General features: G+C 35.8%; 12 protein-coding genes, 1 long non-coding RNA gene and 1 other non-coding gene across 37 annotated transcripts in view; 8 read left to right on the top strand and 6 right to left on the bottom strand.

Annotated features, from left to right (window-relative positions):
• The window catches only part of afdna (afadin, adherens junction formation factor a), a 125,987-nt gene extending 47,452 nt beyond the window's left edge, over positions 1–78,535 (bottom strand). For 6 of the 12 annotated variants that reach the window (XM_067384319.1, XM_067384323.1, XM_067384325.1 and 3 more), the window contains exons 1-14: positions 78,196–78,535; positions 21,529–21,724; positions 20,702–20,814; positions 18,512–18,672; positions 18,077–18,237; positions 16,491–16,648; positions 15,358–15,451; positions 14,742–14,876; positions 12,157–12,251; positions 11,790–12,043; positions 6,453–6,522; positions 6,257–6,363; positions 4,099–4,154; positions 1,832–2,037 (exon numbers count right to left, since the gene is read on the bottom strand). In XM_067384319.1, the coding sequence (XP_067240420.1) occupies positions 1,832–2,037; positions 4,099–4,154; positions 6,257–6,363; positions 6,453–6,522; positions 11,790–12,043; positions 12,157–12,251; positions 14,742–14,876; positions 15,358–15,451; positions 16,491–16,648; positions 18,077–18,237; positions 18,512–18,672; positions 20,702–20,814; positions 21,529–21,724; positions 78,196–78,294 (1,905 nt within the window). In that variant the 5' untranslated portion in view covers positions 78,295–78,535. Of the gene's footprint in view, positions 1–1,831; positions 2,038–4,098; positions 4,155–6,256; positions 6,364–6,452; positions 6,523–11,789; positions 12,044–12,156; positions 12,252–14,741; positions 14,877–15,357; positions 15,452–16,490; positions 16,649–18,076; positions 18,238–18,511; positions 18,673–20,701; positions 20,815–21,528; positions 21,725–36,120; positions 36,247–78,195 lie in introns of those variants that run through there. The other 6 variants (XM_067384327.1, XM_067384324.1, XM_067384328.1 and 3 more) reach the window with 3 other exon arrangements.
• A 6,375-nt stretch (positions 78,536–84,910) lies between these two features.
• LOC137018527 (uncharacterized) lies at positions 84,911–88,362 on the bottom strand. Its single transcript, XR_010894915.1, has 5 exons — positions 88,117–88,362; positions 87,068–87,157; positions 86,830–86,919; positions 85,514–85,600; positions 84,911–85,391 (listed from the first exon to the last, which is right to left on the bottom strand). It is a non-coding gene; the product is annotated as an uncharacterized lncRNA (long non-coding RNA).
• Positions 88,363–106,040: 17,678 nt separating this feature from the next.
• On the top strand, positions 106,041–114,330 carry unc93a (unc-93 homolog A). Its single transcript, XM_067383195.1, has 8 exons — positions 106,041–106,238; positions 106,714–106,895; positions 108,616–108,845; positions 108,925–109,050; positions 111,619–111,836; positions 112,488–112,623; positions 112,711–112,842; positions 113,236–114,330. Exons 1-8 carry the CDS (start codon positions 106,140–106,142, stop codon positions 113,526–113,528), a joined length of 1,416 nt encoding a protein of 471 aa, XP_067239296.1. The 5' UTR covers positions 106,041–106,139; the 3' UTR covers positions 113,529–114,330.
• Positions 114,331–120,519: 6,189 nt separating this feature from the next.
• Positions 120,520–129,038, top strand: LOC137019166 (plasminogen-like). The gene is made up of 16 exons (XM_067384313.1): positions 120,520–120,630; positions 120,781–120,810; positions 121,334–121,454; positions 121,533–121,651; positions 121,737–121,899; positions 122,377–122,501; positions 122,636–122,792; positions 122,886–123,079; positions 123,181–123,329; positions 123,423–123,516; positions 123,647–123,761; positions 123,854–123,928; positions 124,227–124,367; positions 125,047–125,153; positions 125,288–125,433; positions 126,333–129,038. The coding sequence occupies exons 1-16, from the start codon at positions 120,585–120,587 to the stop codon at positions 126,528–126,530; spliced, it is 1,980 nt and encodes a 659-aa protein (XP_067240414.1). The 5' UTR covers positions 120,520–120,584; the 3' UTR covers positions 126,531–129,038.
• A 3,738-nt stretch (positions 129,039–132,776) lies between these two features.
• On the top strand, positions 132,777–134,604 carry ttll2 (tubulin tyrosine ligase-like family, member 2). Its single transcript, XM_067384314.1, has one exon. The coding sequence runs from the start codon at positions 132,812–132,814 to the stop codon at positions 134,582–134,584; it is 1,773 nt and encodes a 590-aa protein (XP_067240415.1). The 5' UTR covers positions 132,777–132,811; the 3' UTR covers positions 134,585–134,604.
• A 50-nt stretch (positions 134,605–134,654) lies between these two features.
• Positions 134,655–152,745, bottom strand: si:ch211-140l13.3 (centromere protein J). 5 transcript variants are annotated; one of them, XM_067384310.1, is made up of 17 exons: positions 152,522–152,745; positions 151,991–152,277; positions 148,674–148,770; positions 147,964–148,146; positions 145,295–145,379; positions 144,345–144,447; positions 143,291–144,270; positions 143,071–143,155; positions 142,452–142,658; positions 139,929–140,027; positions 139,267–139,327; positions 139,113–139,177; positions 138,822–138,923; positions 138,601–138,738; positions 137,850–137,934; positions 137,249–137,369; positions 134,655–137,166 (listed from the first exon to the last, which is right to left on the bottom strand). In XM_067384310.1, exons 2-17 carry the CDS (start codon positions 152,252–152,254, stop codon positions 136,980–136,982), a joined length of 2,862 nt encoding a protein of 953 aa, XP_067240411.1. In that variant the 5' UTR covers positions 152,255–152,277; positions 152,522–152,745; the 3' UTR covers positions 134,655–136,979. The 5 variants fall into 5 exon arrangements, with proteins under 5 accessions (XP_067240411.1, XP_067240408.1, XP_067240410.1 ...); XM_067384307.1 differs by having other exon boundaries at positions 134,656–137,166; positions 145,295–145,409; XM_067384309.1 differs by having other exon boundaries at positions 134,656–137,166; positions 142,458–142,658; positions 145,295–145,409.
• Positions 145,498–147,945, top strand: gpr31 (G protein-coupled receptor 31). 2 transcript variants are annotated; one of them, XM_067384318.1, is made up of 2 exons: positions 145,498–146,524; positions 146,855–147,945. In XM_067384318.1, the coding sequence occupies exons 1-2, from the start codon at positions 146,243–146,245 to the stop codon at positions 147,200–147,202; spliced, it is 630 nt and encodes a 209-aa protein (XP_067240419.1). In that variant the 5' UTR covers positions 145,498–146,242; the 3' UTR covers positions 147,203–147,945. The 2 variants fall into 2 exon arrangements, with proteins under 2 accessions (XP_067240419.1, XP_067240418.1); XM_067384317.1 differs by having other exon boundaries at positions 145,498–147,945.
• A 617-nt stretch (positions 152,746–153,362) lies between the features above and the next one.
• plg (plasminogen) lies at positions 153,363–162,577 on the top strand. Its single transcript, XM_067384312.1, has 20 exons — positions 153,363–153,489; positions 153,682–153,711; positions 154,000–154,126; positions 154,264–154,370; positions 155,356–155,470; positions 155,593–155,732; positions 156,260–156,380; positions 156,458–156,576; positions 156,662–156,824; positions 157,307–157,431; positions 157,566–157,722; positions 157,802–157,998; positions 158,100–158,248; positions 158,346–158,439; positions 158,570–158,684; positions 158,777–158,851; positions 159,142–159,282; positions 159,665–159,771; positions 159,904–160,049; positions 162,128–162,577. Exons 1-20 carry the CDS (start codon positions 153,441–153,443, stop codon positions 162,287–162,289), a joined length of 2,439 nt encoding a protein of 812 aa, XP_067240413.1. The 5' UTR covers positions 153,363–153,440; the 3' UTR covers positions 162,290–162,577.
• Positions 162,578–173,461, bottom strand: slc22a2 (solute carrier family 22 member 2). 2 transcript variants are annotated; one of them, XM_067384315.1, is made up of 11 exons: positions 172,951–173,461; positions 172,753–172,856; positions 170,208–170,362; positions 169,859–170,027; positions 168,494–168,608; positions 168,314–168,417; positions 168,013–168,227; positions 167,818–167,926; positions 164,071–164,183; positions 163,252–163,351; positions 162,578–163,174 (listed from the first exon to the last, which is right to left on the bottom strand). In XM_067384315.1, exons 1-11 carry the CDS (start codon positions 173,365–173,367, stop codon positions 163,087–163,089), a joined length of 1,689 nt encoding a protein of 562 aa, XP_067240416.1. In that variant the 5' UTR covers positions 173,368–173,461; the 3' UTR covers positions 162,578–163,086. The 2 variants fall into 2 exon arrangements, with proteins under 2 accessions (XP_067240416.1, XP_067240417.1); XM_067384316.1 differs by lacking the exons at positions 162,578–163,174; positions 163,252–163,351; positions 164,071–164,183 and adding an exon at positions 167,037–167,453.
• Positions 173,462–175,745: 2,284 nt separating this feature from the next.
• Positions 175,746–213,347, bottom strand: igf2r (insulin-like growth factor 2 receptor). Its single transcript, XM_067384306.1, has 47 exons — positions 213,140–213,347; positions 212,643–212,782; positions 208,122–208,240; positions 206,474–206,572; positions 206,105–206,237; positions 205,768–205,879; positions 205,456–205,558; positions 205,218–205,377; positions 204,779–204,965; positions 204,578–204,681; positions 204,229–204,384; positions 203,276–203,422; positions 202,892–203,179; positions 201,548–201,698; positions 201,206–201,383; positions 199,007–199,122; positions 197,862–198,021; positions 197,588–197,764; positions 197,369–197,470; positions 197,185–197,286; positions 196,132–196,306; positions 194,470–194,634; positions 193,851–193,994; positions 193,521–193,696; positions 192,377–192,464; positions 192,092–192,295; positions 191,886–192,016; positions 191,702–191,805; positions 191,474–191,619; positions 191,206–191,402; positions 189,395–189,521; positions 188,399–188,530; positions 187,999–188,261; positions 187,703–187,915; positions 185,331–185,480; positions 185,073–185,231; positions 184,428–184,626; positions 184,072–184,224; positions 182,621–182,858; positions 181,695–181,831; positions 181,502–181,622; positions 180,064–180,210; positions 179,516–179,700; positions 178,970–179,156; positions 178,717–178,863; positions 178,547–178,616; positions 175,746–178,434 (listed from the first exon to the last, which is right to left on the bottom strand). Exons 1-47 carry the CDS (start codon positions 213,256–213,258, stop codon positions 178,060–178,062), a joined length of 7,386 nt encoding a protein of 2,461 aa, XP_067240407.1. The 5' UTR covers positions 213,259–213,347; the 3' UTR covers positions 175,746–178,059.
• Positions 213,348–214,965: 1,618 nt separating this feature from the next.
• On the top strand, positions 214,966–215,048 carry trnal-cag (transfer RNA leucine (anticodon CAG)). Its single transcript has one exon. It is a non-coding gene; the product is annotated as a tRNA-Leu (tRNA).
• Positions 215,049–218,364: 3,316 nt separating this feature from the next.
• Positions 218,365–227,013, bottom strand: tdrd15 (tudor domain containing 15). The gene is made up of 2 exons (XM_067383642.1): positions 227,006–227,013; positions 218,365–223,987 (listed from the first exon to the last, which is right to left on the bottom strand). Exons 1-2 carry the CDS (start codon positions 227,011–227,013, stop codon positions 218,365–218,367), a joined length of 5,631 nt encoding a protein of 1,876 aa, XP_067239743.1.
• A 2,333-nt stretch (positions 227,014–229,346) lies between these two features.
• rfx6 (regulatory factor X, 6) lies at positions 229,347–241,077 on the top strand. The gene is made up of 19 exons (XM_067383194.1): positions 229,347–229,542; positions 229,727–229,880; positions 229,993–230,116; positions 230,360–230,421; positions 230,544–230,621; positions 230,813–230,840; positions 232,105–232,212; positions 232,311–232,388; positions 232,473–232,586; positions 233,619–233,668; positions 233,793–233,952; positions 234,034–234,172; positions 234,252–234,361; positions 234,441–234,558; positions 235,420–235,542; positions 236,110–236,316; positions 237,435–237,950; positions 238,918–239,124; positions 240,899–241,077. Exons 1-19 carry the CDS (start codon positions 229,347–229,349, stop codon positions 241,075–241,077), a joined length of 2,751 nt encoding a protein of 916 aa, XP_067239295.1.
• A 32,038-nt stretch (positions 241,078–273,115) lies between these two features.
• vgll2a (vestigial-like family member 2a) lies at positions 273,116–279,032 on the top strand. 7 transcript variants are annotated; one of them, XM_067383193.1, is made up of 4 exons: positions 273,116–273,319; positions 274,062–274,335; positions 275,147–275,617; positions 276,786–279,032. In XM_067383193.1, the coding sequence occupies exons 1-4, from the start codon at positions 273,236–273,238 to the stop codon at positions 276,827–276,829; spliced, it is 873 nt and encodes a 290-aa protein (XP_067239294.1). In that variant the 5' UTR covers positions 273,116–273,235; the 3' UTR covers positions 276,830–279,032. The 7 variants fall into 7 exon arrangements, with proteins under 7 accessions (XP_067239294.1, XP_067239291.1, XP_067239290.1 ...); XM_067383190.1 differs by having other exon boundaries at positions 274,062–274,353; positions 276,907–279,032; XM_067383189.1 differs by having other exon boundaries at positions 274,062–274,353.
• Positions 279,033–288,358: the final 9,326 nt, after the last annotated feature.

Raw genomic sequence — 288,358 nt, 5'->3', positions numbered from 1 at the left:
CCGCTATAGGTCGCTAGAAGCCTATTCAAAACAAAGGCGTAGTTTGAGGACGCCAAGTTTTAGAGCGGAAACTTGGGACATGTGGTCTCCATTTCAACGGACGGTGCAATCTGGATCTGGAAGTCTGGAAGAACTCATGTTTGTGGATGCGATTATTAACATTACTTTAGTATGAAGCAGAGCAGGGCCGAGTGTTGCGGGAGCTGAACGAGGAACTGGAGCGATTGATCAACACACGCCTCACGAGCAGCGGCACTTTTATTATGACACAGTCGCCAGCGCCGCTTCCGGTTTTCCGGTCATGAGTTTACGGGAGCTGTCCTTGTCGACAGAACCAGCGGCAGATGGTAAACAGTAATTATGTTCCATAAATAAGTATCACAATCCACCATAAAATGTGCAAGAAGTAAATAAGGAACTGCTTGAAGCAAGCTAGTGGTTTGCTGGACGCTAGACATTACTTCCGCATTTGTCCACGGCACTGTTGTCATGTGGTTTCTACGTCAGTAAAGGCGGTAACAAAGGTAACTGACGTCATTGACAGGCGACTGCACTGCCCCGTGTCACTGTTTAGAATGGGTATTCTCTCATGATTTACAAGTAGTTGAAAACATTAGAGATATTGTTAGTAATCAGCTGGACAAAATATATCACACTAGCCTAGTGGTTTTGGGATATTTTACTGCAAAAATGTTACATATTGTACCTTTAAACAGCACAATTGTTTTAGACATTGATAATAATCAGAAAAGTTGAGCAGCAAATCAGCATATTAGAAGGATCATGTGACACTGAAGATTTGATTACTGATGCTGAAAATTCAGCTTTGCATTCTTGTGACATTCTTGAGGTCTTGTGACTTCTCTTTCATGTGGTGCCATTGCTGACGGCATGAAATGGGAAGGGATTTTAACATCCTTTTTATAGTCAATTGTCTGCTGGACACCTGTGTAATGAATAATTAGACTCACCTTTGGTTGAATTCTTGTTAAATTAGACATTTGGGGTCTAAAACGTAGCTTTGCTCCAGAGACTTTCAGTGGGGTGTACTCATTTTTGCATCACCCTAATTTGAGTAAAACTGAACATTTTGTTCTCTAAGTTACATTATTAACCTTACTTTCATGTTATAAGTTAAACAGATGTTATATAAAACTTAGTCTTGTCAACATTTTGGAAATTGTTTTTGTGTTCACTGAGATATTGTTTAAAATGTTACTTTTCAATGGGGGTGTACTCATTTACGCTGAGCACTGTATTTCCCAATTTTACTGTATTTTTGATCAAATAAATGCAACCTTGGTGAAGATATGAGACTTCTATCAAAAACATTTTTAAAAATCTTACAGACCCAAAACTTTTAAAAAGTAGTGTATACAAACACTTTCCCCTGCAGAAGCAACAAGAAATTATTGTCAAATTAGAACAATTTTGTTTTTTTCTGGCGATAAATCTCGGTTTGGTAACTGTTGAAAGCGCTGCTGGGAAAATATGCCGCATGAACCAGGTAAAACAAGGCACAGAGACACAAACACACACGCGCAGACATTTCACATACAAACAAACACAGGGGAAACACTGAGTGCAGTAGTTTAAGCACTGTTTGCTGAGGCAATGACCTGAATCGATGAAAGCAGAGTGAAACAAGCTTTAACGCTACAACTACAAAAGGATGTATAATGTAACTCCACAGAAAGATCTCTACATCAGAGCTACAGCTACATGTCAAAGTATAAATAATAAAGTTATAATATAGTAAAGTTACACACAAATTCCATTATAACAAATAAGGTATCAGAAAATAATTCAAGTAAAATTTGCCGACACCCACCTGGATAACTCCTTCCATCATGCTCACCATCTTGTTGACAATGGCGATGACCTTGTGCGTGCGCTCTGAGGGGCTGATGTCGGGCCGGTATTGGCTGGACATGACATAACGGCAGGTCATGTACAGAACGTAGGTAGGAGACAGCTTGAAGTGCACAGTTGAGCTGTTGGTGTAGTTAATGATGGCAGACAGGAAGGCATCTTCAGCTATGGGGGGTAATCATGAGATAAGGGAAACAAAAAGAGTATTAATTGGGATGGACCAAGAAGCTTTAATGTATCAGTGCTAGATTTTAGCATGCCCATTCATTTTAATGGCAGTTGCATGGCTGGACGTGGTTGCCTTTTTTTTCCCTTTTTTTTGAGCCAGTCACCTGAGCTGTAAATGCCATGTTACTGTTAATTTCATGCTATATTATTACTGGCAGTGAAAAAGCTGTGAAAACCAACTGTAATATAATATTTAATTATATTTAATTTTGCAATGCATATGTTGTTGCAAAAAATGTTATGTGGATCTTGCTTTTATATGCTCTTTAAACACTGCTCTGCCACACCAAATTAAAAGACTGAATCTAACAACATAAAACAACACATAACTTAAAATAATACATAATATAACAACACATACCAAAGCATAACACACTACGACTAAAAATAAGATAAAAAATAACAACACAAAACATAATGCATAACTTAAAGGTGCAGTAAGTGATTTTTGAAAAACGCTGTTAAAAAATGTATTCGACCGAGCACCAAAACACACAACTAGCCAATTAGCAGTAAGGGGCGTATGCTCTCATGAGGGGGAGGAGAGGGAGCTCAGTGCACAAGACATACATTAAAAGAAAGACTAAAGAAAGAGAGAGATGGTAGAGAACATACAAGAGGAAAAGGCCAGGGGAATATAACTTTAAAAAGAAGGATTACAATCGGACAAGAGGTAGGACCCGAGTTAATATCAGAGAAGATTTCCGGCACTGGAGAGACCTTAAGGAGCGAGAAAACGGATGCAGAGGCTGCTTTATTTCTTCTTGTTTTGTTAGTAATGTTGGTATTGCTGTGTTTCACAGAACTAAGATATGCTGTCTTTTGCTTGAATGTGTCATCTTCGCTTGTTTGTTCACGTCTAAACCTCATCCACCACTCGTTTCAAGCATCAGCTCCCGAAGTGTGTCAGAAAAGTTAGAAAACACTACTAATATGTGGTTGTTCCTTTGGTTCCCATTTTAGTGAAAGCTATAACCCCTTCATCTAGTCACATTTGTAATATCTTAGTTATTTGAACTATCGTGTTATGTAGAATGCTGTTCATGACGGTGGAAGGGATGACTTTGCCATTGAAGGAGTAGAGGAGCAAAAAACAATTAGATATTCGACCTGAATAATCATAGTAACACAAATTGCTTTCACATATTGATGACATCATACCCTAGGGCTGAGTGGCATAGTGTGTACGTGAACGTGGGGGCAAAGGCATCAAGCTTTGTTATCCTTTTGGGTAGGGACATGTTTGTTTTGGTGATTTCAAACATCAACAGTGTTTACCAGAAATCGCTTACTGCACCTTTAAAATAACACATTACATATAACACATTTAACATAAAATAATACAACATGTATAACATAAAATAACATAATTTAAACCCAGGTCTTTGTGATCTTATTTTGAGATGCTTTCAACTAAATAAATATGTAAATTGTATAAATTCAAGCAAAACTTATAGTAAGTGATTATTTGCTGTGGGTTGTGATGTGCTAACATATACTCTGTGGTTTTTTTTATTCATTTAATAAAAATTTTTCCTCACACAAAAGAACATCTCTGTCTCCCACCACCAAGTGGCATGGTGGGACAGTTATATATTATAATTCTTTTTATGAACAATGATTTTTCCAGAGAAAGATTTAGATAAATAAAATATAAATCATCTTGAACTGACTGAACACTGATAGAACAGGTTCTCTAGCAGTCATCAATACTTTCCATCCATTGATCTATGATGCAGCTAACCATTAGTGATTTCTATTATCAGCTTGCTGATTTGCTTTGTAATCGGCACAGCCAATGAATGCACAGCTATGCTGTGTCTGCAACACCCAAGAAAAGCCAATGGCAAAACATGTACACAAATAGAAAGTAAAAAAGCCACAACACACCAGACAAAACACATGATCCATGACCTAGTTAAGGTCAGAGGGCACAAATAGAAAGGAAAACAGCACAAAATCAATCAGTTTTGCTTTGTAGATGGATGTAGTACTTACAGTTTTCCCTGAACTCAATGCTGGCTGGCAGAGTGAGCTCTGGGCCGTCCTGGGACCTGCAGGGAAAGAACTGTTGTTCGATGAACCAGTTAAGATAGGACAGATTGACACCACTGTCTACAGACGCCCACCGCTCCAGAGACCCCGCTCCTGTCCTGCCGTACAACATCCTGTCACAGATGTCAAACTGTGCTGTGCGTGTGTGAACGCGTGTTCTCATCTCCACTGGATTATTGATGACAAGACTGAAGCCAGGTGAGCGGCGGGCTCAGGTGTCTCAGGTTCAGACAGAGGGACAGGGTTAGGTTACATATAGAGATCTGTACCCGGCACTGACTCCACAGAGACCCTCACTGAATGATAGCTGATGTGCACAAAACCTGCTGTTACTAAAATTGAGAATGCAACTGACATGGCACTGTTTCTGTGTCATATACTAAATCTATTTTTTATCACGTTATTCGCACTAACTGCAGAGAAAATTATGCAGAATTCTGAATGTATTTAAAGTCAACTTCACATCAAAATCACCAATAAACAAAGATGGCCTCATTTTTTGCATAATTCAATTTTAGAATAATAATGAATTTTGCAAGTATTTATAATAATAAAATAATGTGTATTAATAAAACAATATTTTCATTTTATTATTATGATTATGATTATTATTATTATTATTATTATTATTATTCATTATTCATTATTAATGATTCATTATTATTATTATTATTATAATCATTACTTTCTGAATAAATGTCCCTGGTCTTATTTTGCAGAATTCAGTTATTCTCAAAATTATTTGAATTATTTCCTCTTCCATTTGGAACATTATAGACCTACACAAAAATATTCTATCATTTTCATCTAAATATTCTCAGAAAAAAATAAATAAATACATATTGTGAATTGAAAACATATTGTGAATGTTTAAAATTTAAAATTAAAATTTGTTAATATGACAGGCACTACATTCTTATTCCCACCAGGATTTTGCTATTTATATAATATAATATAATATAATATAATATAATATAATATAATATAATATAATATAATATAATATAATATAATATAATATAATATAATATAATATAATATAATATAATATAATATGTGGTGGCAATTTCCAGAAATTTGCAGGGTATTTTTTTTTTTATAATTAGGATACCACATTTACCATATACATATTATTTTATCTTAAAACAACCTATGGGCTATATTATTTATTTATTTATTTTGGAAAGGGGAATAGTGTGTGGTGCACAGCCTGACCCAGTCTTCACAAATCTGAAATAATAATAATAATAACATATTTTTCAAAATTGTGAGGCTATAAGCTAACTAGCTAGGCTAGTCTGGTGGTGTACTATCTAGCTTTAATAACATGATCACTTACAGTGGGCAATATGACCAAAATCTTATAAGCAACAAAAATAAAAAGCAAAACAAATACTCTTTTTAGTACTATCAAGCATATTATACTTTTTATTTGCTCATTCATCCATGTTTCTTAATCGTTTCACCCAGACAGTCCTTGGAAATGATGTGAGACAGCAGATGAGAAATGTTCACTTTTGCTTTGTTTCACACATGTGCGAAAAATAATGCATTGTAACTTTAATTAAACTAGGGATAGGTCAATCAGATAATTATAATACATTATCTTTTAATTCCTGCAATTATTTTGCGGTGAAATGGCAAATTATGTATGATTGCTAAAAATGTGACATTTTGTTGATTTGTTGATTGCAGAACCAAAAAAAGAAAAAAAAGAGGAGGGACTGAAAAGCTTCTTTTTTTTTTTACATTTTACTAGGTACATCAAGAATAACTTTTTTTAGTCCATTTTTCTTTTTTCAATTTTTTTGTTTAAACAAGGTTTCAATCAGTTCTGTGTAATATCTAAAAACTGATCAGAACAATAAAGTCTGAAAGGACATAAACAGATGAGACATTAAACAAAAATAATTTGTTGTACTAAATAATTACGCATATTATCTTGTCTTTCTGAAAAATATGGGAATGATTGTGATTAAATATATTAAATTATTAATGGTCTAAATTCTCACCTTGTAAAAAAAAAAAATATATATATATTTTTTCCGTTCAGGCTTGACTATGAAAATACGGCTCAACTGTTAGTGGGCCAAGTCCTTACCTTCCGTCATGTTTGCTAAAGTCCTGCTGTTCTCCTCTGATCATGGGCTTCACCAGGCCTCTTTCACTGTTGTTTCCCGATCGTTCCATCTCCAGCTTCCCTGAGCTCTGAAACCACCAAATATCCCATGAGATATACATTACACCACACACAAATACATGTATAGAGATTCGAATGAAGCAAGCAGATGTGACACCTTGCTTGTAGGAAGAGCAGAGCCACTATGAATGTCCCCGTGAAGGTCAAAGGTCGTCTCTGGGACACTTCTGGGACCGAGAGAGACAGACACAAAAAGAAGGGGGGCGAGTTAAAAGGAAAAAGCAATAATTTCAGCAGATGTCATGAAAGTAAACCGTGTCCGTGGCCAAACAAACAGACCTGCACACGCTCTAAAACACACAATTACATTAAACCTGAGCTGAATGGAAAGTCAAACAACAGCAGCGACCCACAGCCTCACGAACACCCGGATACATGAGAGAGAGAGAGAGTGTGTGTGTGTGCGTGCGTGTTTTTGTAACACATCAGGACACAAATTTGTATAATGACATGGGTATGACATAGGTATTACAAGGAGAGGGTGACTCATGAGTACATTACCCCATGTTCCCATTTTTCAAAAGGCTTATAAATCATACAGAATGAGTTTTTGTGAGAAAGTAAAAATGTGCAGTTTTCTGTGATGGGTAGGGTTAGTTGTATGGGTAGTGTAGGGTGATAGAAAATACCGTTTGTACAGTATAAAAACCATTACGCTTATGGAATGTCCCCACAATTCACAAAAACAAACCTATGTGTGTGTGTGAGAGCTCTGAAGACAATCAATAACGCGCCGACATTCTTACCAGGCTAAATGAATGAGCAGGAATCCCACAGCCTAAAGATACACCCGCACAGTGTTTGAACAAAATTATACAAATGAAAAGTACCGTAAATGACATGATTAGAAGGCAGCAAACTGCTACCGTGTTCAACAGCTGTCAAACAGCTGTATCCAGCTCTCTGTGTTCAGATAGAGACATAGTCTATCCAGGTATCATCTGTATTGCAGCTTGGGTGTGGGGCAGTGTTCAAAAAGCTCAGTATGAGCAATGACATTTCCTGCTAGAAATGGTTTATATATTAAATAGCCATGTGGTAATATCCGTTTTGGATAATCCAGAGAATTAAATACTTTACAAATTAAAGGTACAGTACTTTTTTTGGAACTTGATGGATGCAAACCAAAAGATATGATTATTCTGATAATATATTAAGCTTGGCATCAGTGTGAAAACAGCTTTATGTTATGTAACTCCAAACAGTACAAGTAATATTTAAAATGGATAGTTCTCATTTAGATCAACGGAGCCACAAAAAATGATTGTGATGATTTATTTTTTTAAGTGTCAAGTTGTGACATTGTCAAACATAAGCAAAAAAAGAATATGCCTTACATCCCTCTCCTATCTTGACTTCGAGACACGTCTTGCTCTGGATTTTCACTTAACTCCATGTTTCTCACTCTTGCATGTAAATAATGTACAGCAGTTCTGCTCTGATAGCTGACAAACTGATCTACTGCCGTATTAACCGAAAAGCAAAACTGTTCAAAGACAACCTAAAGTAGATATCATATCCCTAGCTATTGAAATAAAAGATTTAGATGTGCATTGAAGATGTGCAGTGCTCTTTACAATATACGATATAAAAGCAGATTTACAAAAAGATTTTTTTTAAATAAAATTAATTCTTTTAATCAGCAAGGATGCATTAAATTGACCAAAAGTAACCGTAAAAACATTTATAACATCACAAAGGGTTTCTATTTGCTGTTATATTGAAAAAAGTCACAGTTTCCACAAAAAAATTAAGCAGCCTAACTGTGTTCAATATTGAGAAGCTTATTTGAATGATTTCTGAAGGATCATGTGAAACTGAAGACCGAAGTAATGATGCTGAAACTTCCGTTTTGCCACCACAGGAATACATTAAATTTTAAAATATATAAAAATACAAAATTATTTTAATTTCTAACAAAACTTGTTTTTACTGTATTTTTGATCAAATAAAAACAGCATTATTGAGCATGAGACTTCTATTAAAAACATTTAAAAAAATCTCAGTCACTAACTTTTGAACAATAGTGTATTTACAACATTTCTTTGCATTAACCTTCAGTATAAGTACATTTTTGTATATATTTGTACATATTTGTACAACACAAAGTCAGAAAAATCAGATATTACAAGGACTGAGCCCTTGTCTGATCCTTCCCATCAGCAAGCTTCCCTGTCCTGGAATGAGGACCGCTGTAATCCAGTGGAACATCAGGACATCAGATTAGAGATTTCTGCTTACTGTCACAAACACGTTCGCTAAGTGACGACATGTTTTCACATTAAATTAATGCAGGAAATGAACCTAATTGAACCTAGACATTATGAACAAATGACCTAAAATGAACAGATTTAATTACAGTGCATTCACATGCTTGCATGCCAACAGGATCTGCATGGAATACAGGCTAGCACAAAATTACTTTGTAGAGTTGCAGAAAAAAAAAGTCAACATAAGAAACAGGAATTACAACTCTGAAAGAGCTTTATAATGCAGCTACACAGGGCATAGCTCACATGTTCTAACAGACAGTCATAATCTAAGTATAAACTATTACTAATGAGGAAGGTTTGGAAATTAATGTTATGCAATTAATGTATCATCTCTTTTTCCCCATTTCCCGAGGCTACGTTTGAATACACAAGAATTCATATTATCAGGGCTTGACACCCGCCGACCCGCCAAATGCGGGTGGATTTCAGCAGTGAAATATATATATAGTATATATATATATAAAAAATATAATACATACATTTTTCAATTGTCGCCTTTAAGACATATGAACTAATAAACTAAGTGCAATGTTGTGTCAAAAATATAGATTTTTCGATGCATACTGTAACAATGTTGAAATATCAGAAAAGCTTCCAATACTCATTTTCCGCAGAAAAGATACATGATACCAGCTGCGCTTTCTCGCTCTCTCACTCCCCTCACTCACTCATTTCATTTGCTCCGGATGAATATTGTTGATGTTACATGACTGAATTTCAGCGTGGAGTTGCGTGTATTGCGCATAATTTTGCTCATTCCCGCAGACTTTGTTCTCACACCCAAAGTTTGTGCACAAAGCTGCCTCTCAGAACTAAATTGAGTTCTTTTTTGCTGCTTATTGCACTTAAACAGTCAAATACACACAATATGTCAAAATCCCAAAGGGGGCAGTTTTTCCCCCATAGTATCAAAGTCAAAATTGTGGTCAGTGAAAATGCTGAGTGGCTAGTAACTTTGGAAAACCACTAGCCACAGTGGCTGGTGAGCAAAAATGTCGACCCCTGCATATTATATATAACACACAATTTTACTGATTTTACTGTATTTTTTATTAAATAAATGCAGCCTTGGTGAGCATCAGTAACTTTTTTTGCAAAAACATTAAAAATTCTCACCAACCCCAAAATTTTGAATGGCAGTGTTCATATAAAATGTTGACAACATTACTAACAACAATATTTGTCCATTTTTTTTTTTTTTTTTTTTTTTACATTTCATTTTATTTCAGTTTTCATTTGCGCGTGTTAGTAAAAATTACATTAGTGAATCTTTAGATACAAGTCTGAAAATACCATGTCAACTAACCACTAAGAAGAAACTATGTTTAAGAGTTTAAAGAACACGAATATTTAAATATGCTTTTATAATTAGATAAACAATCCCAAAACTGTAAAAAAAAAAAAAAAAAAAAAGCACACTTATAATTAAATCAAAGTTCGTGGATAATAAACACTTCAACAAATCTTCATAATCACCTGATCACTCAAGTGTACAACTCACATAAAACGTGCATGTACTCACCAGGACAGCTCTATACTCCTTCTCTTCCCTGTATGATATGCGTTACAGGGAAGTACGCTGAAGTGTGTGTGAGCGTCACTACTCTCCGCCCTGTCTCAAACACTTCACCAGCGTTTCTCTCTGAAATGACACTGGGACACACCCCTCTCCAACCCACACTGATCAGATTATAGAGTCTCTCTCCGCCTGTGGCCAACATAACCTTCCGCTCACCCTCGCCCTGTCACTCTTCCAGCCTCTTTTCCAGCAATTCTCACAGTAAAGGCTGCGTTTAAGACTAGAAATCCAAGAGGACAGTCACTGCAGAGGACACCCACGGGCAAAACCCTTAAAACTCCTGTTGCCATGGCAGCAGAGCATCCCATAACACAACGCACACTGGTCAGATATAAACGTCATAAACAGAGAACAAACAAACGAGAATGTGCACATAAGGCGCTTAGACATCTAAATACTGCCATCTAATGGCTCCACAAGTGCAAACCATCTCATGAAAAACAGTGACATATTGGTACACTTCTGTTGCATTTTGAAGTCAATTTTGAAATGTTAATCAACCTTTCTTGCTCAACAAAAACAGTCATTATATAACAGTGCTATCATTATATAAAGAAAACCATTCCCTGTTTTTCCAGACTCCAATTTTGTAGATTGTTTTGCAACTTTTGCTAACATGTAGAATGAAAAATGACAAATGACGCTTTGCACAAATTTGAGATGTTTTGTGAAAGCGAGCTGACGCAATAAACAGGCTCTCCTAAACTGTAGTAATATGTAGATTTGAGAAGTCAGATTAATTTAGGTGAATCGATCATACAAATGGTTCATATGAATCAAACAGTTCAAAAGAATCAACTCATTTGATTACCTCTGCAGAAGTCCAAGGTGTTTTATACACCATTTTTGTAGTTAAATGCTGCTATTTAACATGTTTGTGGCAGTATATAGAAAATGAAGTGTTTTTCTTGTTTTATTAGTTGCATATTGTATAAATTTATCTGTTGATTCTTATGCTGTCCTAAATAAGATCCTCCAAAAAAATCATATCTGACAGTAAAGACCATAATACATTAAATACTTCATAGTTAGCTGCTGCTTCTTTTTTTCTTTTGTCTTTTATTAAGAGTAGCTTGTCTGTAGTTTAACAACTAAATAAGTAGTTGGCAAGCTTGCATTTCAAAAACACTTCCCTAGCGCTGTGTCTAATGTTACACAGAACAACAGATGGTTCATTGTGCAACTCTGTCACTGCTGGTAAATAAAAGATCCATAGTAGTCTACTGTTGTCTTTCATCAAACTATATTAACACCTAGCAATACATTAAAAGTTGAATATATAGTATATTCATGAATACATACAGTATAATCTCATAAAGTGATATATATACACACACCTCTAATCTGCCTAAACAGCTCTAATCTTCTAATCTAAACATCGACATCATGTTTTTTGTGAAGCTGCTTTGAAACTACATGTATTGTGAAAAGCACTATATAAATATGACTTGATTTCTGACTTTTGTATGGTTCTCGGAGTTCAAATCTTTCTGGACACATTCAATCAATTCAATGTAACTCTAATCAGCTTATATTTGTTTTTCAGCTCTACATGGGTGCTTTTAAAAGGAAAATGGCTCACCCTGATTTGTGTCTACCCTTCATCATGGGCCCTGGGTCTCTCTTGGACATGCTGTGGTCGTAGCTGGGGTCTACGAATTTGAAGACGTGAGTGGCCCCGAACTGGACGGTCACGCCGCTGCGCAGAACCGTTGTGTCAGAGATCCGCTGTCCATCCACAAACGTCTCAGCGTCCAAACTGACTGGGGTTACAGTCACCAATCCGTCTGCATGCATCAGGTCACAGTGGTGAGGCAGAATCCCAGGCCCGAACAGCTGTGGTGTGAAAAAAAAACAAAAAACTATTTCAGGGAAGTTTTAGGACTATGGATGCGTTTTCACTGTTGTACACTGCAGCTCCAAAGATGTAATTTAAGAGTTTTCCTTACCTGGATGCTTCCATCTTCACTCCGTTCAGATCCGACCTCAGTGAGGCTGTGCTGTAGTCGGTAGAGTTTGGGTTTATCCCTGGAGTCTGACCCATCTGCAGAGCAGCCACAGAGCAGTGAGACACACACATTTGCGTTTTCTGCATACTCATTTGATTCAAAACACAAGCATGAGCATGTTGGCACAACCCATTTGTGTCACTTCCTTGCTTAAGGTCATGTAATTAGGGATATGCAAAACTATATGTTTCCATATTCATCTAGTCAATGGGCAAACTAAACTACTGTATAATTAGGCTGTTTTCACCCCTGAATGTAAATACGCAATTCCTCCGGGAGGGTGTTTCAGGGTTGTACAGTATGCTAATTAAAGCACTGCCTCTAAAAATACACTCCCGTTCACAATTTTGAGGACAGTTTTTTTTGAAGAAATGAAAACTTTCGGCCTTAAACTTTGTGCATAAGAGACTTCTAAAAACATGAATAAAATTGACACCAAACTTTTGATTTGTATTCTATATAAATGCTGACCTCACTAATCAACTAGTTAGTTCTTAAATGACTAGTCGACCCTCATGACACATCCTCACTAATAATTGTCAGGTACATTCCATGTACACTATGCAAAAAAAATAAATTTTTCATTTATCTGAAACTTGATCACAATTTTGGGATTTTTGCGAAGAAACAAAGTACTTTTATAGGAAATCTGGGTTATAAATGATGATGGGATGGTTAGGTTCATATTTTAAATATTAGATTAGTAAGATGATTGGCAATTAGGAGTTATAAGCAAAATGCAAAGCACAAACAGTAAAAGAAGGAAATAGGATTTAAATAAGTTTTGTATATGTTATATAGACCGACATAGTTGAAGTCTTTATAGAGTAATTTTATGGAGAAATTCTGTTGAAAAATTAAAAAGACAGCTTTTTTTGTTTTTTTTTTCTTTATAATAACATGCACTGATGAATTGTGCAAAATAAAACCAGGAACATGCATTAAAAAAGTAAACAGTCAAATTTAATGTCATGTTGACTTTTAGATAAGCCATTTTTAACCATGAATACATGGTAAATAATACCCTAAGATATTTAGCAATTATGTAAGAGTCTGAGTGAGCAATGCTGGGAACTTTCTATCAATACAAGGAACAATGTGCTATAAAACTAAATGCTTTACCAGAAAATACCACATTCATCTTCTCTAGTGCCAACAATCAGACCACATAACGGCAAACATTACTCTTAGGGGACAAAAAAAAATGCAAATAGGTCAGTTTTCGCTTTGCAGAAGTGTTTGTAGTTTCTCTTTCCAAGTGTGTGAGAGAGAGATAGATTTGGGGGAGGGGTGGAGGTGCAGGCAGGTTTGTGTTACCTTCATGATGGCGGTAGTAGTAGGCATAGTGACTTCCTCGCCCTAGGACGGGACACATGCACAGGAGCCAGGAGCAGACAGAACGGCGGATACACACGCCAACAACACGCCAGAGAGAGAGACAGAGTGAGCAAGAGAGACAGAGAGAGGAAAAGCCAAGGAGTACCAAACGTAGCAAGAAAGAGAAAAAGCGGCATAAGCAAGTGGTCAGTCTGTCTGCTGACACAGACTCCAGAGATGAGTAAATATGTCAATCAATTTCCAAGCCCCAAAATGTGTTTCCAGAACCCTCATGATTACCTCTACACCGTATCTACACCGGATTCGGTTGATGAAAGTCCTGTTTCTATTTTTGATGCTATATAGGTGTAACAGTACATGTATCAATCCCCAACTCTCACGGTTCGGTGCATGCAGTCAGACGACTAATACAGTCATCACACTCCAACCCAGAAAGGGGTGTGCGCGGTAATGCACCGCTGTTTATGTTTAGTTTTCTCTCCCCTGCTGTCCCGAACCCGTACTGAATCAACAGTGACTTCAATAACGAGGTACATACCGAACCATCATGATTGTGTACTGTCACACCTCTAATATATATAACCCAAGTAAAATAAAATTTTTATGCCAATGGTTTTCCATTTGAATGCTTTCTTTGTAGGCAGCCTTAAGTTCCTGCAGTTGCGATGCGACGTTGGTCGCTTCCAGTGTAGACACAGTGTCATTACACATCAGGAGAGTTTCTGCTCAACTATTTGCAGTTAAAAAGCATTGGTTATAAATGAGTTAGTTGTGGGCCATAGCGCGGGGGGGGGGGGGGGCAGTATGCAAGCAGCAGTTAGACTGAGAGACAGCGTTAGTGAGGGTCAGATCTACATGATGTGAATTTCCAACTCTAAAAAACATCAACTCGACTGAAACTAAGGTGTATTTTAAGGGGTCTCACTAGCTGACTCTACAGCGGTCCAGAGACTGAACTCAACTGTTGGACACAGCTCTACTCAAGCATGAATGTCAGTGGGCAATTGGTGGGCCGCTCTTCATAGCTGTCACATCAGTGCAACTGAAACTCTAGCGGAGATTTAGATCAGCATGACTGATCTACGAACAGATCTGCTACCATTCAATGACACACAAAAACCTCTGTTTCTGCTCTAATTTTCCTCATAAGTGGATGTGATGTCATTGTGAATGTTTGTGTGTGTCACCTGGGCTCAGTTCAACCAGGTAGGGCAGTTTCTCAGGAGGAATGGATCCATGCTGCCCCATCCGGGTGTCAGGCTTACGTCCTTTTCTTGGAACGTAGTCTGGAGGACGCTTTTTCAGCTGGAATACTAAGGCCTCTGTAAAATGGACAATTTTGATGTAATATCACATTACAGTCAACAGGGGGTTCAAGCTGGTGTAAATGAGAGGCTTTTTTATTATCCAACTCCTCCTTTAAACGCAATTTTAGCATGTAAAAGCAAGAATTTATAACTAACAAAGAGTATCTACACAACCAGCAAGTTTTTACAACTGTTTTCAACATTGATGACAATAATAATAAATGTTTCTTGAGCAGCAAATCAGCATATTAGAATGATTTCTGGAGGAAGCTTGTATCAAAAATATATTACATTTAAAATATATTAAAACAGCTATTTAATATTGTAATACTTTGTATTTACTGTATTTTTTATCAAATAAATGCAGCCTTGATGAGACTAAGAGACTTCATTCAAAAACATTTAAACAATCATTTGAATGATAGTGCAAGTTCAAAAATAGTCCAAAATTTGTCAGAAAATGACAGCAGAATAAGAAATGGTGTGTGTGACTGACCTTTATCACTGGTCCAGTCTCTGAGGATCTGCAGAGGGCAATCTGTATCATCTAGAATGGTCTCCTTCACTGGTTTATCATTTGCATGAATCACCTGCATAAAGTGAACATGCACACACTTTAAGAGTTTAAAAATAAAATTTTGTTGCCTGGAGAACTAATAAAGTTGGACTTCTTTGGCAAAGCACACTAATATTTCACAGTTCGCACTCCAGGTAGGCAGTAGACACCTGTTTTAGTGACAGATACACACTCCCTGCCACGATTTAACAGCAGCTTAATGGACAAGCCGAGCATGTAATTAAAATTGGCCAGAGTGATGGGAGAAAATATTACGATGGCACACTTCTCTCAGAAACTCTCAATGTGATTGGCTGAGATGGTGGCTGAAAAGAGCTGCCGAGCAACGGCACCGACAGCCCAAGGTTGACGCTTTTGTATCAGCGATGTTTGTCATGTGCTGACAGCAGAGATTAGACCGGCCACTTCAAGCATATCCTGCTCTCCTCCTCTACACTTCCTCGTTATCCCCACGTATATATCTCTATCTCTCGCTAAACGTGTGCAGGCGGGGCACACTAGAACTGCACAATTCAATTACTCTCAGCTGAGGTAAAGCAGATGTCAGATCCTGGCTTTAATCTGAAAGACAAATCGTGCAGTGGCCTAACGAAATATGCTGGATTTGATCACCGGAAGAGGAGGGATCCACTGAGGGAGACTGACACGGAAGGGACGTTCAATCTGATTAATAACTCTACAGCAGACCAACATGGCATGTGCAACCACAAAATTATGTTAAGTTAAATTAAGTTTCAAAGATTTCAACAAAGGGTCCATCATCATTAAAGTTCTACATATGCCTTAAATGTTCATTAACTACACATTTTGGCTACATTTGAGACATGTTATTAGGGATGCGCCAATATTACAAATTTGGAAAATACAGATAAGCCAATAAATATGCACTAATATCCAAATTCGATAATTTTGTCAACATCTGTGAAATTAAATATAATATTACATCCATCCTGTAGATTTTTAAAACACTGTCGATGCTGCACCATCAAATTTATCATAGGGAAGTCTCTGAAAGCATTCCCTTGGAAAGTTAACACTGTGTAAAACCTCACCTGGGCGATGCAGTAATCTCTAGGGTTTTCCTTCTCAAGACCATATTTCTCCAGAGCCTCGGCGACTGCAAAGTCAGCCATATCAGTAGTTGAGAGCAGGATGGTCTTGTAGGGAATGTTTGGCTTCAGACTATCAGCGTAGATCCTCAGAGTCCCTCCTAAATGAGAGAGATATTGTCAAAGAGAATTAACAACTAATAGTGTAGATTAGCGGTATACTGATATATCGGCGAGGCCAATTAATCAGAAGATACTTGGCTTTTCCAGATTATCAGAATTGGCTGATAATCACACATATTAACTTAATATCTACCTTGTGTCAGCTCCAAAGACAGACCGATATGTTGGCATGGCCAATTACTTGGCTAATACTTGGCATTTTGAAACCTTGCGTCAGCTTAAAAACCTGACAGCATTGTCAATGTATAATGCCGTTTTACGGACAGAACAGAATTAGCAGAAATTTTGTTCCTAAAACACCCTCCCTAATATTCGGAATAATCATTTTGGTTGTGCCCAATGTAGGTTGTAGGATTTTATTAGTATCGCAGCGTGAGAACTCAACACTGGGATCTAAACCCCGCCGCATGCTTGACTAAGCCTCTTTAACCAGTTCACACACTGCTTAACTCTTGCCGGACGGCGGGAATATGATGAGTAACTGGGAGACTCCCTATGTGTGTCACATTGAGGATTTGCCTCTGGTCTAAACCCTCGGCAGCAGACATACGTTATTATCCTGATTACATAAGCTTGGAAAATCTAAATATCCAAGTCTGTCCAGAACAGAAAGGCTATTTTTGGTGTCAGTGTAAACAGAGCTAGAATATAAAGTTTTATGTTGAGGCTTGGAATGGTTTCCCACTTGAAAGTAGGTGGTTGTTTGGCAAAAGGTCCCAAAAAGTGCAACAGACCTGCCAGGGTTCTGATTTAGTGCTCTTATTATAACATTTCAGTTTACGGTATCCCATGGAGACATACTGCTGACATCATAGCCCATTTTGGATGAAAAACAAACGGAAGGTTTTTTTTTTTGGACAGAATGATTTCTAGATCCACATATAGACCTTGTGCACCAGAGAAATGAGCAAGCAGCCATCTTTAGAATTTTGTGTTTGAACTTCTGTTTTTGTGGTAGCTCTATATTCGGTTCATTCACAAATCCTTAAGACATTACCTACATGCTGTGGAAATAGAAACCAGAAGACAGAACACAATGTGGAGGGCTGAAAAGGGGCAGGGCTATATAAGGTCTATATAGCATTAAAATAATATATTTATATATTAATTGTTCAGAAATGCTGTGAAAAGAACATAAATTCAACTTATAATGCACCTAAAATGTTTTTATGCTCACATTTGTTGTCAGAAAAACAACACGTTCTGAAAGAACTGCTAATTTTGTCATAAGTCTTACATATGCTCTGTCATGATTGGCTACCATTTTCGCATGTGAAATGAGTAACAACGCATTCTACTGAATAATCTGCTATGTAAATATGGGTGTTGGTGTGTGATGATAATGATAATGGGTGTTGGTATGTCATGGTATGTAGATAATATTTATGTAGTAGAGCTGTACAAACCTGAGTCTGGTCGACCATCTCCGCTGCGGAATTCCTGCATCCTCTTCTCCAGCTTCTGTTGTCGTCTCCTCTTCATCACGACCTCGGGGTTAGAAATGGTCCGTGTGAAACTAGTCTCTGGCATGTCTTTATATACTTCAGCAGCCAACCTGGAGTTCTCTCTATCAGAAAGAGAGCCATTGACAAAAAATACAGACAAATAAGGTTAAAGACAGTCACAGAAATGAGCTATCCAGCACAACACCACAGAAAGAGAAAACAAAAATGTTCTTTCATGAATGCTTAGAAAAAATGAAACAAAAAAAAGCTGAGTGGATTTAGTTTTAAAGATGCTCTTATATGATTTACCCACAAACTGAGTCTTACTAAATCCCTTTTATTCGACTGTTGCCTTTATGTGCCTGTCTATCATACAAGGCAAATCCTAGTTCTCACCCATCCTCGCGGTTCAGTGTGTGATCGTCTCCATCTGGAATTCTGGAAAAGGCTTCCTTCTCCCTCTTCTTCTCTTTCTTCTTCTCCTTCTTGGACAGTGTTCTTTTGAAGTTCTGGATCACCCCCTCCTTCTCCTTCTCAGGGCCATTTGTCAGTGCTCTCTGGTGGAGAGATTGAGAGGAAAAATAAAGAGAAAGAGAGATGTTGAGAAAAACTGCAATGGGATATCAAGCAGAGTAGGTTATGGCTGGAACCACACAGATTTTATTCGGAATAGGAGAATTAATCTGGAAAATTCTTAGCATCCTCTCTCATGTTTATTTGTTCTTCCCTTATTGGAACCATACATGAATAAACTTTTAAAATTAAACTGCATATTAACATTTGATTTGATATTGCTTTCAGTTTCCATTTAGAAATGTACTTTTAAAATATTTCTGTATTAACTTTTATTATAGTACTAAAGGTTAACAATATTATTAAATTATTATTTTTTTAATTTAATATTTATCATAACTATTTGTAAAACAAAAAAATGCATTATTATTATAATACTAATAATTAATATTTTTCATTTTTAAATTACATTTTTTATTTAATATTTAAATTATTTATTTAAATTATTATTATTATTATTTTTTTTACTTTTGCATTAACTATTATTATAAGTTAAAGGAGGGAGAGACTAATGCTGATTTATGTGGAACAATGCAGAACAGTTATCAACACAGTTGTGATTTTGCAATGCATCATAGGAAACATTCCAGAACATGTTACAAGGGAATTTCAAAATATTGCATTATATGAATGAATAATAAAAGGTCAAAGCAAGGATTGCAGAGTTCATATTCAAGCATCCTGAACAAGTTACTCTACAAGAGAGTGGGCAGACAGATGTCACAACACCACTTCAACTCCACATCATCAAATGGTTGAGCTCAAAGCAACCGAATAGCTAATTTTAAGAACATTTAAAAGAGAAACATAAAAGCAATCTGTCCTAAATTACTGAGATGAACCACTATTTGCACACTCTTGGTTATACTTTTCCACCTTATTTTGCAATGTGGACGTTAGTTATTTCTGTATTCATTAGCTATTATAGATTAACTACAAGAATAACAAAGTGCAGCAGTACAGCTGTATGTGTTACAAACAAGTGTGTTTAGGATTAAGATAATAAATTGAAACAATATAACACATACCAGTCTGAAATAGTAAGCAGTCTAATGGACAGTTTTTGTACAGCTAAAATAACTCTAAACAAATGACATGAAACCACGCACGTTCAAGTTATAATAAACCGTATCCAATTTTATGTTAAAAATAAGGTAGATGGCAAAATGCATTCTGATAGATGCTCATCTTTAAATAAATGTCAGCTTTCGTTCATCTCTTGCAAATTATCTGTAGCAGACAAATGCAAATGTGCTGTTCTGTGTGAGTAAAGGTTTGTGGCAAATCTAAGGTGACAAAAACATGAATAAAACAGTGACACTGGCATCTTCTCATCCTGAGATGTACCAAGTTTTAGTGTTAAACAGTTGCCACAAGTACTTATGTTAATGATTCAAACATACCACGATTCAGAGGGTGGAATCCAACTTTAATTCATAATGAGCAATCGAACCAAGTGTGAGAACAGCCTAAAACGCAGAAAATTTTTGGGATCCATCACCCACACATCTAAACACACATTCTTGCACACTCAGACAGTCCTAGCTCTGAGTTTATGTCTCTTTGGGGAGTATTGCTGCATACAACACTAAGAGCCACTGAAGTGGAGAGAGAGAGAGAGAGAGAGAGAGAGAGAGACAGACGGAGTAAAACAAGAAAAGAAAAAAAAAAGAATTGAACTGCTCCAGTTAAGCGAGGAAATGAAGTGTCTGCTGATGCCTGTGTGTTTGTATGTCCTGAGAGGGTTTTTAACTGACGTGCAATGGGCCGGCTTGCGGAGAAGATGGTTTTAGGGGCCGTCTGAACAGCAGGGGACTAAAAAAGCTGTTCCAACATAACCAAGAGCAGAAAACTCAACAGGAACAAACACAGACACCCTCAGTGAATCATTACAAAACTACAGTTCCTGTATTCAAGCAGAACAAACCACAGAATCAGGCTCTTTGAAAGTGAGTTGGAGGGGTGGGTTTCTTTTCGATCTTTTGGTCTGGTCTCTCATCCATATTTCCTCACCTTGGGCATGATGTCATTCTCATTCTTGAGAACGAAGCGGCCCTCTCTGTCGTCCTTGTTCCAGTTCAGCTGCACGACCAGTGGTTTCTCGTCCAAGTCCAGTTTCCTCTCTTCTGTCACAGAGACGGATTATGCCAGTCAGAAATTCACCTCTCTATAGACTTTAATCACAGTAGACTGAAACAAAAATTAGGCTACTGTCCCAATTTGTCTCATTCTTTTCTAAATTATTGCATTTAACTGAATGTGATATTACTCAAAAAAGAGCTTTTACAGAAATGTGTTCTGCTCATGTTTTGTGAATGAGACCAAAAGTTGTGTTATTTATGGATATTTTGTGTATTACAGATCATTTTGTCCACTTGAAACTTGAAGAAAGTCACATATATTGAATAGACTATAATTCAACCCAGTACATCCGATTCAATACTAATTTTTTTGCCACTAATTAGTGATACTGCAAACAAAAAAGAAGCCTTCCTGACATATCGTACATGCTAAAATGATATTAGAAAGGAAGAGCAAATATGAAATGTGGCAGCAAATGCAACCAGATACACTAAAATTTAAATATTAAGGCCAGAAACATACTCTGGAATCATGCAATGTTTCATTTCGAGAACAATATGAAATCGAGACTGTATTGCTAAGCGTCCGCATGTATTCAGCGCTGACGAGCATCATCTTACAGACCCCAAACTTTTGAATGGTAGTGTATGTTTCATGGCAAATTCTTTATAACTTGTTGCTTCTGAAAGTATTCATTTTAAAAAAAAAGTCACAAAATAGCATTTTTATGGGGTGTTTTTTGTGTTCCCATGACTCACCGCCACTAACATGGACCTCATAGAGGGAGTATTTAGGAGAAGACAGCATTCTCATGTCAGGTCTGAACTTTTCTGCCAGTGTCTCAATCACATCCTGCGTGGTGGCCGTGCTGGACACTCGGATACACTTTGTGGCAAAGTTCCCCGCCACACGGTCCTGGAAGTAAAAGCGCATCACGCCATGGAACTCCAAATCCTGAAAGAAGAAAAAGAATACAACAACAGTCAGTTCATGTGGTTTCAACACTCATCCCTCTACACTCAGTATATACACCTTTAAAGAGCAACATTCAGATTCACATTCAGCCTGCCGCAAAAGTTCATCTCTTGCCCATCTGCGGTTAAATCTAGCAGTAGGATACATCTGTGTTGTGTGAAAAGACGAGCAGCTCTGTGTGGCAACATTAAACTCGTAACCTGCAGCGGAGGCTGATATTTGAGCTGACCGAGCAGGATGTATCTGGGACGAGAGGACAGCAGCCTTAGGACAACAGCGAAGACGTGCTTGAAGAAGCCTTTGTGACTGTATAATAGAGGAGCAGGCTATCAGCATTCACTGATATTGTCTGATTATACCACAGCAATATGAGCATCAAGAGCGTTTTACACTCATCTCGATGAGCTGTAACACCAAACCACATATACACAACTCAATCACATTACATGCTGTCGTTTCCGGACACACCCGACCGCACGCCTGCTTGTGTGCCACAGTGTCTTACAGATGAGATTTCTGGACCCTCAGGGTCATGATGCAGCACTTATGAAAACGCTTTAAAATTAAAATCGTCGAGCACAGACATGAATGAGGTGTGATATTACTTTTTTGTGAGATGAGTTTTGAACAGACAAGCCCCAGTCAAATATTCTTAGGAATATTTAAAAAAGAAAGTTAATAATAATAATTTCTCCCTATTCACAGAGTATGCGTGATCTCGAAAGCGAAAGTAAAACGATATATATACAATATTTAAATTAGTTAAAACATTTCAAATGGACCTGCATACTATTTTTCTAGTCATGTATTTCATCACTGAGGATTTCTTAAAATACTGTGCAAAAATCTCATCTCGTTCTTGTGAACTCAATCTCGTGTCTCATCACACCCCTAATCTATACCATAATGGAAAAGTAGATAAAAATGGCATGAAATAGCCATTGCAATGCATTTAACTCCTATTAGATAACACTTCTTAGTTAAAACAGAATATTCCGCAGGAACTTCAAAGAATTCATAAGGATTTGATTTGAGGCTGCTGCACCTTTTGTCCAATGAATTTCCCTGACTTTTTCAAGATCTTTACAATCGTGGAATTTATCATATGTACTGATAAATAAACTGAAAAATGAGACCAAGAGCCTTTAATAAGAAAATAATTTTTTATAGCACTTTTCACAACCAATGTTGCTTCAATAGCTGATTTAGAAAAAAAACAGTGTATTGATGTATTTAAAGCCCCTAATGAGCAAAGAAAAAAAGACTCCTATGCAGTGGAGGGAAACAAAGGCTCATTTCTGAGCATAATAAATACATGAAACACAGATAAGGGAAAACATTTTGGGATTCTAATTCCTGAAATGTGAATGTGTGTGCGAGAGGTGTGACTTCAAACATTAAGAGAACAAATGCCATGGCAACCAGAACAATGAGTGTCAGGAGAGTCACCATGTGTTTCCTCAAAACACAAAGGGCCATTTCCTGTCAGCTCTAGTGTGTACACCAACTTCAGCCGGTTTGATTCGATCTGTAACAAAAGGCCTAATAAAGAAATAATCAACTAGCATTACAGTGAATTTACCACAGTTATGGGCTGCTGCTAGACACAATCACGATAAAAATTAATAATAAAATAAAATGAAACAAAAATGTAAATAAAATAACAAAATGCATCAGTTACAGAATTTTTAAAAATTAATCCGATTTTTACAACCAGAACTGTTCAGTTTACAATGCTGGACTGTACTAGACTTCAAATTGTTCAATTATCTAGCATGCACAGACACAAGAAGACAGCTCAAAAGGCAGGACCAACTCTTCAGCTTCACACAAGAATGTCTTTGAAGCACGGTAAGAGGGTTTGCTGATGAAAAGGAGACATATGAGTGCTACGGCTGACTGTTTGCCCCCCGCCGTCCCACCTTTGACCTTGGAACTCTAAATCCTGCTGGAGAAAACTCATCCCAGCTTTATCATCTTGCATTCAGAGAGACGCACAGTCTGAAGCCCTGCACTGTGCCGTGGAGCTCATAAATCAGTTATGGGGAGGGTGGCGGCCTTTCATCTCTTATCCATTTGAATTTCAGGAATTCTGAATTTGAGTCAAACCTTCCATCCAGGCTGCTATCATCACGCTCGTCTGCTGAGGACCATAAATGTGTCAACTGTCACCGCTTTCGGCATATGGAAAAACACATGTGGAGCAACTGGAGAAATATCAGTGGTGGAATTTGAAAAATTCTCAAAAACCTTGACGATACCTGATCCATTCAGGGAAGCCGGGTCCCTTGGTGGTGGTTAAATTCCAGTTTTCACGCATTACGGTTTTCCAGAGGTGGAAACTGCACATTTGATAAACCGTACGCTCTATGCATTGAAAGATCCTTTCAGGCACAGTGTCAAAAAAATTACATTTGCAAGGAAGTGCCTATGTATGTACGAAATGGTGAAATCATACCAGCAGGGGGCGATGACAGGTTATTACAGCCTTCATGCAAATCGCCAGACAGTTTGACAACTACAAGCTTATGAGCTCATAGGTCCATCTCAAAGTGGAGAAAAGCATAATAAAACATGTCAGTGGAGAATTTCGGTCAGGCTTGTGGTGACCCGACCTGACGATCACTCCCAGGATAACTCAAAACACATGGGACTGCAGCCACCTCCCAATTCACACACTAGAACACATTTTTAAAAGCCTTTATCTATCCTGAAAGTGACGATTAGTGACAAAGGGACAAGATTTTTCATATATGCATTGAAATGTGGTTGCTATGATGTTCTGGATTGTTTCTAATTTGTTATATTTACATGTGGCAGATGCTATAATTCAAAGATGCTTCATTCATTCAAGGTATCGTTTATCAGTTTATGCAGGAATCAAAAACATGATTTTGGCATTGTTAGTTGCATTCTATTCTGCTATCTGCCCTAAAATGCCTTGTTCAAATCAGCCTGTATAAGCAATAATAATGGTGATGCTTGTCTTCGCCAGTAGGTTCCAAAAAATGCTGTCATCAGTACAAAACAATAGCAGAGAATGCAAACAGGCTAATCTGCTCACCACACACCGCGTATGACTAAAGATTTCCATGTACCAAACCGACAGTTGAGATAGGACTGAGTCAACAACTTCAGCCTGCATCCATCTGCAACGTCTACATACAAGAATGGCCTTAAAGACCACAGGGTCAGTGTTCATCTCTGCTCGAGCGCAATTAGCATACTAATAGCCCAGCTCTGTTCTTGACGGTCAGGCTCACTGATGTGCAAACAGTCTCCCGCCTATCAATCTCTATAAAGAGAAACAAAAATCAAACTTTTAACACCAGCAGGCCTCGGTTGGCTGCTGTAGTGATCAGTTTCATGGGATAGTTCGCCCAAAATTTAAAATTCTGTCATCACTTTCTTCTGCTGCTCCACCAGAACTACCTCAATGAGTTAAAAAGACTCATACCATGGAAAACAATATTTTTCTTGCTCTTCTGAAACAAAAGTATGCACAATATATCAGGATCATATTACTGACTTTTTATGTTCAATGTTGGTATTTAGCCTAAATGTTTATACTTAATGCAACCTATTTTCAGTTTTTAAACTACTTTTGCTGTCATGTAACACTAACTTGAAACAATACCATCCCTTTATCGCTTTAAGAGGACTATTTCTGGGAAAACATTCCCTCATACAGTACATTATAATGCTGTGATACCTAAATACATTTTAGCGTCACAACATTGTTTTGAAATTGGAATTGTTTTTATTGATATTTTTAACAAAATAGTATAGGATTTAATTAAATTCTATACTATTCTATTCTATAAAATTCTATTCTATTCTATAAAAATCTATACTATTCTATTCTATACTGTTAAATTCTATACTAAATTCTGAATTTAATTAATATTAGCTATAATAAAAATATAATTTACATATTAAATGTAACATTTTATTTGAAAGTTTAAGTGAAATAAAAAAATAAATGAAAAGTAAAAACTAAATAAGAAGAATTATTATTATCATTATTTAAAAAAATAACAAAGAAAGAAATAGGTAATTCAGAAAAAAGTCTTAACCACTAACAAATTAACATATGGCCACCCACATTTAAATTTTACTCCATATTTAGTTTTTAGCAACTTGTCCGTGTCTTGATGAACAACAGTGTGATCCATGCAGAGGTTTCTGACAAAAACAGAGGACACTTACATATAGAAGTATTAAATGTACAGTAGCAAACAATATTAAATTCTAAAGGTCTGTATGAGGGTCAAAAATAGTCATCAATCTTGCAGTGTTCTTGACTAACATTATAAGTAGACTTCAAAGAAAAATATAAAATGTTACAACCGGATACAATATGTCCCCTTTAATGTTCCCATAATTAAAACCAGGTAAAGTACTAGAGAGGTCAGCGGGGCCATATTAAGTTGGTTTAAAAATGCAGTTAAGCAGAGAAAGCACATTCCTGCATATGCACCTCTCACCTCTGACAGAGGCTGATCCCGGGGGAAATCAATGTGTTCAACAGGTCTCTGACCTGGATTAATGCAATGGGCGGCGTTAACTCCACGTCAGCAGGACACCTCGCTCGCAGAGACAGAGGGCAAATTCCCACCACGTAATTAAACCAGACAAACGTTTTGCTGATTTTACCCCCCACAGAAAATGTCTGGGCCTGCAGAAGAAACTAGTGAAATAATGTATTAACAGAGTGCACTAGATTCAAACTTTTGCTCTTTAACAGAAGAAATTAGAGTTAAAAAGGAAGCAGTGGATTTTGCTGTCCTAAATCAGATGAGGAAAGACCAAAGCAGAAGTTGAACATATAATTACATCCGAGTTTACATGAAACACTATGTAAACAACACTCTGAAGCCTTATAAATACACAATGTACAATGAGAGAGAGAGGAATGACAGAGAGAGATGGAGAGTGAGATAAGCTAAAGAATGTCAACCCAATACGAGTGAACAGGAAGAGGAAAAACTGGACCGCAGAGAGAGTGAGAGAGAGAGAGAGCGAGCAGGTTTGTCCTCTTCCTTCTATGACTCTGAGGGAAAGAGAGCTGACCAAAGTCATATCACACCCCACCTCATTTCAAAACCTGACAGATGAAAGCAGGAATTTCAGGCAAAGCATGTGCACTGCACGTCATTTTTAGTGTTGGCAACTGTTCTTAGGAACAAGTGACAGGATGGGTGCAAGGATGGACAATGATCATGCTTCTGTATCAATAAACAAAAGCAGTATCAAAAATAATTGAAAAAATAAGTAATATTAAATAAAATAACATAAGATAAAGACATTTTTTGGCTAACACTAAAATAATATATAAATATCTCAATTCGAAAGTTGAACTTTACAGGCACTCCACAGAGCCTCTCCATTCTGTACTGTACTGTCATGTCATTGTGTAATGGAAAGAAAATTTGACTTGTTCAAATTATAGACTCACATTGGCAGATCTATATAGTATATCTATAGTCTCAAATAAAATTTATTATCAAACTATCAGTGTCATTTTAATTATCATCTGTTGACATGATGCTGGTGAATTGCAGAGCTCATGCAAACATATCCACATCGGTAAGATCTGCTGCTTTCTCACCGCTGTCATTTTTTTGTGTTTATTGTCATCTAAATGTACTGGGAAGTTTATTAAAAGTATATCGCTGCAAAGGTATTTCCAACTTCTTTTTATTTCCAAGCGAAGGATGAAACCGAACTTTGCTGTGAGAATATCAGGGCCTTGAATCATGTTCAGTCTCTTGTCCGTTTCATGTGCAAGCATGAGGAATACGTTGTTGGCTGCAGTTCACTGAATGGCCACTGGTGTTGCAAATAACAAGGGTTTCTGAATTCTACATAGCTCGTTTAACAAGTTACTTTTTATTCCAGGAAAACAAAGACAGAATGTGTGATTCTGGCAGAGCCACCTCAATTTAGTTTATTAGTAACATCTCCACCCACATTCATCTCCTGATGATTAGTCATTTCTATCTATGAAACTATTACAACACTGTTTCTGGTATAGTGTTAAATGATTCACACACCCATAATGCTTCATTCAGTGTGGTGGATGTAGTAACCGTGTACTCCACAAAGGCTGGGTCAGGGTTTATTCACAAGTCTGTGACAGAGTTGTCAGATAAACAATGAGCCATGGATGAGGTAAGCGTGTGGAAATGCAAAACATGTGACATCATAGGAAGATAAACACCACAGGACCACAGCCTGAAGCGACAGATCTATAATCACAGGTTTAAAAGTAGGTTAATCACCACTGTGCGCTTTAAAACATTGCTGCTGTGCGTAAGAGGACTGAAAAAAAGTGACATTTCTAGAGGAAAATAATCCAGCAAAGCTACTATTTCAATAAAGAAACTTAAGAAACAGGCAACACCAGAGCCTACAAACTATTAGGGAGGCACAGATTTAGAGATACAAAGTTCATACTTTGTAAAATGAGTCACTGATATGAATGCATAAGAAAAAAATTAATAACTAGTTACTGCTCAGCCTGTAACCTGGTATAGAAGATTAATATACAGATTGATATGGGAAAAAAGCCCTGATATTAGCTTTTTCCGACTTCCAAAATAATAATAATAGTATTATATTATAGAGTCAGTAAAATGTAGTCAGTTAGTAAAATGTTTGAACTAATAATCATGATAAACAAGAAACAAAAGGCAAATGCAAAGGCTAACAACACAAAATGAGGAGGATGAGGTGGACACATCTGTCGATGAGGCAATGAAAGCATCTGTTCCATTTGACATCAAACCAGCACTGTTTAGCTCTCTGAGGAGCTCTAAACAAATGTGACAGAGCTGAGAGTAGGAAACAGAAAGATGCTGCTTTGAGAACAGCCATATAATTAAAAATGGACAGAGAATGGGAACAGAGGGTAGAGAGCAGTTGGTATGTGAAGTTGGGTCAAAAAGAGTGTAAGGACTTCTGTTACTTTCATGTTTTAACAGACACTGCTTGCGTGTTATCATTCTTCAAAGCTCTGAGCCTGTGGGACTGTCCTGATTAACACTAAACTCTGAGTGAACTTCCATCTTTTACGCACAGCTCTAAATAAAATATCATATTCAAAGACTCAAAGGATGTTCCATATTCTAAAGATGCAAAAATGATTGACTAATAAAAAACGGATATAAAATTATGTTTATAGAAGTCACTAAGTATTAAGTATTAAGTATAAGTAACAGATGGAGCCAATGGTGTGCATTTGGAGCGGGATTATCTTTTTACTGATCACTTCACATTTAAAGGAACACTCCACTTTTTTTGAAAATAGGCTCATTTTCCAACTCCCCTAGAGTTAAACAGTTGAGTTTTACCGTTTTCAAATCCATTCAGCCGATCTCCGGTTCTGGCGGTACCACTTTTAGCATAGCTTAGCATAGTTCATTGAATCTGATTAGACCGTTAGCATCGCGCTTAAAAATGACCAAAGAGTTTTGATATTTTTCCTATTTAAAACTTGACTCTTCATTTTCTGTCGGTCTTAGTACACGATTTAACTACAGAAAAGTTGCGATTTTCTAGGCTGATATGGCTAGGAACTATACTCTCATTCCGGCGTAATAATCAAGGAGCTTTTCTGCCGTTCCATGGCTGCAGCAGTGCAATGATATTACGCAGCGCCCGTGAGCCCCTGCTTGCACAGGGAACGTGCCTTGCAACCATGGAGACGTTTGTGAGAGACGCTGCGTAATATCATTGCACTGCTGCAGCCATGGAACGGCAGCAAAGTTCCTTGATTATTAAGCCGGAATGAGAATATAATTCCTAGCCATATCAGCCTAGAAAATCGCAACTTTTAATTTTCTGTCGGTCTTAGTACACGATTTAACTACAGAAGAGTCAAGTTTTAAATAGGAAAAATATCAAAACTCTTTGGTCATTTTTAAGCGCGATGCTAACGGTCTAATCAGATTCAATGAACTATGCTAAGCTATGCTAAAAGTGGTACCGCCAGAACCGGAGATCGGCTGAATGGATTCGAAAACGGTAAAACTCAACTGTTTAACTCTAGGGGAGTTGGAAAATGAGCCTATTTTCAAAAAAAGTGGAGTGTTCCTTTAAAACAAAAGGAAATACTTAAATTTCCATGTGTATTCGCACAGCTTTCAGTATAAGTGTAACGGATGTATGTTCATAAGAGCTGATCTCAAGAGGCATTTTAGCGAATGACGCTAGAGACTGCGGCCTTTAGCCCCAATGTTAGAGTGCCCGACTCCCATGCCGGCGGACCCGGGTTCGAGTCCTGCTTAGAGCGGGCGGCTTCAACCACGGATGAGCAAGGATCAAAACTAAGACAAAAACTATGGAGAATGATTTCCTTTATTGCTTACTGTTCTTGGAGCTTTGTTTTGAATTGCTATTTTTGCACTCTTCTTTGACTACTGGACTTAGCAGTCTCTTTGGTCTCAACATTCACCTTGCGCATGTGTATGAGTGAACACAAAAATTTGGCAGCACAGTGTGCACAGACTCCACAGAGCCTACTGATTATTTCCATCAAGAGGTGCATCAATTTTTGGTCAAGATCTTGTTTTGACAATGCAAGAGGTGAGCACTCTGTAAAGTCTACTTCAGCACACCCCAAAGGGTTTCAATGAAATTAAGGTCAGGACTCAAATGATGTGTGAAAATGATTCTTCATGCTCCCTCCAAACCATTCTTTCACAATTTGAGCCTGATGAATCTGGAAATTGTCATCCTGGAATATGGCCATGATGTGTCTTTCAGGATGGTTGTTTAAGAAATGTAAAGCTGCACACTACATCAATTAGAGTCAGAAGAACCACTGCCAAATATATAACATGCTAGAAACATAATAATCACTGTAATAATGATACACATCCATAGAATCTTAAGTATTTGCCTATTAGAAATCAAACAGTGACTTTTTTGGCCAGGCAGTGTATTGGCATCAGCCAATATTTTTACTTTTTTTATCATTATTATTACCGTATCAGTCTGAATCGACTGATAATATTAACATATTCAGTTTATTATTCCAATTTACAAAAAGGTATTAACATTTTAATCAGATAAAAAATAATTGAAAAGATCAAAACTGTTTTTCATGTCTCAGTTTACATATTTAAAATATTGGCCATAATATTGGTTATCAGTCCTAATAAACCTAATTATAACACATAGGTACAGCTAAAAAGTTGAATATTGGTGTATCCCTAGTTTCTTCCTAGTAAAGCATTTTTCCATATAGCTTCTGCCAGAGATTACAAAGCTTTATTGCAGACACAGCAGTTGTAGGACCATAAAGATCTTTTTTTGCTATACATGCATATTCATTAAGACAAACACATACTAATATCCCTATACACAACAAAATTACACTGTTAAATAAGATTATTCAATAAAAAAGCAATGTTAGATGCAGTGTAAATGATCCATGATGCTAAAAGCAGCCAAGTAGCTTGTTCTAGAGCTTCAATTACAGACACAGTAAAAGCATCAACCTTTCTTGAGATTTTTAAACCTCACACTTTACAAGCTCCATCGATTCTTTATATGTCCAAACATCTTAAAGTAAAATGCTGAGCTACAGGAGACTCTCCGCTCGGTCCAGAGAGGACTGTGAATTTCTAATGGAAATAGACCATGTCCAGCTATAAACAGCCTGCTTGCATCCCAGAATAGAAACATATTTAAGCATCCTCATGGTTTGCCCTGCTGGCAGCTGGCAGATCTGGCCAGGAGCTCGTGCTGAAGATGCTGTTAACCCCCCGCGGTGGACGGGACGCTCACAGAACAGTGAGCTGCTGATAACAACACCTCTTATATATCACCGTCCTGAGAGAGAAAGCTGACGGAACAACTCTAGAAAACTTTTGTGAATTATCACTTTAGGACCGCACATAATCTCAGCCTGTATATAAATAAACAAAACAAAGATAGAAATATGATGTGTGGAAAAATCAATGTCATGTATAGCAGATTATTAGGTTTTTAAGAATACTAGAGAAGTGTTTTCCACCTAATTTCATTCACAGCAGTAGTGGGGAAAGAATTCATAAATGAGCAGACTCCTGCTGATTGGACCAGCATTCATTCTGACCAGCATTCAGGCGGGAAGACTAATCCTGATGCAGTCTGAGCTGCTGTTAGCACGAGTGTGTGCACCTTCTGACACGCTCCAACGCACACCAGTCACATGACCAGTCTTCTATGGGGTCTTGTGTTCTTTTGCGTTTATCCATGCAAACAAATACACAGGTGCATTCAAAACAACGATAGGTTTTAGGGTTGGACGAGTGGACAAATTTGTGGGTTTTTTTGTTATTTTATATAATTAGAAAAGGTTATTACTTATACGTAATTACAAAAAAGTTTAGTGCTTCTGTATTATGGCAGATAAAAAGACTACATACAAGATTATCGGCCAAATCAGCAAATATTGATAATAACAATGAATAATAATAATAATATTAATAAATATGAAATAAATATTGCTAATTAATATTAATAATAATAATGAATAATCCATAACAATAATTAATAATAATGACAAATAAAAGAAAATAATGAGAAAGAAAACAAAATTCGACAAAGGAAGTGATGTAATTCCTAAATGTATTCTCACTCCTGATACCCCAGAGCACTGACATGTGACAAAATCTAATTTTGTGCAAGATAAAGCATGTTTTGTGTACTGGTCAATCCAACTAAGTGGTAATTAGTTTTATTTCCTCAGGACATGAAAACGTCAGGCTAACTAACCAATTCATTTGGATAATCGCTGTAAAAAGCAAATCTCTTAATCTATCAAATCAGCCTGACTCAATAGCAGCCTCATGTCCTGACAGCACATCAGAGACCACCTGTTCCTCCATATATTGAAACACTGTGTGCGTGTATGTGTGTGTGTGTGTGTTTGTGCATCAGTGTTAGCCTGGGCTAAAAACTCAGCTGCTAGAAAGACCAATGTCACACTTTCTTGCAGCAGAACAACACATCTGGGTCTCCATCTGTCACTTCAATCTCTGAAAACACACGGACATGCATATACACTCTGCCTAGGACAATCTTTTAGATGCATGTAACCCATTCACAATGGTGTCAAGTTAGAATAGCATGTGTGTGTGTGCCGTTTTCTATTAACAAAGGATTTAGAACAACCACATGACTAGTACGACAACACTACATGCAGATGAGGCCAGGCCTGCTCGGCCAATCAGCTCAGAGCTGCAAGCCTGCTCAGCCAATTAGGATACAGTACTTTTTCCCTTCACCTCATCCAGGTCTAGAAGGGAGTGGATTTGAGCCAAACACAGCCCTGTTAAATCTGATTAGCAGCTTGTTTGTGTAGCAGGATTAGGCGCTCCTCGTGGTCTGGCCCTTGCGCCCAAGCGTTCCTCGCGGTTCGGTTTAAAAGCTTGAAGACGTGTGTGAGAATAAAGAGTTAACCGCATTAATTATGCACGATGACCACTCCCTTCCCCCATGATTTCCAAATGGTAGTCTAGTTAAAATCAGAGATGAAGGTAGGGCTGCGCTTATCCACCTATACAACAAGGGCAAACTGGTTTGGGAATGGACCATAGACAGCATATTAAATTTGATGCAAATGAGGGGAAAGAAGTAAGGTCAGCAGGTTGTGGTGTTCTGTACCTTAGTGCAGATCATTCAGTCGATAAAGACTTCTCTTTATATATTGCCAAAAAACATCAAGTGAAATTTGGGAAATAAGGTTAAGGAAAACATTCTAGGGTTTTTTTTTCTCCATAAAGTGGACTTCACTAGGGTACAATGGGTTGAAGGTCTAAATTGCAGTTTAAATGCAGCTTCAAAGGGCTCTACATGATCCCAGACGAGGAATAAGGGTCTTATCTAGCGAAACAATCGCTATTTATTTTCTAAATAAAATAAATATTTATACAAATTCTCATCTTGAACTGCTCTGCGATGTGTGCAATTACGCAATCATGTTGGAAAGGTCACGCGTCAAGCGTGGTGGAAGTATTGAGCAAGTATTTACAAAGTGAACATGCAAAGACTAAGTCAAACGCCTTTTGCAAAATAAGGTAAAACAACAATGTTGGACGATTTTGAAATTGGAGGATCACCCTATTATGGTACTTCCGCCTACATCACGCGTGACCTTTCCAATGTGATTACGTGATGTGTGGCGCATCTAAGAGCAGTGCAAGATGAGCATTTGTGGCTATATAAAGTATATATTATTTTCTTTTTTTTTTGACATTGTTTTGCTAGACAAGACGCTTATTCCTCAGCTGGGATCATGTAGAGCTCTTTAAACCTGCATTGAAACTGCAATTTGGACCTTCAACCTTGAACCTTAATTTATTTTCAACTGATCAACAACTTGGATGACATGGTGGTGAGTAAATTATCAGGAAATTTTAATTCTGAAGGGAACTAATCCTTTAAGATAATACATTTGTGACATACTTAACTGTATGTCTATCCTTTGCAGCCTTGTTTTCCTTTGTGTCCATTTAAATTTGCTGTCTATTCTTACTAAAAAGGAAGGTGCTCCATTGAAGATTAAGTGCTTGATGAGAGATGCATCTTTAACCAGTGGACATTCACAACCAGTTATCAATTTTTGGAAACAGGGCATCCCTTCCCCCCAACAACAAGAATCCAATAATGGCCTCTTGCCCTTGTGTTCAATAAAACACAGTGCTTGCACAGCATTAACTCAGTTCAGCAGGATCTGGACACAACCCCATCAGACATTAACACACAAACTTGAATATACACACCAGGGGTGAGCAACATGTAAAATATTTATGAAAATATTATTTTGTTGACTATAGGCCTGTCATGATTATATAACCACCAGAATGTGATTTAATTGTACATTATGTGTAATCTTAATACAGTTATATCGTTAATCCCAATTATTTTTATGACAGTGTCCACTTGACTCTACTTAGGAGGAAATATTTTAATAGTTTCTACAGTTTAAACCTTAGTAGTAAAAATGGCAATATTGAGGTGAATACCTATGAACAGTTTCAGTAAATGAGTTCAAAATATGTGCTGTTTTATTTTATGTGAGTCTGACAGGGTAAAGAAGAATTTGTTGAATAAAGTCATAATTTGTGTTTTGTTTTTGTGCACAAAACATATTCTCATCACTTCATAACATTACATTTGAACCACTGTAGTCACGTTGACTATTTTAACAATGTCTTTAGTACTTTCCTGGACCTTAAATGATGGTAATTACGTTGCTTTCTATTGCGGATTAAAAAAAAAAAAAAAAAACTCTTGGATTTCAACAAAAATATATCTTAATTTGTGACAAATTTCATTTTTGGGTGAACTAACCCTTTAAATTTGTGCATACAAATAAAAGTAGCAAAACAGCATTGTTTTAATTTACTGAGTAACAGAAAAATTACACTTCCACTCAAGTGTGGCATAAGCATCTTTTTAAGTTTTTGTTTTTATTTAATAAAGACATGATCAAAATTGATCTAAGATATTTATAATTTTACAAAAGATTTCTATTTCAAATAAATGCTGTTCTTCTGAACTTTCTATTCAAAGAAACCTGAAAAAAAAGAGTCATGCTTTCCACAAAAATAAAGCAGCAAAACAATTTTCAAAACTGATAATAAAAAGCACCAACTCAGCATATTAGAATGATTCTTTGCCAACACAAGAATAAATGACATTTTAAAATATATTAACTCTTTCCATGACAACCACCACAAACATTTTTTTTTCTTCATTTTCAACTTTCATGGCCCCCAGAATAAGTTGTTGAATATGTATATTGATATATTGCATGTTTAGATATTCAAAGAGCTTCTGCTTTTAAATAAAAACATTCTAAAAACATTTTAAACAGAATTTTTTTTTTTTTGCAATATAATTACCATAATTTAAGGTCCAGGAAAGAACTAAAAGACATTGTTAAAATAGTCAACGTGACACATAAAATACAATGTGCATAAGCAATGCTTTTATCTCGTTTCTGCTTTTTTTTTTTGCCTGTTTTGATCCAAAGATTCTCTACTCTTTTAGAAGTTACATAATAGCACACCCAACCATATAACAGTAAAAACACAGAAAGCCGGATTTACATCAATGGCATAGAAGAGTTATCTCAAAAATGATGGAAAGTTCTGTTAATAGTGGGGGAAAAAAAAAAATTCCACCCATCTATTTAATTTATGTCACTGTTATCGCCATCAACTCCTTTCAGAGAAAATGACAGGAAACATCCACTGAATTTTCTGCAGAGTAAGAATCAAAGCACAAAACTTGCTTAAGTTTGACCACAAAAACAGGCTCTGTCAGCTCAAACGTTCAATGAAACCCAATGATAGTGAATGACATTGAATACATACACCCACGAGGAGCATGACCACCATTAGTCGTTGAGCCGCAGCCCTCATTTACAGCGGGGACCCAGCAGCTGTTATCAGTGGGGTGATTTGGAGCCCGTCTAGTAGGCTTACAGTCGTTCCAGTGTGATGGGCTGAGTGCTGACGGCTGCTGACCTAGGGACAGTCTCTCCACGGAGAGGAACAATGAGGTTCTTTCAAGCCGAACACTTGTTGCTTTCTTGCCAAATCCCCCCCTGTATGAGTCAACCCCTCCCCGAATCCTTAACAACATAGAGAGTGGTTTCGGTCTCTCTCAAAAGAGAGGGAAAGAAAGAGTGAGAGAGAGCAGAGGGCGAGAGAGGGAGGAATAGTTGTAAATCCAACTCTTACGCATTCCTTTCCCAATACACGCAGTCTACAGTTTGGGAGTGGTTTGTCAAGGGTCACTCTTAACCACACTGAAAATAAAGCGAGACAGTCACTCTTAAAAATAAAGATTTCAAAAGGGGATTTTCACAGCGACTCCATAGAATAACCATTTTGGGTTCCCCAAAGAACATTTCAGTGAACAGTTCTTAAAAGAACCATTTTTTCTTAGTGTGAAGAACATTTTAGTTATCTAAAGAACCTTTTTTTCCACTGTAAAGACAGAATGTTTTGCACTATGGAAATATTCCATGGCTCTTCATGGAACCATCAATGCCAAAAAGAACCTTTTTTTTTTTTTTTTTAATAGAGTGCAGGGAAATGAGAAATTTAAGGGACACCGATTTACCAACAGGAATGTGGGCTGCACATCTCCGAGCAAGTCAGTCAAGCTTATCCGCAGAGCTATTCCTCCTTGGAGACAGCATTCAGCTATGTGCTGGTTAGCACAGTCATGCAGGATAAATGGCAAGGGGAGTAAAACAAAAGATCTGGTGCATGCTGGGATACTAGAGAGTGGCGCTGATCCTGTGCCCAAGCTCAGTGCTTGAATTCAATGAGGGGCAAAGAGTCATGACTGAGAGGTGAGAACGAAGCCAAGCTCATTTCTCATGTGTGACTACACAAAGCACACAGGAAACATGGATGAAAGTTTACAGAATGGCCACATCCTGAGGGCCCAGACGCTCTGGGTCTGGTGAGTGAATCCATATATTTGGCTGTGGCTATGCAAGGATTCTGCAAGCATGAGACAAGCACAACTGTGATGCATACAGATTGATGGTACATTTCTATATCTTGCCTCTCATTCTTCCCCATTTTGGAAGTAAAAAGTTGCTTAAAATGACCCTGACATCAAACATCAAAAACATGCCTAAGGGGGTGTTCACACTTGTAGTTTGGTTCTCTTGGTCCAGACCAAAAAAGAAAATGAAACATTTAGTGCTAGTTCGCTTAGCATTCACACTGTCATTTAAGACCAAACCAAAAATAGGAGGTGCGTCCCAATTCGCGTACTTGTGCACTATTCTATGACGTTTTTAAGTACAAATAGTGCAGTAGCGCGTTCACACTGAAAATTCCAAAAAGAAAAAGTGCACTTTAAATACCCGGATGATGCACTAAATTAACGGAAAAAACGAAGTGTGGAATGTTGGACACTTCATGCACTCAACTGTCGCAGCTTTAATTACGTAGTGGAGGGGAAGGGAGGATTGGACTCCGTTGTTAAATGACAAAATAACCTTATACAATTCACGCACTACATGGATGAGTGCATAGTGCACAAGTACATAGTGTATAGTGCGTCATTTGGGATGCATCTAGGCATTTATGACATATTTTACAACAAAACTGTGTGTGGGACTAAATACACTTGTTGTATGTGCGTACATATAATGGTATTTTTACCAGCTGAGAACTCACAAAGAGCTTATAAAATGTGTAAAGGAGTCAAAACAGCAGCAGGAATTCCCCTTTTGCACACAAATGAAAATCTGCTGCGAGGTGACAGCGTTTCCGACACCTGTGTAATGACAACTATACACAACTCCGACAACTGTAATGGGCAACGTAGCTCTTATGACAAGAAAAATCTAGTGACATCACATCTTGTTTTTGGTTTAGATATCTTTGGTGTGGTTCGACTGAAATATGAACCCAACACGGACCAGAGTTCATTGGGAAGCGGGTTGAGACCCACCTTTTCAGCCGTTTTGGTCAGCTTGTTTGGTGCACACTAGGGTTCGGATGCCAGCGTTCACACTTATTCAAATGAACCACACTAACAGAGCAATCACACCAGAGTTTGTTTTAATCAAACCAAACCTTCTAAATGTGAACACACCGTAAGATGCTTTAAAATGTTGTCTAGATAGACTAGAGACAGGCAGACCTGTTGGTGCTCTCAGTCTCCACATTTTATTTATTTATTTTTTTGTACCTGAACACCAAGCTGAAATCTCTCAATCTGCTGTTACAAAATACTGCCAAGGTTTTTTGAAGTTATATGGAAAACAGCTGCAGCGAAGCAAGCAAATGGTCTCAGGCAGGATAAGTGTAAAAGCTGAGCATCACTCTCCAGGGCCCATCCATCAGGGTGGAGGGTGAAGGGGTCAGGGCAGGTCTCTCGGGATCTCTCCATCACCACACAGAAGGAATAGGCAAGGGAAGAAGGGTGTGCTATCGTCAGCTCTGCACTCTCCCAGAGGAACACAAGCGCCTGGCCACTATCCCTCATGTCTACATGTCCTTCAATGGTGAAGAGAGATCGGGCTCCGGCCGTCCTTGGCCTGCCGAGATCGAGATCTACAGGACTAATCAGGATGTTGCAGAGGACAACATCGAGCTGAATTCAAATATCCGGTAATGAGTGTCAGGCTACGTCTAGATTAATTCCGGATATATCTGAAAACATTTTTGGCCTTCCGCCAACACTAAGACATAATTTTTGAGCTTGTTGAATACGCTCTCTCAATTGATTCAACCTCTAAATTTGAAAATGGAGTATTCTAGTTGTAGTATGGACTGAAAATGGAGGTATTTGAAAATGTTTGGTCAAGTGACGCATATTGTACCCATAGATATGGTTATTTCAGCACTGTTGTTCCTGTCATTCATTTTCAAAGTGCTGTTAAAAATAAACGTTAATTTGGACAATCTTCATATTATCCTCCGGCAAAGATGACAGAAAATTCACTCAGATATGACATCCTGCAAAGATGATTAGTGCTGCATCTTGCAGAAAAATGTGGGCAATTGCATTTTAGACAATTTATGGAATAGGTGATTTGGAGTGCAACCTGGGCACATCAGTAAGTGGTGGGATATTTCACTAATAAAATTATGCCAAAAGATTAGCATGAGAACTTTATTATATCCGTTCTCTCTGTGTCATCTCAGTCAACTTTTATTACGTTTTATGCATGCACAGTAAGATGATGTAAGAATTTTCTGACATTTCAGTGTGGACGAGCAACTTTTGGAAAACGCTAATGGGGACAGAGAGAGTCTTGAAACAAAAATGCTGTTTTTAAATGTATCCGGAATAATGTAGATGTAGCCTCAGAGTAAAAAAAAAAAAAACCCTGCCGTTACGTTTCCAACCCCTCCAGGATAAAATTACAGCGCCGAAGGCCTCAGAACTCCAATTGGCTTAGATCAAAACCATGGAATGCTGTGCTGCAAACAGACAGGTGTGCAGAAGGAAAACAACTTAGGAGGAAGCCCACTCTTGACCTTTTAATCACCAAGAGCAAACCACAATTTCCTCTTCGTGGAGAGTTTTGACTCAGCAGTCCTGAGGCAAGCGGACAACACCCAAAACTGAGGCTTAAATACCACTATGGAGAAGCCAAAGCTAATACCTGCTTGGTTCGCATTGAGGCCTTCACAGCAGCCCCCAACTCAAGCATCTACAGCTCAAATGATCGTCCCATGAGGGAGAACCTTCATTGTATTCCTGCTAAAAAGTCTTATAACAACAAACAGCATGACAGTGAGTTTTTGTGCAGCTCATTTATCATTGGTGACACATTGGACCACAAGTGGCGGTACACGGAGAGTGCATTTCTGGTTACTGGAGGCACTCTGGTGGACGTTGTGCTTTGGGGTCGATGTGGTCCCACAGCTGTCAGACTAAACCAGCCAAACCAGAGGCATTCCTTCCTCAAGGGCACACTATGGCCTGGAATCCTGTAGTCTTGCATTAGCATCGCCATCAGTTTGAAGCCAGGCCAGTTGACCTCTTGTTTAAATACTGCCACATCAGCGGGCACATTAATCCCTCTATCAATGTCTACTCGCAGGCAAACAACACGGCCGTAATCATGTGAAACCAGGCCACTACAGTCCAGTACTTACAAATGATACTGGATTAATGATATGAGGTTTTCACTCTCACATTGAGTCAAACTTCTCTTAAACAGGCACAACAGAGACATGGGAAGCAGCAGACAGCAAACATGTGTTAATCAAGATAAAAAAACTTGAGGGAAATGGATGCTCAATGCCGGCAAGCGCTTCAGCGGTTCTGATTATCAGATATTGAGCTCTGAAAGTGTAAATAATCTTTAATGTGACCGCAGCCTTTCCTAAACTTCTCCAAACTTCTCAGGTACTTCATTGTTTCACATTTCACTTTCTGGTTACAACTCAATTCAAATGACGATACAGGGCTGATTTGTGTGAAAACCACCTTTTGCAATCAAGAGTACTGGTATTGCTTTGCTTAAATCTATTAAAAAACACTAAAATCAACAGTTTAAATGCTATTGTAAAATGTTAAAGTTTTTAAAAGATTAACTGTAGATGAGTGTTAGATGACAAAAATTATGCACAAATAATGAAAATAAATATCCAATATCAACTGATAAATTATAAATAAATTATAAATAAAAATGCATATATAATAAAAAAATTAATAATAAAAAAAAACTAAAGTTAACAAATTGTATATTATACATACATCACTAATAACCAATATGGTACTGACATATCATGCATCCCTATAAACAACAAAGTTCAACAGTACTTTGGGTTAAGACAAAGTTCACTCTGTTCTGATCAATAACAAATGGCTTAAGCTTTTTGTACAACAGTAATGCGAGCCTATACCTTCAACCAAACCCACAATAATATCTTCCACAGAACATATCCATTTCTTCTTCCCCAACAGTTGTGCTGCTTTTTTTAGTACTCATGCTTGCTGCATACTACTTCATAAGCCCAGAGCATTTCATTCATATAAATGTTGACTGCTTTGTTCTGAATCCACCAGAGGATCCAGGCGGTTTCCTACAGGCAGACTGACAAGGGATTGTGGTTCAGCTGGTTTACCAGCCTCTTGTTGTCCTTTTCCTGTTTGAGACAGGAAGAATAATAGCCAGAGGTGTCATGAAGATAAATGTCATACAGCTTTTGCCCCCTACCTCCTGAAATGGACACATGATTGGTTTCCTTGGCTTGTTTAAAAAAAATAAATAAAAATGTAAAAATTAATGTTATATATTTATCTATATTTATCTCTCATAATAATAATTATATATATATATATATATATATATATATAATTATTATTATGAGAGATAAATAATAATAATAAAAAATATATATATAAAAAAATATATATATATAAAAATAAATAAAAAATAAAATATATATATATATAATATATAATATTTTTTTTTTATATATATTTTTTATTATTTTTTTATATATATTTTTTTATTATTATTATTTATTATTATTATTATTATTATTATTAATAATAATAATAATAATAATATATATATATATAACATTTATTTTTAAATTTTTATTTATTTTTTTTAAACAAGCCAAGGAAACCAATCATGTGTCCATTTCATTTAATTTGGAGGGAAGTCACTTCAGCATTCTTACAACTTTTGTCCAATGAATTTCTATGACTTTTCCATGACATTTTCCAGCATTTTGTGATTACTGGATGAGGAGGATTAAAAAATATAATTCATATTCCAAATGATTTACTGACAGATTCAATGAAACAATTTAAAAGAATGATTCGCTAACAAATCACACATCACCAAGGTCTTGCTGAAAAAAATTAAGGGCGGAAAAAAGAATTGTTATATTATTATAGGAATAACACTTTTTCCATGATTTTTCATATTTTTCAGGCGTTTTAAAATCCCCTGGTTTTCCATGATTGTGGGAACCCTGCACCTACAATGGATGGTACCACAGGTTGCAGACAAACATTTTAAATTGCAGATTTCCTGGAAAGGGAAGAATGGCTTATCTGGACATTCGGGAAGCTGGTGCACCAATTCCAAGCAACTTATGTAATTGTGCAACTAGACTGACATCTTCACTTAAAAATGCTGCTGCAGTGATTTCACATAAAAAAAATTAAAAAAAATAAATAAATAAAAAATAATCGCCACAAGTTAACAGTTATTTTTACTGTAATGGGAAGAGGAAGGACAAACAAAGACATAAGCATTCTGCAAAGATTCATCCATCTTACAAAAAGGGCACAACTGAACCAAGATCATTTGTGCAAAGTATCGACAGGACGCCCAAGGTCTGAAGGCCAATCCATACACCCTCAGTGGCTGTCCTGTAATACGGAGGAAAGAAACAGGGAATGTTTATGTTTTATGCAATCAAACCAAACTGAAATACATGACTTGGGCTACTCAATTGATTGAATAAACAGTTAATCAAACACGAAATGCATCTATAACAGCATTCCATCCAGTCAGGGTCCAGAAAAGAGAACAAAATTCCTTTGCTTTTCCTTTTCTTCCAGGCTGCAGCACTATATCATGCCCTGTTATCGGATATATTTACCTGTTCGTCTGGCAGCTGTCACCTGATAAGCAGAGACAAGCAGCCAAGCTACTGAATAATGCATCGAGCTCCAGCGTTCTACATCTCGCCAACAAACAGGCCCTGCGGCTTCCTCTCTGCTAGGCCGAATCAAGCCAGAGACATGAATCGAGAGAGAGTTAATATTCGCCCATCTCTTTGTGCATTATTAAAAGTGTGTCAAAACCATCTTCCAGTCAGTAAAAAAACTAAACAAAAAAACAAAACAAAAAACAAGGACTTTCAGATAGCAGTGACTCAGCAGGAACATCCGTGTCCTCCGTTGCCAGTAATGATTCACTGAGGTAGCAAAAAGAAAAAAGGACTCTCCTGTGTGTTGACATGAAAGAGAAAGCTTGCCAGTGTAAGTCTCCTCAGCTGCTATGCTCCACATTTAAAAACCTCTCTCTGGGTTTTCCTGAGTCACATGAGCTTCCAGAGTCATGAGTCACATTACATCTTCCCACCCACAACCTGATTCTAATCTGACCGGCTATATTGGACGAAGTTTAAATGAAAGAGGAAGCCTCAGTGCATTACTTTTTCTTGCCTGCAGACATTTCAGAATTCAAGCAGCATCACATTCGCCTTTATCCCGTCAAGAGATCGGCTCTTTCACCTTGAACACCTAAAAAAAACAAAAAAACACTTGGCCTCAAACAGCTAGTGAAGTTATTCCATCTTGTGCTTCCTCCGAACACCTGACCTTTTCCTAAAACGCTCCCAAGACTAGTCATCTGGATAACTGATAACTGCATAATTAACTTGATAATTGGCATCCATTATTTCTTTGCCAGATTAAAGATGAGGAAGGCTCTCAAATGTGTTGGGTGTCATGTGAGGGTACAGCAGCAAAAAAAAATAAAAATAAATAAAAAATAAATAAATAAATCAATCAAAATAATTGGGGAAATAAATCAGACAGCCATGATCAAATATCAAAGCTACCACATGCAAGCTCACAGTACAGACCCAGGGAATAATGGAACAACTGAAACTATATTTTGTGAAACATGCTATATATGGTGCTTAAGGGGGTCGGATATGAGGAGCAAGACTCAGCTGTGCAGAAGGACAAGAACCTCCGGACAAATTAAAGCGACACCCGACACCAGCTGTGGTCACATTGTTTTTGAGTAGAATCAACATGACGACAAACTTTCGATGGCCTTCTGTTCACTGCTGATGAAACATTAGCGGTCAAGGAGCACTGCTGCAGCTGCGGTTGTTTTTACAGCATTTTACAGCTTTCAGTGTTTTAAAGGTAGGGGGCGCTATTACACACCTTCTGAAAGAGTACTGAATCTCCTGATCAAAACGCATGCGAATAAGATGCCAAAACAAGCGATAGCATATGTAATCATATTCATATGTAATCATCAAGATTAAACAGCATAACAGCTTCAAAGCTTTACGAATCTTTTGTTCAGCAGTTTGGCAGTTTGATAAGCGATCCGAACAAATGATTCGAAACAAAAGATTTGTAAAGCTTCGAAGCAGTGCTTTGAAATTAGCCATCACTAGATACTGTTGAAAAGTCATTATTTTGTTTTTTTGGCAGACAAAAAGTATTCTCATTACTTTATAAATGTACTCACATGAACTGTTTTAAATAGGGCTGTCAAGAGATTAATCGGGATTAATCGCATACAAAATAAAAGTTTGATTTTGCCTAATATATGTGAGTACTGTGTCTAATTATTATGTATATATGAATACAAACACATTCATGTATTTGAGAAATATTTACAAGTATATGTATTTGTTTTTATATTATATATAAATAAAAATATTTTGTACATAAATAACATATTTCTCTTAAATATATACATACATTTATGTGTATTTATATATACATAATAATTATACACAGTACTCACATATATTAGGCAAACTCAAACTTTTATTTTGTATGCGATTAATCGTGATTAATCATTTGACAGCCCTAGTTTTAAATATGTTTTGAGTAGCTTTCTTGATCTTGAGTGGTTTGGTGACATTACTGGCAATAGAGGCCTCACTGAGCCATCTGATTTCATCAAAAATATCTTAATTTGTGTTTCAAAGATGAACGAAGGTCTTACAGGTGTAGAACAACAAGAGGGTGAGTAATAAATGACATTATTTTCATCTTTGGATGAACTAACCCTTTAACAAAAAGTATTATTGAATTGGAAAAATAATCATTGGTCAAAAATCCTCAAATAGCCTGGCTGATATATCAATCTATAACTAATTAAGAAGAATAAATAAAAACCGCAACAAGTGTGAAATGTGCAGAATTTTTAAAATGTTGCATCTTTCAATTCCACAGAAATCTGCTGAGCTTTCTTCTGAATTTTTCACACACAGATTGCATCTCTTGATCACGACACTGCAGTGTGACTGTTTTGAATTTTAATTAAATTCACAATCACTTTGTCACAGATCACATCTGATTACAACATCAAAAACCTGACACATTTGTCATTCCAGAAACCATCTAATGTTCTAAACACTTTCTGATTCCAAAAAAAAAAAAAAAAAAAACTGGTTTCAGGAACAAGTTGCTCACATTCTTTCACACCAGCACTGGCACTTATAATCATTAACCCTTGATGATTTGTAATGATATTCGTGAGTGTATAACTTATCCCTGGCTGTAATACACCAGAGGAAAAAATTACAACAAAAAAGCAGAGATTTTTTCTGCACCTCACAAGTAATTTCTGCATCTCCTCACAGGATGATTAGTGGAGCTTATCCCCTCCTCGTACCAGGTTGTGACAGGACCGCTGAGGTATGCACTGACCGGGACCTGACGAAACCCAAACTTTTGCTTTTACAAAAGACCACCACATGCAGACAGAACATGAAAGATATAGCCAAAATCTTCAGCCCTTCGAGAAATCGTCTGAGCCAAACACTCTGGAATTTGGGAGGGTTAATTTGCACAATGGAAAATACTTTGATCGTGCAGAAACAATTTCAGTACACTCACTGCATCACTTCTTGGCTCTTTATGTTGACATTTGGGAGTGTGACTGTGAGATTGTGTTGGCAAACTCTCTAGTTTCTCTGCATTGTGATGGACCAATCCATGCGATTTGACACCACTTAAGTAATGGTAACAAACAACAGCTACGCCCTTTTCTGAGAATTCATAGCACTCTCTTACTGGCCACTTCCTTGTGTCACTGTGGAAAATCACATGTTATTTAAAGCAAACAGCTTATTCCTAACCTTCCCTGGTGAGGTTGTGCTGGGAAATGCAATATAACAAGAATACTTTTGAAAAGCTTTCGGTTCATGGTTCAGAATACCCTAAATCTCCAAGCTAAAGAGATCAAACATGTTCAGCATTTGATACAACATAGTACTCCCAAAAAAAGACTCAACCTGACCAGTGACCACATATGGGCAGAAAAAGCAAACCATTCATGCCTGATTCAGGTAGAACAGAGAGCAAACACCATAATAGGACATTTCTTCTCTACGGTAGCAAGTTATTGTTGGAGATATCATACGCCAGTTTAAGCAACCCCAGCAGAACCTAGGAGGTCCAAGAGCACAATCTGGGCCCATTCTGCAATATCCTAGGGTTGGGTATTGACAATTTTCACGATTCGATTTCTATTCACATGCTTGCAATTCGATTTAATTAAGATTTTCGATTTGATACAATATCAATTATTTTGTATGTAGTGTATCAGTTACAGTACATGGCAAATTTTCTAGAGTAAACTACACATGGGAGTCAGTTGCTACAGTTGGTACTGCTATTGAAGTATTGAAGGTTAAAATTAACATATACAAAACACTTAAATTAGACTCAATTCTGTTTTTTTTATAATAAGTAAGTTTAGAATTACATAATCATATTTCTACTCCAATTCGTTTTTTTTTTTTTTTTTAATATAAACATTTAAATTGTGGCTGTCATAACTGATTTATTCAAACATGCATTAAATATTGAAGAACATTATAATGAATATGTAACGGTGCATAGCAATATTTATCAGAGTGTTGCTCTCTGAATATGTTTTTCTGAGGTGAATGTGACGTTACGTGACATTGTTTAAAAGCCGTTTTATTGACATCTTTCCGAGGTTGAAACACTGATTGAGCTATTACGCGAGACATGATATGGATCTCGGTAAGTTGTACTGTACATTTTAACATACCTTCAGATGTTAAGTCATGTTTATTTCATGCTGTAACTGGTATTAAAGCAGAGGAGAGGATGTTCACATGCGCTTCGTGCTGCCGCTACAGCAATCTGTCATGCCACATTAAACAGCGTCAAAATGGTATTTATTTTTTGAATCTTATAATAAGATGGACGTCATTTGAAATCTGAGACTTAACTTCATATCAAAAGTAACAAAGCATGAAGATTATTGCGATTTATTGGAGGCACGCTACATGTTCTGTTCATTCATCAACTGAAAACAGACTAGACTAATCTATTCTTAGGATTTAAGAATCAATATCGGTTCGTAAAAATGAGAATAGATGAAAAAAAAAAAAAGAGAAATCGATATGTGTTTACCCAGCCCTACAATTTCCACCAAAAAAAAAAAAAAAAAAAGGTGGGCCTCTTAAAAAGGATAAATAATCTAATCTTAAATAATCTACTTGCCCTCATGTCATTCCAAACCCATTTGATTTTCTTCACATTAATGGGGTCTAAACAACATTGGATCCCACTGAAAGAACAAAAAATATTTTCAAACCTTGTGTTCCACAAAAGAAAGTCATACAAGTTTTAGAATGACATGAGGACGAGTAAATTATGCTCATTTTAATTTTGGGGTGAATTATCCCTTTAAATCTGAAATAAAAAGTAGATGCATCAAGAAATCGGTCTGCAAATAGAAGGTGCTGCAAAGCTATTTTAAATTTTATTTTTCTTGTTTGTCTGATAGAAATTAATAGATCTTATATAAATTTATAATTTCTGACCATACAAATACACAACCACTCCTGATGTGTTTAAAAATAGGAGTAGGGCCCTATGATTTTTCACAATAGGATTTTGATAATGTGTATTAAAACATAAATTCAGCTAAATTAATACAGACAACACAAATAAACCATTTCATTTGAATTCAATTACTTGAACACCTTTTGATTATTAAAATTAAACCATTAAAACAGAATCCCAAAAAACACGAAATTTCTGTAAACTTTTAATAAATTGTTGTTTCATGTGGAGTACATTTTTAATCGATGGATGCACTTTCTTAAGCTTCATGCTCATTAGTCATGTTAAAGCTTGAACACATCAGGATGTTTCTTAATATAACTGTGTTCATCAGAAAAAAAGAAAGTCAAATTCACCAAGGATGGCTTAAGGGTGAGTAAAGCTTGGGGTAATTTTCATGTTAGTGAACTAATCCTTTAATTAAACATGCTTTTTGATTACTAAAATTTATTTTAACCATTAAAAAAGAAAAATGGAAAAAGTGGATGTGACATTTAAACAAAGATGACGATACAGCAGCTTTGTCGTTCTGCTCTCATTTCAGTAGAACCGCAGGCCGCTTCTAAAAGAGCTCAAGAGATCCAACAGCACCAGCTCAATTTGATAGAACAGGGCTAATAGTGGGCCAGAGGGAACAAGAGGAACACTCACCATGACTAAGGAAGTGTCAAGTCTGAGCTGATTTACAGCACAGGCAGCCCATCTCACCTCACTGAGGTTACTGGCAATGGCAGGTGGGCAATTTAAAGTCCTGAGATTGAGGGATCGCTTTGCGTAAATGGGCGACTTAAAAGCTAGCAGAAACTGTTAAACTCAGTATGTTCAAATCTCCAGATGGAATAACCATTAAGCAAACCCATGAAGTCAGAGCTAAACTCTTTAAATCCAGTCCCATGCTGAGCGCCTACTGTTACAAAAGTATCTAAAATAAGCCTTCAAGTGCTTGTGTTCGATCCGTGTAAATGAGATGTGCAAAAACAGCACGAGAAATGATGCAACGGCCAAAGATGTCTATATGACTTTGTATGGCTGTAGCAGCAGTGCTTTGAAGTGGATAAATAACTATGGTTTTTACTATGCAAAATCAGATCAATCAGGCCTGGGCGATAAAACGGTCTCGATATTGATGGTATACTTTTAATAGTTAACAACAGAAAAAAAAATAAATAAATAAATGTTTGATTTAACGCTCGATAGTTTCACTTAAATGCATTAAAATGTAAATAGACATGAAATCACACAAGTTTGGTTATAACACCACATAACACCCTCAAGTTTGCCCCGTCCCTGGATCATAAACATCCTATCAAATGCCTTGAAAAGTGCTATGAATGAAAGTAAACAGACAATAATTTAACAAGTTGTGTTGCTGTGGAGTTCAGTATCGTCATTGCCATGTGACATCAGAACACATGATCCACAATGCTGGATATTATGAATTAAAAAGTACATGGATTAATCTAACAGCTTATCACACAGCAGAAATAAACATGACAACAGCCAGTCAGTGCAATCGCTCATAAGTCTGCAATTTCCGCATGTATCTGTGTGAATGAGTGCCATATTTTCGTCTACTACAGAAACTAAAACACGCGAGACGCGTGTTTTTAGCATCTGCGTCTATGAAGATATGAACACATGAACTTCATCTCCAGAGCTGCTTCTGACAGTCATTTCACAATCGTTTTACCATTTAATTTGATAAAAAAAAAAAACTGTCAAATACATGCTGAAATTGAAACTAAAAAGATATTCATGACAAAACGTCAAAATAAAAGTCTGGTTTAACTTGAAATTAAGACTGAAATATATTACTATTGTATACTAAAATGTAATTCTTAAAGTAATGACAATAACTATATTATTATTTTTAAAAATATCATAAAAATTTTTAAAGTTTTATTAATTCACTTAATTAGACACAATTTATGATAAATTTGTATTAAACCACAAAACAAAATGGTTAAAATATAAAATGGAAAACAGAATTTAAGGAAAAATAAAATGGATTTCATAGGGCCCTAAATTAAAAGGTAGCTACTCTGTGGAGTTTAATTTTAAACAAACAAGTTATGTTTACATTAATTCTCAAGGTGCTCCAAATATGTGGAAAACGTGGTAAATATCAATACTGTATGATATGGGAAAAAATATTGTGATAACATTCAGTGCTTCCCACACATAGACTTTACTTGGGCGGGCCGCCCAGGTTTATTAACCGCCGCCCAAGTATATTTGGGGACATTTATGCTTTTATATTTTTATCCTCGTATACTTTTGTATCCGCTCAAGATAATGAAACCATCCACGGTCGATTAACTAGTGAAAAATACGCATTTCATAACTGCTCGTTATGTGTGCGTCAGAGCTATTTTCACAAAGAGAGCTGCATGTTGCAAAGTCACAAGGCGGCGCTGCTGCGCATTCTACAAGCTCATGCAACAGCGCTTCAGACTGCTTCAAAGTGATTCTCAATCAATGAAAAGTGCGCATTTATGCCAAGCGATTGCTAATGAACTCAAGTTGATGAATTATGACAATGTCTACTTTATATAATATGTTTAAGACGATTGTAAGAATCTGAAAGATCAGCCTGCAATAGTACAAATTAAAATTAAAATTAAAATTAATTAAAATTAATTTCAATAAAAAAAAAAAGTCAATTAAAAAAAATAATAACAATCACACATTATTTGTTTGTCACATGTAGTACACCATTTTTGTGCCATGGGTAATAGGAGGATTTTTCACCCGCAAGTATATTTCAAACCTGTGGGAAGCACTGACATTTTTGGCCATATTGCCCAGCCATAAATCATGATTACCAAAAAACAAGAGATGCATTAAATTTATCAAAAGGATCCTCAAAAAAGGATCAGTTTCCAGAAAATTGAGCAACACGCCTGTTTTCAACATTGATAAGAAGAAATATTTCTTGAGCACCAAATCAGCATATTAGAATGATTTTTGAACGATCATGTGACAATGAAAACTATACTGAGAATTCAGCTTTGCCACCACAGAAATACATTTTCAAAACAATTTATGATAACTTTTATTTTAATACGTAAAATATTTTACAAAATTATTTTACTTACTGTATTTTTGATTTAAAAAAAAAAAAAAACACTGTCCTGGTGAACAAGAGATTTCTTTCAAAACCATTCAAAAAAATCGTATAAAACGGTAGTGTACACTAGTCAATCTTATCGAACAGCTAAGCTCTTGGATGAATACTCGACCATCATGACTCATCCCAACTCTGAAAAAGCAGATAAAAATGAATAAACCATCCTCTCCATCTTCATCTTAATAACAAAGAAAGTCTATTTTCACTTTCGAGAGTCGAGAGGGACCAATTAGGACCTTGTGAAGCTGCACCCTGACAGCCTTCTAAATGTAAAGTGCCAGTCGGTCTTTTTTTTGTCTCGTCTTGGCTAAATATATAAGTGATAAACAATAATCCTCCTCCCCACTAGCAGCTCGTGTTCACAGGCTGACATTAATGCCAGAGTCTCCAATCGGACGCAGCAGGAGTTTGTAGTGACTATAATTTTCCTTGTCAGTGAGAACATCCTCTGAGCCCTGGTGGCTTTAATTAGTGGAGCAACACTGGCAGACGAAGACGCCCATGAGACAAGACACCTGAGACCACCACCAGTCCAGCTGGGTACGTTTTATCAGTGCCGAAAAGCGCATCTGGACCAGAGTCCCGTTCAAACATGGGCGTCAATGAGATTAACAGATTAATAGCAGTTCTCTTTTACAAATTAGGCCGGATTGTCGTCATTTGCAGACCACATGAACCATACGACAGATGTCTGTTTTCCAAACAGCTTTTAAATGAACCATACTCTGACGTCAGACAGAAAGTGTGAAAACACCCTAAAATGGTCAGTTGCATTTCAAACAGCACTTATTTCTTCAGTCCTGAATCTGATCTAGTTGAGCGTTTATTGGTTTACTAGGAATGAACTTTGTCTTTTCCAGCTTTATGGTCTCACACAGCTAATTAGATGAAGTAATGCTGCCAACGTGTGAGCAAAAGGCACTCAGCACTGACAAAAATAAAAAAATAAGAGGAGGAGGAAGAAGATAAGATGAAGTTAAGCACGTAGTTCAGCAGAAACAGGAATAAAACTAAACACCATTTAGAACAACATATCTGAAAAGGCAATCCATTAGCACCTGCTTGTCAAATTGAACTATAAACTAAACTACTGCAAGCTCAGCAGCATTTCACTGCATGTAGTTCTCGCAGCTTGGAGGCAATATTTACAGATTATATCAGATGAGTATGAAGGCAAACATCTCACAATGGCTCTCTAAAAGCAAACTGGCACTCCAGACATTCAGGAACAGTCCAATAATGTGCTACTTTGACCATGCAATGGTCAGTTAAGATTAATCCACCTACATGAAGCAGAAAAATAAAACCATCAAAGTGATCACAACAACCCAAAAAGTTGTAGTTTAACTACCAGCTATGAAAGACTCCTCTCTGAGCTTTAGTGTTTGGTTAATGATCATTAGAGTCACAGAGGAACACTTCAAACTCGAGTTTCTCTAAAAAAAACTATAGCATGTCGGTTTAAGATTTTACCAATTCTTTAATAAAACTTTACCTATTTGATCTACAGCATCAAAAGCCATTTTAAAACATGAAATCTATTATATTACCACAAAAACGTTGCATGACTATTATGTTATTTTCACAAGCAACTGATTTCTGTGTTTTATACAAACCACCACTATTGCTACCATTTCTAAACCACAATGAAATGCTGTTAAAACTCTCTTATGTTACTCTTATGCAATGACATTCATAATTTTGTGCATGCTTAAGCCATTAGCAGGACAAGAACAGTTTACGCAAAAAAAATGAAGGGCAAACCTAGATTTTTGTCCATTAACCTGATTTTGCTCTGCATGGAGACACCTGTAGTAAATGTTCTTCTGGAGGAATGTTTGAGCATATCAGTTGTTGTAGTTGTTGGTTGTTGTTGTTGGTTGTTGTTGTTGGTTGTTGTTGTTGGTTGTTGTTGTTGGTTGTTGTTGTTGTTGGTTGTTGTTGTTGTTGTTGTTGTTGGTTGTTGTTGTTGTTGGTTGTTGTTGTTGTTGGTTGTTGTTGTTGTTGGTTGTTGTTGTTGTTTGTTGTTGGTTGTTGGTTGTTGTTGTTGTTGTAGTAAAGTTATAGAACAAGCCAGTTCTCAATACAGGGTTTATACACATTTTTACCAATAATTTACCATGACATCTGAGGCAAATATTCATGACCTACAGTTCAATTTTCAAATTAACCACAGAATATCGTAACTAAAATTAAGCTATGTGGTTTAATACAAAATAATTACAAAAGCTGCAACTTTGCCAGACGTTCCCCCTTGCAAAGAACTTAATATCATGTGATGGAATTTGTTTAACCAAAATTATCAATTAAACACATTCTATTATACAGTTATTTGTGAAACAAGTCCCCATGACTTTTCTAAAACCATCTGGATTAATTTATTTTTCTAAAACTTTTCCAGGCCTGGAAATTGCTATTTTAAAATTCCATGACTTTTCCAGGTTTTTCCATGAACCCTATTAATATTAATGTTTGATAACTATCCACAACTATTAAATGTCTAAGCCGAAAAATGGTAACAAATATACAGTAACGGCTGTACGTGAAATTAGTCGATACAGTAGTTGGTCCATATCCTAATTTTTATGGTTCTTAAAAGTTAACGTACTGCACATTCCTAGAAACTTACAAAAAGCATCACCTGCTCATGTATACAATCCATACCAGCAAGGAAACAAGCCCAAAAAGGTTGTTTTACGAAGCACAGCAAAGACTAACCGTTACCTCAGCATTCATATGCTTTAAATAGAGAAGGTGATTGGGAAAAAACCCTGACGTCCAAACTGATATGCAAAGTTGTGAGAAGATAAATTTAAAACCCAGAGAAGATGATGAATCATGGAATTACGCTCGCTCTCCACATCCCTGGTTAATAACAGGGGTGAGGCTGAGTTCATTTGTTAATCATCTGCACAAATGCACAGAGCAATGAGACGGGTCAGCCTGTGGGTCCAGAAATGTGCGGCGTGCAGGAACAACATCAAGGTCTCTCTATCTCTCTCCATGTAGTATTTACTTTTTCCCTAGAGCACTTCTGTGAGGTCTTAGCCAGCGGCTGCATTGGTTTGTGTGAATCACTGTGGATTGTGATGCCAGAACTCTTCCCTGAAGGTTATTACATTGAAGCATTCATTTTCATATCTGTACAAGAATTAAATTATCGAGTCAATGTACAAGACTGATGCAAAACCAAAAGTAGCAATCTCTGAGGCTACAATATTATAAATATAAAAGTAAATTTAAACACATTTTTTTAAATTTTTTATAATTTTAGATATTTTGTGTGTATTATGCTTTTAATTATATTTATATATATTTATATATATTATATTATATTATATTATATTATATTATATTATATTATATATTATATATATATATATTTTATATACACATACATACATACACAATTACAAAACACCTTACAAATACAAAACAAAAATTACCAAAACCATACCAACACAACACTGATTAATATACAGGGTATCTAACGAGCGAACCTAAATTAAAAATATTGATTCTTGGCAATCTTAACTATTCATTATTATGAGATGACATACTGATTTTTTTTTTTTTTTAGATTTTGGTTACCTAGAAACTGAATGAATAATACAGTGAAAATTAAACAACAAGTAATAGTTAACTACACTGAAAACAATTTATTGTATTATCTCTGATAAAGAGGTATTCCCATTCAGACCAGCTCCTGCCAGGCCACAAGTCCCGAATCAATCATGGGTGGGCCATGACGGCAGCAGGAGACCGCAGGGACGTGTTCTTTCTGTCATGCCTGCTGTAACCCAGGTCAAATAATGACTCCTTAAATCAGCAATTCCTGCAAGACAAGCCAAAGTGCTCAGCAGGACAACAGGGGAAAAAATAATGAAAGGATATACTTAAGGATAGAGAAGCTGTTCTTCATCGGCGAGACTCGACTATGAAAATGACATTAATGGACTTTCACAAGGTTTTTCTGCTGATATATTGCAGTATACTTGCTGAAATAACATGTACGTCATCAGAGGTTTAGCTGAGGCAGATGCTCTGCAGAACTGAGTCAGACTGAGGCTGGGTCGGTCAAGGGCAAGATGGAGGCACAAGGGGCCGAGCTTGCAAAGGAAAGGATGTGTCTGCAGACTGCAGTGGGTCAGCTCTGAGGATGACATGAGCACACTTCTGCACACTTCTGAAGCCCCATAGGGTTCGGGATGGCTTAGGGCATTTACACAATTGTGAAAACTGACAGATCACTTGAATGATAGGAATAGGACTGTGCATTTGGAGAAGAGAAAAAACAAGAAAAAAAAAAAAAAAAAAACACCATACATACATATACATAATATCAATTTTCCAATTATATATATATATCAATGATCAATGATGTCAATGATGTGACGGGTCATTTTTTTGTCCAAATACATTAAATGTCATATCTTTGTTTTTTTATTAATAAAGTATGCAAGGTAATACAACTAGATCTGTTTTACTGGGCACAAAAAGGTTTTAATTATATTTTGCTACATATAAAGGTATTTTAAAGATTTTGAAGTGTCAAAATGACATTCGGTTTAACCGTTCAAAGGCCAATACATTTCATTTGTGATTAAAATATCTTAAAATGTAATAAATGTTTTGTTTTTTTTTATTCTGGCATGATTTTATAACATCATATATCAACATTGTGCAAAATGGTATTAAAATTATGTGTAAAAGTCGTTTTGTTATGAAAAATGTCTGGAAAAACTAATTTCATTGATGTCATTCAGAGTAACCAATGTAAAAAGGGACCGTTTTGGATCAAGTCATGTGGTCAATATCATGTGACAGGATGTGACATCATTCAGACACCTGCAAAGGACCACATGGCCATGAAGCAAAGTAACTAACTCTCTTTTAACTATTTGAAAAATTCATGTTTTCACTTGCTCATACACCTGTTCCAAAACATCTTGTCAACCCCTATAAAACATGGATGATGTTGTTAAAATTTAAAAACTTGTATTAAATATAAAATGTTTGATTGTCCTTTTGCTAGCCTGTTAGCATTGTTTGAAAATATCGCCATTCGGTATAACTAAAAGTGTCATTTGGTAAAACCGAAATTTTGGTTAAACCGAATGACTTTTTTGGGACAAATTTTGTCCATCTTGTATAAAAAAAAAGTAATAATAAAAAAAAAATTAAAAAGCAGTATTAATTGATTATAAAAACCACATAATCTCATTGTTAACACTTAATAAAACTTTAAAATTATAAACTTTAATTATATCTCCATTATGTTTTTTTTTACACTTTTAAAAACCCTATTTATCAATGACCCGAATTTCAATTTGAATGATTTCTACATCAGTTCTTAAAATCCCAAGATCAACTGTTTCCTGACAATAAACAACTAACAAGTGTAGTCAGTTCCTTTTTAGTGAATCAAAAACAGACTGAAACCAGTGTAGTCACATTCACAAACCAGTCGATCCTTTGAATGAATCATTCATAAAGACTCATGAACTCAAAGGTTACTGTTTGAATCAAGAACAAGTGATTCTTATGAGCCAATCCTTTGAATGAATCATTCAAAAAGACACACAAACACAGAAGTCACTTGTTTATCATTCAATTGGTGACTCTTAGGAAACAATCTTTTTAATTAATCATTCAAAAAGACTCAAACACACTTTACCTTTTGAATCACAAACAAGTGACTTATGAGCCGTATCCTTCAAAAAGTTAACGTTTGAATCAAGAACAAGCGAGTCTTCAGAGCAGTCATTTCAAGGAATCAGTCAAAAAGACTCAAACTTAAAGTTACCGTTTGAAAAAGTTTGATTGATTAATCACTAAATGTACCATGCTAGATGGTTCCTTGTATAATTTACAACATTAGCTGATTGGAAATTTCTTTCATATAAAAGCAAAATAGACATATTGACAATCTCTGAATCAGAATTGAATAGTAGTGCAGACATCCTTAAATTCATCTTTTTTAGAGCAATGAAATTTCACTACAACAGTTAAACAGAGGCCAAAAATGATCAACAAAACGTTTTGTTGTGGTCACGGCTGGTTAGGACACTACGTTAAGTTGAAATCTTGAATGAGACCGTTAAACCAATTTAGACATGATAAGGCTCTCAATCTATTTAAGGGTCTTATCTTCAAGTGGTGCTGATCTCCAACTAGGCCTACAGCTCTGAAGAAATTCCAGCACAACCAAAAGATCTTCGCTTATCATTTAGAGATTAACATAACATCTGCCACCTCTCGCAGACAGCGCCGCTATCATGACTCACTATCACTGAACTGAGACAGTTTGTGAACTACACTAACCAGAAGTTCTCTCTGTAACAGCATGGATTTTTGTGGCCTAATAAAGCAGAGATAAATCTGTCAGACCCCAAGACTTTTCCAACCATGCCTCTCAACAGAGCTGGATTTACAGGTCTCCAGAATCAAAACATCAAACTCCTCAGAACCAGTAACAACATCTCCTTGCACATGACGACAATGTCTAGTCCTACTTCACGAGGCTCATCCGGGGTGGACCTGCTTAACAAACCTAAACAGCTGGTGTGGTCCATTTGATGGGCCGCAATGGACTTTTAAAAGAACAAAAACAAATATACGAAGTCTATCCACATGGTTTTGCTACAAGCACTGCCCATCACCCTTCAACATCCTGACAAATGAAGCACAGCTCTGCCAGATATTCACTAGAGGAAAAGCCAGCCCATTTGCTGAGAGACCATTAACCACAGCAGCTTGTAATGCCATTAGCTCAGTGTGCTTTGTTAAACAAAGAGACATCTTCGCCCAGGTCATAGAAGACAGATTCACAGCTGTGCTGGACCGCTGCCCCTGAGATGATTTGGCAAAAAGAGCAAAAGACATACGACAGGTTTCAGCTGCACACCTAAGATGTCAACATAATGATTATCTGATATTTATGGAAACTGTTTACTGCCACTAAATAAAAAATAAAGAGGTAATTGTGACATCTCACAATTGCGAGTTATGTCAGAATTGCGAGATATAAACTCACAACTGCGAGAAATAAAGTCAGAATAGTTTATATCTCACAATTTTGTGTTATGAAGTCAGAATTGCGAGATATAAACTAACAATTTAAAAAAAAAAAAAAAAAAAAAAGAGTTTATATCCCGCAATTCTGACTTTATAATTCGCAATTGCGAGTTTATATCTCACAATTCTGAGAAAAGTCAGAATTGTGAGATAAAAAGTCGCAATTATACCTTTTATTTTCAATGGTGGAAACAAGCTTCCACAGATATTAGAAGACATCCAACACTGCATCTTAACACATCTTAAATTTAGTTATTCTATAAACCATCATAGTTATATTTGTTAACAAAAACATTTTCAAATTATGTGTAGCAGTGTATCTATAGCAGTGTAATTGTATTTTGAACTATCTGTTCAAAAGTAACTCATTTTAATATTTTTGAAAGTCTTTGCACACCAATGCTGCATTGATTCAAAAAAAAAAAAAAAAAAAAAAAAACAGTAAAAACTAATATTGTGAAATACTGTTACAATTTAAAATAACTGTCATAACGCAATCTATCTTACTGACTCTAGACTTTTGAACAGTAGTGTACTACATTAAAAGCATCAAGTTGCAATGTGTTCTTCCTTATCTTCTTATTCATGACTTGTTTCGAATATGTCCTGCCTTGTAATTTTGGGGAAATGAAGGTCTGCTCTTTATGTTTTATAAAAACCGACTCAGATCTAATGGTAAAAAAAAATAAAGAAAAAAAAAAGAAAGCCAAACATGTTTAAACAGAGCTTGCGGGGAGCTGCACACCTGCCTGAGCTCCCCAGTGGCCATTTGTGTTCACTGAGGTGATCAAAATACAGAGGAAAAAAGTGGAAAAATGTACAGACTATCAGTGTTGGTGTCCCCGTCACGGCATTAGCAGACAGACACAGGCCTCCACCTTGCTCTTTTTGCACCATGTTTTTAAAATCAAGGTTGCGAAGCATGAATTTCAAAAGGTACAAAGGAGACTTTGATCTCACTTACTACAAAGTCAGAGAGGGAAAGAAAAAACATTCACCAAATCATAGTGACGTGTTTTGGAAATTTTTTATTCAGTGCTTTAATACCCTATGCTTTTTTAAAGACAACCTCTTAAAGTCCCCCTGTGGTGAAAATCAAGTTTTTGATGTTGTTTATATGTCTATGTGGTATTTTTTATATACTTTAAGACAAACTATGTGCAAATTCATAAGTCAACACTATTGCTGAGTATTTTCTGTTTAAAACTTCAGTGAACCAAAGACAGTTTTGAAAAACACGGTTTGAAATCGCTGGTGTTTGTGACATCATACACTACCTTGTAACCAATCACATCATCGTGCCAGTGAGCTTTAGCATATCATTAACCATGCTGAAGCAGGAGAGTCTCAAAAAACAAGGTTATCCTGGTATATTTTTCTGTTGATATAAAAGCAATATAGTGGGAGTATGATTTATATTATATGTCATTTTGGTGATCAAGGATGGGTTTTAAGGGATAAAATTATTGACTACAGGGGGACTTTATAGACAATATAAAATGACATTTGTAGAAGGTTTGGCTCCCATAGAGTTGCACATTTCTAGAGCTGCCCCAGACTAAAGATTTTGCTAGTTGACTAGTCATTTTTCATTCAAGCCATTTCAGTCAACTAATCACACATTTATATTTATTTTTAATACTTAAAAATATACTGAGAGGATACAAAACTATAATGAGCCTGCATATAGGCATAATAGCCTCTATTGCAAGGCAAGTATATGCCGAGTTTTGTTGTGACGTGCTCTAGTTAAGAGACCAAGATGGCAGAAAGCGCATTCTGTTTGTTTTCTTTATTTCAAAAATCACAACATTTTGTTGTTATTGTGAGTTTAAAAAAAATAAAAGATCCTTTCAATGATTTCGAATGTTGTATTACTCTTATCTGTATGACCAATAATGGTAACAGCAAAGCCATTTATAATGTTACAAAAGATTTCTATTTCAAATAAACACTGTTCTTTTGAACCTTCATCATCATGAAAAATGCATCACAGTTTCCACAAAAAATATTAGCAGCACAACTGTTTTCAATATTGATAATAATAAGAAATGTTTAAGCAGCAAATCAGTATATCAGAATGATTTCTGAAGGATCATGTGACACTGAACACTGGAGTAATGATGCTGAAAATTCAGCTTTGCATCAAGATTAAAATGATATTTTAAAATATATAAATCAGTAATTTCAAATTGTAATAATATTAATGTTTTTACTGTATTTCGATCAAATAAATGCATTCTGATGTTTAAATTTGTCTTAAAGAAAATAGGGTTGATTTAGATTTTTTGTTGATTGTTAGGAAAAAAACTTGGATGGTGCAGAGACAACTAGACAACTACCAATTCGGATACTAAGTTTATATAGAAATGTGTAGTTTCGGGGAAGGCCCAACACTACTTGACCTGGCATGGTGTCTCCAGAGTAAAAACAACAACTGTAAAGCAGTTTTTAAAGAACTCAAAGCCGATGACAGTCTTTCCGATAAAGGGCCTGTTCAACATCAGCATCGGTAATGAATGCCAGATGCAAGTTGTCATCTCTTGTGGATTCATGTCCTTCGTCACACACACACCCCTCCCATCACTGAGCGCAGCTCAGAACAGCTGAGCGAAAGCATCTCCTTTCCAAGTAAATATTTGCTGAGGGTGATCAATGCACGACAACATACAGAGAACTGTGTCAAATTATGTCAGAAACTTCCTGCAAGTACACTTTACACTTGAGAAACCAAAACAACCAAACCTATTAATAACCCATGAATCAAAAGATTAGTAGTAGTATAGGATACGATTATCGAACACAATTTTAATATCTTACTCCTTTATTTTAACATGAAACATATGCATGAATCCGTCGTTCAATAACACTTAGAGTTTGCGCTTTCATTTTCAGTCTGCATGGGTGGAGTTACCAGATACGAAACAGAGTGGGTAGGTGTTATTTATTACCCCAACAACTGCAATGTCACAAATCAAGTAGGGCTGCACGATTAATCGCATGAGATTGTCATGCGTGTCTCGTCAGTAAAGCCGGTTCCCTGATTACCGCTAAATCGCCATCACCTGTTTTTAAACGGAGCGCCTTTTAATAGACGGAGCCGTAGTTCACGGACAAGCCACGCAATATCGCGTTCATTATCGAAGGCGATTCATCTGCGATATGAACGCGATATTGCGTGGCTTTTCAGTGATCTACGGCTCTGTCTATTAAATGCCGCTTCATTTGAAAGCAGGTGATGGTGATTTAGCGGTAATCAGGGAACCGGCTTTACTGACGAAATGCGCGTGAGAATAGCATGCGATTAATCGTGCAGCCCTAAAATCAAGCACGGCAAATATTTAACTGCGATGACAGGTGCGTTAATAAATGGGAGGACCAGGGTTAGGCCACAGCATTACAGTAGTAGCATTGTAACCGGAGCGATCACGAGGGTGCCGCTCCATTTACTGTCTCCTGAGCTGGAGTAATTTACCTCGGTCTTGAAATCTTCCCACAAGGCCACTGGGCCTGATGAGAACTGCCCCTTCAGCTCAGACTGGCAGTAAATTGAGGGGAGGAAATAGTCCTGGGCAGTTAAATAAAATCCAGTGGTTAAGTGGAAGAAGATTTAAATGCTCTACCGATCACAGAGGGGAAGGAATTTTTTTCCCTTGACACTTGCAATTCAACCATGAGTCATGGGAGGTTACAAGGATCTCTCCCTTCATCGTGGACACACTGTGTCATTACAGCTGAAAAAACACAAACCTGTGGTGCGACAGGACAAGGGATAATCAGACAAGAAAATGACATACTCCATAATACAGTCAATGTGAAATCATGGGCGTTACGTCATGTAAACGCAGTAATAAAACAAGGTGTAGCTGTGGTTCTAACCTTTAAACAAAAGGTCACATATACATATACCATTTATCTTAATGTCTTTTATAAAAATATCTACAAAAAATAAAACTACACGTCATCATATGAACAACTAGTCAGTTATCACACTAATTAAAGGTTAACTTTAAATACACAAAACTTGCTTTGTTTTGAGACAGACATCACTTAAAGTAATGAAAACTTGCAGTTCAGTGTGTCTGATTCAGTGACCACTCTGATAGATTCATTAAAGGATTCATCAGACTGATTCAAAGCAGTGTTTTTGAAGATTCAATAAAGATGAAAGGTTTAATTTTTGGGGATTTGAACAAACCCTTACGGATCATGTGACGACTGGAATAATAGCTTCTGAAAATTCAGCTGCGCCGTCTGAGGAATAAATTCCATTTTAATGTACATTCAAATAGAAAACAGTTATTTTAAATTGTAATAATATTTCACAGTATTACTGCTGTAACTGCATTTTATTACATTCTTATATTTAGATTTATCATTAGAATACCATGCATTGGTGAATCACGCATAAATAAAACATCATAATGATAATGATAACTTGCAGTTCAGTGAGTCCCAATCAGCGACCACTCAGATGGATTCAGTTCATTCAGTGAAGGATTCATGAAACTGATTCAAACCAGTTTGTGAGTCTTTTTGAAGATCCATTAAACCCATTAAAAGGTTTAATAATTAGATGGGGATTTAATCAAACTCAACTATAATAGTGCTAGCCTTAGCAAATACTAAAAAGCATTTAGTCTACCCCACAAAATTCTCTCCCAAAATACCAACTAGACAGGACCATGCCAAAGAATGTTGCCATCTATCTAAAGGGTGCACAGCGAGAACAACAGGGCCTGACAGCAACCAGTGATTGTTTTACACAGGACAACATTCAGTTCGGTCTAATAGCCTGAGCAAATGACAGCCAACTGGGACAAACACTCTCTATCCTAACTGTATAGACAAGTCAGGCACAAAATGTGCTTTCTAAACCGGCCTTCTCTGGTGGAATACATCCCAATGGGGTCTGGGTGGTTTCTAGGTGTTTGCTTATTGGTTCAAGTCAAAAGAGCCCACCCACAAGTTTCCAAATTTGGCTTGGTTTCCTCATTCAATGCAAGTCTATGGGATTTTTTTCAGATGCGTTATTATCCATCAAGTGCAAAGTGAAAGTCTGATCGCTTAGATATAAAACTCTTCTCTTCAATAAGCTGCATGATTTGAATCAATTCTTTGCAAAAACACACACATATAATGAATATGTATGTATGTATGTATGTATGTATGTATGTATGTATGTATGTATGTATGTATGTATGTATGTATGTATGTATGTATGTATGTATGTATGTATGTATGTATGTATGCATGCATGTATGTATGTATGTATGTATGCATGTATGTATGTGTGATGTATGCGTGTGTGATTAATTATATATATATATATATATATATATATATATATTTTATATATATTTTTTTTTTTTTTTTTTTTTATAAATTGTGTCGTTTTGAACTTTCTATTCATCAAAGAATCCTGAAAAAATGTATCACAGTTTCCACAAACTTATTCAGCAGCACAACTCTTTTCAACATCGATAATAAATGTTTCTTGAGCAGTAAATCAGTATATAGAAATGATTTCTTAAGGATCATGTGACACTGAAGACTGGAGCTTTGCCATCACAGGAATAAATTACATTTTCTTATATACTCAAATAGAAAATAGTTATTTTAAACTGTAATAATATTCCATTCTTTTTGCATTTTGGAAAACCTATGGGACATATGCAAGCTCATAGATTTGACAGAACCAAAACAGTCAGTGTGTGTGGTTCTGTGTGTGCGTGTGTGCGTGTGTGAGCACATGCAAACAACAGTATCGGGTTAAACTAATGACAAACACACACACACCAAGGCCTCTAAATTATGCAACGCCGTACAGTCCAATTACATCTGCCTTGAGCGGACTTATATGGTAGGGAAAAAAAGTTATGTCACCAATTATGACTGATTAATTCACAATTCATCAGGAAGCAATGATTATCGTTCAGATCGCATCCATATTTTTATTTCGAAGGCTTGGATTAGCAACATTAACACTCAGTATGTGACTAAACAGTGAAACTTTGCAAAGAGGTGAAACTCTAGCCTCGTTTAAACTTTCATTACGGCCACACACTGGGGCGATGAGCTACTCCTACAGTGAATGGATGCAATGACTAAACAGGGGAATTCAAGCCACACAACGAGGGTGTGCCTGCCGTTCACTTTAAATAGTTTACAAACAAACAACAATGTTCATAAATGCCTCTCAAAAGCCAAACCAATCCAACAACTCCTTCCCTGCTTGTCCGTGGAAGCCAGACTGCTCGTTCCATATGGAAGTGATTTTTTCAAGCAGGATTTCCCCAAAGTTCACGCCAAGCACTACGCCACCCACCAGAACCAGACAGCGTACAGAGGACCATCGGATACAGAGCCGACTGCACCCCCACACCTATAACCACAAAACCACCCAGACGGACCGCAAACCTCATCTGTCCCTGCATCTGCAGTCCGAGACGATGCTCACGTCATGCTTGTAACATTCATACGTGTGATTTCAGATTGGGCAGAACAGGTTTCATAAACAGAAACAGATGAAGTGAAGACATCTGTGCAGGGAGGAGCTGCCTTTCATGTCGAAAGACGTTCTCTGGGGTCGAGAACGCTGTCTAGTTCAATAAACATCTAAGGGGCGGTGTTGTACTTGGAAACTCTCTCCTGCAGAGGTCATCTCCCATACATGCATTGTCTACTTGTTACAATATTATTGCTCTCGGTAGGTAATGTCCCCCCCGGCTCGGGGCCCTGGCAGGGTGGAAAGCTACAACGGAAAGGCCCGGATGACTGCCAAACAAAGCACTTGCTCCGCTCAGGTATGGCTGTTATAATGCAGAGAGAAAAGGATCTGCAAATTCAGGCTGGATTTAACATTCAAAAAATGTTAATGGACTAAAACACAAGCGAAGATTGTTTATTGGCCTTAAGTTGGTCTGCATGGAATAAAAGTAGGAAATTAAGGAAGAACTGATCAAAAGGATTGTCCTCATTATTAAATAGCCAATAATAGACTTTATGTCACAGCCTGACAAAAGGTCAATTTGCTACTTGCTATTGCCAGTCGGCTGTGGATGGTGTTGTAAGTACTTTTGGAGAGAAGTACTATATAAGTGTATACTTTAAAAAAAATTGCCTAACATACTAAAACAAAATTTTCTAAAATATATAAAACCTTGAAAGTTTCCAGACTGCTGTTCTTGTAGGGTTGCATAATTGCGTGCAAAATTCTGAGATTATATATCAACATGACGATAAAATAAATAATAATTATCATCATATAATTTTTTTTTTTAAATGTATTAAATTGTTGTATTATTGTAACACTTTTAATATTTCACTGTAAAATAAAATTTGATTATTTAAGAAAAATAATATAATTATTTTATTTCACACTACATCTAAATTACAATAATATTTCAATCTTATTACAAGTTTGGGAAGAGGGTTGATGCATGTTGCTTTCCCATATACAAGCAATAAGTGACCCAAACAAAGCACATGCAGAGATAAGCTCATGTGGAGCAACATTTACTGCAAACCGAGCTGCTCTGAGACACTGAAATCATGACTGGATCATGAGCTGCTCAAGTGTAAAAGAACTCATTTTGATTAATCCGCTTCATGCAGCCCTACATATAGTTGTCACTGGAAACTTGCGTCACAAAAAGTTAGTACATATTTCCTCAGTGAGATCGAGTAGATTCGGGAAACAGAACATCCTCTCTAAGCCCTGTGGTTCTTCCACATTAGTCTGGACCATCAGTCATTAGGCGTTTCCTGGGCTGTGATTTAGCAGAGCACTTTCAGACAGCAAGTAGCTGACAGGGCCGTCCCCGTTCTCTGTCCCATGAGAGCAGGAGGCCTTTTTGCTGTAGTTGAACTCTCATTCCAGTGTTATCTTAAGGCCAGCACACACATACTCACAGGATGGCTGTGCTTATCTCCTCTGTCCAACACAAACAGAGAGCTGACGCTGTGGTCATTTTCCCTCAACCCCTCTCAGCAGCCGAGCTCGCCCCCCCCATAATTCAGCAGAGATTACGAGCGCTGAGTTCCAAGCACGGGTTTTTTACCCATATGCATGGTCAGATGTTTGTATGCACTAATTTTGAGGACAAATCCTGTAAAATACAGTGAAATGGATTTAAATACAATAAATGCATTAAACAGAGCAATACTACAAACTTATTCTTAGCCAAAAGTATCCTTAAATTAGGCAATACATTTAATAAAAATGTATTGAATATTTAATAAAAGTCTGCAACCTAATGTAAGAAACTCCTGAATATATAATACTGATGTCAAAATTACTGCATGCACAAATCTTTCGGGGGAAAAAAAAAAAAAGGAAAAAAAAGTGTTTAGTTTTAGTAAATACACCCATCTGCTGCTGAAAGAGGTCATATGGGATAAGCTATCAAAATTGCACAACAATGGCCATTTTCAGTGCAACACGCATTACAACAACAGTGATATCAGCCAGTATGATACGGCCTGATTGTGCTGAGAAATCTGAAGTAATAATGCAGCCACTGCGCCGTACCATGAATCTTTTAATGAGCTGTAATGATGTCATAGCCACACATTCTATGATGCAACATTCCTCAGACCAACCAAATGTAAAGCTCTATTGTGCTGAACTAAGGACAGCAACACTAAAGCTCACAGTTTCCAAGAAAATATACAATCACAGTCGTACGGGGAGCGCGAATGAACCAACACAATGTGTAGTGAATGAACACCCTATTTTGACTGAGTGATGATGTTTAGACAATGAGTTTGACCTAAGGCTGGAACTAATTTTTTCTATTGATTATTAATCTATTGTTTATTTACTGAATAGTCTATTAATCCTTTGGTTAATGTATTCATAAATAATAACTGTAACTAATCTATGTATGAACTTTTACCTAATGATACCATTTATAACAAAAGATAAGGTTTATGCAGTATAGGCCTAATTAGGAAAGGTGTTTTCTATGGCTGGGTTCAGTCATTTTTTGGGATTTCAAGCAACAACTGCTTACAAATGTGAGTCCTGAAATGTTTTGTTCATTCAGAAGATTATAGTAGCTGCTTGAATATGTTCATTCAGCTGTGTGATCAAACAGCTAAAGTCGCAACTGCATTCTAACTAACTATAGTGACTGTGTCAGACATGGCAGTAAGTTTTACAATGATTGGCAACACGTTATTAAATAAATGAGTCCAATCGAGGTGCAAGTTCATCCATTAGATTATTTTAAAATAACCAACCACAGCATTAAATGCTTTGTAACCAGTTACAGAGAGTACGTTTGAGCCACGCGCATCACACCCACTGCAGTTCATATTAAACTGAATGCTGCGTGAACGCAGCCGTATTGAGCACAAAATATGGGACTGACAACTGTATTCTAGTGCCGTGTAAAAAATTCACTATTATAGTCCAAGTACGCTCATCGTTTTGGGGTTGGAGAACCCTAGGATGTTTTCTTTTCAGATGCTCCTGCATAGAAGTTGTGCTGCTGTGCTGTGGTATGCCATTTCAGTTTTACAAAGTGTGCAACGAATCGACGCATTCCATGGAAATCGGCTCATTTACATAATTGTTATTTCTTTTTGACCACACAGAAAATAAAATTGGCCCTGTATGTCACTGAATAAGTTGAAAGTGTGGAACATTCCAGAACAATAAAATGGAACATGGAATTTCCACTTGCTTAGTTATGAGAGTCCTTAATTATGAGAGAAAAAGGCTTATTCCCATCAACCTACTTATTTGACATTACGGCTAATCCCACCAACATTCAATTTTACTTTAATTATATTTGGATTAAATTTTAATCTGTATAAAAATATCTCCATCAAGGACATAGCACAGTGAGAACACAATATTAAGAAATCATATATTTAGATATGGCTTACATTAGTAACAGTACCATTTTATTGTTTTTTTATACGTTTTTTTAATAAAATAAAAAATAAAATATAAAATAAAATAATATAATGGCATTACCATTTGATGCATAACTGCACCATGTCACCACCACAGTACTTTCTGTAAGTATCAAAAAAAAAAAAAAAAATGGCGAAAACAAGAACAGGCCTCATGAACAGTCAAGAGAACTTGGACAAGGCGTTCCAGCCTGCTCGCCAACTGAAAGAGTTTCACACTCATGGGAGGACACATGCGTAGTGTAACAACAAAAGATGCATTCCAAAATGTGCAACACACCACAAAATATTTGGCTAAGCTTTGAGGAACATTTGCACTTTAGAAACAGACTTTAGGAGGATGTGATGGGTCAAATTTCTCAACAATAATCAAAACAATAAGAGATCAGAGATTTCTTCTGATCATTTGAGAAAAATTCTGCAAACCAAAAAAAAAAAAATGTATAATCACGCCAAAAATTAGGATATTCAGTGAGTCTGAGAAATATAAATAGAGAATGAACTGAAATAAATGGGTCTGTCTGTGGTTCTAAATTGATGATAAAGCATGTTGGAAAGAACAACACAAACAGACAAGTCAACAGCTCTGAAAAGCCGTCTGATCCTGTGAGGTCACCTGTGTGTGACTACGCACACATACACACACACAAGGCCAGCGGGTCTGCGCACAAAGGGTGTTTGTTGGAGGGAATGATGGCCAATCAGGTCAGCCCTGGAGCGGCCACTGACTGACCATCGGGGCCTCCCGGGAGATTAATAGAGACTGACAGGCCAAGGCCAGGGCTGGGATCAGACCTCCCATTCTCAGGACATCCATCGAGTCTAACGACAGCCATTCAGCACTGTGACAATAAGGCAATTGTGTGCACAAACCACAGAACCACCTCACAAAAATAACAGGATCAAAGTCACTGGGTGGATGAAGGAAATCTAGGTGCCTTGATCTTGGATTACGGGTAACGTATTATATGCATTGCTACTTGTAGTCCATTTTATATCCAAAAAGATATGCAAGGCACTAATTCATGTTTGTAACAGGCTTGAAATTTATGAAATTAACTAAATCAATAGCTATATTTCTATCCACTTATTTTTATGTGAATTGTTTGGATATCAAATAATAATAATAATAATAAAAAATAAATAAAATAAAACACGCTGGATGGAAACAAAAAGATACGCATAAATTCTAAAAATGCCCATGAAGAAACCTATGCGCAGATCATTTTGGATGGATACATTTCCTGAATACTAAAGTCAACTCACGTGACTTCTACAGAGAAGTCAAAAGGATGTGATTGGATAACTGGATGACATCATCTCACATGACTCACATGACTCACATGACTCACATGTTCCCAAATGCCAGGCATCCGCTTCTGAATTCAATATAACTTGACAACGTTTATTGTGTTTCATCTGTGCGCAAGTTATTTAGGATGTAGGAATAAAGAGCTTCCCCGAAAAAAACACCTTTTTTTTTAAAAGTAGTTAAAAAGCATTTCATAGTTAAAGGGGCTCCATGTAAGATTTTCACTTTAATAAAGCATAGAAATACCCCAATATGTTTGCAGATATTTAGGAAACATGCTGAGTTCACCTACTCGTTTCTCAGAAAAACAATGCTACAGCCAGATATTCTACTTTGAACTGTGCATTCCGTGTCGGAACGTCTGTCTTTGTTTTGGTCTGTGCGAAACCATGTGCTGCAGTTTATCCAATAGTATTTCGACATCACAGGTTGCCAGTTGGCGGAAAACACAGCGTATTGCAACCATGGAAACCAACAAACAAACTGGGTCAGCGAATCGCAGATTCTACTTGACCTAAAAAGCCTCTGAATTCATCTAAATATCTATGAACAACAGCATATTAAAACAGATAAATCAACTCATCAGGTTACAGTGTGTAAGTCATCTCAGCTTTCATTGTCAATTGCGATACCTATTGTTGCTGGCAACCCGCTTCTTTGAACAAGGGGGCGGGCCAAACAATATTTTGAATTTGGACTGCAGTACCTATTTTGAATACTGGGTGTCATTCCTGCATAGATCCCCTTTAAAAACATAAAATCTATTTACTTTTTGCTATATTATATTCTTATAATATAAACATTTCCATTACGGAAAAACAAAGCAGTTAAAATTGCTGTTATCACACATTTCGAAAAAAGTAAAGGAAATGTTAAAATCCCTTACCCTACGCTGTTTACTTTTAGCGCTTCCAAGTTCTACATGAGAACTCAGTATTGGCAGACACTGTACACATGAGCAGCACAACGCATATCGGCGTTCTGCCTTAGAACCTGGAAGCGCTGAACGTAAACAGCAAAGGAGAATGACGGCAGAGAAGAAATTGTTGAATAAAAGTCGTTATTTTTGTTTTGTTTTTGCGCTCAAAATGTATTCTCGTCACTTCACGTGGATTATTTTAATAATGTCTTTATTACCTTTCTGGGCCTTGAATGTGGTACTTGCGTTGCTTTTTATGGGGGATAAAAAATAAAAATAAATATCTTAACTTGTGTTCCGAAGATGAACGAAGATCTTACGTTTGTGGAGCGACATAAGGGTGAGTAATTAATGACAGAATTTTTATTTTTGGGTGAACTAACCCTTTAAATTAACCATAACTGAAACCTGAAAACAATGCAAGTAGTACTGATATTTTTATATAAACAATAACTTTAATGTGATTACTGAAAAATTAAAGAATACTCATTTATAAATCAATTATCAAAATAGCTGCAGCCCTACTTCATAAAAGTTGACACCCATTCTAATTCTCTGTTGACAACCTCTCGCTGAACTTGCACAACAGAGCGGATTAGCTGTTTTCAGCACGTAGCTGGGAAATGAAAAGCTGTCCTGCTGGAGGGAGGGTGAAGCACATGTGTGTGCGAGTGGAATGCAGTCGCTCTACGAGGAGGAGAGCAAGAGAGTGGAATACAATGATTCCGATAGGAACCCCACCCTCTGCACCACGTGAGGCCACTTGTTATGATTCAACACGCAGCCTTTGCACACAAGCTCAGTCAACGGCTGCAGGTTCAGAGAAAAACACCAGCCACAGTCGACAAAAAGCTCAACAAAACCTGAACCGGTCACAGAACTTAATGTAGTTTCTGCAGGAAATCACAGAGATTTATAAACCCTGATTTCTACATAAAAAGATTTTGAATAATAAATGAACGCCAAATGACTTTAGAATGGATCAGAACTCACAGTATATCTAGGGAATTGCTAAACATGCATATTTTAACAACCTCATGAAATCTTGTAGCTTTTAGTCTATGCTAGTAAATTCCTAAAAGTCCAAAATGGACAAAAATATTTAAACACATTTTAACGTTTTAATGCTTTACATCCTTTCCCATTCATCAAATGTTTGCAAAGGAAGTTGATTGGATTTACACATTTTAAAAGTGTTGTTGTCAAATGTGATTTTTGTAATGTGTTAAACTAAATGCTATTTGCAATTTTAAACTAAAATATCTCACACTTATTTCCTGTTAAAACAGGAAAGTACACCAACACGGGGGAGGGGGGGAGCTCAAACCATTTTATGGGAGTTTTATGTTGAGATAAGTGACAGTTCAAAGACAAAAAATAAAAGACGGAAAAAGCACAGATACTCTTGATGATGTCCCCAAAAGTGCATTATAATCCCCTCAGATTAGGGAATTATGGATTAGAATTTTTTAATTATTGCTGAGGGAAACCTTGTGAGTTTTATACCTACACAATTACGGTGCAGAACGCAGTACATTTTTTTCTCACAAAAAAAATCTATGCAGGCTCAGATTGTGCACATTTATAAAAAAAAAAAAACTAAAATCACCATGGAGATGATTTCCCAGAGAGCCACACGCTGTTGAGGTGACAAGCCTCATAATTTCTAATACGACATTTTCATACCCAACAAAAAGTTGCATCTTTTAGCTTGTGAACCTCATTAACACAAAGACTTGAGTCTCCGATGAACTGAGAAATCAGAATTAAAGTTCATATAATGCAGTAAGCAAGTAAGCAGCACTGTGTCCTAATGCAGAGCTTGTTCTGCAAAGAGGTCACATCTAATGTTCTCTAATATTACGGAGTTTAAAATTACACAAGATGACGGATTGTACACAAGAACACTATTATGCTTACAAATGCTACATAGCCACTGCCTCCATTAACAGTTATTTATTAGTAATTGTGCATTCAAAAATACTGTCATCAAGTGTAAACGGGGACTACATTAATACACATAAATACGTTCAGTTAAAATGCTTCAACCATGATAAAGCAACAGCGAGAGCAAGTCTGTATACGCAAATATTTTCTCATGTCCACAAGTGACACTGAACTATCACCTGCTGGGAACAGCCAATCAGGTTAAGCGAAGATAATACTAGCATGGGAAACCTGATTTGATTACTGTTTCACATCACCTTTACCCTGAGCTACACATTCTTAGTAAAATACGCTGACTGCGTACATACTCTTCATTCTCTTCAATCCAATTTTGATGCACAAAAACTAGAGATTGATGAATATTGATTTGTTTTATGCTTAATTGTCCGATAAACAAACTGATATTTAATCATTTCTGCTTTTAGACACCAATATCCAAATCATTCATCATTAACTTCTGCTTTACTTGATTAATACTTTGCATTAGGGTTTTCACTGTCTAAAATTTACAGTTGTCTGTACCAATACCAGTAAAAAATTACAGGTTTCAATACCAATTTCAGTACCAGAGCAAAAACAGTTAAAGTAAGAACTTTAAAAAAAAAAAAAAAAAAAATTTAAATTGTTGTCTCGTTTTTGTCTTATCCGTTGGTTATCACCGTCAATCATCTCAATTTCCATTTCAATTGCGCATTTAAATACGGTTGTCAATCCAGAAATTGCAGTGTACCCAGCAGCATGAAACAAAACTTGTATTCAGATCGTGAATGGGTAATATACAGAAAGCAAGAGAAAAGCCTCTCTTTATAATCACTAAGTCTGTTAAACTCTAAAGCACAAGCTCACTGAATCTCCCTGAACTCCCATTAAAAAGCTGTCTTAACTGTACAATAAATGTATTCTTTACAACGTTTACACATTGTTGGTTATAATGAAATGATTCATTAGTGTGCGGCTCGCATTGAACAAAACAAAACATTAGGGATGCACCGATCCGATACTCAGATCGGGTATCGGCTCCGATACTGCCATTTTTGACAGATCAGGTATCAGCCGGATTGGATCGATCCAAATCCGATATTGTGCGTGTACTATTCTGTGTTATTGTTAAGCTCAACAAAAGGCACAAAAAAAAAAAAAAAACACCATAATGTTTCCGTGCACTATATTCCAAGTGTTCTGAAACCATTCCATAGTTTAATTTGAGGTACAGATAAATATTTAAGTCGTTAAATTAAAGATCACGTAAATGGCTCCCTCCACTGTGGCTGTCAGTCATTGTCCATTCAGCATTCAGACTGCGTGTCGCATTCGGTTACGACAGTCAACACAATGAAACTCTCCAAGATGAATTATTATACTTAATCAAGATACCGGTAATACAATACGCATCAATATATCTTCACTTTGTGCTTTGAACTTTTCAATGCGGAGCGCTGCCGCTGCGCGCTGTGACTCCATGAAGCTTCAAGCGCATCATTCTGCACACGGGATGCGCATAAGCGCTTTGTACGGGAGCCATTCATATAATAATACTTTTGCGCAATGAAAGATTGTTAATAGCATTTTTTGTTTTGTCCTATCTATCATACGTTACTGCCTCATAAAAAAAAAAAAAAAAAAAAAAAAAAAATCAGCTATAAATTTAAAAGAAATGTCTTTTAATTGTATAGTATAGCCTATATTTATATATAAATATATTTAGTTTATGTCATGTATGACTCAAACATTCATGAAAAACAAGCCATGAGTCATGGATGAAGGAATCAGCTTGACTCCTGTTTATTTTGAATGTCTACCAAGCTAGTGAAGCTATTGGTTTATTTACAGTTGTTGCACTGATGCACAATTATTTAAGAAATAATTCACTACATTTGTGTCTGTTATTTTGTTTGACAAAGTTAGAAAAGTAATGTTTAAGTCAAGCCTGATACCTTGCAGAAAAGAATGATCCCAGTCTCACAGTGAGTTTATTAGGTAATTCAGCACTTTTTTTATTATTACTTGAATATCGGATCGGTATCGGCCAATACTGAATCCCAGGTATCAGAATCGTTATTGGAAGCGAAAAAGATGGATCGGTGCATCCCTAAAAAACATTATGCATTTTTCTCCATAAGTTATGACCAATACAAATATCTTTGTATTCTTTTAAACTAAAGTTGCAGCTATCTTGTCAGTGTGGATATCTGTTGTTGTTGAGGTCTCCGTTAATTTTTACCGTGAAACACCGTTCCGGACCAGTGTTGCCAACTTGTGGAACAACTGATTAGTGTAAACCAAATTCAATGCTCATGTGCAACCTGCAAATACAACGTACAGTACACGCATTCTATTATACTGATGAAATCTGCGTCACACACACTGTGCGCGGACACTCGTGTACGTATATAAACCGAAGTCAACTTTGGGCCTAACTTCTTTACTAGCACCTCTGATATAGGCCACTGCATTCACATGCTCAACAGATATGACTGTGATTGGCTATAATCCTTATAAATACACTTGTAAAAACACGCTGTAACAAGAAAACCTCCGAGAGCACCCAAACAAATACGAACAAGAGCATTTGAAAGCAGAAACTATCAGCAAGTACTAAATATACCTGGTACTCGGTACTAGTGACACTACAGAAATGGTAGTACCATCAACTATTTTAAGTACCGACTTACCCATTTGACAACCCTATGCAACCAAGAATTAATTTAACCAGTTTCATTGGTACTATACACCTGTCCAATACTAGAATTTAATTAATGCTGCTTAAAATAAGTATTCTGGAATCTCAACATTTCATCGCAACACCCTGTTCATTTACATGTTTTGTAGTATGTCTAAATTTAACAGCAAACCCTATATTAAAGAATTGTAAATATCAATTTAAAATATTACGGGTCAGTCTCTAGCAACAACAAAACTTAGTCTGCTTTGCTAGCTAATCATTTCTATAATCTTTTTTTTTTATTTAGTAATGGAACGGGCATCCAACACTTGCCAAAGCGGATGTCACAGAGCCAGTCTTAGCCAGTGTGAGACACATGGGAATGGAATCACAAGGATTCAGTAGGGTGGGGACAGTGAAGGCCATGCAACTGTTTCTGGTGGACATGATACAGATGCAAGTACAGGAAATGATGGCATGCATCCTTTTGTTGTTCCATTCTCCTAAAACCACAGTGCTGACGGGTAAAATGCTTTGTTTTAGTATTTTGGTATCAAATTCATTTCCTTAAACCATTCATTTCAAATAATTACCTTATGCATCTTCTCTTAAAGCTTAAATAATCTTTCTTTTTTTTACGTTTCAACTATGCACATGTACATACACATTTCCATGTAACAGACAATGAGAACAAAAAAAAACAAAACAAGAAGAACAAAGCTTCTCAGTATTTTACATTGATATTCAATACCACCTCTTTTCTTAGTCTTCTATTAACACCTTTCCAACTCCACCTTGTTTTAAAAATGATCTGAAAAGTCCCTAAACACCATCAAAAACTGTATATTTATTCCTTAAAATATGTTATCTTTTCCATTGACATATTTGTTACCATTTCTTTTAGCCAACGTCCTATACTTAGAGCACAAATAAAGCTTAAATAATCTTATGAAATATGAAATGTGTCATCTTTTAATCATCTTATCTTGAAACTTTTTAATTATCATATAAAAAGCGATGTTAAATTTCCATTTAATCACTTAGTAGGTGCTTCTTCCAAACACAAATTACAAACAAACAACATTACAAGCAATTTTTAATAAACAGAGGGAACTAAAGGAAGCAAGCAGACTTCATATAGACTATCCACACATATTCTAACATGAAAAGTTGTGCATAACAGGAAGATGCCACATGCAAAACCATCCCAGAAAACCAAGCTGATAAATTATGCATGCAATAAATGACTAAGCTAGTTAAACACACTTGCTGCTTACTTATTTAATGTATAACAAGACACTTTTAATGTCTACCCAGAATCTCCAAATATGATCTGTAAACACACTACAATCCCAAATGACTGTGATATTAAAACTGACAATGAAAGAGGAGCAGAGTCCATCCTTACATGAATACAAAATACAGTCCAAATGCAGGCATTTAAGCTCCTTCTCTTTAAAACTTAGAATATCCAAGTGGACAAGCATACATGTTAGCATTACAAAATGCAATTTTCATGCATGCATCTATTGTGCGTTAATATGCTTAAAAACAAGGTGATGTTAAGAGACTGATAATCAGAATCTCTCCATTTTAATGTCTGGTCTACTGATTTATGGCATCATTTGTGTCTCCAAAATATAAAGTAGCACCAGCACCCTTCAATTATACCATTGCACATTCTACAGTAAACACCAATGTTTCAAAGGTAAAGCAACCTCCTTATTTAATGGGTTGTTTACATAAATTACTCCTTACATAACAGCAACTCATTCTCAAGTGAGAAATGCAAAGCACTTTACACTTAACATCCCTAGCCACAGCCCAAAACGAAAAGAAAAAAATAAATATGCAACCATTTAGATTGCAAAACAACACTGCATACAGTATGTCATGGCAGAACCAATAACAATTATTATTATTATTATTATTATTATCATCCGAAAATGCATTATTTATATAATATATATATATATATAATATATATATATATATAAACTGAATATCCACATATTAATAAATACAATATGTGCATTATATCTATGCTTTGCAAATAGAAATTCTCAATAGAAGATCTGCACATCAGTTATTTGAAAGAATAATCAGTACTGGCTGTAAAACAATTATAATATTAGGCGATCTAGTTGCTATACATTGTGCCAGTGGATAAAATATGACAATAGAAGCAGGCTTGCAAATCGGCTGTCACAATTGGTTGGAGGACTAGACGATTACGTCATCATTTGCTCTTCAACACTCCTGCTGATCTTAGGAGTTTGTGCTCTTAAAGGGGGTTCTCGGAGGGGTTCTGTTATGCATTGTCCACTTCTTCCTAATCACCCTCTACAGACCAAAACAAACCTAATCTGGGCTTTTATTATGTCACATCAGCAGGTGCTCGGGGGGCTCAATATCACTTTTGCATGAATTATTAAGGGCCAAAGAATATTCTCAGAGCCTATGGGGGTTTCCAGTAAATCAGCAGGAGAGACCCCCGACCTGATGCTTTAGCCCCAACCCCCTTCATTCAATGCATTCATGCACTGCCCGCCTAAAAACACTAATTCCCTACCAATAGTGGCTTGCAACCCAATGCATCTGCAGGTGCCAAAGTACAAGAATCTACGCAAGAAAACCAATACGTGTTAAACACCCCATTGATCGCAAGCGATTGTTTTCGAGATGCATCTAAAACACGCTGATCTAATATTTAAGCAAAAATAGTCATGCATTCTCATGCACCAGAGTGACAACATGCATGACATTCAATGACGCTTGCGTTTTAAATATCTGTGGGCAAATAAATGTACAACCACCGGTGCATTTCAGGTTACATCATTTATATGGCTAGTTTTGGTCAATGCTGACCATCGACACATCTACAGTTATATGTTTATTACATTCACGTACCATCTACAACCTCAAGCAACATCTTCCAGCTCTATTATGCAGCTGGTCTGATCTAATCTGACAGTTTTGCATGCAGCTCTGCTACAAACTGCAAGCACCGATTTTATCCCTGTAAATGAACACCGTCTCGTGCACGGTAAGAAACGTTTTAACGTACAAAAGACCAATGCAATGCTGAACAGCAACAGGGACCCAGCTAAAAGTGCTCGCGTCGTATTCATACCAGACTATTATGCTTTACTTCACCTTTATAACAGGCATAACCTGTCATTAACTGACTCAAAAATACATTAAATAAATCATAATAAACATCCTGTCGCCACTTAGTCTTTTAAAAAGATAATATATGACATATCAAGCGCACGTTTCTTCACTATAACACTATCTGCGTGCTGGGGGAATGAATCTCGCGGCACGGACAGCCAGGAGCTCGTGCGGCCTGTGCTCGCTCGCGGCTCCGCGGACTCACCTCAGTCGGTTGGCTGATCTCGAACAGGTCGAGCCGGTTGGCGTTCCAGTGGTTGATGATGTCGGCGAGTTTCCGCCGCTCCTCCTCTCGGCTCCCCATTCTCAAATCCCGACTAATTCTAGTCAAGCCGGAGAGAGAAACAATGTGCCTATTTCCTCGCTGGTTCGGTTTTATCCACTCAAACGGGCTTCTAATCCGACGACCTGAAATAAAAGTAAATCTGTTACACCCAGAATCTGGGCTTTCAAAAGCGGTTTCTGTGGTGAGTGTCGCTCTTTCCCGCAGTCGCCGGTTAATGCACCTCAGCTCTCGTCAACCGCTTCTACTGTTTCCGCGTTCCCTGCTCTCGTTTGTCTTATCGCGCTCCGTGCGCGCTCCCTATGGCAAAGCGGTGGGACTGACTGGAGCTGTGCGCGCGCCCCCTATACTCCACACAAAATTCACGAGGGACGCTGACGGCTACGAGCATAGAAACAAATAGTGCCAGGCACTTACTTTTCTCTCTATTCAAAGTACTTTATTGTGCACGCGGATGTCGTTTGATTAAATTATACACTCTAAATAAAAAAAAATTAATAAAACTATTATTTAAAAAGGACTGTATAAATTGAACCCGAAGTATGTTGGAAATTAACATTTATTAAGTTTAATGAATAATAATTAAACAAATATTTATTAAATTGCTTATTAATAAATGTTCATCTTTTGATTATTATTGTTGTCTCTAGTAATTATGTGTCTGATTTTTAATTTCAAAACCTTTTTTGGGTTCATTTTAAGCCAGCCATATAGTAATTTTTAAACAATAGTTGGGTTAAATAAAACTGCCCAGCACATTGTGCAAACATTTAACTCAACTGTTTGGTTAAAACAACCCAATCGCTGGGTTTGTCCATTTTCAACCCAACTTGGGTTGTTTTTAACCCAGCATTTTTAGTGTATATTTAAAAAAAGATTTAAATAAAAAACTATAAAAATAGTTTATGCATTTGGAAGCCACAAGGTTGCTCAGTCAAACGGCATTATCATAGACCTGACATGGCCAGCTGTGCACATCTGCAAAGCAATCAGCTCAATGAAGCAGGATGATCCACCATATAAAACTAATTCAATATGAGCCTGTTACATCATCATAGAGCTCTGTTCCTTTGTGCACCCGAGAAGTACTCATTTCAATACAATACACTTAAAATCTGAAGTTTGCAAAGACATTTTTTAAATTAGTAGTGCTTTCCAAGATATGGTTTTTCAAACGCCTTGGCCCAAAGTATTAAACATTATGTAACTCATCCCGAACCATGTGGCTAGTCTACTCACATTCTTCAGATGACGTGAAATACTTTGGTTTGTAAACAAACATGTTAACACAGCACAATGACCCAAAAGAGACCAGACAAATCCGATACAAAAAGCATCTCTGATTTACATTTTGTCTGGTCTCAGTTTTACAATGCTGGAAGATTCTGTCTAGTGCTGCATTTTAGTGGTCTGGAGAGCTAGACATCAATTGTCCATCTGAAGGGCAAATTAAAGAGAAGATAGAGTGGCAAATAAATCATTATTTGCTATCTAACTGATATGTGCTTTGTGAGTCAGCTTTCTTTGTGGCAGCTTTCTTCACTTCAATCTATTTCATATTGATGCAGATCCTGGGGCAGAAACTGACAAAGCACAAATGGAAAGATCTTATTAAAAGTGCTGTAAGTGATTCTTTTGAAAATCAAACATAGAATATACCTGACAAATATGACTGAAAAATGTGTCCTGGGAAATCACAACTGACAGTGAGACTAAAAATAATCAGAAATTAGATTTATATATTTAGAAAAATATATCTCTCTCTCTATAGATTTTACGTTTTCGGGCAAAATATCCATTATAATGTAATTTTTGCTATTTATATGTAGAGATATGGAAAATTAAATAATTATATAAATAAGTTAAATAAAAAAATGAATTGCAGTTTAACGCATACCTGCAAAAAAAATAAATAAAAATTGTTAGTGCATTTTCTACCTATATTGTCACCCAAGCAACACACTGTAAATAAGAATTGTTGGTTTAACTTAAAAAAAAGTAAGTTACCTGCAGGTTGCAGTTCATTGAAATTAAAAATTTGAGTTAATACAATGAAGGCGATTGGTTTAATCAACAGAAACTCAAAATATTTTTATCTGAACCACATTATTTAAGTTGATTTGACAAAAGAAAAATGTTGTGATAACAAATCATGAAAATAATTTTTTACAGTGCAGTTGCACTTATAATCATTTTCGTAAAAATAAGGTTTTATTTCCTGTTGCTTATCATGATCTTGAATCCTGTAAATAATTTCCCTGCCTCTATTTTAGTGGTGATATGTGGTGATATGTAGTGGTGAGGTCAAGGGTAACAATAAGCAAATCACAGTGTCTCAAGCTGCAATATCTGTGGCAGAAACAGGAAGCTTGTGGGAGCCAAAGCAATATGGTTTCCTGTTGCGGTTTGCGGAGCCTCTTTTTAACACCAGTTTTATTTTATCTCCCTCTTCCACACATGTACATACACACACTTACTTTACAGCTCAAGTTTAAGACTGAACTTTGAACTCAGAAATGTTCTTCTACAGACATCTGAAAGCACTTAGAGGATCCTTATATCTGCAGCCTTCTTCTGTGATAAGAATAGGTATTATACTGTTCAGAAAAGAAAGCTTATGATCTGTGCTCTTGCAATAAAAGCAGAGGAATGTTCATGCTGCAGGGTGGAGGGGGAAGGAAGGTGCAACAAGGGCGACATCCTGCATCCTGATCCCTCCTGCTGCCTCGCATATATTATCTCATTATATTCATGTAGACAATTAAGCATCACTGACATCAGAAAGACGACACTGTATGTATCATGCCAGATCTCTAATTGGAATCTCTAATTGGATAAAAAATGTAATATATATTAATATATTAATTAATATAACAATATAACTATATATATATATATATAACTATATATATATATATATATATATATATATATATATATATATATATATATATATATATATATTCTGATTGGTCAATAGTTGTGTAAAACACGGCTATGACCACTTCACCCGACAGTTCTGTGTATCACAACACAACACCCTTAGCAACCACTCTTAGCAACGTAAATTGTATGTTTTCCCATGACTGACAGCGCTGGTCAAAGCATTTGTCAGTTGCGTCTTGTTCCGTGTTCACAACAATTCGGTCTTTTCAATGTAAAAATTTTTGCGACTGAGTGACTCGCTCATAAAGACAGTCTTTGCCGCCATCTAATGGCGTAATAATGTAACTTCTGTTGCTGTTCACGTTCAGGGACTATTTTTTCCGGCGGAAGGAAGGCTTTTAGTGAAACTTTATTTCATGAAAGTTGCATTGATACATGTTTTTGGCTTTAATATTTGTATTGTGTGGTAACCGTTTTATAAAAGTGATAAGGTACTCGAGGCTAGTGCTGTATAATATCGTGCCTAACGACGCCCTTCAGCCATGACTTATTCACGATACAGCACAGCTTCTCATACTTTATTGCTTATATACTGTAATCGAACTTGTAGGGTCATAAAAACAAATATCCCCTCCGGACATCACTTTTGGCCACTGCTGTATACTAAAATGTATACATTGAGCAAAACTACTCCAAAACTATAGGCTAAATATAAATACTATATAGTAATAGAGTTTTGCTCAATGGATAATTGCTCTACATTTTATTCCCCAACTGAATATTTCACTGCAGTAAAACTGGTTGCGACATGCTGATATTACTATAAATGTGTGGTGCTTTCCTTGTAAACCCAGGCAAAATACAAAGTGGTGAATAAGAAGTTAGGAACTCAGCGTCTTGAGAAAGTTACTCTTTAGGGACAAAAAATGAAAGCAGCTGTTACTAAATATGACACACCCTGAGCTTCTCTGGAATATCATCCATGATTTAATAAACTCCATCTCTTTTTATATCAGCTTGCTCACAATGGTAATGCATCACATTTCCACATTAAATATTTAATGGGACCGGAAAAACATACTGTGCATTTTAAGTAAAAAGAGTAAAAGCATAAATGCATTAATCTGCTTTAAAGGTATAGTTCACCCCAAAATAAAGATCTACTCACCATCATGTTTTTCCAAACCTGTATGAGTTTGTTTCTTGAAATCTGAACACAAAAGAAGATAGTTTTAAAGAATGTTGGTAACCATACAATTGACGGCACCCATTGACTTCCATAGTATTTTTTTTCCTACTATGGAAGTCAATGGGTGCTGTCAACTTACCAACTTTCTTCAAAATGCCTTCTTCTGTGTTCAACAGAAAAGAAAGTAACTCATACAAGTCTGGAACAACTTGAGGGAGAGTAAGTAATGACAAAATGTTCATTTTTGGGTGAACTATCACTTTAACTGCTAAAAAAATAATTAAACCATAGCTATTAATGTATCAATTGAAATGTTGTCAACCCATTTTACATCCATAGTGTGAAATATTTATGAGGGAAACAGAATTATTCAGTGAATTTTAAATCATAATGTCTCATTTACAGTAACACCAGATATTTCTATTTTACCTCCAGGCGCTTCAAGTTAAATATGATTTACCCAAAGCCAAAAGTGTCTAAATGGACAACACAATAAGAAACATCTCTGCTTTGTCTCACTGATCCACCCAGTCTATATGTAAGTCATTGAACTCAATCCCAATGAGACTAATTATCCACCATCTTCTGCTCACGTACATCACATTTTCACTGAATCTCACATCAAGACATGAAGCTCTATTTCGAGACCTAAAAGAAAAAGAAGACAGATCTGGAATAAAACTTAATTCACTCTTAGTGTCCATGCAGTGGAGTCAAAGTTTATGTATTTAACAGTGTGGAGGAATGTGTTGAAGCATTTGACACAGTCAGCATATTCTGCAGAACTATAATTATAGGTTCATCCTGCTTTAGTTGGCAGAGTTCAATATTTGTGTAGTTCTATGTCAAATTATTTGGCTATGGAAACTTAAGCTCTGTACTTCTCAACATTTTGTCATTTAACATATACACCTGGTTTCACAGACAAGACTTAATCTAGTCCTAGATGCATGTTTGAGCTGTTTTAGCTGAAAGTAACTTGCCCTGACATATCTTAAAATATGTCAGAGCCATTGTTTTGTCTCAAGATGCACAGCAGTCATGTTTTTTTTCTAGGGCACGTTCATAAAAGCTACTTAGATGCCCTAATTGAACTAAGGCCTAATCCTGGCTTAATCTAAGCCCTGTCTGTGAAACCAGGCCATAATGTGATATTCCTTAACAAAATATCAAACTTCTCATTTTTACAAGATAATTTGATTGCTACATGTTACAAAAATGCACAAAAAATACAGCCAGCAGCAAACAACAGCACTTGCAAAGTCAAATGGAAATTAACAATGCACTTTTTAGATAATAAAACTCAACTATAGTAACCCAGCTAACAGGGAACATTATCAGAACGTTCTTTCTCTCAAAGTTATGAGCAAATTCTTCCAGTAATGTTAATTGAATGTTAAGCTATCTAGATATTTAATTTGAGTTAACCGGCCTTTAATAATGTTCTCAAAATGTTACAGAATGTTCAGAGAATATTCAAAAGTAACATTCCCATAACGTTCGAAGAACTTTCATAAATAACATTTTAATAACCTAATGGGAGCGGTAGAAAAATCTATATTTGTTAGCTGGGAACACACATACACAACATGCAAATTTACAATGAAATATAATATATACCCAAACCAGTTTCACTTTTAGTCCTAGCAAGGAATCAGATTTGACCCCAGTCGCAAAGCTTGGTAACATGTAGCACCAAAAACAATGTTTTGTTTCTAACACAGAATTCACCTTCATTTTTAGGAGTGGCCCACAAGGCCTGTTGGGAAAACATGCAGTTTACACAGCTGTCCCACACATCCTAATGATGATGAATATTTCCATCACACTGGAAACTGGTTTCAGTTGTTCCTTTAGTACTGTTTAGGGGCAAATCCAACTTTAGCAATACAATAATAGTCTGAATAGATTCTTGTACACATTCACAAACAAAATACATTATTAAGGGGAAAATTACAGCTAGAATGTGGCAGTTTACTGATTCATTTCTATTTTAGGCATTAATATAATTAATATAAGGTTACCACACATATCTTTCAATTTCCATATACAGTAAGTACACTCAAAAAAATGATCCTTTAAACCTACTTAATTTTATTATGGACAGTGGTTCCACACAAGCAAATTGTTTTTTATTAACATTAATAGAATTTTTTTAATCTATGTAAAATTCTTGTGTTGTGACAACACAACTGAATGAGGACAAATCTATTTAAAATAGTAATGTCAAATCAAATCAATGCAATTGCTTCCCTGTAACTTAAACTTGTTAAGTTTAGTGGACATGCTTTAGTTTATTTAAAACCAGCCAAATATGTTTCATTCAACCAACAAAAGGAGGTTTGTTTCAAATAACTCAATTAAATTATGGACAGTGGTTCCATCCAATTAGGTTTTGTTACTTTAACTCAGTGATTTCTATTTAAAGTAACTCCCTTCAAAGCAGCATTTATTTGTGTGTGATAACCTTGTAGAGACAAAAAAAACACAAGATATGTAACAAGTTATCAAACTGTATTTGTCAGTTGCAATAAACTGTTTTAAACAGCCTATTCAGTCATTACATTCAAGAATCTTTAAACTTGTGCAAATGCTTTTAACAGTCTGATGTAAAAGTAATTTTAGATAATGTTAGAATCAAAAGACTTCTGCAAACTCAAGAAAGTGAAAATTAACCTAGAAAAACAAAAACAAACAAAGGATAAATATAATAAATTTTTTTTTTTTTATACAAATTTACAAAAAAAAAAGTGTCCAGATGGTAGTGTGCTCTTCAATGCACTTTATTGGATAACTTGTTGCCATCAATTTTTGCAGTGCTTTGAAAGTATACCTGAATCCAGGAGGGTAGCTCAAATTCAGTCCATATTTTAGTCTCATCAACATGGCTGTATATGGCATATGGGACACTGCTAAGGTCTGAAGAACCTTTTGCCCCTCTAACACCACTCCAACATCTGCTAGGCTCTCTTCTATATCTGCACCTTCCAGTCTTATGAAATAAATCCCCATCAAAGTCTTCTGAATCGCCTCCTGTCCTGTCCTAGTGTGGATATTAAAAACAAACAAACAAAAACAGTACTCTTAAATTCCTGTGTATTAACTTTAACAAAGCATTTAGCATCCTTGAAAATAAACAACATTTTAAAATGCACATATACTCACCATATACAGATCAGACTGCTAGGGCCTTCTTTCATGTAGACACAGAGAGATTTGATTGTGCACTCTCTCTTCAGTTCAGTCACCATTCTAAAGATGCAAACAACAACAACAACATTACCCAAATATAGCCTTTAAATATAATAATTCACCTTTCCATAGGATTACCCTGCCATTGCTCCCATCATACTCAACCACTTTCAGTTATCCATCCTCCTCATGCTTTACATCAGGGTGTGAAAGCTTGCTCTTAGAGGGACTGTTCTGCAGAGTTTAACTCAACCCAAATTAAATGCACCTGAACCATCAATGTTTTTTTGAATTTTCAAATAAGAACAAAGTGTTAAACTTTCAGCTTGCGCTGGGGTAAGTTAGAGCTAAACTCTGCAGAACATTGTCCATTAACAATAGTGTTATACATGTAACATCTGTCAGTTACTTTGCATTTATTGTATTTATCATGGTAATAAACAATCTTATATCTGTTTTTTTTATGCATGCTCATGACCATAACCCCAGTGAGAAAATATTGTTTTAAAGGGTTAGTTTACCCTAAAATTAAATTTCTGTCATTTATTACTCACCCTCATGTCGTACCACACCAGTAAGATCTTCGTTCATCTTCTGAACACAAATTAAGATATTTTTGCTGATATCCCAGGGTATCTGATCTACTCAAAGGCAGCAACGTCATTGCACCTTTTGACGTCCAAAAAGTTAGTTAAAAATATGGTTAAAGTAGTCCATGTGACTGCAGTGGTTCAACTTTAATGTTATGAAGCGATAATAATACTTTTTGTGGTCAAAAACAAAACAAACATTATGACTTTATTCAACAATTTGAACTGTCATCCTTGTTTACATCCGAATGCCAACTTAGTATAGGCTGAAGCTGAACACGTGCATTTGATGCTGACACAGGAGTCAGCCAATAACGAGCTGTTATTCGGACGTAAACAAACAGAGTTCACTACGTATGACAACAGTTTAAATTGTTGAATAAAGTCATTATTTTTGTTTTTGTGCAAAAATAGTATTCCCGTCACTTCATACCATTAAGGTTAAACCACTGCAGTCACGTTGACTATTTTAACCATGTTTTTAACTACATTTCTGAACGTCAAAAGGTGTAATGACGTTGCTGCCTATGAGTAGATCAGATACCCTCAGATTTCATCAAAAATATCCTAATTTGTGTTCTGAAGATGAATGAAGGTCTTACCGGTGTGGAACGACATGAGGGAGAGTAATGACAGAAATTTAATTTTTGCGTAAACTAACGCTTTAATTCAAGGTTTTTTGAGTGTAGTTTTTCATACCTGTGTAGTGGGCACCAAGAGATGTTTAATTTTTTGTCCAAGGACGACTCCTCAATTTGCAAACATCAGTTTTCCAGAGTATCCATCCAGCTTGACAACGAATGTTGACACCAATGGGATAAATTTAAAACAAAGACGTTATGAAGAGCAGGTTTAGCAGTTTTATTGTGCCAAGCCATGGGTTCTAACTAACTACTTTTATTAAAACCTAAAAAGACAAATACAGTGCTTCACTTACCTTAGCCAAAACGCCATTTTCTCCTTCAATAAATCTCCTTCCTTTATTTCACCAAAGACAGTGACGAACTCCAAAAACCATGATGAAAAACTGTCATAAAAAAGTAATATCAGATAAAATGTCAAAATGTATGCATCTGCAAGGTGAACGTGGCATTATTTGTACAATTTTACTGGGACTTGCATAGCTTAGAAACTACACTGGGAGGTTTTAGGAGCTAAAATGCTTTACCCCATTTTCACAGACTAAAATGCATATTTTAGCTGTTTTGACTGAATACATTATACATGATAAATCTTAAAATATGTGGATGTCATTGTTTTATCTAAAGATGCACACCAGTAATGTTTTTTTCTAGTTTACGTTTATAAAAGCTACAATGCCCTAATTGAAATAATGCCTAATCCTGGTTTAGCCTAAGCCCTGTCTGTGAAACCAGGCCTTAATATACCAAGACTGTGATAATCAAAGACCAAACTCTGAAACACAATTCCAATAAAAGCAGATGAGCCCAAAATATCAACGCAATGCGTTTAGTTACACGATAAGCGTTTTCCTCCCATGTTTTACATGCTTAACATAGCTATTAATACCGAAACAGCAATCTAAAAATATCAAATTCTGATGATGATGATAGCCTAAACCACATGCTATTCGTGCAGATTAACCTAAAATATGAACGACGTTTACGTTAACTAAACGCGTTGCATTCATATGCTGGATTCATCTGCATTTAACGTTAGTTTATTAATAAGGTGCGTACTGAGTTTTAACTTTTAATATCACTGTCTTAGTGCATGAAGCCACGTAAAACTTTTTCAAGTTAAGTTAAGCGTTTTACACAACAGATTAGTGTAACAAGTACAAGTATGTTACAAATAAACACGCATCTTTCAATCGCATGGAATCATCCATTAATGGCACAATAAACGTTAAACAATAAAGTTTAACACAATATTCAATATCAATATATTAAAAACATCCCAGCGCAGACTTTGTGAAACACTAACAGAAATTAAAGCCTTTAGATTAACTTTTTATTTTCTTACCTCACTGACTGACGTCTGACGCCATTCACCTTGCCACCTCCTTCGCGCCGTCTTCATCAAATACGTTGGAAGTCGTCACATCCGGTTTTTTGAATCGCTAACTTAAACACTTTACATTAGTTTAACGACTGATAATTAAGTATAGTGGAAATTGGCACAGTTTCAGTTAATGAAACGCAATACAATAGTGTTTTGGTGGGAAAAGAAATGTATGTGTGTTATTTTAACAAAACAGATTAGGGTAAAACCAACAGTGCTGCAAAACCATTTTTTTGAGTGTATAGTAACAGTAAGTAACTCTCTACTTTTGCTTTTGGGTAACTGACATGTTTAAACAACATTGTTCCAACCCCTTTTTAACCAATGACTTTCCAAGACTTTGCAGATTTAAAAGCCATGGACTCATTTATCAGTTCCGTGGTAGTGCCCGATCAAATTTTCAAGGCTGATTGAATGTAAAAACCTTCAGTGTTGAGGTATGAGCTAGCACAGACTTCCTAAGCTAACAACCAAATGGTTGCCAAATTGGAGCAGCACTCCAGTAACTGACACAAATTGCCAGCCCTTGGCCTGTGATATAGCGTTCTGCCGGCACAGCTGTGTTTGATATTAGTGCGGCTTTACAGTGAGACAGCAGAGGCCTCGGCGCCCACAGAGCCAGAGGAAGTCTTCAGGGGAAGAGTCTGCTCTCTACAGCTCCTTTTCAACCCACTTATTTAGTGCAGATAGAGGCGGTGGGCAGTCGCCTCCAGTCCCTGAGGATGCGCTCTGGCACGGAATGCCGTTTCCGTGGCGATGGCTTGGCAATGGGGAAAGCTTCACCTCATTGAGCCTCGGTGCTTGTCAAGTGGCAGACGTCTCCGCATCTGCTTAGCCGTCTACACAAAAACAGAGAACCCTGCTAGTGCGCCTTTATGAGAGGCTGCTCCATGCTGATATAATTCAGTTTACATGGGACAAACAATAAGTCCCTCTATCTTGCATTCAACTGATGTCTGTCGAATCGGTCTGAAGAGGACCAGCAGTTTAAACAAAACCATAAAACATGATGGGGGACAATTCATGAGCAAGTGAATAAGAGATGCCTTGAAGTTGCACCTGTTAATTGCATTTACCATAGCAACCGATGCAACTTTTGCATCTGTGGTGGTGGTGTATAAGAGAGAGTTACCACCCACACACACACTCAAGCACAGCTGAAAGAAAGAAATCCATCTAGCAAACCAGCAACTTACAAAGGGTTTACATTTTAGCATGTGATTAGTTTACTGAAACAGCCACAAACATTAAGGTTTTACTCATTTGGCATACTGAATTCCTATTTTAGCCTTTTCCATCTGAGGCAAGCTAATTTTGAGCCAAAATGTCTAGAGTGGAAGTAGAAAAAATGCAGTATGTTGCATATCAAAATAATTAGTCTGATAATGCAGACTGTCTAGAGTATACAGTTTTCAGATACACGAGGGAATCTCGCATTCAGAATGTATGATTGAAGATTAAAGGAAGGGTCCAGCCAAAAATTTTCATTCTGTCATCATTTATTCAGCCAAACCAAGGATTGATGCTTTCATGCTTCAAAAATGATACAAAAGCCAAGTCATGTGATTGATTCGTGTGAACACACCAGATTTCATTATTAACTGATCACTTTTAGCTCTATACCTGTTTACACCTGGGATTAAGATAAGCATTTTGGTCGATCGGATCACAAGTAGACGAGGAAGACATACCAGTTTACGCCTAGTGTTTTAATCTGTCTCTTTTGTCCACTTTCAACCACTTCTGTCCTGATTTCTTCAAGGGGAGGGTCTATGGGTGGGTAAATGTATGGGTTTTTTCCAGATCTTTTTTCTATCGATCTAACGGACAAAAAAAGCTTGCGCAATTTACATATAAACATGACCGGGGGCCTGTACCATGAAGCTGGATTAGCTGGCTAGCCAGGTAAGTTTCAGATTAGTTTGCGCCAATCCTGGGTTTTAGGTAGCATGAAAGTAACTTGGCTTTTAGTGGTGTTCATCACCATAGTAACTTACGCTCCATGGCTAACCTGCTCCGGGGCAGGTTATGTTCTGGGTTAGAGATTTCAAACTGAAATTGGACCAATCAGATGTAAGCTAAGTGACACTGACACACTCAACACAATAAAGTCACTCACAGTTTCTCTTCCTCCAAATTAAAGGTTATTATATAGTAAAAACAAATATTTAACGATGAAATTGTCTGGTTTTAATGATAATATAATTTATATGATTTGTATAATTATATGATCTATATTTTTATTAATCCATTACACACGCAAGTTTAGTGTAACAGTAGTTATTAAGCACTTAGTTTCAATGAATATTAATATATATATAGATCACATGTAATATAGGCCTAAATAAGGAGTAAAATACTCTTTAAAAATTACTACATGTGACCTTGTATGTTTAAGTCTCCATCGCTATATATTATCAACTATATAAACTAACTTCACAACTTTCACTTGCACTGATAGAGGAATATCATTTCTTTTATTTGTCCTCTTTCACAGACAAGTATTTTCCATTAGTGTAAATGCATGTAAATTCTTCAATTTCAGCGAAAAGTTTTGAATTTTGCTGGCTCTCTCGCGAGAAGTGAATCACAGTTTATCTCTGTTGCAAGGCATGTGATTGGCTGTTTGCCACTGATGTCATGCATTCATGTGCACATGCGCCACAAACTCAGGATCAAAGCCTGAGTTGACAGAGAAAGTTGATGATCAGCATCATGGTACCAACAAAGCCGGACTGGAGTGGTTTGGTTTTGTCAACTCGAAACTAATCCTATAACCCTGAGTTTGTTCATCTACCATCATGGTACAGGCCCCGGAGATGAAAGAAAAACATACAGAGAGCAACAGCCTCTCCACTCTTTTGTATGTTTTTCACCTTCAATCCAAACTTGGGTCTTCAGCTAGCAAAGTTTAAATTCCGTCTGGCTAGCGCACTTCCCATAATGTTTACACATTAGGTCAGTAATAGGCAGTTTTTAGTGACTGTTCAAACGCATGAGCATCTTCAATACGAAAGCAATCTGGTTTTCGATGAGAGCGTTTTCGGCCCTGTTTACATTAAAATGCATTTTGGTCGATCGGATCACAAGTGGATGAGGCTAAATACAGGTGTAAAAGGTTTTGAGCTTGTCAACTTATGAACAGAGATAGTTGAAAACGCATTCGACCAGATTGATTTCGCAGTGTAAACGCTCATATGGTCAAATGTGTTTGAACAGCCACTAAAGACCGCTTACTCTCCGCCTACTAAACTAACGTGTAAACATTATGGGAAGCGCACTAGCCAGATGGGATTTAAACTTTGTCGACTCAAGACCCTAGTTTGGTTTGAAAATGAAAAACGTACCAAGCACAATGTTCTCTCACCGTTCCTGATTTCTAAAACACACTCACCGCGGTCTTGCTGCTGCAGAAACGAAAGCTGATGTTCTCTGTATGTTTTTCCGATGTCTCCAGTAGCGTTCATGTGTAAATTGCTCAAGCTTATTTTGTCCATTAGATCGAAAGATCTGAAGAAAAAAAAAAAGCATAGCATTTACTTGCCCATAGACCCTCCTCTTGAAGAAATCAGGACAGAAAGTGGACAAAAGAGACAGTTTAAAATACCAGCTGTAAACGGGTAAGTGTTTCCTTCATCCACTTGTGATCCGATTGACCAAAACGCATCTTAATACCAGAAAACAGGGCCTAGAACTGAATTATTGAATCAGTGAGCTGAACTCAAGCACCAAATGAGCCAAATTCACTGGATGAACCAATTCATTGAAAAGATTAGAATAAATCCATTCACAAATAAGAGATTGTTCCTTCTTTCATGAACTCTTAAAAAAGAGCTAGAGCAGATGTCAAGATTTTCAATGAATAAGAACTTTATTCTGTAATCATTTACTCACCTTCATGTTGTTCCAAACCTTTATGAATTTCATTCTTCTGTAGAACATAAATATATTTATTGAAGAACATTTGAGTCCAAAGAACATTGTATACAACTTTCATTTTATGGAAAAACAAACAAACAAACAAACACTGAGGCATTTGTGAAAATACAGTATATTCATTCCTGTTCCTTTTCCACAGAAGAAAGTCACACAGGTCAAGAAATGATGACAGAATTTTCATTTTTGGGTGAACTATCACTTTAAGAGAAAGTGTGTTATATTTTTAACCAAAATAGGGCATCCCACTGACAAGCCCATGCAATTACTCACAACTCTTTGTTTTTTCCATCAGAGGTCAAAGGCTGGCAGATTAACTAAATCTTTTACAAACCCTCAAATTCCTCTGTCTCTGCGCTGCTCTGGAATGTAGCATTTGTATTCTGTCTTCATGGCCTCACGGTCCACAATTGCTGTCCTGACACTGCAAAAAAAATGTGATTTTTTTTTTTTTTTTTTTTTGAAAAACAGAATAAGATAAAAAGATATACAGAAAACAAAATTAAAACCTGCAACAGAAAGTAATATATTATAGACAAAATTTGAATTATTTTTGTCTGTGGGATTAGAACTGTTAATCAATACATTACGAAACATCATACATCATAAAAGAAATAACACATTACAAAGGCTGTGAATATAAAATCTGTGCATGATAAAATATTCAGGTTAAAGAGAGATACTTTTAGAAGATGCTAATGGTAGTGCTTTGAATTTTTGCTTCAATAATAGGTTCCCACCGGCTGCTACTTCTCTTTACAGTCAGCAGACAAAAGAAAGCTTGAGGAACACAAATTTCCCACAGTTCCTTTTCCCAATAGCTGCAGCGAGCGTCGACTGTAATTTGTCAGCCCAATTAAAAGGCCATTTTGGGAAGTAAGAAGGTGCAGAAAGCTACACTCTTTTCTCAACACCGAACTGAAATAAAGCTGTCAGGACTGTGTGCTGTGAAGAGGAGTGTAAGAAAAAGGGGGAAATGAATAATTCATGCTAGTTTTTTTGTCACAGTTAAACTCCTTTTCTGTCTTATTTCTTTCTTCCTGACCTTGACACCACTCATTCAGCAGAAAATCCTGTATTTAACGCCTCGCACATGATCGCTAATGTCTTCTGTCTGTGTCATTCATGCAGGCCCCCTATCTGACTCAATTCTGAATCACACATGAACAGAAACAGGCATTGTAACTTTGTCTCATCATCACTATCACAGGTATGATAAGGTGCTTGAGACAATGGGTTTTGTATCTAAGCAGATGAGAGATATTCACTCATTCGAATGAATGCTCATGGAATTTCATTCATAATTTGGAACCAAATGGTATAAAGAATTACATTAGAATTAAATTACACTGAAAATTATTTTTAAATTATTTTTTTAATTATAATTCCAATTTATCCAGTAAGATATTACCTAATTTGAGGCCTTTTGATATGTTCCAAATTATGATAGATATAGCAATGCATTCATTTTCTTTAGGAAACTTAAAGGCAGGGGTAAGTTCACCCAAAAATTCAGTAATTAAGTGACGTTCCACACCCATAAGACCTTCGTTCATCTTCGGAACACAAATTAAGATATTTTTTGATAAAATCTGATGGCTCAGTGAGACCTGCATTGCCAGCAAGACAATTAACACACTCGGATGCCCAGAAATCTACTTTTAAAACACTACAGAGGTTCAACTTTAATATTATGAAGCGACAAGAATACTTTCTGTGTGCCAAAAAACAAAACAAAACAACGACTTTATAACAGTATCAAGTGATGGGCGATTTCAAAACACTGCTTCATGATGAAGCTTCGAAGCTTTACGAATCTTTTTTTTCGAATCAGTGGTTCGGAGCACGTATCAAACTGCCAAAGTCACGCCCCCCATTTAACCATTGAAATTTCAAAACATTTTTGATGTAATTAAGCCTCTTTAGTGAAATCACGTGACTTTAGTTTGATACACACTTCGAACGACTGATTCGAAACAATGATTCGTAAAGCTTCGAAGCTTAAAAAAGGAGTTAAGAAACATAGGCATTATGTGCCCTGTGTGAACATGATGCTTATTGTTCTATGCTAAATGTGAGTTTTGCACAAAAACAGATTCATAATTCCTCAAAATGAATAAAAACAGTGAAACGCAAACTCAGAATATTACTCAAACCTGTAATAATTAAATATTAAATAACACAAATATACTTTATGTAATTCACACTGTTCTCATGCTCACACACAACACATCCATTTTATCACACAGTGAAAACACATCACGTGACGTAGCAAAGAAGACACCGACAACGCACCAACAGACAAGACAGACCATGTTACTTTTGATATGATACAGTCTCAGCTGTCTTCCTATTTATTACTAGTTAGTTATAGCACCAAATAGGCTAAACTAAACATTAATGAACATCAGGAGGTATGTTGAAAGATAAAGTAGCTTACCGAGATGTGTCATATCTCATGTAATCCTTCAGTGAGTGTTCAATCCTCCTAAAGACGTGAATAAAACAAGCTTGTGAGCAATATGTCACGTAAAACCAATCAATGACCATATAGCATGTTAGTTAGCTAGAAAAAACTCTAGAGAAGATCATTTGCTAAATATTTGCACTGTATTATTTATTATATTTGGACTCGGACTCCGCATTATTAACCACATTATATTAATGGTATAAGAATGAGTTTTTAACTTTAACCTTTAATAATAACACCAGATTACAGATTTCCCTCTGTTTACACTATTAGTTGAGAGAGATTTGTTTCCTTGAGAAGAATTAACTGGAATTTACTTAACTTTCTAAAATTAACTCAAAATTAGCTTGATTTGTGGACAGACAAAACAAATTTAGGTCCATCAAAACTTTACAAAAAAGCATTTTGAGGCTTGAAGTCTGATTTAGCCCAACAAATGGAAACCCTCATCCTCTCCCTTCCTGTCTTTCTCTCATTTGGAAGATGAGGTTAGGGGAAAACAGGGAGGACTGGTGGTGAAGCACACACATGTCATCGTAAGCCATTTCAATTTTGCTAAATAAAGACATTTTTGTAGGGTGTCAGCATCTCTCTGCCATTGTGCATTGTGCTGGGACCAGCAACAGAAAATGCCCTCCAGATCTACATCCACATCAGCAAACAGCAAACAATGGGCACCCTGCGAATGACTCACGCCTGTCATCGGTAGCTATCAGCAGGAAAAACCCGTCTGGCCTGCTGAATCACACACATACAAAGGAAAACAAATGAGGTTGTGTGCATCATGGAAACCTGGTGGCACATGCTTAAATGTAACAAGCACCAGCGCCTCCTAGCATTAGAATCACATCATGCACTCATCTGTTTACACTACATGCTTTCGGATGAATGTCTCCAGTCCCTCCCCGACTCCGGTAGGAAGTTTATGAATCAGTACTACAGTACAGATCAAATGTTGATTAAAGTCAACATTAGATTATTTACATTATTATCGCAGTTCCATTTTTTTATTGTGAATAAAACATTTTAAAAATGTCTTTAATCCCGTTTTTAATTTACAATTGATAATAATCTCATTAAATACCCTGCTTCACTTGACATATATGACATTAAAAAAAGTAGATGCACATTGACTTTAATTTCTCAGTTGTCCATTCAGGAATGAGATGAGAGGAAAACAATTTTTTCAAGATCTTAGATTTTTCTCCTGAGAAAACTTTACTCCAGCAATCTCACGTCCCCTGATTTTCAAAAGAGATCTCATCAAAGTCTAAAAATGTGCTCAGCTATGTCAAAACCCCAAAGTCTCTGCGTTTTTTGTTTTGTTTGTTTGTTTGTTTGTTTTAAAAAAAAAATCTATACTATCAATAATAGTGTGTCTATTTTTATTTCTCCAAAGGAGTTTTAGAATTTAGATTTGATACGTAGATGAGATATACTGTAACTCCATTAAGTTTGACGAGCTGTAACTTCTGAGCAATAAAAAATTCCTCCAGGTAAGCAAGTGTATTCTCCTTGGCATGGTTGGCTGTTTTATATATTTATATTTCAGTCTCTCAGTTGGTCGGCCCACGGAGAGTGTTTTAACTTCCCGGAGGATAAGACGGCTGCATGAATGTCTGACATTCCTTAAGGGATTTGCACAAGAACAGGAGGCTTGAGAAAGGGGGAAAAACTAGACAAACTCCCACAGAGGCACTGCAAAGTTAGTGAGTGTGTAGACAATATCTCCCTCGGGTATTTTAACCTGGTCTGAGAACTTGAGAATACATTTGCATTGGCAGACAATCTTATCCAACACATTTTTTTTCAGTTCATTTCACCTTTGACCTCATCTTTGTCACTATCTAAATATATAAAAGTCATTGCAATTGATAACAAATGCAATTGACAAACTTATTGTTGTTTATTATAAAGAAAAAAAAACATGTTTAATGCCAAATGTTTAAAGTTTATTAGGGCTGAAATGCTAAAACAATAGATATACTGCTCAAAGTTAATTATTTGGACACTTTCTCCATGTCAAAGGTTATTGGAACATGTTTATAGAGTAGTTAGTGTGATAAATGTGGTTACTCTGCTAAGGCACCTGTGTGAACCTGAGGGGAAATGACTTTATATAGCTACTAGAAATCACCAAAAACACCACTCTACATAAAAGGTCCTCTGCCCAAGATTTGTTAAACACTGACTTCTAGTGGTAGAACCGGTAGACGCAACATCCAGAACGACTGTGGCTGTTAGAATAGTATATTAACATACTTTTTTATTAGTCTGTAGAATATAGTATGCATATTATTGTGTTATAATGCCATTTAATAAGGCAATGGCCATTTTAATAAAGCGATGTAAGAGAGGGGGCAGGAGGAGGTCTGTCAGCCAGTTTTATTAACACTAACTGAGGCAGGGACTGAGAGGCAGGAGGTGCTGTTGCCCGTGTTTATGCTTGCAAGAGTTCCATACTTGTGCTGTATGTTTAGCCTGGTTAGCTAGGTGCTAACATTAGACCACAAACAAAAGGGCACACGCTGAGCAGTGTTGTTAAAACTATTAAATAATATTTTATGTTTAATGAAATAGAGCTGGAATAAAACTAAATATAAATATTAGATGAAAAAATTAAACTCTTAAAGGGTTAGTTCACCCAAAAATGAAATTTCTGTCATTAATTAGCTACTCACACTCAATCTGCAATCTGCGAGCTTTCTGTCAATCAGTTGGATGTCTACTACCACTTTAAAACAACAACAAAAAAAAGATATAAACTTTATTTACAAAATATACAACGTGCACTAGTAGCACTAGTACGCATGCGTATTGTGTTGAATTGCTCTGGCAGACCCAATACGCATGCGCACGTTCACGAGAGCACCACTACGCACAAAGAATATACACTTCTAAGCTCTTTGCTACACATATGTGTTTTATTAACAAGAGTAGACTTTTTGCTTGAACGCGCCTTGGAGGTTAATATTTTGTAAATAAAGTGGTAAATTATGTTTTTTGTGTCACCAAAGCACTCGCGTCGCTTCATAAAACTGAAGTCAAAACAGTCACATAATGGATTACTTTAATGATGTCAGTCTTTACTTCTGGTGCTTGAAAGAGGTAGTTGCGTAGGCTGATAATGGAGTGACAGTCACAGAAAGCTCTCAAATGTCATAAAAAGATCTTCACTTGTGTTTCGAAGATGAACGAATGTCTTTTGGGAAGGGATGGGCAGTATTTCAGATACATGTATTTAAAATACGTATTTGAAATACAAAATACTATTTTGTATTTTGTATTTTAAAGCCTTTGGAAAAAATCTAATGTAATTTGTATTTAAATACATTTAAGATGAGTATTTTTGTATTTTCAAAATACTCAAAATACTTTGAGACAGTCATCCTCTTTATCAGGGTGTTGTTTTCATGCATCAACTAGTTGTGTTTGAAGCATTAACCTTACTGCATGTCAGGTGATATCATATGACAATATCGTAGATTCGTAGCGATGATATAAATTGTGAATCGATGGAACTTTTTCTAAATCGTTTACATAGATAAGACTTTCCACTTTTATGCTTGACGTGCTCTCCATTGTATAATTCTGTGAAACGACAGAGGGCGAGTAATTGTTCTCCAAACCACCAAAAAGCAGCGATGAGAGGAAGTAGACTGCCGAATAATTTGTCAAACACCTCTTATACTATGTCAAACACTCGTCTCATGAGAAGTTTGTGAATAAATGGATTTCTTCACATGTAAACCGATTAGGTTGTGGGTCATTTTGACGACACATGTGAAAAAGTTTCTTAAACCCTAACCAAATAATCAAGTTAAAGGGTCATGAAACCCCAAAACACTTTTTTTGAGATGTAAACAGATATGTATAGGCTGCACATCATTGAAAACACTAAAGGTACTCAATGTTATTCATAAGTGAAAAATAGTTATTTTTGCATTTTTCAGAGCGATTTCTGTCTTTCTGTTTGAAAAGCCGAGTCGGAGCAACGTCACAAAATCTGACGTCATCGTGTACTTTCGAACATGCTGACGTAGACCGTTTCGAGCGATTCTCGACATATATTCATGACATAGAGCTCATTCAATCCAATCACTGCGCTGTAGTATGCATACGATATGAGGAAGTGTCACTTTTCTCGCCTCGGTCTCTTGTCATTCAGAGACATATCGTTGGTGTTCGTTTCCTCAGTGCTACAACACAATGTGTTTTCCTGCGACGCCTCCAGAGCAGAGGTTTGTGTGCATGTAGATTGTTTTGCTGTAATCTACCAGCACAAATGGAAAATATGTTCGCGTGAGATCGCATTACAGCGGAGAATTCAAATGTCACAAAAGTGCGGCTCATTCTCCTCTGCCTGCTCTAGCTGCATTCAAACACGCGAGCCGTAGGCTGTTTCCCTCAGCACAGCAGCACATGTGTTGTTTGTATTTTGCCCGCGATGCGGTCAGAACTGGAGTTTGAATACGACCACATGAAAAATACGATTGTTTTTATGTTATACACGCGGAGCGTGCATATGATCGGTTTCAGCGCGGAGCTCCACGATGGATTTAATAACACTAGCCACGTGACACATAGCTCATACAGAATAAAGTATCTGTGTTTAAAGTTTTTATTTCACACATTCTCCTGCACCAAACTTTAACCAGCACAGTGTAGTTATGTACACATATTTCATCAAGTCTTCTTCAAATTAATTATATGTGCAAACTGGACACTGATACAGTGGTGTAGCCTATCTGAACGCAACGACACGATTATTCTAAAAGACTGATTTTGAGACTGCAGTGCTCGTAAACGTAATCAAAGTAACCTATTATTAGCCCTATTAAATATTCTTTCGCATTTCTCCCTTGGGCTTGGGAGTTTGTTGACATTTTGTCCGTGCTCATAAATTTATATTTATTATTCTGTATAATGAGTGTGTTGTATGTCTCTGTTTCATTGGTTGTTCTCTCCCCTCTTCTCCCCCTCTACACTCCCACTTTTTCAGAGCTTTACATGCCCATTTTCACAGACTTTTTGAAACTCAGAGGTGTGAACGATCAGGGTAAAACAGGGGGGTTTCATGACCAGTAAACTTGAAATTGTGACTTGAGACATTAGAACAAAACATATTAATATGATAACATATGTATAACACTAAATTGAACAATACTGTGTTATATATGTTTTTTAATTCATTAATTATTTTATTTCAATTAACGATTGTATTAAACACGACCATTACTTTATTCATTATTTCTGCTATGCAGGCTTATTTTGTAAATGTAATCATTTTAAATTTTACAAACATGGTGCTTTATGAAAATGTAACTGGACACATTTCCAAATTGTGATTGTGTTTACCCATCTATGCAAATGTTTGTTTATGTAGAAACGAAATAATTAGGTTAATCATTGTCTGTCTCCATCAGTTTAGTGTAGTGATTGTGTGCATTTGTGATGACAATAATGAAAGATACACTACACTTTTAGTTTTATTGTTCACCAAAAAAAGTGCCAAATAAGTTTTTATTTTAGGTAAACTTTATATTTTCTAATTATATATATATAGAAACAAATAAACTTTACATTAAATACATATAAAAGTTACTATACTACCTGTGTAAAAAAAAGCATCAAAAGAGTTTGAAATTGAGTTTTTGCTGTTGTATCAAAACTGATATTGATAATTGTGAAACCATGCCATATATTGTTACTGTGAAGTAAAATTAAGATTTTGGTCATATCACCCATCCCTATTCTTTGCTATATAGCAGAAAAGGTTCCACAGTTTTACAGTTTTTTTAGTAGTGTTCACCATAAGTAATAGACTACATTGTAACCTTGTCAGAAGTAAATAAATGGCTGCTATTTTGCACTACATAAGTTTATTTGTAATTACCAGCAAGGAAGCAAGCACTTAAGAAAGAGAGAGAGAATGACAGAGAGAGCAGAAATGAGGTAAGTTTCTAAGTAGTTGCACACATCTAAATGCTTTTTGGCATTCAGAATAGGCCCAGATAGATTTCAGCCTAAGAGGGATACCTGCACTGAATCTTCAATTTCACATGTATTTTGTGTATTTTCAAAATACAAAATACTGTATTTGTATTTAAATACATTTTCCCACACAGTATTTTGTATTTGTATTTAAATACATTTTCCCACACAGTATTTTGTATTTGTATTTAAATACATTTTCCCACACAGTATTTTGTATTTGTATTTAAATACATTTTCCCACACAGTATTTTGTATTTGTATTTAAATACATTTTCCCACACAGTATTTTGTATTTGTATTTAAATACATTTTTCCACACAGTATTTTGTATTTGTATTTAAATACATTTTTCCACACAGTATTTTGTATTTGTATTTTAAATACATTTCCATGTAATTACGCCCATCTCTGCTTGTGGGTTTGGAACGAACAGCAACATGAGGGTGAGTAATTAATGACAGAATTTTCATTTCTGGGTGAACTAACAATTCGAAATATTGCCCTGGCAACTAAATTAATTTTAGTTGAAATAATTTTAAGTACTAAAATTACTAAAACTGAAACTGAAATACATATAAATTAAAGCCAAATAAAAAAAAAACTAATGAAAATGACAAAAGCTCATAACAACATTACTAAAGCTGAAAATATAAAAATAAAAACGAATTGAAAATATTTAAAAAAATGTCATAAAAGTAGGTTATTTAAAATATTCTTGGTTCCAAGCACCCTGTTGAAGAAACATTTGAGAGATAAAATGTGCATTTTTTTTTTTTATTTTAAGAAAAACTCCCAATTTAGTACCCTGCCTCATCTAACTTCTGGGAACAAAATTGATCAATGACAGATTAAAAATAAAGCCTTACAATGCTCTAAAAATCAAAAACCCTCTTCTAAGCATAATTATAGGTTGTGGGTTTGATTCCCAGCTAATTTGCCTAATATATGTCTTTAAAATGTTAAAATGTCAGCTTATGCTATTTTATAAAACCTGGATTGGATAGGATATAAAATCTTTATTATAACACTAAAAGCTTATATTGTGGGGACTCCTAATGTACACCTCAAGGAAAAAGGATTTTGTAATAGGACTAAATAACATCTTATTTCAGTCGTAGAAATGGCAAAAGTTTAGTCTGTTATAAGATTTAAGAAAAATTTAAGAAAAAGAGGCATCAATAAGAGGTAATATAACATTTAAGTAATATAAAAAGTGTGTGTTTGGTGAGTTACTTCTAAATCAATTTCCTTTTCAAAGACTGTTCTTGTAATGCAGGTTATTTTGTTTAATTATTAATAATATTATTGATCTGACTGTCCTGACACTGTTGTATGAGAACTGAACTGAGCTAGACGATGAAATCAATGTTTTCTGTAGAACTTCTTAAATGAACTACTTTAATAATTGATTATCTTTACAACAACTAAATCAACACTGAACTGACTTCAGCTAAAGCTGCTTTGAAACATCCTCTATTGGGTAGTACTTTATTTTATAGTCCTGTTCCCAATGTACATACTATGTACTTATTATAGTACATAACTGGGAAAAAACTAGGTACTAGCCCTAAACCTACCCCTAAACCTAAACTTAACCCATGTAGTTGCCTTATATTGCCCAGTACTTTCTTAGGTAAGTCCACGGTAAGTACATGTAAGTGCACGTACTGTAAAATAAAGTGCAACCCTCTATAAAGCACTATATAAATAAAGCTAAATAAAGGTTTAGCCATCAGCTAGATATTTAGACCAACAAAAGGCTGTGTTAATTAGCTATAGCTAAATTAAATGGTCCTGCATGAAAAAGTCACACTTGTGCTCCTCAAAAATGACCGTATTGGAAATGAATGGGGAAAAAATGTAATCTAGTGGAAATGTTTTGTACTGCATCCAAACAAAATCTTATTGAAAGTTCACTTTTTGAGACATCAGCAAATTTAGCACACTAAATTGTATGTCCCACCTTTGCTCTTTTCAGCTGCGTGGTGTGAAAAAGCCCAAGGCTGGTAAACAGGAGGTTGCTAGTTCGATTCTCACAAAGGGTGAGCAAATGAACCATTATGCTCGTGAGCAAGACACTTACAGTAACCCCACTTAACCTTCTTACTGAGTACTGTAAGCGACTAAATAAAGTGACAATTGTCATGGCAAATAAAATAATATCACTGTATAAGAGACAAACACATCCAATTGTCTTTTAAATGTTTTATTTTCTTGCAATAAAAGGTCAAACAGTCATTCTGAGTTGCTGCAGAGTATGTGACAAAGATACTTTTATATCTTTCTAACATTCATGGTCAAAGCCTCTGTCCAATTATAATTTCCTTAACTGTATTAGGAACATGTTTACCACATTCTATACCTTGCTCTTTTCTTGTCACATACATCTTTTTTTTAGGTCTCAACACCCTAAACTACATCTTATTTTCCCAATTTACTATCCCTCTATGCAATTCTATGTAATGCAAACATAACACAATGTTCCATAAGCATAATAACATATTAATAAAAAGCATATGTATAAATCCTGAGGAAAGGAATGACACGCACAGATAAAGCTGGGTGGAGTCTCCTCCCAGCTGTCAAGAAGTGATTACATCAGTTTATCACATTATATGCATCACAAACCCTAATCCAGCTGCTAAAACATTATCTAGCGTTGACTGTAAAAGGTGTGTCTGCAAAGGCATGTCACGATAAAAATGAATAAAAACTCTTCTGGCTATCATAGTCAATAAATCTAAATCATTATACTAAGTCTTGTGTAAACATGCATGCGTAGTTATGATGATTGTTTACAAAAATACATTAAAAATAAATAAAATAAAATACATTTGGTGTAGCTTCATGATGGTTTGATGTTTAGTTATGATACATGTTCTTGCAAGTAATTCAATAATAATCTTCAAATTCTACTTGTGCAAAGATGATTGATAATCAAGTTAATTTAAATAAAGATACAATGATTATATATCTGGCATATATTCCTGATAAATTATCAGACTTGCTCTATTTTTTTTTATAATATTTAGGTCATGGTAAATAACCTTTACCCTGTAAACATGCGTTATCACTAGAAAAAAATCTAAATAACCAATTTACCCACTCGTTTGATATTTCTTCTTATATAGAACCTCTGAAAAACCTATAGAGAAAAATTGTCTAAAAACCCTGAACCTTTATTTTTCTAAGATTTTAGAAAAAGATAAAGCTGTACACCACCACGTATCATGTCTATCGACAGCCTTTAGCCGTCACTATATTCACAATATACCATGACCTCTAGTGACTTTGACACTCTCAGAAAAAAGGTACAAAATACGTCACTGGGGCGGTACCTTTTCAAAAGGTACTAATATGTACCATTTAGGTACTAATATGTTTCTTTAAGGTACTAATATGTACCCTTTGGGGGTAAATAAGGTACAAAGGTATACCTTTTAAAAGTTACTGCCTCAGTGACATCTTTTATACCTTTTTTCTGAGAGTAAACAGTCCAACATATTTTTTATGATAGCAACACAAGTTCAAGGTTTGTATATAAATAAAGAATACAACCTCATATATAAATGGATAGGATTTAATTACATTATACATAAGGGTGTGTATGGAGTAAACTCTACAATTAAAGGCTGTAGCAATCCACCAAGAAAATGGTTTATGTTGTTTTTGAAAGTCTGTTCATTGTGTTATCATGGTAACTGAGCTTAAGGAAGTTAGGAAGCATAAGGAAGTATGTGCTGGCTTCTGGTTAAAGATCTGGGCTGGTAACCCAAAGGTCGCAGGTTCAAACTATGCATTACTCAACCCTTAATCGGTTGAAGGTAACACTTTACAATAAGGTTTCATTTGTTAACATTAGTTAACATGAACTAACAATGAACAGTACTTCTTACAGCATTCATTAATCTTAGTTGATATAAATCTCAGCATTTACATATTATCAATGCATATTTAAGATCAAAAGTTGCCTCTGTTAACATTAGTTAATGCAAGTGAACTATTTGAACATGAACATTTTTATTAACTAACATTATGAACAGTTAATAAATGCTGTAAATATAGTTTGCTTATTGTTATTTTATGTTAGGTAATGCATGGGTGTTAACTAATGATTCCTTATTGTAATGTGTTACCAGGTTTAAATCCCAAATTAGTTCTGCAGGAAACATTATGCATGAATGTTTGCAGAAATAGCATTTCTCTCCTCGAGCATGTGATAACTAGTTATAACCATTTAACCTTCTGGTGCTCTTGGGTCATTTTTGACTGGAAAATTTTACATTTTGTTTACTTTTTTTAACTTCATGAAACTTTTTAAAGGTTTTGGCACTAGCTATGTGAACACACACAGATGCACACAAAATCATGGACATGATTCGAAAAGGTTAAATGGTCCTGAAAAAGAAATAGTCATACTTGGAAACAAATTTCATCTAGTGGAAACGTTTGGTACTGCGCCCAAACAAAATATACTGAAAGCTCATTTTTTAAGATATCAACCTCAAATTTGGAACATAACTTAAGATTAATGGCTTTAATTTTCTCTCAGTTTTAGAGCAAAACATGTTTTGGAAAATATATAGGCCTATTTCATATAAAAAAATTAAATAGTTTTTTTGTGCATTTTTCATAACAATAAACCTAAACTTATAATTTTTTTCAAGTTCGTTTTTTTAATATATATATATATATATATATTATTATATATAACTGATATATATATATATATATCTGCCAAGTGTCTTCTTTAAAAAGAGACCAAACTTAAGTCTCCAAAGCATTCAATATTTATGACAGTTGGAAATTTAATTTTCAGGTCTATGCTCAAAAAGTGATTAACAGGTAATACATGCATTGTAACTACTGCATAAATATAATTTAGTACCATAAAATCCTTTAAAAAAAATTTTTTTTAATAAAAAACATTATCAAACTAAAATATAGTACATTAATTTCATTGAAATAAACAAACTGTCATCTTTAATGGCCACACAAGGAGCACCGTTGCCTGTTAATCAGTGTCATGTTTGCAGATTCGGAGAGGACTATGCAATAAAATCTGTCATTTAATTATATTACTGTTAAAATGTGCAGCACATGTCTTGGCTGACGTGACTACATTTACACACATCAGAATACATGTGAAATGCTAAAACAATAAAGCAATCATCGTAATGACATCATAAAAACATTCTATTTGACAACTGCATGAAAGACTATAGCACAATTTTGAGTGACAAGTACTAGACTTTTTATCTTAGGTCAAAATATTGAGAACAGGAACATGTGTGCTTTTCCAACCTAAAATCCCATGGGAAAAAAACAGTGGAAAACTTGTTAAAAACAGTTTTTGTAACTGATAAGAGATCAGCAGTCTGTCTTTCATTGACTCAGCTTTAGTCATCCAAACACTTGATGCTTTTATGACAGCATTACACTGAACTTTGTACTAGTGCATGTTTAGACGTGCTATATTAGTTCAGTGTGAATTCCAAATCAGTTTAGAATCTGTTTCGTTTCAATGGGATACATTCACTAAAGGAATTCCTTTCTATTGAAGCATTCATAGGATTTAAAAATGAAAAAGCTTACGAGCCGAACCACCAAAAATGTCCTTGTGGTTTCTTTTGGATTTTTGTTCTTGTTCACAGCATATGGAGGGCTGCAGAGTTTACAGGTAACAAATATAAATCAGAGATTCCTCATTTCTCATTCGTATGTCGCTTTGGACTGCATGTGACAATGATGCCTAATAAATAATGATGTAAAAATCTTTTTGTTGACATTTCTCATAATCAAACTCTCGCAGAGCCCTCTAGAGCTTCAGTGTAACTTTCATAACTAAATAGAAATTGATCTCTAAATTGCTTAGCATGATGACAGCATATGGTTATAAAAAAAGAATATAAAATAAATAAAATTCAACATATTTCTACATAAATATAAATTCATAATAGTGAAATTACAGTAAATTAAAAAAAAAAAAACTCCCTTACACAAACAATTTATGATTGATTTAAAGCATTTAAAATCATCAGAGTGGACAGAACTAAAGAAACACTGTGACATTGCTTTGTTAAATAAATGAGTGTATCACTGGTATTGATTTGTGGGTGTATTTATATTGACAGAAGCATGTTTGTATGTTACAGAGCAGTCTCAATGCTGAGGAAGGAATGGGCGTTATATCTCTCAGTGTCATCTATGGAACCATTATTTTGTCCTCAATGTTTCTGCCTCCAATAATGATAAAAAATCTGGGCTGTAAATGGACTATCGTCATTTCTATGGGTTGCTATGTGGCATATTCCTTTGGAAATCTTGCGCCAGGCTGGTGCGTGCATTTTCCTGCCTTACTGATCTGTTGAACAATATAAACAAATATGTAAGCGTTGATTTTTAAGCTAAAAACGTGGAAATGTGAGACACAGTTTCAAATCCCATGCATGAAAGGACTATTATGTGTGAAATATAAGACAGAGTTTAAAGTGTTAGTTCACCCAAAAATGAAAATTCTGTCATTAATTACTCACCCTCATGTTGTTCCACACCCATGAGACCTTTGTTCATCTTCAGAACACAAATTAAGATATTTTTGATGAAATCCGATGGCTCATTGAGGCCTCTATTGAGAGCAAAGCCACTGAACCTCTCAAGATCCAGAAAGGTACTACAGACATTTAAAACAGTTCATGTGACTACAGTGGTTCAACCTTAATATTATAAAGCGATGAGAATACTTTTTGTGCACCAACAAAACTAAATAATGACTTTTCAACAATATCTATTGATGGCCGATTTCAAAACACTGCTTTGAAGCTTTACGAATCTTTTGTTAAAAATCAGTTGTTTGGAGCACCAAAGTTAGATGATTTCAGCATTTTGATATGTGATCCGAATCACTGATTCGAAACAAAAGATTCATAGAGCTTCGAAGCAGTGTTTTGAAATAAGACATTGTTGAAAAGTCGTTATTTTGGTGCACAAAAAGTATTCTCGTTGCTTTAAAATTTTAACGTAGAACAACTAATCACATAAACAGAATATGTTGTGAGTACCTTTCTGGATCTTGAGAGGTTCAGTGACATTGCTGGCAATAGAGGCCTCACTGAGCCATCAGATTTCATTAAAAATATTTTAATTTAAATTCCGAAGACGAACGAAGGTCTTACGGGTGTAGAACGTCATGAGGGTGAGTAATTAATGACATTATTTTCATTTTTGGGTGAACTAATCCTTTAAAGGGATAGATCTGTAAAAGCATCATAAAAGTGGTCCAAATGACTTGTTATTGAAGGGTTATGGTAGCTAGCACAACTGTATGAAAAAATATATTTATACTGTCCAGAAGTTTGGAGTCAGTAGGATTTTTTTGATGTTTTTGAACAAAGTATCTCACTCAAAAAATAAAGATCGTCAATTCAAGATTTACGCTTTTCAATTAATAATAAAATTCCATAAAATTGAATTAAATAATCCTTACATATTTTAATTGAATAATCCTTACATATTTTTACATAATTCAATTTGATGGGATTTTAATTTATTAATTGGAATGCATAAATCTTAAAAAAAGAGCTTAAATAGTTTTTTTGAGTGATCAGAAATACAGTAAAACAGTTATATATACATAATAACTTTTTGAATATATTTTAAAATGTAAAGCTGAATTTTCAGCATCATTACTCCAGTCTTCAATGTCACATGATCCTTCAGAAGTCATTCTAATATGGTGCTTTCTTATTATTATCAATGTTGGAAACAGTTGTGCTGCTTAATATTTTTGTGTAATAATGATTTTGTATAATAATCATTCACTTTAATTAATAAAATTTCAAAAGAACAGCACTTATTGGAAATAGACCTTTTTTGTAACATTTGATCGATTTAACAAATCTTTGCTGAATAAAACTATGAATCTCTTTCAAAATAAATAAACAATACTTACTAACCCCAAACATTTCAAAGTTAAAGAGCTAAAGGTTCTATTAGTTCAGTTAAGTTAGAAAAAATCTGCAGGCACTGAAGTCTCTGAAATGATTTTGTTTCTGCAGGGCGAGTCTGATGACCACCTCTGCCATTCTGGGTATGGGAGGTTCACCGCTGTGGTCTGCAAAATGCACCTATCTCACAATAAGTGGAAACAGGCATAGCCAGAAAGCCAACAAGAAAGGCCAGGATCTCATAAACCAATATTTTGGCATCTTTTTCTTCATTTTCCAATCTTCTGCGGTATGGGGAAACCTTATGTCATCTCTCATATTTGGCCAGGACTCTAACATAGGTACAGTTGATTTAAATACTTTGCCAGCATCTCTGTATTTTGGTGACTGTACATGCAATGAGCATTTATCCATTTCTAGTCGAAGTCCCTGAGGAGAACCTGAAGTTCTGTGGTGTGGCAACATGCTTTGACAATTTCACCGTCATTGGAAACACAACCCGTCCAGCAAAACACTTAGTGAACACACTACTAGGCTGCTACATTGGTAGGTCATATTTGTGTATGCATGTAACATCAGATATGTTTTGTGTATGTTTGTAGGGCTGCAACTAACGATTATTTCAATAATCGATTAATCTGTCGATTATTTTTACGATTAATAGATGAATCGGAGGGGGGGGGGGATTAATTTCCAACCTTTTATTCAAAAACAGAAATGACAGTGCAAATTCACAGTGCAAAAAAATCCTCAGAACGTGCAAAAACAGGTTGCTCTTTTAACATCCCTGAGCTGTTAAAGTAATAAACAAATGGACTAACACAAAAAACATACACATGTAGCCTACACTGTAAAAAATGACCGTGATTTTAACAGTAAAAGACTGTAAAAATGCTGCGGTGAAAAACTGTTGATTGGTTTACAGAAAGTTTCCGTACTATATACGGTGAATAACTGTAATAGATCTAACGGTACATTTAATGTAATTTTACGGTAAAATACCGTTAAATTCACAGTTTTTGGAAGTGAAAAATAACAATTCATTGTAAAATTTACAGTGAAAAACCGTATATTGACATTCCCACAATTCCCTGCGTGACACTTCACATTTGATATATTTTCGTTGAAATAACTCTGTTTCTTCTTAGTTTTTCTCATTTTTTTCTAATCAGTTATGTACATTAGGGTTTTATGTTACATCTAATGTTGTTAAATTAATGTTTATTGCATTTTTAAAATTTCATGCATGTTACCATGATGGTGTTTAGTGTGTGTGTGAATGACACTGTGTGCTCCTTCTATATATTAGTATTGTGCTTCTCAGCTTGTGGAAAAGCTGCTTGTGATGAACTTTGATTCATCATGTGACTCTCATCACCACTGTGTTTGGTGACTGTCAGTGTATTATAAAGGTACAAAACAAATATTAGTACTTCATTAGGTTAGTAAATTAACATTATATCAGTTAATGAAATACGTTATTTTACCGTAAATTTAACAGATTTAAAATGTAAAATTCACATGTAACTCCGTAAGTATGTTTACGGTTTGATGTCATTTTTACAGTATTGTTCTGGTAACCACAGCTGCCGGTATTTTTCCGTAGAAACAACGGGATTTTTTTTACAGTGTATGCTTTACATCTGCCAAATATATAGGGCTTTTTTTTTAAATAAATTGCACAAAAAGATGTATAATTTTGTTTAGCTTAAGATGACCAAGAGCTATAAAAAACTTTAAAATGAAATTTAAAAAGTACAACAAACACAAATATATTTGTCAACAATAACCGATATAGGACAAAGCACAGAATAAATACATGACAACAGATCAGTGTTAATTTTGACAGCAAATTTTGATTTAGTTTTATTCATGGTGTTTTGGATTTTCACGTTCGCAATCGAAATGTATGCCACTGATAAGCATTGTAAATGAGGTATTACAGTACACATACCAATTAAACACGCAGGTCTCCTGTCGTGCGTCTTCCTCACTGGACGAGGCAATATCACTTTTGTTTCGCTTTCAGATATCTATTTTATAGATGCCATCAATGCTTTTATCTTTCTAGATGTAATTACCAAAATCAAAGCAGTCCATAAAATCCTCACGAAAACTTCGGTCAAGCCAGCTCGCGCGTGAACCTGAGAGATCAGCCTCCTTACCTTGTCAAGTGGTCAAATTCTCGGTTTATGAATGGACGGTTTGGCTTGATTGACATTCGGGCATGATTTATATACCATCGACCTGTCCTAAAACGTTAGCACGCTTTGATCGATTGTTTGGAGATCGCGTGTTTCTCCGTTCGAAGCGCATTTCCTGTTCTTTACATTCACGACAAAACAGTTCATTATTTATGAACGAAAGCGTGACAAAACGTGAAAATGGTCTCATTTGAAAGAAAATATCCAAAGCTAAAAGATGATATAGTGTGACTGATTGAAGCAGCCCGTATCAAAAGTGCGGGGGTCGATTTCTGTCTTTTCAAAACTGTGGGGGTCCTGACAACGGCACGCCTGTTCAGAACAACGTTACGGGTCTCTCCGATGGTCTTTCCTCTACCTCCGCTCTGCTATTTATTTATTTATTTATTTATTTATTTATTTATTTTTGCTCCGCTCTGCTTCTCGCTCAACCGCGCGTTTTTATACTCAAACATCTCCGCGTCTCATTGAGAGGCGTAATAGTCGCGCGACACAACGAATCGATAATGAAATTCGTTGCCAACTCTTTTAATAATCGAATTTTATCGATTTTATCGATTCGTTGTTGCAGCCCTATATGTTTGTATAGTGAATTGTTGACTTCATTTATATTATCCCCTGAAAAATGACAAAATATCTAGCTAAGAATGTCCAGCACTTTGTGTAGACAACTACAAGACAGAACACACTAGCAATGAAACAGAAGCACCAAAACACTCCACACAGCAATGCCCTAGAACTACATTAGAAACCTATATCAGAACCTAAACCTAAATCTATCAGAACCCCTTTGCATTGTGGTGCCATCTTTTGCATGGTCAAGCACCACCAAAAAATATACAAATTTAGTTTTCATTATTCTATAAAGGTCCAGTAGGACTACCTAACCTAGTGTTTTCTTGATCTCCAGGTGTGGGGGTTCTGGCCATGATTTTTGTGGCAATATTCTTGGACGACATAGACAAAGGTTTGGCCAGAGAATTTCGGAAGACCAAGGGGAACGTATCATTTTGCAGCACCTTTCTGGCTACCTTCAAGCTCTTGAGAGATCCCAGATTGTTGCTGCTCATCCCATTGACCATGTACAGTGGGTTCGAGCAAAGCTTCCTCTCTGGCGAATACACAAAGGTACCTGACCAAATACAGACTGGGCAGGGTCAAAAATGACAGGGTGCTTGGTTCAAAAATGCCCCCCAAAATTGGAGATAAGGGGTCAAAAAATGCCCCTGTATGTGTTCTTGTTTTTAATATTTAGAAGTAGCAAACGGATGCCCTACACAGACCTTCAGTTTCCCCTCAGTTGAAATCACTTTCTGGGGGCCAGAGGGTTTAGATGGAAAACTTTTATATTTAAAACATTAATATCTCATAGCATTATTTAGGGTAACACTTTATTTTAAGGTTACACGTTACTACATGTACTTACTATAGTAATAACAGTAAATTATGCATAATTACAACTAACCCTAAACCAAACCCTAACTGTAACTCTATAGTAAATACATGTAATTAATATTACTCAGTACTTCTCTGAGCTGCATTAAACAGTCTGTGTAAATACATCTACAGTAAATGCCACTTTATACACATTTTGTTTGATTGAGCTTGATTGTGTTTCATCCTAATTGAATTTACTGTTTAAATATTTACAGAATTTGGCATAAAAGATGACGAATAAGTAATAAGGGAACAAATATTGCCCCATAATGGAAAAGTTAATTTCTAATTCATTCTCATGAAATATGAGCGCAATGTGTTTGTGATCCTCTTCCCCTGCAGAACTATGTGACTTGTGCGTTAGGAATACATTACGTTGGCTTTGTGATGATCTGCTTCGGTGCTGCTAACTCTCTGTGCTCGTTTGCGTTTGGGAGACTGGCTGAATACACTGGAAGAATTGCCCTCTTTTGCTTGGGTAATACTTAAACTGGTTGATATATGGTTTAAGGTTAAATATGGTCTCTAGAATTCATGCACATTCTGTCTTACTACATTTTCACAGCTGCAGTGACAAACCTGGGTTGTTTTGTGGGTCTTTTGTACTGGGAGCCTCATCCAGACCAGCTGCCTGTGTTCTTCGTGTTTCCGGCCCTCTGGGGATTGGCAGATGCTGTGTGGCAAACGCAAACCAATGGTCAGTGCCTCATACTACATTCTACTTAGTTACCTATACAGTCAAGTTATTGTTATGAGTATTAAAGGAAAAGTTCAGCCAAAAATGAAAATTATCCCATAATTTACTCACCCTCCAGCCGTCTTAAGTCTATATGACTTTCTTTCAGCTGAACACAATTGGAGTTATATTAAATAATATCCTGGATCTTTCATTAATAATAATAAAACTATATATATATATATATATATATATATATATATATATATATATATATATATATATATATATATATATACATAATTATGTCTAACATGTTTTATATTTGCTGTATTATGGTATTAAAATTTACATTATGTTATTAATTTATAAAGATATTTTATAGTTATTATACTGTATTTTATTTCATTGCAGCACTTTATGGTGTTCTCTTTGCTGATAACAAAGAAGCAGCATTTGCCAACTACCGCATGTGGGAGTCACTTGGTTTTGTGATAGCCTTTGCTTACAGCACATTCATCTGCCTGTCCACCAAGATCTACATTGCTTTGGCTGTTCTGGCCCTTACTATGGTAACTTACCTTTACGTTGAGTACAACGAGTACAAGAATCCAACTCCACCAGTGACTGACGACTACAGTAAACCAGAAAAGGCCGACCACAAAGAATTGAACGAAAAAGATATTATTTCCCAGACAAAATTGTAAATAGATTTTGGTTGTTACTTCTGCCTCAGTATGTAAAATGTTGATTTTTTTTTTTTGTCTTTCAGAGATTATATTAACAGTATTTTTTAAAAGTGTTGAAAAAGATTCTGTTTTTGATGTAGCATATATTTTGATAAATCTTCTTTACTGTACAAAGTCAAATCTTTTTTTTTTTCAGTATATGCATTTAAATACTTTTTTCTTTTAATATGTTTCTGTTTACCTCATATTTACAGTAAGTGCAACAGATATAAATGCTCATATGTTAATTGTGAACATGTCAGGTTAACATTTGGCACTCAAAGTGTTTGGTAGATTAGGAGATCATATAAAAATATCGACATTAAGTAGGCTTGTGTCACTCATTTCTCAATAAAACTAAATTACACCAGCATCACCTTGGTGAGTCAAAGATCAAAGTTTGGTGTTGTATCACATGCCAAATCTACATGAATGAAAATCATCCAAATAATAAAATGTGTAATTGAGACCATAAAAAAAAATCATGTATAAAATAAGAAAATCACTGTATCACTCACTGTAAGAATATATAATAATTTCCAGAAAGAAAATGAATCCCTCAGCATCACTGAAGTGGCAAAAACAAGACAGAATATATGTAAAATTGGAAGTAATAAAACTTCTTTTACGCATGCACAAGATTATGATTATCATACAAGACAATCTTTACAGCTTTTATCAGCAATGTTCTAAAGGGCATTTCTGCACAGAGGATCTTCCTGAGATACTCGTATAGATAGTCTGAGTAAGTCATCATGAAACATTTTTTAAAAATAAATTAAAGAATCATTTGCAGATTAAACACTTCCTGAAGCTCAAATGGTGTTTCAAAGTTTGTTTGCATTATAGCATTGGCTATTGCTGTTATTAAAGGCAGAATGCTGAAAATGAGAGGTGAAACAATGTAACAACGAATCAAAATAAAGTAACGTTTACAGTGAAGTACATTCTGTGCATCTGGGTTATAATCATAGACTGTAAAAAAAGATATAATACAGGAAATAACTCAGGGTACTAAATCTCTGAATGAGGATAAATATCTGAATAAGACATTCACATCTTACAAGAAATATGTTTTATGGTAGCTCATAAAAAAGTGATTGGATACCAGATAATATACAAATATTCTGTTCCTGCATTATAGATATCACAAAAATTCAGGGAGCCAATGGAGATGAACATTTTTTTTTTTTGTTTGTTTTAGAAAAAATTTAACCAAAGAAATGTTATAATTTAAAATAAATAAGAAGCATCCAAACTTAAAATAAAATCAGAGTTTTAAGTAAAAAAAACAAAACAATGGGCTGATAATGCAGTGAAATTATTGAGTATTTTACATGACATTCTACCTCCAATTTTAGTTACCATGACAGGATTTAATTCATTCCCCAACTTAATATAAACAGCTGGACTATGATCAATTTGCTCTGTCTCTGCAGTTTAGGCTGCGGTGTAACTCACTGTATTCAGTTGTGCTTTCTCCCTTACGTAAAATATAAACTAACTTTAACATATTACACTACTGCAGCTACAGTGTTTTGCATTGTAACCAGTAGATGGCAGCATTTACACTGATAGTAAACTCTCTTGGGCATGTTCCCATGTTCCAGGACTCAGGACAGAGATGTCCCTCCTTGTCGTGTTGGAGACTTCATATTGACCTTTCCCTTTAATGAGGCTACGTGGAACGCCTCTCAGGACCAAGTGAATGAGGTCCGTAAACTCACGAACAGACTGGCATCTTCCTTTGGACTTGAACTCGGAAGGACGCGAGGACACAGAACGCATATTCGAGAAAATTGAGATGTGCTGCGATCTTGTTGCTCAACTGACCGTCCCAGCATATTATAAGTGGCTAATGCACAATAAATACAACATAACACCACAAACAAATGTAATGACCTATTAAAAGATTTCTTAATGTTAAGTTTATTTTTATATGGCAATAAAAATACTGCAGGCATTATTCAGGTTATCATTTTATTAAAATTTAGCAAAACAAACGGTTTACTTTCACGACCCGTCAAGTATTTGCGAGCTTGTAGCTGGAATAGAGGGTATGCACGTGACGTCATCGTCGACCGTTAGGACTGCGGTCACGCACGCTGAGTGGCAAAAGACTGAGCAGCAGCATTGGTTTTCAGCGTGAATGTCGCGAAAAACACACAAAACACATTCAAAACCGGAAAGAGCTTTGCGGCTGACTGTACAAATAGATTTGACACAAACCCTGCGGTATATATTTGAAAACTAGAGAAAGCAACAGAAAAAGAAGCAAATGGATCACTGCAATTCACAGAAACAGCTGGACTCCAGCAGAGAAACATGGATCTGCAGTTATCATTTTGTGTCGAATTGTTGGATTTTGAGGTAAAATATATTGTATTGTTATATATTATGTTGACGACTCATCAATTAAATATTTTCCATCTTATACTATGCATAATTGGGTGTTTTTAAATAAACAACACTGTCAAAAACTATACTATAAAAGTTTTAGGGCTGGGCAATATGACGATATAAGCAGATTTAAACCTACCGATGTTGTAGTTATATAAAATATTCACATGTCAGGAAACACGACTCCTGGCTGCATGTCAATATCCAGGGATTAGGTTTATTTGACAAGTTGTAAGAAACACTTTCGAGTCCAACCTTTAGGGTAATTCGTTTCTCCTATTAATCCAGTTACGCAGCTGGTTCTTTTGCCACTCAGTCTAGCTGAGGGAGCGCGTTTTCGGCGGGAAAGTGACGTCGATGCATACCCTCTATTGAGAAATAGCTACACTCTAATCCAAAAGAAAGCACGCACAGGCTAATGCTTTTTAGCCTAACGTATTTTAACCAGCATTAACCACCAATAATCGCAATAAGCTCTGTGTTTTTCGATTAGAAACAAAGTGCTGTCTTTAAAATTCTGTCCATTTTATCACGAAATTCAAACAATAAATGCCATTTTGACGTTTTTTGACTGAGGCGTTTTGACTGCCGTTTTAACTGAGGCGCTATACAGCAATCTGTCACACCTAATAAAACGGCAGCGCAAAGCACAAGTATCCCGTCCTCATCGCTACTACAGAATGAAGGTATGTTGAAAGAGACAGTACAACTTACTGAAACGTATCATATCTTGTGTAATTGCTCAATCAGTGTTTCAACTGCGGAAGGATATCAGTAAAACAGTTTGTAAACAACATAGTATTACATTTACCTCAGAAAAGCCATTCAGTGTCAACAGCTTGTTAGTTCACTATAAAAACAAACGTTTTTGCTAAATATATGCACTATATAAGCCTTTATGTTAATTATATTTTACTTAACCTGTTAGTTAATGTAAGGCCTAAATAAATCCATCATGAAAACAAGTTATGACATACACTGTGTAAATGATTATATTTCAACAACGAATAGGAGAAACAGAAGTTGAAGGATTATTCCACTATCAAATACAATTTTCCTGATAATTTACTCACCAAGATGTTCATGTCTTTCTTTCTTCAGTTGAAAAGAAATTAAGGTTTTTGATGAAAACATTCCAGGATTTTTCTCCAATGGCCTCCAGATGGTTGAAGGTTAAAATGACAGTTTCAGTGCAGCTTCAAAGGGCTTAAACCATCGGCCATTTTTGGAAAAAATACAACGCTATATGCTTTATAAACACAAAATATCGCCTTGAACGTGCTTCCGCTTTCTGCATTCTTTAAAAAGCTTATGCTGTATGTCCTACACCTTCCCTATTCTACTTACGAAAAAAAAAAGAAACTGGTGTCGCGTTCGTTCCATAAGTAGAGTAGGAAAGGCGTAGGACAGGGTAAGCGTTTTGAAGAATGCAGAAAGCGGAAATACGTTAAAGGCGATCATTTGTTTATATAAAGCATATACTGTACTATTTTTTTTCGAAAATGACCGATCATTTCGCTAGATAAGACCCTTATTCCTCGTCTGGTATCGCTTAAAGCCCTTTGAAACTGCACTGAAACTGTAATTTTGTAATTTCTACATTGTAAAAAAGAATTGTTGAGTTAACATAAAAAAATAAGTTATCTGGTTGCCTTAAAATTTTGAGTTCATTGAAATAAAAAATTTGAGTTAATACAATGGTGATTGATTTAATCAACAGAAACTCATAATATTATGTTATCTGAACCACATTATTTATCTAAGATGATTTGATAAAAGAAAAAAAATGTTGTGATAACAAATCATGAAAATTATTTTTTCAGTGTACCCTATTAGTTGCCAGATCCTCTGACTCATTCTCAGCCTGGCCAGAATATGAGGGTTTGGTTGAGCATTCCTTGAAGGCATCTACATTCTCGGTAGGTTTGAGGGGATCAGCTTCTGAAGAACTTTAAGAATGTGGGAGATAAAATCAGTCCTGAAAGAGAAAAGAGAGTTATATAATGAAGAAAAAGAGTGGTTGATTTACTATACCATATAGTGGGAAGCATACTGCATTGGTGAACGTGATTTCACCAAGTACAACATGTATCTGGATCAACATTTCAATCAACCAATCAGATTTGAGGGACAAGTTTATAGTTTATGTCAAGTTTAGGCTTACAACCATGGTTAGGTGCTTCTACATGAGTGTTATTCATCATTTCCCTCTGATATTAGGGGAAAGTTATGGGTAGGGTTAGGTTTAGGGGTAGGGATAGAGTTAGGACTACATTTTCTTACAGGAATGTTGTTCCTGGATCAACATATTTTTCTTACTGGGCAAAATCACGGTCACCATACTGCATTTGTAGTGCTGGTCACTTGGTGGTTAAAGCTGAAAAAAGGTTGTAATGCAGATGCCATAGGTATAATAACAGATTAAAATTGTGATCTTCTTGTAAGTACAATTTGAAAGCTACAGCATTTCAGAAATGAAAACCTAAAGAATGATGATACTTTCACAGAAATCACAGAGATTTCTCAACAACCAGATAACCATCATAAACAACTTAAATCTTTGTTATGTGCATGAGGGTTTTTGCAGTTGTTGCGAATTAACTCAAAGGGGGAATATTAATAATTATTCATAACGAATTATGATTATTAATTATGATTAGTTGTGAATATGTGAATCAGTTAATCAGATTAACTTGATGTAGCCACCTTAAAATTAATATTACAATCAATTAACCTGTTCGTCCAGTGAACACTCAGTGTTAATTTTTTATTATTTCTAAGTAATAAATGTTCATTTCCAGGTTATGGGAAACAACATTCTTATTGTACCATACTACTCAGAGCATGTAGTCAAGATCTAAATCATTTAAGAGGCAACTTATTAGCAGACAGAGTCAGAACCAAACATGTCTTGTGCACAAGCTTTATTAACAAACTCACAAACACATAACATACATGCAGGTCACACACATACGTAGGTAAAAATGAACAATAATAGAGTTGAACCGGAAAAGGAGCTATGGGAAAAAGTCAAAGACAATCTGGAAAAGAATCATCAGTTTCCTCAGTAATAAAGCACCTTAGCTGACACAGGTGGTTTACAAATTAATACTAAATCGCTGTTTAGTGTTCAAACGTACGATACTTGCAAAATGCCTTTAGGCTGAGGAGTATCGGATCTGCAGGCTGAGGAGAAATCTATGATGATTCGGTCTGGAGTTGTAACCAATATCTTCTGCATTGGTCGAGGACATATGAAACAACTTGAGCTGTTAATTTGACTCTTAGTGGGGAAAGAGTTTTTATAATGGTGGGTTTTCAATTTATGAGTGAAATAAAGCATGCGGTAAACGTAACTTGACAATACTTGGATGTTTAATTAGCTCTGTGTAAATTGAAAATTATTTGTACAGAAAATGTGTTAACATTACTGAATGTTTTTCAGAGTCATGACCATTTAATATCAGAACACTTTTTTCTTGAATTTCATGCTGTGATTTCTTTATGTAACAATGCCATGGTATTAAGAAAATAGATTTCTGTGTAAATGTGGTTTGCACACAGCTAGAAAAATTTCAACCTGCACATAATTTACTGAGATTCTAAAGGCCACATTCAGCATTCATCATGTCCACTAGCTCATTAATAGCTTTCTTCATGATGCTGGACAACAGAGCTGACATATTGAAAGATGTTTGTCTTTTGACTCAAACTGGTTTCTACCACAGTTCGGTTTTGGGGTATTTCTGCAGACATTGCCCTCAAGTTTGACTGTAGAACTTTGGGGAAAGATGTTTGATCATTGTTATGAGATCAATATCATTTATCATTATAGCATTAGTTATGTACCAACAAATCAAGCAAAAAACAATAAATAAATAAAATGTAAAAAAAAATCTATATAATCCATTCTTACAACTGAATGCAACACCATGTAAACAAAACTGAAGCAAATAATAAAAAATAAAAAAAATCTATTGCACTATTGTTTGCCTTGTTAGCTTATTTTGATGTCAATCCCTCTATTTTCCCCTCAGCCCAAATATTGATTACACTAGTTTTTTTTTTCTTCATTTTTCTCTCATGGTTGCTTGGCTCAACTTTCACAATTGCAAAATTACGCTGTTCTGTTTGTGTATTGAGTATGGCTCATAGTCCCTCTGTTGATAATTAACTTGTTTATTTGTGACTGATGAGAATTTTCTTTTTAGGAGTATTGAATTGATATGTATTTCATTTCATTATTTAAAATCTGTATTAAAATATTGAAATGTAATACTTTATTTATTTTGCTGGGTATTAAGAAACAATCTTTTAGTTTTGCTTAAATCAGTTGCTTTATAATGACTTATCCTTTTGTCTCTACTTTATTTCTCATAGTTTTTTTCAATGCAGTTTTAGTACCAAACCATCTTAATGTGAAATAAAACCAATAATGTTAAAAAAAAAAGTAAAAAAAATAAATGTGATCAGAAGCAGTAACGGTGGGTTCAAACACTCTGATCGACAAACACGATTTGACCTGGTCCATGTCCTTGTAACGACAATGATTGACTGATGAGTGACGGCCCTATGATGTTTGTTGTACTGACATGCTTATAATATTGAAAAGTCCCTGCCTGTCAATGCCCCAACATGAAGGTTCACAAAGCAGTTCTTTTAGGTCTATTTCTTCTAACAGGTAAGCCAACAGATATTTATTCATGGCACCCTTATTATTAGGCCATTTCTGCTATCTATAAATGAACAAAACTAAAATTACCTGAGTAAAACCTATAGCTAATAGCATTCATTTATCTGTATATCATTAATATCATCGTGTTACCTTCAGGTTTCCTCAGGGGCCAGACCCAAAGCACAGGTAAGAAAATCCAGTCATCTGCAAATGTATAGCAAATGAGTTCTTTCAATTAATGTTTTGATACAAAGAGTTCTGTTGATCAAGTTTCAGATGTTTATATTTTAGGAAAAAGTCTATAGTCTTATACAGTTGGTAAGGGCTCTTGTTTAGGATAGTTTTGCTTTGTTGATTTAACAGAATGTAGGTGGATAGCATAGTCCAGAGAACGTCTTGGCACATGGTCTCTTTGTGCAGTGTTTGATAAAACTGGATTTAAATCCCTGGGAATATCACAACAATAATAATTAGCCTAGGCTTTAAAATGAAGAGAAGATGTGCCACACAGAATCATGTAATCATAAAGGAGAAAATGAGTTGCTTGAAACGTACGTGTGTACATTTCACTAACGGCCTTGTGGAAAAGCCTTTTTTGAAGGGATTCATTTGCTCACTTTTATTTGGAGCAACCTATTGAAGGGATGTACAAGAGTACAAAAACACAGTTTGGAATTTGTCCCTTGAATCTGCTATTTAAAATCTCCAGAGGAATGTATACAGTGCAGTGGAGAAAACTACAGAGGCAAGATCTCCACCACCATGAGTGGATTTACCTGCCAACGCTGGGACTCTCAAAAACCCCACAACCACGGATACATCCCTTCAGCGTGAGACATTATCCTTTATAGAACAAAGAGGATATGGTCTGTTTTATGCATATTTTGACTATGGTCTGTCTTTTGTAGTCTTCCTGATAAGTACTTGGAAGAGAACTATTGCAGGAACCCCGATGGAGAGCCTAGGCCCTGGTGCTTCACCACCAGTCCATCCAAACGTTGGGAATACTGCTCCATTCCACGATGCAGTAAGCAATGTTCTTGTCAATCTGAAACACAATGTTTTCTGTCAAATGATTAGTTCATCATTAATTGGTCAATGTTTTCTTGTAGCAACTGAACCACCCACAATCGTACCAGAACTTACCTGTGCAAGTGGAGAAGGTAGCTCCTACAGGGGCACAATTGCGGAGACAGTGTCAGGAAAAACTTGCCAGGACTGGGCATCCCAAAGTCCCCACAATCATTCCAAAACTTCAGAGAACTACCCTTGCAAGTAAGCACCAACATGATGGTTTGGATGAACTGGATTTGAGGGACATTCAGGTTTTGATTAATTATCCAATGGTGTCAAGCCCTACACATGGAGGACCACCTTTGTTCAGAGCAGCTAATCAAGGTGTTCAAGATTACTTAAAAAATACAGGCAAGTGTTTGATCAGGGTTGGAACTAATCTCTGCAGGACCAGGCTCTCCAGGAGCTCCAATCCTATTTTAGCACACATGAACCAGCTAATAAAGGTCTTTAGGATTGCTAGAAACTTCCAGGCAAGTGTGTTGGAGCTAAAATCTGCAGATCAGGGCCCTCCAGGAGCATAATTTGACACAGTTGAACAAGAAACAAACAGACTTCTTCAAAGTCTTATTCTTTAGGGCAAAGTTACTGTATGAAATTTTGCTTGCCCCAGTATTCCATAAATATACAGAATAGTGACTACACAGGGAATGCAATTAAAATTTGTTTCCATCCCAGAGGCCTTGATAAGAACTACTGCAGAAACCCTGATAATGAAAGAAGTCCATGGTGTTACACCACAGATCCAGACACCCGCTGGGAGTACTGCAGTGTGCCAAGTTGTGGAGATCAACCTAGACCTGGTCTGTTTTGAAGGAGTCATTACAAAACCATATCACATTAAATGTAGATAACGGTGTCCTTTCTTTGTATTTTACATCATATGCTCCTAGAACTGGTGAAAGAGCCATGTATAACATAAATATGTGATTCCTAGAGGAGCCGGTGATCCCTGAGGGTGAGGCATGTTACGAAGGTGATGGAACCTCCTACCGTGGTGCCATGTCAGAGACCATCAGTGGAAAGAAATGCCAGTTTTGGACATCCATGGAACCTCATCGACATTCCAAAACACCTCAGAGTTTCCCTAAAGCGTAAGACACTACACTGAATCTTAAACTGTTGCATCTTGAACTGTTGCAACTTTGTCTCTACTGATTTTCCCTCTGATTTCGCCAATCATGCAGAGATCTGAGGAGGAACCTGTGCAGGAATCCAGATGGTGACAGAGCCCCTTGGTGCTTCACCACAGATCCCACGGTTCGATGGGAGTATTGCAACATCGAGCGGTGTGACATCAAGCCCAGCTCACGGGAGCCTCCTACCAATCCATCAGTGGCTGCATCTTCTCCATCTCTATCTTCTCCTTCTCCAGAAATAGGTTCATTCACCTAAAAGCTAACAGATTAGATTAAATATCAAGAGAACCATAGTATTGTGTAAGGGAGGGTGTGAGTTATGTGCTTTGTTTCTTTTTACAAGATTGTAAGGTTGGCAATGGAGCAAGTTACCGGGGTCCCACATCTACTACTATAACGGGAGTGACCTGCCAAGCATGGAGTTCTATGACCCCCCATCAGCATACCAGTTTTACCCATGAAACGCACCCAGACAAGGGTCTAGATTCAAATGTAGGTCCATGTAGAATTTCAAGCATTTTTTAGTGCAAATCCTGCCTTTTTTAACAGTTTTTTTAGAAGTTATTTACTTGGTTATGCTATTAGCAATGCAGAAACCCAGACAGTGATGTGAACGGACCTTGGTGCTATACAACGGACCGAAATAAGAAGTGGGATTACTGTCAGATCCCAGACTGTGGTAACTGTTCTTAATATTCCTCTTGACTCCAACCTGTAAATTCCCAAATGCTAATTGTTGTTATCTAGGCTTAACTATATAGTATCTTTGCTATGTAAGATACATGACATGCATATTCCTTTCTAATCAGATAGCCTGAAATGTGGACAACCTTCAGTAAAACCTAAGCGGTGCTTTGGGCGGATCGTTGGGGGGTGTATTTCCAAACCACACTCCTGGCCTTGGCAGATCAGTCTTAGGACAAGGTATACAAACAAGCCACCCTCCTCTACCTCTCTACTCATTTCCAGGCCCAGATATTATTGTAGTTATTAACTGTTATTTTCTGTCATATTAGAACCAAAATCCATTTCTGTGGTGGAACGCTAATTGATGCACAATGGGTCCTAACTGCAGCCAACTGCCTAGAGAGGTAAGTGACTTTTTTTAATTGTTTGAAGAGACAAAAATGCAAATAAAGGGTTGAAATTTTGAATTCTGCCAATTGTTATAAGTACAACAGTGCGGTGGTTCTTCCTCCACTTCTGGGGATCCACAACACTGTACATTTTAATTGTCTGTGGATTCCCTGAACTGGAGTTGTTAACCATGTACTGCACTAGCATACAGATGACATCAAAGCCCCAAAGAGACATGGAATAGAAACCACAAAACTTGTTAATGGGGCATTTACACAGCAGATGGTTTCATGTGTTTGTACAACTGTGCAGGTCTGAGAGTCCATCTGCCTACAAGATCTTCCTTGGAATCCACACAGAACGTGCAAATGAAGCATCCAAACAGGAACGAGATGTTACTAAGATTATTAAGGGGCCAGCTGGAACTGACATCGCTCTTCTCAAGTTGGACAGGTTAGAGTCTTCTGTTGTCCACCGTTGATGTGTGCAACTGTTGCCAATGCAATTCAAACACTCTGAATCTGGTATTTAAAGTTTCAGATGAGACTGTCCTCCAAAAAAAAAAAAAAATGACCCTATAATTCTTTTTTCAAGCACTTTATTACAACCTATATTTACGTTTTGAAGTCATGCACCCTCTAGTGGGCGTAAAAATAATGACAGTGTCGTGTTACGCCTGACGTATGACTGTCATTACCAATCAAAATGCGTGTTCATTTAAAAGCAATGTGTGGACTTTCTACACCATATCTCCTATTTCCATTTAGCAAAACTAATTTTTTATTAATGACTACACGATTTATAGTGCATATACACTTTATGAGCACATGATTGCATATTGTTATTGCAATGCTCTACCATTTGAGCTAAGCGAAACCCGAAACATGATGCAGATAAAAGAGTACAATGCATTAAAATGAAAGTGTCCTGTTGTCGATAGGGACACATTTCAGGGAAGTGACAAACAACCTATATGGTCTTATTGGTTGGAGAACATGTTGGGATTGAAAACAGTCGCTATCTTTGCAATTCCATTTGGTGACACTAGTGGTTAAATGCAGTTCTGGCTTTTAAAACTGTAATATTTATAATGGCATTAAGAAGGCAAACTCATGATTTTGTTTGATTTTAGGCCTGCATTAATAACCGATAAGGTACTGCCTGTGTGCCTACCAGAGAAGGACTACATTGTACCAAGCAATACTGAATGCTATGTAACAGGCTGGGGGGAGACACAAGGTAGGTCACTTTAACAAGTAGATATAGTAAAATTAATTTTTTATCAATTATCTTTACTGGTAGAAACGATAAACATGATTGATTATTAATTAAAGATTTCACAGTGTTCATGATTTCAAGACTTTGTTTTCTAGGAACTGGTGGAGAAGGTTTCCTGAAAGAAACCGGCTTCCCTGTAATTGAGAACAAAGTCTGCAACCGTGCATCTTTTCTGAATGGCCGTGTGAAGGAGCATGAGATGTGTGCAGGAAACATAGAAGGTGGAACTGACAGTTGCCAGGTAAGGGAGCCTGCTCTATTGAGGGTCTCTAGATTCTGTCATCTCACTGGCTCTGATTTTTAGTAATAATTATGAATACAAACAACACACGGCATCCACATGCGCACTTTGGTCAGAGTGGAATGTGATTAAGGTGTTTACATGACTGTTTATTGTGATTAAAATCGGCGTAACGTTACACCACCTAGTTTAATGTGATTATGCTTGAATATGAGCTTAATCGCATTACTTTAATCGAAGTTTTGCGCTTACATGAGGTAGTTTAATAGCAATATTGCCAAAATCCTATTATAATTCCATTATGAAGGTGCATGTAAACGCATTTAGCTTAGCAAGTATGGCAAACCGTTTTGACTTTTATTCATTCTCAGGATATGAATTCCTGATATCAAGGAATATCTATTCTTAATATCAACAATTGAATTGCTACTAATAACAATGTTAAATTTTGATATCAATAATTTGATTGTCCATTGTCAATTTTCCATACATTAATTAATCGTTGCTTAACATGCTCCTTGTTTTTGCTTAAATTAATACATGATGTTAGCTAACTGTATCTGGATTGTCTTAGAATTGTACATTTATGCAATTACTTTGACACAGTCACCAGATAACTGATTACTCTTAATTGTAATGTAGAACATGAATTTTCTGTGAAGCTGCTTTGAAACAATATGTATGGTGAAAAGTGCTGTACAAATCAATATGAATTGATAATGCATTCAAAGGAATAGTTCACCCAAATTCACTATTTTACTATAATCATTTACTTACCTCCATGTTGTTCCAACCCTTTAGAACTTTATTACACAAATGAGATTTGAGACCTACAGCAAAGGGAAAGATTTTAAATGAATAACAACTTAAATTGTGACGTGTTCCTCACACTCATTCAGGGTGACACCGGTGGGCCTCTTGTCTGCTACGCACAGAGCACCTTCGTCCTTCAGGGAGTGACATCATGGGGTCTCGGCTGCGCTAACGCCATGAAACCTGGAGTGTATACCCGCGTCTCCAAGTTTGTTGACTGGATAGAACGCAGTATGAAAGAAAACCAGAGCAATGAAAAGGAACTGAAAACCATACTTGAGTAAAAGTACAGATACCTTACCTCGAAAATGACTACATTACAAGTTACAAGTCACCAATTCCAATACGACTTGAGTAAAAGTCTTAGAGTATCTGATTTTACTTGTACTGAATGTGGGCTCAAAGATGCACGAGTCCTCAACACCTGAGAGACAAGCCAGTAAAAATAAGAAACACTTTGATTTGTAAGATGAGAAATTATGTTTGTTTTCTATAATCAAAATAAAACTGATTACAAAAATATTGCAATAAACCCCCTCAGTGTCTATAGTGGTTACGGCCCTGAGCTCAAGTGCACAAAAAGGTCATAAGTAAACCAATATCCTTCAAAAAAATCTTGTCACTATAGCGGACAAATAAAATAATGTTAAGTAAATATTCGAAATAAATATTCAAAGTCTACTTGCGCTGGATGCGCATCTCCTAAATCAAACAACTACCTTCTAATACACTCACATTCACGTAAGCTGACAAGTTTGAGGGAGTAAATTAAAAAAACACACAAAAAACATAGTAACTTCAGTGCTCTAGAGAAGCTGCGCAGATTGTACCAGCCAACTGATCTCGAATCGCTCTTGTGGTACTTTGATGCCATACGTCACAGTCACATGGCGTCAAGGCTGTCTGACGTCGGAAAAAATTGCTAACCGGAATGCAATGCTTCAAATCAGACACCGGACAGTCTGTACAGCACTGCGTGAAGTCGAACAAGGCTAATGAGAAACAAATTTCAATTGACAGGAAAACTGACCAATCATATTGTCCCTTTTAATGGGTTGGGCTTGTTATCAGTAGGTTTGACAATGGCATTAGATGGCAATATTGCTTCTTTATAGCAGAAACAAACTGCTGCAGAAAAGTTAGGTGCCATGCAAAATGTAATGTGCAATTGCATTACTCATCACAAATGTATTGGAGTAAAAGGTAAATTTACTTGCTAATATATTTGATACTCAGTACAACTACAAAGTAGCCAAAAAGAGTAACTAATTACATTTACTCAAATACTTTACACCTCTGAAGAAAACTGAGAATTAGTCGGATTAGTCAAATGATGTGTAATGGAATTTAAGTGAACAACTGACAATGAAATAATTGAAATTGTAGTGATGCATAAGACCCTGTTCAGACGTTCAGTTCTAGAAACTGTCAAGCCCACTGTCAGCATGGGGTGCGTCTCCCATACAACATCGTAACTTGCTGTTTCACTACCATAGTACAATGTATCGTTGAACAAATCAGCTAGCTAGCCACGACTGTTTCCCGAAACCGCATTGTCGCAAACCTGTTGTTCAGCCACGTTGGTGAATGAAGTCACACAGGTAGTAGACTAATAACTTCTTTAAATCAGTTTGTATAATTTTGATTAAATCCTCAAATGAGAAGTGATAAGCAGCATCACATAATAAAGTTAAAGTGTTAGTTCACCCAAAAATGAAAATAATGTCATTTATTACTCACCCTCATGCTGTTACACACCCGTAAGACCTTCGTTAATCTTCGGAACACAAATTAAGATATTTTAGTTGAAATCCGATGGCTTCGTGAGGCCTCCATAGGAAGCAATGGACACTTCCTCTCTCAAGATCCATAAAGGTACTAAAAACATATTTAAATCGGTTCATGTGAGTACAGTGGTTCAGTATTAACATTATAAAGCACGAGAATATTTTTGGTGCGCCAAAAAAAACAAAATAACGACTTATTTAGTGATGGCCGATTTCAAAACACTGCTTCAGGAAGCATCGGAGCTCAAATGTTACTATGGTGAATAAAGTAAAACCTCACCTGTTTGGACATTCAGTGTCATCAATGGTTTCTGGAAGAGGCACACCTTTGGTTTCAGGTAACAGAAGAACCAGTCCACCAGCCACAAACGCAAGAGCACCTGTGAGAATGAACATTTACTTCACCGACCTCACACTGGAACGAGAACATGCTCAACATCACGATACTTTGGCCAGGGGTGTCATGCTTTTTTGACGGGGCACTAGTGAAAGTCATGCTAAGATATGACCAACAGTAAACCCACATAGTGGTACAGTTTCTGTGTAACATTGTAAGGGGACATGGGTTCAAACTCTGCAATAATACATCATTTGCTTTGTAATAAACAAAACATTTGACTGGAACATCCAATGAGGAATTGATCCAAGGGTGTCAAGTTTTGCTTGACCCTACTATCCCCTGATGGTAGATGCTGTAACTACACTGTGAAGAGGACAGAAACTATATATATATATATATAGTATATATATATAACTCTTCTTAATATATAGGCTGTTTGTTTCATTAATGTTAAATCAAAGAATTGTGGAATCATGAATTTTTATATATATATATATATATATACATTTTTCCTATAGATATGGGTTTTGACTTGGTTTGTGCCAAATTAGGTAGTATTACCAGGGATTTTAAGGTATGGTTGCTAGGTGATTTTGATTGGAAAGCTTCAGAAAACTTTAACTCGATTTTTCTCAAAACTGACTTTGCTGGCTCTATCGGTGTAACAGGTGTAGCTTAGTCATTTTTTCTGATTCCAATAAATCATACATCATTTTGAAGCTGTTGTTTTTTTTTTAATAGAGCATGTGAAAGACAGAACATTAATCCCTCAACATCATTGAAGTAGCAAAAACAAGACAGAACATAAATATTACCACAAGATTAAAATTAGAAGTAATGTTTTTTGTTGTTGTTTTTTTTTTGCACATGTATAAGATTATGATTATCATACAAGACAATCTTTACAGCTTTTATCAGCAATGTTCTAAAGGGCATTTCTGCATAGAGGATCTTCCTGAGATACTCGTATAGATAGTCTGAGTAAGTCATCATGAAACATTTTTTAAAAATAAATTAAAGAATCATTTGCAGATTAAACACTTCCTGAAGCTCAAATGGTGTTTCAAAGTTTGTTTGCATTATAGCATTGGCTATTGCTGTTATTAAAGGCAGAATGCTGAAAATGAGAGGTGAAACAATGTAACAACGAATCAAAATAAAGTAACGTTTACAGTGAAGTACATTCTGTGCATCTGGGTTATAATCATAGACTGTAAAAAAAGATATAATACAGGAAATAACTCAGGGTACTAAATCTCTGAATGATGATAAATATCTGACTAAGACAATCAACAAATTACAAGAAATATTTTATGGCAGTTCATAAAAAAAGTTAAACACTTTAAAACATGTGATTGGATACCAGATAATACAAATATTGTGTCAACATTATATATTCCAAAAATTCAAGGATTAAGTCTGGATATAAACACTTTGTGTTTTAGATTCATTTTAATCAAAAAAATGTTTGAACAAATAAGAAATCTAAACAAGAATCTAAAGTCAAAATAAAAAAAAGTATGAAATTATGATCTATTCTCGTTTTCTTTAAGCAGTGAGTATTTTACATGACATTCTACCTCCAGTTTTAGTTACCATGACAGGAGTTAATTCATTGCCCAGTATGTAAACAGCTGGACTATAATAACCTCTGTACGCAGCTTGCTTCAATTAAGGTTGTGGTGTAACTCACTGTATTTAGTTGTGCTTTCACCCTTATGTTAAACATAACAAACTAATGCAATGTAACATATTACGGTTTATGGTATATAGCCTGTGCACTATTGTACAATATGTGTAGCCTAACAATACAGATCAGCGCTCTACTGCAGCTACAGTGTTTTGCGTTGTAACCAGTAGATGGCAGCATTCACACTGACCGTAAACTCTCTCGGGCATGTTTCTTAGCTTTCTATGGGTGTATTGTGATCTCCAGTAGGTGGCAGTGTTTTCTTCTTGTCTATTATGGTCGGATCTGAGGAAATGTGGGGATAAAGGAGAGAGAGAGAGAGAGAGAATAACGTTGTTCATCATTTTACTTAATTGTAATGTCATTAGGCCTACGTGACATTAGGTCTACGTGTTTACGACTTCACTTATAAAATGTGTTAAATTTGATTGCCTATTCCATTTACATCATAACATTTTAGTAGTATTTTAGTATTTTTGAAGTGTTCGTTAGCTATACTATATTCGATTTAGACCTTCCCGAGACTATTTTTAAATCATATGCAATATTTGGAAAATATATTTAACCAAAAAAAAAAAAAAAGAAAGAAAGAAAGAAAGAAAGAAAGAAAGAAAGAAAGAAAGAAAGAAAGAAAGAAAAAAAATATATATATTAACCCTGATTCACGTATGGTGACGTCACATGCTCTGACCACGCAACATAACACTGGAGTCAGCAGCTCACATGGCGCGCTTTTATTCGAAAGGTTTCCTAGCAACGAAAGATGACCAGAGCAGAGCACAAAAGGAGCCTCAACCTGTCTGACAGGAACTCTGTGGAGGATCTCCCAGGCAACACAGCTCGCTCAGGTAAGAGTGATTTATATACTCTACAAACAGGGAAAGCTAAAACTGAGGTAAATTATATGAATAGAGGTTTAAAATAAGATGTGCTTTGTTTATTTTGACACCGGGCAGAATTTAAAATGTTTTGTTTTTTGAGTAGGCTTCTATGACTTTACTGTACATGCACAATAATATTACAGTATTAATCATTTCTCTTAAGTTTGTCACGTACTGACTACCATAACTAGATTAATCCAGCGCATATGACTGTATTCATCAGGAATTTGTACACACACACAGGGACATTCCATAGGCATAATGGTTTTTATACTGTACAAACTGTACATTCTATCCCCTACACTACCCCTACACCTAAACCTTTTAATAAAATATTGTTTAGTATGTTTTTAAAGCTTTTTTAAATTTGAGGACTCATGATGTCCTCATAATTCATGTTTACGTCGTAATACCACTGTAATACCCATGTCATTATACAAATTTGTGTCCTCAGAAATCACAAAAATGCACACACACACACACACACACACACACACACACACACACATACATGTATATTGAACACACAAACATTTGCTGCTCAAGAAACATATTATTATCAATGTTAAAAACTTGTGTACAATTTTTTTGTCAAGTTTTTTGGATAGAAAGTTCAAAAGAACAGCACTTATCTGAAATAGACAGCTTTTGCAACACTATTCACTACTGTTCAAAAGTTTGGGGTCAGTCAGATTTTTGTTTTTGGAAAGAAATTAAAGAAATTAATAATTTTATTCAGCATTTTTATTTAATTTTACTTTATTACTTTATACTTAATTTGTCCCTATAAAGGGAAAATTGTCTTTGACAATACAGGTAAAAGCTGCACAACATAACACTCACATAAATAACAATCACACACAATCATGTCCTTTGATTTGAATTCAACAGCCTTGTAGCCAGAGGAATGAAAGAATTTCTGTTGTATCTAAAGATTTAATTTTATACATTAAATTGATCAAAAGTGACAGTAAAGATTTATAATGTTACAAAAGATTTCTATTGCAATGATGCTGAAAATTCAGGAATGAATTACATTTTAAAATGTATTCAAATAGAAAATATTTATTTTAAATTGTAAAAATATTTCACAGTATTACGTTTTTTGCAGTATTTTGGATTAAATAAATGCAGCCTTGGTGAGCAGAAGAGACTTCTTTTAAAAACATTAAAACATTTTTCCAATCTAAAACCTTTGAAAAGTAGTAGTAGCATTGGAGGGCAGTATATATATATACTGCCCTCCAACGCCCTAGAAAAGTGGGGTTGTGGACAATATTGGCATGAATCCTTTTTAATTTGTGATAATTTTGCACTGATAAGGGACAACCAAAACTACGAAACATATTTTATTATACAAACAGTTTATACATAGAAAAAAACTTAAATTATCGATTCATCAACATATCCACCATTAGCAGCTATCTGACCTAAACTGGGCACGAATTGGTTCATTGTATTCTAAACTTAATTGGCAAACAATTGTTGAAGCTATTAAGGTGTGCTGACCCAAAAATCTTTTACAAACCTGGGCCAGGTTTAAACCAGTAACCAGCATCACAGCTCATTTGTAATCAAAATGAAAATGATTATTGCTGGTCTTCAATGATAATGTCAAGTTACTTTAATGTATTTGCACCAAAAAATTAAAAGGATTTATGCCGATATCGTCCAAAATCTTTTGGAGGGCAGTGTATGTATATATATATATATATATCATGGCCTGCATTTGTAAGAGCAATTAAGAAGCTGTTTACATTATTGTCCAAAAATTACTATCCATTGATTGGAGAATTAAATGAGATTTTCCCTATTCCCCAGAATTCAGAGAATTGTCTGATTTCTTGGAGGTACTGGGATCTTCTCTATGGCTGAAAAGGAATGTGATTTTGCTCCGCTGGTGTTCCGACTGCATGGAGGAGCTCCGCAGGTGGTACGTGAAGTGCTGCTGGAGCGTGGATGGGAGGAGTATGATGAAGAGGAGCAGGAGGAAGGAGACTGGAACCTCTACTGGAGAACCTCTGGCTTCCGAACCTCTGACTACAAAAACATCCTGCCCTGGCAGAGACTGAACCACCATCCCAAAATGACCCACATTACACGCAAGGACTATCTAGCACGGCATTTGAGAAGAATGAAGGGCGCTTTCGGTGCAGCTTTGTATGACTTCAGCCCTGCTGCTTTCATACTGCCAAACGAATACACAAAGTTTCTAGGGGTGTATACTAAGAATCGCACCGATGACGGAGGGAAGTCTTGCTACTGGATTTGTAAGCCAGTTGACCTGTCGAGAGGAAGAGGTATATTTCTGTTTAAAGATATCAAGGACTTGGTCTACGACTCTTCGGTAATCATACAGAGGTACATCAGCAACCCGCTTCTCATTTCAGGCTACAAGTTTGACCTGCGCATTTACGTTTGCGTAAAGAGCTTCTGTCCTCTTGTGATTTACATGCACCAGGAAGGCCTAGTGCGTTTTGCGACAGAAAAGTACAACCTTGCTTCTTTAGACAACCTATACTCTCACCTGACAAACACCAGCATCAATAAGTTCGGATTGTGCTACGCCATGGACAAAGAGCGAGTTGGCCGAGGATGCAAGTGGACCATGAACAAATTCCGCTGCTTTCTTCACAAACAAGATGTTAACGAATTTCTCTTTTGGCACAGGATCAGCAATATCATCACGTTGACTCTGCTCACAGCCGTTCCTTGCATTCCCTCCAACCCCAACTGTCTGGAACTGTTGGGGTTTGACATCCTCATTGACGCCAGCTTCAAACCATGGCTTTTAGAGGTCAACCACAGTCCGGCACTTTCATTAGACTGCCCTGCTGACGTAACTGTCAAGAAAGGGCTGATCAACGATGTAATCGACCTGATGAATTTCAGGATGACTGATAGTTTCAGACAGAAAGGATACCTCAGAAACAGATATACAAGATCAGGTAGCCGGTATTTACAGCCAAAAATCCATCAAGAGTTTTTGCTGCCCAAAACTTTGCATGATACTTCATCAGGCAAGAGAAGCTGGAATCAGTCTATCCCAACCTCTTCAAGTTCTCAAGACACTGTGTTGTGTTCTGTAAATGCTTGCGCTAGAAATAACATCAGGTGTGCTTCTTGCCTCATTCACCCCAATTCAAAATCCAGAACGTCCAGTGGACATGAAAAGGCTCCTCAGAAGTTTGAGGAAATTAACATTGAGGTGGAATCTGATGACCTAAAACTCACAACGCTTAAAAGTATGAGGCAATCACACAAAAATGCACCATCTTCCATATGCAAGTTACCTTCTCTTCACATGCATAAACCCAAGTCCTTAACCGTCCCATGGAACCACAGGACTCAGGACAGAGACGTCCCTCCTTGTCGTGTTGGAGACTTCATATTGACCTTTCCCTTTAATGAGGCTACATGGAAAGCCTCTCAGGACCAAGTGGATGTTAAGGTTGTCGTGAATGAGCTCCGTAAACTCACAAACAGACTGGCATCTTCCTTTGGTGAGAAAAAGAGGACAAAGGTGGACAGCAGTCAGGGTTGTAATGCTGTCAGGGACAAAACTGAGTCTCTGCTTTGGGGACCAAAAGATCCACCTCTTCTCAGCGAATGCTTCTTCTCAAATTCAGAAATCAAGTAAAATGGTTTAAGTAGGTCTGAGTTTTTCTAAATCTCTTACAACACAAAAGGAGGGAAGTGGGGAAAGCATATATATATATAGAGAGAGAAAGAGAGAGTCAGAAATTTATTTTTGCGTTAAACATCTTTGACATGTTAGCAATCATTACCCATGTCAATTAAACACACTATTTTTTTAATGTTTTTTGAACAGTAGTGTATATTTTATGTATACATTTTCAAACATGAAACACATCCCCAGATTTACTTCTTAGGCTTAATTTGTGATATCGGATGGATTACATGTAAAAACAGTCAAACACACTTATAATTACATATTTTAAAGCTCTCACAATTGTTAAATGCATAACATCAGTGAAATTTAAGTTAACTTATAACCCCCTCTATATTCTTCATGTGCCAATTTCTGTTGAACAGAACAATACTGTGACCAAATCAGAAACTTCTGAGTGAGTGATATCTGATTAAAATGATATATTTTTAAATAATAATGTGTGGCTTCTTGTAAACAAAATGAGCCCTTTCATTCATAGATGTCACTACAGTGGACAGCTATTCAAAAAGCCACTTTCTTGCATATGCATGGGTTTTGATGGCATAGTTGCACATCAACCAATAGAATCTTGATTAATCATCTGGGTAGGGTTGCACCAGCCGTTCGTAAGTTCTTTCTTAAATTGGAACGTAAAGTCCACACTAGTGGCTTAGTAACTACTAGCTAGTTTGTAACTAACTCTGTACTTTATTCGGTTGCACCATTTGTTCTTAAGGCAGAACTTAGCTAGTAGCTCGTAAGGTCTCCGTAAAGTAATGCGTAGTCGCATAATATGACGTTTACCTTCAGTTATCCTTCAAATACAGGAGCAGAAGTTGTTGAAATTCCGTGAATTTCAGTTTATCCTTCATTCTGACTTATTTTGCCTCACGTAGCTAACAGTAAAAATAAGTTCCCATTAAATATAATAGCCTACTACTTAATCATATATGTTTTTATATGTAAATAACATTCAGAAACTGTATTTGAAACGAAATTAATAAGGATCAATAAATAAATACTGAAACAACAACAACAACAAAAACATAAGAAATTACATTTATTGATTATGACTGATTTTATTTGACATGCACAACACCGAGTGATAGGACCGATGCACACAACGGGTGATAGGACCGATGCACACAACGGCGCGCTGTTTAACAGGTTTGTGTTGAAGAGTGTCTAACAAAGTAATCTTTTCACATGATGTTCTCTCTCTTAAAATGTAAAGAGAGTGTAAATGTCAGCAGCATCATATATGTGTAAAGAATGAAGTCTGTCAGGTAAAAAGAGCTTATTGATGCAGTTCAGTCAGTCTGCTATTTTATTCCAACCGTTACTCCTGATAGGAGGCTTCCGTAAATATTTAGTGTATACGTAGAGTTACGCTTCAACTAAGTTTAATGGTGCAACACAAAAATATTTAGTAGTGCGTAAGTTGTAACTTAGTGCCCATTTACGTCAAAACTAGTCTACGTTGTAACTTGCGCACAGCTGGTGCAACTGGCCCCTGTACACTAAATTGGACATCACTAGCTATATTTCAGCTACAATTCATGCTATTACTATGCCTGTAGTTCTTGAAAATACTTGTCTGCAATATACTTTTTTTATTGTGTTTTAAGAATGTAATATGCAGTTACATCGAAAAAGTAATGTACTTTACTTGTAATGCATTACTTGTTACATCAAAAAAATAATCATTATATAATTTTATTCATTGGCTTGTTAAATATACACAATATTACTGTGTTAATACTGTATTATGTTTAATACAGTATATTTTCATTTAAAAACAAAAACACATACTGTCGACTCAAGTGGACGTCTGGAAATCTCCTTAAAAAATGTTTATTAAAAAAAAAAAAAAAAAAAAATCAATAAAAACACACAGGAAAAAGATCCTGACTGAGGTTGTCATAATTCATGCATGAAAGGTTTAGGACCAAAATTACATAAGGAAGACATTTTTTATTGAACTTGATCAAAAATAACTGTTTCGCTCAACTGTTTATTTAAGATATTTATCCCAGCTATCCGTCTCCGTTATTTTAGGAATGTTCCTCTACTGAAACCAGAGTGTTGCAATGTAGTACAATGTCCCGACTAGGTCAGAAGTTCACAAGTCTTCACCTGAATACAGTATCAGATGTGGTCATGCTGAGAGGAACTCTTAGCAACACAAGACACTTGCTGACAGCACATGTAAAAACAAGCAAGCATAGTTCATCCAATTGTCATTTACAATTTATTTATAGGTTTAGATCAAAGAGTTTAGATGATATATATATATATATATATATATATATATATATATATATATATATAAATATATATATAAAATTAAATGAAAATGGTTTCACTTTTTGTCCATAATGATGTATTCATTGCTCTTAATGCGAACCCTCCCAGATGAGAACTTTGTCTCTTGCCTCCCATTCATATAGACAGTTTTAACGGTTCCATCCGGGTACATCCTCCGCTTGTATTGTGAAGTATGGATCTCTCTCTGCCCGTTAGTAAACTCCACCATCTTTTCACCATGTCTGTGGAAGCAGTGTGTAAGGGAGTAAATAAAAAAAGAAAGAAAGAAAAGAAACAAACAAGAAAGGCAAACATTAATCTTACTGTGATATCTTGACAATAGTTCCATCTGGAAAAACGCTTTCCTCTCGACCATCGGAGTGGAGAATCTTGACGGTGCCATCTGGGAAGGATATTTCCCTTGTGCCATCAGGATGATGTGTTTCTAGGGAAATGTAACATTTAAGCAGACATTTAAAATCCCAAATTCACAGTAAAATTATATTGAAATAATTAAATAATAATTTTTACTCAGAAACTGCTAGTAAATTTTACAAATAATTGCAAAGAAACTAAAAGTAAAGGCTAATTCACACTGCACAAATAGATGCAGACCAACGGCGACAATCACCAGATTACAGCCTACATAATTTCTCAGACATTCCACTACCCGACAAAAGCCGATTGAACATGGAAACATTAAAACAAGCGCTGAACAATGGCAACAGACACTGACGGGTAACACACTGATCAGACAAAACCCGCCGAAGTGTCAGTGTCTGTTGGTGCAGTGTGAACTGGCATTAACACATTGAGTTAAACATGAAATGTTGAAGTAGAAAGACTGAAATAGTAATTTTTTTTAAGTATAAGTCAACAAAAGAACATCTTTCACATGAGTGTTTTTTTTTTTTTTTTTCCTAACCTCTTTGGTTGTTTGGAAACTGTACAACCTCCAAACCAGATGGATAGGTTGAGTGTGTTGTTTGAGCATCACAATAGTAGTATATCTAAACATAAAGAGATAAAATGGATAACTAAGAAATTTAAGACAGTTTAATTGTTAACTTGAATGGCAAAACCAACCAATCATTTGAAAATGAACAAAAACTGTCTGAATGTAATGCATTTAAAGCATGAACAATAAGCTAAACTGCAGTGCTTTGGTACAAAAAAATTAAAACTATTACTGAAAAAATAAACTACAACTAATACAAAAATACAAATGAAATAAAAACTATTTAATCAGCATTAAAACTAATGGAAACCATACTAAAACAAACCAAAATACAAAAGGAAATAAAAATTAAAAATAAGTGAAATTGTGAAAACTGTAAAAACCCTGACTACAAATGCAGGAACACAGACAAAAGGCGTGAATTACGGGACACAAAAAACAAAAGCTTAAGCCTGTAGAAACATGTTAATGTTCTGGTGGATGACCACAAAATACTTAGTCAATTTTGAAATGTTGCAATACAGCAGCAGTAACTGTGGGAACAGACTTGATAATACATCCTTGGTGCCAGTATGACGTCAGAACACAGAGGACTAATTCACCGCTGGTTCTTTCGACCCCATAGGAAAATTTCGAAGGAACCAGTGGTGAATTATACTTTCGGTTTCTGACGTCATACCAGCACCACTGTATTCTCTAAGGGACTCATGATACACACCACGGTCCCATCAGCCAGTGTGCTTTTAACATCTCCATTGAAGAAAGTAACAGTGACCGACTTGTCAACACCAATTTCTTTCTTCGTTCCATTGCGAAATGTGATCACACGACATCCGTTCAAAAAAAGACGTTCAACCTAGGAGGAGGTAGAACATTTTGAAAAAGGGTTGGAAGATGTATTTAATTCAAATTTCAAAATTTGCAAAACACCCCTCTTACTCGTCCATCTGGATAGTGAGTTTCCTCATGTACTTTGTCTTTTCTGGCCTGGGATGCCATTTGTGCATCATTGCAGTCAGTATGATGATAAAACAAACTTCCCTGTGAACAAAAGTGTCATTATGATACTATGATGCATTGTATATTTCATAATAGAAACTGGGTCAGAGTCTATTAAGTTGTAATGAGTGATTCATGGGATACAGTACTCTTGAACTGTGTGTCATTACTTCATGCTCCAATTCTGAAACTGAATTAGGTGAACTATCGCTTTAAGAGAAAAGTAAATACCTTTCCGCCTCGTGAAATGATGCCATTGTTCTGTGGACTGTCAGTGGAAAGTGCAGAATTCTTTCCTTTTGTAAATTGAACAAGTTACATCTACTTAGTGATGACAACTTGTATTTTAGTTCATAGGAGATGAAACACAAGCAAACATACTTACTCAAAAAGCTGGCTGTGCATTCAGTTATCCTATTAGCTTTGTTAACAGAGCGTCCATTTGCCTGTCCATTAAAGCACAAGAACCAAGAAGAACTTAAAAAAACAAGGAAATTAAATGCCTTCAATGTCAGTTATATATATAAAACTGACACTTATATATAACTTTATATATATGATCTGTATGCTTATGCATGCATGTCATAATAACATCCACAGTGATTGATTGAATAAATACATCACATGTTGCTGCATTTATTCTGTGTGCCATTTATATTGAATATCTCTTTGTGTTCATAAATTATGAACAGGGCAAACAATTACAAAATAAAATCAGGATTTAACACTTGAAATGGAGATGTGTAGATGCATTGCACAAGCATGAATTAGTTATAAAGAGCTGAGTCAATTATCTGACACTGGACTTTGAGAGCCACCATGAATTATTTCTGAAGAGCTTAAAGGGCACTTGAGAACATATTACACACCTCAACGGGTTTATAGGAATTGAGTTTATCTAAACTAGTTGTATGGGTCCTAGCAAATGACAAAAAATAAAAAAAGGAAATATTTAATTTAAAGTAAAATAATATTTTAATAATTGATATTTTATATCAAGACCAGTTCTTGTTTGATAATGCACATTAATAATGTTATCATACTAACATCAATCTTTTGTGTCTTATGGATGGTGGGTTTGTTAAAGGCTGGAGTTGCGCTCCTAACATGAGGGGTCTTCTGTGGTTCCTCTCTGCTTTTCTCAAACTGAAGCACAACATATGTTATTCATTGAGGCAAATGGCATATGGATATATATATATATATATATATATATATATATATATATATATATATATATATATATATATATATATATATATATATATATAATTTCTTTTTATTTTTTTATTTTTTTCTCGAGTAAAGATCATAACCTACAGAGAAATATTGCTCCTCCATGCTTAAAGATTTAGGTAAATGAGATGATACATTAAATATCAAAATAATTTTGTCAAATAACACTTTATTTCGATAGTCCCCCAACATACAGGTGCTGGTCATATAATTAGAATATTGTGAAAAAGTTAATTTTTTTATTGTAAATTATTTAAAAAAATGAAACTTTCATTTATACTAGATTCCCTACATGTAAAGTAAAACATGTAGGGAATCTAGTATTTCATAAAACATCAAAAGTTTTTTTTATTTATTGATTAGAGCGTACAGCTAATGAAAGTCCAAAATCCAGTATCTCAAAATATTAGAATATTTACATTGAGTTTCATTAAATGACCATCCCTACAGTATAAATTCCGGGTATCTCTTGTTCTTTGAAACCACACTGATGGGGAAGACTGCTGACTTGGAAATGGTCCAGGAGACAATCATTGACACCCTCCACAAAGAGAGTAAGTCACAGATTGTCATTACTGAATGTGGTGGCTGTTTACAGAGTGATGTATCAAAGCATATTAAATGCAAAGTTGACTAGAAGGAAGAAATTGGGTAGGCAAAGGTGCACAAGCAACAGGGATGACCACAAGCTTGAGAATACTGTCAAGTAAAGCTGATTCAGACACTTGGGAGAGCTTCACAATGAGTCAAATGAAGCCGGAGTCAGCGCATCAAGAGTCACCACACTCAGAAATCTTCAGGAAAAGGACTACCAAGCCACTTCTGAAACAGAAAAAAACGTCAGAAGCATCTTACCTGGGCTAAGGAGAAAAAGAACTGGACAGTGAACAGTGGCCGAAAGTCCTCTTTTAAGATAAAAGTAAATTTTGCATTTCATGTTGAAATCATGGTCCCAGAGTCTGAAAGAAGACTGGAGAGGCACAGAATCCAAGCTGCTTGAAGTCTAGTGTGAAGTTTCTGAAGTCAGTAATGATTTGGGGGGCCGTGACGTCTGCTGGTGTTGGTCCATTGTGTTTTATCAAGTGCAAAGTCAATGCAGCCATCTTCCAGGAGATTTTGGAGCACTTTATGCTTCCATCTGCTGACAAGCTTTATGGAGATGCTGATATCCTTTTCCAGCAGGACTTTAGCACCTGTCCACAGTGCAAAAACCACTTCCAAGTGGTTTGCTGACCATGATATTACTGTGTTTTATTGGCAGCTAACATGCCTGACCCCTGAATCTATGGGATATTTTCAAGAGAAAGATGAGAAACAGTCGATCCAACAATATACAGATGATCTGAAGGCTCAATAGTGCCTCAGCAGTGCCACAGGCTGATCACTTCGATGCCACACTTCACTGATGCTGTAATTTGCTAGGAGCAAGTCATTTGCTGTAATATGTGCTGCCGAGTATTGATACCAAGTATTGAGTGTACAAATGAACATACTTTAAAGAACTTGAACTTTTCTGTTTTGAAAATCCATTTTTTGATTGATCTTAGGAAATATTCTATTTTGGACTTTCATGAGCTGTACGCTCTAATCATCAAAATTAAAAAAAAATTTTTTTAAAATGTTTTACTTTACATGCAGGGAATCTAGAATATATGAAAGTTTCATTTTTAAAAATAATTTACAAATAAAAAATGAACTTTTTCATGATATTATAATTATATGACCATGACCTGTACATTCTACTGACTATAAGTAACTTTGCAACTTACATGTCAACGACATGTCAGTTCTACTAACCCTAAACCAAACCTGACAGTCTAATACTCTAATGAGAGTTAGTTGACATTTACTTGCAAATTAATGAGTTAGTTGACATGTAGTTGCTTATAGTTAGTAGAATGTCTAAAGTGGACTATTGAAAAAAGTGTTACTGTTTGTTCATTCAAAAAGATCATTTTCATGTTGCTCTTTCATTTCATTTCATTTTGCTGTGCTTTCATTTGAAATATAATTTAAAAACATGAAAATAATAAATATTCTTTAGAGCAAAATTGCCAAATGTACCAAGGCACTTATAATAAGACAAAACTATCTATATTTCAATAAATAAAAATAAACTTTAAAGGGAAAGCAAGTTAACGATATTGGGAAATACTGTATAAACCTCTTTAACTTTAGATTTTGCTGAAAACAAAACTTAATGTCTTATTTAATTTATATGTAAATATTAAATGTGTTTACATGTTAATAAAAAATAGTAAAAAAAATTTTTTTTCTGTGTTTAAATATAAATATTTAATATGTGGATCATCATTGAATGAGGTTTGAATTTACTCTCACTGCTCTGTATGATCCAGCCTGAGGAGTAGAGGAACCAGCACTCTGGTGCGATCTCTTGTTTGTACTGAGCCTTCTGTGAAGCTCCTGGTTCTCTCGGGTTAGGGCATCCACACAGCTCTGGAGGAGACTGTGGGCCTGTGACCAGTGAGACTCCCTCTCCATCAGCTGCTGCTTCAGAGATGAGATCTGCTCTCTCAGATCCTACAGTAAATGCACAATGATTTTAACATGATATGAAGTACTCTCTGAATGCATATTGCTATTAAAATCTTGTAAGGATCCTTAAAAAAAGGTCTGTTTTTTTTTGGGCATCAATGGTTCCATGAGGAACCTTCAACATCTATAGATCCTTTCCATTGCATGCTCTTTATAGTGGAACATGTTCTTTACACTAAGAAAAAAAATGGTTCTTTTAAGAACTACTTACTGAAAGGTTCTTTGGGGAACCCAAAATGATGGTTCTATGAAATCGCTGTGAAAACTTCTTTTTGGAACTTTAGTTCTATTTTAAAGTGTATTAGAAGTAAAGTGGTGACCTTTACAAGGTCACACATGGAGATGCAATGTGAAAAAGGAGGAAACTTTGGTCTAAAATATCTTATATTGTGTCTACCTGGGGTTCATGAAGTTCTTTCTTAAGCCTGAGCAAAGGTCTGCAGCCATCCTCACCATTAAAACCATGCTCTTCCATCTTCGACCTACTCAGGAATTCATATATATTCAGGAATATGTTAAATCAGAGATAGAAACTTGGGTTTCAGGGCTAAAGTTTTTCTTCAAAATACGATTATTTTTTTTTTGTTGTTGAAAAAGTCATAATCTTTGTACAAAACCTGATTGAAGTATGTGGTTTCTCTTGCTCCATGCCATGTGTGACGTCTTCTGGAGTAACCTTGGCTTTTGGAAATGTCTTTGTAAGAGGTTCAGGAGCAGAAGGTGGTCTAAAATCACTGTTGGCCCCTCTTTCTTCTGTTTTCTTGGAGCGGTTAGCCATAGACCCGTCTAAGCTCTTGAGCTCAGAATCACTGCTGAAGCTCGAAGAACTAGACATAGGAGTTGAAGTGCGATTTTCTTCATTGAATCGAGTCTCACTCGGAGCATCACTAGCGTAGTCGCCATCCGACAGATCCAGACTCTGATCTTTGTGATCCATGTGCCTTGAAATATAATGAGGAAACAGACTGTGAGGCTGAGAGTTGGGTCCGTCTTCACTGCTAGTGCTGTCGTTAGATTCACTAAGATCCAGTGACTCCATCACCTCGTCGGTTAAATTGACTTCTTTAGATGTATGTCCACTTTGATGGTAGTGTTTGGTAAGACAATTTTTCTCATTGACTTTGACAATGTGGTCATTAATTTTTTTAAAGCCAACGCTCCTACTTTGTGCCTGAGCAGATCCACTTGGCTTACTTCCATTGGTTTTACCATAATTCCTCATGACTCCTTCACTGTGCTTACTTTTAAGTGAGGCTGCATTGTTAGCAATATTAGCAGTCAGAGCTTTGACTTTCCCTTTGTTGTTTGATGAATAATTATCCTCTTGTAGAGCAATTGTCCTCTTTAGAGAGTCTTCCTGGCCAGATCTTTGGTCACTGAGGTTTCCTACACCCTTCAGTGCAGGACTGCTCCTATTTGGCATCTCTTCAGTGGGTCGTACCGACTGCTGACTAGGCTTTATGTTCATTGTTTGTGGCCTAATAGAGCATCTCCTCTTCACAGTTTGTGAGCAGTCCTTACCCTTCGAAATTCTAGATGTTCCTTCTCCTTTACGAAGGAAATTCCTCTTCTCTGCTCCTATGATTTGTGTACTAACCTGTAAAACAGAGAAGATAATGCTTAGAACACGTTTAAACTGCAGGAGATTTAGTTTTTAAATGCAACTCATACCTGATGATTCTCATATTGGAAAACAGCATGGTCTGTTTTCAGATGTTCTTCAACAAACTCTTCAAATGTTTTTTGCTCTTCTCTTAGTCCTGGTCGAATAGGCCTGTAAATGATAGCTCTTTTGAAAATGTACAACTCTCATACTATAAATGTCGCAAATATCTTCTATTAAATATCAAAAGTTTTTTTTTAAAATGTTTTTGAAAGAAGTCTCTTATGCTCACCAAGGCTGCATTTATTTGGTCAAAAACACAGTAATGTTGTGAAATATTATTACTAATTAAAAGAACTGTTTCCTATTTTAATATAGTGTAAAATGTAATTTATTCCTGTGATGCAAAGCTGAATTTTCAGCATCATTACTCCACTCTTCAGTGTCACATGATCCTTCAGAAATCATTCTAATATGCTGATAAACATTTCTAATTATTATCAATGAAAACAGTTGTGCTGATTAATATATTTTGTAAAAACCATGATATTTTTTTTCAGGATTCTTGACTGTAAAGTTCAAAAGAACTGTATTTAATTGAAATAGAAACCTTTTATAACAATGTAAAAGTCTTTACTGTCACTTCTGTTCAATCTAATGCATCCTTGCTGAATAAAATTTTATTCACCCCAAACTTTTGAACAGTAGTGTTTATGAAAACAATTAGTCTCTCAAGTGACTTGAATTGCTTATTGATTTATTAAAATATGCAATATGATAATTAATATAATAAATATAAAAAACAGTTCAATTAATCATAAAAAATTAAACCAAGCAGTTCATCAGACCAATTAAGGCAGTTATATTATTTATAACTTGTGTGTTTCAGCATTTTACAGCAACTTCAAAAGTGGCTCATCCAGTCAGAATTTAAATATAAACTATAAATAAATATAATATATAGTTAAATATATATATATTTTATTTTTTTTATTATTTTTTTTGCATCATATGATACCTTTCCTCTGGGTTTGGTGGGCGACCTTGCCTCAATCCGAAAGGGCTAAGAGGACAGTCTTCTTGTGCAGGTTCTGAAGACTCTTCTTTAATAGGAGACAAGCATCTGAGCTCTGCTGATGGTGCAACATTGAGATCTCATTTAATATTATAACTCAACTTATTGACATAGTGTTGTGTCAGATCAGGTAATCTGAACTTCGAGAAACAAATGTTATGCAATTCATCTTTCCAACATTATGCAAGATAATATAAAGTCTTAGAAATTAACATCTGCATTGTTAGGTATATTGAACTAAAAATCGGCTTGCTATGTAAGACTTTTAAACAAGTCAAGTCCTTTTGCTATAAAAGGCAATAGTTGCCCCTCAGCTATTTTTTTCACATATCTGCTCATGCTCGTCTAGACAAGTCACTAAATACTACTAATGTACAGTACAAGCATAGGTGTTTAGGACAGAATATCAATAACCATCACATTGTTTCATGTACATTTGTTATAACTTGCATGGTGAAGTCAACACGCCCACTATTGTACTGCCTAAATATGCTCAGTTCTTATGAGATATGATCTTTGCAAATAGATTTGACTGTATGTCTTCTTTAGCTGACTTTTTTAACAGTTCATTTGCTTTGTCCATTGTGTCAACCTTCCTGACACTTGATCTCTATCTGTGCAAGCTCACTGAGTGAGTCTTTATAAAAGATTTCAGTTGTCTTTAATGATGACACTTTTTTGTCTTTTTCAAAGCAGTGCGTGACATCAGGCATTTAGCTTCTCAACAGGTTGAGACTTGAACGTTCAGGCAGAGGAAGTGCTTAGCCTTCAAGTCTGAGCAGCTTTAAAAAGCTCTGCTTTGGGAGAACAGACATCCAAAGGTGTGGCGTCTACACAGGTTAGGAATCGGTTTGGACCAGGACTCTTTAAAATATTGCAAACTACACAAATATGAGTGTCACGGACAAACCGGACGACACGGACAACATCTGTCAGGAGAACATAGACAATAACCGAGCGCTGTATATTTTCTACTCTTCTGTGGTAGGTCTGGAGTTTATCTTGGGTCTCCTGCTAAACATTACAGTTATCCATCTCTTCATCTTCAAGCTCAAGTTCTGGAAATCTAAAACCATTGACATTTTCCTGTTCAATTTGGTCCTGGCTGACATTTTGTTGCTGATTGGATTGCCCGTAAAGGCGTATAACTTTCAGCAATGCAGTGAAAATAAGGTAGTGTGCAAAGTACAGCTCTTTCTGCAGTTTCTCAACCGGGGAGCCAGCATCGCTTTCCTGACGGTCATCTCCATTTACAGATATTTTAGCGTAGTCCATCCTTTGAAGAGGAAAGTCATAAGGATTTTGAAACATTCGCCTCAGATTTCTGTATTTATCTGGGTGCTACTGGGAATTTTGACGATTCCGGCCATGACGCAAAGTTTTATCAGATGCAACAGCAATGAACATGATGAGGAACTCAGTCCTGTCATTGTACTGAGGGAAGTTGTGTTTTTTACCCAGATTCTGATCCCCTTTTTTGTTCTTGTGTACTGCTCAATACAGATTATCAAAAAACTCAAAAAGACATCGGTGGGCGACAAGACTAAACTCCGGAGAGCGATGTTCCTCGTCACTTCGGTGGTTCTCGTCTTTGCTGTCTGCTTCTTACCTTATGCCATTACAAGAGCAATACAGCTGAAGAATAATGGGCTTGTGATGAAAGAGGAAAAAGATACTGTTGTTAAAGTGTACGATGGGCTTATTTGTCTCTCTTATCTGAACTGTCTGCTGGATCCAATCCTGTATTGCCTGAGCAGCAGTAAATTTAAGAAGTTATACATGTCAATCTATCTCCCCTTTCTGCTGGAGAAGGAACAACCAGAAAATTCAGACGACACTGCAGATGAGTGAGCGAAACATGCCAGCTGAAAAAGAAGATTCTTTAAAAAGACTATTGAGGGAAATTCAGTGAATTATTTGCAGTTGTTATGTGTTTAATACATTTTGAATAGTTGACATATCATGTCCAAGACTTATTTATTTTTTAAATGTTTTTGTTTTTTTTTAAATCAAAGTCTGGATTTTGGCTTTGATCATTTTAAACAACCCCATTTGCCTTTACTAGTTCATTTTAAATTGTCATGTGGTGTGAATTTTAAATGCAGAAATTGTCCATGTGTTTTGCTTATGACCTCATATTACTTTACCTTTTAACAGTAAATAAAATATGAGGTCACAGATGTTGAATGCATAATAATGACAAAACAATTAGCCATATCCTGTTTAAAATAGTTTTAAATGAAGTAGCATTTCGTCACACTGAAGCATCTCCAGTTTAATTTTTGAACAGCCTAATCTTCTGTTTACATTACGTGTCTTGCACATATTGGACATTCTGGTGTGAGTGATGTAGATTTGTAAATGAGTCATAGACAGTTGTCTGGTTTTTCTTTAACTGGAAAGTTATGATACAAGAGACTTCTCTGTCAGGCACAGAGGAAGAAATGTCTAAGATTTTATGTTTTATTTGCATTTCATGTTAATTTTTTGCATGTATTATTATTATTGTTTGATTATTGATATGTAGAGAATGTAGTGAATTTTATTACAACCCTATTGTAAATGTACATTTTTCAAAAGACTATAAAGATAAAGGACTTCTCGACTCCTACCATTGCTGTTACTAGTTGCCAGATCCTCTGACTCATTCTCAGCCTGGCCAGAAAATGAGAGTTTGGTTGAGCATTCCTTGAAGGCATCTAAATTCTCGGTAGGTTTGAGGGGATCAGCTTCTGAAGAACTTTGAGGTGTCTGGGCTTGCCCGTGAGCTAAGAATGTGGGAGATAAAATCAGTCCTGAAAGAGAAAGGAGAGTTCTATAATGAAGAAAAAGAGTGGTTGATTTACTATACCATATAGTGGGAAGCATACTGCATTGGTGAACATGATTTTCAACATTTCAATCAACCAATCAGATTTGAGGGACAAGTTTACAGTTTAGGCTTACAACCATGGTTAGGTGCTTCTACATGAGTGTTATTCACCATTTCCCTCTAATTTTAGGGAAAAGTTATGGGTAGGGTTAGGTTTGGGGGTAGGAATAGAGTTAGGACTACATTTTCAGACAGGAATGTTGTTCCTGGACCAACATATTTTTTCTTACTGGGCAAAGTCACCATACTGCATTTGTAGTGCTGGTCACTTGGTGGTTAAAGCTGAATAAAAGGCAATGCATATGCCACAGGTATAATAACAGATTAAAATTGCATATCTTCCTGTAAGTATAATTTAAAAAGTACAGCATTTCAGAAATGAAAACCTAAGATAACCATCAAAAACAACTTAAATCTTTGTTATGTGCATGAGGGTTTTTCCAGTCATACCTGGACCGATCAGAGAGAGCAGAGCGTTCTGTTCCTGTAAAACCCTCTGCAACTGCTTCACCTGACGCTGAAGGAGAAGCTCATTTTGGCCTGGATTCTGTTCAGACAGAGATATGATCAGATATCAAAATCAAAATCTGTATTGAGATTCGATATTTAAAGGTTCAATACTCTATAATCTGCATCGAGCTAATAGAGTCACTTGTTGCAACAAAACTATTCCACATTTCTTTAAAAATATATAATTATTAGTATTAAACACTGTGGGATGTTTAGGTGACTGTACTATTAGGTTTTATTAATTTACAATAAGTCACCATGAAATAAAAATGGACCATTCCTATTTTTTATGGAATATTGCAGTATTTATTATAAAATATTTATTCGTGCACATCATAATTTTTTTTAATTCACGTGCCCTCATATTCTTTAATCAAAATAACTTCCCCTCCTTCATGCAGCAGCACCTCTTCTTTTCTCTGATGATGTGTTTACTTTTGTGAGTGCGGGACAACCTGTCACTCACATGAGTTCCACCAATAGCAAACCACAAACATCCAACCATTCAATCAATTCCCCATAGACAAAATCAAGTCCTGCCCTAGACTTTTTCCTTGTTCGAGAAGCCGTTTCACTCAGAAATACAATATGTCACAATAGAGTGGTGCAGGGATGACGTCAAAACCCAGAAGACTAATTTGCTGCTGATTCCCTCAAGATTTTCCTATAGGTTTTTATAATGGGGTTTTTCAATTTATGAGTGAAATAAGGTCTGTGGTAAACATAACTTGAAAATACTTGGACATTAGGCTCTACAGAAAGCACACACACCTATATTGAAAAAGAATTTTGAAGCTGTTAAGTTTATTGAAAAACATATGTTTCTAATAAAAACATTTGGGGTGTGAGTGCAGTTTAAAGGTACAATATGTAAAATTTTGCAGTAAAATATCCAAAAACCACTAGGGTAGTGTTATATATTTTGTCCAGCTGATTACTAACAATATCTCTAATGTTTTCAACTACTTGTAAATCATGAGAAAATTCCCATTCTAAACAGTGACACGGGGCAGTGCAGTCGCCTGTCAATGACGTCAGTTACCTTTGTTACCGCCTTTACTGACGTAAAAACCACATGACAACAGTGCCGTGGACAAATGCGGAAGTAGTGTCTAGCGTCCAGCAAACCACTAGCTTGCTTCAAGCAGTTCCTTATTTACTTCTTGCACGTTTTATGGTGGATTGTGTTACTTATTTATGGAACATAATTACTGTTTATCATCTGCCGCTGGTTCTGTCGACAAGGACAGCTCCCGTAAACTCATGACCGGAAAAGCGGAAGTGTCATAATAAAAGTCCCGCTGCTCGTGAGGCGTGTGTTGATCAATCGCTCCAGCTCCTCGTTCAGCTCCCGCAACACTCGGTCCTGCTCTACTTCATACTACAGTAACGTTAATAATCACATCCACGAACATGAGTTCTTCCAGGCTCCAATCCCTATTCATTTGCACCGTCCATTGAGATGGAGACCACATGTCCCAAGTTTCCGCTCTAAAACTTGGCATCATCAAACTACGCCTTTGTTTTGAACAGGCTTCTAGCGACCTCTAGCGGAAAGAAAATATCACAAATTGTACCTTTAACAAAAACAAAGTATTATCAAGTTATGTTTACCACAGACCTTATTTTACTCATGAATTGAAAAACCCCATTATAAAACCCCATAGGAAAATCTCAAAGGAACCAGTGGCGAATTAGTCATCCGGGTTTTCACATCATCCCTGCACCACTCTATAGAGAAGAAAAGACTAACGCTACTTCTGAATTCATGCCGACTTTAATGTAACAAACCTTTTAATGTCTACAGAAAAACTGAACAACTGACAATTGAACCACATACTGTAAGCTTAAATTTCAGTGTTTTGACCAATTGAGTATTTTTTGTCTGCCTATAATTGGCACAAAAAAAGAGTAAAGGTCATTGCACACTGAGTCCGAAATTCGCATGCGAAACTTTCGCACGTTAAAAAATAAATTCGACCTCACGTTATGTCAATCGCATTTGCACACTGCCTCCGAAACTTTCGTCCGTCAAAAAAATATTCGGATCAGGTTCGATTTTCTGCGTTTTTCGCATCCGTGGCACGCATTTTGAGAGACGTTTTGACAATTCAGAGCCACCGTACGCGAATGCAAAAATACAGAATGCCATCGGACAAGTTGATCCACGTCGTCTACAGCACAAAACAGCAGCACTGAATGACTAACAACGTGAGGTATACAAAGAGACCGAATATAAAGACAGATTGTGCCAGTAGTAAAGCATCAAACAGAGCCACTGACATTCTGAAGTAAACTTTGAAACGCTCGGATAATCCCGCAGCTCCTTGATGAGGTGAATTCTCCTTTCTCTCTATGCAATCTCGGGATTGAATAGACCCAATATTTTCTCTTTCTTTTTCTCTAGGAGACAACTAATCGTGCTCACTGCTTGAAGACTTCATTTTGTATTGTTTTGCGATTTGTTTTGCGATTTTTTCGCAACGCATTCATTAATACGCATAGGACTCAGTGTGCAAGGTCTCGGTGCGTGACGAATTTTTAGGATTACGAATACGAAAAAACGCATGCGAAAATTTCGGACTCAGTGTGCAAAGGCCTTAACACTTTATTTCGAAGGTACACTTTAGACATTCTGCTAAACATAAGTAACAACTACATGTCAACTACCAAAGACTAGTACTAGATTACTAGTAGACTGCCTTTCTTAATATCCACTAACACTTTATTTTGATGGTTCACCAACAGACATTCTACTAAGCAACTTTGCAAGTGCATGTCAACTTATTCTACTAACCCTAACCTAACCTGACAGTCAACTAATACTCTAATGAGAGTTAGAGGTTGTTTAAAATCAAAGTATACACATTAAATAAAAAATGTTTGTGATTTTATGTAACGATTTACCAAAAAAATAAAATAGCTGCTAAATGCAGTACCATACTAATAAAAATGCAAATTTCAAAGGTTTCTTTTTACAGAAAATGTGTGTAACATTACTGAGTGCTTTTCAGAGTGAAATTCATGATTATTGAATATCAGAACATCATTTCTGTTTACCTGTGATCTCTTTATGAAACAATGCGATATAAAGGTAGAATTAAGACAATAGCTTTCTGTGTAAACGTGGCTTCATCTCACACACCTGCAGATTCTGAACTGAGATTCTAAAGGCCACATTCAGCATTCATCATATCCACTAGCTCATTAATAAACAATACATGTTGATAAAAATTTAAATACCAAAAGAGACTAACCTCTTGAGGGGATCTTTCAGACATATGTTGGGCAGGTTGGCAGGCAGATCTGCCCATTTCAGATACCCGCTGTTCCTCAAAAGCCTCCTGACTCACCAAATTAGATGGAAAACTGGGGTCAGATTCACTCATTGGAGGTAGTTGGCAGCTCGACTGGCTTTCTTCATGATGCTGGACAACAGAGCTGACAGACTGAAAGATGTTTGTCTTTTGACTCAAACTGGTTTCTACCACAGTACGGTTTTGGGGTATTTCTGCAGACATTGCCCTCAAGTTTGACTGTAGAACTTTGGGGAAAGATGTTTGATCATTGTTATGAAATCAATCATTTATCATTATAGAATTAGTTATGGACAAACAAATCAATCAAGCAAACTAAAAAAAAAAAAAAAACTATATAATCCTATATAAGTCTTAAATATCATGCCTTGAACAACTGAATACATAAACACAAAACTGAAGCAAATAACAAATTAAATGAATAATGCAGCTTAATCTGTGCAACTTAACATCAACAAATCTACAACTTACCTTGATCAATTTTTTAATCTGGTTAAAGTAAGCATATACATGTGTAGACTTGTGCAGCCATGCTCGCCCTACAGCCGACAGTTTCAACTGTAGTACAGTAGTTATAGTAACTGTAAACAGTGGACGTTGATACCAGATTAAAATGACAAACCTTGATTGCTTTCTACAGTTTTGCTGAATGGGGGTAGGCTGGGGAAAGCAAGCTAAAAAATGTGTGTTTTTTCTGAGAGTGCATGTTTTGTTTTGTTTTTTCATTGCACTATTGTTTGCCTTGTTAGCTTATTTTGATGTCAGTCCCTCTGTTTTCCCTTCAGCCCCAATCTTGATTACACTAGTTTTTTCTCTTTTTTCTCTTATGGTTGCTTGGCTCAATGTTCACAATTGCAAAATTAGGCTGTTCTGTTTGTGTATTGAGTAGGATGGCTCATAGTCCCTCTGTTGATAATTAACTTGTTGATTTGTGACTGATGAGAATTTTCTTTGTATTGAATTGACATGTATTTAATTTCATTATTTAAAATCTGTATTAAAATATTATTAAGGGTATTAAGAAACAATCTTTTAGTTTTTCTTTGATCAGTTTCTTTATAATTGATGACTTTCTCCACTTATCCTTTTGTCTCTATTTTTTCATAGTTTTTCTCAATGCAATTTTAGTACCAAACCATCTTAATGTGAAATAAAACATAAAAAAATTAAATAAACGATGTTAATCAAATAAAAAATCTCTGATAAATCATGTGATCAGAAACAGTAACGGTGGGTTCAAATACTCTGATCGACAAACACTATTTGACCTGGTCCATGTCCTTGTAAGGACAATGATTGACTGATGAGTGACGGCCCTATGATGTTTGTTGTACTGACATGCTTAAAAGATTGAAAACCTCTCAAAGTCCCTGCCTGTCAATGCCCCAACATGAAGGTTCACAAAGTAGTTCTTTTACTAGGTCTATTCCTTTTAACAGGTAAGCCAACAGATATTTATTCATTGCGCCTTAATTGTTAGGCCATTTCTGCTATCCATAAATGAACAAAACTAAAATTAATACTAATTTTAGTTTTGTTCATTTATAGATAGCAGAAATAACCTAATAATAACCTATAACTAATAGCATTCATTTATCTGTATATCATTAATATCATCGTGTTACCTTCAGGTTTCCTCAGGGGCCAGACCCAAAGCACAGGTAAGAAAATCCAGTCATCTGCAAATGTATAGCAAATGAGTTCTTTCAATTAATGTTTTGATACAAAGAGTTCTGTTGATCAAGTTTCAGATCTTTAGATTTTAGAAATAGTCTGTAATACAGTTGGTAAGGGCTTTTGTTTAGGATAGTTTTGCTTTGTTGATTTAACAGAATGTAGGTGGATAGCATAGTCCACAGAACCTATTAGTCATACTTCATCAACATCGATAAACGTGTTTGTGACGAAGCTCAGCTTTCTCTTTTTGTCACCTTTTTTACATTCTACAGATGTTCTGGAAGCATATATTAAAACGGATGGGGCCTGGATAGTGAAATTGCCTAAAGTTCAATACAGTGTGACAACAGTGGAAGAATGTGCCGTCAAGTGCGACAAAGAGACTTCCTTTACATGCAGGTGCAAGTCAGACCATAACTATAACTCTCAAAATATATTGTGTAGCACTAGTGCAGACTCAATTGATGTTAACAAGCAATGACACTTGGTTTATTCTGCTCTATTATGTTGAAATACTGGGTATTTATGTTTTGCAGGTCCTTTTTGTACATCGAAAAAGATCAGGATTGTGTAACATTACCTGCAAACTCAAAAACTGATCAGATACTGCGAAGAATGAGTGCCGTTCTCTATGAGAAAAAGGGTAAGATTTTATAGCCCTATCTATTTGATCACTTAACAGATTTTAAAGTTTAAAAACAGATAATGGTATGAATTACCTTCAGCATACATTACTCTCATTTAAATAAGCTTTAAATACATTATGAATTATAAAAGGCTGGTTACGCTTTTTCTTGTTTTTTCAAAAGTCTATCTGAGTTAATATATAATCCAGATTTATCGAAGTGTAGTTTGGTCCATGTCAGTAAACAAAGTAAAGAGGATTATCTGAAAATCTATCGTCCAATGAGGGATTTCTCCTTAAAAAGCAAATGAATCAAGTACTATCTAGGTTAAACAATGAGAAATGTTTTAGTTTTGGTTGGCTCAAAATATACCTGATGGATGTTGTTTTAACAAGCATTCTTTAGATCAATGGTTCTCAACTAGTTTTGCTTCAGGACCCAGATTTTACTTTTAATATGATTTAATATAAAATTAACATAAAAAATGTTTAAATATTGTCACAAACTGCATAAGACCATCAATGTAGAAAATTATTAAGATGACATAGGCAGATAGACCATTGTTTAAATGCATAATCAGAAGTAGTGTGTTTTACTTGGTTAAAGCTTGGCTATTGCATGGAACAAACACTGGGGCAAAATACTATAGAGCTTGTTTTTACCATATGTTGACATCAATCGATTGGCTATGCGGAACATTTTGCCCTAAAATGCCAGTTTCTTTTGCCATCTTAACTAAAGGTGTGCACACTTACTTGGTCACATTTCAGTATTAGCATTTAGCACCTTTTCCTTTTTTTGTATCACAAACCACAAACCTAGTGAGAACATCTGCCCTTTTAAACCACAAGAATGTACAGTAACTACAAATAAGGAAATTAATACATCATCATCAACAGTACTACTGTATATCAACATCAAATGACATGAGTGTACTAGCTTAGCCACAATGAATGTGTTTTTAAGCATGTTGTAATGAATATATTGAATTCCTTCATACAGAGTACTTACTGGAATGCGTGAATGGCATTGGCATGGACTACAGAGGGACAAAATCCAAGACAAAATCAGGAAAAACATGTCAGCGATGGGAGGGAACTTTCCCCCATACGCCAAAGTATATGTCTTAATTTGAATTTTTAATTTGTGATGCTGTAAAAAAGAAAACAGCTTTCTTACAGAATACAGAAACTTCAGTGGTTAAACCAGCTAATTAACCTCAGTAGTTACTTCACACAGCATAACGCCAAAGACACATCCAAAAGCTGACTTGGAGTCCAACTTTTGTCGAAACCCGGATGGAGACAAGGGTGGTCCCTGGTGCTACACCACAGATCCAGAGAAACGATGGGAGCACTGCAATATCCAAGACTGCACAGGTAGGTACATTTAGCAAACAAACTGCTAGACTTTGGTGGGCTGTATCATACTAATGTGGAAATCTCATGCAAAAGTTAACTTCACTATGCCCTGCTTACTCTGGAGTGCACTTGAAGTGAACACTCTGAAGAGAGTAGTGCATTTCTAGAATTAATACCACTTTATACATCTATATTCTGAACATCTTTAAAATCCAAATTTACAGTATTTCAACTTGCATATGGTCTCTTTGTGCAGTGTTTGATAAAACTGAATTTAAATCCCTGGGAATATCACAACAATGATAATTAGCCTAGGCTTTAAAATGAAGAGAAGATGTGCCACACATAATCATGTAATCATAAAGGAGAAAATGAGTTGCTTGAAACATCCGTGTGTATATTTCACTAACGGCCTTGTGGAAAAGCCTTTTTTGAAGGGATTCATTTGCTCATTTTCATTTGGAGCAACCTATTGAAGGGATGTACAAGAGTACAAAAACACAGTTTGGAATTTTTCCCTTGAATCTGCTATTTAAAATCTCCAGAGGAATGTATACAGTGCAGTGGAGAAAACTACAGAGGCAAGATCTCCACCACCATGAGTGGATTTACCTGCCAACGCTGGGACTCTCAAAAACCCCACAACCACGGATACATCCCTTCAGCGTGAGACATTATCCTTTATAGAACAAAGAGGATATGGTCAATTTTGTGCATATTTTGACTATGTCTGTCTTTTGTAGTCTTCCTGATAAGTACTTGGAAGAGAACTATTGCAGGAACCCCGATGGAGAGCCTAGGCCCTGGTGCTTCACCACCAGTCCATCCAAACGTTGGGAATCGTGCTCCATTCCACGATGCAGTAAGCAATGTTCTTGTCAATCTGAAACACAATGTTTTCTGTCAAATGATTAGTTCATCATTAATTGCTCAATGTTTTCTTGTAGCAACTGAACCACCCACAATCGTACCAGAACTTACCTGTGCAAGTGGAGAAGGTAGCTCCTACAGGGGCACAATTGCGGTGACAGTGTCAGGAAAAACTTGCCAGGACTGGGCATCCCAAAGTCCCCAGAAGCATTCCAGAACTTCAGAGAACTACCCTTGCAAGTAAGCACCAACATGATGGTTTGGATGAACTGGTTTTGAGGGACATTCAGGTTTTGATTAATTATCCAATGGTGTCAAGCCCTACAGATGGAGGACCACCTTTGTTCAGAGCAGCTAATCAAGGTGTTCAAGATTACTTAAAAAATACAGGCAAGTGTTTGATCAGGGTTGGAACTAATCTCTGCAGGACCAGGCTCTCCAGGAGCTCCAATCCTATTTTAGCACACATGAACCAGCTAATAAAGGTCTTTAGGGATTGCTAGAAACTTCCAGGCAAGTTTGTTGGAGCTAAAATCTGCAGATCAGGGCCCTCCAGGAGCATAATTTGACACAGTTGAGCAAGAAACAAACAGACAGACTTCTTCAAAGTCTTATTCTTTAGGGCAAAGTTACTGTATGAAATTTTGCTTGCCCCAGTATTCCATACATATACAGAATAGTGACTACACAGGGAATGCAACTAAAGTTTGTTTCCATCCCAGAGGCCTTGATAAGAACTACTGCAGAAACCCTGATAATGAAAGAAGTCCATGGTGTTACACCACAGATCCAGACACCCGCTGGGAGTACTGCAGTGTGCCAAGTTGTGGAGATCAACCTAGACCTGGTCTGTTTTGAAGGAGTCATTACAAAACCATATCACATTAAATGTAGTTTATGGTGTCCTTTCTTTGTATTTTACATCATATGCCCCTAGAATTCGGGAAAGAGCCATGTATAACATAAATATGTGATTCCTAGAGGAGCCGGTGATCCCTGAGGGTGAGGCATGTTACGAAGGTGATGGAACCTCCTACCGTGGTGCCATGTCAGAGACCATCAGTGGAAAGAAATGCCAATTCTGGACATCCATGGAACCTCATCGACATTCCAAAACACCTCAGAGTTTCCCTAAAGCGTAAGACACTACACTGAATCTTAAACTGTTGCAAATTTGGACTCCACTGATTTCCCCTCTGATTTCGCCAATCATGCAGAGATCTGAGGAGGAACCTGTGCAGGAATCCAGATGGTGACAGAGCCCCTTGGTGCTACACCACAGATCCCTCGGTTCGGTGGGAGTATTGCAACATCGAGCGGTGTGACATCAAGCCCAGCTCAAGGGAGCCTCCTACCAATCCATCAGTGGCTGCATCTTCTCCATCTCTATCTTCTTCTCCTTCTCCAGAAAAAGGTTCATTCACCAACAAGCTAACAGATTAGATTAAATATCAAGAGAACCATAGTATTGTGTAAGGGAGGGTGTGAGTTATGTGCTTTGCTTCTTTTTACAAGATTGTAAGTTTGGCAACGGAGCAAGTTACCGGGGTCCCACATCCATTACAATAACGGGAGTGACCTGCCAAGCATGGAGTTCTATGACCCCCCATCAGCATGCCAGTTTTACCCCAGAAACGCACCCAGACAAGGGACTAGAGTCAAATGTAGGTACATGTAGAATTTCAAGCATTTTTTAGTGCAAATCCTGCCTTTTTTAACAGTTTTTTAACAGTCAAGTTATTTACTTGGTTACGCTATTAGCAATGCAGAAACCCAGACAGTGATGTGAACGGACCTTGGTGCTATACAACGGATCGAAATAAGAAGTGGGATTACTGTCAGATCCCAGACTGTGGTAACTGTTCTTAATATTCCTCTTGACTCCAACCTGTAAATTCCCAAATGCTAATTGTTGTTATCTAGGTTTAACTATATAGTATCTTTGCTAAGTAAGATACATGACATGCATATTCCTTTCTAATCAGATAGCCTGAAATGCGGACAACCTTCAGTAAAACCTAAGCGGTGCTTTGGGCGGATCGTTGGGGGGTGTATTTCCAAACCACACTCCTGGCCTTGGCAGATCAGTCTTAGGACAAGGTATACAAACAAGCCACCCTCCTCTACCTCTCTACTCATTTCCAGGCCCAGATAAAATTGTAGTTATTAACTGTTATTTTGTGTAATTTTAGAACCAAAATCCATTTCTGTGGTGGAACGCTAATTGATGCACAATGGGTCCTAACTGCAGCCCACTGCCTAGAGAGGTAAGTGACTTTTTTTAATTGTTTGAGGAGACAAAATTGCAAATAAAGGGTTGAAATTGTGAATTTTGCCAATGTTTAGAGGAACAACAGTTCAGTGGTTCTCACTCCACTTCTACAACATTGTACATTTTAATTGTCTGTAGATTCCCTGAACTGGAGTTGTTAACCATGTACTGCACTAGCATACAGATGACATCAAAGCCCCAAAGAGACATGGAATAGAAACCACAAAACTTGTTAATGGGGCATTTACACAGCAGATGGTTTCATGTGTATGTACAACTGTGCAGGTCTGAGAGTCCATCTGCCTACAAGATCTTCCTTGGAATCCACACAGAACGTGCAAATGAAGCATCCAAACAGGAACGAGATGTTACTAAGATTATTAAGGGGCCAGCTGGAACTGACATCGCTCTTCTCAAGTTGGACAGGTTAGAGTCTTCTGTTGTCCACCGTTGATGTGTGCAACTGTTGCCAATGCAATTCACACAACACTCTGAATCTGGTATTTAATGGTTTAGATATTTATACTTTCTCATATCCCAGTTTAATATGCAGATAAAAGTATGAGTAAGTGATTCAACAGTTGATTCCCCAACACTGACTCAACCAATGGCACAAGTATTAGATGGGATTTTCTGTATGGTAGAGTAATGGCAGATAGTGTTCAGTAATCTCTATTGAAAATAGTCGCTATCTTTGCAATTCCATTTGGTGACACTAGTGGTTAAATGCAGTTCTGGCTTTTAAAACTGTAACCTCATATTTATAATGACATTAAGAAAGCAAACTCATGATTTTGTTTGATTTTAGGCCTGCATTAATAACCGATAAGGTACTGCCTGCGTGCCTACCAGAGAAGGACTACATTGTACCAAGCAATACTGAATGCTATGTAACAGGCTGGGGGGAGACACAAGGTAGGTCACTTTAACAAGTAGATATAGCAAAATTAATTCTTTATCAATTATCTTTACTGTTAGAAATGACAAACATGATTATTAATTAAAGATTTCACAGTGTTCATGATTTGAAGACTTTCTGTTTTCTAGGAACTGGTGGAGAAGGTTTTCTGAAAGAAACAGGCTTCCCTGTAATTGAGAACAAAGTCTGCAACCGTGCATCTTTTCTGAATGGCCGTGTGAAGGAGCATGAGATGTGTGCAGGAAACATAGAAGGTGGAACTGACAGTTGCCAGGTAAGGGAGCCTGCTCTATTGAGGGTCTCTAGATTCTGTCATCTCACTTGCTTTGATTTTTAGTAATAATTATGAATACAAACAGACATAGCCTTGTAAAGTGCCTTGATATGGCCAAATTGCAAGGAAGCATTGCGTATTTGTCACCGATAAAGCAATCCAAGAATACATTCAACAAACTGTTTTATTAAACATTGAAATACTGTTATAAAATAGTTTGGTTACACTTTATTTTAAGGTGTCCGTGTTACAGTGTAATTAAGTACTGTGTAATAACTACATGTACTTACTATAGAGTTAGCAAGGGTTGGGATGAGGGTTTGGTTAATAGCATGTAATTATGCACAATTTACAGTTATTACTACAGTAACTAGGCTACATGTAACATGTGTAACGATGACACTGTAAAATAAAGTGTTACCAATAATTCTATCAAATTATGAAAATGACCAAATACTTGCATGTACTAAGAATCACTACTTTTATATGTGCACCAATAATGCGATTATTTCTCATTAACAGAGTAAGGTCTTAATTGCAGCAAGATGCTTACATGACATGAACAGAATTCTTCACTCAGTTTACATGCAATTTACATTACTCTGTTTATTCCTAACAAGTATGGTTATACCACACTCAGGCACATAGTATACATGTTACCGGCCATTTTGAATCTACTCACATTCATTTTAAAATTTTTATGGACCAAACGTTACTGGATATTATTTGGCGCCGTGATGGACATCGCAATGCCGGGTTTGCTGCCGATGCGTTCTTCGCGCCGTCTGGAAAAGAGTCCGTGCAGCCATGGGCGTAGGTTTGGTCTCAGCTTTGGTGGGCATCTACAAAGTACAAAAAGGGGCAAAAAAACGGAATATTAAAATGTTTTTACTCTGGCCTTTGTATGTGGCAGAGAGACAGCCCTGGTAACTTACCGTCGGCGTTGTCAACATGCACGCGCACACACACACACACGCGCACACACACACACACACGCCACTCGCTCGCTGCTAGTGCAAGCACAAAAGTAGTCCCGGCCCGCGCGTGTAGCCTGTCAGATACCCCGCCGCCAAATTACGGCGTTGTACTGTCGTCGTCCTGGCCGTTAGAATCGATCCAAATAGCAGTACAAAGATCCAAATAGCAGTTTAAAGGAGCTTGCTAAATATTGGTGGGGACAAATTTGTCATCTCAAAATATTGACAGGGACTAGTACCTAGCGTCCCCCCTAAACCTACGCCCATGCGTGCAGCTAATTGTGTTGACAGAGTTTAGTGGTTTTGTGAAGAGAAAACTTCAGAATAATGTCACAGAGTTCATTCATGAAATTGTGTGAACAACACACGACATCCGTGTACGTCCGAGCGGGAATAATGCGAAAGTGTAACATGTAACACAGTTTTATGTGATTATGCTTGATTATGAGCTCAATCGCATTACTTTAATCAAAGTTTTGTGTTTACACGAGCTAAAGTTTAATCGCAATATTGCCGAAATCCTATTATAATCGCATTATGAGTGTGCAAGTAAACGCAATTAGTTTAGCAACATACCAATATCTAACTTTTGCAATGTTAGGGTTTTGAGTCTTAAGTTCTTCATGTGAGGAGCACTATTGACATGCTTTGTATTTGGAATAGAGCCACTGATTTTCCATGCCAAATTTTCCATACATGAATTAATCATTGCTTTAACATGCTCCTTGTTTTTGCTTAAATTAATACATGATGTTAGCTAACTGCATGATCTGGATTGTCTTAGAACTGTACATTTTACTTTGACACAGTCACCTGATAACAGATTACTCTTTAATTGTAACGTAGAACATGACTTTTCTGTGAAGCTGCTTTGAAACAATATGTATGGTGAAAAGTGCTGTACAAATCAATGTGAATTGTGCATTCAAAGGAATAGTTCACCCAAAAATTCACTATTTTACTATAATCATTTACTCACCTCCATGTTGTTCCAACCCTTTATAACCTTCTTAAACAAATGAGATTTGAGACCTACAGCAGAGGGAAAGATTTTAAATGAATAACAACTTAAATTGTGACATGTTCCTCACACTCATTCAGGGTGACAGCGGCGGGCCTCTTGTCTGCTACGCACAGAGCACCTTCGTCCTTCAGGGAGTGACATCATGGGGTCTCGGCTGTGCTAATGCCATGAAACCTGGAGTGTATACCCGCGTCTCCAAGTTTATCGACTGGATAGAACGCAATATGAAAGAAAACTGAGAATTAGTCAGATTAGTCAAAAGATATAATGAAATTTAAGTGAACTACTGACAATGAAATAAGGAAATTTTATTGATGCATAAGCCTTTTAAAGACCATGTACAGAAATTTAGTTTTAGAAACTGTCAAGCCCACTGTCAGCCTGTACAGTTATATGCACACGCCGGATGTGTTCCATTTTGAGGCCCCAGTAAACATGTTTCCTTACAGAACTCTTCAAAGCACTAAAAATGTAATCAGATCTGATTTTAAAATATGTTTTCCTACATTAAAACAACGGTAAACATCTTTGAAGAAAGTCTCTTTATTTGTGCTCCACCATACAAACAGTTTTGCTGTTACAGTAGCAATGTTCAAACCCTAGTAAAAGTGACAGAACAAATAAGTACAATAGCATTTACCATTATCATGAATAATTTAAGCCAACATTTTAAAATATATATAAAGATATTTTTATAGTGAGTTATTTTACATTTTTTAAATAAACATTTTTGTCAAAAACAAAAAAATGTAAAATAAAACAACTATTTTATATAAAAAAATACAGTAACTAGAGTTAATGACAAACAATAATTACATCTGGGTCCTTTGATTAGATTGCTACATATTTTATAACTTTCTCAGCTTGATTACTAAAATCAAATTCATATTTTAATTGTTCATTAACTTTTGAAATGAAAAAAAAAACTTGATTAATCAGAAATGGATTTCAGTTTGTATCATTTTGATTAAATCCTCAAAGGAGAAGTGATAAGCAGCATCACATAATAAAGTTAAGGAGGTTGCTGGATTCTGTGTCAGACTGCTGTAACGTCTTTGTTTGATGTCACATCAGAGGGCAGCAAATTCTGCAGCTGTTGACTCTTCAGATGGTTTTCTTTGTTTCTGCACATACAGTTCACATTTGTGAAGAAAGGTTCATGTTGACAAATGTTACCATAGTGAAGAGAGTAAAACCTCACCTGTTTGGACATTCAATGTCATCAATGGTTTCTGGAAGAGGCACACCTTTGGTTTCAGGTAACAGAAGAACCAGTCCACCAGCCACAAAAGCAAGAGCACCTGTGAGAATGAACATTTACTTCACCGACCTCACACTGGAACGAGAACATGCTCAACATCACGTTACTTTGGCCAGGGGTGTCATGCTTTCTTTTTTTTTCTTTTTTTTGAGGGGGCACCAGTGAAAGATACAACCAAAAGAACACCCTTTTAATAGTAGTTCTTAATACAAATACTAGTGGTACAGTTTCTGTGTAACATTCTAAGGGGACCTGGGTTCAAATTGTGCAAAAATACACCATTTGATTTGTAATAAACACAGCATTTGACTGGAACATCTAATGAGGAAATGTTGGCTCAAGGGGGTCAAGGTTTGCTTGGTCAGCATGACCCTACTAGCCCCTGGTGGTAGATGCTGTAACTACACCGTGCAGGGAAAAATAAATAAATATACATACATATATACATACATATATATATATATATATATATATACGTTTTGTTAGAACCCAATTTTTTTTGGTAGGTCTGTTAAAAGACTGAAATTGACTTATATTTTCCCCTGCCACCTTTAAAGGTTAAGGTAAAAGGTTAAATTAGGTAAATAAGGTAAAAAATTAACCCAAAAATGAAAAATGTGTGTGCTTTTGGTGCAATCAGCAGTCAGAATGTAATTTTCCTGCATCTTGAAAGCAATTAGTTACATTTGATGCCCTTATCTGCCAACACAAACAACTTTATTGTTTTATTGTGTGTAAAATGAACATTTGCTTTTGTACCGAAAATGATAAGAGGTAGTTCTTGCCAGATGACAGCAAGCCTGTAGAGCAGGAACGGCGCTATAATCCCTCCAATGTCACACATCGTGGAGCAGACCGATACACCCAGATTTCTGAAGCCAAACAACATCATATACAGTAGCATTACTGACCACACAGTAACTAGATTACTCATTTTAGGTAATGTATTCAGACTACCTTTTGATTGCTTTTAGATTACTTTTGACCTAACTTGTTTAAAATCTCAGGAGTAAATATTTTAGTTCAAAAGGGTGACAAAACTATTATTTGTTCATGCATTACATGAACAAATAATAGTGTATACAGCAGTGTTTAGTAACTTGCATAATTTTTCATCTCATATATGGGGTTAATGAGAGGTGCTTTAGAAGCATCACAAATTTATTTACATGACATTCACATGGCCATTCTAAATTGTGAATATAGTCAAAGCTAAATGGTATGACACACAATCTTTTAGAAAATAAATTTTAAGAGAATAAAATGTAATAAAAGATCATTTACTGCCATTGTGTGAATAATATGTAATCATGTAATCTATAATAAAGTAACTGTAATCGGATTATGAGCATTTTAAAATGTAATATAATCTAATTGACCATTCGCAAAGACCCGCCCCCTTTGATTACTTTTGCTATGTCCAACAAGCCATGCCGATCTCTCGCCACACATCTCAGAGTGAAAAATACATCGCGGAGCAGAGAGGACACTGACTATATGTCGAAAGACAAGACAGAGCAGGTTACTTTTGATATGAAACAGTCTCAAATTTTGTCATTTTTAAAGAAATTTAATCAATAAATTTCATTTTGTGGCTCTTTAATGTGTCATGACAGATCGCTGTTGCACCTCAGTTCAAGCAGCTCGTGAACCGATCATCTCTTCCTACTAGTTCATTTATAGCATCAAATAAACATGAATGAACATCATAAGGAATGTTGTTTCAATTGCGGAAAGATGTCAGCACACACCATTTTTCAAGTTCAAGTCCACCTATATTAATCTACTAACTCCCTTGACTGCTTTGTCGGACAAAATGGCAGATTCAGCATTATGATTGGTTAGATCGCCTGTCACTCAAACTCAGTGTTGGGTAAGTTACTCCAAAAAAGTAATCCACTACAATTTACTACATTAAAATTGTAACTTGATTACATTACTGATTACTGCATTTAAAAAGTAATCAGATTACTAATTACTTTACATTCAAGTTACTTTGAAACCTACAAAAATACACCACAAACTGAATCTCATAGTTCTTATTGTAATTTAATATTGACTGAAAAATATTACATGAAAACAGCAACTTAAAAATGTTCGTTAATCATCTATAGGTAGCTTATTCATTCTAATGCAATCATAACAGGGCACTCAACGACCACGTCATCTGTGAGCGTGAGATTCTAACAAACTAAAAATAACTTTATTAAAACTAATAAATATATGAAATATTATACACTTGTTAATATTTTTGTTTTATGTAGTTTTTTTTTTTTAATAGTATTTAATGATTATGAACCCATATTAAGCATTACAAACCATACAATCGATGAAACTACAAAGCTGGCAGGTATGGTATGTATAATTACAAAATAAAGTCATTAATATTGTTATTAATATTATTTTATTAAGTAACATGTATTTGTATCACGTGTTTCTGTGACAGCTCCAGCTCTCCGACGCACAGTTATAGGCTAACAAGGCCGTAGATTTGGTTTCAACATTGGGGGGGTTGAACGTATGCTGCCTGTTTGTTTTTTTGTTTTGTTTTTTATATTAAAAAATAATAATCTGTTTTATGTGTAGTGTTATTGGATAATCTATCTATCTATCTATCTATCTATCTATCTATCTATCTATCTATCTATCTATCTATCTATCTATCTATCTGTCTGTTGTTCTATCTATCTATCTATCTGTCTGTTGTTCTATCTATCTATCTATCTGTCTGTTGTTCTATCTATCTATCTATCTATCTATCTATCTGTTGTTCTATCTATCTATCTATCTATCTATCTATCTATCTATCTGTCTGTTGTTCTATCTATCTATCTATCTATCTATCTATCTATCTATCTATCTATCTATCTATCTGTCTGTTGTTCTATCTATCTATCTATCTATCTGTCTGTTGTTCTATCTATCTATCTATCTATCTATCTATCTATCTATCTATCTATCTATCTATCTATCTATCTATCTATCTATCAGAACTTTATGAAATGTATGTATAATCATTCATCAAATTCTAACATAACGGTGATTCTAAAAAGAAAGAAATTATGTTAAATATTGAAACCGCCAGTAGGCGGCAGCCATTCGCTTTTTTATTGAGTGAGTGAGTCACTTAAATCGTTCATTCAGCCAATTCGTTCAAAAGTCAGATTAATTTAGGAAGAAAACAAACACCGATGTGAATATTTTTGTCATTGATCATTACAGACACTATTGAAAAATGAACAAACAAAACAGACGGCTGTTTTGGTAACTGGTTACAGTTACACTGATAGTTATGGCTACATTGTAATGGATTAGTTAGCTAAAATATGAGTGTATTACACAACATTCTCATACCTCCTTCTCAGTACATGCTTTATTCTTTTTAACGGACCAGCGGTTTAATATAGTTTTCTGGGCAGCGGTTCTCTTCATTTTTGGTGCTACCCGCGCTGTCTCATTCAAACAGTACAGCTCCACTCGCGTTGTTTGTGAAAAGAGCGAGGCGCGTTGGTTGGGCGTTACCAATCGTTTCAATGGAGGGGGAGAATATTTTTGTCTAATTTATTATGACAAACTCATATTTGAATACAAACAAAATTATTGTTACAAAATAAATGAATTCTACATATTTTTCATTTGATCTGCTGTGATTTTCATGTTGAAATATTGGGGGGGTTGTAACTGAAGCATTTGAATATTGGGGGGGGGGTGACCTGCCCCCCCAACCCCCCCACAAACTACGCGGCTACGTCAGCATCCGAATTCACTCACTTCATGCCGTTCACTTTTTGGAGATATAGTGCACTCAAATGACATAGGCTTACACTATATAGGGATTAGTGAACGAGTGAGCGGTTTCGGACACATCTTAAACATTCCTTGCTGTGTGTAGCATGTATGTGTGTGGTAGCTTAACTGTGTATATGTTTGTATGTAACTGCATTAAAGACATGAAAAAATTGCTGAAAACATTATAATAACATTTAAAAACAGTATTGTTCAGAAGTTACCTTCCCTTCCGATCATGAACAAAAATCCATTCTAGCTTGTTTAGGTTGAACCGCTCTCGTCTTGGGCGCAGGTATCCTCCTCCACGTGTTCTCCGGTGATTCATAATGACGCATCCGCGCCAAAAGTGATTTCTTTTAGAAATGCACATTACCTAATATTTTTTTTCTTGTAACGCAAGTAACGTAATTTTATTCACATCAGTAAGTGTAATCAAATTACATAAATTTAAAATGTAATGTGTTACATTACTGCGTTATCAGGAAAAGTAATTAGACTACAGTAACGCGTTACTTTGTACTTTGTTACTTTGTAACGTGTTATACCCAACTCTGCTCAAACTCCTGGCGAAGGGTCAATTACATTTTTGGAATCTGATTACATAATCCAGATCACATGTAATCAGTTACTACCCAGCACTGCTGATTCTTCACTTTATATACAACCTGTGATGAATAATGAAGGATAAACCCGCGGTCACTCTGCAATATAACTCACCTGATAACAGTGGGATATAGCTCAGTATTTACAAACACTACCATTTCAAAAGCCATAGTGATGCCCAGCCTTCCAACACAAGCAACAGCACTTTTTAACCAGAATATACCTGTAGAAGATACAAAATTTAAAGTAACCATACATATATCTTCATTTTTCAGTCAATTTTAACTACAACTACAAATGGTAACACACTGTCTGGGATGAATGCTGTGATTAAGCAAGCCGCCCCTGCTACGATATTCGCAGTTGCAAATGGAAGGCGCCGTCCGATCCGCTCAATAGTGAGGAGGATGAGGAAAGCTGCTGGCAATTCCACAATTCCAGATATGAGGAAGTCAACATACACGTTTCCTCCGAGGATTCCCAACCTCATAATGAGACCCTGGTAAACCACAGCACTGGTGAACCTGTGATGGCCCCAGAGATACAACAAGAGGTTACAGATAAATGTTCACCCCAATGTGCTTAATGAGGTGTTTAGGATCTGACGTACCAATTGAAACTCAGGATGAATGTGTATGTTCTCAATTTGGAAGTTTTGAACAGGTCCATGAAGGAAGCAGTTGAGACAGGGTCTGTGTTTTCAACCTTTAGTGTCTGATGGAGAAATTTGGGCATTTAAGAGACATTTGGTATTAAATTTATGCTTTTCATTAATGTGTATATTTAGTACCTCAATATTCTTGGACAGTGTCTTCTTGTTCTCTTTGGCTATCATTTTTGTGATCTCCAGTGCTTCGGTTCTCTTGTTTTGGCTGAGGAGCCATCTTGGTGATTCAGGGATAAACCTGAAAAAGAGTATTTAAATAATGCAACATGGCTACAGTTATCTAACATAGTGTAACGCAAAAAATATTGAACTACATGTAAATACGGTATCCTAAATGTAAAAGATTGTTCTTTGTGATCATCCAGAAACCAAACATGTCGTTACCTTGGAGAGAATAATAATAATAATGTTAAAATGTTACAGTATAATGTAGATCACATTCGCATTTGAACTGCATGACCAAATGCTCTAAAAAGATGCAAAAAAATGAAAAAGCACATCTCAAATAGATAAACTCCCGTTTAAAATTTTGGGTTGATAAGAATTTTTATAATGTTTTAGAAAAACAGTCTCTTCTGCTCACCAAGGCTGCATTTATATGATCACAAAATACAGTAAAAACAGTAATATTGTGAAATGTTATCACAATTTAAAATAACTGTTTCCATTTTAATATATTGTAAAATGTAATGCATTCCATTAATGGTAAAGCTGAATTTTCAGCATCATTGTTCCAGTCTTCAGTGTCACATGATCTTTCAAAAATCATTCTAATATGCTGAACATTTCAGGAAACATTTCTTATCATTTTCAATGTTGAAAACAGTTGTGCTGCTTAATATTTTTGTAAAAACCATGATACATATTTGTCAGGGTAAAATACAACAGTATTTGTATTGTAACATATTTACATTGCACACAATCAAGCTAATAAATCTGGAAAACACAATCAATTAAAGGATTAGTCCAAAAACTTTACACTGTATGTCCCTCGCATTCCCTATTCAACTTACGGAACAAACGAGGCGGCAGTTTCGTTTTTTTTCCATAAGTAAAATAGCAAAGGCGTAAATACAGCATAAACTTTTTGAAGAATACGGAAAGCGGAAGCACGTGCAAGGTGATCATCTGTTTATATAAAGCATATACATTTAATTTTTTTTCGAATATGACCGATTGTTTCGCTAGATAAGACTCTTATTCCTCGTCTGGTATCGTTTAAAGCCCTTTGAAGCTGCACTGAAACTATAATTTTGACCTTCAACCGTCTGGAGGCCATTGAAGTCCACTATAAGGAGAAAAATCCTGGAATGTTTTCATTAAAAACCTTAATTTCTTTTCGACTGAAGAGAGAAAGACATGAACATCTTGCAGGACATGGGGGTGAGTAAATTATCAGGAAAATTTTATTTGAAAGTGAACTAATCCTTTAAGTGCAGCCGTCTGTTCTGACTCTAACTTTATTACACATAATGTACAGGCTCTTACCAATAGTAAGTCAGGAAACAGATGTAAGGTATGGTGAAGACCACCTGTAGCCAGCGCCAGTTTGGTATGAAGTAAGCTAAGAGAGGAAGGATGAGAATGCCCAAGCTGAAGATCATCTGATAGGTCACTCCCACCGTTCTCCTGTATTCCACCCCAACCAGCTCTGTGACTGCAGCCACAAATAAGAGTTATTGGATATGAGGATATCAAGAATCCCAATACTGCGGTAAACATTTAATGCAAGAACACTGCAGCTAGACTCACTGATCCAATCACTGTGAAAGTACAATTAGCTGTACACACAAACATATTTCATTTAAGTGTGATTAAAACTGAAAAATGTTTTTACTTAGCACGTATCCAACCATCCAGCCACCCTTCACTCCAAAGCCAAAGAGAGCTCTGAACACCAGCAGGGCGATGTAATTAGGAGACGTGGCCACCAGAATCCCTGTTACTCCAATGAATAAGTTGGTCATGAGGAAACTCTTCATTCTGCCATATCTGAAAGAAAAAGCAAGAACAAATCATTTCGACGGTTTCTTAAATATTCGTGTTGCCATGCCAATAAAAATGATTTGGTTTTCATTTTGTAGACTGCTTGATAACGTTTGCACTACCGTATAAAAGTTTGAGGTCAGTAAGGCATTTTCATGTTTTTAAAAGAAGTCTCTTTTGCTCACCAAGACTGCATTTATTTGTTAAAAAATACATTAAAACAAATTGTGAAATATTACTACAAAAAAAAAAAAAAAAAAAAAAAAAAAGTAATTTATTCCTGAGCTGGCAAAGCTGAATTTTCAGCATCATTACTCCAGTCTTGAGTGTCACATGATCCTTCAGAAATCTGAAGTCTGCTCAAGAAACATTTCTTGTTATTTTTGATGTTGTGCTGCTACTTAAAGGATTAGTTCACTTTCAAATTAAAATTTCCTGATAATTTACTTACCCCCATGTCATCCAAGATGTTCATGTCTTTCTTTCTTCAGTCGAAAAGAAATGAAGGTTTTTGATGAAAACATTCCAGGATTTTTCTCCATATAGTGGACTTCAATGGAGCCCAAACGGTTGAAGGTCAAAATTAGTTTCATTGCAGCTTCAAAGCGTTTTACATGATCCCAGACGAGGAATAAGGGTCTTATCTAGAGAAACCATCGCTCATTTTCCTAAAAAGTATCTCTCTTCTTCTCTATTAGAATTCCGGCAGTGTAGACGCTGCTAAGTGTATTACTGCCCTCCACAGGTCAAAGTTTGAACTAATTGTTATATACTTCCTCTAGAATATTGTATATTACAATTTAGTTCAAACTTTGACCTGTGGAGGGCAGTAATGCACTTAGCAGCGTCAACACTGCCAGAATTCTAATAGAGAAGAAGAAGAAGAAGAAGAAGAGAGCTAGTTCAAGATGAGCATTTATGGTTAAAATGTATAAAATTCTAAAAAAATGTTAGAAAATGAGCGATGGTTTCTCTAGAGAAGACCCTTATTGCTCATCTGGGATCGTGTAGAGCCCTTTGAAGCTGCACTGAAACTGTAATTTTGACCTTCAACTGTTTGGGCTCCATTGAAGTCCACTATAAGGAGAAAAATCCTGGAATGTTTTCATCAAAAACCTTGATTTCTTTTCGACTGAAGAAAGAAAGACATGAACATCTTGGATGACATGGGGGTGAGTAAATTATCAGGAAATTTTCATTAGAAAGTGAACTAATCCTTTAATTTTTCTTGTGGAAACATACATTTGTTTTTTTAGGATTTTTTTTTTTTTTTTTAACATTATCAATGTCTTTAATGTTACTTTTGATCAATTTAATGCATAATTGCAGAATAAATTAATTTATTTAAAAAAATCATACTGAACTTAAAGGTGCTAATCCTTAAAGGATTCATCATGTCGGACTCACTGCAGGTAACTCATAATCTGCAGTTGTTACTCCTGTCTCCTGACAAAAACATTGCATGCGGCGCCTGTGGAGTGTGGAAAGTTACTGGAGCGCGCAGCTGCGCTCGTCTCTCACAAGGATCGTCATGGCAGTGATTGACAAGCCAGAGGGCCAATCGCGTAAACGATTGACTGATGTTTTTAAGGCCCTACCTCGTGCACAGATGATGTATATTAATATTATTCCTTTCAGTGCACCTAATAAATAGTCTTTTATAAGTTAGTAAAGACAGTTTCAAGTAATATTGCAAAAATGTATAAAACAAAACATCCTATTTAGCACCTTTAACTTTTGAAATTTAGTATATGAATCTTGATTGCATTGAATTTTTTGTATTGAAAAAAAATCTTATTTTTAAAAATCCTTGAAACACAAATTTACTCAAGAAGCAACACAGAATATCATATTAAAGGCCCATTCATACTAAGAACTATAACTATAAAGATAACTATAACAATATTAACCAACATCCACACTAACTGATGATATCGTTCTCTTTATTCCAAGCACGTGCTGCAGTTTTGTCATCTGTCCGTTAAATAATCAAGCTCTTAAAGCAGGATGATTCTGATTGGCTTTTAATGTTTTATCGTTCATCATCCTGCCTGCTTGCCTGCTAACTCTGCTATTCTATTATATATATAGAACGATTTTAAGAACAGCATCTTTATCATTATAGTTCTCTCTCTTGAGGGCTTTTCACACTTGAAATCATTAACCCTGGGCCATTCTAAACCCCGGGTAAATGGAATCCTTTGAAAAGTCCTTTGGTGTGAATGGGCCTTAATGTCTTCAAACAAGTGCATTTACCACTGGCAGATGTACTTATCAAGAAAGTGTATCTTCTTTAAGGAGCTTTAGATATTTTTTATCCAAGTCAAGAAAGACTCATTAAAACACCCATGTTATAATGGAAAAAAGAACAAGAAAAAAAGAGGCGTCTGTCATACTTGTCTGCCATATATCCAATTGCAATGCTGCCCACTAAGAAACCAATACCGAGCGTGGCCTGGAACATGTCAACATACCAGGAGTCTGCACACACTAGATCAAACTGCAACACATGGGTTTCATAAGACATTTTCTTCTTTTCATTCACACAATTATTACCAAATTAAGTCTTGTTTTGTGATCCCACCACCACTCACCTCAGTGACGAAGGATTGTCTTCCTTCATAGTCGTACTCCCAGCCATCTGTACAGCCAGTCGTAGGCAGCGTAGAGAGCTGGGCCTGGACAAAGTCACTTTCTGGATTGTCACAGGTAAGACCGGTGGCGTTCCAGTCCATGTCGATTCTCTCACACTGACTGTACACCACCCCTGCAGAGCTGTTTATCAGGGGTACGGTGGCCCTGCGTGCATCTTGAAGGCTCCAGCCGCATCTCTCCCGGATCTCACTGACGCCCGGGTCACGGCACCAATGCTCTGGGGTGAAGCCCTGGAACACAATCCCCACATAGACGAAAGAAAACGGTATGGAGACCAAACAGAAAATGGAAAAAATTCGCATTTGGCACCGACCGAATGGCCCGGCCTCCTCTAAGATGTCTTCGAAAGTGGTCATGGTCAATGTACGCCTGGCAGTGGAGGAGTCTGCAGCTTTAGAAAGAGGTCTGTTAAGTTGAGGCGCACAGTATTTACCCACAGCTGGTTGACCAAAAGTCAAGAGGAGGTTGAAACTCGATATATTCGTGCTGTGACTGACCAATTACATGCTGAGACGGGACGGGGGCCACAAAGTTACAATTTAACCCCAGTGACATCTGAAGGCTGTTGTGCAATTTGTCACTGTATAATTTATATTCAGCAAGTTTTATGACAGTGCCAAAGACTACTTACTGAACCATTACTGATTTAACTAAACCCTGAATCTCTATTTTATTTCCCCCTATTTCCAATGAGAGGAAAAAGTGGCACTTTTTCCCACTTAAAGCCTAATCTTGCTTCAAAATTCACCATGTTTATAAAGCAGTTTATCGTCAACAAATTATTTTTAAAAATTGTTAATTGAAATATAGCTAAATATTAGATGAAAAACTCTAAACAAACATTAGAAATGTTGCATTGACAACTAAATGAAAAGTTCAAGCTGAAGCACTAAAATCACTAAACCTGAACTAAAACAAAATAAAAACAAAATAACTACAAATTAAAATGAAAATTGAAAATAAGACATATATTTAATATTAGATGAAAAACAAACTAATAGAAATTTTGCAATAGCAAATACTGAAATAAAGTTGAAGTTAAATTAAAGGGTTAGTTCACCCCAAAAATTCTATCATTAATTTCTCACCCTCATGTCGTTCCAAACCCATAAGACTTTAAAATTCACAAATTAAGGTATTTTTGATGAAATCGGATGGATAATTAACACTTTCAGATGTCCAGAAAGCTAATAAAGACATATTTAAAACAGTTCATGTGACTACAGTGGTTCAACCTTAATGTTATGAAGCGACAAGAATACATTTTGTGTGGGAAAAAAAAAACAAAATAACTTTATTCAACACTTTCTAGTGAACACTGCTTCATGAAGCTTTATGAATCTTTTGTTTCGAATCAGTGGTTTGGAGTGTGAATCAAACTGCCAAAGTCACGCCTCCCAGTGGTGAACCATTAAAACTGAAAACACTTATGACATGTCAAAGCCTTGTTTACTGGAATCACGTGACTTTGGCAGCCGATAGTCAGGGCTGACATATGTCAATCAAAAGAAGGCAGGAAAATGCACAAAATTTGTGCTTTGTGTAAAGAAAATGCTAAGAAACCAGTTTGATATCATAATTGTATGAATTAACATTCAGAAAGTTAAGAAATATAAGGGTTAGTTCACCCAAAAATTAAAATTCTGTCATTTATTACTTACCCTCATGTCGTTCCACACCCGTAAGACATTTGTTAATCTTTGGAACACAAATTAAGATATTTTACTTGAAATCCGATGGCTCAGTGAGGCCTCCATAGGGAGGGAGCAATTACATTTCCTCTCTCAAGATCCATAAAGCTACTAAAAACATCTTTAAATCAGTTCATGTGAGTTCAGTGGTTCAATATTAATATTATAAAGCGACAAGAATATTTTTGGAGCGCCAAAAAAAAAACTAAATAACGACTTATTTAGTGATGGCCGATTTCAAAACACTGCTTCAAGAAAATTTGGAGCATAAATGAATCAGTGTATCGAATCATGATTCAGATCATGTGTCAAACTGCCAACGGCTGAAATCACGTGACTTTGGCGCTCCGAAGAGCAGATTCAATACACTGATTCATTTATGATCCGATACTTCCTGAAGCATTGTTTTGAAATCGGCCATCAATAAATAAGTCGGGTTTTTTTTGCCCACCAAAAATATTCTCGTTGCTTTATAATATTAATATTGAACAACTATACTCACAGGAACTGATTAAAACATGTTTTTAGTGCCTTTATGGATCTTGAGAGAGGAAATGTCATTGCTCCCTACGCAGGCCTCACTGAGCCATCGGATTTCAACTAAAATATCTTAATTTGTGTTCCGAAGATTAACTGGTGTGAAACGCCATGAGGGTGAGTAATAAATGACAGAAATTAAATTTTTGGGTGAACTAACCCTTTAATATTAATTTGATTAATGTGTTTGTTTATAACGGATACCACTTACTGTGAAACAAGTTGATCAAATGAAAAGAAAAAAGTTTTTATTTGCATTTCTTTCAAAATATAATAATTAAAAAGTGCAAAAATTAACCCAAAAATTAAAAAGAAAACTGAAAATATAAATATAAAATTCTAAATATTAATAAAAAACTATAAATCAGTGTTAAAATTACACTCGACCAAATTCACACTGACACCATTTTGATTTTGATGAGTTCTGTGAATTGCTTGAGAATCAGTTCTGCCCTCAGACTAGCTAAAGAAGCGATATGATAAACCACAATAACTCCCAGTAAGAATGCATGCCGAGGAGCTGATAGTTTTATTGAAATAATGCCAGAATATCTCAGCATAAACTATTTAAATCCAAAAACAAGATGCTGTAAAACATGACAAATACAGTCTGAGAAGAGCTAAAGCTTCTAACAGGACAGAAAAAAACACGTTCTCAGGACTCGAAGTATTTCAGAGAACTGTACCATACAATATCCCATACAGCAGTCGCAGACATTTTTTTTTTTTTTTTTACTAAGGAGAGGGGGAACCCGTGACGACCAATAGCTGTCAAGCATACCGTCCACCTTCTGCCCTGAAGGACAGAAAAAAAAAAGTCCACCAAAGTGCAAAGTACTTAAAGAGATACCCAGGCATGCTTTACCTCAGTTTGATGTACCGTCTCAGGAGCAGCGAGTTATAGCAGATATACAGAACTGATGTGGCTTTATTTGGCAAAAATATATGTGAGCAATACACGGATGGATGGTAATACAAGCCTATGAGACAAACTATTAGAGCCTGAGTGGAGAAAAAACACTGTACACATATTGTCAAACAGAACCATGTCCTGTTGTACCTTCACTGTCATGTGAGAAGAACATATTTGGCAAATCATTTCCAAAGAGCTGACAAAAACCCTGCAACACAACTTTACACATAAATTTATGCATCTTTCTTAAAACCGAGTTAGTCAGCAGGACATTAAAGGTGAGCTGAAACTGATAAACAACATATTCAGCAAATAAAACGCATAAAATTCGCAGGTGTTCAGGGTGTTGTATTCAATTAATGTGACTGGAAACAAATGCTAACAGAAAAAGTGCTTTGTAAAAGGCTTTCTGCTGCTTGCCGTACATGTGACTTCTTTCATAGGCACGGATTTCTTCTGTGCAAAGCGTAAATTAAAATAACGATTATTACAATAAAGTTCAATTCGTTAACATTAATTAGTGCATTAGATATCACAAACTAACAATGAACAATATCTTTACAGAATTATTAATCTAGGTAAATGCTACAAATACATTTGAAGTTGTATAAATTAACATTCATTTTTTATGAATGAACTTAACATATAAACAGAAGACGTATAAATGAATGTGGATTAATAAATTCTGTAAAAAAAATTTCACTGTTAGTAGTTCATACGAAGCCAAAATTAACTGGTGATTATAAAAATTATATTTCAATGCTTTTGCAATCTCACAAAAAAAAAAATTGCTTTTCCCCAAGAACCTTTGCGTTCTCTAGCAAAACATTTACTTTGCACTTGCTCGTTTTCCTGCCACCTCATTAGTTTCCCATCATTTTCATCACAAAAGTTTTGCAAGCGAACACAACACAACTTTCTTGGGTGAACGCAAACGTTTTCAGAAAGAACGCAAAAGCACTGAATATAATTTTCCCTCCCTTCTCATTTTTTCTCCATAAGTTCATGATATCCGTTATATTTAATAATGTTAAAAAAATTCAACCCCATTGTAAAGTGTTCCACACATATAATTACATAAATTTAACAATAACGCAAATAAACACAACACTGTGATTTTAATAATTTATGGGACGTTTTTCTTCTGATTGCGATGAGAAATATCTGCCTGCTGCAGTCTTACATGCAATGTCATTCTTTCATGGCACTAAATCTCTGCTCTATGTTCTAGTAGGAGAAGTAGAACATGCTTTTTTGGCAGAACCAGGGGGCAAAAGCATTGCACAAAACACCCAATGACAAATGGATGTGAACGCTGCTAAAGCGTAAAGGTGAACGCCGACGCAGAACACACATGCGAAGCGTGATATTCGAAGGTTTGTGATTATAAATATGAACTTGGCGAAGCGAATCAATCTCCATTCGGTGCTACATGGCTCAAGATATGTGAAATACTGCTTCAGATTGTAGTTTAGAAAAGGTCCTTGACTGTATCTGCCACAATCAATCATAATTATTTCATAAAACAGTGTATTTTTCCAGTGAGCTGGTGAATTAACAAAAAAAAAAAAAAAAAAAAAAAAAATAGTACCCAAAAATCTTTAAATAACAATAAAAAAAAATCTATAGTCCATTTCTGTAAGTTTGTGGGAGGCTGAATTTACGTACGACGCTGTACACAATTCATCTAAATCAATGGAAAACGAACATACAAACAAATGACAAAACCCTTTTTTTGTCAGGAAGGCATTGAGTCTATTAAGTGGACGAATCGACCAACTTGCTCTTGAAAGCCGTCTCGAAAACAGCTCACAGATTTCCCTTTAGAAAACCAAAAATGGAGCAACTAAACATTTAAAGCGTGGTGGCAGAGACATTCAAAAGTTCAGTTCGGCTGCCTGATGTCCTCAGACTTTAAGTAGATCCTCGTCACTGTCATCAGGGTCTGGCTGGGGTTTCCTCTGGTTTCTATCGCTGTATCTGGTCTTATTTCTGCTCCGTGTGTCCACCAGGAGCCCCACCAGATCCTCATCGCTCTCTGACTTCAGCAAAGCTGACCGCAGCCGTGAGGAAGTGGACGATGAAGGGGCAATTCGGACCCCTGGAACTGTGAGTACCTCGTCCTCGCTGTCCTGCTCGTCTAGGGAGAAGGAACGCAGGGCGTCTGCGCTGACGGGTTTGGTGGTGATGTGACCGTTCTCTTGAGGCTCCCGCGTGGGCGTCCCGGTCTCCTCCATCAACCATTCAGTCTCATCTTCACATCCGTCTTCATCTGTGTTCACCTAAAGAGAGAGAGAGGAACAAAGACAAAGAGAGTTAGGCACATACTCATTCTGTTCAACTTAAGACTCATTTTGAAACTTACAAAAAAAAAAAAAAAAGATAAAACGTTACCCTGGAGTACTTGTAAGATATTGGATTTCCTTTCTTGCAGCAGCTTGAAACTTTCTGCATTACAAGTTGCCTAAAAATATATAAATACATTTTAAGCAGCTCAAATTATATATTATATATATATATATATATATATATATATATCACAAATTAATGTAAGTTGCATTTACCTCCTGTCTCGTTTGTGCAGCAACAGTACAAGCAAACAGATTGTGAGCACAACCAACAGCAGGCTAAGCACCGCCCCTAAAGCCTGACTCCGCCCAGACAATCCAGGATGCTCCTCCCCTCCATCAGTACTGCGTGGGTCCATGGAGCTGGATGAATTATAGGAGAACCAATGTACTTTACTCAAACTTCCTTTGCTAACACATCTCTGTGGCGGAACTGTCTGGAAATATGTTTAGGCTTTGTGATACTCACAAAAATTCACAAATGGTGGAGGTGTACCAAACAAACAGATACTGGCAGCCATCCGACTCCAGCAAGAATTCCGGGATACCCTCTCCTGCTGTTGGGCTGCAGCGGAACTGGATGGCCGAAGACACTGTTTTGGTTTTGTTTCGCCCACATACGGATTCAGACGGTACCAAGACTTCAAGGTTTCCATCTGACAATAAATATTGAAAAAGTAATTCAATTATAGAAAATATATTTTATTTAAAAAAAAAATTATTATAATTAATAAGATCAATTCTAAATTATAATTTATAATTAAATTATATAAAATATATATTTTAAAATATTTTTGCCATTTTGTGTTGTCGCAAACCAAAAATTGATTCAATAAAATAAAAAAACTGCAGAAATATTTTTCTTCTATTTGTGTTGTTCTAAACAGAATTCATACATAAAAATAAATAAATAGACAAACAAATAAAGGAAATAAATCCCACTTTGCCCTTTATCTGTCCCAACATTAAAACACATTGTAATTCCCGATATGGTTCCTTATAGAATTCCTCTCACCGTTGATATAATACTTGGCTTTGCTGGAAGAGCCAATTTTCCTGCGGTAACTGTCATTAATCTTGACCTGACAGATAGTGGCGCCGAGGCACTTGGAAATGGAGCGGTCGGTGATGCCTGACAGCTGGATGTGGTAAATATAGTGATCTCCATTGGAACGAATGTCTCCTGTGGCGTTGTGGAAACTGGGGACAGATAAAACACTGTTTATCGCATTCATATAGCTAGATAAAGTAGATCGAGTCCATCAACACCCCAAAAGCTTGCACAGTCCTGTAGCTCATCCTGGGTCAACATTTCATTCAGTTTTGATGTATATGCTGTTTAATGTCGTGATCGTTTTATTTTACATATGCATATGATTGCTTGTTTCAGCATCATCTTCACATGTGTTTTGATCTGGAGATACTGTACGCCCCCTACCGTATCTCAGTGAAAACATGGAAAGCGAGAACATTACATCAATGGCGGGGAAGCGTTTCTCCCACAAATGATAACTCGTCAATGGGGGGGAAAGAGTCAAAGCAGGAGGATTGAGAGATACTCACGTATAATAAAGCGCCCCCAGGCTGAATATGGCTCCTGTCTCTGGTATTTTGATGGTTCCATTGACCAGCTCGACTTCCGTTTGCTTTACAGCACATGCAGCTCGAGTCTCCCACTCCACCCAGAACTCACAGGCTGTTTTATCCTCCCTAAAACGCACAAAGGCAAATAAATGAATCTCTATGAATACCTGCCTGAGAAGTACTGCGGTAAAACCCTGTAAAATTACATTAAAACTACAGACCGGAATGTTTAAATGGAAACTTTATAAATGTATATATATAATCTCTCTCATAATCTTTACGCAAAATAACCTCCCCTCCCTCTTACAGCAACATCTCTGATGATGTTTACAGGTGCGAGGACGGGACAACCTGTCACTAGTGTTAATTTTGTCACCTATTTTTAATTTAGTCTTAGTCTTGTGCCAAATGTCCTTGTTAGTTTGAGTCATATTTAGTCATTCACATATCTTTTTTTGTTAGTCAAGTTTTAGTCGACTAAACGTCTTGTCATTTTAGTCTAGTTTTAGTCAAAAGAAAACTCAAGGTATCTTAGTCAAGTTTTAGTTGACTAACCCCCGGTTTCACAAACAAGGCTTAAGCTAGTCCTAGACTAAAATGCATGTTTGAACTGTTTCAACTGAAAGAAACTTGCTCTGAGATATCTCAAAATATGTCAGTGCAATTGTTTTGTCTCAAGATGAACATCAGTAATGTTTTTTTTCTAAGACACGTTTAAAAAGTTACTTAAAGGAACACTCCACTTTTTTTGAAAATAGGCTCATTTTCCAACTCCCCTAGAGTTAAACAGTTGAGTTTTACCGCTTTCGAATCCATTCAGCCGATCTCCGGTTCTGGCGGTACCACTTTTAGCATAGCTTAGCATAGTTCATTGAATCTGATTAGACCGTTAGCATCGCGCTTAAAAATGACCAAAGAGTTTTGATATTTTTCCTATTTAAAACTTGACTCTTCTGTAGTTAAATTGTGTACTAAGACCGGACATAGTGGTGTTTTAGAGGTAAAAAAATGATATAAATACTGTTCGGTTTCTTGCACAAACCGATCGTTTTGTGTCTTAGGACAGCAATGTGTCGCCTCGAGCCGCAGGGTTTCATTTGGATTTGTCTGTGCGTGTTTTTTTACTCTTATAGACAAAGTTCCCATTGACATGCATTATACGACTGACAGACCGCAAAGGTTGGAGTTTAAAATCATCATGTGTTCTACTGAAGAAACAAAGTCACCTACATCTTGGATGCCCTGGGAGTAAGCAGATAAACATCAAATTTTCATTTTTGGGAGAACAATCCCTTTAAGAAAGCCGTTTTACTTGGGTAAGACTATCACAACTTCAAATTCATGCCAACTTTAACAGAATTTAAACACCAGCACCACATGGTAAGAATCCATTCATGCCAAGTTACTCATAACTTACTTAAATAGTAATTTGGGATGACCCATTGTGCTGCCACACTTCAGCTGTATGATTGTTTTGGCTGGTCGATTGGGTCCACACACCTCATCACCCATGGAATAATTGACCAGGATCTTTCCATCTAAAGGAAATAAAAGCTGATGAGAAACCAACAAAACAATAATTACGTCAGAGAAGGTTTAAAAGCATTTACCGATTAACTCCATGGTTTGCGTGTGCACGCGGCCCAGAGTCTCGGTCTTCCCGCCGGCACGTCTGCGACACATGGCGGCTTCCGCAGCACAACCTGGCTGGCCTCCATGGATGGCCTGGCACAGATTGAAGTAGTACCTGTGGGAACAAATAGTAGAATTGTGAAATTCATACATACTGATCAGATGCAGGTGCAATATTTTACCATTGTTTCATTACTGATTAAATAAATTGTGTCCAAGTTCCACCGATTTAAAAGCGTCATACAAAAAGTGAATACTCCAGAAATGTATGTTCGTGATACTAATACCAATACCTAGTCATTTTTTTTTAACTGGAATGGCTGCTAAAAATATAGCTCAATATCATTTAAAAAAAAAAAAAAAAAAAAAAAAAAAAAACTTATAAACTAGTATAATATATTTTTATATTGGATATACTTTCAGACACTCTGATCTCTAGATAATGTACCATAATCAGCCATTAAAATAAATGATTAAATAATTGTTTTAGGATGTTATGTTAATTTATAAATGTGTATATTTAGGTTAAAAGTAACTTATTTATATATTATTATTTTTATTAATAAAAACAACAAAAATAATTTTATACTTTAGTTATTTATTTTGGTGGAAAGAGTTAATGTTAATTAACTAAACTTTTTGTTAAAGGTTTGGAAAAGTTTTAGATATTAAAAAAAAAAATTCAATCACTAATAGCAGTAAATGATTACTTTTATATAAAATCAGACACCTTAAATTGAAAATGTCAGACAGAATTTAAAAAAAGGGGAAAAACCATGGTATGTTTTTCTAATATCAGCCTAATCAAACCAACATAACTAATAAAAATACAAACGAGATTGTACATGCACATCCTGCAACAGGGTCAAATGAAATCAAACATAACAACAGGTGTGAGACTCACGAATCATCCCCGTGACTAAATTTCCAGGGCTCTGTAAGAGAAGAGAGGGTGCGCAGGTTGTAAGTCTGGTGTTGTCCTGCCAGCGTGCATTCCATCTTTTTGGGTGGGCACACCACATTCGTTCGCCATTGGAAGGTTGCAGAACACCCTTGGGTTTCGCTCATCAGCTCGGGTTTTCCACGGCCTGCCGCTGGGTCACACGAGAACAAAATGGACGACTGACGCTTCCCTCTTAGTGCTGTGAAATACACACAAACACACAAATAAAATACCTTAAACTATCCCTCAAGTCAAGTACAGTCAGAAACACATTTCTTATTTCAATCTTAAAAAAGATACACTATGTAACTTTTGACCCTCTAGCGGTTAAAAAACGAAAACAAAACTGCATGCATTTTGCAGAACAACATTGTTTTGGTTGTGCTTGTGGATGAATGACCCTTTACAATAGATAAGGCTTTACAATTAACCGTTAGAGAGCTACATATGGCAATTTACCGGTTAAAAAAAAATACCTTACTTACCTGCTGAGTAATAATGCATTCTCTGTGTCGCTTTTACAACATTTCAAATCCATCACTTCTCTCCATCTCTGAAAACCCAAGCTAATGTTGATTCTTGTTTTATTACTAGCTCTGTTGCATTCTCTTTTTGCAAGCAGAAGCTCTTATATTTGGCATTTGTTTAAAACAGGCGATTCTCCGGACGTTCGAGATTTAACGCACTCCACGTCAAACTTTCTCGTTCATTGTAACAACTATCCGACGCCACTCCTATATTATACATCCGTCAAACTAGCCGGAGCAACTTTTCTCTATATATGGATATGACGAGACATGAAAACCATGCCGTCAGATTTAAAATATAAACACTTACAATATGCTTACCATAGCAAATCAGGGTAAGACAAAAACATGTTACATTGATGATCACAACTGTTTCATTTAAATTTTGTTTATTTTGAACAACAAAATAAAGTTTCATAGTGCTTTTAAGTAATGTTCAGGTTATGTGCTGCCAAATTGTGAAACTAATTAAATTAGATTTTAAATATTACTTTATTTTTTTTTTAATAATTTATTTTTAAAATATTTTCAATATAATTTATAAATATAAATTATATTTATAAAATATAATTTAATACATTTTTAAATATTTATTTATTTAAAAGAAAACCTAATGTAATTTTGTAAAATGTAAAATTATTTACATTTAAAAAAATTTACATTTTGTAAACATAATTATTAACATTTATTACATAAATTATTAATGTATTATATATTATTTAATGTATTTTTTAGTTTATTTACAAACTTTTAACTGAATCCATTCATTTAAAAAAAAGAAAGAAAAGAAATTAACGAAAGCTCTTTTTACATAAATAAATATAGCTTGTCCAGTTGCTTTATCCCCAAAAAAGTATGAGGTTTTAGTCTGTCAGGGATTCGTACCATCAGAGCAGATGCCCCACTTCTGATCATTGTTAAAGTTGCTTGTAGTGGCACACCACTTCCTTCCTTCAGTCCTGCCTTCAGTTGTGCACTCAGTATAAGATTTGCCATTGAAGTTAAAGGGGAAAGTGCATACTTCACCTTTATCTGTAACTAAAACACAATAAACACAAATTTTAACCATTTAGGGAAAATGTAACTGAATTCTTCCATCTTAGATTTTGAGCTTGGTATCTTACAAGGCATCACAATTATTATCTTCTGGAACAGACTATCTGCCAAAAGTCCACCTATTATGCCTTAAAATGCTGTCTAGTTCACTAGGTTTTTAGAGCGATTCAGTATGTCTGTCTTACCTTGAGGACAGGTGTCTCCTCCACTATACTGCATGATCACATCCTGGTCCTCTCTCTCATAGTGTAAGTTCATGATTTTGCTATTTCCGTATGAAGCCGCAGAGTCAGTGGAGATCAGACATACTGCGCTGTCTTTACATTTTGTGTCTGCCACAGTCCCACACACATTGATTGTAAAGGAGTCAGAGCTTCTAGGAACCTAAAAGACACACAATATAAATGTCTTTACTATTTCAAATTAATGCTGTTCTTTTGAGCTTTTTATTCATTAAAGCATTCTGAAAAAAATGTAGCACAGTTTCCACAAATATAAGAAGCAGCACAACTGTTTTCAACATTGAGATTAATAAGACATGTTTCTTGAGCATCAAATCAGCGTATTAGAATGATTTCTGAAGGATCATGTGACACTGAAGAATGAAGTAATGATGCTGAAAATTCAGCTGTCATCACAGGAATAAATTACATTTTAAAATTTATTCAAATTGAAAACTTACATAACTGATCACGTACATGTAGCCTTGGTAAGCAAAAGAGACTTTGTTCATAAACATTACCAAGTTTGGTGTCTGTAAGGTTTGTTAGTGTACACATTTAAAATATTCAGTCTTCGTTTTCTGAGAAATGTCTTCATCTCATCATTACCTGAATGGGCCCTGAAAGCGCTGAGAGGTCAAAGGTGTAATGCAGTTGGGAGACGGTCAGCTTGCAGCCCTTTGCTGTGACAGTCTCCGGGCAAACCACAGGAGTGGCCCACTCGAACACATACATACAGTCCTGTGCCCGGATCATGCGGGGAGAACCCTGTTCATGGAAAACAAACACTTACTTACTGAACCAACAACAACTCTGTTGCATTTGACAATTTATGACTCCAACTAAGGTTTTGGGTTGATCTCTTACCAGCTCTGCCCCTTTCTGGCAGGTGAAAAAGATCTTGGAGGAGTAGTTGGAGCTGCGGTCAGAAGGGCAGATGGTCGTGCTGTTAAAGGTGATCTCCACCTCTTTGGTGTTTTTGTTATAGAGAAGAGGGGATATGATTCGTCCGATGTCCTGCACAGAAAGGAAAAGCCCACACTGAATTTAAAATCTGATTCAAACATGTCACCATAGACTACACTATAGATGCAATACCAACCCCTGGTCCCTCTGTATCAGTAATGAAAAATACTTCATGACATTATTCATATTCATCTTGACTCTATTTGAGCAAAGGCAAAACTGATAGCATTAACATTCTTTATATAAATTGTGACATTTAAAGTGCATGTAGTTTTAAAGGTGCCCTAGAACTAAAAATTGAATTTTCCTCGGCATAGTTGAATAACAAGAGTTCAGTACATGGAAATGACATACAGTGAGTCTCAAACTCCATTGTTTCCTCCTTCTTATATAAATCTCATTTGTTTAAAAGATCTCCAAAGAACAGGCGAATCTCAACATAACACCGACTGTTACATAACAGTCGGGATCATTAATATGTACGCCCCCAATATTTGCATATGCCAGCCCATGTTCAAGGAATTTCACAAGGGGACGTCTGGATGTGCACAGCTGAATCATCAGACTAGGTAAGCAAGCAAGAACAATAGCGAAAAATGGCAGATGGAGCAATAATAATTGACATGATCCATGATAACATGATATTTTTAGTGATATTTGTAAATTGCCTTCTAAATGTTTCGTTAGCATATTGCTAATGTACTGTTAAATGTGGTTAAAGTTACCATCGTTTCTTACTGTATTCACGGAGACAAGAGCTGTCGTTATTTTAATTTTTTAAACACTTGTAGTCTGTATAATTCATAAACACAACTTCATTCTTTATAAATCTCTCCAACAGTGTGTAATGTTAGCTTTAGCCACGAAGCACTATCAAACTCATTCAGAATCAAATGTAAACATCCAAATAAATACCATACTTACACGATTAGGCATGTTGCATTACGAACACTTTGTAAAGATCCAAGGCAAGCGCGAGCTCCATGGGCAGGGAGCGTGAGCATTTAAAGGGGCCCCAGCCTGAATCGGCGCATATTTAACGATGCCCCAAAATAGGCAATTAAAAAAATGAATTAAAAAAATCTATGGGGTATTTTGAGCTGAAACTTCACAGACACATTCAGGGGACACCTTAGACTTATATAACATCTTTTAAAAAGATGTTCTACGGCACCTTTAAGGTTTGCATGTAGTTTGAGACGGACTGTATTATTTTAAAGGTGCTCTAGTCTAAATGATGTCACGCGTTTTTAGGCCAAAACATTTTTTGTCACATACAGCAAACATCTCACTATCCGATAGCTGCCTGTCCCCTGAACACACTGTAAAATACGCGGTCTCTGTAGTCGCCACAAGCTCCAAAAAGGCAATAAAAACAAATTGGTGCAGCCTGGACCACGAAACATAATAAACATGCTCCAGCCAATAACCGACAAGAATGATTTTAAATGCGTGTGCATGACTGTTTCAGGAAGCACAGAGGGGAGGGGGAGGAGGAGGGAGGGTCTAGCTAGCCTCTGTTTTGTTTGACAACACTTCGAACGTCAACAGGAAGTTACTCCACCCAGAAGCACCTTTAATGTAAATTTGTCTAATTAAAGGGTTATTTCACAGAAAAATTAAATTTCTGTCATTAATTACTCACCCTCATGTCGTTCTACACCCGTAAGGCCTTCATTCATCTTCGGAACACAAATTAAGATATTTTTGATGAAATCGGAGAGGTATATGACTCGTCCAAAGACAGCAATTTAACCTCTACTTTCAAGGTCCAGAAAGGTACTAAAGATATCGTTAAAACAGTTGACGTCACTACAGTGGTTCACCCTTAATGTTATGAAGCAACGAGAATACTTTTTGCGCAAAACAAAAATAATGACCGTATTCAACAATATCTTCCCTTCTGTGTCATACGCTGTTTACGTCCAGTGCTTCCAGGTTCTATGTCAGAATGCCAGCTGTTTTAATGATGTCTTTCTGGACCTTGAACGTGGTGGTTAAATTGCGGTCTATGGAGGAGTCAGATACCTCTCGGATTTCATCAAAAATTAATTTGAGTTCCGAAGATGAACGAAGGTCTTATGGGTTTGGAACCCTTTAAATTAATTAATTAAATTATGAATGCGCTTAAAATACAGGAATATACCAAAGTACCAAAAATTAAGGTATCAGTATCAGTCTCATTCTGGAAAAAGTGGTATCGGTGCTTCCCTACAATCCATCATTTAAAAAAAGCAAGAAAAGTGGAATTCACTGCTTATTTGTTTACTCACAATTGGATCTCCATCAACAGGGTCCATGCACACAGCGGCCCCTGGAGGACAGTTGACCCTTGGGATGGGGTTGAGGGGCTGGCAGATGTTGATGTAGAAGTCAGGAGACTTCTCTCTGTCTACATCTTCATCAATAGCTTTGTAGTAACCAGTGAGATGGATCAGAGGACTCAGGTCAATCTGGTTGGTTCCGTTCCAAACTGAGCACTTCACCTGCAGAATAGATGCACTAAATATGTTGCAGGTTCAAATGAAATGAGGTTTAGACGATTTAATGTTAAAAGACTTCCCATTACCTGTTCTTCACAGAGCAGAGGGGTGTGCCAAGAGAAGAAGTGAGTGCAAATGGTGTCACGTGAGTACACCAGCACGGGTTCATCCGTACCTCCTCCCTCAGACTTGCAGACGAAGCTGAAGATGCTCTTATGTTTGAGGGAAGGGTCAGCGGCACACGCGTCTCCATCCTCATAGGTAAGCTCCACCACCTGATTCTTATAGACCAGCTTCCTTGAGGCTTTTCCGGCACTTATGGCCGTTTGAGTATCCTTGATGCACACAGCTGCAGCAAAGGAAACATCTTAACATTACCATCCTATAACTATAACTGGTGAGAAAGCCCCTATCGACTGCAAAGTTCTATTTAAAAATAGTCAAGAGATATTTTTCACTAAATGAAGGGCACAAAGGGAAACAAACCTGTTCCAGGTGCACATCCAACGTTAGCTACTTCTCCACACACGTTCAGTCTGAACATCTTCCTATGGGCCAAGGGATCATAGACTGTATAACCACCTGTTCGACTGAGGGCGTTAAGGTCAAAGAGATGACCTGTGGAGACCCAACACATACACAGTACATCTTAGATTGATTCAGGGACAAAAATAAAAGCAGTACGCAAGAGTTTTCATTTGAGCAATATGTGAAAACACATTCCTTGTATTTTAGGCTATTTATATGCAACATCCATTTTCATTCATTCAACTTTATTTCCGGACTCAAGGTCCATTAGAAAAGAAACATACAAAAAAATAAATAAATAAATATTATATTTAAAAAAAAAAAAAAAGACAATTATACCAATATTTTCTCATAGATGACTGGTATCGGATTGCACTTTGTCAAGGATTCGACAACAGCATAATATTCTGTGAATTATCCAACCGACGAATAAATTTATACATCAGATTTCTCATTAAAGCCATAAAAGTTTTTACTCTTGACATACAAAACAGATTACTTGCACTGCTACACTTCGGTTTTTTCAAAAGAATTCTCACACAATCATTGTAGGCAGTCTGACACTTACATATGCTCACTTTTTTAAACTTGACCCATAAAGGAGCAGTATAAAAAATGTACAGAATATTCTAAAAAGGTATATCTTAAGCTGATCTGAACACATATAAGATTTTCTTACTAACATATTGGCTTGGGTATATAGCATACGGCGCTGACTGTACATATCCTCATCATCACCCATTTCATCATTAATGATATGTCCCAAATATTTTATTTTAGTGCATACATTTAGTACTTGCCCTGCCACTGGAAAAAAACAGAAATGTACCATACAAGACACTGTTATGAGCAGACAGGAAGTGTCTGGATAAGATGATTCAGCTGTTCTGGTTCTGAGTGGTCATGTGAGTAATAGTGTATTCTGAGTGACTGACGCTCAAGTGAGCGACCCACCTGTAGCTGGATTTGTGACTTTACAGTCTCCATGCTCAGTGCTGTTGAGAGGACAAGCTGCAGCAGTGAACCACACAAAGGTATACACACAGTTCTCCAGTGCCGTGATCAGAGTGGGTTTAGATTCCTGCAGACAGACAGCAAGTCAGAGAGACAGTGTCATTATGCACACTGTATAATAGTACAGTATGTCAGACATAAAAAAAATAGAAAAAAACTTTTAAAATTGCAATTATGATAATTTATATGCAATTATAAATTTAGGTCAGTAAGATTTTTTTTTAAAACCTATGTTTTTGAAAGAATTCTCTCATGCTTACCAAGGCTGAATTTATTTGATCAAAAATACAGCAAAAACAGCAATATTGTGAAATAAATAACGGTTTTCTATTTTAAAATGTAATTTATTCTGGTGATCAAAGCTGAATTTTCAGCATCTTTACTCCAGACTTCAGTTTCACATGATCCTTCAGAAATCATTCTAATATGCTTATTTGCTGCTCAAGAAACATTTCTTATTATTATCAATGTCGAAAACAGTTGTCCTAAATATTTTTAAGACTTTTAAGACTCTTCAAAAGAACAGCATTTATTTTAAATAGAACTTTTTTGCAACATTTTAAATGTCTTTGCTGTCACTTTTGATCAATTTAATACAACCTTTCTGAATAAAAATATTGTAAAAACATACATACACACAGTACAGCACAGTACTCAATATGTAAATAATATATATATATATATATATATATATATATATATATATATATATATATATATATATTGCTGTCAATAAATAAAAAAAAAAAAAATGAACTCATTAATTTCAAATTTTTTCTGTAATTAATCTACATTAAAAACATTTTTAGTATTTTTATATTGTAATAATTTCACAGTAACCCTCAAATTAATGTAGAAACAACTTAAACACCGTATATTATAAATATTTGTTTAATGCCATGTATTTATAAATGAAGGCCAGTATCACCGATATTAATACTGGTACTGATGTCTCTATGAAATTGATTTTTAAAAAAAAATTAATTATAGACATTTAACATTACATTATAAATAAAAGCTATCAATTCCAACATTTATTAAGCTTAAAAAAAAAAAAAAAAAAAAAAAAAAAAAACTTTTAATTTAAGTGAACTTAATCTTCACATAAACCCATTATAATAAATGTCATATCTACATGTGGCCTTCCTACCTGTCTAACAGCTAGGAAATATACAGAAATATACTGAATAAAGTTATCAAACACTTTACAGTCTTCACTGCATAAATTATAAATTAAATATGGATTATTAGATATTATTAAATTAATCTAAAATTTTAAATGAAATATAAGTTTAAGCTACAATTTTCTTTGATTCACATTAAATGACAGCACTGGTTTATTAGGCTGCTGTGACTTTAAGAGCTGCCGCTGCCGAACATGGCTGATCTGACGCGCATCTCATTTTCTCACAACTCTTGAAGTTAATTTGAGACGTTATTTAACTCATTTAAGACTGTTCTTATCATAATACTCAACAAAATGGACATTTTGGCATAATTCTGTGGTGTTGTTTGTTCAAGCGCAAAAGAGAACTCGATAGGCTACTGGTGCGTGCCTTTGTGTGCACAGACACGACATTCACAGACAGTGCGTTCTTGCTTGTCTTGTGGCACTTAAATGGTTTAAAAGCATTTACGTGTAGAAAAGCGTAATGATAAAGGCCAAATATAACATGCTCATTTTGACAGCACAAATATTAATCAAGTAATCAAGTATATTAATCTTTAAATGCTAATAAATAATTACAGACCACTTTGTCAGGGTTGCATCTGAAGCGAATAATGGTGGTCCGTTTTCTCTTGCCATCAGGACAGGCTTGTCCGTTGGTGTACTTCAGAATCAGGATGTTTTTATCCCACTGTGGTCCCTCCTCTGCCTCCCCCAGATTCACATACTCGTCTCCGTTCTTCAGACAGGCCGCAGCGCTAGATGGGCAGCTCCACATCCCTGAGATAAATACCAGTTATTAAAACTATGCTGATTGGTCAATATGCTCCAGCTGTGCTACTGCTACTCACCGGTCTGAGGCACCAGAGACTTGCACACATTGATATAGTAACGTTGCTTCTGATTATTGGTTGTATTGTTTTTTTCTGGCAAGATCATCCAATTAGATTTGTGCAGGGCCAGAGAGGATAGATCGTAGGAGTGGCCATTGCCATCACTGCCAAAGGAGTTTATAGATGATTTAGACAATTGTATTATGTGTTAGATGCAAATACATTAGCAAGACAGTTTTCTCTCACTTGTAAGAGCAGGTTGTGGTTTTGAAGGAAGGGCAGGCCAAAGCTGTGTGCCAATCAAACAGATATGTGCAGTCTGCAGTTTCTCTTATGAACTCTGGCTTACCCTGACAAAAACAAAACAAATCATTTAGGAAATTCATTCAACTTTTTAATAAAACTTGTTCATTGGCTGCAAGGAACTCACAGGATTCTTGCTGTGGTCGCAGGAGAAGAGAATAGCCGTGGATCTCTCATAGATCTTGTGGCATGTTTCCCCATTTGTGTAATTGATCATGATAACACCATCATCAAATGTGAGGTTTTGATTGGCTAGCCCTGCAAAGGAGCACGGGAAAGGTTAAATATGAAAGAAAGCTCAGCATTGATACTGAATGAAAGAAATAAACTCACCTGCTATCCTGTGTGTTTGGCCCTCAACCTGACAGGAGGACACAGCGCTGTTGGCACCGTGAGGGCAGACCGAGGTTGTAATAGGGCCACACACTGCAAACTGATACTCATAACCCAAACCCTTCACGTCATAGTCCTTTCCGCTCAGCGGTGTGAGATTGTACTCATAACCGCTCTTGGGGTCCTTGACTTTACAGTTTTCACCTGTGAAGAACAAGAAATACACTGAGTTAAAGCAAGAGTGTTTGATCACAGTCCTGAAAAGGAATTGGCTGTTCATCTCACCCTGCACTCTTTTGATTGGGCAAGCTTCTGAGGTTCTCCAGATGAAAACATACTCACAGCCGTCTTTGCGATCAAACATGGGTGCACCCTTTTAGTAGAGGTAAGAAAAATGTGTTAACGGCTTCCCCATAAAAATCTTAAATACATGGGACACTTTCCAAAAATAGAGTACCAAATTTGTTTAGATTTGTTCTATTAGTGTAGATTTTTTCATGTTTTTGAAAGAAGTCTCTTGCGCTCACCAAGGCTGCATTTATTTGGTGAAAATACAGAAAAAAATCTGTAATATTGTGAAATATTATCAACAATTTAATATTGTTTATTGTTTATTTATTAAGATCCCCATTAGCCACTGAAACAACAGCAGTTATTCTTCCTGGGGTCTCCTCCATATTCATTACATATTTCACTCACATCTTTCTACACCATTCACACAACTACACACACAATAACAATATACAAGACATACAAGAGTTCAAAGCAGCTCAATGCCAAAGAAAAGAAAACTCAAAAACAGCTCACCCTCTGGCATCACCACACACCACAATACATACTCGCATTGCCGTATAACCATTAATCAAATTTGATTAATAAAAAACTTCCTGTGAAGAATAGAAGGCTCAAAATAACAGCATTTAAATATATATATATATATATATATAATTTAATTTAATGTGTCCATGCTGAATAAAAGTATGAATTTCTTTTAAAGAATACTACTACTACTACTACTACTACTACTACTACTACTACTACTGGTAATATTTTTTTTTTTAAAAGGTATTGTATTTTTTCTTATTTATTTCTTTTTAATTAAATTTTTGTAATCCAAAATGTGAGACATGAGTTTTATCATATTTATGAACCTTTGTGTTTGTTTAAATAAATAAAATACACCAGAATAACCATAAAAGGGTTACAAAAAAAAAAAAAAAAAGAAAGAATATGGAATGAGATTTTTGCCTACAGCTAAATACTAATACATTTTTGTCCATCCATCCATCCATCCATCCATCCATCCATCCATATTATGAAATTACTTTTAATTTAATTAAAAATATAATGAGACACCAATTTGTTTCTTTCTTATTTGTGGAAAGTGACACCTATTTGGGATTAAGAGAGAAACCATGCACTTGCTTACAGGACTGTCATCACACTGGAAGATGATTCGGGTGGAGTAACTTCCTGAACTGCACTTGTCCCCATTCAGATAAACAATACTGATGGAGCCATCTGGTGCGGCCTGCAGGCTGGACTGCACATATCCCAGATTCAAATTCTTGCCATTGATCTGGCCACACGCTCCAATCGCTCCAGCTGTCAAAAACACAAGTCTATTAGTTTACTGTGTGGTCATTCAGACCAGAAATACTGCGCCAACCCTTGTTTGTCAGTTACAAACAAACCATAAAATCACAAAATAATCAAGCTAGAAACAGGATGACACCTCAAAGAGTCTGTAGACACTCACCAGGGCAGCCCTGTACACGAGGCAGCGGTTTACACACGTTGATGTAAAACTTTTGATATCGGGCCTGATCCGAGGTGTCCAGAGGAACGTAATACTTTTCATCCAGGCTGAGGTCACCCAAGTCATACTCTCTACCATGTAAATCTGGAAATGCAAGGGGAAACAGCTTGAGTTTGGTTATAATAGTGGTGCAGAAATTACATTCCTCTGATTTAAAATCACCATGAGATCAAAATGGACAACTGTTAGTTTTTATGGAAAATTGCCGTGTTTATAATATAATGCAGTGTTTATATATTATCTGTGTATATAATTTATTTTAATTCATGTGCCCTCAAAATCTTTAATCAAAGTAACTTCCCCTCCCTCTTGCAGTGAAATCTTTTCTCTGATGATGCGTTTACTGGCATGAGGGCGGAACAACCTGTCACTCACATGACATCACAGCAATTGTAAACCACAACCATCCCATTTCCCACTGACAAAATCAAGTCCCGCCCTATATTTATTCTCATTCGAGAAACTGTGTCACTCAGATATACATTACAGGAAAGACTCTCACAAGTTTCACTTCATGCCAACATGTTTTTAGTAAATAAATGGAGCATGGGAAACTTACCAGTGACTTGGCAATCCACAGGAGCAGGCTGGCAGGCTAGTGCAGTGTAAAGCTCAAAGAACACATTATGGGTACTTGTGCCAAGCTCTTCATGTACAAACCTCAGGGAAGCTGGCGTGGCTTTTTGATCACACACAAAATTAATGATGAAGGTGTCTTCGGTACCTACAGTAGAGATGGGAAAGTCTGTTCAGTCCAGGGCGGAAGTGATTTGACTTGCTACAATGTAACCTTAAAGAATTAGTTTGCTTTAAAATGAAAATTACCCCAGGATTTACTCACCCTCAAGCCATCCTTGGTGTATTTAACTACCTTCTTTCTGATAAATACACAATTGGAGTTATATTAATATATATGCTGACGCGTCAAAGCTTTATAATGGCAGTTAACGGTACCAACGAGTGTGAGCTGAAGAAAGTCCATCCATCTTAAACTCTGTACTCCACATGGCTCCAGGGGGTTAAAAAAGGCCTTCTGAAGCAAAGTGATGCGTTTGTGTAAGAAAAATATCCATATTAAACAAGTAAAATATCTAGCTAAACCGCCTTCCGTATTCAACTCACGAAAAAAAAAAAGCATAACCGATGTCAAGTCATTTGCGCTTTTTGCGTAAGTTGAATACAGAAGGCGTAGGATGTGTAGTGTTTGTTAAATATGGATATTTTTCTTACACAAACACATCGCTTCACTTCATAACTCCTTGGAGTTGTGTGGAGTACGTTTATGATGGATGGATGCACTTTCTTTAGCTTCATACTCATTGTTTCCTGTTCACTGCCATTATAAAGTTTGGATGCATCAGAATATTTACTAATGTATCTCTGATTGCGTTCATCAGAAAGAAGAAAGTCATATACGCCTAGGACGGCTCGAGGGTGAGTAAATCTTGGGGTAATTTTCATTTTAAAGTGAACTAATCCTTTAATGCAAGACTCTGTACTAATTCAGTCTGATTGGTCAATCTTGGCAATCCGTGATCACATACATTTGTATAATGATGCTAAACGGTATACTGGACTGTTGTCCCTGGCAAAGCTGATGATCATATTAGGTACAATAAAATACAATACTCTTTATTATAGACCATCATTCAAAAGCTTAGGGTCAGTAAGATTTTTTTCAGAATGAAATTAACACTTTTATTCAGCAAGGATCCATTACATTGATCCAAAGTGACAGTAAAGACATTTATAATATTTCAAAAGTTTTATATTTCAAATAAATGAACTTTCTATTCATTAAAAAATCCTGAAAAAAAGTTCAGTTTTCCACAAAAATAAATGTTTTTCAATAATGATAATAATAAAAAATATTTCTTGATCAGCAAATCAGCATATTAGAATTATTTCTAAAGGATTACATGATATTAAACATTTATTTTAAATTGTAATAATAATAATAATAATAATTTACTGTATTTTTGATCAAATAAATGTCTTGGTGAGAATAAGAGACTTATTTCAAAAACATTAAAAAGTCTTACTGACCCCAAACTTTTCAATGATCGGGTACATAACATAATCTGACATGATATTCATACAAAAAATAAATAAAAGAAAACGTCTCATCTATAAGCTATTTGAGTACTTTTTTTAATCAGGAATCATAATATCTATAACTAAAAGTGCAGGTTATCAAGTGATCTTTGCACTGGCTACGCACCTGTTGGTATGTCCATGACCCCTTTGTATGTAAGAGTGAGAGCGCCACCGGTGGAGAACTGGAGAGACTGTTCCACCCCCACCTGACTCACAGGCTTCTTATCTTCCAGCTCACAGCCAACTACAGGTTTATCTCCGACAATTCCGCACTCTTTTACGAAACCACAAATGTTCACCTACAGTAGACAGAAGGGGTATATGACTCTTGGTTCCTATTTGGTATAACTGCACTAGACATATTTTAAGAGGAGGACAAAAAGTAACTGGAGACTAAAGAGAGCACAGCATAATAGACAAACATTTTGATATAATTACTTCTCAAATTTTAGCACCTGACCCAGACCACAATGTGCTGATATTATATATGCATCATGCTATTCATATACGTTTGTAACATTCAAAAGTTAGGGGACGATACGATTTTTTTATTGCTTTTGAAAGAAGTCTCTTAAGCTCACCAAGGCTGCATTTATTTGATCAAAATACAATAAAAACAGTAATATTGTGAAATATTACAATTTAAAATAACTTTTCTATTTGAATGTTTTATGATGTCAAAGCTGAATTTTCAGCATCAGCATTCAGCTCCAGTCTTCAGTGTCACATGATCCTTCAGAAATCATTCTAATATGCCAATTTGTGGCATAAGAAACATTTCATATTATTATCCATGTTGAAAACAGTTGTGCTGCTTAATATTTCTGTGAAAACCAGTAAACATTTTTTAGGATTCTTTTGTAAATGTTGTTACCGACACTTTAATCCTTCAATTTAATGCATCCTTGCTGAACAAAAGTATATTATATTATATTATATTATATTATATTATATTATATATTTTTTTATCTTACTGACCCCAAACTTTTGAGCGGTAGTATAAATTAAATAACAGTGAATACTTGACAATGAGTTACTGAATCTACTGAGAGCCCCAGTTTCATTTCATTAGTCATCCAAGGCTGTTATTGCCATTTGTTGCCTCTGTTTAGTATTGATTTTAGTATAGGTCCTCCTCAACTCAAGAGCATTTGAAAGATTTTAAAGTGCTTCATACGACAAAGTCTTTTCCATTAGCCTTGACGCGGTATCCGTTTGCAGAGGCCAGTGGCAGAAGGTTGAACTCAAAACCAGTGTTGGGATCTTTCACTGAGCACGTCTGTAGATAAAAAAAGAAATAAGAAACAAAATCTTCTTGATTACTTCAAAGTCCCAAATTATGTGCCAAAATAAAGGTTGACCTGGTTGGTGTCCACAACAGTTGAGATGGCACAGGCTGCTTCTGTGTCCCAAACAAAGTCAACGATACATTTCTGGTTCACCACAAAGCGGGGGCCAGATGGCTAAAAAGAAAGAGCAAAGAAAAATATACTGTTATCATATTGTTGTTGCCACTGATTCATAATTAAATAAGCCTTATTTGCAGCAATAAAAACAAGTAAAGATCAGGAATGACTCACTGCTGTCCCAGATGAGCAGACGAAGTGGATACGTGTTGTGTACGTGGTCTTCACTCCATCTGCTTCGCACACTGAACCATTAGTGTACTCCAACATTAGCTGGTCCCGCTCCACAATCACTGGCCCTTTCTTAGCAATGCCCAAGTTACTGACCTCTACCTTTTCAGACAGGCCTTCCTGCTCAATTAACATGTACACACACATTTGTTGTCAGTGTTGCAGTTTTATTTCACCATGTACATTCTCCCCTAATGTTCACAGTCAGTGTACTAACCTTGCCAGTCTCGAATTTCATCTCGCAGACTGAAGCTTTCCTGTCACAGCCAGGCACGGCTTTAAGAGGTCGACATACATTGATGTAGTACTTCCTCCGGTCACTGGGGTCAGACGTCTGCATGGCCTGCCAGTTCCTACCACCATTAGATACTGGCAAACTGCAGAGAGGAAGGAAACAATTGATTCAGTTTAGAGCCATTGTTGTTAACACTGACAGCACAAGTGTTGGCAGGAAAGCTAGACACTGTCAAACATGTACAGAGAAGCGATTACACTACCATCTGGATGAACAGTGCATTTATATCTAGTAATCATTTCAAGTATGCAAAAACGTCTCCAGTATGACATGGAAGGCCACAACCATGAAGAGAACAAGTTAAAATAAAATATAATTGAAAATAAAATAAAAGAAAAGAAACTCTTAAAAGTAAGCTGTGTTGAACATTCCTATAACATTTTGAATGAAAAAATTGCTTTCAAAATAACTAATAATAAATTATAAATTCATAGTACTGCATTTACAAAAAAAACACATCAACCGGTGAAATGGACACATGCCATCTATAGTCTAATGCTACAAAAAAAAGCATTATTTTTGCCAAATATTAAAGGAATATTGAAAGAATTAAAAAATTAGACAATATATTTTAAACATAATATTTTTGCCACATTTGTGTCATTACAACCAACAGAATTAAAATGTATTTATTAAATAAAAGAGTAATGGAAATTAACTAATAAAATATTATTTTAAGATTATTTTTAATAGATTTTTTTATTGCAATTTGAATGACTCAGGACATTTCTATGCCAAAATGTAATTTTTTCCATTAATTTGTCCATCTAAAAATATCAATACAGAGACAAGCCATTCAAAAGTTGATTGACTCAGAAAGTGTGGAACTATCAAAACATGCTACTGTTTGTTTAATCATCCTGTCCAGCAACACTGGCTCAACCAATGACGTGAGTTTGGGAAGTGACTATCTGTTTGTTCAATCAACGGCAAATAGGGAAGTATTCAGGTAGTCAATTTTAAACCAGTTTAGTGACACTAGTGCAAAAATGTCACAGTTCACATTTACAGTAACATATTTTCAATATTTTTCAGGGACATGAGTCTTTTGTGAAAGGAAAGCTAACCTGGACAGGTCATACTGCTGCAGAGTTTTGGGGTCCGTCACAACACACTCATATGGTCTCTCTGGACAGGCGTAGGAAGTGTACCATTTAAAGTTATAAGTGTACTCATCCTCTTCCTGCAGAAAAAAAAAAGTTCATTAATGAAGGATATTTTTGGTTTGAAGACAAGATTTAATTTTCCTGAGCATAGTTGAATAACAAGAGTTCAGTACATGGAAATGACATACAGTGAGTCTCAAACTCCATTGCATATGCCAGCCCATGTTCCCATCATTATGAAAGGCATTAGACAAGGGCAGCCAGTATTAACGTCTGGATCTGTGCACAGCTGAATCATCAGACTAGCTTAGCAAGCAAGAACAATAGTGAAAAATGGCAGATGGAGCAATAATAACTGACATGATCCATGATAACATGATATTTTTAGTGATATTTGTAAATTGTCTTTCTAAATGTTTCGTTAGCATGTTGCTAATATACTGTTAAATGTGATTAAAGTTACCATCGTTTCTTACTGTATTCACTGAGACAAGAGCCGTCGCAATTTTCATTTTTTAAACACTTGCAGTCTGTATAATTCATAAACACAACTTCATTCTTTATAAATCTCTCCAACAGTGTGTATTGTTAGCTTTAGCTACGGAGCATAGCCTCAAACTCATTCAGAATCAAATGTAAACATCCAAATAAATACCATACTTACGCGATTAGACATGCTGCATGATAACACTTTGTAAAGATCCATTTTGAGGGTTATAAACTGTGTGAACTTTGTTTATGCAATGATAGAGTCGAGAGCTTTGGGGGGGCGGAGAGCACGAGAAAATAAAGGGGCAGCAGCCTGAATCGGTGCATAGTTAATGATGCCCTAAAATAGGCAGTTAAAAAAAATGAATAAAAAAAAAATCTATGGGGTATTTTGAGCTGAAACTTCACAGACACATTCAGGGGACACCTTAGACTTATATTACATCTTGTAAAAAAACGTTCGATGGCATCTTTAAAACTCATCTTTGATCACCAAAATTACATATTTACATGTTTTTTCCTGTGAAAAAAATATCTTCATGCCTTAAAATAACTAGAATGTCACACAAGGTCAGAATACCTGATCCACTCGTTCAGCTTTTATGTAAACGCTGCACAATGGCAAGTTAAAAAAATTTAATTTGAATTCAGCCATATATGTTTGAACAAGAAACTGACTCCGAAGAAGAGGAAGAGTGAATTATACAGGGTCGTATACAAGTCGATGTATCAGAATGGTAATCCATTTTATGTATCGCTCTCTACAATATCGGACACATAACGGTAATTAATATGATTAGCCTTTTGTTTGACTAAGCTATCAAACAGCTAATAATGTATTATTAATGATACACAAACCATGTTTCCATTCACCATATCAAGAGTTACACAGCTGACTTCTAAAAATCAGCATCCTTAGAAACGCTTTGACCAACTTAGATTGTCAGTGGAAAAAGGCATATAGTTCATCATAACATCGTAATATACATCATAAACATAATCAACCTGCTAAATTGCTAACTGTACCCGATTTTAATATCAACAGAAAAATATACCAGGATAACCTGGCTTCTTGAGACTATTGGCCTGTTTTGCTGCATAGATAATGACATGCTAAAGCCCGCCCCACATGTTGACAGAATTGGTTGTAACAGTTTGTGATTTCAAACAAAGTTTTTTAGACTGTCTTTGGTTCACAGCAGTTTTAAGGAGAAAATACTCAATGGTGTTCACTGATGAATTTTCACATGGTTTGTTGTAAAGCATATTAAAAACACTACATAGACATATAAACAACATTAACATATCCACATCGCTATGATCAGATGCTTTCTTAACTGCTATTTTCTCACCGCTGTCATTTTATTCATATAAACACCAAACACCGGCAGTGTGAGTTGCGTTAGGATGTACAGTAACCGTGTACCGCTGAAAACGCATATTTGGAACTTCTGTTTATCCCTAAGCAAAAAATAAAAAAGAACTCTGCCGTGAGTATATTAGGGCCTTTATAGGAATAATGTCTGAAGGTGTGTCCAATGCAAACCCTGAGACAAAAAATGCTTAACACATATCCCTTTATGCTAGAATAGCATTACTTGAGGTGAGGCTAAAAATACTTATAATGTGTGAACAATCAGCAGATTCACAACAAAGGAGCAGGTGCGATACCTGAAACTCTGGTTTCCCTTGACCAGCGTCTCTGTCACAGAGGAAGGAAATGTGTGTGGAGCGCTGCGTGTGCTGCTTGTTGTTGTACCGAGAGCCATTTCTGTAGGTCAACTGGATCATGCCATCATAGTAAGAAAGCCTGGAGTTGAACTCGCCGAGATTCCAAGAGTTTGTGCCACTAGAGAGACCAAACAAAAAATGGTTTGCTCCACCCACAGTGAAATCTTATTGGTTAAAAAATTGCACTCTACATAGCTGCATGTTAAACATCAAATATGTTGTGATTGGCTGAGATTCCATTGCTTCGTATGACAATTCAAGTGAGGACCAAAGTGAACTTACCTCTGGTCAACTTGACAAGCTCCTGCACTTTCTGGACACTGTGCGGCCTTAACATTGCCACACACATTGATGAAGTAGTCATACTTTTCCATGGACATGTTATAATAACCTCCATTAGGTTTCTGAAGGGGGGACAAATCAAACGAAATTCCTGCAAAGAAACAGAAGCACATGTAAAAGCAGCCTTAAAAGAGGACAAATAAACCCTATAACCCCATAACCACTAAGCCACGCATCCCCACAATAATATTTATTTATTTATTTATTTATTCATGATTTAACGCCATATTAGCAACAATTGATATATTTATGGCAATATTAATGGTATATAAAAATTCTCATTACAATACCATTTCAATACATTATTTACAATAATATAAACATTTTCTTAAGAAACAATCAATACACAAAAACATATATAAAATAACAAAAATATCAATAATAATATCATATAGTCTTTCAATTTAATTTGTGATACAAATTCTAGAATTCTTCCTTTTTAAATATGTCCATTCATTTAATTTCTGAATAAAACGTTGTCTTCCCCACAATAATAAAGCAGGACTTTTTACAAATAAATTAGATATTGTACACTAAAATGATAAAAACTATGGATTAGAAAACATTTTTGTAAAATATAAAATATAAATCATTTCCATTTTAGTTTAGTTTATATTAAAAACTAAACCAAGCTAATAAAAAAAATTTTAATAAATAAAAAAATAAATAATCTTCATATGGCGGAATAACCCAATATGGGAGAAGACATTATAATGGATACAGATTTAAAGTTCATGTAACAGTTTTTGCTAATTGTACCAGTGTTATTTTGGTATCATTGAGATACTATTATAGTTTATTAATATTTTGAATTAGATTTTATTTTTATATTTACCATTTTCATTTTAATTTCACTGTTAAAAATTTTGTCAAACTAAATGAAATGAGAAATGTTTATATTTTATTTTATTTAAAGTAACACTTTATGGTTTTAGTTTCAGTTATAATAATAACCCTACATTTTAACTAAAATTAAAACCATTAAAAATAGGTTTTGGTAAATTAAATAAAACATATTATTAATGTAATATAATTTAATAACAAAAAATATTAAAACAAACTTAAAATTAGAAATGTTAAATAAGTTAAAAATGTTAAGTTTGCATTTTAATTAAATTTTAAGTATTAAAATTACTAAACTAAAACCGACATACAAATAAATTAAAGCTATATAGTATTTTTTTTTAAATGACAAAAGTACATAAGATTACTAAAATGAAAATATAAAAATAAAAGCTAATTCAATATACTATAATAGTATATATATATAACACTGTCCAGTACCTGCTTGTGTGTCTTCCACCTTGCAGTCGTTCCCTTCTGTTTTGGAGAGGACGCAGGCCGAAGCAGTGAACCACTCAAACTCATAGATGCAGCCGTCACTGGACATGCTCCTCAGGACTGGAGCGCTCTCAACGTCTCCAGGCATACACTTCAGAGTGATGATCGTTCCCACCTTCATGTTCTCTCTGCATACATCTCCATCAGTGTAAATGAGTCTGATGTCATCTCCTTCTGCCGCCTTTTGCGGAGAAGACAGGAATTTGCCCAAGTTCATTGTTTTCCCATTTCCTAAGAGAAGAAAAATTGGTTTAGAATGAATCATACAACTAAAAACATGTATCTATATTTATCCAGGAAGGAGAGGATCTCTAACGGCACACTGACCTACTGCACATATTGCTGCATCCTCAGGGCAAGAGCTGGCTGCCCCATCCTTGATGATTTTATGACAAACATTGATGTAAAAACGCTTCTTATCAGACTCTGCTGCCTTGGCGTCCACAGCCTCCCAGTTTTGAGATCCTTCCGATTCTGAGAAAACAAACATTTGAAATTAGTCACATGAGGTGATGGTACAATTACTTTTGAGATGTTTACAGAAACATTCATATTTTAGAGAATGGATTTTAAAAGAGTTTAAGATCATTTTATATGGTTCATCAAATGCTCATGATTTATACTTTAATTAGCAAATAAGTATTTCCACTTACTAAACTACATTATGGTTTGATCTTTAATGTTACTAATTTCAGCCCATTCCAATATCTAACCATATGACTTGAAATATAGGGTAAAATAAAATAAATACTTTTTAGTACTTTTATTCGGCAAGCATGCATTAAATTGATCAAAAGTTACCAAAATACATTTTTAATGTTACAAAAGACTTATATTTCAAATAAATTCTGTTCACTTAAACTCTCTATTCATCAGAAAAAAAAAAAAAAAATTGTATCATGGTTTCTGATAATAAGCAACTGTTTTTAACATTGATAATTAGAAGAAATATTTATTGAGCGCCAAATCAGCATATTAGAAGGATTGATGTGAAGACTAGAGTAATGGAGAGGGAAAATCTAAATAAAATGTATTCAAATAGAAATTAGTTATTTTAATATATAATAATATTTAACAATAGTTCTGTTTTAAATAAATGCAGCTTTGGTGAGCATGAGACTTCTTTTAAAAACATGACAAAAATGTTACCAACCCTAAACTTTTGAACAGTAGTGCATTTAAATAACTAAAAAAAATTAAATAAGTAAATCACAAAGCCACACAGTTTAATGATCGATCATTGCTGTCATTTCCCAGTACACAAGTAATCTCATCTCTACCTGGGTAGCGTGTTAAAGGCGACAGATCATAACGCTTCTTGTGGTCTGTGACTCGACACAGCAAGTCTTCTTTCTCCTTCACACATGCGTATGCAGTTTGCCAGTCGAAGTAATACGTGCAGTCAGATTCTCCAGTAAAAACCGGCACGCCATTCCCTGAAAACCACAAGCCTGCTGTGAGCGGAACATTTTAAAAGCCACATTTTGTACATGCAAAAAGGTCATCTAGGTCACGTTTTTGCAGTTCCTTCCTTTTGGTTCTCAGCCATTCAAACTTCCTCAATCAGACAGTGTAAAAACAGAGGTCTCATCAGCACTTGACTTCATGAGTTACCATGAGGTGACTCACCAGCAGTTGCATTGCACTCAAAATTAATAATGGTCATGCGCTGGAATCCAGTGCTGCATCTGCTGCCGTCTGGGTAGATTAGCGTGAGATCACCATCTGAATATCTTAAGATAAAAAAGAAAATGCTCTTCAGTTTAAATTCTGCACTGCATTTAAGGGTTGTGTAAAACAGTTACAAATAAAACGCGAGTAAAACCGAACCTCAGTGTTTGGTTCTGGTATCTCCCAGCAATCTTCTTCACATCCCCGGTTTCTTTGAATTGGCAGGAGGATATGTAACCTTTTTTATCACCACACTGACCAGCACTGGTCTCCCCGCACACGTTCAGATAGAAGAAATAGGTGTCCTGGCCATTTTTGGCCTCAGCCATATAGGGTTTGTCTGTAGCTAAAATATGAAAAAGCATTATAAATGATAAATAAGTACTTGATCACATCAGCGATGAACCACAAAAGCATGTGCTTTTCGTTCGTACGTCATCTTTGCTTTATATTTATTTATTGATTTCAAATATCAACAGCGTTTCTCAGAAATCGCTTACAGCTTCTTTAAAGACCATATCAAATCCATCACTCCTTCATTCTTTCCACAGAAACATTTACGCCATTCGCCTCTTTCTAAACTATCAGAGTAACTCACAGCCGTGTGTCAGGTGACTCAGGTCGATGGAGATGTCGTGCTGATCGCTGGTAAGTTTGCAGTTGTGACTCTCCAGGTAATCTCTGTGGCAGGCGTACTCCGTCACCCACTCGATCTCATACCGACAGTTTGAGTTGCTGATCATCTTAGGGTTGCTTCCCTGAAAAACCGTTGAGAAAACTGTGAGGACACTGAGTATAATAGGTATAATTAGATGAAACACTAGGCGTCTTCTTACCGCCTGCCTTGTAGAGGGACAAATAAATGTAATTGTCATTGCTGGAGTGTGGCCATCACAGGATTCTGGAGGATTTCCCATTGCCTCGTACCGCAGCCTTAGTCTGAAAAGAGAACATCAGTTGTTCGCTCCTGTTTTAAACACTGATAATAATGAGAAATGTTTCTTGAGCAGCAAATCAGCCTATTAGAATGATTTCTGAAGGATCATGTGATACAGAAAAATTGAGTAATGATGAAATGATAAAATACTGTATATTCAATTTTTGAAGCATCAGCTTAATAACAAATCAGCTAATAAATTATCCCATACTTGTCATTGGAGAGCAACTCGAGCTGGTGAACAGGCTGACCCATGTCAACGTAATTTTTGCCAGAGACGAGACAGGCGGCAGATCCCTCGGGACAGGCGCTTCCAGCAAGGTCTGGACAGACAGAAATTATACAAGTTACCTGCATTGCACTTTTAGAGGATTTGCTTGTTCAAATAAGAACCCGCTCAGTCGCTTCGCCAATTGTTTGGTTTAAAGCAGCTATATAATCACAATGTTTGTTGACTGGGCTCCAAACTCTTGAGAAATGCACACCCCTACACTGTGTCCCAACACTGCTATGGATAAATATAATAAAAAGATTTTGACATAACTCACTTAAACTTCTGCATATATTAATGTAGAAATCACTTTCAACATCTGGGTCGTCAACCAGGTATCCGTCTGACAGTTTTATCAGTGGGTTGAGGTCATGCTTCTTTCCATCCGAGTCAAAGACGTAGCAGGGGACCTTTAAAAATGCATTGAGTGGTGAATGGACAACTTTTTTTTCTTTCATTCTTTCATACTTTGATTCTTTATGCAGACTATGCGTAATTCAGGTTTATTTAGAAGTTTCAAAAATGATTATGATGAGTTTAATTTATTCTTTTCCCACACTGAGAACTAATAAAACAGCTGAACACACACATTTAAACATTCACATCTCCAACTGAAATGTCAGCATGTCTCATCACCTTTACTCACCTCCTTATGTGGTCTAAATTTATCACGCCTGCAGGCGACATACGTCCTCCATTCAAAGTAATGCACACACTCAGAGATGGTGACAAACTCAGGCGTGCCCTTTGATGAAAAAAAAAGAAAAAAAAAAAAAAGAAAAAAAATCAGATGATCTTGCTGATTTACATTTTCATTTTCAATCATTTTGTGAAACGTGAAAATAAATGTTTGCATCAGAGTTATTATTGTAAACTAAAACTATTAAAAACATTTCTGTTAATAATAATAATAAAAAAAAAATTATATATTATATATACAGTACAGACCAAAAGTTTGGAACCACTAAGATTTTTAATGTTTTTAAAAGAAGTTTCGTCTGCTCACCAAGGCTACATTTATTTAATTAAAAATACAGTAAAAAACAGTAATATTGTGAAATATTATTACAATTTAAAATAACTGTGTACTATTTAAATATATTTGACAAAGTAATTTATTCCTGTGATGCAAAGCTGAATTTTCAGCATCGTTACTCCAGTCTTCAGTGTCACATGATCCTTCAGAAATCATTCTAATATGCTGATTTGCTGCGCAATAAACATTTATGATTATTTTCAATGTTGAAAACAGTTGTGTACTTTTTTTTTTTTCAGGATTCCTTGATGAATAGAAAGTTCAAAAGAACAGCATTTACCTGAAATACAAAGCTTCTGTAGCATTATACACTACCGTTCAAAAGTTTGGGGTCAGTAAGAATTTTTATTTTTATTTTTTTGAAAAGAAATTAAAGAAATGAATACTTTTATTCAGCAAGGATAAATTAAATCAATCAAAAGTGGCAGTAAAGACATTTATAATGTTACAAAAGATTAGATTTCAGATAAACACTGTTCTTTTGAACTTTCTATTCATCAAATAATCCTGAAAAAAAATATTGCACACAAATATTTTGTACAATTGTGCACATTAAATGTGTCTTGACCAGCAAATCAGCATATTAGAATGATTTCTGAAGGATCATGTGACACTGAAGACTGGAGTAATGATGCTGAAAATTCAGCTTTGCATCACAGGAATAAATTACTTTGTCAAATATATTCAAATAGAAAACAGTTATTTTAAATTGTAATAATATTTCACAATATTACTGTTTTTACTGTATTTTTTATTAAATAAATGTAGCCTTGGTGAGCAGACGAAACTTCTTTTAAAAACATTAAAAATCTTAGTGGTTCCAAACTTTTGGTCTGTACTGTAATTATATATATATATATATACATTAGTTGAAAAACAAATAAAAATTTGAAATTGGCAATAAACTGAAATAAGTTGAAGTGGAAGCTCTTTTTTCTTTCAAAGAGGAACTGCATTAAAACAAAATATGCACTAAGAAAGAAAATCTATATTTAGGGGCAAATCTCAGCACAAACAAACAAACAAACAAACAAACAATTACTACATTTATGTATCCATTTAAACCAAATTTGAGTAACTTCAGCCACATCTACTTTCACTTTGCTTCATTATTTTATCAGTTTTTCCATCTATGTCATTTCTTCCTGCATAGCAAAAAAAAACAAAACAAAAAAAAAAAAAAAAACAGCTTTGCAAATGTCACAGTCTGTTCACAGGCACCTCTGACTAACAGCGCATGCTGCGCAGGAAGGCTCACCATTGTTTTGCCGCATTGAAAGGTGATGCTGCTCTGAATGTTGCTGCTTTTGTCGTTGCATTTCCTCGAACTGTTGAAATCAAGCACAGCAGGCGAGACCTTCCGCAAGGAGAGCTCACCTATGGAGAAAAAAACCTTGTTTGATAGCAGAAGTGTGTCTGCACAGCAATAAGACACTAAAGATTTTGTTATACTGATATTGGTTTTCAGCAAGCTGGTAACAAGACAATTATTAAAATAACTGCAGTAAAAAAAAAACACTCTATAAGTAGTTAGACTTTAGTAATCAAATCAAAAGTAATTTGTCAAATCACAGTTGAGTCAAGCACAAGAACAACAGCCACACAAAACTGCTCGTTCAATCCCAAGTCAACTAAACGTTTTCAGCACAAACAAATCAATCAGTAGAAGTCTCTGTGTCACCCAACAAGATAAAAATATTACATCATGTGATCTGGAGAGGTTGGGCAAATGTCTAGCAGTGCACAACCCATGGGAACAAACAGCATGAGAAGATAACCTAATAAATGCAAAAGCGTAACAGACGGTTCCATAAACATGTCGACTAGAGTCGGACAAATTACGGCTTAAATTTTAGGCCGCTTGAGAACATTTAACATGCCATGTGTGTGGAAAAGGCACACAAGCACTGGTGTACTGGTGTATTTTTTTTATTTTAAAATAGTGGAGATCATACAGTAACAGTCCACTACATTGTCATCACATGACTTCATTATGTTGTTTCATATTTAATTCAGCATATACCACTTCAGTTATTTCATTAAAAATGTTATTTAAAAAATATTTTGCATGGTTAATCCAAAAGATTGTTTTAACTTATTGCAATCATCTCAAATAATGAATCAAGAAGAAGAATCTAAATGGTCATGCATGATACCAAAAATGCAAGGTCATGTCAAACACATTGCACTGTGGGATACACTGCTCATGCATATTTCATGTTTTGGCAATTGTATCATATCATCAAGGTATTCCATGCATTTTAAAATAAAATGCATATTTAGTATAAATAATAAGTATCGTACATAAAATGTATTATAATAAATATTCTATTCTAACATTAACATGCGCTTTTGTTTTTTAAACAATGGCTCTGTTCGGGATGCAACTTCCTAAAGCTTTTATTCTGTCAAACGAAAGCAGCAAGGGAATTCTTGGAAAAGTTTAGAGTTCCTTTACTCTTCAATTTGTCCTGTTGACAGACTCAAGTGTGCGGAGTATGACAGAAACCGAGCATGTATCTGTATACTGTATTTAAAGTAGACATTGTCAGTGATTATAACGGGTTCTATTTGCTTTTGATGCGATGCTCACATCCAGTGTAGGCAAATGTCATCCGTGACTGAATGCAAGTGGGTGGGGCCTATAATAGGATAATAGAGGCTTTCACACCAAAGAGTTCTAGTAACTAGCCACTATGATAGTTCCCTGGGAACAAATTTCTCCCAAGGGCCATGTTCCTGGTTGCATTTGCACCGGAAATAGGAACTCTGAAGCGGCCGACAGCGGTGTCTTTAAACGCGGCATTTGCAAATGCTAAAACCGGTGGATGGAGGATGCTGTGATCACAGCTGTGTTTGTTGTGTGTCGTGGGTTTCGTAATAACAGAGATGGAATGTAAACGCATAATTTACGTGAATGAAAGAGCAAAAATTGGGGCTAAGAGACAAAGTCTCATATGACAACTTTGAGGCGGAGAAAAGAACACAACCATGCAGACAACAGGTAAATGCAGTTATCGCTGTTTTCCATGTTCGTGAAGTAAATATGTTTACTTCAGCCAATAGTTCTACTAACTATGAAAGGGTTCCTCCGGTGTGAAAGCCCCTATAGTGTAATTATTCGTCGATATCTTGCTCTGGAGGCAGGCATATGCAAATGTATTTGCCCGCGTGATGTCACAGATCCCACAATATCAAAACCAGCCATTTTTGGAGCTTGATTAAATAAATGCTTTGTTTATGATGAGGGTGGATTAGGCTATGAAACTTGCAGGATGTTTTAACAGTACTAAAACCTCTTATATGTCAAAAATATCAAGACAAATTTAATTTCTCATGTCATGATGACCTCTTTAAATTTTAGGATTAGGGTCTTGCACACAAGGATGATCATATTTGAAAGTCCATGGCATCTAAAAGACTAATACTTTAGACCTTTAAGAGGTCACAAAAATAACTCATGTGATACAACTTGCGCTTCATGATTTATAATACATGGAAGAGCATGACATTTTTAATTACTGCTATTTAAACAATGTCACTTACTTAGAAAACAAGCATTTTTCTTATTGTCATATTCTACCAGTGCACCTGCTACTAGATAACTTTGACCTACTTACTGTGGAACACAAATATACGACTGCAGGAACACGAGATAAAGAATACCAAGATATGTCACTGAGCAGCATACACGCTTAAATGAATGCAAACGCTTTCAGATGCTTTGACACTATTGTGTGAACCACACATTAAAGGGCCGGAAAGCCCCATAACGGATGCAAACCAACCACTAAAGCGCATGACACAGAGGATCAGTACAAGAGAATGACTACAGTAAGCAAATACTATATAAATAGATATTACACAATGATGTTTGTATGCTTTTACTGAGGTACAAAATAAACTTAATTACTAAATGTAAAAGGGCTTAAAGTGAATATACTGAAATATATATATATATATATATATATATATATATATATATATATATATATATATATATATATATATATATATATATATATATATATATATATATAGATAGATATATATTTATAGCACACAGATTCAATCAGCATGAACATCTGCATGCATGTTGTCTTATTTTGTTATATGGTATGTGATGCAGTATCTATGGTCTGACTCTGACAACAAATTAAATGGATTCCTCTCATTTAATTCTTGGGCTAACAGCATCAGACTCAAATCACTATTGGTCAGGGTATTCATTTGATAGGTTTGTGTCATATGGAGGTCAGCTGACTAGTTGGATAAGGCCAAACAAACAAGCGCTCCGTCTGTGCACTGTCACACAGCTCTTGCTTACAAGAGTAAGGTTATATTACATGTGCTATAAAAGCCTTTATGAGGTTATAGGGTTGTTATCTAATGCAAAGGCAGAAAATGAGAACTATTTAGCATACTTCCTTTAAAGAGTTTCAATGTTTAACATGAATATCCAGACTAAGCAAAAATCAATCATTTCTTTTTTGTCCAACTGAGTGTTTGGGGTGAGGTGAATCAATAGGAAATGGTATCAATCACATGACATAAGTTAGTGTTCAGTAACACTTTACAATAAGGTTCATTTGTTAACATTAATGTATAAACTAACATGAAATAACAATGAACAATACATTTGTTACAGTATTTAATAATCTTTGTTAATATTAGTTAATAAAAATAAAGTCGATCATTGTTCATGTCAGTTCACAGTGCATTAAATAATGTTACCAAATACAACTTTTGATTTAAAAAAAATGTATGAGTAAATGTTAAAATGAACATGTAGAAGTACTGTTCATTCTTAATTCATGTTAACTAATGAAACCTTATTGTAATGCGTTACCATTTTTTTTTACAGTGGTTAATACTAATGCTTTTATTCATAAAGGATAATTAAACTGATCAAAAGTGACAGTAAAAATACTTATAATGTTATAATTTGTCAATATTTCTATATCAATTAAATGCTGTACTTTTTAACACTCTATTCATCAAAGAATACTGAAAAAAATAAGCTTCCATAAAAATATTTAAGCAGCACAACTACAAATCAGCATAATAGAATGATTTCTGAAGGATCATGTGACACTGAAGACTGGAGTAATGATGCTGAAAATTCAGCTTTACCATCACAACAATAAATTACATTTTACATTTGAAGTGAATCAAAACCTTTCATCCTAAAAACTTCTTAGGACACTTTTAATGATTTTTTTTTTCATCCACTTCAAATGTTGACTACTGACTGGCCATTTTAAATTATAAGACATATTTAACAAGATTACTGTATTTTTGATTAAATAAATGCAGCCTTGATGAGCATAAGACACTTCTTTTGAGAATATTTTAAAATCTTAGCCAATCATTTAAATGGTAGTGTATAAGTAATGATAAACAGCATGAAGAATCTAACCTCTATTTTAGTACTATTAAGATTGAAAAACAAATTAACGAGGATTGGGAAAATCTGTTTTCTTACACAGGTCTTGGATCAGTGCTACTCTCACAGATGGTGTCATTGTCTATCTTAATCAAACAATCATTAAATTATTAGCATACAGTAGAAATGGTAATCATTATCCCATGCCAGAAAACAGAATATTCACAATAGGCCTGATAAAATTAACATTATTAAATGTATGCTATATATACTATTTAAAAAGAGTAAAACAGGTACTATAAAAAGTGTTTTTATGCTTTTATTTTATGAACATGTCTGTTGCAGTTTGGCTGTGCATTGTGTAATCTTGGCACACTGATGCAATGCACTTACCCACTGACTGGTGCTGGCCACTGGTAAGGTTGTGGGCACATACCGAGCTTCCTTTTCCACATTCTGTGTCCGGAGATGCATCACACAGCTTCAAAGAGTATCTCACATTGCTGTCCTGGTCGATGGCCTCCCATTTGTAACTTCATATATACATACACACAAAGATACAAACAATTTCAACTGAATCAATTTGCAAAATCAGAATTTATTTCATTTACATGGCATCATCCAGTCATAAAACAAGCTAAATGAATGCATTTCTTTGCCTAAGGTGAGACAAAGTATCTCCTATGGTTCTGATTAGGTCCAGATACTTTGATGCACCCAGACTAAAGGGCCATAACTATCACTCAAACTGCATAAAAGCAGTGATCAACAAACTAGATCATATTTAAACGCATTAATTTCTTCCATAACAAGTGTTTATTTGTTATGCATCAGGGTTTGCCAGCAATGATCAGCATTAAGAGTGTTTGTTTATTTATTTAAGATCTCACCTGCACAGATCCTTGTACCATGGGCTGTCATCCGACCCCACTGCTGATGAGACACACTGAAGCAGAATGAAACTAGAAATAACAGTAGAAACGATTCCGCAAACACGAATACGACCCATGTTTTAAGCAAGGAAATAAATTAGTGCGCACAGTCCGACATGATACAGCAGTCCTTTCTGGTTACTGATCATTACCCGTGTAGCAGGAACCACTCACAGTCACATGACGGAATGACATGTGGTATAGGTCACGTGGTTCGCTACGAAATAGTAGAAAGTCAGCAACGTGGAAAGGAGTCCAAAATGGGCGTGGTTTAGCGGCAAAGACCTTTTTATCCCTTCTTCGTTAGGCTTGTTTGAGTTTTTTTTTTTTTAAATTATGCAATAGAAGAACAACAAATACAATAACAAAGATAACGAACAAAAGACAATGAGGGTTATAAACAATAGTCCAAAAGCAAACTATGTTAGCTTAAAAGACTTACACCATGAAAGACTGAGTCTTACATGCAATAGAATTATTAGTTTCTTTAAGAGTTTACATACATATCAAAAAAATTCCTGAAAATAAAAAAGTAGGGAGTTTACTTTGAAAAGGTAAAATTTAGCACAATAAAGCAATGAATTAATAATAAATTTACAATGAGAAGGGTCTAAATTCAAAGAATAACCAAAAAACACAATTTTGGGGGTTATACAAAAGTTTGGATATAAATATTTTTGACAAAATTTGAAAAATCATTCCAGAAGACTTAAGTACAGTGCGCAGAGGCGCAGACCGATCCGTGTTTGACATCAAAGTACCGCGAGAGCGATTCAAAAGCATAAGGAGTCGCTTCGTTCTCGCGGTACTTTGATGTCATACGGCGATCGATCTGGGCAGCGCTGATTAATCTCGAACAAGCATACTGTTTTTTCATATAAATTTAGTGGATATTAAATCATTTGAGTGTTATGTAAGAAATTATTTACAATTAAAGGGTCGTTATCGACAAATAAACCCTGACCAGGATCATCACACACTCAGTAGTCGCTTTTTTTCTTGTTTTGTAATAATGACCTGCTGACTGTACGCTAATCTGATTAATGAACGTCGGTTTACCAAATAAATATCAAACGATTTCTATCAACACCAACCATTATATCTTACTTAAAGATTCCACTAGGAGTAAATATCCATTGAACTGCAGAAAACAATTGCCTAGAACAAAATCACAAAAAAAGTGTAACAATATTACATTATTGTTAATACTATAATAATTATTGTTATTATTAATCCTTGGTTTAAAAAATATTATTTTATACTAATACAAATAAACAATATTCTGTTTAATTATATAACCTATTTATCATCAATTTATAATTTCTTTAAAGCATTCTTTCTTTCTAATTTTTCATTTATTAGTAACATTTGCAATGGCAAAATTTCCACAAATATATTTCACTCATTGTAACGATTTACCAGAAACAAGTATTCTAGAGAAACGTGTAAAAGTTCAGGTTTGTGTAAATCATTCTTTTATAAATTGATTACATTGCTCCTCAATGGATCATATAGCTGTTTGAGCCGCCCAGCGCCCCCTCGTGGAGGATATTTGTGTCATATGAAACATTTAAAGCTTAGTGAAATGTGCCTTCCAATTTTTGTCTATGAGTCATCGTTACAAAAGATATCCGAGTATGTCCTGTCTAGCCAAGTACACTATATTCCACAGAGAACAATAAAACATGAATGAATGATGTGTATATGTAGCTGAAATCACCATTAATTGTATGGAAGCACTGAGTGTAATAGCTATATTGATGTGTAATAACCATGTAACTACAGTCAGGATGGCCGAGCGGTCTAAGGCGCTGCGTTCAGGTCGCAGTCTCCCCTGGAGGCGTGGGTTCGAATCCCACTTCTGACAACAACCTTTTTTCTGAAGCTACTTCACAACATCTCAACATTATCTTTTTATTGTGTTCCAACTTCCAACAGAACTGGAAATATTAACATCTTCGCAAAAAGAACAATCACAATGTGTTAAACAGCAAAATCAAACTGAGGTCAAATGTCAATCCTTTAAATCACTAATAAAAGTTTTGCTGTTCAGATCTTAAAGCCATCATAGCAATCAATAAACTGATGGTATATTTCATCAGTCACATATCCATATAGATACACAAGACCTGCAAAAAAAAAAAGCTGGAAATTTACTCTTTAGTTTTAAAACTAGATTCCTTAAATCAAAAGTTATGTGATATATAGATGCATGGTTAAAATTGTATGATTTTTAAGATCTTCCTTTAACTAATGTTTGAACAATACAACCTCATAAAACAAAATGCTCCATTTCTAGAAAACACAATTATAGAACATAATAACTGAAAGTAAAAAACAAAACAAAAACCCAGCCAATCCAAAGCTGGATTATTCTTTGAATGCAATGCAGAGCGAAACCTGCCAGCTTCTCTGTTCTGAAATAAACCAATGGGAAAATTAAGTTTATCTACATACTAAACATACAGAGAATTAATCTAATTTTTTAATACTTACGAAGCACGAGCCTTCTCACATCAATGCACCTAAGAAAATAAATAAAGAAAAAAACAATTAAGTCATAGGTTATTTGCTTGAAAAATACAAAAGTTATGCATGTTGATTTCGAAATTGGTTCATAAGTAGTCTATCATTCCTGTTTATATCAACCATAGATGAATATTAGTAATGCATTTGAATAATGTAAATGATGTGTCTATGTGAATTATTTACATAGACAACTCCTATTATTGTGCGAAAAGATGATCGTCACTTTAGCCACTTAAAGGTTTTGATAAAGAAAGCGTGAAACTAATGAATAGCATAAGATAATTAAGGGTTTTCATTAAAAACTACCAGTTAAGACTCTGAACAGTGAACCGATTTTATATTTTTTTTATATTGGATTTAAATCTAAGATTTAGATTATATTGGATTTAAGTCTTAGATTTCATTTCAGAGGAAATAATTTTCCTGAATAATTTTAATCCTTATGACCACATGAATCTAAAGTGGTTTTTACCAACTATGACCAGTAGGTGGCACTATCACCAAACATTACAGTTATGCTTAGATCAAAGTGCCACTAACACCTACTAAGCTTTGTTTATGACCAAGCACTGCAGAACTGCAACCTCATTGATTTTTTGTATAGTCAACTAGACTATGTAAACTGCCTAGTCAACATCACTGCGCTGTGATTCAGTACCTACTGCACAAAATAACCTTGGTAAGGATGGGTCTAAAAATCATGCAAGCCAAATTTTTCAGTTAGCAATATTTTACAACATCAGAACTGCACCTCAATTTACTAGTTCATAAATTATAAGTAGAGGTTTACCGTGTTTTTTGTGGGTTTGTGTTTATTAAAAATTAATATTTACTAAAATTATTTGAAATAATCAATTAGTACAAAATAAATTATAACTTACAGTACCTGACAAAAGTTTGAAAACATTAAATTCTTTTAATGTTTTTGAAAGAAGTGTCTTAAAATACCGTAAAAACAGAATTTTATTATTTACAGTACGTCAAAAGTTTGGAAACATTAACATTTTTTAATGTTTTTAAAAGAAATAATTTTCAATTTGAATAAATTTTAAAATGTAATTTATTCCTGCGATGTCAAAGCTGAATTTTCAGCATCATTACTCCAGTCTTCAGTGTCACATGATCCTTCAGAAATCCTTCTAATATGCTGATTTGCTGCTCAAGAAACATGTCTTATTATTCTCAATGTTGAAAACAGTTGTGCTGCTTAATATATTTGTGGAAACATTGGAAACATTAATTTGTAAATATTTTTACAAATTAAAATAACTGTTTTCTATTTAAATAAATGTTAAAAATGTAATTTATTCTTGTGATGCAAAGCTGAATTTTCGGTATCATTACTCCAGTCTTCAGTGTCACATGATCCTTCAGAAATCATTCTAATATGCTGATTTGCTGATAAAGAAAAAATTGTTATTATTTTATTTCTGAAAACAATTGTGCTGCTTAACATTTTTGTGGATATGGTGATTTTTTTTCTGGATTAGAATGTTCAAGGAACAGCATTTATTTGCATATTTTAATTTCATTTATGAAATTTATTAAAACATTACATAGAAATCTCTTACATTATACATTTCTTCACCGTCACTTTTGACCAATTTAAGTATTATATTTCTCTTTTATCTTACCACAAATGTTGGAATGGTATCAATGTTTCCACAAATATATGAAGCAGCACAACTGTTTTCAACATTGAGAATAATAAGACATGTTTCTTGAGCAGCAAATCAGCATATTAGAAGGCTTTCTGAAGGATCATGTGACACTGAAGACTGGAGTAATGATGCTGAAAATTCAGCTTTGACATCACAGGAATAAATTACGTTTTAAAATTTATTCAAATTGAAAATTATTTCTTTTAAAAACATTAAAAAATGTTAATGTTTCCAAACTTTTGACGTACTGTAAATAATAAAATAAATAAACCTGTAAAAAAATAAACTTATGTTCTATAATTGTCATGATCACCGTCTGCTCCTGTCAGTTCCCGGACTACACTTCCCACATCCTCCCTGCCAGTCACATGTTCACTCCACACCAATCACCTGTTGCCACATACAGCCTAGCACACTATAACTAATCACCACACCCAGCTGCAGCTCATTACCAGGACTATAAAGGACTTTCACTCACACCACCTCACTGCGAAGTCTTGCTAACATTGTTACAATTCTGAGCGTTTATTCCCTGTCTGCCTGTATATTGTTACCGTTCCTGCCTGTTCTGTTTATTGACCCGTTGCTGCCTGTCCTGACCTTTGCTTTGCATACCGACCTGTGAGTGATATCTGCCTGTCCTGATCTTTGCCTGTTCCTTGACCACGATTCTGCCTGTCCCTTGCTGTTCCTGTTTGCTCCTGATTGACCCTGCCTGTACGACCACTCTCACTTCAATAAAAGCTGCAAATGGATCCCTGCCTGAGTCCGCATTCGTTACAATAATCCTATTCTGTAACATAATATAGAATTATATATATTTGTTTTTCACAAATATAAGAAACTGTTAAAAACACTGTAACCAACTAAAGGTTACTTCAAGTATTTAACCCTAACCTAATTAAGAATAATAGGTGCATCCAAACATTTGACTGGTAGTGTAATGTAGACCATAAAACCAGAAAAGACATTTTTTCTCTCATTAACACATTCTCACTCACATTGTTTGATACCTGATGGTGGACTAAGCGTCGTCTTCCTCACAGTTCCAAGATGATCACCACCGATGTTCAAAGGGTATGAAGTGTCTTGCTCCACAACAGAATCTTGTGATGACTTTTGATCAAACATGAACTCATTTGAAAAGTCCTGCTGGCTTTGCATGTGTTTGACTTTGCATGTTTGCTCAGTTATCATGGATAAAACATTCACAATGCTGGAGACGTCTTGTTGTTTAGACTCTCTAGTGGGTCCTTGCTCTTGCTGAAACCTGATTCCAAGCATATTATCGATATACATGGCATGATCAGCATCTACTAAGTCTTTTGCGAGATTTCGCTTTCCTGTGATAATGTCAACCTCCCATTGTGTCTCAGAAACATGCTGTCTGAAACGTATCTGTAGGTTCCCACGACACATACAGTTCTGGAAGAAAACAATGGCATCATCAGACCAGTCCTGGCCAGTGGGTTTCACTCCCCTCAGTAAACAATGATAGGTGACTTTAGGTAAGCTACCGAGCTCCTCTGGAAGTTTTTTTAGCTGGCAGACATGCCGTCGAGACAACACTGAATACTGCCCATAGTCAACCAAGTTTATGAGCACAGAAGTGGAATCGCACTGCACAATCTCGGCCCTGCACCATTTTTTCTTCTCTGCTGATTTCACCAAACAGCTTGCACCAGGAACAAAATCAACCTCTGGTAATGGCATCAACACTTCTGGAAGGTTCTCAAGAATGGCGGAGACCATATCTACAACCAAAAGCAGGTCCTCAAGAATGACATAAAATTCAGATGGGGTTGTGACTGCTGCTGCGAACCCTTTATATTCAAAGTTCATTTGAACAGGGGCCTGGAATAGGGTCTGTGGTCGGTCCAAACTGATCTTTGAAGAAGTGTCTGGAAAGGGAGGATGGTCATCAACAACAAGCAACTCGTCAGGACTTTTCACTGCCTTAATGTCTTTCACATCCTGCAAAACAATGCTAGCAGGTGACTTGGAGGTTTCATGATCACTTGCTTTAAATGTAGAAACATTTTCCTGCAACATTTTTGAAGTTTTAGTCACTGTAATGCTTGTGTCACATGGTAGTTTGGGAAGAACCACGGCCTTAGGATTTAAGTTATTTTGCTTCTTCTTGTACTTTCTATTCCAAAAGAAATAGTTTGGGAAGTTAACGCCTGCTTTCTTTATTGGCTTTGCTGCAACTGTCTGACTTTTTCCATCTTCACATCTCCACTGAGTGTTTGACTTTGTCTTTTGCTGAAAGGTTCTAACGTCTGCATGATTCTTTTTGAGTTCACATTTGCGTTGTTGTGTGTATGACTCAGTCTTTTGCCGGCAGGTTTTAACTGATTTTGTCTTGTGGACATGAGAATTGGTTTGGGTTTCACTCTGGGACACTTTGGGGATTTTGTCTTGACTAGTCAAGACCACATCTTTGGTCTGGTCACCATCATACTTTAAGTTCCCTTGCATGTGTCCATCCTCAATCTTAATGCTCACTTGCCATGCATTATCAAGCTTTCGAATGAATTCAACCATTAAAGGCTTACCAACTGCTTCCTTGATAAAAGAGTCATCGTTTGCAAAAGAGTAAGGGTTTGCAAGTGTGCACGGAGTGCTCAATCTGGGCTGAGACAAAAAAGAATTGGTTAGCATGTGAACATTCTTCCTGTCGATGGTAGCAGGATTGCCATAATCAATGAATTCAACTGCTAAGTGTCCACAGTTTGAAACGTTGGTGACAACAGCTCTGTATAAAGCCAAGTCTTCTTCATACTCAGCGGCAACAAGGTCTCCTACTTTTACTTTGGTTTCCACATTTTTCATGTTATCCTTGAAGACAGTGCCATTTAGTTCTTCACCCATTTGAAGGATGTTTGTTTCATCATCTTCCATCTGGATAAAAAAGCTTCTAACAGAATTGCAATGAGAGATGAAGCCCACGCCTCTACAACCTGGTTTCAGTTTGACATGAGGAAGATCACAAAGTTTTGGCAAGTTCTGATGTGACGGCACAACTTTGAGAGAACAGGTTGTGTCCTGTTGTTCCACTTTTATTGCTGCTTTATGTTGCTTTTTGGGAGATTTTATGGGTTTTGAGGTTTGCTTACTGCCCGGTTTGGCTTTATCATGTCCCCTTTCTTTGGAGTTCCCTTTACCGTTTAAAACGCAGATATCCGCATCCGAATCTAAAGCAGGATTGCTGACAGTCAGCTTACGTTCTGCCACACTGTATGTTGCCATGAGCTCTCTGACTTTTTCATTGATGTGCACATTTCCATCATAAAGATCACAAACAAAATGTCCGTTGTTGTCCCTTGATATAAACTTGGCCTGGAAGGATCTGTTGAGGATGTCAGTCTCAAGCCACGTGTTGACTTCTGGCAAATGTTCCCCCTCTGGAATATTCCAAAGACTGCATCTCAGAGCCTGCATTGGTGTCATCAGTAAATCAACCGCCGTTTTGGGAATTGGCATAACATTTGTTTTCTCAGAAATTTGCTTATCACCATAATCGACAAAGAACACACTCACATGCTGTTGGGATTGGACAGGGTGTGTCAGAGCCCTGTACCACTTGCCGTCACAGAAATATTTGGCCAGGCAAACATTACCGCTGTAGTCGTCAGACGTCATAGTCAAGAGCTGACTTTCTTCAGCAACTCTCTCCATCAGCATCTCAATGATCTCTGTATTCCTGTCGAGCTGAAGATAGATTTCCCAAGGACTGCAAACATTAGTAACATGCACCAGTTCTTCGCTTCCAGAGCTCATGTTGAAAGATGAGTAAATGAAGGAGCAAGGGTACACTGATGAAATTAGCTGCTTTGGTGTTTGCATTTCCATCGCAACACCTTTCTCTACAAGGTAGGTGGTAGCCTGTTGAAGAGGTGTATGAATGGTGACCACATTAAGGAGACCTTTTCCTTGCTCATAAAGCTGGGAATGAACTCTGCACATACTGGGCGAGTCCTCAGACATAAAATCCCTGAACAAATTACATGCTTCTGAACTCCAAGACCTTCCTCCAACAGGTTCAATCAAGTCCAAACTACATCTAAATGCTTGTACATGAAGTTCAAAGAACTGTGGCGCAAGAGCTTGGATGTTTCGCATCCTTTCCTGGATAATTATGCCAAAGTCGACCAGGATCAAGGAGAGTACCTCATTATTTTCTCCTAATATGCATGCTCTATGCCATCGGTTATTCACTGGAGACTTTACAGCACAGAATACTGCTGGCATCTCAAGCGCAACTGTGTGCGTTTGGTAAAAAGCCTGCATCTCTTCCATCATTTTGTACAGATCAACTTTTGTGCTCTCATTTTGGCACCAAAAATCGGATGGAGAATTTATATGCGAGCATATGACACTTACTTCAGATCCAGGTTTGAAATGCATCGATTTGATGGTCTCAGCAGAAACAACCTTCAGTTTTGATGTCTCATTGGGAGTACGTCGTTCAAGATCATTCCATTGTTCACATTGCTCTGGTTTCAACTGATTTGGATTGGGCCTAGAAGACGTGACTTTGCAAAAGGTCACCACATGAGGGTCCTTTCTGTTTTTTTTCTTGTTCAGAGCATTTCCCTCATCTTTACATGACTTATCCGGTTCAACAGATGCTAATTTCGGGTTGTATCTCCAATCCAGGGCCATTTTTGCTGTTGTCATGATGGTTGCAATGTTACTGCTACTGCTATTTTCAGCACCTCTCTCAAAAAGATCAACGACATATTTAGCATTTTTTCTGTGAATGACATGAACCACCAAGGTTTTGTCTGATGTGACTTGCCTGAAGAAGTTGGATGCTGTGGTTGTCCAGATGTCCTCAAATGGAGCCACATGCGCTAAAGCACATTTCACTGCAAATTCTGGTTGAATGGCAAACTTCTGGGGGAGCTTCTTAATTAATATGCTTGGCACCTTTTCAGTGTTTCCAAAGTCAATGAAAAACACCTCAGCTCCATTTTCCAAAGTATCTACTACAATGGCCCTGTAGTAATGCATGTCTTTTTCGTACATTGCACAGCAAAGTGCACCAGGCACTGGGTCTTCAAAAACCTCCTCTTTCAACTGTATTTTGCTGAAGTAATCTGTCATTTCTTTCGTCATGTTTTCAAAATTAGGATTTTGTTCTTTGGTCCTCATCCAGAAATGCTTTGGACTCTGGACATGCACCACATAGCCCTCAAAAAAAGAACCATCAGGTATTGGTTTACTTGGAACTGAACCAGACATCTGAACCGCTTTCATCTTTATAGCATACATCTTTGAAAGGACATTGTGGAGAAAGTTGGACTTGCTGTCCACAACTTCACTTCCAAGTAGTTTAACTTCGGGTTGCTCCACTGAGTGTTTCTCAGCAGTGCTCAGTGTGACCAAGTATAAGTTCTGATCTTTGCAAAAGTCATCGATTGCAACATCCAAAGCCTTCCCCAGCAACCCGGTCTTCAGAGCCACTAGTTGTTGGTTTTTAATGATCTCATCTTGTTCTTCCAAGCATGAAAGCGAACATGGGAATGCCATGATCGGTGTTGAGATGAATTCTGATGGTAGCTGAAGGATGTTTTCAACTTTCACTGATTCACAATAGCCACTGTCGACAAACACAACTTGGACCTGAGAGTTAAGGGGGAGACATTGCACAAAACCTCTGTGCCATTTTTCATCTTTCCCTTTGACTGCACAAAGCAAGCCAAGATTTTCAAGTGGTTTATTACTTGGATAACCACTGCCTGATTCACATGCAAGTGCTAATCTGTCTGACATTTCTTGCAGATCCTTGTCCATGAATGACAGTCGACAGTAAAATAATCCAGGATTCACGGCTGCGGCTACAACAATTCTTACTTTTTGACCAACTTTCAGCTTTGGGCCATTAAGAGACAGAATCTCTTCAAAGCCCACCAGGCTTGAGGATTTGAGACAACATTCTTGCCCTATTTGCTTTTCAATCAAGAGATCTGGAACAGATTCATTGTTTTGTAGAACTGGTTCCTCAATAAGAATCTCAACCAGTAGAAGAAATGTCCTAGTGTCCACATGTCTTCCAAGCCTCATTTTGAACAAGTCACTATTAATGTCTGGAACTTCAAGAATAAGGACATGGTACGGCAGGCGGGCATGGATGTATCCTTTGATTTGGCTGCCTATCAAGGAAGAGAAATAACTCTCTGTCAAACTGTCCCATCGGTTCTGGATTGGCAGTATATTGGCAAAGAAACCGCAGACGATCTTTGGTGGGAGCATTAGGAGTGTGTCGGATATGGAGGACAACTGGTTGGGCCCAACAATCAACACATCTCCAAGGTCTAGCAAAAACATGTGGAATAAATTGTTCTGTATGTTTTGGACTCTTCCTCTGTACCAGTGACCAGACACCGCATCTTCTACCAGGCAAACATCTCCAACTTGAACAGAAACTTTTGATTTCTGAGCATTTTGAACTTCAACTTGAAGAATGTTGTAGTCCAGTTCACAGATGGTCATATATTGGCCCTGAAAATGTATCAGTGTGTCCTCAGGACTGCAGTCAATGTGAGTCAGCTTCAGCTCCACAGGCCACAAAACACATGGAGCAGGGTGCTTTGACTCCTCTTTTGCCCTAAAATACAAAAAAATACATAAATAAATAAAAATGGTTACAAATAACGATTACAAATATTTCTTATCTACTGTCAGCATTCAGCAAATATGCATTTATATCATTTAAACAAGTCTTTGAATATCTAATAATATTCAAATATTCACAGTCATAGTCAACATTCAACAGTAAAATTAAGCTGCGAGATCTTCTGAAGTGTGCATTTGTAGACAACGCATGTACTCTGTCGCTATGCTAATTGAATGCAGACAGGAGAGTTCAGCTGTCACTATAGATGCAAGATTAAACTTTAAACCCTTGATTTCAAACTATGATGCACTATATTCAGTTGCACAGTCATATTTATGTCATTTTCACTGTGTGCTGTATGTTAAAATTGTGTTACCTTGTCTTTATTTGAAAAAACTTGATTCCCAGTGTGCACAAACTTACCAGATTACTGTGTGTAGTATTGGTTATAGTGTACTTTGTATTTATATTTGTCTACATATATATCCAAATGCAAAACAAAATAAAAGTCAATGTTTAAAACTGTTATTATATGCAAATACACAGCCCTATTTTTATATATAAGCACCTAGTAGTCACAACCTGATATTACATAAAAATTATAATTGTTCCCACCGGAAGGTCCCAATCTGCCTGACTGCCCCCATTTGTTGAATTATTATTATTATTTATTTTATTTGAACAGGGACAATGCACAATAAAACATTAACCCTGTATATAACAAGGAAAGATGCATTGCACCAGGTTTTAGCAACTTGCTATTTTCCGGGACTTTCCGTAGTCCCTGGGCAGGTAGATAAATCATATAATTAAATGAATACTAAATTCACAGTTGTACAAAATATCAGTTACACAAAGTTATGAATACACACATTTTTCCCACCACCTTTTATAAATAAATATGCCCCCCATCACACACACACTCACACATACACTCACAAATGTCTACAAGTTTAGATTCGCTTCAAGTGAAATATATATATATATATATATATATATATATATATATATATATATATATATATATATATATATATATATATATATATATATAATATGCTTAAAATATATATAATGCTTAAAAATACAGTTTTTCTCCTTGTAAAAAAATATGTAAATAAATAGTTTTTATGCAATAAATGGGCCATAATGTATTGATATATATTGTTTAGTACCATGAAAAATATTATGGAAGAAAAACACGAGTCGTCCCCCTTTGCTCTCAAAATACTTAAATTTTTGTAAAATATATGTATATTTTTTAATAAACTTAACTTAAAATATATTGTTTTTATACAGTGTTTCGCATTAATTACTTGGACTATGGTGGCCCGCCATAGTCTAGTGGTTCCCAAACTGGGGTACACATATCACCAGTTAGGTGACATGTACGTGAACTAAATTTTGTTGTTCATTTAAAGGGATAGTTCACCCAAAAATTAAAATTTTATGTTTATCTGCTTACCCCCAGGGCATCCAAGATGTAGGTGACTTTGTTTCTTCAGTAGAACACAAATGATGATTTTTAACTCCAACCGTTGCAGTCTCTCAGTTGTATAATGCATGTCAGTGGGAACTTCATCTATAAGAGTAAAAAAAACATGCACAGACAAATCCAAATTAAACCCTGCGGCTCGTGAGGACACATTGATGTCCTAAGACACGAAAACAATCGGTTTGTGCAAGAAACTGTACAGTATTTATATAATTTTTTACCTCTAAAACACCACTATGTCCAACTGCCCTGCACATCCTGTTAGTGAGATCAAAAACGCGTTCTGATGACGGAAGTGATCTCTCGCGCTTTGCTTCAATGAGTGTGAGACATCACTTCCGTTGTCTGAGCGCGTTCAGATCTCACACACCGGATGTGCAGGGCAATTGGACATAGTGGTGTTTTAGAGGTAAAAAATGATATAAATACTGTTCGGTTTCTCAAACAAACTGATCGTTTCGTGTCTTAGGACATCAATGTGTCGTCACGAGCAGCAGGGTTTAATTTGGATTTTTCTGTCGTGTTTTTTTTACTCTTATAGACGAAGTTCCCAAAAAATACTTAAATATTTTATAATAATATTTTATTTAAAAATTAGTGGTGGGCCGTTATCGCCGTTAACGTGAGACTCTTATCGGGCGATTTAAAAAAATATCGCCGTTAATCTATTCTCAAAGTTGGGCTGGGAGCTGGGTCTATTCTACGCAAGCTATGATGACTTTCACCTTGATATTTTAGCGCGGATGTATACCTAGCCGAATTGACGCTTTGCAAAGACCTGCCCCCCTTAGTTACGGTTGCTTTGTCCGACAAGCCGTGGCGCTGTCACTCCACACACAGTGATAATGCATCACGGAGCAAAGAGGAAACTGACAACACGTCGACAGACAATCTAGATTAATCTATGCCCACCACTATTAAAAATATTGATTTAGTTTAAAAAAGCATAAATTAAATCTGTTCAGCGTATAAAGCGATTGTGTCTCTTCAGAATATTTGGATTAACTTAACCACTCAATTCATATGGTTTAGTTTTACAATCTCTTTACAAACTTATTGAAGCGTCAAATTGGTAGTTGCGTAGCTGTCAATGGAGAAACAGAAATAGCTCCGATTTAATTAAAAATATCTTCATTTGTGTTCCAAAGATGAACAAAAGTCTTACAAGTTTGGAATGACATGAGGGTGGGTAATTGATGACAGAATTTTTTATTTTTGGGTGAACTAACCCTTTAAGTGACTAAAAAATACAAATTGACAAAACTACCAATTACTGTATGTGTATACAAATAATTAATAATGCTGTCAACCTTTCCATATTTAAAAATAAAGGAACAAGTGGTCATAAATGGTATGTGGGTTAGGGTCACGCCCCTTTATATGCATTTTCACATTTGTGTTGGGCATTTTTTAGATCAAGCCATTGATCTCATATATACATAGACATATTTTACGCTGCATAAATATTCAAGATGATTCAAGTGCATTCATCGGTTAGTAGCCATAAGACTTACCTCTCCATTTGACTCCAAGGTGATGGATCCAACCTATCCCTGAAGTCCTGGTAAATGTTCCTGCACTGATCACGTTAGCCACAGCTTGGGATGATGGAGGTCAACATACTAATAAAACAGGTGTTAATATAAATCATAACGTTAATTTATAGGCCGAAATACCTGCAATAATACCATATTAGATTGATTAAAGGCTATTAGAGTTGCACGATCATGCAAGTGAAATTCATGCCTACGTCTATGATTCAAAACTCTATCCATAAGTATTATTCGCATTTCATCATTTATGAATAATTTTAACATTATTTTCTGAATGACAAAACTGTTGACCAGTCCATTCTGTCGACATGACAGTTTTTCGACTTATTTGTGTCGAAAAGTAGTTTTCTACGTCGTTTTTTATGAATCCATTAAGTATTATCTACGGACAATGTGGTCATTTTGTCTGTAGCATTTAAAAATAGAGTTTTATCTTAAAATTATCTTACCTTCGCGCGCATCATGTTTTCTGCAGATTAAGCGGCCTTGGGAGCACGTGCTGTAAAATGAACGCTGAGCTCGTGTGCCAATAAGGAAGCGCCTACCTTCACATTTTCACAAATGAAATTTAGGGCACACCGGGGCTAGTTGTCACAGGTAGGTTGTTTGTATCTCCATAACTATAAGGCTTTGAATTATATGTCGAATTAAACAAAAGTTTGTTTTCTCTAGCGTTTTTTTAAAGTTGCATCACATTTTTACTACTCTTCTGTGAACAAGTGAACGTAATAAAAGCACACCAACATCAGGGTTGTTATCTAAAACTAAACCTAAAACCATAAAAAAAAATCCTTAAAATATATAATTACGTATTATTTTGTTTCAGCTAGTTGTCAAGGCAACATTTCTCATTTTCATTTTGTTTAACTTAAAAATTACTAATAAAATAACTAAAACTGAAAATAAAAAGAGAAAATATTTAGAAATACAGTCAAACCAAAAATTATTCAGACTCTAGATATAATATTTTTACTTGTGGGTGCAGGACACTATAGTTCATTTATGTAAGTGAGGATAGCAAAATAAAGTAAACTGTGACATATTATACCCAAAAATTCGTCATATAATGGACTACCAGTAAAACTAATAAAAATTTGGGACCAAAAATTATTCAGACACTTTGACCTGACCATGTTTTGTTTAAGTGTTATCTGACATAATTAAGATTAATTTTTTTTTCTGACACAATATAACTATGAGTTCTTGTCATATTTTATTACCATTTAGTGAATAATCTGCAATAATGTGTGAAATGTTCAAAGTGTCTGAATAAATTTTGGTTTGACTGTATATAGAGATATTAAAATAGAATAGAATCTCAGTGATACTAAAATACTAAAATAAAATAAGCTGTAGAGTTTTGCTATTTTGTATGCCAATTTTATGTTTGTGTCTGATTTATGTATTGTTTCATTGTTATTTTCTTAATGTTTTACTTTAAAATCCAATGATAAACTGTTTAATTGAAGGTTGCACAGACAGTACAGTCAAACTGTCCCACAACAACTCAACACCTAAAATGTGTAGATTAATAAAATATTTTTTTTGTCTAGTCTTTGCGTTTTTTTGTCCATTTTACAATTTTAATCTTATTTGCATGCTTCAGTTGTGGCGTTTTAAACTCTGCCTGTTATACAAGGCCAAAATCTTAGAATCTTCTCTTCAATGTTGATGATAAAACCAGCAAAAAAGCTCCAAATATATATTGCGTGAATGGATGTAAACGAAAGGCGAAAGTAACAGGAGGCTGGCTGGCTCTGATTCGGTCTATAGCCGAGCTTCAAGATTTTTAGATTTCAAGGAGATGATATCCCTCTTGGTTAATCATTAAATCCCAGAATCCATTGCCAGTCTTCTGTAAATAAGATAAATGACCCAAAGGCACTCACCTCTGTGACGCACAATTTCAGAGAGAGCAGAGCTTTAATTAAGACTGGAAGGTGTTATCTTACCCATTCTTGGATTAATGAACTTTTTTACAGGATTAATCTTATATTTCAGCTGCTATTTTTAGAGTTTCCATCATGCTACAGGTTTATTTTGTGTGCATTTGTTTCTAGTGAGGAAAGAGGAAAAGCAACACACATAGTTGACAAATTGTTTAAATGTTTTTTTGGGATGCTTTGGAGATGTGTATCATTTCAGGAATGGATATATGCATCACACTGCCAAACGTGAGAATGGGCCGTGTCGATTTTGGAATGTTTTAACAATTTAGTTTTTGAGGGGCACTATTTTTATTATTTCACTTGGTGGTTTTAATTTTGCATTCCAGTTTTTCTTTTTTAATTTCTCCTTGAACATGCCAATGAAAAGAAGTATAGGGAGTCCATTGAAGAATGACACGTTTCATCAACTACAAGCGTCGCAGACAAAGAGAGCTTGCAAAAACGCAGATGACCTCCACGGGACAATTCTTGATGACCAAGACAATCTCGGAAAAAACATGTTTTTCAAAGCCAGGCTTGATGAGGAGGAGGATTCTGGAATTAAATCAGGTAGGGAAATCATCTTTGTTGTAAATTGTTTTCAAACTCGCTTTGATTAAACTACTGCTATGCTTTCTTTCAACGCGCTATTAGAAATTCTCAATCTTTCGCCAGTTTGTTTAGCAATTATACGTTATGAATAGTTTTGGCACACGTCACCGTTTGAAAGCTATGTATGTTATTCATTTGGCAGAAGCCGATGAAAGTAATGGAAGCATTTCCTCTGAAGAGGACCTGGGCCACCTGGATTATTCTAAGACGTTCTCTGTGAAACAAACCGTGCCAAAGAAAAGCATCAGTCAGATCATCAAGGACAAGAAGAAACAGACTCAGCTTACTTTACAATGGTACTGTCTGATCATTTCTTCTTTTATTGAAGCTTGCCATTATGAATGATCCTCAAAAAGTGGAAACAAAGAATGATATTATTATAAGCTTGGGTTTTGTCTTTTCTATTAGGCTTGAGGAAAATTACATTGTTTGCGAAGGTGTTTGCCTGCCACGGTGCATCCTCTACGCTCATTATTTAGACTTTTGTCGGAAGGAGAAATTAGATCCAGCTTGTGCTGCCACTTTTGGGAAGGTAAGAAGAGTTTTTATATCTGACACTTAGAAGCATCCTCAGTTAGAAGTATTATAATATCCAACTAAAATTGATAGATACCTATTCCACCGTACTTTAGTTAATCTTTAGGATAAATACCTGGTAAAAGGCTGTGCTTGCCAAATATGTACGTTATCGGGCAAAAATAGCTGTCGATCTTGTATTTACAGTACATGGAGATCGATCTTACGATGTGTTAGAGCTCTAATGTTGTCATTTCAGACCATAAGGCAGAAATTTCCTCTGCTTACAACACGAAGGCTTGGAACCAGAGGCCATTCGAAGTAAGAAAGAGCCAAATGGCCCGGTTACTGACTGAAAACTTTATTTACTACTATTTAATTAATAAAATATATGTCTAAAGCTCTTAGTGCTTGACAGTGTTTGGCTTCTGAATGTCTTTCAGGTACCATTATTATGGTATTGGAATCAAGGAGAGCAGTGCGTATTATCACTCTGTGTACTCAGGAAAAGGTTTGACACGGTTAGTTTTGACCTTCATCCCTTCAATTCAGCGTCCAATCATAAGTCCTTGAATGTTTTGAATAATCACATGAAAGGCGAGTGATTTTTCAATGCCCATGCTGAGACACATTATTGAAGGTATTTTCATGTTTCATTTTCAATTTTAAATGTTTTATCATATCAATATTGGCTCTTATTTGTTTTGCACAGATTCTCTGGAAGCAAACTCAAAAATGAGGTAGGCAGTTTTACTATAGGAATAAATTATGTTTTTGTGGATGAAGAACGAGCGCAATACTTCATTTATAGTGTCTCAACATTCTCTGCAAATTGATATTATATATATATATATATATATATATATATATATATATATATATATATATATATATATATATATATATATATATACATATATATAATATACATATCACAATACTGAACTCACGATACAATATTATTGCGATACTCCAAGACATATGGTAAAAGGATAACAAAAAGTGTACAGCTAAATTTGGTATTTCATTGGGGTGGGAATGAATAGGCTTGGACCTGGTGCTGGTAACCCAATGCACAGGACAATGGTGACACCAGAATAAAAATATTCATGATTCTAATACTGAAACAGATTTATTTTAGATATGTTTGCACTCTCTCACTGACTAGATTGATTTAAAATAATGTAGGCCACTTTTTACTGCTAACACAAGACATTTGGCATTATCAGGACCCACAGATATTCCACCATTGCATTATTATACATTATATTCAACATTATATATAGTAGTTTAATGTAGTACTGACACTAAAAATCTTTTTTTTAGGGGTATATATATATATATATATATATATATATATATATATATATATATATATATATATATATATATATATATATATATATATATATATATATATATAATAAATATATATATATATATATATATGTAATTTGTGGTCGGTAAGATTTATGTTCTCACCAAGACTGCATTTACTTGATCAGTACATTAAAAACAGAGCTATTGATAAATATTATTATAATTTAAAATAACTGTTTTCTATTTTAATATTTTTTAAAATGTCATTTATACCTGTGATGACAAAGCTAAATTTTCATCATCATTACTCCAGTCTTCAGTGTCACATGATCCTTCAGCAATCATTCTAATATGCTGATTTGCTGTTCAAGAAACATTTTTATTATTATCAATGTGGAAAACAGCTGTGCTGCTTAATATGGAAAAAAGTACATTTCATTCTTTGAAAGAACAGCATTTATTTATTATGAATGTCTTTACTGATCAATTTAATGCAAAAGTATTAATTTCTTTAAAAAACCTAAACTTTTGACTCATATCTCTTTTGTGGTGGATTGTATGCTTGCAAAATAGGAGACTTTGCATACATTGTATATAAATGTTTATAAAAATGTTGTCTTGTTGTTCTATGAACAACATAGCAGAATAATATTTACTTATATGTCTCCTTCTTATTACTTACAGGGAGGATTCACCAGGAAATACTCTCTTAGTTCTAAAACAGGAACTCTTTTACCTGAATTTCCAAGTGCACAGCATTTAGTGCTCCAGGAGTCTGTTTCAAAAGATAAGGTCTGCTCATTTCTATGGAGACCCATTCCAAAATGCTGTTTATATGTACTGCTTCTAATTTACTTACCTCAGATTCTGCTATGCTTTTCATTTGCTAGGTCGACACATTGATTATGATGTACAAAACTCACTGTCAATGCATTCTGGACAATGCCATTAATGTCAACTTTGAGGAGGTGTTATTTTAAGCTCTTAAAAATCAGTTTTCATCACATATAGATTCTAGAAAAATGCACAGTTATCAATCCCATTTGTTCTAGATCCAGAACTTTCTGCTTCACTTCTGGCAAGGAATGCCTGAACATCTCCTTCCACTGCTAGAGAATCCAGTTATTGTGGACATCTTCTGTGTGTGTGACTCTATACTCTACAAAGTGAGTTTTATTAACCATATCTGGGTGTTTGTTTGTTTTTTTTCAACTATGGGCACTTTGTTCATAGTTGTGGGAACGGTTGTGCTGCTTAATATCTTGAAATATATGATACATTTTTTTCCAGGATCCTTTAATGAATATAATGCTCAAAAGAACAGTATTCATTCAAAATAGAAATCTTTTGTAACATTATAAATGTCTTTACTGTCACTTTTGATTAATTTAATGCATCCTTGCTGAGAAAAGTATTAATTTCTTTTAAAAAAGCCTTACTGACCTCAAACTTTTGAACATTAGGGTATGTCCCAAGGATTTCAATTGTTCACTTGTTCAATTGTCACATTAAACATATCCTGGACACTTTCTACTATGACAATCATTTATTTTTGCTTCTTTTCAATTGCCATTTATGTTTAGATTTTATTGTTGAACCATTGTCCCAGACCAAGACTTTGAATCTTAAAAGATGAAAATCAATCACGTAAATTTTGTTACATTTTTAAAGTTACACTTTATAGAACCTTAAAGTGTTCCGTCAGGCACTATATATATATAGTAGTATATATATATACTATATATATATACTATATATATATATATATAGTTTGTATTCATTTATTAAATAATTATTTTTGTTTTAATTCATTTTTAATCTTAATTAAGTTTTATGAATTAAGCAGCTCATTAACATACTTTATCAATAGAAAAAAAATGAAATAACCCATTGAACATGAAAGTATTGCAATCATTAAATCAAGATATTTCTCATTATAGAACCTTTTTGGCATAAAGTGTTCTTTAAAATTGAGATATAGATAATATACAAAAATAATATACAAAAGAGTGAAATAATCACAAACCATTTCAGTATTTATTGTGTGAAAATGATTTATATAATTTTTTACACAAATAACACTAACAGTTATGGTGTCATTTCCATCATTTCCAAAATTTTCAATTACTTTTTTGATACAGTAGTTCATAATTGTCACATCATGTTTGACTTATCACCAGCTGAATTGTTTTTCACAGGTCCTGACCGATGTTCTCATCCCTGCTACTATGCAGGACATGCCAGAGAGGTTTGTCTTTTAGACTGCTGCATTATATACACAACATTTGATTTTTTTTATGCAGTGAATTCAAAAAGATGTTGAATTTCATATTGTTAAGTGTTTTTGAGTGAGTTTAGGAAAATATCTCCAGTCTTTTGGCAGATATTCGAAATTTTGCCAAGCACTGGGAACACTGGATGGTGTCTTCCTTGGAGAATCTCCCAGAAATCCTCTCGGACAAGAAACTGCCGATAGCTCGACAGTTTGTGTCCTCCTTAAAGAGACAGACCTCCTTTTTACATCTTGCACAGGTAGAAGTTTACATCAGTAATTCTTGCTTTTGTTTATTTTGTAAATATTGGTGCAACTATGATGGATTTATGTCTTTTCAGATTGCAAGACCTGCACTTTTTGACCAGAATGTTGTGACTTCTATGGTGAATGATATTGATAAGGTGGATCTGAATAGTATTGGTTCTCAAGCACTCCTTTCAAATGCAAATGACCAAGATTCAGACTTCTACTCTGAATGTGAGTTACTTGTGGATTGGTAGTATGTCATATGCTAATCCTCGAAATATATTCATGATTTCTTGATCTTGTCTGCTAGATGACTCCATTTCAGTGTTTCAAGAGCTGAAAGATCTCCTGAGGAAAAATGCCACAGTAGAGTCTTTCATTGAATGGCTGGACTCGGTGGTTGAGCAGAAAGTCATTAAGGTTTGTTGCACTGCAAACCCACAGCAGCCAGGCTAGCCATGAATGTTAATATTGAATATGCATATTATCTGTATTTCAGCCCAGCAAGCAAAACGGTCGGTCGGTGAAGAAGCGAGCTCAAGATTTTCTTCTGAAGTGGAGTTTTTTTGGAGCACGAGTGATGCACAATCTCACCTTAAACAATGCTACCAGCTTTGGTAAACTTTTAGCATGCATTCATACAAACTGTAGTCATTGATTCGGTTTCTTTAAAACACTCCAGATTAGCAAGTCAGCATGAAATAGAAGTTGCGCTAGTCTTTTCTTCCCTATCGTGACGTATACCCATGTGAAGAAAAAATGTAGGGCGGGGCTTGATTTTGTCCATTGGGAATTGATTGAATCGTTGTGGTTTCCTATTGGTGGATCTCATGTGAGTGACAGGTTGTCCTGCCCTGGCACCAGTAAACATGTAATCAGAGAAGAGATGTTGCTGCAAGATATTTTGATTGAAGATTACAAGGGCACATGAATTTAAAAATAAATAATTTATAATAAACATTGCAATAATTCCATTTTAAAAAAAACCCTGAATTGTCAATTTTGTTTCCATGGTGACTTTAAATTCTATAGGTATAAATGGAGCATAATAGTATAGTCAGATTTATACCATTTCATTTTTAGCTGGGATCCACTGTGGGCGATGTGAGCCATAAAAGCCTGTACAAACAATCCTTTATCTTGTGCCGCGTGTGTTCGCCCTGATTAGAGCGTGACCTTTCTCAGTGCTCCTAACATTGGATGACCCTACAGGTGTTCACAAAGCCAAACAGTATCACCTGGAAGGCCACCCATCTGACCTCAGCACTAGCTCAGTGAAACCCGTGGGAAAGTGAAGTTGAGAGCACTGCATTTTGGGATACAGTACTCTGCATAGTGTGCTTTGTTGCATACTGCACATTTTTATGAACAAAGCCAATTTATGAGAAGATCCCAATTATATCAGATTATTACTGTTTAGGAAGTGATTTTTGCAACATATACTGAAAATATTTAAGCAGGTTTCATGTTACTTAAAGGCTCGTTCCACCTTATTCGGATGCTTTTGGATGAGTACATCTTGCTAGCAATCGAAACACAGTTCAACAACGACAAAGAGCAGGACCTTCAGAATCTACTGGAGAAATATATGAGGAGTGCAGGTACTCTAATAATTTTGTTTGTTAGTTTGTTATTTTACTGTACACTTTCTTTCAGAAGTTTGGGGTCAGTAAGATTTTTTTTTATATTTTTTGAAAAAAGTCTCTTATGCTCCTTCAAAAATACAATAAAACAGTCAATATTATTATTAGAATTATTATTATAATTCAAAATAACTTTTCCAGTTGAATATATTTTAAAATGTAATTTATTCCTGTGATGTCAAAGCTGAATTTTCAGCATCATAACTACAGTCTTCAGAGTCACATGATCCATCAGAAATCATTCTAGTATGCTGATTTGCTGCTCAAGAAACATTTCTTATTAGACATTATTACATTTCTTATCTGTTTTTTCAGGATTCTTCATGAAAAGAACAGCATTTATTTGAAATATAAATCTTTGTAACATTAGAAATGTCTTGACTGTCACTTTTGTTCAATTAAATGTATCCTTGCTGAATAAAACTATTAATTTCTTAAAAATACTTTCTGACCTCAAACCTTTGAATGGTGGTGTATATGCAAAAGTATTTAACCCAATTTTTTGTGATGTTTCCATTTTGACAGATGCTAGTAAGGCTACATTCACCGCTTCCCCAAGTTCCTGCTTCTTGGCCAATCGGAATAAATCCGGTGTTGCGTCCAGCGATTCGACTGTCAAGGACGAGAACCCTCCCGAACATGATTTCCTGTCGCTCGCAGCTGCACAGCAGGGGCTCGGGGCCAGTACTATTGTGTACCATAGTACCGATCTGGACAACTTTACTATAACTGGTAATTAAAACAGAAGCTCTCACGAATTACAGACATGTTCATTGCTAATAGAGTCTTTTTAAATATGTTCTTGACAAATTATTTGTTATAGTCAATGAAGTTCCAGAAGTATTCTTCCTATTCGTTCATCAGCTTTAAGATGAAACATTGCAAATGTATTTAAGATCAAAGACAAGGGTGTCAAAGGGAATTACCTGTAAAAGGGTTAGTTCATCCAAAAATGAAAATTCTGTCATTAATTACTCACCCTCATCGTTCCAAACCCCGTAAGACCTTCGTTCATCTTCAGAACACAAATTAAGATATTTTTTATGAAATTTGAGAGGTTTCTGTCCCTCCATTGACAGGTAGTAAAGACATCATTTAACTTCAATTTCATGACAGAATTTTCATTTTTGGTTGAACTAACCCTTTAACTGTCAGTGTGTTGGTAGCAAGACACTTGGCATGCTTATTATAAGCTCAAAATCATCCTGTGAAAACCGTTTGGAAATTGGACATTGCTTTTCCATGCAAAAGGTACTTCAAAACCTTTTAATGGGCTCAATTATTGTGATGTGAACTTAAAATTGGGTGATTTGCTGATTAATTATTATTGGTGCTAAATTATTAATAATAGTTTTTATTATCAATGCTGAACTGTTTTTTTTGCTGTAAAAAAATCACTTTTGATCAATTTAATGGACCCTTGCTAAATAAAAGTATTTCTTTCTTGTTTTCAACATTGATAATAATAAGAAATGTTTCTTGAGCAGCAAATCAGCATATTAGAATGATTTCTGAAGGATCATGTGACACTGAAGACTGGAGTAATGATGCTGAAAATTCAGCTTTGATCACAGGAATACATTACATTTTAAAACATATTAAAATTGTTAAATATATAGAAAACTGTTATTTTAAATTATAATATTGCACAATTTTACTGTATTTTTGATCAAATAAATGCAGTCTTGATGAGAATAGGAGACTCTCAAAAACCATAAAAATATTCCAAACATTTGACTGTAAATGTAAGTGTATGATATTGATATAAATTAAAATGAACATTATTATTAATAATTTAATAAATAATTTTAATATAATAATTTATATTAATATTACTAATATTTTTCCAGGTCAAATGGATTACTCGCAGAACAGCGCCCCCCTGATGACCCCTCCGATCTCTCCAGCCATGATCAACCGCAGCAGCGTGATCAACCAGGGCCCGATGGCTGTGAGGCCGCAGAGCAGCTGCCCCATCCAATCACAAGTGTCCTGCCAGACTTTCCCCGACACCATGTACCAAAGTCTGCACAGTGCAAGCTCTGGCTCTTACCCCAACTCCTCTTACTACCAGCCTGTGTTCAGAGCTCAGACGCACACTCCCACATCGGCCTATCAGGCTCATGCCGAAAGCGGACGCTACGCACCATTTTCTGGACACCAACTGACTAAAGACTGCTTCAGCAGCAGCTGTACCGTGTCTCCCTACAGCTCGAGGGTTGCATCGACTGGATACGCAGCCACAGGTGACCCTGTGATGGACACTGAGGGCGTACAGCTGCTGGACTCCACGGGGTACAGCTTTGGAGGAAATGCTGCCAGTGGGGATGGATGTTCAGGTCCAGTTTGCAGCACTGGGCACAATGGTAAGAGAAGCTGAAATTATTATTGGCCACTTACATGAATGTATATAAATGTACTCTATACTTTAAAAGTTTGGGGTCAGTTCAGTTTTTTTTTTAAAGAAATTAATACTTTTATTCAGCTGGGATGTATTAAATTGATCAGAAGTGACAGTTAAGACATTTATAAATTTACAAAAGATTTCTATTTCAAATAAATGCTGTTCTTTTGAAATTTCTAATCATCGAAGAATAAAAAATTAAAAAGGAAATTGCGACTTTCTCTCTCAGAATTGTGTTATATAAACTTAAAATTGCAAGAAAAAAAGTCAGAATTGTGAGATAAAAAGTTATCTTTTAAATTTTAATTGTTTAAATTTCGTGGCGGACACAAGCTTCCATAGAAAACTGTTATTTTAAATTTAAATAATATTACACAACATTACTGTATTTTTCATCATATAAATGCATCCTTGGTGAGCAGAAGAAACTTCTTTCAAAAACTTAAAATAAATCTTACCAACCCCAAATTTTTGAACTGTAGTTCAAACTGTAGTTAACTGTAGTTAGATAAAAACTGTTTTAATAAATATAAGTTAATATCAACATGTTTAGTGGTGACCTAAGTACAAATGCTGTCTCTTTTGACTTTTATTAATAAAATAATAAAAAAAATAAAAAGGAAAGAGTATACTGAACCCAATGATGTCCTGTCCTCTCTTTACTATCCATATATATATATATATATATATATATATATATATATATATATATAAAATAAAGTGTAACCAAGAATAATAATTATAAAATAATAACAGAATAAAAATACCTTATATTCTTTACCCCCAGATTTATCTGTAACACAGATCCTCAGAGGACAAGATTTACCATGTACTTTTAATTATGTTACTATGCTGCTCAGAAAGCTAAATATGAGTTAGTTTGCAGATGCTCCTATTGAAACATTATTGTTCCTCTCCCTCCTGACCAGGATATTACAGCAGCAGTGGATATGTGGACGCTCAGAGGATGGGCACGTTTATCGATCAGCATGTGTCCGTTATCAGCAGCGTGAGCAGCATTCGCTCCGTTTCGGCCTACGCCGAAGTGCACGACCCTCTGAACATCCTGGATGACACGAGCAGGAAGACAAGACCCTACTACACTGAACTGTCAGCAATGGGCTCACACACAGCAGGTAAAGACAAAACTCCTTCTAGGGGAGACCGGGGCTAGTTGTCACAAAGGTGCTATATCTCAGCACCTATAATAGATGCTGGACTTTAAAACCACGCTATCTATTGAAGGGAAATTTTAAACAAAAGCCAACTGGGTTCTCAGAACAAGGGTATTTTTAAGAAGTTAAGCACTTTTTATTTACACTGTCGTGTCAAAGTTTTGGGTCAGTAAGATTTTTAAATGTTTTTGAAATAAGTCTCTTATTTATTAGATCAAAAATACAGTAATATTGCAAAATATTATTACAATTTAAAATAACTGTTTTCTGTTTTTATATATTTTAAAGGGGACCTATTATGCCCCTTTTACAAGATGTAATATAAGTCTCTGGTGTCCCCAGAATGTGTCTGTGAAGTTTAATCTAAAATACCCCACAGATCACACTGCAAAAAATGCTGTTCTTACTTAGAATTTTTTCCTTTAAACAAGCAAAATAATCTGCCAATGGGGTAAGCAAAATAATCTTAATCCAAACTGAAAACAAGATTATACATCTTATATTTGGTTTGAAATAAGATTATTTTGCTTACCCCATTGGCAGATTATTTGGCTTGTTTTAAGGAAAATTTTGACTTATTTTTCCTGAAAACAAGAAAATATTTTTTACTTGCTTCTTGATTCAAGAACTTTAAGATATTTTGACTAGAAACAAGACAAAAACTCTAAGAACAGCATTTTTTGCAGTGCATTTATTATAGCTTGTCAAATTTGTCCCTATTTGGGTGTGAGCAAAAACACACCATTTTTGTATGTCCCTTTAAATGCTTTTGTATGTCACTATAAGAGCTGCGGCTCCCAGCCCCCTTTCCAGAAGAGGGCGGAGCTTTAACAGCTCGCGCTTCAGTTGCTCAACAACAACAAAACTGGAGAATCTCACGCAGCCAAAATGAGGATTGTCAGTAACGGTGTTCATCCTTATGTTGTTTAAACCGGAGTCGACACTGATGGAGAGACTCAGGAAGAAGTTACAACTTTTAGAATGAAACTGGACATTTCTGAATGGTTAGTGGATAAATTTATGTAGGAGTTGATTCAGCTCATCAACTAGCATGTGTCGTCATGTTAATCTTTTGTGCAAATCCAGCATTGAATTGACCCTCGTTTGTGAAGCAGTCCGGCGTAAAATGACGGCATGGTAACAGCTCTTCCTCTTCTCTAAAGCAGCCCAACATGGCCTCACCCCTTTGTTGCGTGTCTCGGGGCCAGGTTCATGTAAATTTTACAGTTAGTGATGTCACTAACCCAGGAAGAAGCTTGTTGTAGTCCTTAAACAGTGAATTCTTTAAAAGAATGAGTGTCGTAAGTTTGCAGATGGTGTTTCTGCACTACATTACACACTGACTAAAGTTAAAAAAAGTGAAATCATAATCAACCACCCCTTTAAAATATCATTTTTGTGATGGCAAAGCTGAATTTTCAGCATCATTACTCCAGTGTTCAGTGTCACATGATCCTTCAGAAATCATTCTAATATGATGATTTGCTGCTCAAGAAACATTACTTATTATTGTTGAAAACAGTTGTGATAGATTAGATAGATAGATAGATAGATAGATAGATAGATAGATAGATAGATAGATAGATAGATAGATAGATAGATAGATAGATAGATAGATAGATAGATAGATAGATAGATAGATAGATAGATAGATAGATAGATAGATAGATAGATAGATAAACAGACAGACAGATTGCTATTATATCAGTCTTATACAATTTCTGTTTTATTTCAGGATCCAGCATCGCTCATTCCTGCTCTGTCACAACACCCTGCATGTATGGAACTCCTTCTCCTTATCACTCCCAGAATGCACTCCTGCCTCTCCAGGGGACCACAGAGATCAGAGAAATTGTGTCGTCCCTGCCCCCCATCAACACTGTGTTCATGGGCTCAACTGGTGGGCCACCCTGACTGATACCTTATCTGTAATTCTGCATCTCTATTATACTCACGGGAGGTGAGACATGTTTTAGTTCATCTGTATATCTTACAGTAAATATTTCATTGTCACATACATTGCAGATAGGCTAATTGATTTTTTTATTGTTTGATTTGAATTGGGATTTTTTTGTGCTAAAACATGACAGGTAATGATCCAATTATTGTCTTTTGTTTAAGGTTGTGTAGTATATACTGTAATATATCATTTCATCATTGTTATTAGTTTAGCGTTCTTGTATATACTAATGAAAAAATCTAAAATTTGTTCTCATTATTCTGGAGGCTGAGATTTATTATTTAATAAACTACAAACTAAAAAACATCACTGAAAATCTGATATTGTTTGTTAAAATGTTTTCACTGAAAGAGTCACATAATTAAAGATGTTCAGCCTTCAATTTCAAATGATTTCTTTCTTGGAAATTGTATTTATTCATAAAGGACATTCCTAATGCAGTTAATAAAAAGAGACAAAAGCAGCAGCAGGACATAAACAGAGCAGACTTTGACGGCAGACGTTCAAGTTAAAGGTGCCGTAGAACGTCTTTTTAAAAGATGTAATATAAGTCTAAGGTGTCCCCTGAATGTGTCTGTGAAGTTTCAGCTCAAAATACCCCATAGATTTTTTTTATTAATTTTTTTTTTAACTATTTTGGGGCATCATTAAATATGAGCCGATTAAGGCTGCGGCCCCTTTAAATGCTCACGCTCTCCGCCCACGGAGCTCGCGCTTGCCTTAACCAGCATAAACAAAGTTCACACAGCTAATATAACCCTCAAAATTGATCTTTACAAAGTGTTCATCATGCAGCATGTCTAATCGCGTAAGTATAGTATTTATTTGGATGTTTACATTTGATTCTGAATGAGTTTGATAGTGCTCTGTGGCTAAAGCTAATAGTTTGATTATAAATTAGGCTATTTGATACTATAACTAGCTATGTTATGCTATTGAATTAATCTCTTTCTTTGCATGACACATTTAAATTACAGTACAGAATAGTTTTTTCGGCATTATTCTGAGCATTGTGCAATCGCTCGTTTCATGTTTCATAGAACGAAAGAGAGGCTCAGAGGAGCGTGCGTAAACGTCACATCCTTTTGATTTTCCAGGGAAAAACGCCCCGAGTGCTTCAGTCTACAGGCTTTTATAAGCATTAGGTGACGTAGGAAGTCAGGGAGGGAATGTTGTTTTTAATAGTTCATAGTTTGATTCACGCCAAAGAGATTTCAAACTAGAAGCACAATTGTGGATCAAAATTTAGCATGTTATCTTCATATGAATAGAATAGATTAGTTGATTTCTGCATTGCTCACTAGGTTAACATACAAGTTGATAAAGGTGTTGACCAAAACCATGCATCCAGGCCACAAGCTGTTCATACATTGCGACTCTTGGTGTGGGTTCTGTAAAATTAGCTTTGTTAGTCTTTGAGCAGATGGACGCTAATAAATCCATAATCAGATCGGCTGAAATGATATAATTGCATCATAATTTGTATGTATGGTGCTGGTGCAAACTCGCCACGGCTCGGATGAGGATTTCAGCATTTGTCTGTTTGTAAAGACGTGACGATAAATGATAAAACTGGCCACATTGTGCTGGCCTTTATCTCCTCAAAGGGAAAATCCATTTCAAGCCTCAGACAGGAACAGATGGCTTGAAATGTAATGATTACAAAATCCTGACGTTAAAATAGTTTAATTACAAAGTCAATAATGCCTCCAACAATTGCCAGGGCTTTAGTGTAAAAACAACAGAAGGCAGAACGCAAACCTTGGGACAATGTTTAACCAGAACTTTGCATTAGGCAGGGAGACTCCATATGCAGCTCCGGCAGAGCAAAGATCAACAGATCCTGTGTAATTATGATTGTGTGTGTGTGTGTGTGTGTGTGTGTGTGTGTGTGTGTGTGTGTGTGTGTGTGTGTGTGTGTGTGTGTGTGTGTGTGTGTGTGTGTGTGTGTGTGTGTGAGTGTGAGCGAGAGATGGGGTTAGTGCAGTAACGTGTGCATACCTGACCGGTCACAATTATATTTACCACTTATGCTTTTACAATCATTTTACACTCTTCTTACAACAACTTTCAAATCTTAATTCACTGTCACAGCATATGAATATAGCAATCATTTCTTGCATCCGTGGTAATACACTACCATTCAAAAGTCATGCATAAGCTAATATTAAATTTAAAAATAGTTTTTGTCAAACTACTGTTCGATAGGATTATTAGATAGGTCGATAAGATTATTTAATTTTTGAATTTTTTGAAAGTCTCTTATGCTCACCAAGGCTGCATTTACTTTATCAAAATACAGTAAAAACAGTCATATTTGAAATAGTATTGTAATTTAAATGAACTGTTTTCTATTTAATATATTTTAAAAATGTAATTTATTCCTGTGATGCAAAGCTGAATTTTCAGCATCATTACTCCAGTCTTCAGTGTCACATGATCCTTCAGAAATCATTCTAATATGCTGATTTGCTGCAAAAGAAACTTTTCTTATTATAATCAATGTTGAAAACAGTTATATTTTTGTGGCAACCATTATGCCTTCTTTGATGAACAGCATTCATTTGAAATATCACATTTGAAATGTTTGATCAATTAAATGCATCTTTACTGAATAAAATTAATTTCTTTCAAGAAAATCTTACTGACCTGATACTGCCACTATTACATAATACCTCTACAGTACTTTTATTATAAGTGCATTGTTAATAACCATACGTTCTTATTTTCATTCCTGTTTAGTGAATATATGTAAGAGGTTTTTGTATCTATAGGCTAATTTCATGCTAATTTCATCCTAATTAACATGAAATGTACATTTAAATTCCACCAGCAGGGGTCGCTACTATGATTGTAGCGTTCAGTGAGAATTATTTGATAGCACTGAATTTTATTTGATATGATGGGTACAAATGTACCAATAACTAAACAGTGCATACATACTGTAAACTACTGTTACTGAAATTATTATATTGTTTGCTACATATATATGTTGTTTTCACATGAACTCAAGTTGCATGTGTTACTCAACCGAGTGGTGTGTAAACTTGGAAATAAAAATGATTATTTTGCATTCTTAATTCAAGTTTGTGTAAAAATTACTCACTTTTTGCCAGGCCGAGTCAAGAAAGAGATAAAAATATGGATGTTACTTTTAGGGTAGATGCTTTAATTGAAGCTGCAATATGTAGATTTTTGCCGCTAGATGTCACTTATTCAAAACAAAGGCTTAGCTTTATGACAGAGTTTGAGCGTGGAATCTTGGGAGTTCACCTCACAGCCAGTGGAAAAGAATCGGGATGGGATTCGGGCAGAAATCATGTTCATGGATGAGATTATTAACATTACCGTAGTATGAAGCAGAGCAGGACGAGTGCTGTTGGAGCTAAACGAGGCCGCTGGAGCAATTGCTAATTAGAGACGAGCACGACACTTTTATTACTTCGTATGTATTGGTGTTGCCAAGGTTTTTACAAAATAAAACCGGAAACCAAGGTTAATGCAGATATGACGCCATTGACAACTTGGTTAAAATCACGGTTTTCTTGGATATTTTTACTGCAAAAATGTTACATATTGTGCCTTTAATTAGTTTTGTTGTTTACAGTAACAAGGGTTTGAGGGTATTTATTTAGGATAACAAAGTCCCTGTATTTTAGATCCATAATACTGTTGTGCTTTCAGTGACGAGTGGCACACAGCTACGCAGATTCAGATTCAGTTAACACGTTATCGCCAGGATCAGCTCTGCAGTATAAGTGTTTCCTCAACACTTGAGATTGCAGGGTTGAGAGGAATAAGCCATACAGCATCTGTAGCAACACATCCATGAAGGAACTTTATCATTGTGTACAGTTTGCAGAGGAGGCTTTTGATTTGATTTCCCAGTAGGGGTTTGTTAACAGGCTGTCAGAGACCTTAATGCCAGTAGCCAAAGGAACGAGTAATCATAGTCCTTAAGATGGGATATTCTATCAAAAACACGATGTGATGTGTATTGCTTTTAAAATGACTTTTTCAATTACTTTTTTATATATAAACACAACTTAAAGGGTTAGTTCACCCAAAAATGAAAATTCTGTCTTTAAAGGTGCCCTAGATTGTTTTTTTACAAGATGTAATATAAGTCCTAGGTGTCCCCTGAATGTGTCTGTGAAGTTTCAGCTCAAAATACCCCATAGATTTTTTTAAATTAATTTTTTTTAGCTGCCTATTTTGGGGCATCATTAACTATGCACTGATTTTTTTCAGCACGGCCCCTTTAAGAGATGCGTTCCCTCTGCCCCACCAGCTCTCGACTATATACATCGCATAAACAAAGTTTACACAGCTAATATAACCCTCAAATGGATCTTTACAAGATGTTCGTCATGCATGCTTCAAATTATGTGAGTAAAGTATTTATTTAGATGGTTACGTTTGATTCTGAATGAGTTTGAGGCTATGCTGCGTGGCTAAAGCTAACATTACACACTGTTGGAGAGATTTATAAAGAATGAAGTTGTGTTTATGAATTATACAGACTGCACGTGTTTAAAAATGAAAATAGCAACGACTCTTGTCTCCGTGAATACAGTAATAAACGATGGTAACTTTAACCACATTTAACAGTACATTAGCAACATGCTAATGAAACATTTAGAAAGACAATTTACAAATATGACAAAAAATATCATGACATCATGGATCATGTCAGTTATTATTGCTCCATCTGCCATTTTTCGCTATTGTTCTTGCTTGCTTACCTTGTCTGTGCACAGATCCAGCCGTTAATACTGCCTTTCCTTGTCTAATGCGTCGAATGGGCTGACATTATGCAGATATTGGGGTCATACTGATCCCGACTGTTATGTAACACAGTCGGTGTTATGTTGAGATCCGAGTGTTTTCCGGAAGTCTTTTAAACAAATGAGATTTATATAAGAAGGAGAAAACAATGGAGTTTGAGACTCACTATATGTCTTTTCCATGTACTGAACTCTTGTTATTCAACTATGCCAATATAAATAACATTTTTCATTCGAGGGCACCTTTAATTACTCACCCTCATGTTGTTCCACACCTGTAAGACCTTCGTTCATCTTCAGAACACAAATTAAGATATTTTTGATGAAATCCAATAGCTGTTTGACTCCTCATTAGACAACAATTAAACAACCACTTTCAAGGTTCAGAAAGGTACTAAAGACACATTAAAATAGTCAACATGACTGCAGTGGTTCAACCTTAATTTTATTTCTGCCATGACAACTCTCTGAGAGTTTGGCATGGTAATGGATATGACAATGTAGAAATATTTGGTCTTGGCGGAATAGATCTGCAAGTACGGGACTTGCTACTGCCAATACATACACAACACGCTGCTGTGAGCAAGTAAGGCATGCTGCTGCTGTACAATATAGCGTACATGAATAACCGTAGCAGATCTATACAGGTGGAACTGGGGAAGGTGGAGGGTTTCTGAAGCACGCTGCGCTGCTAAGCAATGCTAGCTCATGCATTTAAAGATTAAGCACGCAAGCTCATTGGCTACTAATACAGCAGGAACCAATCATCTATGACCTATAGATAATGATGTGATAATTAGCAGGTTGTATTTAAGGACCTATTAGCCTGCCCATTAGAGTTTCATGCCAGAACTTTGTATAAAGCGATGAGAATACCTTTTCTGTATCATTCTGGTACGTTGTTTACGTACAGCGCTTCCAGGTTCTACGTCTCATTATCTTGACCTGCTCAGTCTAAGGTTTTTTCTCCATTACTGTTTTGACACTGTCGTCTTTGGCTTGCTTAGTAGGGGTTTCAAAAGACACCTAACGTTCAGTAATATTATTGATGCACTGACACCATTGGATGATGTACTGAGCTCAATGATGGCACTACTGTATTTTTTAGAGCTGTTTTATAGCTTAATTTGAATTGGTTTCATAACTGACGAAATGTTCAACATCTACACTGTTATTGACCTGAACTGAATCAACATTAGACTGAATTGAGCTGAATAACAACACTGTTGTCTTCTATAGCTTAATTTAAGGTAGGGTAGCAAGCTAGCTTTGAAAGCATAAGATGTGGACCAGGCCACCTTCTTCCATTGCTCCGTGGTCCAGTTCTGATGCTCATGTGCCCACTTTTGTCTCTTTCGGCGGTGGACAGGGGTCAGCATGGGCACCCTGACTAGTCTGTGCCTATGCAGCCCCATATGCAACAAACTGAGCCCATGTTCTGATGTAGAACCTGGAAGCGCTGAATGTAAACAGCTTAAGAGAATGACACAGAAGATAAAATATTGTTCAATAAAGTCTTTATTTTTGTTGTTTTTGCACACAAAAAGTATTCTCGTCACTTCATAAAATTAAGGTTAAACCACTTTAGTCACATCAACTATTTTAACGATGTCTTTAGTACCTTTCTGGACCTTGAAAGTGGTGGTTAAATTGCTGTCTATGGAGGAGTCAGATACCTCTCAGATTTCATCAAAAATATCTTAATTTGTGAATGAACAAAGGGTTTGGAGCGACATGAGGGTAAGTAATTAAAGACAATTTTCATTTTTGGGTGAACTAACCCTTTAATGACTCTCTTATGAGGCCACATTCATCATGATATCTTCTGTATGTCCACACAGGGGCAGTGTAGTGCAGGAGATTGAACACTATTGTCCCTTACTGCATCATGAGCAATGTTCAGGAGCACTTTGGCCATTTCATGTATTAGAAGATGATGTATTTGAATACATCATATACTTTTGAATCTGGCTTCACAGACATTCAATTTTTGTGTTAAAACACTTGTGTTTGATAGTACATTTCATTATTTTTAAGTGGACCTAAAAGAAGGAAATGTTTATTTTTGTTTGTTTTTTTTTAAAAAAATCCTATTTAATTTTGCACTCTTAAAAACTGTGGAATATGACAAGACTTTTTTTTTCAGAGCGTTTATTAATTTTCTCATCTTATTGGCAAACCTCCTATTGGTTTTTAAAGCATAAACCTCACAACATTTTATTCTATTTATGCTTAACCTATTATCCAATTGAGAATGAAAAATGTAGTTTTATTATCTAACAGTTTTTCTACTCAAGAAAATTTATTGGAAAACAATACTGCTACATTCATTTATTTTACTGGAAAATGAATGATTGTTGACATTTAAAACTTAAAAAAACGACAAAAATACAATTATCTTTATTTTCATATTTTTGCTATTTTCACACCTCGGCTCAGATGCATATAGATACATAGATATTATTTATTAATAAATATAAATATCTAAATAAAAATTTTTGATTGCATCAAATGTTTACCTCTCAGACAGATTGTAATAATGTATTGCTCAGATGTCTTTTGCCTGTTCTGGAGGCTCGCAGAAGTGGGTTTTCGACTCAAAGAAGAGTTGCTGCAGCTTCAATGGCTGAATTCGATCCGTTTCTCTCACATGCAGCATGGATAAAGATGTCAGAACGTAATTCTCTGTCATGTCAAGGCCATCGCAGCGAATAATTGATCCCCAAATATGGTTTAATCTATATGTTTCTGTCCTTTTAAATTGTTACTTCTCTTTACAACAATAATGTATTTGGCAGACACTTTTGTCCTACTTTAATTCAACTGCATATCAGTATGGGAATCAATCCCATGGCCTTGACTTTGCTAGCCATGCTCTACAAAGAATGCATTTTTAACTTTTTGATTAGTCTCAAAACAAGATGCATTTACTTGAGGAGCAAAATTGTATAAGACTTCTTTTTCTTAAAGCCGAGGTGTTTAAATGGATAGTTCACCCAAAAATGAAATTCAGTCATTCTGTACAGCAGAACAAAGAAATTCCTACAGGTTTGGAACAAACTGAGGGAGAGTAAATGATGACAGAATTTTCATTTTTGGGTGAACTATCCCTTTAATTGCTTATTATTAGCTATTAATTAAGAAAGGTCAAAAAAGAATGATTATCTATTATTATTCTGCCATGTACGTTTGCTTTTATCTTGCATTCTGACTTTCCCTACAGTGTTTCTCCGGTGTTTTTATGGTTATCAGGCTGGTCAAAACAACTTAACCTCCTTTGTGCAGCGCTCTTTTTTTAAATCAAAAATAATTACAAATGCAATCATTAGCTTTCTTAATCGTGTCAACGTGAATTCTAACGCGCTTTATGCCAACACTGAGCATCCAGCTGGTTCCTCTCCTGCTTTTGCCCTGTATGATCTCCATTTGACTGAGGTTCTATTGGAGATGGAGTCTTTACACGTTTATCTATTAGCTGGGTGGAGTGAATGGATTCTATTCAAAACATCATTTTAATTAGAGCGGGAGGTGAGACGCCCATTGAGGGCCACTTGATGCAAATGGAATGAAAGTGTCAAATGGGTGAAATCAAATGAATATGTTTCTCCACGTTCATGCCTCGGCCTCAAGAAGCAAAAGATATGTGTACAAAATCTCCAAATAATGTTGCACTATTGCAAACATCCTCCTCGCCATTCATATCATTTGCAGCTGATTGATTTGACGCAGCCTACATGCAGAATTGCATGAGGGGTTTTTGTTATTCGGCGTAGATTTTGGATATTTTGCGCTTGCGTTTTAACTGTGTATGTCAAGCCAAATGAACGTCCCCCATCCCCCTTGTCTCTTTGTTATGGACCCTTTGCCTCACTGGTCTGTGTCAGTGTATCTCTTTTGTGAAGACGTCCCATGTCTCTATGGCAGCCCAGATGAGGTTCAGTGAAGGCAAGACATGTGATGTCTGGGTGAGATGGCCAGGTGTGACGGGACTCTTTTCAATGGGGCTGTCGAGATGTGCCGAGACAAATCACTCCCACAAATATTAAGACAACGTTTAGAGGTAACACTGACTATTATGCAGAAATGCACACTTTTTTTGTTTGTTTGTTTATGTATAACATTTGTCCTAGACCTCCACCTAAAATAGAAAGCTATTTTAAAAATCATTGTATTGTGACAAATTATACTGTATTGTACAATTTGACTAGGCTATATAATATATGTATGTTAAGGTCTTTGATTTACCTTGTCTTATAATATGTAATATCTATTATACAGTCAAACCAAAATTTATTCAGACACCTTGAACATTTCATTCATTATTAAATAAAAATGTAACCTTATATTCTTATTAAAAAAATAAAATCTTAATTATGTCAGATAACACTTTAACAAAACATGGTCAGGTCAAAGTGTCTGAATAATTTTTAGTCCCAAATGTTTATCAATTTTACTGGTAGTCCACTGTATGAAGAATGTTTGGGTATAATATGTCACAGTTTACTTTATTTTGTTATCCTTTGTAGTCCTTAGCAACGCATATTACTTACAAAAGTAAATTTTTTACATATTTATGGTAGGAAATTTACAATATATATACAGTACTATATATATATATATATATATATATATATATATATATATATATATATATATATATATATATATATATATATATATATATATATATATATATATATATATATATATATATATATATATATATATATATATATATATATATATATATATATATATATATATATATATATATATATATATATATATATATATATATATATATATATATATATATATATATATATATATATATATATATATATATATATAATATACTTATTACAAAACTTATCTTAATGAATTTTGGCATAAAAGAAAAATCGATAATTTCGACCCATACAATGTATTGTTGGCTATTGCTACAAATAAACCTGTGTGACTTATGACTGGTTTTGTGGTCCGGTGTCACATATATATTATAATATTTGTATAATATAATCCTCTTTCTCCGCTTCCACTCACTCGCCTCCTGATTTCTACTATAGATAAATAAATAAAATATAATATTAATGAAAATTAAATATATGGCTTTTTAGCATCTTTTTCTAATTTAATACAAAATGTTTCATTACAGATAAGTTATCTGCAATTTTGCAAAAATGTACAAAGTTTTATTGAAAAATGTATATATGAATACATTATTGAAAATATATATATATTTTTTTTTTCCCCATTATAGCTAGATAATGTAATAATGAGGACTGTTGTGATAAAAGTAAAATTACAAAAAAATTCTGTAAAAGAAATTATCTAAAATAATCAAATGAAAAATGTCAGTATTTTTAACACTTTTTGTTTTAAGTTTTATGGAAACATGAATTAACAGAATTTCTTTGTGTGTGTGTGTGTGTGTGTATATATATACACACACACACACACACACAGGTTTGTTTTTGTGAATTGTGGGGACATTCCATAGGCGTAATAGTTTTTATACTGTACAAACCGTATTTTCTATCACCCTACACTACCCATACAACTAACCCTACCCATCACAGAAAACTGCACATTTTGACTTTCCCAAAAAAACTCATTCTATATGAACATAAGTCTTTTGAAAAATGGGAACATGGGGTACTGTCCTCATAAGTCACCCTCTCCTTGTAATACCAATGTCATACCCATGTCATTATACAAATTTGTGTCCTGATGTGTCACAAAAATGCACGCACACACACACATTATATATATATATATATATATATACACACAAACACATTCAGTATAACATCTAAAGAACTGTATCAACTAAATCACTCCAGATGTTCTACATTCACTAACTGCTTTCTAGTACTTTACTCTGAACACTAATAGATCTGTTGAGATCAACATGGACGCTATCTTACTACGTATACAAACGGAAAACTATTTGCTTGCCTTTATATAACATGTAATTAAATAAAGTATTTGGAGCCTCTTGAGGGGCACTATTTTTCCTTTTTGGCCTTGATGGAACAGTGCTCAATGTCATTTTAACAAATGACATGTGAAAAATAAATGTGTGACTTGCAGAATGAGTCACACACTTGAACGACAATCTTTCTGACTATAAAGTCCTTACAGAAGAATACAGTTCATTTCATGTACCACCAGATAGGCACATGTAAAGATAAACTTGCCTTGCTTTACTTTACTTTTCTTCCATTGTATGGAAGAAAAATAAATAAATTTTAGCCATTTTTTTTAAATGACAAATAAAAAAAAATTCCCATTCTCATTCCTCCCTCTTCATAATATTTTTTTTCTCTCTCCACTAAAAACTGATGTAATGTAAAATAGATATAACTGGTATTTGTATTTATTTATTTTAATATACATATTTAAATTATGATATAATAATATTTTCTTTAGAAATCTAAATTTCTGTCTTTGCAGTTTTCACATACTTCTTGTATTCTATAGGAAAAGATTTCCTGCATTATTTTATCTGTCCACCTTGTCTTGCTCGACCTTTTATTCTAAGTTGCATGGAAACCGGGAGACTAGGGTGAGATGCTTTATTCTTGGACCTTTTAATACTAGTATATTGTTGGGCTTCATAAGAGTCCATGTGCCTCCTCCTGACTCCATTGTATGAAGTATCCTACTTCCTTTCAGTAATACTGACTTAATACCGTACATCAGTTACTCTGATGTATATGAACAGTGCACAGAAGTCTCTTAAGAATACTTCATAATGAAAACTACGCACACAAAGGCTCTGCATGCACATTCAAGCATTTAATGATAAAAAAACAGCCCTTTGAGAGTGTTGTACCAACAAACAGAGGGGAAGAGTCATCACCAAGACACAATCATTTTTTTATTTGCACCTGTTGCGGCGTGAATTAGAGGAATATGTAGAGCGCAGATCTTTCATCTGTTAATGAGTGCGTTTGTAGAAAGGCTCCTCAAGCTGGCGACATCCTTTTCATCCCCTCGGCTGCCCTGCCTTTTGTCCCGTCCGGCTCACCTACAGCAAACGCACTATATGAGCATTCAATTAAAGTCTTTGGAGGAGGCAGAAAAATGCTGGGGAGGAGGCGAGCAAGAAAAACAGGCCTTTTCTTCCAGGAAGACATTGAAAAGGCTTGAAAAGGGTCTTAATTAGGAGATATGTCTAGATGTTTAATTAAGGTGATGCCGGGATAACGATATCGGTGCGTCAATGAACAAATTCTCAGATGATCCCAAATTGAGCAAAGCTAAAATGTGAGAAATGTTTTTCAAATGGTGTATTTAGGGCCGTATAATGATGCCTTTTATAGCTGCAGAATGAATGACCTGTCTGACTTGAAGCTGATGAATACCTGGGGCCTCGGCAACTGTAATATATTCCTCAAAAAAGTCTCTGCTGCCCACCGAGGCTAAATTCACATGTACGTGTGCCTCCACGGCATCAGCATACTTAACGGGTTTTAACGATACTTTGATGTTAATTAATACAAATACCACGACTAATGAGCTAATTAATGGCTCCTCAGGCATCTCATATCAGTTTGCATAGATTAAAGACTAATGTGTTTGATTAACACCTCAATACAAATGGACAGACAGAGAGAGATGGAAATAGATAGATAGATAGATAGATAGATAGATAGATAGATAGATAGATAGATAGATAGATAGATAGATAGATAGATAGATAGATAGATAGATAGATAGATAGATAGATAGATAGATAGATAGAACGAACCCCGATTCCAAAAAAGTTGGAACACTGTAAAAATTGTGAATAAAAAAGGAATGCAATAATTAACAAATCTCATAAACTTATATTTTATTCACAATAGAATATAGATAACATATCAAATGTTGAAAGTGAGACATTTTGAAATGTCATGCCAAATATTGGCTCATTTTGGATTTCATGAGAGCTACACATTCCAAAAAAGTTGGGACAGGTAGCAATAAGAGGCCGGAAAAGTTAAATGTACATATAAGGAACAGCTGGAGGACCAATTTACAACTTATTAGGTCAATTGGAAACATGATTGGGTATAAAAAGAGCCTCTCAGAGTGGCAGTGTCTCTCAGAAGTCAAGATGGGCAGAGAATGACCAATTCCCCCAATGCTGTGGCGAAAAATAGTGGAGCAATATCAGAAAGGAGTTTCTCAGAGAAAAATTGCAAAGAGTTTGAAGTTATCATCAGCTACAGTGCATAAAATCATCCAAAGATTCAGAGAATCTGGAACAATCTCTGTGCGTGAGGGTCAAGGCCAGAAAACCATACTGGATGCCTGTGATCTTCGGGCCCTTAGACGGCACTGCATCACATACAGGAATGCTACTGTAATGGAAATCACAACATGGGCTCAGGAATACTTCCAGAAAACATTGTCGGTGAACACAATCCACCGTGCCATTCACCGTTGCTGGCTAAAACTCTATAGGTCAAAAAAGAAGACATATCTAAACATGATCCAGAAGCGCAGGCGTTTTCTCTGGGCAGAGGCTCATTTAAAATGGACTGTGGCAAAGTATAAAACTGTTCTGTGGTCAGACGAATCAAAATTTGAAGTTCTTTTTGGAAAACTGGGATGCCATGTCATCCGGACTAAAGAGGACAAGGACAACTCAAGTTGTTATCAGCGCTCATTTCAGAAGCCTGCATCTCTGATGGTATGGGGTTGCATGAGTGCATGTGGCATGGGCAGCTTACACATCTGGAAAGGCACCATCAATGCTGAAAGGTATATCCAAGTTCTAGAACAACATATGCTCCCATCCAGACGTTGTCTCTTTCAGGGAAGACCTTGCATTTTCCAACATGACAATGCCAGACCACATCCTGCATCAATTACCACATCATGGCTGCGTAGAAGGAGGATCCGGGTACTGAAATGGCCAGCCTGCAGTCCAGATCTTTCACCCATAGAAAACATTTGTTGCATCATAAAGAGTAAGATGCGACAAAGAAGACCGAAGACAGTTGAGCAACTAGAAGCCTGTATTAGACAAGAATGGGACAACATTCCTATTCCTAAACTTGAGCAACTTGTCTCACTTGTCACAGTGGTAAACATGGCCTTGTCCCAACTTTTTTGAGATGTGTTGATGCCATGAAATTTAAAATCAACTTATTTTTTCCTTAAAATGATACATTTTCTCAGTTTAAACATTTGATATGTCATCTATGTTGTATTCTGAATAAAATATTGAAATTTGAAACTTCAACTATTCCATTATTCACAATTTGTACAGTGTCCCAACTTTTTTTGGAATCGGGTTTGTAGATAGATAGATAGATAGATAGATAGATAGATAGATAGATAGATAGATAGATAGACAGAATGTTAGAAGATAGACAGACAGACAGAACAACACACAAATACACTCGACTCTTCTTGCTCTCTGGCTCATATTTTGTTTCTTGGGTCTTTTTTTCAGCTGTCCTACTAGGGTTACAAGGCTGTTTATAACCTGGTGTCTGTCCGAGTGTGTGGAGGCCCCGCCACATGACTGGTGATTCATGGGGACGCCCATAGAGCTGTCAGTCCCGAGCCAGGTGTCATGAAACTGGCAGAGCGCCTGAGTAAAGAAAAAGATTGTGACCTCATCCTGAAATACTGCAAGATGATGGCCCTGCCGGTCACAGGACCCAAGCCACTGACATAAAAGTGCTTTTCTAGGTTCTCCAATGAAACCTGATCAAGTTAAAGCAAAAGTCACACTGAAGACTTATGATGTGTACACATGACAGCGACGACAGCCAGAACTGAAGCTGGCCACGCCGGAAGATTGAAGTAATTGGTTGAGTAATATTAGGGTAAATAAACAAAGAGAAAACTTAGGAAGGTTCTTAAATTTTTAACCTTTATATTTATTATTATTTGAAAAACATAGCATTTTCAACAAATATATATTTTAATATATTTTATTATTTTGTTTAATATATATATTTAATATATTATCAGTCAACACTAAATTTTTTAAATAGGAAAAATGTGACTTATTTTTTGGTTACTCTTTGGTTAAAGAGTAAAAATCTATATTATATAATAAATAATGTTTTGTTTTGTTTTTTCAGAACAAAAAAATTAGTCTCATTATTATTTATTATTTTTAAAAAAATACTTCTTTTTTTTAAATATTGACTGATAAAAAACTTGATTCATAATGAAAGCAATAGACAACATAAACTATTATATATTGAAATATATTATTTAAAAATCATTCTTGAGTTAAAAACATTGAGTTAAAAGTGTCAATTTGTATAATATTAATATTATTTTTTCATTTTTTAATATAATTTACGCAGAATTTTGTGAATGTGGCCCAATGACATTTATCTGCATCTATATCACATCTGTGATTGACTTTTTCAACAAATATATATATATTTATTTTATTTTTTTTTTACATTTTCTTTTTTAAATATTATATTTGACTTTTTTTAAAATATGATATTATATAAAATATTTAATATATCAATCAACATTTTTTTAAATGGGAAAAATGTTACTTATTTTTTGGTTGCTTTAAAAGAGTAAAAATTTATATAATTTATAATGTTTTGTCAGACACCAAAAAGGAGTCCCATTATTAACTATTAATTTTTTTTATTACCAAATTTTGAAATATTGACTGATATTCACAATGAAAGCAAGAGACAACATAAATTATATTATATATTACAGTATATTATTAAAAAAACATTCTTTCGTAAAAACATTGAGTTAAAAGTGACAATTTATATAATATTTCTATGATTTTTTCCTATTCTTTTTTAATATAATTTACTCCGAATTTTTTGAATGAGGCCCAATGACATCTCTCTGCATCTATATCACAACTGTGATTGACTTTTTGACACTCAATATCGAGTAAGGCGATGCGTTTTAATACTGTACGTTCATGTTTATTTACTGTGTCTGGTTTTATTGAGACGCCAACAAGAATCAGGAATTCTAGCCATGCGGAACATGATCCATATGTAAGTGCTACCGGCGTGTTTCTGAGCAGAACAAGCGTTTTACTCTGGGGGAATGTTTCCCAAGGTGCCATGCTGTAAAAGTGTGCATTCTCCCAGTTCAGTGCTCAATTTATCACTCAGTGTTCACACTATCACTGTGCATTGTCAGCTTGTAGCTTCTATCAGTAAAGACCTGTGTGGTTTAGGTTTGGGGTTTTAGTCGAGACCACACAATGGCGCCCAACTCGTTCAACTAAGACTCCAGCAAATCACTTTCCAGCTGTCTGTGACATAAACCTTTGTGGCCCGGATCCTGGAAAATCATTTTAATCGTGTGAGCGGGTGGTGATGATCCACGGTCACCCCCTCACCCCTGAGGTCTCGAAGGCATGGTGGTTTAAGCTTCAGATTCTCAAGATTCCCCACAACATAGCAGCAATGCTTTAGAGAGTTTCTGCAGCTTGTTATAGGAGATGCCTGGGATGGTTCTCCCAGTGTATATTTTCATTTACTCTGAGTGCTTGGCACACTCGCTTCATAAACACAAGCCTAGGTACACATAGACAGAATTGTTGCTTTGCGCTCCATGTGATGAAAGAAGCTATTCATTAACATATCTAATTTACATAGCTGAGAGGTGATATTTAGGGCCCCAAGGAGCACGACCAGATAGATGATGGTTTCTTAAGAAACCATAGCAAAAGTTGCTTTAAAATTGAATCAGTAACATTCAAAAACTAAAAATTTTTCTGAATCGGATTTCATCACAAATCTTTACGAACTGATGAAATGCAGCATGAAAACTGACATTTGATCATGATCCAGTTCAACTGAATTAATATTTATGGTATGATTTTTTTAAAAATATGATATTGTATATTATATTTAATATATTATCGGGCAACAATAAATTGTTTTAAATCGGAAAAATTTGTGACTTATTTTTTGAGTAAAATTATTCAACACAAAAACAACTTACTTTTGAAATACTGACTGATAAAAACTCATCACAATGAGCCCATTCACAATGAAAGCAAGAGTCAACATAACCTTATATTATATATTAAATATATATATATATAAAAAATTATTTTGAAAAAATTGAGTTAAAAGTGGCAATTCATATAATATGAATATATTTTATTATTTTTGAAATATAATTTACACAGAAATTTGTTGATGTTTAATAATTAGCTACAGTATTTTAAAAAAAAATATATGTGATGAAAACAAATGAATATGGAGCAAAATGCTGATAGGTGGACTGGAACTGAAAATATGTAAAATTATTAATATATAAATAATGCATAAATGTTTTAGAATTATTATTAAATTATATAATGCATAAATTTAATTGCCAAATTGATGCATGATGCATTTCAAATCACTGCTTAATTTTTCAAATCGATATATACTACTGTTTAAAAGTAAAAGTAAAAAACTTTTTACATTGTTACAGAAACTATCTATTTAAAAAAAAATGTTCTTTTTTTGATCACACTTTCCAAAAAAAAAAAAAAATATGTATATATATATTAAGGAGCACAACTGTTTTCAACAAGAATAAGAAATGTTTCTTGAGCAGCCAATCAGCATATCAGAATGATTTCTGAAGGATCATGTGACAGTGAAGACTGGAGTAATGATGCTGAAAATTCAGCTTTGACATCAGGATTAATTTATTATATATATATTTTATATTAATATATATAATATATTATAAATGATATTACTCTTTTTACTGTATAGCATAGGAGAATTCTTTGAAATGCATTACTGATCACACTTTTGAATGGTAGTGTATATATTATTTTAATTTATTGAATTCTATAAATTACTGAACTGCATTCAGAATGGACATGATTGAACAGAATATGTGCAAGAAAGTTTTCTTCTTCTTTTTTCCCATCTAGGTAACAGTGGTCCCCTACTTTCTGTGGTCCCACAGTGACTGTTTTTGTGCACCCAAATTGTCTATCCCATTCTCCTCGTGTCTGTCATGCACCTTGTTTCCAAGTATGGCCACTATGAGGGAACTGTCACTGGGGGCCTTTGTGGGAAATTAATGGCGACAGAGAAGGGCAAAAAAGACAGGACAGCTGCCTCTGTCACCACCGGGGTCAGACTGCAGGCACTGGGTGGCTTTAGGTGCTCCCACGGTATGTACCTTACACTTGTTTTTCTGCCAATATGATTTTGCTGTCATCATCTGTCTCTCATTGGTGCACATTATTCTTCTGCTTGGCCTCACCTATAAAACACACACACAGCTTATAAAATGTTCTAAAAGCGACTTTCAGTTACTTACACTTGAGTTGTGAAAATGTTAAACTTTGAAAGAAATTAATACTTTTATCACCAAGGATGCACTCAATTGATTGCAAAAGTCTCAGTGAAGACATTTATAAAGTTACAAAAGATTTCCATTTCAAATAAATGCTGTTCTTTTGAACTTTCTATTCATCAAAGAATCCTGAAAAAAGTATCAGTTTCCACAAAAATAATAAAAGCATAACTGTTTTCAACATTGATCACAATAAGAAATGTTTCTTTAGCTGCTGAACCGAATAGAAAACAGTTATTTTAAATTGTAATAATATTTCATAATATTAGATTTTACTGTATAAATAAATGCAGTCTTGGTGAGCATAAAAGACTTTAAAGGGTTAGTTCACCCAAAAATGAAAATTCTGTAATTTATTACTCACCCTCATGTCATTCCACACCCATAAGACCTTCATTAATCTTCGGAACACAAATTAAGATATTTTAGTTGAAATCCGATGGCTCCGTGAGGCCTCCATAGGGAGCAATGACACTTCCTCTCTCAAGATCCATTAATGTACTAAAAACATATTTAAATCGGTTCATGTGAGCACAGTGGTTCAATATTAATATTATAAAGCGACGAGAATATTTTTGGTGCGCCAAAAAAACAAAATAACGACTTATTTAGTGATGGCCGCTTCACTGCTTCAGGAAGCGTCAGATCATAAATGAATCGAATCATGATTAAGATCGCGTGTCAAACTGCCAACGGCTGAAATCACGTGACTTTGGCGCTCCGAACAGCAGATTCGATACACTGATTAATTTATGATCCGATACTTCCTGAAGCAGTGTTTTGAAATCGGCCATCAATAAATAAGTCGTTATTTAGTTTTTTTGGCGCACCAAAAATATTCTCGTCACTTTATAATATTAATATTGAACCACTGTACTCACATGAACCGATTTAAATATGTTTTTAGTAGCTTTAAGGATCTTGAGAGAGGAAGTGTCATTGCTCCCTATGGAGGCCTCACGGAGCCATCGGATTTCAACTAAAATATCTTAATTTGTGTCCCGAATATTAACGAAGGTTTTATGGGTGTGGAACGGCATGAGGGTAAATAATAAATGACATTATTTTCATTTTTTCCTATGAACAGTAGTGTACATTTGAAGGTACAGTTCACCCAAAAATGAAAATTTGCTGTTAGTTTACTCACTCTTGGGTATTAATTTTGTTTTGTCTGCATACTTTTTTTTTAATCTCAAAATGACAGCACCCATTGATTTCCATCATATGAATCACAGAGCACCATGCTTTCAGCTAAAAATCTTCTTTACTGTTCTACTGAAGAAAAAAGTCACCTTCATCTTGGATTGCCTGAGGGTGAGTAAACTAACAGCAAATTGTTTTAAAGGGTTAGTTCACCCAAAAATGAAAATTCTGTCATTAATTACTCACCCTCATGCCGTTCCACACCCGTAAGACCTTCGTTAATCTTCAGAACACAAATCAAGATATTTTAGTTGAAATCCGATGACTCAGTGAGGCCTGCATAGCCAGCAATGACATTTCCTCTCTCAAGATCCATTAAACATATTTAAATCAGTTCATGTGAGTACAGTGGTTCAATATTAATATTATAAAGCGACAATAACATTTTTTGTGCACAAAACCCCCCCAAAATAACGATTTATAGTGATGGCCGATTTCAGAACACTGCTTTATGAAGCTTCGGAGCATAATGAATCTTTTGTGTCGAATCAGTGGTTCGGAGCGCCGGTCCAAACCGAACGATCGGTCATTTTCGAAAAAAATACAACTGTATATGCTTTATATAAACAAATGTTCGCCTTCTAAGTGCCTCCGCCAAAACCGCAAAAAGTTTAAGCTGTATGTCCTACAACTTCCCTATTCTATTAACGGAACGAACGCAGCGCCAGTTACATTTTTTCCGTAAGTAGAATAGGGATGGTGTAGGACATATAGCATAAACTTTTTAGAGAATACGGAAATGCAGTTTTGGCAGAGGCACTTAGAAGGCAAACATTTGTTTATATAAAGCATATACATTTACATTTTTTTTTTTTTTTTTTTGCTAGATAAGTCCCTTATTCCTCATCTGGTATTGTTTAAAGCTCTTTGAAGCTGCACTGAAACTGTAATTTTGACCTTCAACCGTTTGGAGGCCATTGAAATCCATTATAAGGAGAATAATCCTGGAATCAAAAACCTTAATTTCTTTTCGACTGAAGAAAGAAAGACATGACATGGGGGTGAGAAAATTATCAGGAAATTTTTATTTAAAAGTGGACTAATCCTTTAATGAAGCATTGTTTTGAAATGGGCCATCACTATATAAGTCGTTATTTTGTTTTTTTGGACTTTTTCTCGTCGCTTTATAATATTAATATTGAACCACTGTACTCACATGAACTGATTTAAATATGTTTTTAGTACATTAATGGATCTTGAGAGAGGAGGAAGTGTCCATTGCTGGCTATGCAGGCCTCACTGAGCCATCGGATTTCAACTAAAATATCTTAATTTGCGTTCCGAAGATTAACAAAGGTCTTACGAGTGTGGAACGGCATGAGGGTGAGTAATAAATTACATTTTTTTCATTTTTAATAATAATAATAATAATAATAATAATGCATTTTATTTCATGGCGCCTTTCAGAACACCCAAGGTCACCTTACAAGCAATATACAGGTCACTGCATAAGACAGAAACAAACAACAAACAAACAAACAAACAGCATATACATATAAAGTGCATGTAAGTGTCAATAAAACATGTTATAAAAAAGCCTGTATAAAAAGATATGTCTTAAGACGCGTTTTAAAAGTCAACAAGCACTCGCTGTTGCGAACATCGAGGGGAAGAGAGTTCCATAGGCGAGGGGCAACATAACTAAAAGATCTGGCACCCATTTTTGGGTGAACTAACTATTTAATGTTACTAAGCGTGTCATGTGGTTTAATACAATGTATGGTATAGAATATATTTGAACATCTTTTTATGTAGCAATCAGATGAATTCTGCAATGACCTTAAAAATTAACATTGAAAGGACATTAAAACTTTTTTCTACCAACACAGTGACAACTTAAATACAGTAAAGACTAATGATAAAGACACACCATGAACTATTTTAACTGTTTCTTTTACTTAAAAAGGATCTCGCACCATGCATGAGCAGTGCATCACGCCGGTCAAAGACATCCAAAAATTAAAAAGCTGTATTGACAATGTGTGAATGGCCACAATGTAGTATACAGTAAGGTAGCTTTCATAGGTCTGTCACCATTGAGACAAATGTGCATCACACATTTAGCTAGTCAAACAGTATAATAAAGCAAACAGAACAATCAATCAAGTGACGTACATTAAACAAAATCTTTTCTAAAGGCAAAATCTTTAGGTTGTAAAATCAAATTAATGGTTAAAAGCTAACCATTAGATTTAATGTAAAATTATTTTTTATTTATTTTCTGGGTGAAAAAAATGTTTTATTTTCTTGCAGACATGTGTTCTGTCTCACTTATGGCCCCTTATAAATAAGACGTAGAAACAAAAACTTCAATAGAGGGTTCGAAGACCAAGGACACATCTGCCCATATGGTCTGCAGAGGCACAATCAAATCATGTCATATTGTGTTGCATTGTCCACCGGGTGCCCTAATCGCCCCACCGGAGCTGAAAAACACAAAGATAGTGCTTAATTTGTCAGCTAACCCTTTTGATTCCAAACACACATGCGCACGTGCTAGTTGTCTTTCCTGTGAGTTTCAATCAACCAACACTGATAATGTTTTAGGACCCCATTCATGACTTCACAAAAAGGTTTGGCCTGAGGGTGTCCTCCACTACCCAGAACCCCGCAAGCAGCCCCCCGCTCCCCTCGCTCTCAGCTGTCTCCTGAATCACAGGACCCAATGATGATGGACGGCACATGACCATGACACCGCACCCTAGCGCTCCGCTATCCTCACCGTCGCACGCCTTTGTTGGAAGAGAGTGTGTGTTGTTACAAGCGGACCGCCCTAAATTTAACCGCTAATGGGCCCGGCCCTGCCTAGATCCAAGTCCCTGCCAGAAATAGCCCACCGACTGACAGTCATGGGTTTGACGAGGAGCCAGGACTGCAGCAAAAACACATTCGAGTCGGGTGGAATTTCTTGCCCCTGTGAAAATGCAGCACTAATATCTTCCTCCTCGATTTTTGTCTCTTCACGTCGCAGTTGCCGCCCTCCGGCTTCCAACCCCTAAATGCATCTTCGATTGGAAAACTTAACGCTACCAGCATTTCTGTAGTACCTGTAGTACAGAGCTTTCAAAATTCGTATTTGTTTGAGAGCATCAAAGGTTTCTATTTACAGCGTCTTTTTACAAGCCTTAAGCATTGTAGCCAATCACAATCATATCTGTTGAGTGATAGGTCATTGCATTCATGCAGAGGTGCTAGTCATTAAGTTAGTCAGGTTTTCTTATAACCAACAAAGTGTAAACACTATGTAAATAAGAGATTTGTGGTACAATTAGGACAGCTTTTTGTATTATAACGGCAGTTTTTGTGAGAGTGTTGAGTTCCGTTAGCTTGCATTTTAGAGATTGACAGCCTTAGGTATTATAAGGCTGTGCGTCCACAAAAGCGTTTAGCGTACTTTTCCAGTTGTTTTCAATGGGAGCACCATGTTTTTTAAACACCAGGAGCGTAACGAGACGCTGAGCATCTTTTTCACACTCAAGTGCAGAGCGCTAGGCGTTTTTTACTGGTCGCCTTGAGTTGAAAAATGTTCAACCTTGAGTAAAACGCTGAGCCCATCACTGTCACTTTTTAGCCAGCCGTCCAATCAGAGTGGAGGAGGGGCGGGACAAATACAACACCGACCAACCGCCACTTTCTACTTGTACAACGTCAACTGCTGACAACAACAAGCATAACGACGGAACAAAATCATTTAAAACAAAAACCAGAGCAAATACTTTACATTGTACTTATATTTTAAAAACACCTGCATGTAATTACATCTGTAATTCATTTCTGTAATTACATTTATAATTACACTGTTGACCCATCCCTTAACCCTTACCCCTACCCTTAAACCTACCCATAACACCAAAGCTTTCCCTAACCTTACCCGTATCACACCTCAATAGCTGCAAATGTGTTTTGCAATTCGATATGAACCCAATAAATACATTGTACTTATTTTTTGATGTAAGTACATAGTAGTAATATAAAGTGGGACCCAAATTTAGTATTTCATGCTGCTAAGTAGACTGCAAAGTGTCTGGATTGACAACTGTATTTAAATGCGCAATTGAATCTGAAACTACGATGATTGACACTGATCATCACCAACAGAGAGACAAAATGTTTTAAAGTACTTAATTCAACAGTTTTTTCTCTTGTAACAAAAGTTGTAAAGATACATTTTACTGGTATTATAAGCATGCAAAGAATCTGATTGACGTTTGATATTCGCAAATTTAGGGACCGTCTCTAAAGTTACGACATTGGTATTAACGTTTCTACCTTCAATAGCGTTTAAAAAGAATGACTTACGGTCACAAAACCTGCTGGTGAGGACGACTAACAGCAGATGGAGATCATGCATCTGCACTCTACTGCTTTTCCTGCAGTTCCCGGATGTGAAATGTTGAATTTTCTGCCAAATTTGAACCACTGAATTTGTGGAAGCGTATTTGTAAAGCGAAATAAAATGGACTGAAAATTGCTAGTTGAATTTTGTATTTTTAAACAGAATTAATATTTTGGAAGTGAAATCTGAAAGGTGAAAATAAATTATTGAATTTTTAATAATGAAAATGTGTGTGAAATATTTTAATTGAAATATTCACAGCTGAAATATACAACCATGTTGAATTTCAGCCCATGAAAATGCAAACCTTAAAAATACAAGGTATCAAAATGCAAGCACAGCTAATGTAATGCATTTTTTTTTTTCAATTAGTGCAATTCAACAAGCTTTTTATTTTAAAAACATTTGGCATTAATTTACTTCCATAAGGCTCAATATGTTGAAATATATCGTAATATGGTGTGATTGTCAAATTGTGATTTAATTTATATGTGGTTGTGGTTTTGAAGTGCAGCGTTGTGATCAATTCACATATGCGCTTTATTTTCAGCATCTCATAATGGCTGGGCTCATTTACTGTGCATTGAGCCACTATGAGACGTTGAAACACATATCATAAACTGCATGTGGTCAAAGAACAGTGCCGCGCTTTGCTCTGAAACCTGCAACGCTTATATTTATTTGCCGGCACTTTGGCAAAATAAAGGTTTCATGGTGTAATGTTTGAAAATTCAAAAAAAAAGAAACATGTATGGATAAATCATTCACAATAAGACTTATAACATGGATTTAGGAAATAGAATGGGTGATTTTTCATTTCATGTCGACTTTAAAAACACTAGTTTACGGTTCTCTGATGTTGGTTCATGGTCACAAATTAAATATTTAATTTTTTTAATTGTTTTATAAAACGGTTAGTTCCTGTCCTTGATTCTGATTGATAAATAGCTGTGATTTATTCACGATAAGACACGGCTATTACCGCTTCACCTGACAGTTCTGTGTATCACTACACAACACCCTTAGCGACCACTCTTAACAACGTAAACTGTTTGTTCTCAATTGATATTGTTCATTGAAGCTCACTGTATTATATAGAAGAGTGAGAAAGAGACAGAGTGAGCGAGTTTATTACCTCCATTCAGATTTAGTTCAGTCCATATGTTCATAATAAAAAAAAAACAGTTTGAATGCCCACTGCAATATCTTGTCCTTTTAACAGTTAAGGGGTTTTCCTGTGACTGACAATCGCTGGTCAAAGCATTTGTCAGTTGCGTCTTGTTCCGTTTTCACAACAATTCAGCATTTTCAATGTAAAAGTCTTCGCTACTGAGTGACACACTCATAAAGACGGTCTTTGCAGCCATCTAATGGTGTGATAATGTAACTTGGGTTGCTGTTCACAGTCAAGGACTATTTTTTCCGGCGGAAGGAAGGCTTTTAGTGAAAGTTAACTTCATGAAAGTTGCATTGATACATATTTTTGGCTTTAATATTTGTATTGTGTGGTAACAAAGCAATAAGGTACTCGAGGCTAGTGCTGTATCGTGAATAAGTCACGGTTGCAGGCACTCCGCTTCACATTGTGCCAAACAAGCCTCTCGTACACCTTATTGCTTAATTATTTTCATTTTTTATTATAAAAATGTAATTATTTTAATTTTACATTTTTAGGAATTAATTAATTCTTAGCTGTTCATCAACTCAACCCTCAACCTTTATGAGACAGGACTCAAGATTCCTTCCAAATAGATAACCGGTGCAGAATGCATTTTCTTCCTTGTAATGGTCTATTTTTGGGTCTAAACGAGCATCTCAGACATATGCTCTTTTAAAAACTAATTGGATGTTGGTGCTCGTAAAGGAGCAATTTTCAGCACACTGTTCAGGAGAATAACTTCGTTTTTTTTGTTTGTTTTTATAACAAAAAAAAAAAAAAAACACTTGAAGAAAAAAAACATCTTCCTGAGCATCCGTCCAAGTACCCTAAAACATTATCCTCTGATGAACTGCATTTTACAGTCTATGGATAAATCCCAAGTAAATGTAACCAGACTGGTCAGTACAGTTCCAACATTGTTTATCAAAAGGGTCAATCCTGACGGTGCCTTGATTTCTTCCAAAGTGGCTCCTGTTCAATGCCAATTCTCTTTTTTAAAATAACAAATAAACAAAGGAACCACACCGACTGAATGCATGTGTAGTTTGATGGAGCCAACAGGAGATGATTGGTTCAGTAATTCTTCAACAGAATCACACTGACACTTCATAAGTCCCTGAACATTCAAGGTCTTCACTGCTGAAACTCTACATTAGTCCTTTTGCACCAGCTAGGATAGCGAAATAGCTCCACTGAACCATTGGGTTATTCAAACATCAATTTAAATAGCTGGCCTTGCGGTTCTCAGCAGTAAGAATAACTTTAAAAATGAATGGAAATTGCATTTAACAAAACATAATGACACTTGTATGGGCTATTGAGTTTGATATTTGAATGTCTGGGCAGTGGCTTATTTTCAACAATGAGGCAGGATAAAGTGTTTTCTAAAAGGATGTTTTAACACTGCCCAAACTGAATAATAGAAGAACTTGGCAAGGATTAATAATCAGTTTCTGTAATTGACCGTGAATGAAAAAAGTAATTAAAATTCATCCATGCTGAATTTTGGCACATATCTGTTTCAAAGTTAACATGCAGAGTTGACGTAGTTTTTTCCATTTAATATCTGAATAGAGAGAATTTTGTCTAGTTGGATGCACAGATTACTGCAATAACCGACCTCTGCATTGAGAAAAAGAAATAATAATAATAATAATAAAGGCCCAAAGAAATCAAAGAAAAGAAATCAAAAGCCCCAAAATTTAAAAGCTCAAAAAGTCTTGCCATATGAAATGTTTTCTATAGTTTTTGAGGAGCAAATTTAAAGAACTTGGACATAGAGGACTTTTAAAGGATTAGTTTACTTCAGAATTAAAAATTTGCTGATAATTTGCTCTTTCTTCAGTTTTTGAAAAGCATCACATTTTCTCCTCCAACTTCAAAATCGTCCTACATCGTTCTTTTGTAAAGAGCGTTTGACTTAGTCTTTGCATGTTCCCTTTGCAGACACTGGAACGGTGCTTTTGCCTACGTCACCTTTACGTCACCTGACCTTTCCAACATGATTATGTAAAGCGTGGCGCAGAGCAGTGCAAGATGAGCATTTTTTGGTTAAAAAGTATATATTTTTTTTTATTTATAAAATGTCTGATTGTTTCACTAGATAAGACTCTTATTCCTCGTCTAGGATCGTGTCGAGCGCTTTGAAGCTGCACTGAAACTGCAATTTTGACCTTCAACCCGTTGTTCCCCAGTTAAGTCCACTATATGGAGAAAAATCCTGGAATGTTTTCCTCAAAAACCTTAATTTCTTTTTGACTGAAGAAAGACAGACATAAACATCTCGGATGACAATGGGGGTGAGTAAATTTTAATCCTTTAAGGGTTGTGTTTCATCTGTGTGCATGTTTCTTCTTTTTTATATACAAATTTCAGCATAATGTACATCATATTTAAAATTCAATATAGCGGAAATATAATTTACTGGCCAAGGGCCTGTTTAACAATGTGACCTGTGAGAGCCATGAAGAGCGTGTCTAAAGCAAAGCTTTATGGAAGGGATGACTGAATGGAGACAGTGTGTGTGGATCTGTATGTACTGACACTCTAATGGCACTGGGAGCTAAATTCACAGCTGACGCTGTGGTGTGAAGAGTTGATCCAGTCAGCGTGGATTTCCACATTTCCTCCCCAGTTTGGGTCACCACTTCATCACTGCCCAAAAGCAGCAACAGTTGTGTCACGTGCTTCTACTTAGATGACTGCAATTCATCCTAAAAAGGTTATTTGTATGAATTTGTTTGTCCCTGGATATCATAATCATTAAATATTCTGGGCAGTTTAATACATGCTCCGAACCACTGATTTGAAACAAAAGATTCATAAAGCTTCGAAGCTTCATGAAGCAGTGTTTTGAAATCGCCCATCACTAGATACTGTTGAATAAAATCGATATTTAGTTTTTTTGGTGCACAAAAAGTATTCTCGTTGCTTCATAACATTAAGGTTGAACCACTGTAGTCACATGAACTGTTTTAAATATGTCTTTAGTAGCTTTCTGATTTAGTTGTCCTCTCTCTCCTGAAAAGATGAAATATTGGGTCCATCCAATTTCGAGATTGCATAGAGAGGAAGGAGAGTTCACCTCATCAAGGAGCTGTGTGATTATCCGAGCATTTCAAAGTTTACTTCAGGATGTCAGTGCCTCAGTTTGATGCTTTGCTACTGGCACAATCTGTCTTTATATTCGGTCACTTTGTATTCCTCACGTTATTTGTCATTAAGTGCTGCTGTTTTGTGCTGTAGGCAACATGGATCAACTTGTCAGATGGCATTCGGGATTTTTGCGTTCGCGTACGGTGGCTCTGAATTGTCAAAACGTCTCTCAAAATGCGTGCCACGGATGAGAAAAACGCAGAAAATCGAACCTGATCTGAATATTTTTTTGACAGACGAACGTTTTGGAGGCAGTGTGCAAACGTGATTGACATAACGTGAGGTCGAATTTATTTTTTAACGTGCAAAAATTTTGCATGCGAATTTCTCAAACTGTCAGTTGGTCAAATTGTCAACTTGAGATTCGAATCCATGGCGGAAGGAAGTAGTTCTGCACAAAAGAGGGTTTTAAAGACACTTTGTTGTTACTTCTTATTTATTTACACACTTGTGCCGTCAAACTGTTGTATAAATGCAATATCTCACACGTAGCCGTGCGATATGGCTGTATATTAGCACGCCGTCATTACCCACAGCCAAATCACAGCTGTGCTGATATACAGCCATATCGCACAGCTACGATTGCTTACTATTTATATATTTATAATTTTCATGATAATTGCAATATATTTGAACAATGTATTTAATTAATAACAATAAAAAATAAGTATATACTTTTGATTTTTGTTAATAAATACAATATATAATTTTGTAGCAAACAATTGTTAGCTGTCTTTTATCCAAAATGTCATCTGCAATTTATAATGAAAATATCGTACGGTCCTAATATCACCTGCAATTTCTAAATCTGACCTGTGACCCCACAACAACCATTAAACAGTAAAACAACAAGTTCTGGTCGTCTCCATGAGGGATCTAAAGCCCCTCAATGGACTGAAATGGTTTGTCCATACGTCGTCCTCTCTCTGCGGCGGGACAGGTGCCACTACAGCTCTCCTAAAACAGACACTCTCTGTTTCGTGTTCCACAGCAGACCCCCCTCTTCCCTCAACAGTTGCTGTGGTCACATTGAGTGCAGTGGTTCACTTCCATGTCACAAACCCACAATTCACCAGGGCTTCTGTTGCCTCATCAGCAACACATGGAGCTCAACTGTTCCCCTGACCAAAGTCCAACTAAAATCACTTCTGTTTTGACATGGTTGTGGACGCTTTTTTTGCAAAGTCCAAAATGAAAATTCTGCCATCATTTACTCACCCTCATGTCGTTCCAAATGACTTTCATTTAACATTTTTGCGTCAAGCATGAACAAGACATTCACTGAATCAATAAATGTGCTTATGGAGTGCAATCCCATGAGGGCTTAACATTTCACTGTGTGTCACTATTTTGTTAAAACATTTCTACATCCTTTAGTCAAGTACATGTTTACATTCCATTCTCTCTTCAACTTGCCTTGACAATGTCTTTGCGCTCTCTTTCTCTCATCTCCTACCCCCCTTCTCCCTCGTTTTTGAACGCACCCAGGCAGATTACCTGCAAATGGATGACTGGGGGCCAAGAGTCCCCTCTGTCAGCAGAGGCACAAAGCCAGGAGGCTCCTTTATTCTCACATATTAGAGAAAAGAGCCCATGTTGAAAACTGTGGGCCGGTTAAAGCTGTAAGTGATGTGCCCTGATCTTCCCTGATTCATTAGATGTGTTGAATGCACTGCTGTTTCAGCAGGTTAGGTCCTATTAGCTGGGTGTTAGCACTCAACATTTCCTTGTCCTTAAGCTATTTGGGTAGAAATAGAAACCTTGTCAGGTTACACAGTCTAAAACCCCCATTGTTTGAGAGCTGTCACATCAGAAATGGAGAGTTATTGCACGCTGTAACTCTATCTGTGAACAGGTGTGAAAGCGCTAAACTTGAAGCGGGAACAATGAATTTGAGTTGAATGAGAAGCAATTGGTATCTTTTTATTGCCAATTTGCCATATTTAATTCCATATTCAACCTGAAATAAAACGTATAAAAAAAGAATTTATTGAAAAATATATTTTATTAAAAATGATTTTATAATAAAATATTTATTTTAAAATTCATTATTATTTTTATTTTAAAAATTATTTCCTACGAATTAAAAACAATGTTTTTTTCACACTTTATTTTCTGTTTGTATTTGTTTTAGCTTTTGTGTATATTTTAGCTGTTCAAACTTAGCCTTTTTTCAAGATTTTAGCTGTGTTGTAGTTCTTAAAAGTTAAAAGTTGTATATGTAATTTAATAATATTCTTGTGCTGTAATGCTAATGCTGTATTTTAAAGTTTTTGCATAATTTTTGTGATAATTGCAATAGATATAATATATAAATATATTGTATAAAATATATATTATATATATATATAAATTATTATACATTATAAATTTTATATATATATATGTCACACATACACATATGCACATTTAACATTTTTTTTTTTTTTTGGGGGGGGGGGGTATTTTCTTTAATTATTGATTACATTCCTGTTATGCTTTGATGCCATTGCACATGCTATTTCATTGTGGAATTATTGTCATTTGACAATGTATTTTGTACATGGACAAGATGTTGATTGCACAAAAAAAAAAAAAAAATTTTCATATCGATGAATCAAGGATTTACTTGGTTGTGTTTGTACAACAGCCAACATGACAAGCGTAGTACATAGGTGTACTATTCTCTATTCATAGATGTCTCTATTCATTTTTACAGGCTCATGTGAGTGTTTTGTTGTTGAATAGAAAACCATTTGTCTCATTGTTTGGGCCCTTAGAAAATATATGAGAATGCCTAGTACAAGAATGTACAAATCCTGAGAAACTCCATCTATAGTAAATACAGAAGTTAAAACCGTAAGGATCGCTTTGCATCTCAGATACTGGTATTAGTGTTTGCTGAGAAATAACCAGAATATTTCACCTCCAGCACTCTGGACAGCGCTTGTTTACCTTAATTTGTGAAAGACTCCATGAAGTGGGTTATATAGTGCCGGAATACCGAACATTCCTGTGAAATTCCCAGTAAAATGACGATGAGCTTTAACCACCACTTCAGCTGCTCTTCTGAAGTGTATTGGTTACTACAGCAGCAGTGTCTTTGTCTCAGACTGACCAGTGTATCAGTGTTTTCTCAGTTGCAGCATATTGTTGATTTTAAGGGTCCCAATGACAGAAAAATGCCCCTTGACCCCATGCACCAATTGCGCGAAAACTATTTGCCCTTCGACCTGGAAATCTAAAGAGCCCAGGGCAACTGGGCACAGAAAACCATGGCATTTTAAATAAACTGATGGCACTTATTTAACAATAATTTATCTCTTTAGTTTGTATAAGCGATCAGACTGTAAAATGACACATTTTCTATTCAACAGCAAAACATGTAGGCTAGGCCTATTCAAATCCAAAATTATATATAGGCCTGTAATAGCAGAACATTTTGATGGTAAAAGGCAATTAAGCTACCGATTCATAAGGGAGCTATTGATCTCTGGTGTAAAGATAGCCTACGTCAAAACGCATCCTCTCATGGAAGTCCGATTCGCGGAGGAGTCGTTTATTTGAACCGATTCACGAAATGATTCGCAGTGTTTCTAATCACGCGAACTTTCAACACGATGAGGTAACATACACTTTTAATCTTTTAAATATCAAACAAGACAGCATTGTATTACATAGGTTATGTTTACTGCCACGTTTAATATCTCAGAATGACGTCGTGAAACTGGAAGGCATCTAAAATGAGTAAAAAACTGACTAAACTTTTGTTATTTAACGTTAGTAACATGGTCGCTGGTCTAGCTAATAACCAGGCTAACATGTTCCAAAACACACCAACTAGCTTATAATGTTGTCTTGTTTTAAGATTATATATAATTTTACCTGCATACACAGTGCACAAGGACTTCTGGAAACACTTTGAGCGATGATTCAGACGAGTCGACTCATTAAACCATTCATAATTTGAATGAACCGAATCTCTTAAATGAATCAGACTCGTGCGTAAAGACAGAGTACAGAACATAAAAGGTGCTCAGTGCGCTTCAGCCGCAATCGACGCGGAGCTTCATTTTCTGTCTGTAGACACTGAACCAGCGCTTTATTTCAAATGAAGCGTCCTCTCATTCCACTAATAAGTTTTTATACGTGATATAACAGCTGTCTTCGCCATGAGCTGCTTGGATGTCATGTATCAAGTTTATGGTCCACCTCAGCCTTATTTTGCCGCAGCATACACACCTTATCACCATCAGGTATGTTCATATAGAAGTTCAGTTTGTTATTATTATTTTATGTGAGAGGAAAACTTATTTTAATTTTATTTTAAAGCAGTTAGATTTGTGAGTAAAACTTTCTCTGCTCGACTTGTTGCGCCTCCATTTGATTTGTCTACAAAATAGTTTTAAAATGAGTCACGTTGTTAGATGTTGATGAGGGGAAAATGTAACTTGATTAATAGAATTTTAAAATTAGTGTTATTTAAAATAATAGTGTTAAAATGAGTGTTATTTAAAATTATTAAAAACAAAACGTACGAACATATTTCTGTTTCCTGACAATGTTGTGGTATATCACTTGTATATATTATGATATGCCAATGGCTATTTTATAAATGTATATATATTAATTTATTTTAATAAAAATGCTTATAGGAAATAGGAGATGGAATTGGAAACAGATTTTTCTGTATTTTACAGATATGTTATCTTGAATGCATATTTAGCTTAGGCTAAATTTACATACAGCAATATATATACAGGTTTAAATACAGCTTTGTATATATATATATATATATATATATATATATATATAACACAAATTGTGCAACAAAGCAAATTGTGCAACACTGCTGGAATACACAACTATATTGTTTCTCCCTATATCTCACACACACTCTATATGAATAGAGTGTGTGTGAGTGTATTTCTATATCGTGTAAAGACCAGAGTTGAATGTAAACTGACTTTCTCTTTTTTTTTTTCTTCATGTTTTCAGAAATTGGCATTTTACTCAAAAATGCAAGAATCACCAGAAACAGTCAGTGGAAGCAGCTCTTCCTTTTCCAACCTCTCCGGGCCACCCATAAAAGAGGAGGACTGCGCCCGAGAGAAAGATCACCCGCCGGAGGCGGAGTACATCAGCTCCAGATGTGTGCTTTTCACGTATTTCCAAGGGGACATCAGTTCAGTCGTGGATGAACATTTCAGTCGAGCTTTGAGTCAGTCTAATAGTTACGCACCTGGATCCACCAACAGCAAGACCACGAGAGGTACATCGTCCTGGAGAGGTGGGAGTCTGATGCAATCTGCATTTTGAATTGAATTAAAACAACTTTAGTTTGCCTGAGTGTACATTTACACATACATGCAATGCATTATAGTAATTACAGTTACCAAATATAGTGCTTGACAAAAAAACTAATTGAAGTACAACTAATAACAGGACACATTACCATGCCTAACATACCCAGTTTGAGTAACCCTGCATACAATAGCAAAGAAATATTAATTTTAAGCAATGATAATCCTGTTACTTAAAGAAAATATAAATAAGTATTGCAGTTAAATATGATATTACACAAAAAGAAAAGGAAATAGATTTAAATAGGAATACATTTCATTTATACTACAAGTAATATGTCTTTTAATTGCATACTTTAAGATTGTACATCTATTAATCATGACAATAGGTAAAATTTCAAGGTCAGATTTTTAAAAGCTAATGCAAATTAATTAAACTAGTACAAATAATTAGGACATGATTTATTTTATAATCAGTTAAATTAATGTATATTTTCTTTGCATCCTCTATATGATTGCACAGGCATGATTTTATTTTATTTATTGCATTGTTTTTAGATTTTTTTAAAGCTAATGCAAAATAATTAAATTAGAATGTAGAGATAATTAACACATTTTTTTTTACAAACAGTTGCATTTGTTTTGTTAATCCAAATGTGTGAGCATTCATTTTAAATCTCAAACTGAATATTAAAGGTTCATTTTTAATTGTTGTATATTTGAATTGTCACACTTTTGTGCATATTAACATGCAAAACATCTAAATGTGTTCCTCCCCAGAAGGCTCATTCCCTATGAGCCAGAGAAGCTTCCCTCCCTCGTTCTGGAACAGCGCGTATCAGCCGTCGGTCTCAGCATCTCTCAGCAGCGCCCTGGGTTCCTCCCACACAGACCTCCCCTTCTCAGCGGACCCTTATTCCACCGCGTCTCTACACAGCCACCTCCACCAAGCCACCCCGGAGCCCTGGCATCCCTCTCACCACCATCACCCTTACTCACTCAGCGGAGCCATCGGCACCCAGGGATCCGCTTACCCCCGGCCCTCCATGCACGACATGTACGGAACGCACTTTGACCCCCGTTACAGCTCTCTGCTTGTCCCCTCGGTCCGGCCGCACAGACTTCCCCCATCCACGGTGCCCGCACCTGGAGCCTCGCCGTGCGATATCAGCAAGAGCGAGCCGGGCAGCTCGGCGTGGACCGGAGCTTTCACGGCGGCGAGCTCTGATATGAGTCTGAACATGGATACAGGTGTGAACATTCAATTCGCATACAGCAGCCCCGCTATGTATTTATGCACATAAGCAAACACATGGATGTCATTGCATTTGAAAACAAAACAAAAAGAAGCAAGCAAAACATTTCATTAAAAAGAAGTTTGGTTTGAAATGATAAAAAAGGGACACTTTCTAGTTGTCATTCAAGCTCATTCAAAGGCTCTTTTTCAAAAATGTTCTTGAAAGAAGTCTCGTCTGCTCACCAAGGCTGCATGTATTTGATCAAAAATACAGTAATATTGAATACAGAATTATTATTAGAATTTAAAATGACTGAAATTTAATTTATTCCTGTGATGCAAAGCTGAATTTTCAGCATCATTACTCCAGTCTTCAGTGTCATGATCCTTCAGAAATCATTCTAATATGCTAAATATTTTTTGTGACAACCGTGATGCATTTTTTCATGAATCTTTGATGGATAGAAAGTTATAAGAACAGCATTTATGTGCAATAGAAATTTGTAACATGGTAAATGTCTTTAATGTTGCTGAATAAAAGTATTAATTTTGAACAAAAGCAGGGGAAAAAAACCTTACTGAACCTAAATTTTGAATGGTAGTGTAGTTAATGTGGGAAACTACACCTGTGGTTACTCTGCTTGGATGCCTGTGTGAATTGGAGGAGAATTGACATCATACATATAAAGAAAAAGAAAAAATTTCACCTTGACATCAGTTTATTAAGACTGAGTGCGTAAATTGTGCACGGAATTGAAGAGTTCTGAGAAAATCTCTAGCATGATTTGTCTGCAAATGCCACTTAATGTTTTGTTATCTAATGCAATGACATTTAGACTTCTTTTCAAAAAGTGTGAATTAAAGTGTACTTTTTTAGGCTTCAAATGTACTTTTTAGGGCCACCAATGGTTAAACTCACATAATAAATGCAGTCATACTGTATTAATGTAAAAATAATACTAATAGCTTCTTGAAGTACTGTATATGATCAATTTGTGAGTTTAAGATCTAGTTATCTTCAAGGTTTTTGACTTTGACTGTTGCTCTGTTAACATAGTTTTTCTCATCTTTAAGACTTTAATGCTTTCTTGTCTTCATTTTACTTCTCACTCTGTATGTGCTTCTTATTTTCCCTCTCTTCGTATCTTTATCCTTTTTTTTCTCTTTCCTTCTTCCTTTCAGGTCTACAGAGCCAGGATAAGAGCAAGGACTTGTACTGGTTTTAGTGCCCTGCGGCCACTTCTTTCTCCACTGGCTTGTCTTTCTCTGGCTTTTCTGTAACAGATTCTCATCTCACTTGCAGCTCGGCGCTACACCCTCTGCAGCGGGACCATCCTAAGCTGAAAGTGGATAAGAACCCTTTGGATGAGTGCAAAAATCTCTCAGTAAAGTGGAGCAAACATACTGTAGTGGTGTGACTAGCAGCTGCTCTCGCCCCTTCCCTCCCCCGACCCTGAACGCTCTCGGCAGAACGGACCCAAAATGAGATTAAAAAAAAGACAAATGTTACTCAAAGGGGACATTTGAGAGCCAAACTTGGAGAAAAGACGGACTGGCTACGTGAAGACTTTTCTTTTGACCAGAAATGAGAGTTTCTGATGAAAGAGAGCAGCATTCCCTATCATCGCTGAAGACAGAGAAGGGCTATTTGAAGCCACTTGACTCTATCTATATTGCTTTCAGCACCTGTCATCGACAACTGTTGTGGAACTTAGCAGACGCACAGACAACGGCGCTATGTGTCGTTTGACCGAGCGAGCGCCCTGGATTTCATAAAAGAGGCGTTTTGTTGAATCTGGACACACGGCGAAAGGGAACAACTGGTTTGGCTTTTCATTTTTTTTGAGGCGTGGTGTGGGTTCGGCTGGAAGTAGATACAAACACTATTAAGCCGTACTGTATATACTTTATGTGTCTTAGTGTGTCCAGTGCTACATGTAGGATCAAACAGCATGATGATATGCATCAGATATATTGATTCTTTCATTTGTACTTTTCTAAGAACCACTTTTTGTCGCCGTCAGCTTTGGTTGACGTCTCACCACGATGTATTTGAATGTATAACATGTAATATATTACCTTTGAAAGTATTTTTCCAGTGCATTGAGGAAAATGAGGTATTATGTTTTTATCGGTTGTGTATCTTCATCCTTTGAAGCAAAAATGGAAATAAAACCGGGTGATAGACTTTTTTTGTTTGCCCTTAAAGGGATAGTTCACCCAAAAATTAAAATTCTGTCATCATTTACTCACCCTCATGTCGTTCCAAACCCATAAGACTTTCGTTCATCTTCAAAAATCAAATCTTTTAAATGAAATTTGAGAGCTTTCTGTCCCTCTGTTAACAGCTACACAACTACCACTTTGATGCTTCAAAAATATGAATTGAGCGGTTTAGTCCAAATTTTCTGAAGAGACTCGATCGCTTTATATGATGAACAGATTGAATTTAGGCTTTTATTCACATAAACATTCATCAAAACACCCATTAGTTATGGTAAACGGAAGCTCAAGCATGTTCACTTGACAATGAGGTTCATTTTCGTGTGTTACGCAAGAGCTTCCGCAAGAGTCTTGCGCGTCAAGCAGTTTTGGCAATCTGACAAACAAACAAGCAATCTGTTTGTTATATAAATTGATAGTGTCTGTTCAGAAAATTTGGACTAAACCACTCAATTCTTATGGAGTAGTTTAACGATCTCAAATTTACTTTTTGAAGCGTCAAAGTGGTAGTTGCGTAGGTGAGGGTGAGTAAATGACAGAATTTTCATTTTTGGGTGAACTATCACTTTAAGTGTTTTAGAGGCAACTTGCGAATACAATCGATTATACAAACTTGAGTATAGTGACATATTTTATACCAAACACATCTTGACATTTATTCAAGCTTGCTTTGGGCTCTTAAGAAGGAAACAAAAGACTATTATAAACTTGCTGCAACCTTCAAAACCTCAAAATCGACACCATCAGAGATCAAATTGATTTATTTCAGCATGTAGGATCAAACAGCATTACTAAATGCATCAAAAACATTGATTCTTTTATATGTACTGTTTTAAGAACCACTTTTAGTCATTGTCAGCTTAGGCTGACATCACACCATTATGTATGTGAATGTATCACATGTAATATATTACCTTTGAAAGTATTTTTCCAGTGCATTGAGGAAAATGAGGTGTTATCTGTTTTTATCAGTTGTGTATCTTCATCCTATGAAGCAAAAATGGAAATAAAACCAGGCGATACACATTTTTTGTTGCCCTTAAGTGTTTTAAAGGCTGCTTGTGAATTGCGATTGATAATATACAAACTTGAGTATAGTGACATCTTTTTATACCAAACACATCTTGACATTTATTCAAGCTTGCTTTGGGCTCTTAAGACAGAAACTATTATAAACTTGCTGCAAACTTTGAAACCTCAAAAGTGCCACCATCAAAGCTTAAATTATTTATTTCAATATAGATGTTTTTTTCTGTCAGTATGTTCGACATGTTAAAGAAAGAATGTAAACATGGTCTACTTTTAATCAGTGTGATGTTTTGTCCACTCAGACATAGATTCAGCCAATGAAAAGGAAATGGGAAGCGGGAATGTTATCACGCTGACATGTGATCCTTTGCCTTTTGGTTGTTCACAGTGAATACCAGACAGCTGTTGATTAATATTGGCTTATGACAACAGCAATGATGGACAAGAGATGTGTGGCCAGGAGTTTCTCTTGCTTAAGTGGGTAAAACAAAGGCCTCTTTTTAAAAGTAGCTCCATCCTAAAGTGCTGGGGGGTGCATGAGAAACTAATGTAGTTCATGTGGCAGATTAACCAGTCACATTTCAAAATGTATAAGCTAGGCCAACTTGTGGTTTTTTTGTGACTACAGTTCTGCAAAGTATGGGTATTTTATAAATAATAACTATTGAAACTCTTTACTCCGGTTGTAGCCTGTTTGTCTCCCTTGAATTCAAAGTTGAGTTAATTTTATTTGTCATATACAACAGCATATTTGCTGGCTGACAATGAAATGTGTCATTCAAGCTTGCTATTTTGAACTAAAATAGAAATAAATTATATAGAAAAAACAAAGTAACACAGGTAAAAGTGTAGAGGAGAGCGGGGCTTGATGTCACACATCTCAAGAGTTTATTTTTGAATGTCAGTTTCAGTATAAACATTTCTGTATCGACATTAGTTTCTATATAGATGTTGAACTGCAGCAGAGCATGTTGTCACTCAGTATATGGGCTCTGCCAGTTATAGACTTTAAAGGGTTAGTTCTCCCAAAAATGAAAATTCTGTCATTTATTACTTACCCTCATGCCGTTCCACACCCGTAAGACCTTCGTTAATCTTCAGAACACAAATTAAGATATTTTAGTTGAAAAGCAATGGACACTTCCTCTCTCAAGATCCATAAAGGTACTAAAAACATATTTAAATCAGTTCATGTGAGTACAGTGGTTCAATATTAATATTATAAAGCAACGAGAATATTTTTGGAGCGCCAAAAAAACCTAAATAACTTATTTAATGTTGGCCGATTTCAAAACAATGCTTCAGGAAGCATCGGAGCACAGATGAATCAGTGTGTCGAATCTGCTGTTCGGAGCGCCAAAGTCACGTGATTACAGCGGTTGGCAGATTAACACGCGATCTGAATCATGATTCGACACACTGATTCATTTGTACTCCGAATCTTCCTGAAGCAGTGTTTTGAAATCGGCCATCACTAAATAAGTCGTTATTTTGTTTTTTTGCCGCTGCAAAAATATTCTCGTTACTTTAGGCTATAAAATTAATATTGAACCACTGTACTCACATGGACCGATTTAAATATGTTTTGGTACCTTAATGGATCTTGAGAGAGGAAGTATCCATTGCTCCCTATGGAGGCCACACGGAGCTATCGGATTTCAACTAAAATATCTTAATTTGTGTTCCGATTCCGAAGATTAATGAAGGTCTTACGGGTGTGGAACGGCATGAGGGTAAGTAATAAATGACATAATTTTCATTTTTGGGCGAACTAACCCTTTAAATGAAATATGTAGCCTACAAGATTTTTACTCACATTTTTACTCAAAACATTGTACACATCCCAGCGTGACAGAGTAGGCTACATCAGTAGCATTAATAAATAGCGATAGGAAAATACAACAATAAATTAGGTATAGTCTATACAACCGCTAATGTGCTCATAAATCTATAAACATATGATTACGCAAAGCTGTCACATTATCCCTGCCCAGTAACTCCGTGCCAATATTAGCATGACTGGACTATTTAGAGCCGACCACCAGCACTGGCTGCGCGCGCAATTACTCGCAGACCGACACTCGATATCCGCCATTTCAGTGACTGGAGGATTTGTGATGTTGAGGCATAATCTCGCAGCAGTAGCTCATAAATTGCCGAGCACTAATTAGGGGCAAGAGGCCGAACTGTCAGTCACATTATCCCAAAAATTCAAACACACTCCCATGTACTTTTTTGGAGTGGCGTCGAGGAATCCGCAGCCAGTTGTCACTTTGCCCACCGTTTGCCGAAAGGACAGACATCAGCCATGTGAAAGGTCAGCTCCCCACACTTTAAAAAGCAGATCAACAGTCCGCTGGCATTTTAATCAGCTTGAGTATAATGTTCTCAATCAATCAAGGAGTTAAGTTAAACGACCATGTGATAACTGTTATGCTTTGCCTGGTAAAATTATTATGGGCGCTGAGTTTTTAATACATTTACAATGGGCTACAAACCTGAATTGTGCTAAAAAGAAATGTATCCTTCTCAGTCACCCCCAAAATCATTTAAAAATGCATTAGATAAACCATGTCTAAATGCATTGATTTGCTGCCATGTGATTGGCTGATTAGATATGTGTGTTGACAAGCAGTTGGAGAGGTGTACCTAATAAAGTGGCCAGTGAGTGTAGGCCTATATAAGATTAATTTTTCTTTGGAAAAATACATTTAAAATCCACTTGGCTCAAACATCTGAGAAGGCAAATGTAGTCTGAATGAGCATGAAACTTCTGAATGCTGTCATGCTCTCCTTTATTTGTCCGAATGAATGCGCTCAACTACAAAGCATTACATCTTCCAGCTATCATTTATTCTATAATAAGCAACCATGTCATGAGAATTTCTGCCACACATAATCTCTGTGTATCGCCTGTGGCGATCCAACCTCAATAATCAAGATGCAAAACATGTGTTGGCCAAATCACAGTGGGAATCGATTTTTATTTAGCCTCTGAATAAACTCTGAATAAACTGCACAAACACAAGACTGAATATCCGACAAGCTTGACTATACAGGCACTGCGCCACAAGCTTCTAATGGTAATTTATTATTGAGAGATCAGTGAGTAAAAGACATCTTGTAGTTTTGCTAACTTTGGCCACCTTTGGTTCCGATTTACTCAAAAAATAACTTTTTTTCTTGCATAGTTCAGAAAAGAGTTAGACAGTATGTTAATGCTGCTCTTTTGTATATAATGAGTGAATGATGATCATGACCATCAATCTCCAAAAATGACAAACAAAAAGCACCATAAAAGTACATATTACAGGCCATATTTTAAGTTATATTCTTCCTCTCAAGCATAGTTTTTAAATCTCATTCTCAAAAGTTTAGGGTCGATAAGGTTTTGTAATTTTTATGAAAGAAGTCTGTTATACTCATCAAGGCTGCATTTATTTGATCAAAATACAGTAAAAATAGCAATACTGTGAAATATTATTACAATTTAAAATAACTTTTCTATTTGAATAAAATGTAATTTAAAAAATATATAATTTAAGCTACTCAGTCTTCAGTGTCACATGATCCTTCAGAAATCATTCAAATATGCTGATTTGCTGTTCAAGAAACATTTCTTATTATCACTGTTAAAGTAATGAGAATATTTTTAAATATTTTTGTTGAAACTGTAACACATTTTAAGGATTCTTTGATTGAATAGAAAGTTCAAAAGAACAACATTTGTTTGAAACAATGTTTTTTGTAACATAAATTTAATGCATCCTTGCTTAATAAAAGTGTTAATTTCTTTTTAAAAAATATCTCTGACCTCAAGCTTTTGAATGGTAGCATATGTGCTATTTAAATATGTGCATAACTGAATTCACGTTCACGTCCTCGTAGAGCTCGTAGTTACAGCTTGTAAGCTGGGAATTTTCTGAAAGCTCCCAGATGTACCGCGTGGCTGTTGTACCACCTGACCGCTGTAGATTTATTTAGGCGTTGATAGTGGTGCCATAGAAACACATAATTCCCAGTCAAAGGACATGAACAGCTCCGAATATAACGTCACGTGTTGTCATCTCAAGATTTCGGTAAATACGAGGTGGCGTGAATGCAGCATTAGTTACAAGACACACAATAACAAATGATCTAAGACTTATGCCCTGTTTACAGCTGGTATGTATTTTGGTCGATTGGATCACAAGTGGACGATGCTACAGGTGTAAACGGGGTCTAAAATGCTTTGAGCTTGTCCACATTAGACCAATTCCAGAGGAAGTCGAAAACGCATTTGACGGGATTGCTTTCGTAGTGTAAACGCTCATGTGGTTTAATGTGTTCAAACAGCCACTAAAGACCGCCTACTGACGTGTCCTAATGTGTAAAGATTATGGGAAGCGCACTAGCCAGACGGAATATAAACTTTGCCGGCTGAAGATCCAAGTTTGATTTGAAGACAAAAAAAATGTACCAAGCACAATGTTCTCTCACTGTTCCTGATTTCTAACACACTCACAGCATTTGGCGTCGTCTTGCGGCTATCATAGCAGAATCAAAAGCTGCTGCTCTCCATATATTTTTATGTCGTCTCCTTTCCCGTTCATATGTAAATTGCACAAGCTTATTTTGTCCATTAGATCGAAAGGTCTGAAAAATCCCAAAGTCGACAAAAAAGACCAGGTGTAAACGGATGTCTGCCTTGTCAACTTGTGATCCGATCGACCAAAACACATCTCAATACCAGTGTAAACAGGGCCTATATGTAAATATATTTGAAGATGAATTAGATTTGAACATTTACATTTTGTGTCTTCCTCATACAAAGCTATAATATAGCTTTAGAAGTCTTTGAATATTGTGCCTGAGTCATATGGGCTAATGTTATAGGACTTTTATAGTGCTTTTGGTCATTTTTTTGATCCTGACACTTTCAATATATGATGAAAATTCCACAGAAAGAAATTCATGGGATTTGAGTGACATAAGGGTGAATAAATGATGACAGAATTTTCATTTTTAGTTGAACTGTTCCTTTAAAATCTCATGTTGTACCCTGATGACAACCAATTGAGCATGTCACCTCTTTCTTGTGTGGTCTTTTTTGAAACCGTTACAAACACAAGTAAGTGATCAGGGTTGTGGTTTTCGTCTCTAAGAAGTGTTCCGAGAGAACTCTCTCTTTGCGGGCGGAAGAGGCAGATGTGTGATAACATCTCGCCCTAGTGGATGAGGAATGTGAACCTCGCTAATGCCGGAGCTGAAGGCCAAGCTCTACATGACATGACATTCAGAACATCCACAAGTGCCACATGGCTGTCAATTTTCACACCAATCCTGGCGGTATTATTAACATTAGTCACCATAAGCAGTAAGTATTTGAATACGGACATCTGGAAACATTGTTAATTTTACATATTTTTTAGGCAGGCTAAACTCAAATCCAAATCAAGGGCACTACCACTGCACCACAGCACCATGATGTAATATTGTTAATCTAGCTAAACAGCACAAAACCATGCTGAAACCATTTTGAGCATGTCACAGGATTGATATTACAATTTTAATTGCGAGGGTAATGACTTCTTTAAGGATGGAGAGCTGCAGAGACGCTTTAATGGATGGAGAATGTTGCTGATCCCACATCTAAGAGCAGCAGGTTTGTGAAACCTTTATCTTTGGCTCATATCCCAAAGCCTGGAGCTGTCACTCATCAGCAGAGGACGGCCAACACAATGCTCCTGAACAAACATCACACCTTCGGCTTTAAACACAGGTCTTTTGTAAGGTTAAATGTTGCCCTGTTTAATGTCACATAAATGGTGAAGCAACCATTCTTTACTTTGATTTCCTGGATTTTTTTTTTTTTTAAATGCTAAAATACATTTTATATTACATTATAAAATATTTTATTAATATACATATATACTAAATAAAGGATCATTGATATACCAACAAAAATAAATCAGAATAAAGCAATTCAGAAATTTAATTGTGTGACCTTTAATTTGATCTATACAGAGTGGTTTAAAAAAGTAACTTATTTCACATATAAATTCATAAATTAAAGTTAAAAAAAAAAAAAAAAATGAAAATTATATTATATAACACAATATAGTATAACTACAGAAATAATTAAATAAGCTAACATAGAATTTTGAGGCAATGTTACATGAAATGCTTTCCACAAAATTAATATGTATAAATTCAAGTTTTAAAGAAATAAAAGCAAAAAAACAAATAAAAGAATCATTCTTTACTTCGAATTCCAATTTAAATTATATTATATTATCATATTTTAGATTATTTTATCTTCTATATATCCTAATTATTGTTAATATGTAACTCATTATTTCAAGGAGCTCATTACTTCTACCTTCAATTAAACTGCTAACAGTGATTGTAAATTAAATTGCCTAAATTATTACATTATTAACTAAATGCATTCTCTAAATTGTAATGTTGACATGCATTCTCTGTAAAGCTGCTTTGAAACAATATGTATCGTGAAAAGCGCTATACAAATAAATGTGAATTGAATTGAATTATAAATACATTAAAGGTAGGGTAGGCAATTTTGGAGAGGCAATAGCAAGCTAGTTTTGAAAGCATAAGATCCCACCCTCCCTTCAGAGCGTCTCCAAAGCCACGCCTCCTCCAAAACACATGAACGCGCACAGCAGAGTCTGCAAAGCATCACGAGACAAGAGACGGCGTTAAATTACCTCATGTTTCAAAGCACATAACATTACAATAATAATGGACGTAAAGAGCTTACAGAGCTTGGACTACCTGACAGCTGCTGATTGATTTCGGCATTGATAGTGTTTATATAGAAATGCATAAATCTGAGTCTGAGGATGTGAACAGAGATGTAGAACATCATGGATTATAATTATGGTTACGGCATGACGTGAATGCAGCATTGTTGTTTTGGTTCAGGAGGAAGTGTAAAACGTGCGCGAGCAGGGTGCACGGAGGTATGAAAATACACGTTGACAGGCAGGTAGGACATTTCACCCTGTATAACAAAAAGTTTAGAAAAAAAAATTTGCCTACCCTACCTTTAAATTACCACAGAAATAATCAGAATTTTGTAGACTTAATGTGCTTTTAACAAAATTAATTTGTATATAAAATTATACATAAATGTATACATTCAAAGTTTTTTTTAAAGTACAGTATAAACATTTTTATGAAAACACTTTTACTTGCAAAACATTTTCAAGTTTTGGTTCAGTGGTAAAATTCCCTTATAATACCATAAAAATCCTATAGTATGGTAGGGACATTTTTTTTAGTACCATTGTATATATCAGGGGTTGCGAACGTCGGTCCCGGAGAGCCACAGCCCTGCAGTGTTTTGCTTCAACCCTAATCAAACATACCTGAACATGCTAATCAAGATCTGAAGGGTTACTTGATATCAAATACATTCATTTCTGCACTATGTTCGAACAATACCTAGGTTAAAGGGTTTTAGTCAAATTCCAATCAACCGGCATTTAATGTGCAGAGATGAAGCGTCACTTTTACTTTTAAGCATCGTGCCGATCTGGGAGATGATGTTGTGTCTGAAGTGTTAAGCCTAGATATCACATTTCACTCCAGTGAGCAGTGTTTGGCTTTTCACTGAAGCTGAACACACCTTACAGCAGCAAATGAATCCAAAGGTCTTGAGCTGGGAATTCCTCACATAACTCTTGCTTACTACAGTGTTTCTGATGAAGGACACAAAGCCTTCGGATTCAAAAAAGGACTTTGTTCTGTTAATGGCAGGTGTTTGTTAAAGGGCATATTTTAAAAGCATGGTAAATGGGACAAATAATCATAATCTGGCTTGAAAATGGTCAGTCTGTGATTTCAGCTGTTTAGGTTTGCTAACATTTCCTGCTCCATAAATTCACGTCATCCCCTGGCAGTGCGTGCGCCGCAATAGACTTTAAATGAATGTGAGAACACATGTAAACACAGGACATTTGGTCAGACCCAAAGCTCAGTGCTGAAATACAAGCATCAACAAATTCATTGCCAGCTTACATTAACTAATTCGAGAATGTGCGAGTGTTTTGTCACTTCTACAGCTACTGATTGGAAATATGGACCTTTTTAGCAAAACGGTCAAGTTTCTGCTGCCAAAACAATCTACCACCGCATGAAAGCAAAACATACAGTAGATTGACTTTTACTGAGTGTTGTTTATGGCTCTCTGGGGCTAATTCAATGTCATGTCATTTATACAGTGAAAATGTTAACAAAGCACAGAATGATATGCCTATTCACAGTTAACATTTTTCACCATACCAGGATCAGACGTATCAAATAACCTCGAGTCCCAAATACCCGCTTTTACCTGCAGATGACGACAGGCAAATGGACAGAACATGTCTGTGTGTGAATGAAGAGTCAATCATTGACCAATTACTTCCCATCAGCGAGACATTTTCTCATAAAATAAGCAAAACAGTGCGTGAATCACGTCAGTGTGTTGCACACAGATTAAAGGAACAAAACATTCCAGAACATTAAAAAATAGATGCGTAAATGGTGCTCATGTGGTTATTCCTATTTCAGGATCACCCCCTGTGTGTTCATACACAGGGCCTTGGGTCTTTTTACGGATCAAGGCTGCTCAGATCACGGTTGGGCAGTTGCCATCTCACACGTCAGGTTCTCTGTGTTGATTGCAGTGACTTCACGGAGTAGCTAAAGTTGGGGGAAGCGATGCTGTTACCGACTGCCATGAAGCAGGCCGGACACTTGGCTTCTGGAGGAACAAACTGCACTTTTAGTGGTAGGCTATATATCAAGAGGTTGTTGATTGTGTTCCTATAAGACTGAAAAAACTATATTAAATCATTGAAAAATTCACTTGTCTTTCAAAACATGCTTTGACAATCACGTTGACATCATGTTTCAGGTTTGAGGGACATTGCGAAATATATTTCCAGCAAAATATTAAGCAGCGCAACTGTTTTAAACATAGATATTAATAAGAAATGATTACTGAGCAGCAAATCAGCATATTAGAATCATTTCTGAAGGATCATGTGAAACTGAAGACTGAAGAAAGAAAATTCAACTTTGCCATCAGAGGAATAAATTACATTTTAAAATATATTAAAATAGAAAACAGTTATTTTACATTATAATAATATTTGACAATATTACTCTTTATACTTTATTTTTTATGGTAATCTATAGTATATATTGCACTATATGTATATATTTGTGTTTTGTAAAATTGTTAGCAAAAGTCATAAATATATGATGATGATGATAATAATAATAATAATAATAATAATAATAATAATGCATTTTATTTAACGGCGCCTTTCAAAACACCCAAGGTCACCTTACAGGTAAACAAGCAATAACAATAAATATACATTATATATCAACACAATGATGATCCACCAATGTGACCGGTATCCTGATGATTAATGAAAAAGAAAAACGGAGAGTGTCTTTCAACATCTTCATGGTCTTTTGTTCAGAGAATTATCACCTTTGGTTTG

Source organism: Chanodichthys erythropterus, chromosome 4 (genome assembly GCF_024489055.1).
Source record: "Chanodichthys erythropterus isolate Z2021 chromosome 4, ASM2448905v1, whole genome shotgun sequence".
In the NCBI taxonomy this organism is placed as follows: Eukaryota; Metazoa; Chordata; class Actinopteri; order Cypriniformes; family Xenocyprididae; genus Chanodichthys; species Chanodichthys erythropterus.
Note: the sequence above shows the minus strand (reverse complement) of the source record. Positions and strands in the feature narration are given on the sequence as shown.

Coding starts and splice junctions, on each gene's coding strand:
- si:ch211-140l13.3 (XM_067384307.1), bottom strand. CDS start 152,254: ATGTCTGCAGAAATACCCCAAAACCGTACTGTGGTAGAAACCAGTTTG. Junction 142,659..143,070: donor AAGAACTTCATGAACCCCAG/GTAGACACAATA, acceptor CATTTACTGTAG/GATCTGAGAGAGCAGATCTC. Junction 138,739..138,821: donor CTCACTATCCAGATGGACGA/GTAAGAGGGGTG, acceptor ACCTCCTCCTAG/GTTGAACGTCTTTTTTTGAA.
- ttll2 (XM_067384314.1), top strand. CDS start 132,812: ATGGCTGAAAAGGAATGTGATTTTGCTCCGCTGGTGTTCCGACTGCAT.
- vgll2a (XM_067383186.1), top strand. CDS start 273,236: ATGAGCTGCTTGGATGTCATGTATCAAGTTTATGGTCCACCTCAGCCT. Junction 273,320..274,061: donor ACACACCTTATCACCATCAG/GTATGTTCATAT, acceptor TCATGTTTTCAG/AAATTGGCATTTTACTCAAA. Junction 274,354..275,146: donor AGGTACATCGTCCTGGAGAG/GTGGGAGTCTGA, acceptor GTTCCTCCCCAG/AAGGCTCATTCCCTATGAGC.
- slc22a2 (XM_067384315.1), bottom strand. CDS start 173,367: ATGACCACTTTCGAAGACATCTTAGAGGAGGCCGGGCCATTCGGTCGG. Junction 170,028..170,207: donor GATGGTTGGATACGTGCTAA/GTAAAAACATTT, acceptor TTGTGGCTGCAG/TCACAGAGCTGGTTGGGGTG. Junction 163,352..164,070: donor ACTACCTCTTATCATTTTCG/GTACAAAAGCAA, acceptor TCATTCTCACAG/GTGCTCTTGCTTTTGTGGCT.
- plg (XM_067384312.1), top strand. CDS start 153,441: ATGAAGGTTCACAAAGTAGTTCTTTTACTAGGTCTATTCCTTTTAACA. Junction 154,127..154,263: donor GAGACTTCCTTTACATGCAG/GTGCAAGTCAGA, acceptor TATGTTTTGCAG/GTCCTTTTTGTACATCGAAA. Junction 155,733..156,259: donor CAATATCCAAGACTGCACAG/GTAGGTACATTT, acceptor TAAAATCTCCAG/AGGAATGTATACAGTGCAGT.
- unc93a (XM_067383195.1), top strand. CDS start 106,140: ATGAAAAAGCTTACGAGCCGAACCACCAAAAATGTCCTTGTGGTTTCT. Junction 111,837..112,487: donor TCTCTGGCGAATACACAAAG/GTACCTGACCAA, acceptor CTTCCCCTGCAG/AACTATGTGACTTGTGCGTT. Junction 112,624..112,710: donor AATTGCCCTCTTTTGCTTGG/GTAATACTTAAA, acceptor ACATTTTCACAG/CTGCAGTGACAAACCTGGGT.
- LOC137019166 (XM_067384313.1), top strand. CDS start 120,585: ATGAAGGTTCACAAAGCAGTTCTTTTAGGTCTATTTCTTCTAACAG. Junction 120,811..121,333: donor GGGCCAGACCCAAAGCACAG/GTAAGAAAATCC, acceptor TAAAATCTCCAG/AGGAATGTATACAGTGCAGT. Junction 121,455..121,532: donor CACGGATACATCCCTTCAGC/GTGAGACATTAT, acceptor TGTCTTTTGTAG/TCTTCCTGATAAGTACTTGG.
- gpr31 (XM_067384317.1), top strand. CDS start 146,243: ATGAGTGTCACGGACAAACCGGACGACACGGACAACATCTGTCAGGAG.
- rfx6 (XM_067383194.1), top strand. CDS start 229,347: ATGCCAATGAAAAGAAGTATAGGGAGTCCATTGAAGAATGACACGTTT. Junction 230,117..230,359: donor GTGCTGCCACTTTTGGGAAG/GTAAGAAGAGTT, acceptor TTGTCATTTCAG/ACCATAAGGCAGAAATTTCC. Junction 237,951..238,917: donor TTGCAGCACTGGGCACAATG/GTAAGAGAAGCT, acceptor CCTCCTGACCAG/GATATTACAGCAGCAGTGGA.
- igf2r (XM_067384306.1), bottom strand. CDS start 213,258: ATGGGTCGTATTCGTGTTTGCGGAATCGTTTCTACTGTTATTTCTAGT. Junction 206,238..206,473: donor AATTTAGACCACATAAGGAG/GTGAGTAAAGGT, acceptor GCATTTTTAAAG/GTCCCCTGCTACGTCTTTGA. Junction 205,559..205,767: donor GAGTTGCTCTCCAATGACAA/GTATGGGATAAT, acceptor TTCTCTTTTCAG/ACTAAGGCTGCGGTACGAGG.